General features: G+C 41.8%; 2 protein-coding genes, 1 non-coding gene and 1 pseudogene across 8 annotated transcripts; 1 reads left to right on the forward strand and 3 right to left on the reverse strand.

Annotated features, from left to right (window-relative positions):
* The first annotated feature begins 38,792 nt into the window (after window positions 1–38,792).
* ELK3 (ETS transcription factor ELK3) lies at window positions 38,793–114,808 on the forward strand. Of its 6 annotated transcripts, none has more exons than XM_055239357.2 (6): window positions 38,793–39,132; window positions 42,443–42,559; window positions 68,278–68,486; window positions 92,194–92,988; window positions 104,880–105,002; window positions 112,079–114,808. In XM_055239357.2, the coding sequence occupies exons 3-6, from the start codon at window positions 68,280–68,282 to the stop codon at window positions 112,175–112,177; spliced, it is 1,224 nt and encodes a 407-aa protein (XP_055095332.1). In that variant the 5' UTR covers window positions 38,793–39,132; window positions 42,443–42,559; window positions 68,278–68,279; the 3' UTR covers window positions 112,178–114,808. The 6 variants fall into 6 exon arrangements, with proteins under 6 accessions (XP_055095332.1, XP_055095330.1, XP_055095336.1 ...); XM_055239359.2 differs by lacking the exon at window positions 42,443–42,559 and having other exon boundaries at window positions 38,800–39,132; window positions 92,194–92,537; window positions 92,757–92,988; XM_055239355.2 differs by lacking the exon at window positions 42,443–42,559.
* Window positions 114,809–123,445: 8,637 nt separating this feature from the next.
* On the reverse strand, window positions 123,446–243,426 carry CDK17 (cyclin dependent kinase 17). Its single transcript, XM_055239353.2, has 17 exons — window positions 242,798–243,426; window positions 173,439–173,585; window positions 162,774–162,938; window positions 157,925–158,058; window positions 155,609–155,734; window positions 144,889–144,945; window positions 143,458–143,572; window positions 142,194–142,288; window positions 141,837–141,899; window positions 139,569–139,692; window positions 133,742–133,862; window positions 131,253–131,350; window positions 130,633–130,738; window positions 128,491–128,533; window positions 127,397–127,487; window positions 125,706–125,783; window positions 123,446–125,177 (listed from the first exon to the last, which is right to left on the reverse strand). Exons 2-17 carry the CDS (start codon window positions 173,554–173,556, stop codon window positions 125,140–125,142), a joined length of 1,572 nt encoding a protein of 523 aa, XP_055095328.1. The 5' UTR covers window positions 173,557–173,585; window positions 242,798–243,426; the 3' UTR covers window positions 123,446–125,139.
* On the reverse strand, window positions 147,957–148,093 carry LOC129461405 (U4 spliceosomal RNA). The gene has a single exon (XR_008650538.1). It is a non-coding gene; the product is annotated as a U4 spliceosomal RNA (small nuclear RNA).
* Window positions 228,497–232,539, reverse strand: LOC129460875 (small nuclear ribonucleoprotein Sm D1-like; annotated as a pseudogene).
* Window positions 243,427–256,895: the final 13,469 nt, after the last annotated feature.

Genomic DNA, 256,895 nt, shown 5'->3' on the forward strand with positions numbered 1-256,895 from the left:
GGTTCACGCCATTCTCCTGCCTCAGCCTCCCGGGTAGCTGGGACTACAGGCGCCTGCCACCATGCCTGGCTAATTTTTTGTACTTTTAGTAGAGATGGGGTTTCACCATGTTAGCTAGGATGGTCTTGATCTCCTGACCTCGTGATCCACCCGCCTCAGCCTCCCAAAGTGCTGGGATAACAGGCGTGAGCCACCGCGCCTGGCCTGTGTCCCCTTGAAATTCCTATGTTGAAGCCCTAACCCCTAATGTGATGGCATCAGGAGGAGGGGCCTTTGGAAGGGGAATAGGCTTAGATGAGGTCATGAATTGGTGTCCTTATTAGAAGAAAGAGAGAGGCCGTCCGTGGTGGCTCACACCTGTAATCCCAGCACTTTGGGAGGCTGAGGAAGTCTGATCACTTGAGGTCAGGAGTTTGAGACCAGCCTGGCTAACATAGTGAATGAAACCCCATCTCCACTAAAAATACAAAATTAGCTGGGCGTGGTGGTGGGCACCTGCAGTCCCAGCTGCTTGGGAGGCTGAGGCAGGAGAATAGCTTGAACCTGGGAGCCGGAGGTTGCAATGAGCCAAGATCGTGCCACTGCATTCCGCCTGGGTGACAAGAGCAAAACTCTGTCTCAAAAGAAGAAGAAGAAAGAGAGACCAGAGCTCCCCTTCCGTGTGTTTATTCAGAGGTCCTGTTGAGCACACAGCACAATGACACTTGACTGCAGGCCAGGAAGAAAACCCTCACCAAGAACTGAATCTGCCAGCGCTCTGGTCCTGGGCTCCCCAGGCTCCAGAACTGTGAGAAATAAATGTCTGTGGTTTAAGACCCCCAGTGGATGGTATTTTGTGATCCCCACCAGGGCTGACCAAGACATACTCCCTTACACTTTACTCTCCACTCGGCAGCCAGAGTCAGCTTTTACAAATGCAAGTGAGATCAAGCCATTCTGCCTTAACTTCCCCACTGATTTCTCTTGAATATAACCCACCCTCCTTTCTTCAGCCTACAAAGACCTTCTGTGATCTGGCCATCAATCTCATTTTCAGAATTCTGTCTTAGTCTCTCTGTCTCTTGCTCAAATTCCACTCACATACACCTTCTTTCAGTCCTTTACAAGCTAAGACCTTGTGCACCATTGTCCAAATGACATTCCTGCAGCTCTTTGGATGACTGGCCCTTAAAAGACACCTCCTCATTGAGGCCTTCCTTGACTGTTGTATCTAAAGTCACTCCACAGCCACTTTCCGTCATGCCACCAGTTTTATTTTCTCCATAGCTCTTTTCAGGACCCAATACACCTTCTTGTCTATTTACTCATTCATTCTCCATCTCCCCCAACTAGGCTCCTTGAGAACAGAAACCTCACTCGTGTCGTTCACTACTCTATTCCCAGCACCTACAACAGAGCCTGGCTCAGGTGGTGTTTAGAAATGAGTGGTTCTTGAGTGACTAGACATGCCTGGCACTGGCTAGGCATGTTCACAGGCAGTATTTTTATACCATCATGTCCAGAAAGGTTTCCTGTAGAGAACTGTCAATGATTTCCAGGGTTTTGACATCCCTGGGGTGAATTCATTCATAATTAGTTTCTTTGAAGTAAAAGTGAATCAGTGTGTGACTTCATACCCAAGTCCATATCAAAGTGTTTATGGATGAATGCAAGGGCAGTGGAATTAATGCAGCCTTAAAATGCGAGGTGTAGGAAGCTGCTCCGTGAAGGGACGTGGTAGGTGGTGACAGGCTCCTGTCAATTGTGCTAAGGTTTAGCCACCTTAAAACCAGGGTCAGGCCTATCTGCCCACCCACTTTAAAGCCCGAAATGACGAATGAAATTTCTGAAACCCTGAGCTTCTCAGAAGCAAAGTTTAGCATGAAGGTTAGGGTGTGCTTTTAGGAGTGCATTGTCAAAGGGAATCTGAAATTTTCTTTGGCTTTGAAAAGAGCCCTGGACTTGGAATTGGAGACCTAGGTTTTAGCCCAGATTCTAGTGCTCAGGCACTGTGTGACTTTGGGCAGGTCCCTTAACCTCACCTAATCTCTTTTCTCCTCTGTAAAAAGTAATGCTTCCTCTTTCCCCTCAGGAGGTTGTCCTAAAAGTCAGAATTAGAATGATTCTCTGCAGGAAAGTGTAGAACTATAAGGCACCATATATTGTAGTTGGTTACTGTAATTATTGTCAAGATCTGCTCCTTGGCTGGGCATGGTGACTCATGCCTATAATCTAGCACTTTGGGAGGCTGAGGCAGGCAGATCACCTGAGGTTAGGAGTTCAAGACCAGCCTGGCCATCATGGTGAAGCCCCATCTCTACTAAAAATACAAAAATTAGCTGGGCGTGGTGGTGTGCACCTGTAATCCCAGCTACTTAGGAGGCTGAGGCAGGATAATCACTTGAACCCGGGAGGCAGAGGTTGCAGTGAGCCAAGATCGTGCCACTGCACTCCAGCCTGGGCGACAGAGAGAGACTCCGTCTCAAAAAAAAATAAAAAAGATTAATCCAAACCCGTTTGTGTGATGTGATGTGTGTGTGTGTGTGTGTGTGTGTGTGTGTGTGTGTGTGTGAATACTTGTATTATCAGGCTCCTGCTTTGGGTTGCTGCCCATTTACTTGAGATAAGAACACCCATACAATGTGAAAAGCTAACAGAATGAAGGACCAAAAGTCTTTTGAATAAAATGCTGTAGGAGGGGATGGTGGCCTGATGTATTGCAATAATCTCCTAACCAGCTTTCCTGCCTCTCTGGGCTCTCTCTTTCCCAAGCCACCCCATGTAGTGGCACCACAGACCATGCCTCCAACAAAAGGTAATGTAGCTAAGTGGTTAAAGCGGCAGACTTTGGAGCCAGATGCTTGGGTACAAGACCCAACTGTGCTGCCCAACTAGACAGTTACTTCTCTGTAAAATTAGGAAAGTGCTAGTTCATTCCCCTGAGGGTTGCACAGAGGATTAAAGGAATTAGTCTGTATTAACTATATTTTATATGTATAGCTTATATATTTTATATATACTTAAATATTTTATATATAAACACAAGCTATATTTTATATCTAGCTAATTAAGCTAAATATAAAAGTATACTTAGCACCCTGTCTGGCCCTTTATAAACATTGGCTATTATCATTAAGTTGCTCTTCTGGTCCTATGACTGGTCCACGCAACATTTTTTCATGCAGTCTCATTTCCTACCAAAGTAGGAACGGCCCTAGCAAGTTGTCAAGCTCTCCCCGACTCCATCTTAGCAGCTCTGTCTGTTCCTCGCCTTCGCTGCAGGCGGACAGAATGATCTGCTTTTCTTGACACTTTTTTTTTGCTTTCAAGGCTCAACTCTGCTTCCCAAAGTTGGAAGTGCCGTCTCTTTTCTCGGAACCCACACAGGGCTTTGTTGCTGTGTACAGCACTTCTCATTCTAGTTTTTGAGGTGGTTTTATCCTCCCCTGATGGACTGTAAGCTCTTGGATGGCAAAGATTCTAATTTATTTGACTTGCATACTTTTCGCAAATAGGCCTTTTGCCCATAACAGGTATTTACTGAATGTTTGTTGAATGCATGGTGTGGTCAGAAATAGCATCACAAAAGTGAGAGTTGAACTGTGCCTTGAAGGAAGAACAGGCTTTAAAAAATCATTATTATTGGCCGGGTGCGGTCGCTCACGCCTGTAATCCCAGCACTTTGGGAGGCCAAGGCAGGCGGATCACCTGAGGTCGGGAATTTGAGACCAGCCTGACCAACACGGAGAAATCCAGTCTCTACTAAAAATACAAAATTAGCTGAGTGTGGTAGCACATGCCCGTAATCCCAGCTACTCGGGAGGCTGAGGCAGAGAACTGCTTGAACCCAGGAAGTAGAGATTGTGGTGAGCCGAGATCGCGCCATTGCACTCCAGCCTGGGCAACAAGAGCAAAACTCCATCTCAAAAAAAAAAATCATTATTATTTAGATTGTAGTGCAGTGACTAAGAGCATGCATCATGTAGCTAAACTAACTGGGTTCAAATCCTGAGTCTGACATTTCATAGCTCTGTGACTTGGGACAAATTACTTAACCTCTCTGTCCTTCCATTTTCTCATCCATTAAACAGGGATGATAAAAAAACAAAAAACAAAAACAAACAAACAAACAAACAAAAAAACCCTTCTTCCTGGTGTTACATTGTAAAGATTGTCACATGAACTTAGTGGCATCCTTGGCACTTTGTAAGTGCTCAATGCACAATAGCCATTGCTACTATTATCACACAGATAATGAATGCTTCTTATAAGAAGTCCAGCAAGACACTAGAAAGTGGAAGAGTTCCTCCCTGCATCCTGGCAATCTTACCCCCATAGACAGAGCCACTACTATGGGCTTAGTGAATATCCTTCCAGAAGTTTTATGAATATAAAATATATTTAGTAACATTAACAGAGTCATACCACCTATACCATTCAATTATGAAAGCCACTGAGGGATGCAGGCTGATGGAACCGTTGCCCTCTCCAACTGCATTGGCCATTAAATGCTTCAGCCTGCAAGTGACACACTTCACTGGCTTTCACAACTCATTGGCCAGAACTAGTCACTTAACCCCAACCAACCCCCCAAGGTGGGTGAGAGGTGTAACCCTGTCACATGCTAAAAGGAAGGGCACATCTAAAATCTAAATCTTAATCTAAAATCAATCTAAAATACGCTGAGAAAACCCCACAACAACTAAGAGAGAGAAGGGCCAAATGATGTTGTTGTAGCCAATGTTGCTTCAAAATATTGGGCTAAAGGCAGGGTTTGAATATGCTTGGAAACAGCCTGGTTCCATGGGTCAGGGCGTTTTGATAAGGGTTACAGGTAAGGTAGAAGGTGGTGGAATAGTTTGAAAAAGCTTTTGAAAACAGTGAAAACCTGTCCAAGAAAATCTTCATAGAAGCTTTACTCTCCTTCTACTTCTTCTCAATTTTCTTTTCCCTGGGTCCTTAGACCTGCGTTGGGACTCATGTAAAGTGCATTCAGGCTCTAATAGATTCCCTATTCAAGAGGTTTCCCAGGGCAGAAAACAATAACAATGGTGGCCATAATAATAATGATGGTAAACTCTCTGGCAGTACCTTCTATGTGACCGTGTTTTCCATATATGAACTCACTTATCCTCACACCAACCCTATAAGGTAGGCATTTTCACTATTTTCTTTCTTTGTTTTCTTTCTTTTCTTGTTTTTTTTTTTTTTTTTTTGAGACGGAGTTTCACTCTTGTTGCCCAGGCTGGAGTGCAATGGACAGATCTTGGCTCACGGCAATCTCCGCCTCCTGGGTTCAAGCGATTCTCCTGTCTCAGCCTCCCAAGTAGCTGGGATTACAGGCATGCGCCACCATGCCCGGCTAATTTTGTATTTTTAGTAGAGACTGGATTTCTCCATGTTGGTCAGGCTGGTCTTGAACTCCTGACCTCAGGTTATCCACCCACCTGGGCCTCCCAAAGTGCTGGGATTACAGGTGTGAGCCACCACGCCCAGCCAGCATTTTCACTATTTTCATTTGACAAAGAGGACATTAAGGCACAAAAAGGTTAAATCACTTGCTCCAAGTTCACCTGGGATTAGAAGGTAGGCATTAAGATTCCAAAGATGGATATAATTGCTAGGGCAATTGGTAGAAGAAATGTTCCAGGACCTTCCCCTCCCCTCAACCTTAAACCCCTAGCTACCGTAATTTACCACAAAAGCCTCTCTATTTTAATAAAAATTTTCCAGCCCTATCCTATGCCCCATTAATTTTAGCCAGCATTCAATGCAAAGAAATAGCACCGCAATGAAAGCTCATGGGCCCAGCTGTTCCTTTAATAGACTTGACCTGAAAACCTTACGTAAAAATCAGTCCTGCTGTCACCTGGTTGAGGCCCTGCTTTGTTTCTGCTAACTAGTCTGATTTCATTGTCACTCATAATCTCTTGATGTTTGTGTCTTTTCTTTCTTTCAACTCTAAGTACTTTTATAATTTCACCATGAAAAATCTCCTTTCATGGTGCATTTCTTCCCCCCAGGTAGTGGTAACCTTTGAAACACACACTGACAACATTCCTAGACTTTCGAATATAGTTAATACTCACTTCAGGCTGAAAGGAATTTCTTATCAAATTAGGGTCTGTGATGATGATCGTCTCTGCATTTTTATAATAGCTTTCATCTGAGGCCTATAGGACACTGTGTAATGTTAATTAGACCCCTGTGAAGCAGAGAAGGGCACGGGGAAGGTGCAAGGATGGAAATTAACACTGTGCCAAGTACATAACATAAGCCAGAAGTGATACTTCCTCTTCATGTTTTCCATTTTCATCTTCTCAGTGTTGACATGCCCAGAGGACGTTAGCATTGGTGACTGATCTGGTTTCCTTGCCCTCTTTCTTCTCTGGTTTAAAGTCTCAGCTATGGCCACTTGCCCTCCAGGCCCATTCCTGTGGTCCTCTGGGTCTTACCTCTAGACTGCAGAAGAAGTTATTTCCTCTCCCACCACCCTTCCTCTAGTGAAGAGAAGGGTGAGTTTGTCCCCAGGATGGTCTAACCATACCAGTCATGGGAGGAAAGAGAATAAGGAAGGGATTCCATGTGACGAGAAGGGATCCCAGCCAGTCACTGGCCCAACCTGGTCCCATTAATGTAATACCTTGACTCATCCCAGGCAAAACCCTTCTCCTTCTGGTGCTTATGGTGTGACCCTGAGGGTGCCACGTTACCTGTGATCCACTTCATGTTAGACAAAATGAGGAAGGGTGTGGTTTGAGGGTTTCATGGAGGTTAGGAACCTCCAGGTATGTAGGGTGGCTGAGACGTTGAGACTGACACCCCAGTAAAGAAGGGGAGATAAAGGCTGCTACATGTCTGGCCTGGGAGCTGGGGAGGACATGGTTTGTGATGAGGGGTGTGAGAACCTGGAAAACCAAGCAAGTACCCAAGATCAGGGTCAAGGTCAAGGTTAGGTCAGAGACTAGAAATGCAACACAGAGTAGAATCACCCAAATAGACCACTGCACTAGCTCTGTGGGAACTAGTTCAAAGTTTTTCAACACGGAGGAGCAATGTAGCACTCTGTAGAAGGCCAGAGGATCATACAATAAGGAGAGTTTGGTGTGGGCGCGGGGCTTGACCATTGTTATTCTTTGAGGAAAATCTTGAGCTGGTTCCATTTGCCTTCAATTGTAGACTCAGAAACTTTTCCTTCTATGGCACTACCTTGCCAGGTAAACAAAGGCCCCATCCTCCTTCTTGGGGGCTTACAAGCACCATGAGATACTGCATATTAGGTTGACCGCATGGAATCAGTCTTCTCAACTGCAACATAGCCAGGTTTGGAGGCAAAGACAGTTGTTATTCCTGCTAAACGGTCAGTGAGGGAAATGCCAACAGCCATCCTAGGAAGTCCTCACTGGATGCCAAAGGACAAGACAACCAGTGCAGCCCCGATGCGCGGGTGGTGCACAGGCTCATGTTAGTGGATACTGCGTTGTCCATGGATGCTGGGTCTGCTCATGGCCCTGGAGTTTCTTCAGATCTGACCTTCTCGCCCCAGTTTCCATCAGTTCTCCTCCCCACTGGATATCCACAATCCTTGAAGCTCAAGTGGTAGGGCTAGTAAGGAATTTGTTTCTCACAATACTTCTGCCCAGTGTTTAATCCTTTCTGAGTCTTTTCCATTTCCCTAATGAACTAAGCTTTTGAAACTCAAAAGTCAGGAAGTCTTTTCCCGGTTCTGTTTTCCACTGTAACATCCTTTCTCTGAGGTAGTCAGTGCAGAAGAGCCCAACTGCTTCAAAGGGCACAGGGACCTGGGCAAGCACCAAGGAGAGAAAGGAAACATTGGGGTTGAAGGAAAGCATTGGTTCATACAGTACAAAGAGGTTAAAATATTTTTCTCCCACAGATCTCATTTCTGAGAGGCTGATTTTAAGTTGGTTGTCTCACTTGCATGGAAACACTCTTTCTATCTATGTGGCTTTTGGCCCATCTACTGACATCCGTATTTAGAACATCAGTTGGGTACCCAAGGATGAGCATGAGTGGGGCAGAGGCGGGTGGCTCCCGTCAAATACAGCCCAGGGGGTCAAGAAGCAGGGAGGTCTGGGAGCACAGATACCTCATGAGTCCCCTTGGACCCACAGGGAGGAAGGAGTCTGGAACATTTCACCCTGCCTGCAAATATCCTCACACAGCAGAAGAACCACAGGCAGCCACCATGGTTGCAGTGGCTGTGAGGAGCTGGAGTTCCTAAACAAGATGGGGCAGAAGCATGACCTCTTTGATCTTAGTCAGGACCCAACATTGAGGATAATGTGACCTGGGGAAACCAGGACCCCACTAGGGTGGAATCAAAGTGCTGTTTCTGCTTCTTGTGCTCTTGAGGGTAGTTGGAAATGGATTGTTTCAGGGCTCCATCTAGTAACTGCCCAGCTTCTGAGTCTAAGCTCCAGATGACGTGTTGACATTGAGTAGGAAGGTCCTTCTGTTTATGGAATACTGTGGTTTATATAATTCCTATGTTTAAGCTTTCTCTCTAGGTAGTAAAATGATTGATCCCCTCAAAATAGCATCATCTGGGGTTGTTTTTAGATGAAATAAAGCATCTAGACAGACCCTGATTTTTGTTCAAATTGGCTGAATTGGCTGAACTGAGTTAACTGGAAAATACTAGGTCAACCACAAACACGCTATGAGTCTAGAGCAATGGACTTAGCTTCTGTCTGGATCCTGTATTACCCTGCCTGAAACATATGCTCTAAGGCAGCTGTGAAAGGGAACTGTTGTGATTTATGAGACCCTGAGCAAAGGATTTCAGTTCTCTGAGTGTCCACGCCATTGATGGTACATGCAAACTACACACACTACACACAAACACACACCACATTCACACAAACTTGTTGGAGTCAGTCAAGCCCCACAGCCCTAAAAGGCACTTCACAAAAGCATGAATGAGAAGAGAAAGCAAACCTGAGATTCTGCGGGGCAATGGACACCAATCCCCCATCCCAAAGCTCCCCATTTAAATGTGATTAATTTGCAATTCTGAAAGATGTCATTTGTGTCAATCCAGGAACGCATTCTTTTTGGGGTGAGCGGAAATGTCCCCAACTTCTGGTGGTAGCGGATACATCTGAAAAATGGAATCGAATCAATTTTGCTCCCGAGAGGGACAGGTGGAGGACTCCCATTTCCTGCCAATTCAGTTGGAAACAATGAGGAGAGAGGAAAAAAAATGGAGCCCTCCCTTCTCTTTCTGGCCTTAGACATGAACTCCTGATAAGATCCTGGAAAACAGGCAGCGTTTTTAACAGCCGGTTGCCCTCTTCAGCTGAGAAAACAGCACGAGCCAAAACTAGGAACCAGGGCCACCTCTATTGTGAATGTGGCCAGGCTGACTTATTGTCGCCAAACAGCAAATCATGAAATGACTGAGATAAGGAATATAATCACATTTTCACATGAACCTTACATTCTTACCTCTTCTATAGGAAAGGATATCCCTGCAGGAAGGAGGAAGGTGGGGCCTGCCCGTGTTCTGCAGCAAGGCTGGGACTGCATTGTCCAGGCTTTTGTAGGGACACAGGAAGAGGGTACGGAAGTTTCTACAGGAAAACAGAGAAAAGTTCAAACATAAACAGCATCCAAAAAAATTTACCAACAGCAAACTAGATTTCCTCTTTGGGCCTCCCATGCTTCCATGCACCCCTGGACTGGCAGATTTTAATCTTGGATTCTGTTCACCTTGGTAACCTCCAGCGCGTGTGATTATGCTGTTTCCCTACTTATTAAGTTAAAAGGATGTGTTTTCTACGGTAATGGAGACAAAAACAACCTCTTTCCAGAGACTGTATCCTGGCCTGGCCGGAGACTGTTCTGTCTTTTCCATTTGTCATTTCTGGGGAGGGCATGAGCTTCTCTGAAGTTGCGTGTGGGATAGGGAGGCTCCCTTTCAGGAGCCTTTGAACAAAAGCTGAAAGTGGCTACATCATTGCTTCCCACAAGGCAGGGGTTTGGTTCAGCTCCCTAGTTTCAGCCAGAGATGAGCTTTGAGAAACTCACCCATAAGGGACACGAGAATTGTATCCTCACTCCACCCCCAAGTCACTAGTGAGCGCTGGAGTTGTTCCTTTCCACCCTCCTTGCTGTCTGTCCTCCCACCCCCCAGGGCTCAGAAGAAGCTGCCACAGGAATCTCGGCTGCCCACCCTGAGGCCACACAGCTCTGGTTTTAGGGTTATGAAAACCATGGCTCTAACAGGGAGAATTCCATCACTAAATCTGAAAGAAGAGGGCCTAGATGAAACCAGGGAGCAGCTTTGGGGACTCACACCACCTTATGCCTCGGCCTTGTGTTCTAAACCAAGTGGTTCCTTTCTGCCTCTGGTTACTTAGATGGGTGATAAAAAAAAATATAGAAAAATGTTATCAGATTCCCTGGTTTTGGGAAGAGGGGCTTGAGGGAAAAGGCCTTCTCAAGGGCAAACTCTGAAATGTAAGAAGTTTCTCTCCACTCTTCTTCCTGACTGAAAGGCCTCACATTGGCTAGGGATCACAGAAGTCACTTCCACACTCGGTGTAATGGGGACTGCCAGGCACTAAGAGGAGCATCCGTCACCTCTCAGATGGGGCCAGTCACACATTTTAGGAGGAAACGGTTACAGTTAATAGACAGATTTCCTAGACACTTGCCGTTACGGGAAATTAAAGTACCCCCTACCCCCCTCAAAATAGCTCGTAAGTCTAAGGATCTTCCCCAGCCCATCAGAGGAGGGAGTTCTGAGTGGACTGTGATAGCTTTTTCGGGGATATCTTTTCCTGAATTGCTTTTTCCAGAACGGATGACTTCCATTATGTTCAGCCAGGGACCAATTTTTCACTTAAGTATGTAAAGCAAAATATGACTTTTTCCCTGGATATGTTACAACAGAAAGCTTTTCTGACAGCTGCCAGGCAGGTGATTAAAGCATGTTATATAAAAGCCCAGGTACAAGTAAGAGGGTGACCTCGAGTTCTCAAACCAGTGTAAAATGCTATTTAAGATGGATTCAGAGAGCTCTGCTGTGTGTAAGGAATGCCTGCATTTTCAGAAAACAGGAGATGAAGACTCATTCATGCAACACACACGTATTGAACAGCTGTTGCCCTCCAGCCTTACATTCATTCATTCATTCATTCATGTATTCATTCATTTATAGAAGGTGCCAGGCACTGGGTTACATTTGAAGAACAATCAGGGGTGATTTTCAACACATGTAACAGGAAGGCTTTCGCCCTAACCCACCAGTTTTGTTTTTCAGGGTTTCAGGAGGACTTTGGAGATGTTGCTGGGCCTGTGCTGGAGGCCCTGAGCTCCTGTGTCACGTGTTAACCCTTGAGTCACTTGGTGCATTTTGATATTTTAGGAACCACTACAGCTTGCCAGCTGGCTCAGTCCTAAATACAGTAATATACAAGTCCCTGATCTCTGGAAGCCAGCATTTTAGAGTCTGCTACATTTCCAGAAAAATAAGCCTGAGTCCCAAGCTGAACTGAGCCCAAAGTCCTGCATGGGCTTCAGGAAGTTCTCAACTCCCATGAAAGGGAGGCAGCAAGGGCCCTTCTAATCCAAGGCTGAGTATCAGATGGAGCTTGAGCGAGCCAGGGAGTCCTGTTAAGGATGGTGAACCAAGAGAGGGACTCCCCTGGCTCTTCAAGCTCTGTTTCTCACAGGACCCAGTAGGGCTGTGGCCTCCACCTGTGGAATCAGGCCTGCCACACTCCAAGACCAGCAGGCCTCTGAGCAGGGAGTCTCTAGAACAGCCCAGCAGATGACTCGGTTCCAAGCTTCCACCTTGATGGTCCGGCTTCTTACCTGTTGCTTTTCTTACAGCCAGCTCTCTTCAGTCATTTAGGTTACCTGCCTGGCCCCTATGGACATGTGATTCCTCAGCTACCCTCTTCCTAAAGACAGGTTTCATTTAGAGTCAAAGTTAGAAGCATATTAACCTAGGCCTGAGCCTGTCTTAACTTATTTTACCCTTAATGAGGGTGAACAGTCATCATTATTGCTCTGATAAAACATGTACAGGAAGTCTAGAAGTATGCAAGGGGCTCACCTCTCTTGTGAATTGTCAGCAAGTATCAGGTTAAAGGAATACAGTGAGAAGAGAAAGCAATAATGGGCAAATTTAAAGTAACTATTGGAGAAAGCTTATAACAATTGGGAAGAAAATCCTGGATTCCAACAACCCTAAATCATGTAAGACCTGCAATTTCTACATGAGTACAGAACAATCAAGTTACTAGGTTATTAAATGAAATTCACTACAATTACAAATAGTTTCCTGTAAAAGTCCAATATTGTATAAAATATTACTATAAACCAACATTATTGTCTTTAAAACTCATTTACTGGAAACTTTGCATTCAGATGCCCGCCATCACCATCTAACTGGTCCCCTTGGAAGACCTGCTCCTTTTCCCATGACACCCCTACAAAAAACATTTTAGAATTCCTTGTCCCAAATGCTTGTGTGGGCTAATACTCAAAGCCAATTTATGAGTCACTTAGAAAAAGACTCTTATATTGTTTTATACTCATATATTTTGTTTGTTTGTTTTTTGAGATGGAGTCTCGTTCTGTCACCCAGGCTGGAGTGCAATGATACCATCTTGGCTCACTGCAACCTACACCTCTAGGTTCAAGCGATTCTCCTGCCTCAGCCTCCCCAGTAGCTGGGATTACAGGCACGTGCCACCACACCTGGCTGATTTTTGTATTTTAGTAGAGACGGGGTTTCCCTATGTTGACCAGGCTAGTCTTGAACTCCTGATCTCAGGTGATCTGCCCACCTTGGCCTTTCAAGTGTTGGAATTACAGGCCTGGGCCACCACGCCAGGCCACGTATCTTATTTTTGATCCAAAATAGTAACATCTACTTTTTTCACCATTATCTAGATATTATTTCTGTTCCAAAATAAAGTCTATCAAATAATGAACATTTATTCATACTGAAAATGAAAGAGGCTGGGTGCAGTGGATTACGCCTGTGATCCTAGCACTTTGGGAGAATTGCTTGAGGCCAGGAGTTTGAGACCAGCCTGGGCAACAAAGAGAGACCCTGTCCGTACAAAAAATAAAATAATTAGCCTGGTGTCGTGGCATATGCCTGCAGCCCCAGATACTCAGTACTAACTAGGTTAGTCACAAAGTATATGGTACTGAGCAAAAGAGATGTACAGCTAGAATTTGTGCAAAGAATCAGACAAATTACTTCATGGGAAGTTATTTTTTTAAACATTAAGCAAAGATGGTCTTTGTTTCCTGACAACCATGTAGCCCCTGCCCAGTAGATGAGTCGATATAGAATGGGTGGATGCCAAGCAGGAGAAAGAGGTCATTGCTCAGCTTTGAGGGCCACATTCAATTTTTAAATCCATAAGACAGGCTGAGTATGGTGGCTCACACCTGCAGTAATCCCAGAGTTTTGGGAGGCCAAGGCAGGAGGATAGCTTGAGGCCAGGGGTTCGAGAGCAACCTGGGCAAAAAAGCGAGACCCCCATCTCTATAACTGATACATCCATGAGACAATAATCTTAAAAGGCAGGTTTGGTTGGGGAGTGGATGAAGAAAAAGTGGTAGGTGGCAGGGAGGGCAGTGGTTTGCCTTTACCTGCAACAGGGAAACCTACCGTACAGCTTCACATTGCCTACACTATAGTGTGAGTCAATAGATACCATGCCACAGAGTCGTTCCCACCAGCCAGAAGGGGAAGGAGAAAAGGGAGGAGGACGAAATGGGAGTAAGAAGAGTATCTTTGCTTTCAGGCCCCTTCGCCATGAGCAAACATCAGAGCAGGGATGTTGAATGGCCCAGGTGGTGGAGAGGAAGCTGGCTCAGAGAAGGCAGAGCTTTGCTTTCTGCTTGGAACTCAGAGGAAATTGTCTAGCATAGCATCCATGAACTGTGAGGGCAGCCACAGCAGGGGCCAAATGGTGGTGGTGGGTGTGTTTTCAGGGAAAGGAGCCTGTGATTGCTCCCCGTTTCCTCTTGACCTGTGGGTAGCCTGTAGGGCACACCAAAGTTCCCCAAGACATACTCTCAAGACAGCTGAGAATGCAGGCTTGTGAGCTGGCGGGCAGGGGATGGCGCCACGGCAAGCTCAGATGTGGCCAAGGGCTGGAGGGCAGAGCTGCCCCCCTACAGCCCAGGTGTAGATGCAATGGTGGTCCCCATGAGGAGATCTTATCCCATGATAGCCCCCCCTGGGCCCTGCTCAACACCCTGAGGGCCTCTGACCCACCCCTCCCTGCAGCTGGACCCTGTATTGAGGAGGACGGGCAGGGGAAGCATGCTTTAGAGAAAAGGAAGCAATCCTGATAGGAAGTTTCAACTTAGAATTAACTGATTATTTGGGCGAAACAGATTGTTTTAAGCCGGAAGAGGCTGTTACCTTTCATTGGTAAGTGTAAATTTCTTTTCCCCTCCACTATCAGCAGGAGTGGGAGCAGATGAGACCAGTTATAAAAATAAAAAATGTAAATGACCTTTTTAAAACAAAAAAACCTGAGCTGTAGTGTGTATATGTCCACACCCTGCTGGTTAAGTATGTGATTATAATTAACCATGAGTCCTGTGAAGAGAAAGTCTCTAGTGCTTTGAATGCATTTAATCAGGGCACATAACATAGACTGGCAGGCGGCCCTCGGGGACAGTCACTAGAAGGAAGTGATATTAGAGCGGAGACTGGCTGGAGGGTTAGATAGGCAGGGGAGAACACGACAAGGGCTGCAGGAGGAAGGAGGCTGGTCCGGGGGCAGAAGGGAGAAGGTTTGCTGAGCTGGAGCGGCAGGAAGGGCCTGCGAGGAGTTGCAGGAGACGAGGGGCCAATGCCAAGTGCCCTTTTAGCTCTTCTTAAGTTTCTAGTTCACTCAACTCAGTTTAATCTATTTAAAATGCTCCTCTATTTTTCCAGGGGAAAACAACAACAACTATAACAAACAGTGTGCTTTAGCGTTCAGAGATCCTCCAGAATAAGTAAAGACAGAGGCAACAAGCCTCGAGCCAGGGAGTGGGCCCTGCAGCTCAGGCAGCTGCTGAGAGCTTAGACCGCTGCCGCCGCTCCCCACACCTGCCAGATTCTACAGCCCTCTTGGCCTTCAGGCAATCCCATGCCCTGCCAATCTCTCCAACCCTCTGGAGGGCTGGCTCAGAAGCAAGGCTGTCCCAGTCTGGGTGTGGGAGCTCACGCCTGTAATCCTAGCACTTTGGGAGGCCAAGGCAGGTGGACCACTTTAGGTCAGGAGTTTGAGACCAGCCTGGCCAACCTGGTGAAACCCCATCTCTACTAAAAATACAAAAATTAGCTGGGTGTGGTGGCAGGCACTTGTAATCCCAGCTACTTGGGAGGTTGAGGCAGGAGAATCACTTGAACTCGGGAGGCAGAGTTTGCAGTGAGCCGAGATCGCACCGCTGTGCTCCAGCCTGGGCAACAGAGCCAGACTCCATCACAAAAAAAAAAAAAAAAAAAAAAAAAAAAGAAGCAGGGCAGTCCCTCCTGTGGGGCTGAACCAGAACACAAGAGATCATGGAGATAGAGACAACCGGACCATGGGCTCCTGGCTAAACCTGGTGTCCCTCTTTCTTGGCATCTGGATTTCTCACAGGCACCAGGGATGCAGTGGCATCACTGAGAATTTTCCTGGCCAGACTAATGGGTCGGACTGGTAGTAAGAGCAGACAGAATCAAGCCTCATGTGGATATAGACCAGCCAACCTGCTCTAAGCCACCAGTACACTTGCCTAGGCTACTATAACACCCTTTTAACTGATCTTTCTGCTCCCACTCAGCCCACTCTACATTCTTTTTAAAGAGCTATTTTTACAAAATAAATCAGATCATGTCTCTCCTCTGTACAAAACCCTTTAATGGCTCCCCATTTTGCTTTTAATAAAATTAAAACTCCTTACATGCCTCTAAGCCCCCACGATTGGTTCTGCTTACCTCCCCTGTGTCAGCTTGTCCCACTCGCTCGTTCCATGCCACGCAATGATGCTCCTTTGGTGTCTCCGATGTGCCTGTTTTTTTCCTGGAATCTCCTCTGGACCTTCTAGAGCCCAGTTCCTTCTTTTTTTTTTTTTTTTTTTGAGACAGGGTCTCACTCTGTCACCCAGACTGGAGTGTGGTGGTACAATCACAGCTCACTGCAGCCTCAACCTCCTGGGCTCAAGCGATCCTACCACGTCGGCCTTTCAGAGTGCTAGGATTATAGGCATGAGCCACCACACCTGGCCTAGGGCCAGGTTCCTTCTGCCACTCAAGTCTCAGTCCAAACTCCTTCAGGGAAGCTGATCCTGAACAATGTTATCTAAAGTGCCACCTTCCCATTCTCATTCTGTCTTACCACCCTGTTGATGCCTTTCATAGCTTGTATCAATCTAGTATTTTCTTGCTTATTTATTTGCTTATTTATTGTCCATGTCCATTACTAGAATTTGAATTCTTTCAGGGCAGGGACTTTGCCTTGAACAATTCCTGGCACAAAGGAGGCCGAGGCGGGCGGATCACAAGGTCAGGAGATCGAGACCACGGTGAAACCCCGTCTCTACTAAAAATACAAAAAATTAGCCGGGCGTGGTGGCGGGCGCCTGTAGTCCCAGCTACTCGGAGAGGCTGAGGCAGGAGAATGGCGTGAACCCGGGAGGCGGAGCTTGCAGTGAGCCGAGATTGCGCCACTGCACTCCAGCCTGGGTGACAGAGCGAGACTCCGTCTCAAAAAAAAAAAAAAAAAAGGAGGAATTCAATTAGTACTTGTTAGATAAGTACATGAACGAACGAATGAATGACCTCTTACCAAGGAGAAGCCAAGATAATGGAATGAGTCTGGACTACAAACACTTCCTTTATGTGATTGGCACTGGGGGTGTTGGTGGAAAAAGGACAAAATGTGGGGGCGGAGGTGGGGAGTTGGGTTGCCCATAAAATTTGCCCACAATCTCATGACCGAGACAAGAGCAGTTGACTAACCCCAATAGAAACTCTAAAAGAAGTGTTATAGTCGGAACAAAATGTGCTACTTTTGACTGCGGAGTTGAAAATAGTTCGTAGATCCAAATTTAGTTCAACAACGCAATAAACAGTAAACTTGGGCATTTACTGTTGTGCAAAACATGGAGCATTTTGAGATGAACAAGACTGGATCCCTGCCCTCAGGGAGCACACAGTCTCAGTGAGCACACGAGGAGCTGGCCACAGAAAAAGCTAATCCGTCTTTAAGGTGATTAAGTATGGAAGTAGCCAGGGGGAAATACACAGAGGGGTTCAGAGGAGGAAGGGACGGGCTCCACCTGAAGAGGGTGAGTAGACTTCAAAAGGTGAACAGGATTTTAGCAGGCTGAAAGGGCTAGGGTAAGTGATGGCCGAACTAAAAATATCAGCAAGGAGGTTTGAATGGCCGATGTGTGGTTCTGCATAGGTTGATGACAGCATCCTATAGGGAACTGGAAATGCGGACTAGGGAACAAGTTTGGGAATCCTCAGCAGGTGTTGAAGCCATGGAGCTTGGGAGAGCTCCCAGGAAAAGCATATTAAACCAAGCATGCCTCAGGAGAACTGGCTGAGATCACCAACAGGTGGAAAGGAAAGAAGACAGAGCTATGAGGACAAGCCCTTGGTGAATGCCAGGATTTAAAGGGCACATGGAAGAAAAGGAATTGGCAAAGGAGTGGTCAGAGAAATAGGAACCAGAATTTGGAGAGTTTTGACTCCCAGAATCCAAGAGACGCCTTCTCTGAGGGCTTCTCCACCTCCCTATTCATAACCCCCATCCTATTGGCTGCCACTTCGTCAATGTCCATTTCACTAGACAAGGAATAAGGTCCATGAGCATAAGAAATGTTTCTGACTTGTTTATTGCTGTATTTCCTATATCTAAACCAGGTCTTGTCACTTAGTAGAATAGATGTGTGGACAATTGAATGAATATGTATTCTCAAATGATGAAGAGAGTTGAAAAAAAGTAAAAGTTGTGAAACCTTGGATTTGGCAATTTGACATAAACATGATGTTTGAGAGACCAATTTTAGGAATGGTGAAAGCCATAAAACTTATGTCACAAGGTTGTTATTTGAATTAAATTAGCTAATATGTATAAATGCCTAGCCTAGTGTCTGGATGTAGTTTGAGCTCAATAGATGTTAGATAATTAATATTACTCCCTCTAGCCTTCACTTTCAGAAGCTGTTCTGGTGAACTAATTTGATTTGGTTTTTTGTTTGTTTGTTTTGTTTTGTCTTGTTTTTGAGACAGGGTCTCACTCAGTCTCCCAGGCTGGAGTGCAATGGTGTGATCTTGGCTCATTGCAACCTCTGCCTTCCAGGCTCAAGTGATTCTCCTGCTTCAGCTTCCTGAGCAGCTGGGACTAGAGGCGTGTACCACCACACCTGGCTAATTTTTTGTATTTTTTTTGTAGAGATGGGTTTTCGTCATGTTGCCCAGGCTGATCTCGAATTTCTGAGCTCAAGTAATCTACCCACCTCAGCCTCCCAAAGTGCCGGGATTACAGGCATGAGCCACTGTACCCAGCCTAGTGAACTAATTCTTTACAGTGGTATTGTAGCTAACAGATTTTGTTACTACCCTTCCAAGATATACTAGAGATGTATTTCCTTAAAAATGACAACTACAAAGCACTATTTTAATTGATATATAATAGATGTACATGGTTTTGGGGTACATGTGGTAATTGAATACATTCATATAATTTGTAAAAACCAAATCAGCATACTTGGGCTATCCATCACCTTAAATATTTGTCTGTTTTTTATGCTACAACCATTCGAATTCTGTTCTAGCTATTTTGATCTCGAACTCCTGGCCTCTGGTGATTTGTCCACCTTGGCCTCCCAAAGTGTTGGGATTACAGGTGTGAACCAGTGCACTCAGCCCTTTTCTAGCTATTTTGAAATACACAATAGATTACTGGAAACTATAGTCACCCTACTGATCTATTAATATCTAATACTAGGTCTTATTTATTCTGTCAAACCATATATTTGTACCCATTAATCAACTTCTCTTCATTTCCCCTCACCCAGCCCTTCCTGGCCTCCAGTAACCACCAATCTACTCTCTGTCTTCATAAGATTTGCTTTTTTAGCTTCCACACTAAAAAGTGTGGACATGTGACATTTGTCTTTCTGTGCTTGGTTTATTTCACTTAACGTAGTGACCTCCAGTTCCATCTGTGTTGCTGCAAACGACAGGGTTTCATCCTTTTTATGGCAGAATAATATTCCATCGTGTATATTTATTACATTTTCTTTATGCATTCATCTGCTGATGAGCACTCAGGTTGATTCCCTATTTTGGCAATTGTGAATAGTGCTGCAATACACACAGGAGTGTATATATCTCTTCAATATATTGATTTCCTTTCTTTTAGATATATACCCAGTAGTAGAAATGCTGGATCATATGATAGTTCTATTTTTAGTTTTTTAAGTAATCTCCATACTGTTCTCGATACTAACTGTATTAATTTACATTCCCACCAGCAGTGTATGAGAGGTCCCCTTTCTCCACATCCCCACCAACATCTGTTATTGCCTGGTTTTTTGATAAAAGCCATTTTTTAATTTTATTTTTTTAAATTTTTTGTAGAGATGTGGTCTTACCGTGTTGCTCAAGCTGATCTTGAACTCCTGGGCTCAAGTGATCCTCCCACCGCAGCCTCCCGAGTAGCTGGGACTACAGGCATGTGCCACCATGCCTGGCTAATATTTTACTTTTTTTTTTTTTTTTTAGAGACAGAGTCTCACCATGTTGCCCAGGCTGGTCTCCAACTCCTGAACTCAAGGGATCCTCCTGCCACGACCTTCCAAAGTGCTGGAGATCACAGGCATGAGCCACCAGACTGGCCAAAAAAAGGCATTTTAACTGGGGTGACATGGTATCTCGTTGTGGTTTTCATTTGCATTTCTCTGATGATTAGTGATATTGAACATTTCTTCATATACAAAGTGCTATTTTATGAAATGCCTTTTAAAAATCCAGCAAAAGGAGATTTGTCTGTCCAATCTAGCTATGGCCTGGGAGCCTAATAGACTCCCAAGTGACCACAAGATGAAATGGAATCTCCTTTCCTGTTAGGGAGCTTCATAGAACTAAGGCAGCTGTGGCCAGCCTTGGAAATAGGGCTTTGGTATTCTGTTCCTAAAGCTATATCAGTCTAAAGAATGGCTCTGACAAGTGGAGTGGCTCAAAAGACTGGCTCTGTCACTAGGTTTGGGTAAAGAAGAAAGAGGCTGCAGGTAGAAAAGGTCCTTGAAGATGTAAAAACATTGGACTGACAAGCAGGAGGCATAGGTTCGCATTCTGGATGTGCCACTAACTCTATGAACTTGACCAAGGCACTTAACTTATTTGTGTATCAGTCTCCTCATTTCAAGAATGATAGGCCTGGACAAGCGCTGTGGCTCACACCTGTAATCCTAGCACTTTAGGAGGCCGAGGCAGATGAATCATTTGAGCCTGGGAGTTCAAGAACAGCCTGGTCAACATGGCAAAACCCCGTCTCTACAAAAAATACAAAAATTAGCCAGGTGTGGTGGTGTGCACCTGTAGTCCCAGACACTTGTGGGCATATGAGATGGGGGGATTGCTTGAGCCTAGAAGGTCAAGGCTGCAGTGAGCTGTGTTCATGCCACTGCACTCTGGCCTAGGAGACAGAATAAGACCTTGTCTCCAAAAAAGAGAATGAGAGGACTGCATGAGCATCAAGGTCTTGGCAGTAGGTTGACTATAAAGAGGGCCACAACTTCTCCCATCCCTGCATGTTTGCTCCCTTTGCTGCATAGTTTTGCCTTTTCTCCTGTTAAGAAGTAGAATCTATTTCCTCTCTCCCTGAATCTGGGCTAGCCCTGTAACTTGCTTTGACCTATAGATTGTAGTAGAAGTAACATTATGTTTGAGTCTAAGCATTAAGAGATCTTGCAGCTTCCACTGTCATTCCTGCAACAACACTGTACCCATGTGAACAAGCCTAAACTAGCTTCCTTGAGGATGAAAGATAATGTGGAAAGAGAAGCTCAGCCAACAGCCAGCACCAACCACCAAACATGTGAGTGAGGCCATCTCAGATCATCCAACCCCAGTTGAGTCGCCAGATGACCATAGTCACATGTGTGATTCCTATAAGACCAGCAGAAGAACCGCTCAGCTGAGTTCAACCAAATTACAGACCCATAGAGTTGTGAGCAAATAATATGGTTTCTACTTTAACCCATTAAGTGGTGATTTTTTACATAGGAATAGGTCATTGATACAGCCCCTTTTATATCTGGCACTCTAGAGACTGATTTTATCACTCTTAAGGTATCAGCCTATATGATCTTTTAGTTGGATATTAGGGTTTGCTGCAGATAACTGGAACAAAGGTTAAGGGACTGTTTCATTTCCTCCCCTCCTACCTCCAGCTTTCACTTTGATGGCCTTCTCCTTGCAGTGCTGTTACGTGTGGACTTACTAGAGCTAGAGCTCCGCTGCCTTCCCACCCTGTCAGGACTTGGCTTGGAGTACACTGAGAAAACAAGAAGTGGCTTGCGTGACTCAGTGGTCCTTCCTACTGAGTTTTCAGTTTCCACTCTCTGCTGGTTCCAGGGCACGTTCATTTGTTCATTTAGTCAGTATCTCTGAGCAGCTGCTGTGAGCATGAGGAAGGGTGTGGTGAGGGGAAAATCTGGCTTGGAGTGAATGAGTATCAAGGATCTGAGTAGTTTTGCTCAGAGAGGGGCAAACCCATTGCTCCCTTCTAAGCTTTCCTGTGGCATCTCACACACACACATTTCTGGGCTTCCTCAGAGGCAGCTCATTCTTAAGGCATAGAATTTCAGAGCTGAGGGAACTCTTAAGGCCAAGTTAGTCCAATCATTTTTTTAAAAATATGTATGAAAATACTAAGTTCTGAGAAGTTAAAGAACAGAGGTAGCTTGTGGTAAAATTAGGCCCAGAATTCAGACCTATTAGATCCAAATCTGGAGCTCTTTATTTTTTCTTTATTTTTTTTTTTTAGATGGAGTCTCGCACTGCACACCCAGGCTGGAGTGCAGTGGCATGATCTCAGCTCACTGCAACCTCCACCTCCTGGGTTCAAGTGATTCCACTGCCTCAGCCTCCCAAGTAGCTGGGACTACAGGCATATGCCACCACTCCCAGCTAATTTTTGCATTTTTAGTAGAGACAGGGTCTCACCATGTTGGCCAGGCTGGTCTTGAACTCCTGGCCTCAGGTGATCTGCCCACCTCGGCCTACCAAAGTGTTGGAATGACAGGCATGAGCCACTGCACCTGGCCTGGAGTTCTTTCTACTGCATTAAAAGACTCCATCAGGCCAGTCATGGGGCTTACACCTGTTTTCTCAGCACTTTGGGAGTCTGAGGCAGGAGGATCACTTGAATCCAAGAGTTTGAGACCAACCTGGGCAACACAGTAAAACCTCCTCTCTATAAAAAAACATCAAAAAATTAGCCAGAAATGGTGGCACAGCTGCTTGGGAGGCTGAGGTGAGAGGCTCGCTTGAGCCTGGGACGTCAAGGCTACAGTGAGCCATGTTTGTGCCACTGCACTCCAACCTGGGCAACAGAGTGAGACTCTGTCTCAAAAGGAAAAACAAAAACAAAAACAAAAAACAAAACTCCCTCCAGGGCCCACACCCTCCTTCCTCCTACTAGTCCTTCCCAGCTTTGTATTTCAGGCATGCAACTAGCTTCCTCTTCTGGTTCCAGGTACAGATATAACCTGAGGAATCTTTCCTTAGATAAATTCCAACCACCAAATGATAGTAGGAATAATAACAACTATATACATTCAAAAAATATTTATCGGCCAGACACGATGGCTCATACCTGTAATCCCAGCACTTTGGGAGGCCGAGGCGGATGGATCACCTGAGGTCAAGAGTTCGAGACCAGCCTGGCCAACATGGTGAAACCCCATCTCTACTAAAAATATGAAAAGTTAGTGGGGCATAATGGTGCGTGCCTGTAATCCCAGCTACTCGAGAGGCTGAGACAGGGGAATCACTGGAATCCAGGAGGCAGAGGCTGCAGTGAGATGAGATTGTGGCACTGCACTCCAGCCTGGGTGACAAAGTGAGACTCCATCTCAAAAAAAAAAAAAAAAAAAAGAAAAAAATTTATCAAGCCCCTATTATTTGCCAGGCTCTACCTTAGCTTTTGGCAGAAGAGGAGAGACCAGGAATGAACCTGTGGAGAATATAGCTTCTTGAGGAAGGTGGGGCAGACAACACACAAGGAAACAAGATAATCAGAGGTTGTTGTTATAAAAAGTAAACAGGAGGATGGGATAGAGGTGACTGGGCTGAGGAGTGTATGATGAGGAAAGGCCTCTGGAGAAATGACATTTGAGCCGAGCCCCTACTGGTGAGGAACCAATCACTTTTCAAGAAAGGAAGAGCTGGCCAGCCACGGTGGCTCACGCCTGTAATCTCAGCAATTTATGGGGCTGAGGCGGGTGGATCACCTGAGGTCAGGAGTTTGAGACCAGCCTGGCCAACCTAGTGAAACCACATCTGTATTAAAAATACAAAAATTAGTTGGGCATGGTGGTAGGCACCTGTAATCCCAGCCACTTGGAAGGCTGAGGCAGGAGAATGGCCTGAACCTGGGAGGCAGAAGTTGCAGTGAGCCGAGATGGTGCCATTGCACTACAGCCTGGGTGACAGAGCAAGACTCCGTGTCAAAAAAAAAAAAAAAAAAAAAAGAAAAGAAAAGAGAAGAAAAAAAAGAAAGGAAGAGCTCAAAGCTCAAAGGCCCTGGACAAGGACAAACTTATCTTCGACAGGGGAGGTGTATGCCCTCTCTACTATGTATTTGAATGGGCGCATGGAGGGTTCTAAGTGATATGACAGCTTTACATTCTTGAAAAGATCAATCAGCTGCTTGGATAGAAAATGGATGTTGAGGGTTGAGAGTGAAACTGAGAAGATGGTTTATTGAATACCAACTACATGTGGGGTATTTTGTATTATTCAGCTCTACACTCCTCTCAACACTCCAAAGTGGATCTTGTATGCCTGTTGTTTTATGGACAAGGAAGTGGAAACTAGAAGGGATCAAGGAACTTGCCCAAGACCAAAAAGCTGAGTCTGAACCTAAGACCATCTAACCCTTCCCCATGTAGCTCACAGCCTCCCAAGGATGATCGTCCCACCTCTGTGCTAATACATTTTCTGTTTATCATCATTTTTTTTTTTAGATGAACTCTCGCTCCGTTACCCAGGCTGGAGTGCAGTGGCACAATCTCGGGTCACTGCAACCTCTGCCTCCCAGGTTCAAGCGATTCTCCTGCCTCAGCCTCCCAAGTAGCTGGGATTACAAGCATCTGACTAATTTTTGTACTTTTAGTAGAGACAGGGTTTTACCATGTTGACCAGCCTGGTCTTGAGCTCCTGGCCTCAAGTAATCCACACGCCTCAGCCTCCCAAAGTGCTGGCATTACAGGTGTGAGCTACCGCGCCCAGCCTATCATCATATTTTGAATCATGACATTTTATATCTGAAAGCTACAGATTGGCAGTTCTTGAAGGCAAGATTCATCTCTACTAATCTTGCCTGTGGCACAGTCCCTTACACATAGTAGGTGCTAAGACAATATGTGATGAATGCGTGAATGAATAAGTGAATGGGTTTCAGTCATGAGAGATTTTTCTGAACCACCCCTTGTCTCAGGCCTACTATTTTCAAGACAGTAGGTGAAGTGTTTTTCCCAAAATCACACAGCAGGGTTTGAACAAGAGCCTAAGATAGTGAATCTGTGCTTCTCTTCATCGTACCACTCTGCTCCAAATTATATGTTTAAGGCAGATTTCTTGTTTCCATGTTAGTTTGGTAAACTCAAAGTCAGGCATGGTGTCTATTTTGTACCATGTCATGTTGGTTGTATGTGGAGCCTACAGAGAGGTTCAACCTGGGGGCTTGGAAGCAAGTTTTCTCTCTGAAAATGAAATTAAACAAATTGAGTCTGTATGTGATGGGAAAAAACAGATGCCTTTTAGGTCTCCTGGAACAGCTACTTGACTGGAGTTTAATGTCTGAAGAAAGAACATTTGGATAGAACAGGCATGGCCAGTAAAGAAGCACAAAGAGAAAGGCCATCTTTGGCTTAATTGTCCGGCAGAATGAAAAATGGGGGGTGGGAGCTTTCTGCTTTTCAGAGAGGACCCTCTCTGATGGGGCAGGACCGGTTGGTTCATTAAGCCTCATCATAGTCTGAAAGAAACAGCCCTTAAGATGCTCACCTCAAGGTGCTTTCATTGTTGATCACCGTATTAGTCCATTTTCATGCTGCTGATAAAGACATACCTGAGACTGGGTAATTGATAAAGAAAAAGAGATTTAATGGACTCACAGTTCCACGTGGCTGGGGAGGCCTCAGAATCATGGCAGAAGGCAAAAGGCACATCTTACATGGCAGCAGGCAAGAGAAAATGAGAGCCAAGTGAAAGGGGTTTCCCCTTATAAGACCGTCAGATCTCATGAGACATACATTACCACGAGAACAGCATGGGCAAAATCGCTTCCATGATTCAATTATCTCCCACCTGGTTCCTCCCACAACATGTGGGAATTGTGAGAGCTACAATTCAAGATGAGATTTGGGTGGGGACACAGACAAACCATGTCAATCACGAAGGAACAAATTCTCCAAGGTTAGGTTGGGTTCCTGGTTACCTTGGAGGATCCTCTGAACAGGACAGGAGCTGCAGGCATTTCAGTCACTTTGAGAAAGAAATGTTCTCCTTTCACTCCGAAGTGAATTCACTTGCAGATGTTCTAAGAAAATTGTGTCACTGGCTGGGCGCGGTGGCTCACACCTGTAATCTCAGCACTTTGGGAGGCTGAGGCTGGTGGATCACGACATCAGGAGATCAAGACAATCCTGGCCAACATGGTGAAATCCCGTCTCTACTAAAAATACAAAAATTAGCTGGGTGTGGTGAAGCGTGCCTGTAATCCCAGCTATTCAGGAGGCTGAGGCAGGAGAATTGCTTGAACCAGGGAGTTCGAGGTTGCAGTGAGCTGAGATTGAGCCACAGCACTCCAGCCTGGTGATAGAGCGAGACTCCGTCTCAAAAAAATAAAAAAGAAAGAAAGAAAACTGTGTCATCAAGAATTTGGTCTTCCTTGGGTGGGCCCTCTCAAAGTTGAGAAAGGCTCAGGTATCTGCCATGTTTGGTGTATATCAAAAATTGAACAAGTGCTAAAAGATGGTTTTAAAATTTGTGATGTATTTTCAGTGTTTATCTTGAACCAATGGATGCATTTAACATGCAAAATGCAATGTGATATTCTTGTGCTAGTGACAATATAATTACAGGACCTACAAAAATATTAGTGAATTTCAAGCAGTGTGATTGGAGGATGGTATCTAAGTTTAAAGATGTGTGATGAAAGCCTTCTATTAATACTGTCTTGTTTAAATTTATTTATTTTAGTATTTTATTTTGTGGCACGATCACAGCTCACTGCAGCCTTCACACCCCAAGCTGAAGTGATCCTCCCAGACAGATACTCCCTCAGGCTCCTGAGTAGCTGAGACTACAGGCATGCACCACCATGCCTGGCTAGTTTTTTGTTTTTTGTTTTTTGTAGAGACGAGTCTTGCTATGCTGCCCAGGCTGGTCCTGATCTAGGCTTAAGCAAGCCACAGCATCCCAAAATGCTGGGATTACAGGCATGAACCACCAAACCCAGCTTGCCTTCTACTTTCAATCTTGCCAGGCAATCTCTGTAACTACATGAACAAGACCATTTGGAGATGACTTCAGAGATAAATAAGAGGCCTTGTGTGGTGAGGCCCAAGGCCAAGTGGCCAAGGTCAGAGGTACGGGTCCATTCAACTTTCTGAACCGGTAAGCTAGGGCTCAGACTGTCACCAAGGTGATGCTATCCATGCGCCATCAGTCAAATCAGGCTTCCCCTGGTGACACCCCGACCTTGTTGCATGACCCCTTCGAAAAATCACACCCTCTTGAATCTGGCTGTTAATTAAAAAGAAAAAATAAAAAGATCACAGCCCACCCTGTTATGCATAGCAGCCAGCTATGGACACAGGGAGTACTGCTCAAGGAACTTATTGCCTGAGTGGCTGATAAATCAAGACAGTGATAAATAAAGTATCTTTTAAACATTCTTAGCTACAGAAGACAGAAGTGAGAACTTTCCCAGTGAGATGGTAGATGATGTGAAAGTGCTGGGCATATTAGGAAGGACACTGAATCACACACAGCAGTTACCTACTTTTCCTTTTGTCCCATTCAGCCTCAGCTGGCTTCTGGGATCCCCTGTCTTCCCAGGACTTCTCCCACCACCACTCTTCAATTTCCAGCTTGTCAAATTGTGGCTCTTAAACCGTTTGTGGGTCATGAAATCAAATTGGTGTGTTGCAACCAACATTTTCTAAACAAATGAAATAGAATAGAAAGTACTCAAATAGTAAATGTTTTCTTTAAAAAAAAAAGTTTTAAAACTGTTTTGTTTTGTTTTTTTGGGATGGAGTCTCACTCTGTCGCCCAGGCTGGAGTGCAGTGGTGCAATCTTGACTCACTGCAACCACAGTTCAAGTGATTCTTGTGCCTCAGCCTCCGGAGTAGCTGGGATTACAGATGCGTGCCAGCGTGCCCAGCTAATTTTTGTAATTTTTGTACAGACAGGGGTTTCACCATGTTGGCTAGGCTGATCTCAAACTCCTGACCTCAAGTGATCCACCCACCTTGGCCTCCCAAAGTGCTGGAATTACTTCTTAATATTAGTTGTTTTTTGTTTGTTTGTTTGTTTGTTTTAACTAATAAAACACATAGTAAATGTTTCAAAAAAAAAAAAAAAGGAAATGGCCGATTGCAGTGGCTTACTGCACCTGTAATCCCAGCACTCTGGGAGGCCAAGGCGCAAGGATTGCCTGAGCCCAGGAGTTCACGGCCATCCTGGGCAACATAGCAAGACCTCATCTCTATTTAAAAAAAAAAAAATTAGCTAAGCATGATGGCACATGCCTGTAGTCCCAGCTACTTGGGAGGCTGAAGCAGGAGCATTGCTTGAGCCTAGGAGTTCGAGGCTGTAGTGAGCCGAGATCGAGCCGCTACACTCACTCTGCACTGTGACAGAGTGAGACCCTGTCTCAAAAAAACAACACAAAAAAGTAAAAAAACAAAAAACAAAAAACCAAAAAAAAACTATTATTTTGTGAAACTTGTTCCAGTTCCACATATGTGTGCATTGGGTTTAGATGTAAACTTCATTTCCTACTGTGAGTTGCAGATAACCTTTTCAATCCACTGCTCTAGGTGGCTGATTAAAATGCCCCAGCCTTCTGCAAAGCCGATTCTGTGACCATGTGCTTCCTAAGCAGAACTGCTATGAATAACTGTGACAGGAGGTGACTACTATTGAGAGGTGAAGCCAGCTGGACTTCCTGGGTCCAGTGGGCACTTGGAGAACTTTTCTGTCTTACAACAGGATTGTAAAATGCACCAATCAGTGCTCTGTAAAAATGCATCAATCAGCGCTCCGTAGCTAGCAAAAGGATTGTAAAATGCACCAGTCAGCACTCTGTAAAATGCACCAATCAATGCTCTGTAAAACATACCAATCAGCAGGATCTTAAAGGTAGCCAGTCGCAGGGAGGATTGAAAAAAGGGCACTCTGGCACTCTGATAGGACAAAAACTGAATGTGGGAGGGGACAAATAAGGGAATAAAAGCTAGCCACCTCAGCCAGCAGCGGCAACCCACTCAGGCTCCCCCCCCACACTGTGGAAGCTTTGTTCTTTCGCTCTTTACAATAAATCTTCCTGCTGCTCACGCTTTGGGTCCATGCCACCTTTAAGAGCTATAACACTCACTGCGAAGGTCCGCGGCTTCATTCTTGAAGTCAGGGAGACCACAAACCCACCGGCAGGAACCAACTCTGGACACACTAGCATCTGAATGTTTGTGTTCCCCAAAAATTCATATGTTGAAATTCTAACCCCCAAGGTGATGGCATTGGGAGAAAGGCTTTCAGGGGTGATTAGGTTATGAGGATAAAGCCCTCATGAATGGGGTTAGTACCTTAGGAAAGGGGCCTAGACCCCTCACTCCTTCTGCCATGTGAGGACACAGCAGGAAGGTGCCATCTATGAACCAGAAATTGGGCCCCCACCAGACACCAAGTCTGTCAGCACCTTGATCTTGGACTTCTTAGACTCCAGAACCATGAGAAACAAATGTCTGGCATTGAATTAAGCCACCCAGTTTATGGTATTTTGTGATAGTAGCCCCAACAGACTAAGACAGTGACCTAAAGCAGAGAACCACCCAGGACCTTCTCAGCATGTCACAGTCTTAGACACACTCCAGTCCAAGCCCTCAGCACACAGTTTTATAGGCAAAGAGGCTAAATCTCAGGCGATTCAAGTTCATGCTAGAACCGGGAGTCCGATCCAGTTTCCCTGACCCTGCTTTCTGAGTTCTTCTCTTTATTTCCTTGTGGTCCTCTACTGTCATACAGCAAAGAATAGTGGAAAGGATCTGTATTTAGATCAGAAAACCTGGATTTTAGTTCCAACTCCATCACTTGTTAACTGTATGATCTGGAGCTGATAAATCTCTTAACATCTCTGCTCCTCACTCGTATCAAACATAAAACGGGATTAATAATATCAGGGATCAATGGCTTAATCTATTTAATGGCACTTTTTTAGACTGTGTGGCATTATATGTATTTTCTAATATTTTTTATTTTTTCTCCTTAAGTATCCATGGCGTTTATTCAAGAAATGTGTATTGTTGTGGAGAGAAGGGGGTATGAGTGGAATATTACCAAGTCTCACCCTCCTAAGAGTATCCAGTGCCATGATGCTTCCAGGAAGAGATGCTTCCAGGGAGAGGATGCTACTCTTCCTTTTACCCCAGTATCTGCTTCTAACCTCAGTACCCTCACAGTGGCCTACAGAAGTCACTCAATTTAAAGCGAATTCAATAGCATGACAGCCTTTACCTCCAAATCACCATGTATGGCTCCCAAAAACAGCCTGCAGAATGGCGTTTCTCTTCTCTCCCATCTTGGGTTACATTGGTAGCTAAATTGGCCTGTGGGTACACATGAGGCCCTAAGACCACAGATGCGCCAGTTAGGACATTGTTCAATCTCTCCCTGCTCATCTGGAAATTCCATACCCACTCCTTACCCTCAACACTCTTCTCCAGTTGTTTCTCAGAGTGCCAAGGGTGGGGTCTCACATGACCTGGCTGGGGGTTTAGGAGCCCAATAAATGGCTTCCCTCTTCCCTGTCCAATTTCGGAATCAATTGAGAGATAGACCCAGGAGCCAGACTGATGGAGATCAAAATGATAGTCTTATGAGACAAAAGCTAAATTGCAGGATACCCTTCCAATTGCAGGCACAATGGATTCGTTTGTCATTTTGCCCCCAAGACTGAGTTTGCCTACCTAGGCTAAGCCAAAAGACTGCAGGCATCCCCCTAGCATGGAGAAGTGAGACCATGTGTTCCTGAGACAAGCCGGCTCCGAAAGAGGAGAGAGAAGGAAGCTGAGCCACGCATGCCAGTTTCTTCTCTTAAACTTGCCAGTTCGAGAACGTACCTCTGCCGTTCCTACTGGAAATGCCTCCAGACAGAGACAGGAGGGAATAAGAGGTTGGGGGGCTGGGGAACCCTACATTTCCAGAACATGTTTGTTCATATTCTGTGCTTTCTGGTTTCCTCATTCGGGGGCCCCCTTCATGCCTGCAGGGACCATCAGGTTCCATGCCAATGTGGAGAAAATGCCCTCTTCATCTCTGTGCTGGCCCCCAAAGGGAAGACGTGCCTGTGTTCAGAATTTCCTGAAGTTTCACAGGAAACAGCTTCTTTTTCTTGATTTTTTACCACAACTCCCCTTTGGCTCCAGCCTCCCCAGACAAAGCCTATCAAGCCATGCAAATAGATTCTTGAGGAGAAGGAATTTTACACTTGTGCCTTGGAGCTTCTACTTGCTCTGAAGACCCTACTCTACAATCATCCTTGCACTTAGTGTCATGGTCCCAGTCTTCCTTTTCCTGCTCTCAAATTATTTTTAGAGATTTTTAAAAAATGTGATCATGAATCTCCAATGACTTAGCTTTTTCCACCCTTAAGGAGTTGGTCTTGAAAGGCCCGACCACCTCTTCCCCATCTTTGCCATCAACGCACAGCGTGACATCCTGCCCTTCACAGTATTTCCTGAGCTTCCCGTAACTGTCTGATGCTGCCCAATTGAAAAAAAAAAAAAGACTGCAGTTTCCTACAAAGCCTTGTCCAACACCTTCTGGGATCAAAACAAAAGATAAAATACTCGATTTTCTTGATCTACACATTTAAAATCCAAAACAGTTGTATGTACAGGAACTCTGGGCATCACTGAAAGGGAAAGGGCTGAAGACCATTTGTACCTTTCTGAGCATGTCAGATTTATAGCATGTAGGAAGTGATTTTGACCGGCAGCTGGTCGGTACACACTCTCATTTGTATTCATCCCGAAAACTATGGCAGTGTCTCACCGTTTTAGGAGTTGTGACACTTTACCACTACATATTTACCCTCCCTTCCTTTCTAAAGGTACGATGTGGATTCAGGGTGGGTGTGAGGGTACAGGGTGTTAATGAATTTCAATCATTTTTTAAATTTAAAAAACTGAAGCTTGGAATCAGTTTTAATTCCCCCCAAATGTCATTAATTCTTCTTCTTCTTAATGATTATTCACATATCTCAATTAGTACGGTATAACGTCATTTACAAAACTGTATTTTACATCATTTCTTCTATTATGGACTGATTCAACAAAAATTTTTAGCACTTTCTTGGCAGGTGTTAGGGATATAGAGATGGGAATGCATAGTGGAGCGAGTCATAGAAATAAGTCTAAGCTGTAAAGTTCAAATGTGGTTTTGTGGGGGTGTAGGAGAAATGGGCCATGCATTTCATCTGGTGAATCTTGGAAGACTTCTTGGAGGAGCTGAGGTTTAAGCCATGTCTAAAGAATGAGTAAGACATTTACAAGGGTTTCATGAAGACAGAGGGTGTCTGGATGCAAATATGGAGACACAGAGTTTCCTGGGCTCAACCTCAGACTCCAAGGGGTGAGGTCCTGGAGCACATGGTTGTGATGTGTAACCAGGGTTGGGAACCAGCAGACAAAGGCTCAAGTCTGTTCAGAGACCAGACTGTAGAGAAAATCTTGAAATGCCATCTCAGTGTCTGGGACAGTGAGCGCCAGCTATTCTCCACCTCTTCGGAAGACCAAATAAGGGGAATTAAATGAAGCACGAGTGTTTGGTTTTCTTTGAAGCTGAGGTTCCTGGACGTGAAGTGCATTAAAGACACGTAAGATTTTTACGTGATGTGGCAAGCGAGGGTCTTGTCTGGAATAAGAAAGAAAACACAGCTAAAAATCCAAACGAAAAAACAGCACAGAATCTCTTTTGCCTATGCCAACAGTTGACAAACTTTTTCTATAAAGAGCCAGAAAGTAAATATCTTCAGCTTTATGGGCCATATGGTCTCTGTCACAACTACTCAAGCATGCTGTTATAGTGCAAAAACAGTGTTAGACAATATGTAAATAAATGAATATGGCTGTGTTCCAATAAAACTTTACTTAGGGACACTAAATTTGGATTTCACATAATTTTCACGTTACAAAATATTATCCTTCTTTTGGCTTGTTTTCAAACATTTAAAAATGTAGATTCTTATTACTTGCAATGGTCAAGAGGTAGAAGCAACCCAAATGTCCAAAACAAATGAATGGATAAATAAAATGTGGTATGCACAAACAATGGGATAGTATCTAGTTCTAAAAAGGAAGGAAGGCCAGGTGCAGTGGCTCATGCCTGTAATCCCAGCACTTAGGGAGGATGAGGTGTGAGGATTGCTTGTGTCTAGGAGTTCAAGACCAGCCCGGGCAACATAGCAAGATGCCATCTCTACAAAAAATAAAAAATTAGCCAGGTGTGGTGGTGGACACCTGTAGTCCCATTTACTTGGGAGGTGGAGGAAGGACGATCACTTGAGCCTGGGAGGTCGAGGCTGCAGTGAGCTGTGATCATGCCACTGCAGTACTGCCTGGGTGACAGAGCAAGACCCTATCTCAATAATAATAATAATAATAATAATAATAATAATAATAATAAAATAAAAAGAAAGGAAATCCTGTCGCATGATCAATATGGATGATCACTGAGGACATTATGCTAAGTGATAAACCAGTCACAAAAAGATAAATATTGTACAATTCCATTTATACAAAGTATCTAGTCAAATTCATAGAAACAAAAAAGTAGAATGATGGTTGCCAAGGGCTGGGGAAGGGAAAAATGGGGGCTCGGGTTTAATGGGGATAGAGTTTCAGTTTCATAAGATGAAAAAATTCTGGAGGTGAGCTTCACAACCACGTGAATCTACTGAACACTACAGAACTAACTATACACTTAAAAATAGGATGGTAAATTTGATTTTTTTTAACCACAATTAAAAATAAAAAAGAAAAGGCAAATACTTCTTCACTCAAAAGTCATACAGAAACAGGCAGTGGGTTCTGTGGACTGCAGTTTCCCAACTTCTGCCCCCTGAGTGGCCTGTCTGAGGGCAAAAAAGATGGTCCAAGTCAATATTTCTCAAATGTCCCCCTGAAATACCTCTAACAACACAAAAGGGAGACCGCAGACTCCAACAGGGGGCTGCCTACAAGTCTATACAACTATTTTAAATACGCTTTTAAATGAACATTTATGAATCTTAGTCCATAACACATGTTGTTTTAATGTAAAATCGGCGTTCAGTGGAAACATCAGTAAAAACTGACACTTGTTCCAGCCTAGAGAGGGTGAGTGATTTAGTCAAAGTCCCATAGCTAGAACAAGTCAGGTATGGGACTGGATCCCAAAATTCCTGATTCCAAATGTACACATTCCACCACAGTGGTCTGTCTTACCATCAGGCTTTGGCTGTTCATTCCCAGCCCTACCTCCTAGCCCCCTAGTATTGAAGCAGTCTTCAAAGGTAGTGATGGCAAACCTTTTTAAGCTTCTATCAGAAATTCATCGATTCATAAGCTTCAAACATTATTTATTCTGCTTGGTTTACTGTAAATTTTAGTTTGGTTTATTGTAAAACTAATTTTCTTCTCCCGCTCTGTTTTCTCACCCATCTGTAATTTTTTTCTTTACTTCTGATAGCATATCCCATTCTGATATACATTGTAGGATGTTAAAGTGTAGAAGTGGGAATGTGCCAGTCCTAAGCAGAGGTTTTAAGAAGCATCACGTTTCCATTCACCCCAACTTGAGCTCCAACTCTCCTTGAGAACCTCGTCCCAAGTGGTGTCTGTTCCTTTAGCCTGGTCCCAGAAATGAGAAGCCGACATGCATTCAGCCTGCAGACTGGAGCCAAGCCCAGCCAAGCCCAGCCAACCTAGACACATTTGTTGCCATAAGCTACTAAGTTTTGGAGTTGTTTGTTACATGATATTATCCCAGCAGAAGCTGACTAAAACACCCCTTCTTTTGGAACCAGGCTTTGATTATTATTATTATTTTTTGAGACTTAGCCCTCTTCCACTCTTCATACATAGGGTTGAGTTGAGCTGCCTCTCCCTGACCCTGCCTGTGTACCTTCCAGAACATCACACTATCTCTCATTCCTCAAACACACAGATTTTGCATATCATCCCTGGTGGAATCTCAGCTGTTCTTTTTAAAGCTGAGAGAGTCTCGCTTGTTTCTTGGCCAGCCAAAATATATGACCCTGGGCTCTGTCACTTGCTATAAAGGGCTCCTAAAGAACTGTTACTTGAAATCTACTCAGTCTTAACTCCTCGCTGTTTCAAAACAAAAGCATAGAAAGTGGAGTGTGGATCATGCAATAGCAGATACCACATCTTTTGGCTGCCTTTTTTTTTTTTTTTTTTTTTTTTGAGACAGGGTCTCGCTCTGTTGCCCAGGCTGGAATGCAGTGGTGTGACCACGGCTCACTGCAGCCTAGACCTCCTGAGCTCTGGTGATCCTTCCACCTCAGCTTCCTGAGTAGCTGGGGTAGCTGGGGTCACAGACATGCACCACCATGCCTGGCTGATTTTTGTATTTTTTTGTAGAGAGATGGAGTTTCGCCATGTTGCCCAGGCTGGTCTTGAACTCCTGGGTTCAAGTGATTCGCCTGCTGTGGCGTCCCAAAATGCTGGGATTATAGGCATGAGCCACCTCCCCTGGCCTTGGCTGGTTTTTGATAGCAGGAAGGAAAGCATGGAAAACAAATAGCAGCTTTCTCTTAGAACGCAAAGAACGGAAGCTGCCGACACCTGAAAATAAAAGCTATGCCCTGTGCTTTGAAGAAGACCAGAGTCAGCTCTGAATCACCCATGAATGTGAAGAGCTGAGAGTAGTCGTGTGGACAATCTAAAATACCAGAGAAACTTACCAGGATTTCATATGGGCCGGGAAACCCTAAAGCTGCCCAAAAGTGTGTCAGAAGTGTTTTAGATGAGGTATTTCTTCAAAACAATAAAACTGGTTGACAAAAACATGCTCCCTTACATGTTAGGATTCTACAAAGATTTGTTGTGCAAAAATAAAAGCATAAAAATCACTGAATTAAAATACATTTGGCTTTGAATATACTTTTTTTAAAAAACAGACTTCATATTCTTCGTGTGTGTGTGTATTAAGAAACAGGGTTGACTGGGCACAGTGGCTCACACATATAATCCCAACACTTGGAGGCTGAGGTGGGCAGATCACGAGGTCAGGAGTTCGAGACCAGCCTGACCAACATGGTGAAACCCCGTCTCTACTAAAAATACAAAAATTAGCCAAGCATGGTGGCGCGTGTCTGTAATCCCAGCTACTCAGGAGGCCGAGGCAGGAGAATTGCTTGAACCTGGGAGGTGGAGGTTGCAGTGAGCAGAGATCACACCATTGCGCTCCAGCCTGGGCGACAGAGCGAGACTCTGTCTCAAAAAAAAAAAAAAAAAAAAAAAAAAAAAGAGAAAAAGAAACAGGGTCTCACTCTGTTGCCCAGGCTGGAGTGTGAACTCTTGGGCTCAAGCGATCCTTCTGCCTTGGCCTCCTGAGTAGCTGGTATTACAGGTGAGAGTAATATCACCACACCTGGCCCCTACACTATTTTTCACTTTTTAAAGTGTTTTTTTTTTTTTTTTTTGAGACAAAATTTCACTCTGTCACCCAGGCTGGAGTGCAATGGCTTGATCTTGGCTCACTGCAAACTCCACATCCCGGGTTCAAGCAATTCTCATGCCTCAGCCTCCCAAGTAGCTGGAGTTACAGGCGTCTGCCACCACACCTGGCTAAGTTTTGTATTATTAGTAGAGATGGGGTTTCACCATGTTGACCAGGCTGGTCTCGAACTCCTGACCTCAGGTGATCCACCCACCTTGGCCTCCAAAAGTGTTGGGATTACAGGTGTGAGCCACTATGCCCGACCCTAAAGTGATTTTAGACTCACAGCAAAACTGAGTAGGAGGCACAGCGGTTTCTCATATACCTCCTGCCCTGACACATGTACAGCTTCCCCAATCATCAACATCCCCCACCACAGTGGTACCTTTGTTGTAATTGAATCTACATTGACACATCATTATCACCAAAAGTCCATGGTTTACATTAGAGTTCATTCTTCGTGTTGCACATTCTGTGGGTTTTAACAAATGTGTCCACCATTATAGTATCATACCTAGTAGTAGTTTCCTTGCCCTCTGTGCTCCTCCTGTCCACCCCTCCCTCCCTGCTAACCCCTGACAACCACTGATCTTTTTTACTATCTCCATACTGCCTTTTACAAAATGTCATATAGTTTGGAATCATACAGAACATAGCCTTTTCAGACCGGTTTCTTTCAGGCATATACCTCCTAAAGCAAAGCAACGTGAGTTCTTAACTGTGTGGATTTTTTTTTCCCTGAGGATAGTAAGTTTACATTCTCTCAGTCCAACAGCTGGATCATATAGGGACACCATAGGTGTTCTGCTGAGTGACAGAAGAAGACGACTGGGGATTAAAACGATAATGCCCTAAGTGGAAAATTAGCTGTGGGAAATCAGGGATTGATAAGCAGCCCTCTTTTCCATATTTTCTCCTTCTGCCCCACTCTCTTACCTTGCCCCCACCCTATACCCCACGGGTTTCCCACTTCTCAGAGATCTGGAGGGCATTCTCCCACCCTTTCCAGTGGACTACCGACAGGAGCCCTGAAGCAAATACCTGAAGGAAATTCCTATCACCTGTGTGCTCTGATAGGCACTTGGAGCTGGGATGTGGTACTAATCAGTAAAACACACCCCACCTCGTGCCCTTTAGAAGCTCCCAGTTGATGGCAGTGAGAACTTTGTAAACAAAATAATCTTTCAGGAGAGATTGCAAAAATAGAAACAAATGTAGTGGAGGAACTCTTAGAATGTGGTCCTTTTGAAAGGACTCACCCGGGCCCCCAGAGACTTAATTGGCCTGGGTTGAGTATATTGTTGGAGAGTGTCAAAACACTCCCCAGGTGATTCTGACATTAGCCGGGGCTGGGAACCACCCCAGACCTACTGAATCTGGGACTCCAGGAGAGGTCCAGCCACCAGTGGTTTAACAAGCCCCTAGGGTCAAGTTTGAAAACCAGGCGTCTGGGCTGCTAAGTGGCGGCATGGGAATGGAAGGTTCTGGAAGGTGAGTAGTGAGGGTGGGGCGCAGACCTGGGAAGGGAGAGGCTCCTCAACAGGCATCCCCCCCAACCTTGTCTCAGCCTAGGGCAATGGGCAGGCTCTCCCATCAGAGCCTGGCCTGAGCCCTCAGAGGCAGGACCTCCTTGAGGGATGTGGAGATGTGACCAGTCCTGAGATCACAGAGCCTCCCTTCAAGCCTCAGTCTCCGGCCCTGCGGGCATTGGTTATTTCCATGGCTTCCAGTGTTGTGGATCCTTATCCTTTGCCCACAGGCCCGCCCCACAACTGAGGGCTGGCTTTTTTTTTTATTTTTTTTTTAGACAGTTTCCCTCGTTGCCCAGGCTGGAGTGCAATGGGGCGATCTCGGCTCACTGCAACCTCCGCCTCCCAGGTTCAAGCGATTCTCTCGCCTCAGCCTCCCAAGTAGCTGGGATTATAGGGATCCACCACCACATCCGGCTAATTGTTTTTTCTTTTTTTTTTTTTTTTTGTATTTTTAGTAGAGACGGGGTTTCACCATGTTGGCCAGGCTGGTCTCGAACTCCTGACCTTAGGTGATCCACCCGCCTTGGCCTCCCAAAGTGCTGGGATTACAGGCGTGAGCCAGCACGCCCGGCCGAGGGCTGGCTTTTAAAACATCGAAAACCCAGACAGGAACGGTGTCCATCTCCAACCCCAGGCGGAAACTGTGCCCGCACCCACAGGAAAAGCAGTCCTTTGCCCAGAGCAACCAAACCCTGAACCCCACTCCCGATTCCCCTCTGCCCCCCAACTCTTCCATCCCAGCGGATGGGAAACAGCGAGTCCAGCCGCCTTCCCACCTCGGGACCCCCCTCCCGGGCCAACTGCGCAGGGCACGACCCCGTTGTGGTGCCCCGCGCGCTCGACCCCCAGGGGTTGAGGTGAGGAGGGATCCCAGGCGTCCCGGGAAGCGCGGCGGCTTCTGTGGGTTACGGGCGGACCCCTCTCCCCGTGGGGAGGGGCTGCGGGCGCGCGGAGTCGCCGCGGGTCGGAGGCTCCTCCCCGGGGTGGCCGCGCAGGAAGCGGGGCGGGTGGGGGCGGTGCGGGGCGTGCGCGGGGCCGGGGCGGCGGGGGAGGCGCGGGCCTGGGCGTCCAGCCCCGGCGCACAGCCGCGGCCGGGGCGCGCGGCGCGGGGCGGAAAAGCCTGTTTACACAGACTGCACACCGCCTGGGGAATAATGCAGTAAAGGAAGTGAGCCGGCTCGGCCTGACTGCTCCAACTTCCTGCTCTCACACACACCAGAGGGGAAAAAAAAAGAGGAGCGAGAGAAAGAAAAAAAGGGGGAAAAATCAGGATCTCATTACAAGAGCCACAGACCGTCTGCAGACGCCTGTCAGCATGGAAAGTCGGGGGCTTTCGCCCGGGTCCTCCTAGAAATTCCCCCCGAAGAAGACTTCCCCACATCTGGGTAGGTAACAGGGCTTCTGCCTGTTGCTCGGACACTTAGAAAGTTTCTTTGGGGGTGTTTTCCTTTTTTCTTTCTTTTCTTGGGCGCGGTGGGGGTGGGGCGGGGGGCGCCGCGGGGTGGGCTGCGGGCTGGGGTGGGGGTGGCGGTGGCGGTGCGTCCGCGCTGGAGGGCCGGCCGCGGGGAGGGGGCGCCGCGGATGCTCCTGCGCCCGCGTCGCTGCCACCGCCGTCGCCCGGGCTCGCGCCGGGCCCGGGGCTGCGGGGACCCTGCGCCCGCGGCTCCCCTCCCTGGGGCTGCTCTGCGAGCCCAGAGGAAGGGGCGCCGGGCGTGCAACCCTGGGAGCTCGCCCAGGGCCCCGCTGCAGGCAGCGCGGGGAGCGGGGGACGGCGAGACTTCGGGTCCCTGGGAAGAACCGTGGCCGCAGCAGGCTGAGTGCCTGGAGGCTGGACCACCGCCGACCTTCCAGCTGGGACCGCAGTCAGGCTGCCCTCGAGTGGGCAAAGGGCACCGGTGCTCGGATCCAGGGAGGAAGACAGGGATGGAGAGGGCGGCGGAGGGCATGGGTCGCGAAGGTGTGGGGCTGGGGGCTGCGTCCACTCTCGCTTGGCAGGTGACCCCCGCCCAGGTCACCGCCCCAGGCGCACGCCCGGTCGGACATTTAAAAGCCGGTGGTTTTTATTGGGCATGGTTTTGGAGAAGGACGGGGCAAGAAATGATCTTGGGGCCCCTTCCACTCCCCATCCCTGTTTACCTTCGAACTCAACGTTGGCCTGTGACGCTACTGTAACTTTTGGGGAGGCGGGATTAAGATTTTGGAGTAGTTAAAAAGCAAAAATAAAAGGTCTCAGTTTTGTTATATTTTCTGAACCGAATCATCCTAGGGACAAGCTGCAGTTAGGCGGCGGGTGGAGGTGGAAGCAAGAAATGTTATTTCAGAAACTGCAAAAGGGGCTTTTTAGAAAGAAAAAAAAAAAAACGAGTGTCGGGAGAGTTTCTGGCTTGTCTGGAAACGGCAAGACTAATTGCCATGCGCTTCCGCTTTGAAACTGGCAGCAGACAGCATCTTGAAAATGACTCACTAGAGGAGCTCACAAAGAAACTGTGGTTTGCTCCTTCTCAGGTTTATGTATTTGTGCCTTTTACAGTTTCCTTTGTAGTGTTCGAGGGGTCCCCCACCCCTTCCCCGCCAGCCCCCTCCTACCCTCCCTCCTTTGAAAGCCCCTGGCCGGTCTTTAACTCCCCCCACCCCAGTCCTCCAGCCTGAGGGTGGCGGGGAAGGGGGAGGCTGAGTTGTTTTTGGAGTTGGCTGGGGAGAGGGTTAAAGGGATTCTGCTGCTGCAGGGGGAAAAAGTTCCTTGAATTTTCCACTGGCTGCTGCAGGAAGAGAGAGCCCCCTTAGTCATTGCTAAGTAATGTCTGCACACACACCAACTAATCTCATTAGGAGTTTCCGCTGCTCGGCACAGGAGGGGTTTTGTGCAGCCACTGTCAGCCTGGGAGCCCGGCGCTGGGGAAGGAGACAAGTTATGGCTTTATTTTCTTAGGGGTGCAGCCGCCCAGCGAGCCTTTTCAGGACATGTCTTGAAAACTTTGAAGTCACTTTGGCCATTTTGGATTTCAGATTTGCAGGTTTTTCTTTCCCGCGTGTGTATGTGTGTTGAGGGGCTGGGGGAGATAAGCAGCTCACACACACCCATCTTCTCCATCTGTGCTTGTCTTTGGGGGTGGGGGGGGTGTGGAGCATGTTCCAGGCATCTATTCTTGAGCTGAAATCGATTTGTGAGCCTTACAAAATACCCTCTGATCTCTTTTTCTTTCTCTCTCGCCATGGCACTCATTTATTTGGAAAAGGTCAGTTAGGAGTTTCAATTTATGAGGATGATAAAATTACAAATTGTGTTATGAGGGCACATGGGTCAGGCAGTTAAGGAGACTGTCCATAAGTGTTCTTAGAGTTTCCAGTAATGATCCTGCCTTGAGTTTGAAAAGTGATGGCCTTTCTATGCCAAATATAGCAAAGGCCTTCTGCCCTCTAAAAGTGTTTTTTTTTTTTTTTTTTAATTTAAATTTTGCCTAGAAATGTGTGGAGTTACTAAAAAGGGTCAAAAGGAACCTGATTGGAACGATGGGGCCCCTTTATTGACAAAGACATGTTGCTTTTAAGGTGTTGGCAGTTCTTTTACGGTGGCAAAGTGTGTCCTAAAAACAGCCCGAACAGCTCGACCAGGGTATGAGTCAGTGGACATGAGTACAGGATGTCCCTAATGCTATGCCTGTCACAGAGTAGGTGCTCAATAAATTGTAGCATTGAAAGCTATGAGTAGGCTAACAAAACTTATATAATAGGTAAGAAAAAAGACTTACAAGACCTCATACATTTTGCATGAGTGTTCCTTAAGAATAGAGGTTGTAAACTCTCTCCAGAGTACATTTCCTTTAAATAAAAAAGGAAGTATTTAGAATTCTTCCTTCTAAGTAATTATTTGGGACACATAGGTTCATTTATGTTAGTGGTTCACAACTAGGAGTAATTTTACCTCCCAGGAGACATTTGGCAATATCTGGAGACGTTTTTGGTTGTTATAACTAAGGGGGTGCACTGGCTTCTAGAGGGTAGACGCCAGGGTTGCTGCTAACCAGTCAACAATGCACAAGAAAGAATTTTTTGGCCCAAAATGTCTATAGTGGATTGAGAAAAATCTTACTTTAATGATGATGAAGATGATGAAAGCTCTTTAACACACATTCAGTCAACAAATAGGACATTTAAAAGTTATCATCTGTAATTTTGGCCACGTACATAACATAGCATTCATGAATTTTCTCTTTCTCTTTTTGGTCAGTAACATGCAATAATAGAGTGACATACAGATGGTGACATTGTGATGGTGTACCCTTTATGTCCTGAATTAGGCCATCTCTGAAACTCTGCAAGTATGGCATCTTCATGCACTTGGTACCAGTGCTGTTGAGACCAGAATGGCCATAGTCCAGATAGGGGAGAGCAGTGATTTGCCAACTCCGTTTGAGTTTTGAAGTTACCTAAACATTTATTAAAGACCTCCTCTTTTTCTTATATAAAAAATTAAATAAGTCAAAAGTGCTAATATACAGTACATGTAACGCTGAGGTCATATATTAAAATTTATATTTGTGGTAACTTTTTGGAACGTGAATCTTTTCCTGAAATTGGTCTTAAAGGACTTCCAGGCAGTGTATGTAAATTAAAATATTCCCTTCTTAGCTGTCAGATATTAGATTTTGTGTGTTCTGTGGTACCCAATTATATTCATATATCTATCTGATTCAGAAGACCAATATGGTGCTGTGAAATGTTGCAAAACATGACCTGATGACAACCCAAAACACTTCATAGAAAACTATCCAAGAATGTGACTTCCTGGAGTAGAGTCTTTTTTCACTGAGGGTGAGTTGCTGCTTACTAATCGTTAGTTTTGTTCCCTTCCAATTCTAAGGAATGACTCAGTCGTCTCCGTGTTTCCCAGACCTGGACTTCCTCATGAAACTTTATTTTTTTAATTGTTTATGTTGCCAGGGCTGGCCTTGCACTCCTGGGCTCAAGTGATCCTCCCACCTCAGCCTCCGCAATAGCTGGGATTACAGGTGTGAACCTCTGCACCAGCTGTCTCATTAAAGTTTAAAAGAAATGGGCTGTCTGTCCATTCTGGCTTTGTTCTGGCTGTAGAGCCCAGATGACTGTCTTCTGACCCTTTCCTAAGGTTCTGTACATAAATACACAGATGAAGGGAAGGGGATTCTATTTTTGTCAGATTTTCTTGTGTGTTTCAGGCGAAAGTTTTTTATGTCCTAGTTATCTTTAATTCCTCTTTGCCTGTATAAATTGACTTATAACACACTTTGAGACCATGCTAGCAGAATAGTGTCTTCTAAAGGTTGGTTGATTTTTTCTACTGTAAAAAATATTAACGTGAATTGCCTTACAAAGATACAGAAAACTGCTATAAAAAAAATCTCCCATAATTCCACTGTTTACATTTTGGTGTGTAATTGTCCAGTTTTAAAAAAATGCGTATGTGTGTCTATGTACATCCACACATGCACATACCATTTTTAATTGAAAGCACACTGTACTTACTGTTTTATAACTTTTTTCACTTAACATATCATGTAACACATTTGAATAATTAGTACTGAGACCGAAATTATCACATAGAGCTTCTATTTATTGATCTAATAAATGTGATGGCTCAACCATGGATTGACATAATTTCTTCATAGACTTGTTCAGTGTTTTTTGTCGTCTGTGGTTCAAGTAATGTTCTAAGAATGCTGCCCTCTCGAAAGACTGAGTTCCTATGTGCTGTGAAATTTTGGATTTTGATGAGTTTCTCTGTGATTTAAGGATGAGTCATGATTTGCAGTAGAATATCAAGATGTAGTAACAGGAAGTACAGGGCACTACACATCAAAATAGAATGTTAAATGATGAAAGAAGAGAAACCAGGTTAAACTGAAAATACACCTTGAAATTATCCAACTATGAAGGGAGAGGAAGGTGAGTTTTGTATACTTTAACAACTCCTATTACTGTTTCATTTTCTATCAGTGGAGTTTCCACACTTTGAAGTTGGTGTTTTAAATTGATTTTTAGCTCAAGATTGCTGTTGTTCATAGCCACTTTGAATTGAGGTCATTCAGCCTTTTGGTTGAAACCATGGCAGTGAGACCATGAAAACTCTAGTTTTGCCACTTATAGAGCAGCCCCAGTAAATAAAATTAGCTGTGTGTGTGTGTGTGTGTGTGTGTGTAACCTTCTGTGAAATTCTAAATGTCTTCAAAAATGGTAGATTACTCAGTCTTTTAAATAACTATTCTGTGCAGAAATTCTACTCCCCATGGTTCCTGCCTGAAACCAAAATAAAAATGGCCTTTCATCCATTACTGGAGATTTACATATATGTCAGCAGTTTTAAAATAAACTTTGAACTAGTCATTTCAATAAATTGTGATTTGGTTTGAATTCCCACTAGGAATAAAGTCATTGACTATTGCTATGTATTAATTTACATTTCCTGGAAAGTAATTACTACATTTTTCTAAGAATTAAATAAGATTACTTTATAACATGGCTGAGAAATTTACTTGTATATTTTTAAAGAAATTTAGATGATGTTATGTTAGTGTATTCCAATTTGAATTAGACTGAAATGAATTTACTTGCACGCTCTAAAACAAGGATCTAAAGCACATAGTATCATAAATGTGCTTAAAGTTTCTATAGCTAAAACAATTTCTGAATATCCATGTGTAATATGGGAGTGATGGGATACGTATAAAACACTTATCTGGATACCTTCTCATTTTTTTAAATTGATATAAATGTACATATTTATGGGGTACATAGTGATTTTTTTACATATGTATCATTTATAGTAATTAGATCCATCATCACAAATGTTTATGATTTATTTGTGTTGGGAACATTCATTATCTTCCTTCTAGCTGATTGAAACTATATAGTATTATAGGCATCCTGCAGTGCTATAGAGCACGAGGACTTATTCCTTCTGTTGGAGACCTTCTCTTAAGACTGATGAAGCTAGGGCTCCTGTATTCTAAGCAATAAAGAAAACGAGGCTCTTGGTATCTTCCCCTCTCTTTTTTTTTTAAGTTGAGGTATGATTTACATATATTAAAATGCACAGATCTTAAGTGTTATTGTATACATACATGTAACCCTGCCCAAAGAGACAATATTTCCATATCCCCAAGTGTTTTTTGGCTTATATATTTAGAGACAGAGCCTGGTTCTGTCACCCAGGCTGGACCGCACTGGCACTGTCATAGCTCAGTGCAGCCTCAAACTCCTGGGCTCAGGTGATCCTCCTGCCTCAGTCTTCTAAGCATATAGGGCTGCAGGTGTGCACCACCACACCTGGCTAATTTTTTTTTTTTTGAGACAGTGTCTGGCTCTGTTGCCCAGGCTGGAGTACAGTGGTGCGAGCTTGGTGCACTGCAACCTCCGCCTCCTGGGTGTAAGCAATTCTCATGCCTCAGCCTCCCAAGTAGCTGGTATCACAGGCATGTGCCACCGTGCCTGGCTAATTTTTGTATTTTTAATAGAGATGGGCTTTCGCCATATTGGCCAGGCTGGTCTCAAACTCCTGGCCTCAAGTGATCTGCCTGCCTCCACCTCCAAAGGGCTGGGATTACAGGAGTGAGCCACCATGCCTGGCCTCTGGCTAATATTTTTGTTTTTTGTAGAAATGGGGTCTCATTATCCCTGGCCATTTACAAAATTCCGTTATGGCTGTTTCATGATTCTACCATATAGATTCTTAAACTTCAGAATACCTTGATAAAATATTGTGGTATTTTATTTAATCTGCTTAGTTAAAAATAAATCAGAATGTGTAGATTTCCTCATCATACAGTAAGAGGAAAAAGAAAAATCCTTTCTGTATTACCTGATATCCACAAAATATTTAACCAAAAGTAATATGTGTGCTTTAGGAAAAATGTATTACCTTAAGACTAATTGGGATGAGAGGATATTAGTTAATCTTCCCAGACCTCAGTTTCTCTAGCCTGATGGTAAAGTAGTTGAAGTGGAGGCTGGGTGCAGTGGCTCACATGTGTCATCCCAGCATTTTGGGAGGCTGAAGCAGGCAGATCAGCTGAGCCCAGGGGTTTGAGACCAGCCTGGGTCACATAGTGAGACCCCATCTCTGCTAAAAATTAGCTGGATGTGGTGGCGCATGCCAGTAGTCCCAGCTACCCAGGAGGTCTGGGCTGCAGTGAACCATGATTGCACCACTACACTCCAGCCTGGGTAACAGCGTGAAACCCTGTCTCAAAAAAAAAAAAAAAAAAAAAGGATTGAAGTGGAGAAGCTGAGATACTCCCTTTCAAGTCAGAAGCCCTATTTGTGTACTACTATATTTGGAGGAAAGGACTTCTAAGAGTTGTGAAAGTGTGATATGAATTTTTGCTGTCAACTCCAAACATCTGACTTATAGACCTATGCAGTAATTTAAACAGCTATTTTGTGGTGGAAAAGGGGGCTCCCCATAAGTTTCCCCTTGAATTCCATTTTGGCCCCTTACTGAATAAGGAACACTTCAGTGGAAGGCCAGTATTAGCTGCCATGCTTCCTATCCTCCTAGTCTTTTGAGGTTTGTGACAGGCAGCACTGATTTCTAATGACCTACAGCCACCTCATTCTTGGGGACATCAGTGACTCTGAGTTGGGTGCTCTGTAGTGCCAGATAAGAGTTTGGTCACCTGGTTAAATTCCTCCTCCTTCTTTCTGATAGTCTTTGAAAGTGCTGTCTGCCCCCACTGCTGTATCTTGACGGTTCTCACATTCCCCTGTACCCCCTCTGATCCCTTCTCTCCCCAGGAGCTAGAACAATCCTTTCAAAACACAGATCTGACCAGGTCATTCTTCTACTGAAAAATCTTCTAGTGGCTTCAGCTTAGGATAAAGACCAAAACCCCTAACTCAAGCTGCAAGATGTGATTTGGGCCAGCCAAACTAGCTTTTCCTCAGTTCCTCAAATGCTTAAGGTGTCCTCTGCCCTCTGTCCACTGGGTCTTTGTCAATGCTGACAGAATTTTCCCCCGACCTCTCTATTTTTCAGACTCCATGCCTAACCAATTTGTAGGTGTCTTTTAGTATACTCAGCTCCACCATCTTTTCTTGGGGAAGCCTTTCCTGTCACCTAGAGTAGATCTCCCTCAGTCATCTGCTCCTGGCCTTCAGAGCCCTTACCACAAGCTTTTTTTTTTTTTTTTTTTTTTGAGAGATGGAGTCTTGGCCTGTTGCCCAGGCTGGAGTGCAGTGGCACCATCTTGGGCCACTGCAACCTCCACCATGTGGGTTCAAGAGATTCTACTGCCTCAGCATCCCAAGTAGCTGGAATTACAGGCTTGTGCCACCACACCTTGCTAATTTTTGTGTTTTTATTAGAGACAGGGTTTCGCCATGTTGGCCAGGCTGGTCTCAAACTCCTGGCCCCAAGTGATCCGCCTGCCTCAGCCTCCCAAAGTGCTGGGATTACAAGTGTGAGCCACCATGCCTGGCCGCCACAGGCTTTATTTACAGGTTGCCTCATTACCTGAATTCTCTGCCTCCAAATTCTTGTTACCCAAACACAGGAACATGAGATGGAGTCTCGCTCTGTCGCCCAGGCTGGAGTGCAGTGATCTCGGCTCTCTGCAGCCTCAGCCTCCTGGGTTCAAGTGATTCTTCTGCCTCAGCCTCCCAAGTAGCTGGGACTACAGGTATGCGCCACCACGCCTGGCTAATTTTTGTATTTTTAGTAGAGACGGGGTTTCACCATGCTGACCAGGCTGGTCTAGAACTCCTGACCTCGTGATCCACCCGCCTCGGCCTCCCAAAGTGCTAGGATTACAGGCATGAGCCACCATGCCTGGCCAGGAACTAGACAGTTTTAGAGACGTCTTCTGAAGATAGGGCTGGTGCCCCTCATTATTCATTAATGCTATTTTCTCCAAAACCCAGGAACCAAATAGATGCGATAGCATGGCATCCCTTGTGATCTGAAGTTACTGTCCGAAACTGCGGCCCTGTTCAATTTGGATATTGGGGGATGCCTGCGCGTGTGTATGTCATGTGCTGCCTGTCTGTGGTGCCATCAGTCTGTGAGCTCGCTCTGGGCCTGCATCAATTTTTCTCATCCTTTGTATTATCTCAGCACATTTCCTCAGTTCCTCAAATGCAGGTATTGTATAATACCTGGCACTCAATGAATTAAAAATAATCTGAAGCGGGGGTGGGGTGGGGGAGCTTGTCAATATAACCTCACCTTGTTTTGCCCTTGGACTTGATAAAGCCCTTTGTTGCTATGCATATGTCCATCTCTTTCCTAGACAATGAGTTACTTGGATTAATAACATGCAGATCTCTTGGTTAAACCATAAAGACAGGCTGGGCGCGGTGGCTCACATCTGTAATCCCAGCACTTTGGAGGCCGGGGCGGGCAGATCACTTGAGGTTAGAAGTTCGATACCAGCCTGGCCAACATGGTGAAACCCCATCTCTACTAAAAATACAAAAATTAGCTGAGTGTGGTGGTGCACGCCTGTAATCCTAGCTACTTGGGAGGCTGAGGCCGGAGAATTGCTTGAACCCGGGAGGTGAAGCTTTCAGTGAGCCAAGATTGTGCCATTACACTCCAGCCTGGGCAACAGAGCGAGACTATGTCTCAAAAAGAAAACCCATAAAGACAGACAAAAAGCTCCTCTATGCCACTTCCCATACTTTTTGTTGAGACTTGCAAGAAAAGTAGATATATAGAAATGAGGTTAGTTTGCTAGTATCCTGGAGGACAAGATTTGGCCCTATTGTTGGTATCAGTGTTACTATACTGAGTGGTGGGTTAACAGTAAAGTTATTCATGGGATAGGATATGTTGAAAGAATCTCAATGGCTATAGAATTAATCATTGTAGAGCAACCATCATTAGTCCTTTATTAAAGATAAAGACTTCAGTTGATCAGGTTTTCGTAGTTCCCTTGGATAACCAGTTTTTAACCTATAAGATCCACAGTTCAGGGTCCTTCTTGTAGTAAAACCTGTGTATGTAGCTTCCATCTGTACCTTTTTGAAATTAATGATGTTTCTGATTGAGTTTGGAAATAACAAAAGATTCTGCTTACGTGATTATGAAGACTTGAATGACTAAACACCTAAACTGTTTTTTGGTGGAGGAGGACTAGGTCTCCTAATAAATTTCAGCTGGGTTTTGCCAAGGAGCAATTTGTTGATAGTCAAACCTTGATTAAGCGGAATGTATGATTAAGATTTTTCTCCTTGCACTTAATTGTCAGAATAGAGAGATTACATCAACAACAACAGCAGCAGCAGCAACATCAAAATAAGCCCGAAATTTCTTCTAGGGTAACTGCAGGAATTCTCTGTGGGAATCAACAGTAGGAGTTCGCCTCTGCCTGGACCTGTAAGTTGTCGTCATCCTCAGAATTAATGATCCTGAGGCCCAGGAAGATCATACAATTCTATTAAGCAAGAAAAGGAGGTGTAAATGTTAGAATGATTCCCTAACACTAAAAGTTAAGAATATTTCTCTGGTTAACGCTCATTGAACTGGAAATGTCACTTCCCCTCTTCATCCCCTTATTGGAGTTTGGAAGGCTCACCTTTAGAGGCTCAGATGCAAATTCTTGTTGGAGTTGATTCACAGATGAAAGGGCTATGCCCTGGAAGGTGAGGAGTGTGTATGCACCTTTATAGATGTAGGCTGCAAGAGGGAGGTCTGTGTCTGAGAGAATGGGACAATAGGTGACTTTAGTTGGTGTTGCTCCTCTTTGTAGAGTCACTGCCCATGTAGGATTAAAGCCCTGGTTCCGTGCAGAGGGTGGGAGCATAAGTGAATGTTTACTAACTGTCTCCACCCTTGAAGAATCATCGTTTCACAGTGAGAAGTCAAGAGAGAACCTGGATTTATTACAGAATTTGCAGGAAAGAAGAAAGTATAGATTCCTGATCATCTCAGCACATCCCATTATGAACATACAGAGAGGGGACCAAACCATTTAGTATTATCTTTGGGACTGTATGTGAGGTACAGTACCTCAGTTTCCTTGTATGATCTTGAAACCCTCTGGCAACTAGAATTCGTGAGCAGTGGGAGGGAATTTATTTCTGCTAACATTCCTGTAGATTTTTTCAAGCCCCAGCTACTGATCATTTAGACCAGAGGGCATTGGATGGTTTCTTTTCTTTTTTTCTTTTAGAGACAGCATCTTGCCCTGTCACCCAGGCCAGAGTGCAGTGGCGCAATCATAGCTCACTGCAGCCTCGAGCTCCTGGGCTCAAGTGATCTTCCCATCGCAGCCTCCCCTCTGTAATCCACTGGGATTATAGGCTTGAGCCACTACACCCAGCTCTTCTTTTCTTTTTTGAAAAATCAGTTTTGAACAAATGCCTTGAAATGCTCCAAGTGACACCCGAGTGAGGGTTAGAACTGATTAAACTCCAGGCAGAGAGATGTTGTCATATCTTTGCTGCATGCATAGCCCAGTGCAAAAATGCCCATAGATGGACTGAGTTCATCTTAGATAGTTGAGGCAAAAACAGAAGAGCCAGTCAGCCACTTGGCGTTTCTGTCCTCACTTAATTCACCCCTTTAGTTGCTGTACCATTAGTTCTCAATGCTGGATTGATGACAAATGAAGTAATCTGAAGAGTGTTAAAATTTTCTTAAAGTGTATTACTTTAATGACAAAACTATATGCTGCTTGAAGACATCTTGAATCAGATGACTCAAGTGTACTGTGAATTCTCAAAGGATTGGGGGTCACGGCTCTCAAGCTCGTTGCCCTGCTTTGATTTCAATCAGAGCTGAACCACAAGAACAGCATCTTCATTCAGCCTCTGCCACATCCTTTGTGTGTTTTTTTAAAACCTAAATATTAAAGCCTAGTAGTTTGTCTTTCAGAAAGGAGAAACTTTAGGACCTTGATGTAGAAGATCAGACATGCACCAGATGATTCAAATATTTTACCTAATGAAAGGGGCAATTTTCTTTTTCTTTCTTTCTCTTTCCCTTTTTTTTTTTTTTTTTTTTTTTGAGACAGAGTGTCACTCTGTTGCCCAGTCTGGAGTGCAGTGGCGTGATCTCTGCTCACCACAACCTCTGCCTCCCAGGTTAAAGCAATTCTCCTGCCTCAGCCTCCCAAGCAGCTTGGACTATAGGTGTGCGCTACCATGCCTGGCTAGTTTTTGTATTTTTAGTAGAGATGTTGGCCAGGCTGGTCTCGAACACCTCACCTCGTGATCTGTCTGCCTTGGCCTCCCAAAGTGCAGGGATGACAGGTGTGAGCCACGATTTTCTTTCAGAAGGGAAAAAAAAAGATCCTCTAAAGCAGGATCTGGCTGTTATTTTGTACAGTTAATATATTCACGCTGAACAATTATTGGAAGAGCAGGTAGAGTAATAAGTTGTATATGACCTTTCAAAAAGGGACTGCCCAAGCCAGTGGATGGCAGATGCCCACATGGGAATTAAGGGCAGTGAGGATGCTTTGGGGTGCAGATTGATGTTTGATGCTGATGCCACCAACAGCCAGTCTCTTCCGTCAGATGCTTTTGGTGGTCTTTGCATAACACCATTCCCTGGACAGGAATGAATGAATGGTTGGTCTGCCCCTTGATGACAGTTTTAATGTTATTTTGCCCATTTATTCAGTGCATCTTGACGGTTAATTTAAAAACCTGTTCTAAATATGAGGCATTATGAGAAGACTGTTAAGTTTTGAAATCACTCACTGTCTTATTTTTGCAAGTTTTGGAAATAACAGTACCCACCAGGAACACCAAGCTGTTTTAAAATGTGTTCCACTTACAGTTGTTTGTCTACAAGTCGGGTTTGGTTTAAAAAGACATTGAATGAGAGGTGAGAGGGCTTGTGCTTGCACTTTTACCTTAACACCACTGTATTTTTACTTCCTGTTAAAAATAACTTTATTAGAGGTGCTGTATACTTAGAATCCATCTGCATTTGGCACCATAACCATCATATGCAGCTAGACTTGATGTCCATTGTACAAAAATGTGAGCGAGACATAGGCATGTGGGGAGGGTAAAGCTATTCAAGGGCTAGTGACTACCTTCGTGACTTCAGATGCAGCTAAAATCCCACACACATGTCCACCACATGAGCAGGTGATGATATGGTGAAGACTGCAGAGTCACTGTTTTTTATAGTTCTCTTTCAAAGCGAATGTATTACCATGCCAGATTTATGTATAAATGTTTATGCCTGGAATTTGCATTTCCTAAACCATGAAAGAGTTTTGTTGAGAAGAGCACGAAGGAAAAACAGTGAAACTAACCGGTTCCTTGCTTCAGGAACCGCCTCTGTAAGGCAGCTCTTTGTGCTTCTCAAAAACCTCTAAAGATGTTGGTGGCGATCCCTCGGTCATAAATACCAGTAACTCATAACCATTTTTGCAAGAATACTGTGTAGAATGGGACCCAAAGACTGGGTAATGTCAGTATTATCCAACTAAACCTTGACATGTTTTGGCAAATGTTAAACTTCAGAAAAAGAAAGAAAAGATGTATAATGCAATTAACCCTTTGTATAATACATTATCAGCAATTCAAATATGTTGTGCTGTAAAGTGTTAACACTGATCATATCCTCTAAACAGTGTCTAGCTCAGCCAACTGTTACCCTTTGCCATATCTGTGTACCATTTAAAAGGGGGATTAAAAATGGTTTCAGTGGATTTACTCTAGGAAGGGAGAAAGGTAACTTTTCCAGGTAGGCTGATTGTAGAGGGCAGTTTTTTGTTTTTTGTTTTTTGGTTTTTTTCGAGACAGAGTCTCGCTCTGTTGCCAGGTTGGAGTGCAGTGGTGTGATCTTGGCTCACTGTAACCTCCGCCTCCCAGCTGCAAGCGATTCTCCTGCCTCAGCCTCCTGAGTAGTTGGGATTTTAGGTGCCCGCCACCACTCCCACCTAAGTTTTGTATTTTCAGTAGAGACGGGGTTTGGCCATGTTGGCTAGGCTGGTCTGGAACTCCTGACCTCAAGTGATCCACCCACCTCGGCCTCCCAAATTGCTGGGATTACAGGCGTTAGCCACCGCACCCAGCCAGAGGGCAGTTTTTTTTAGTGACTTAACCATCCATAAATGATTAAGTTTACTTTGTTATTTTAAGTTCTGTAGAGAAGATAAGAAAGTTCCCAGTTTTCCTGAGAAGAGCATGCAATGGTGTCTCTCCTTCTCCAGGCCACTGCCAGGGCTTTCTGTGAAGGAGCTGGAAGGGAGAGGGTCAAGGGTTCTTGTTGCTTCATCCAGTTCCCAAGAAAATTATAGCCTGATGTGTCATGCATTGTGAGGAGCAGGCACTGGTGAGGAGAGACAAGTTTTGGTGGAGGCAGTAAATGAAGTGCAACCAGATTTAAATGACCTCCAAGGAGCCTATGAGATGCACTGTGGCCTTGCCAGGACAGGGGAGCAGAAGTCATGCGCACACCAGAGAGTTTTGCAGGGACTGGAGAAAGGGGCTGCGAGGGGAGGAAAAGGCTCTATAACTCTCTCCAGGATAGAACCAGTGAGGTAGAATGTCTGCAGATGTTGGAGGTGGCCCGGGCCAGGTGCAGCTGGGCCAGGGGAAGGGGAAGGTGCACAGATGGTTGGGCACCTCTCTGCCAGGAAATGCTCATTGCTGCATCAGGACTGGGGTGCCCAGCACAGCTGTGCAGACTTCCCGGTCCCCAGGATCCCTTGGGGATCCTTCTGAGAGGAAGGGGTGATGTCACAGCCCACACCTGACCCCACCTGGGACCCCTTCCTCCCCAGGGGTGCACCATCCTTCCTGACCCTGCCATGGTGCAGCGTGTGTGCACACGTGCAAAACAGAGACAGGGCAGACGTGATGTTAAAGGCCATTTGTAAGACAACAGATTGCAGGTTGCCATCGATGCAAAAAGAGTGGTATCCAGAGTTTGAGTGAGGAGCTAACACATGAGATTTTCTTTTATTAAACATATTTTATCTTGCTTTTTTTTTTTTTTTTTGTAATGTTTCCACTGGGTGGTGCTGCAGGAATTCCTACCTTTTGCCTTGGATCTACCCTTCCCAGAAAGACGCCTCTAAAGCATAATAGGAGGAAGTCCTGATTTAGAAAGATTTTACAGTTTTAACACAATAGAAGAGTTTGGAGGATGCTCTGGCAGGAAATGTTTCAGTTTCTGGATGTGGAAAAACTGCCATCATTTTATATCCATGCAAAAAGGTTCTCATTGCACTGGGTAAATACTTTAGACTTTCCTCAGCTTCTTTAGCACAGAAAAGCTTTCAAGTTTATCAGAAAGATTAGGGTTTCATTCTAGTGGAAGTGGTCTGTAAGATTTCCTTTATTTTGATTTTTGTAAAACCATCTTAAAGTAAGTACATAAACATTTTCTTACATTGACAACCATAGATTTAAGAAAATACTTCTGTCAAGGCTGTCTTTAAAGCTGAAGACATTGTTCCATCCTTATTTTAAAGATCATTTATATGATGTATTGATGAAAAGGATTACATATTTTTACTTTCAAATACTTTTAAGAAGTCTTTTAGTTTGATAGTATGTAAAGGGTAAGACTGACTTTGCCCCTTCTACAGAGGAGAAGGTTGAAATACAGAAGTTAACATCCCTGCTGTAGCTCACACGACTCTTTTTCTCCTTTTTTTTTTTTTCCTACCTTTGACCAAGGCACAGAAGATCAGGCAACTTTTTAAGGTTTTGGCTGCAATGAGAATTTGTTTATCTTGACCTCCAACTTTTTTCTCTTGTATGCAGGATTGAATTGTATTGATATTAATAGTACAAAAATTTGGGGAAAAGATTTTCCATTCAAGCAAAGGCCTCTGAAACATAAGAATCAAAAGTAGTATGAGGATCGGGGGGGGGGGCCAGATGCCCACTGGGGATTTGAGAGCTCATTAATTTAAAGCTCAAACTGAAAGACAGTTTGTAAGATCTTAGTAAGTTTGACTGACTGTGGAACAGCCTGTGTTTTTCGGGGCATGTTGTGGTCCTCCATGAAATCCTAAACACTGCTTTCTTAGAACCTGAAACGGCTTCCCTAGAGGTGTTTCTTTTTAAAGGAAAGTTTTGGAGGCACTGCTGGGTGCTAGGGACCTTGCCAGATCCTGTCATGCACGGTTTCCCTGGGATTCCAGCCTGTCCCTATTCACACTTGAAGTGCTTCTCATGATTCGTTTCGTGATGTGAGGTGCATGTGTGTTTGGGGCCCCTCTCGGGCCAGGCTAGCTCACTTCTGTTTCCTCCGACTTTCATCCTGTTCCACCGCCCTGCGCGCGCGCACACACACACACACACACACACACACACACACACACCCGAATGGGAGGTCCAGGAGGCACCGACTTCCAGAACACGCAGCTTCTCAACGTCCCGCTTGTATCGAGAGCCACCCTCGCTTATTTAGTGTTGGGTGAACCTTGAACCTATTTAAACCACGATACAGATCTTTGAAAGGAGGGCACTGGTTAACAAAATGGTGGATGGGGTGGGTTCAAAGATTCTTTCTCGAAACAACCCAACTGGAGCAGCTGGAGATGCAGATGAGGCAACACCAGAAATGAACAAGGAAATGTCCTGATTTGATTCCTAGTGGGAATGTATTTCCCACGAATTACAATGAGACAGTTCCTTAGCAGCAGTGAAGTGTGCATATGAGAAATGAAGCCTCTACTGGGGGCATATGCACGTTGATTAAGAACCTGGACTTTGGAGCCAGATGCCCCTGGATATGAGGCTCTGTTGGCCCATTTTACCCATGTGGCCATGAGCGTCTTATTTCACCTTTCAAAGTCATAGTTCCTCATGGGCATAGCCAACTGAGAGTATTAAATTTAGACAGCACGTATAAAGCACTCAGCACAATGCCTGGTACATAGTAAGTGGTCATCAAATTTAACTGCACTAAAAAGAAAAGCTCCTATTTAATAAAGTAATGGATTTCTTTAGGTACGGGCGCTATTCTTCAGAATTCCATGGGATCTCAGCATTGCTGCTGGTGGAGGATATATTAATAGCTAACGTTTTCTTAGAACAGTGCTCTTAATTTGAAATTTATAAGTTATTTTTAGAGTTGTATAAATCCTGGTGAAATTATGTGTATTTTGTATAGCTGTATATTTTTCCTAGAGAATTTTAGATTCTCAAAAAGGTCCATGGACCAAATATGTGAAGAGGAAACTGCCCTGGGGATGTGATTGTGTGTGTGTGTGTGTGTGTGTGTGTGTGTGTGTATCAGTTTTATATACGTAAATATATTTTAGGTTGAATACATGAGATTGCTGGTATTTGACTACTTTTGATCTATAAAAACAATAATTTCTTACAGTTCAACTTAATAGTTGTGATATGAAACAATTTGAAATATATCACGATGTGATATTTATAACAAAATATGATTATAGCTAATTTTTGTATGTTATTTATCAAAGCCTAGCCAAGTTAAAATTCATCAGGCAGCCTTGGACCACTAGTAACCATATTTACCTAAAATAACTTGTGCTTTTCCATTGACCTTAATCACAGGAAATACAAAATAAAAACTTTTCTGTGTCCAGTATTATGAAACAGTCTTTAATTTTCATTGTGGATTTATTAATAGCTTTATTACATCTAATGAATCACTTTTCTGATCCAAATGACTACTGTTTAGGAGAATCTGCTTAGTATTTTTTCCCTGTTGAATTCACAGTGTTAATTACTTTGGGGAGGAACAAAAATTCTGAGTTTTCTTGGGCGATAAGAACCTCAGTGTTGTTTCAGAAGGCAGAGTTGGGCTGCAGTGCTGAAGGTTAAAACAGAGCTAAAACACAAGACAAAATGAAACCAGAGCTGCAGTGACAAAGTGGGACAGATGTAGGAGGCCAGGTTTCCTGTGGCCCATTTTCCAGTTTCCTGCCTGCAACCTGCAGAAGAAGAGGAAGCTGAATGTTACCAAGTATGAGAACTGCGGGACGTGCTTCAGGCCAGAATTAAGAGAATGCAAACAACACAGGCAACAAAAACAATTGCAAAGAAAGTGAATGTTCAGGTTTTAGTCCAAAAATGTCTGGGGAGGAACAGCCCATCTGTTTAAAGAAAAAGCATTGTCAGCAGAGCTCGTCCTTCCATGTGAGATTCTAAGGGGGCCTAGGGACTGCCTCAGGTTGTAGGAACCTCTGTTTTTTATAGCCCCACTCATCTTTCAAGACATGGTCTGCTGTTTTAATACAGAGGGTTACCTGAAAAGATTTTCCCTGCAGTTCCCAGGACTTCTAAATCTGTTTCCTGGGGATGTTGATAAAGGGGGGAGGTGGATGTGGTTAACCAAGCAGCTCTAATGAACGGCAGCCTCAATTTGGGAAGGCCGGGTGACCAGTTGGCTGCTTTGATCTGGGAGGCTTATATTCCTTTAACCACTCAATAAAATTTTTGTTTGATGTTTTCAAGAAAGAGATTAAATGAAGATGTGTGTGTGTTGAAGACTACATAGTGCACACTCTGTGTGGCTACCTGGTGAGCCACGTGGTGGGATACAGGACTCAGTGAAGACGACACTGGAGAAGGGAGTGAGTTCATTTTTCTCCCAGGGGCGGGGGAGGGGGAAGCAAAATAAAATTATTTTTTCTAGGCTCTTTAGCTCATATTGGAAGAGTCTGTGAAGTCAGATCTTACAATACCCATCTTAGAGAAATTGAGAGCCAAAGAAATTGTGATTCATTACACACCTTTTAATTGAGTACCTATTGTTTGTCAGGGGCTGTGTTGGAAGTGCTGGGTAATGCAGGTGAAATGATGGCTAAAAATAAATAGCTGTTTATGTGTTGTGGAAGGCTTCATATAAGGCATATATGAAGGGGGCATAGAAACCTTGTTGAAGGTTTAAAACATATGTAAGCCTTTGGCGCGGTGCCATGCTGTTTCCACACACCATCTCATTTAAATTGCCTTGCTGCTTTGTGCTACAGAGCAATAGGGTGTGCTTCTGGGACAATCAGTTATTTCTTTACGCTGCAGATTGACCACCTCCTCTTCTCTAAGCCCAGAAAGAACAAACTCTATACCAGGAATCTTAAAAAGTTTTGGAATGTTAGGGATCAAGGATACCCACATGAGGCAGCCTTGGATGGAAATAGGCCCTTTTCTGTCTTAATGTGGACCCGCTCTGAAAATGTAGGATAACATAGGGCTGGGTTGTATGGTGGTAGGGTGGGGTGCGGTGAATTATGTGGGAAGAAGTAGATGGTTGTAAGACATTTTCTCAGCCAGAGTTAACGAAACCATCATTTACTACTCACCCATATAAAAGTCACTGACAAACCAATTGAGTTACTTCTAATTTAGCCAGACAGCATAGTTTCAGAAGGAAAGAGGGGTGGTTCCTACACACAGTAAATTGCATATGTTGTTATTTCAGTGGTTGTCAGTGATTTCCTCTGAAAAATCTCTTTTTTTGTGTGTGTTTGAGACGGTTTCATGCTCTGTTGCCCAGGCTGGGGTGCAGTGATGTGATCACAGCTCACTGTAGCCTCAAACTCCTGGGCTTAAGTTATCCTCCTGCCTCAGCTCCCCAAGTAGCTGGGACTACAGGTGTGTGTCACCACATCCAGCTAATTTTTGTGTTTTTTGTGGGGATAGGGGTCTCACCATGTTGCCCAGGCTGGGCTTGAACTCCTAGGCACAAACCGTCCTCCCTCCTCGGTCTCCCAAAGTGCTGGGATTACAGACGTGTAATCCATTCATTGAAAACCCAGTAATCCTTGCATTGTGCTAGATACTACATTGTGCTAGATATAACATGTACAGGCATGTAATCCCAGCAACCTTTCTCTTTCCCAAGATGGAAGAGTTACTTAAAAAACATTGCAGACTGGGCCGGGCGCGGTGGCTCACGCTTGTAATCCCAGCACTTTGGGAGGCCGAGGCGGGCGGATCACGAGGTGAGGAGATCGAGACCACGGTGAAACCCCGTCTCTACTAAAAAAAAATACAAAAAATTAGCCGGGTGTGGTGGCGGGCGCCTGTAGTCCCAGCTACTCAGAGAGGCTGAGGCAGGAGAATGGCGTGAACCCGGGAGGCGGAGCTTGCAGTGAGCCGAGATTGCGCCACTGCACTCCAGCCTGGGCGACAGAGCGAGACTCCGACTCAAAAAAAAAACCAAAAAAACAAAAAAAAACATTGCAGACTGAGCCGGACATGGTGGCTCACGCCTGTAATCCTAGCACTTTGGGAGGCCAAGGTGGGTGGATCACCTGAGGTCAGGAGTTTGAGACCACCCTGGCGAACATGCTGAAACCCTGTCTCTACTAAAAATACAAAAATGAGCCGGAGGCAATGGTGTGCGCCTGTAATCCCAGCTACTCGGGAGGCTGAGGCATGAGAATCACTTGAACCTGGGAGGCGGAGCTTGCAGTGAGCCAAGATCACACCGCTGTGCTCCAGCCTGGGCGACAGAGCAAGACTCCATCTCAAAAAAACAAAAACAAAAACAAAAAACAACAAAAACAACAAAAACCATTGCAGACTGTAAAGAGTAAGTAAATAGGTGAGCAATACCTACTTTTGTTTACCTTTTTTAAAATGGACAATTTGTAGATATTCACAGAATGCAAATACTTGTTAATAAATGAAAAGCTTGGGAGACATGAAGTTGGCCTCATGCCTTTTTTATACACAGTGATAATGATTAAAATAATTTAAATGTCCTTTGAAAATAAATTTAATAGTCTTCCAACTGACAGAAATAATAAAGACTTCAGAACTTGTATAAGTTGTTTTTTTTTCCAAATATTATCCTTATTTACTTAATACCTTACACTTACTCTGTGCTGAGTTATTGCAGATCCCCAATAATATAAAATGTTGTCTTCCAGTTCTTTGACTGAAGTACAGGGTTCATTTTCTATAGTGAAATGGCTACTACCCTTTGTCTTAGACAATGATAGTGTCATGACATGGAAATGCATAGCAGATACAGGCAGAGGAGTTGAACTCACCAGAATTTTCAGTAAGAAGTGTTCAAATTCATCTTCATTTCTCTAACCATGCAAAATTTAACAAACGAAAAAAGACATAGGTACCTCATGAGCACCTATTTTGTTTATTCCTTACCCAGAAGTTTTTCCCCTTTTCTTGGGCTCTCATTGCCTTTTTTTTTTTTTTTTAAGTTGCCTCGTTTCTTATTTCCCACCACATAGAAGCTTAAGAAAATCAAAGCTAATTCTGCCCCCACAACTCCCACCTCAGTAAAAATGAAACAAGGAACATGCAAAGGGAAGTGCTAGGTTGCCATCAGTAGAAAGAAGAACAAATAAGTGTGCATTTCGACTACTAAGAATGGAGGCAAAAACCTCATACTTTGCATAAGGAGTCTATGCGGCCCCTATTCACATTAAGACGTCGGGCGCCACCTTGTGGCCGACAGGAAGGAGGTCAGCTTCCAAGAAGAGGCCGGTAGCTTTTCGGGGACGGAGGCAGGAGGAGCTGGGACACCTGAAGCTGGGATCGTGTCATGTGACCTGACATCTCTCGCGGAGGCGGGCACAGCGTAATGAGAATGATCAATATTTCTGTCAATAGCATCTTTCTTTTTGAGGCTCCGTCGGATTAAAGAATGCATCAAAGTTAAAAACATCGGAAAGACTAAAGACGGACATAAAACTTTTTTTTTTTTTTTTTAAAGAGAGAAGGTCTCGCTCTGTCACCCAGGCTGGAGTGCAGTGGCGCCATCACAGCTCGCTGCAGCCTCTACTTCCCAGGCTTAGGCGATCCTCTCACCTCAGCCTCTTGAGTACCTGGGTGGACAGGCGCACACCACCACACACAGCTAATTTGTGTATTTTTTGTAGAGATGGGGTCTTACTCTTGCCTAGGCTGGTCTCGAATTCCTGGGCTCAAGCAATCCACCTACCTCGGCCTCCCAAAGTGCCGGGATTACAGGCATGAGCTACCACGCCCAGCCTCAAAACTATTTTCATAACTGCATTCTTTAAGTGCAAAAAGCTGAAAACAGAATAAGGGCAGAAAATAATCACTCAGAGTCTGCAAAAATGTCCCTCCCCTCTGTGCCAGAAGTCAAGTGCTTTACTCTCGGCCCCTCCACGCCTCTCTACTCTGTGTCTCTTGCCCTGACCAGCTCATGAATGCCCTCCTGTGAGGCCGCGTCTGCAGCGGCTATGAGCGGTGTTGTCATCGTCGTCCCTTGGCTTGTCATTTAGAACATCTTTCTTTCTTCGCTCTCTGACCCAACAGCTCTCATGTACTTGACTCCCCTTCCCGCTCCAGAGAAACCGCATAGATGGGAGCAGAATGTACCCCAGGGAAGGTGAGAGCCCCAAGGACCCTCTTTGCTAGGTCACACAGCTTGGAGGCCTCAGGGTCAGCGTTTAAACCAGTGTTTCTTAAGCTGGAGTCAGAGAATCTGTGCTCTGGCATCTGAGTTTTATGCAAGCATTTGTGATTTTTTGTGCTTTCATATTTGATGATAGACTACAAAACAGAAGCATACTCCAAGCCACCTTATAAACCACAGTCACCATGTGGCTGAAGAGTCTCCCTGGATTTCAGTGCCTGTGTGGGGCTCATTGCCTAATGGACAAAGAGCCCAGGTGGGTGCCATAGCTACACAATGGCTTCCAGCCTGGGGAAGGCCACGTGACTCCACCGCAAGCTCTGTGAGGATTCCCCGTAGCTTAAAAGGTAATTGTAGTTAACATTTAAATAGCACTTAACTTTGCCCAGGTGTAGTTTAAGTGCATTATTCGCAACTTCTGTAACTCTTACAACAACCCTGTATGATGTGATACTTTTATCATATCAGTCCCATTTTACCTATGAGGATACTGAGGCACAGAAAGGTTAAGTAACTTACCCAAAGTCCCGCAACCAGACAGGACGAGTCTTTGCTGTTGAACCCAGAGAGTCAGGTGCCAGAATGTGCGCTTACCTTCCAAATAGATGAAAGTGCTTCACTAGCACCTGCTTTGAGTTATAGAAAATAGTTATATAGCTGGATGCGATGGCTCATGCCTGTAATCCCAGCACTTTGAGAGGCTGAGGCAGGAGGGTTGCTTCAGGCCAGGAGTTGGAGACTCCTGAGCAACATACCGAGATGGTCTCCACAAAAAATTAAAAAATTAGCAGGGCGTGGTGGTGCATACCTGTAGCCCAAGCTACTTGGGAGGTAGAGCTGGGAGGATTGTTTGACCCCAGGAGGCTGAGGCCGCAGTGAGCCAAGATCGTGCCACTGAGCTCCAGCCTGGCTAACAGAGTGAGACCTAGTCAAAAAGAAAAGAATTATGCTTCAGTGAAAAACCGCATTCTTGACTCTAGAGAAGACTCCCTCCAGCTGATGTGATTCTGATTTTTTGGAAGCTATTTTACAACGTTGTTGACTATTTGTTGACTATAGGTAACTGATCATGAAATAATTCTCGTCTATAGACAGCCAAATTCTGTCTTACAGAGTGCCATTGACTCCCACCCCAAGTTTTGCCTCCATTTAAGCATTTATTTCAATGTTCTTCTTCTATAAATGCCTCTATTATTCAGATGCTTTTTTGAACTCATTATAACGTCTGCCTGGTTCCCTACTGAATTATGAGTGAAATAAAATCGCGAACGTGTTCGTTTTGATATCTGTATGAGAGCCATGATTTAACCCTCTTTTGAAAATTATTTTTTAACAAACTAATTTCTCAGCTGGGCACAGTGGCTCACGCCTGTAATCCTAGCACTTTGGGAGGCTGAGGCGGGCAGATCACCTGAGGTCAGAAGATCAAGACCATCTTGGCCAACATGGTGAAACCCTGTCTCCACTAAAAATACAAAAAAATTAGCTGGGCATGGTGGTGCGCACCTGTGGTCCCAGCTACTTGGAAGGCTGAGGCAGGAGAATCGCTTGAACCTGGGAGGTGGAGGTTGCAGTGAGCTGAGATCGCACCACTGCACTCCAGCCTGAAGGACAAAGAGAGACGCAGTCTTAAAAAAAAAAAAAAAAAATCATTTGTCAACACTGAGAACGTATCACTTTTCCTCCTGCTCCTTTAAAGGAGGTATGCATATAATTCACATTTGACAAGCTGCTCTAAATCGTCTAACTTCACTCTACCATGGTAGATCACAGCTCTACATTACAAAGGGAAAGGAGTTGGGGCAAGTAACAGGTGGTTTTGCCCTCTGGAGTAGGAGTGGGTGGGCCTCAGCCACCTGTGACCATGGTCCTGGTCAGTGCTGGTAGAAATGGTGAGAGGCCAGCCAGAGATGGGAAGTCCCTGCAGGCTGCAAGGTTGAGATGAGGTCAGAGGAATCCAGAAAGTATCAGATGTGAAGGGGACACCTCTTCCTGTAAGAGCAGCGATGCCTTTAAAAGCAGACTGATGAGCCTCAGTATGAAAGCACAGAGTTCAATTCTGCAAAAAGAATGGCATTAAAATACCTGATAAAATTTTGTACATTCAAAATAAGGTCTGATAAGGACGGCAATAATAGACACTGGGGACTCCAAAAGTGGGGAGAGAGGGAGGGAGTGAGGGCTGCAAGATTACCTGTCGGGTGCAGTGTTGGGTGCAGTGTTCGCTATTTGGGCAGCGAGTATGCTAAAAGCCCAATCTGTGCCATTATGCAATATACCCATGTAACAAACATGCACATATACCCCCTGAATCTTAAAAAAGCAGGGGTCTGGGCAGGGGAAAGATAAACATTTTCTTTTTTTTTTTTTTGAGATGGAGTCTCGCTGTGTTGCCCAGGCTGGAGTGCAGTGATGCGATCTTGCCTCACTGCAAGCTCCGCCTCCCGGGTTCACGACATTCTCCTGCCTCAGCCTCCCAAGTAGCTGAGACTACAGGCGCCCGCCACCATGCCTGGCTAAATTTTTGTATTTTTAGTAGAGACGGGGTTTCACCGTGTTAGCCAGGATGGTCTCGATCTCCTGACCTCGTGATCCGCCCGCCTCGGCCTCGCAAAGTGCTGGGATTACAAGCGTGAGCCACTGCGACCGGCCAAGATAAGCATTTTCTCATTAGTTAAAGGGAATTTTTAAAAAAAGATTTCTAGCATTTCTTTTATGTGTTCTACATTTTTGAAGCTCAGAGTGGTGGGAAATCAGCTAAGTAAAGTTAGGCGGATGAAACATTTTAACTTAGAGCAGGCCTCCATGTGCATAATAGTCAATCAAACATAAATCTCAAGTACCGCCACTTTTTTCAACTGTTGATTTAATAAAAGCCACAGTGTACTGTCTGAATTACTCACATTCCTTAAAGTGGCATCCAGATAAATGGGCTTTATTGTACCTGCCTGTTAAGACATTGGACTTCATTAAGGATTCTAGGTATCAAGGAATTAATTTAGAAAAAAAAATTATTTAAATTTTTTTCTGGTGAGAGAGATACTCATACAGATGAGTTTACGAAAATCTGTAGTGTTAGCGGTTATTGGAAGGGCGTACCTCCCAGCACGATGGTACAAAGTCTGTGTTTTCCAACACCACAGAGGGCAAAATTTCCAGCTGGCAGAGGCGCAGTGGAATGTACAGTGTAATTGTATGTGAAAATAGTTGTGTAAATTATGAAACTTGATCTCATAGTTAAACTACATCGAGTGGAACGAAAACAATATGGAGAGCGCCGTGGCAGCTGGTGGCCCACTGCCCACCTGTCCCCCTACCCAAACCTCTGCCACAGACAGCCACCCATTTTCATCGTGCAGATGGCTCTGGCCAGAGAGGATGGTGGGTCCCAGAGCTGCCTGGGGGCTCCACGATACCCCAGAGTGACTTCTGCTGAGCGTAGACAGGAGTGACTGATCTTTGTAGATGCAGTGATAAGCTCACAGGAAAGTAGTTTTTCGACTCAGCTCTGAGTAATGTCTGGCTGGGATTTCCACCGGGAAGGCTACGTGACTGCCCATCATCGAAACTGGTGGATCCACCAGGGTCAAGGAGTGGCTCAAGAGAGCCCGAGAAGAGGAGAACGAGGCCCTCAGCATGGGGCGAGGCTGGGCATGCCTCAGACAGGAGAGGCTGCAGCCCTTAGTCACCTCCGCCGGAGCGGTGTTGCGCATAGCAACCCCTCTGAGTAATCCTCTGATGATCCCCTGTGCCTGCAGCTGCCACCCAAGCTCTGCAGCTTGGTTGAACGGTGGGGGCATTTCTGTGATTCTTAGTGAACAGCTCTTTCCTTCTCTAGGCGAGTTCCTTTATTCCAGAAATCTGGGAGGCCCTGAAGCAGTAGGTCCCCATCCCCACCGCTGCTCCTCTGCCTGTTCCCTTTGTACTCTTTCACCTGTCCTTTTTCTTTCTCTACTACCTTTGCCTGAGGCTATGGCCATAGCACCCATGGCTGCCACTTAGCCCATGTGTGGCCTCTGAGTAAAAATGTGATCAGCCGATCCCTCCACACCTAGTAGCATACTTTTTCATGATTTTTTTTTTTTTTTTTTTTTTTGAGATGGAGTTTTGCTCTTGTTGTCCAGGCTGGAGTGCAGTGGCGTAATCTTGGCTCACTGCAATCTCTGCTTCCTGGGTTCAAGCTATTCTCCTGCCTCAGCCTCCCAAGTAGTTGGGATTATAAGCGCGGGCCACCACGCCCAGCTGATTTTTTGTATGTTTAGTAGAGATGGGATTTCATCATGTTGGCCAGGCTGGTCTTGAACTCCTGACCTCAGGTAATCCACCTGCCTCAGCCTCCCAAAGTGCTGGGATTACAGGCGTGAGCCACCATAGCCGGCCTTTCTCGTGATTTTGAACACAAGCTCTAGAGCGTAAAGATAATGGCACCCCAGCAAAGGGAGAATTTTTTTTTTTTTAAACAAAGACATCATGTATTTTAATAGTCAGCTTTTGCCGCAGTGGTGCTGCGTAACCAGTTGCCCCAAGATCACTGGCTTACAGTGGCATTTATTTTTCTCACAAGTCAGTGTCACAGATGCTGCTTCAGATGATGGGCAGGTGGGGCTTGGCTTCGGACTTCGGGTTGAGTTCAGGTCACCTCCATGTGTCTCGTTCTGGGGTAGCAGCTTCCTGGCAGCATAGCACAGGAGGAAAAGTGCCAACTTATGATGCCTCCAAGAGCCCAGCTCGGCAATGGGATGCTGTCACTTCCCCGTGTCAGTCTCCTGGCCAAATGCAATCACATGGCAAAGCCCCAATGTCAGCACTCCTCCCACAGCCACTCCAGTGCAGGGCTACACAGTCACCTAAGGAGAGGGCAGTTGAGAACATTTAACAAGTCTGCCATATGCGTTCTCGTAAGTCATGCCCAGAACATGGTCTCTGACACACGGGGTTGGATTGCAATGAAAAGTGATTCTGTGATGCACAAGAAGCTCCGAGGAGGCCAGGCAGGTGGAAATGCTAAGTGTAAAATACATGGATAGATGTTTCTGCTGCCCTCCTGTCCCATTCGGAACGTGATGTCAGTTAAAAGTGGAGGGTGGCGGTGGCCGACCACTTTCCCACCTGGCATGTGAGCAGAGGCCCAACAGTCCCTTCCCTGCAGACCTCCAAACCCACCGGCAGCCTTCTGCCCTTAGGAGCAGATTCATCTGAGCAGGCACTTAAAGTTTCAAAGATACGTTAAAGCTGACTGATGTGTTTGGCCAAGAAAATCTCAAGAATTTGCGACAACTGTAAGCTGTTCTTAGTGCCAGTGAAGAGAAGAAAGTTGTGGCTCATATCCAAGTCATCAGAAGGGTGGTTCATAGGAGGAGTTGGGGCTCGTCAGCTGCCATGCATCCCAGCAAAGTGGGGGCTTGCAAGATTTGTGAGATGCAGAGGTGGTTTTGACCCAGCAGTGAAAGGACTGTCTTACAGACCATTGTGGTTAATACTGATTTCTGTAAAGAATATCCCCTTTAAAGAGCCCTAAATAAAATGCCCTGTGGGTAATTGGAGAGCACTCCTAGTCTACGTTCCTTTAATTGAGAGGAGTTGTGGGGTTGACAATGTTGGTACAAATAACCCTCCCCAAGGCAATTATTCTGGCTTCCAGTTCTCCCAGAGCTGCCCCCTGGATTGCGGTCACTCCAGCTTCAGTCTCCCGCCCCCTGCCCACCAGGACTGCAGTGTCTCCCTCCCATCCAAGGGGATGATCCCTAGCTCTCTGTGCCACTCACAACAGTTGATCTGTGGCAAAGCTTTTGAGGCCAGTCTAACCACCTTTTTTTAAATGTAATGAGGATTGATAACACAAATGGATTATTAGTAGTAGTAGTACTTAGAATCAATACCTATTGTCACGAAAGTCCTCAAATGCCTGAAATTGAGAAACTGCCCAGGAGTGGGGAAAAATTTCCTTGAGAAGGCCCTATTTGAGCTGGTTCACAATGGATGAGAGAGTTCACCAGGCTCCAAAGCTAAGGAACAGCATTTTAGCCAGAAGGAATAGCATTTAAAAAGTTCACACCAGAGTTGAAGGAAAATGACAACATTGTATAAGTTTTTGTCTCTTCATGGGAGAAATTGCTTTTCCCATCTGTGCACCTGTGATGGTGGGCTTTGACCTGCAGCATGGTGAGTGCCGGGAAAGGGAAGGTCTCTGCAGTTGGCAGTGATTGTTTGGTTTCACAAGCATCCACGGACTGGGCAGCTTTGAGCATTGTATGGGTTATCAGAGTGCTGGCAATACAAAGTAATCCAGCAAAGTCCCTTCCTCGTGAAGCTCATCATAGTAGGAAAGGCAGTTACACTTAGACATATACCGCAACCACAGGAGAGATATTCCAGGCACCTGTATAAAGTATGGGGTCCAGCATTTTAGTTAGAGACCGACTATATTAGTTCTTTCTCACATTGCTATAGGGAAATACCCAAGGCTGTATAATTTATAAAGAAAAGCGGTTTAATTGGCTCACAGTTCTGCAGGCCGTACAGGAAGCAGGATGCTGGCATCTGCTGGGTTTCTGGGGAGGCCTCAGGAAACCTGCAATCATGGCAGAAGGCAAAGGGGGAGCAGGCATGTCACATGGCCGGAGCAAGAGCAAGAGAGCGAGGGTCAAGGTGCCACACACTGTTAAATGACCAGATCTCATGAGAACTCAGTCACTAACTCAAGTGTGGTACCAAGGGGGATGATGCTAAACCATTCATGAGAAATCCACCCTTAGGATCCAGTCACTTCCCACCAGGCCCCACCTCCAATGTTGAGGATTACAGTTCAACATGAGATTTGGGCGGGGACACACATCCAAACTATACCACGGACCCACAAAGAAATTGATAGGATGGGCGGGAATAGACACTTGTGTTAAGTGGGGAACGGTTTGAATGCGGACCCGTTCTGCAAGTGGTCATGTCATTAATCATTGTTCCGCATCATTCCCCATGCATTGCTGTCACTCGCGGGGACATATGTGGTGAATAGAGGAGGACCACAGGGCCTCCATGTGTTTCTGAATTGTGGCTGCTTACAGAAATGCAGCCAGGAAGCTCCTGGTTCAGAGTGGCCCCTTGAGATGGAAGTGAAAGCTGCTTTTTATTAGGTTCACTGGGGGAAGGAGGGGACAGCTGAGTTGCCCATTCTGAAGCCCCCTCTCTCCCCACCAAGTTTGGTCAGCATCGTGACCAGCAGCTCTAACCTGGCCTCCTCTCCCCACAGGTATGGAGAGTGCAATCACGCTGTGGCAGTTCCTGTTGCAGTTGCTGCTGGATCAGAAACATGAGCATTTGATCTGCTGGACCTCGAACGATGGTGAATTCAAGCTCCTCAAAGCAGAAGAAGTGGCCAAGCTGTGGGGACTCCGAAAAAACAAAACAAATATGAACTATGATAAGCTGAGCAGAGCCCTGCGATACTATTATGACAAGGTAAACCCTTGACCTTGCATGGGGCCGTCTTGGGGAGGGTGGAATCCCTTCTGCGTTGTTCACTGATGAAAGAAGATAATAGCGTGCTATGAATCAAATTAGAAAATAAAATAGGGGCAGTGTATATACCTTCTTTTTGGGGAAAAGCTGTGCTGTAGGGATTTTCCCCACCCTCTGGACGCCCTTTGGATATTACTGAGGGTCACATTTTGTTTCTTCTGCATTTTCGTCTGAGCTTGCTGAAGAACTTTGCTAACAATAGAAATGAGATGCAGGCAGGCTCTGGGGCTTTCCTCATGTTGAATTGCTTGCATGACACGACGCGTGTTAAAATCCGGAAAGTCTGTTTATCCTGTCTGGTTTGTGGTTCAATTAAAGGGATCTTTCCTGGAAGGTGGTAGCTTTGGCAGATTATTTTTTTAACAATTCAGTGCCTCAGTATCCTCATTTATAAAACAGGAATCAGCATAGGAATAATAATAGGAATAGGAATCCTGTCTCAGGATTGTCGTGATGACCGACCAAGCCATTACATGGTAAGTACTTAGAACACTGCTTGGTATGTGGTGCTTGCAACTTCATGGGAAACTTCCCTAATTGGAAGAAAAAACATGTTCATTTTTAAGTCGTAGAGATGAGGCAGAGTTCTTTGATAAGTGATAATATAGCGTAGTTGCCAAAACCAGGACAGTTGGAGTGAGTTTTAATGCATTTCTGGAAAAGCAGTTTTAATGTGCTTGCTAGGGCAAAATTATTGCTATTTAGGAGAACCATTTCAGGCCTGTAATTGTTAGCCATTTCAGTTTGAATCTGTTGTTGCTGAATATTTAGCCCCTAAGACATAAAGGCATAGAGCCATGATAATGGTAAGCTTTTGTTCTGGTTTTATTGTTCATGTTAAAAGGTAAATTAAAAACTGATTTAAATATTAGTTCCTGATCTATATTTAGGGCCTGCCGTCTGCCAACCTCTTTGGAATTCAAGACATAAGGATTATACATTTCAGGAAGTAGAGACATCATTAATTATAAAGTGTTCCTTTATATGATCGTAATTGCATGTGATTATGTCATTGAAATGCTAAAGGTGCTCTCCTTTAATGTAGTAATTAATTAATCCTGACTTACTGCAGAGTCCTACTAAGATATAAAAGCACTTCTTGCAAATTGCACTGTCTGAAAGCCTCGCAGATGGCTTATTGTTTGGCGTGTTTTCCCAGGTTCTAAGTTCTGCAGTGGGAACTGGGGCCGCTGAAGGAAAGCACTCCCGTTGCCTGCTGGCTGAGTGCCTAAAAGATGGGCTTTGAGACTCAAAAAGCATTTTCATTGTTTTCAATCAAGGTGTCAAAAAAAGAAGTCCTCCCTCTGTGTCTGGGACTTGACTCATCTCTTCCCTGGCCTGGGCCTGGGGGCTTAAGGGTTGTGTCTCTTTAGCATGAAGGGATGTCCTGGGCTGGAAATGACTGCTCACAAAATTAGCAAAGCCATTCCTGTATAAACTACATCTTATCTCCCTTGGGCAGATTTTACAATCTCTTGAGAGAGCAGTTTCATAGCCTTCAGTCAACAAGTATGTTCTGGCACTTTCTGTTAGACGTCTAAGGTGCTGTGCTGAGCACTTCTTCCGCTTGTCTTCTTTAAACTTTACTACAACCCCATAGACAGGTGCTGCTGTCATCATCCTCCTTATACACGTGAGAACGTGGAAGCTTGGATGAGAAACCTGCCCAGGTGCACACAGCCAGTGAGCAGCAGAGCCCGGATTTGAACCTAGCTGGTCCACCCGGGTTCCCAGCCAAAAGGCACACACACACCCTGCCTTCTGGGCCATTCATTTCCTTTGCCTTTGAATGTCTTAAGTTCCAGGTAGGCAGTCAGGCTGTCCAAAGGGTATTACAACCTAAGAAGTTTTGTTTCTTACGAAGAGCCTCAGGCTGGGCATAGTGCCTCACACCTAATCCCAGCACTTTGGGAGGCTGAGGCAGGAGGATCACTTGAGTCCAGGAGTCTGAGACCAGCCTGGGCAAGATGGTGAGACCCTGTTGTAACAAAGAATTAAAAATTAGCCGAGTGTGGAAGTGCATGCCTGTAGTCTCAGCTACTTGGGAGGCTGAGGTGGGAGGATCATTTGAGCCTGGGAGTTTGAGACTGCAGTGAGCTCTGATTGCACCACTGCACTCCAACTTGGGCAATAGAGGGAGATCCTGTCTCTTAAAGAGAAAAAAAAAAAAGGAAAGAAACAAATTCAGTACTGAAAAATCCCAGCAAACGATGTGCATCAGGTAGAGCCCAAGGTCAGGAGTCCGGGTGGCTGGTGTGGCCTGCCTGCCTGCACTGCCCCTTTCTCTCTTGCCAGGCAGAGCATGGGGGCTGGACACATGACCTTTGAGCAGCCCCAAGCATCGAGCTGGAGCTGGCACTAAGGGCAGGAGCGGCCTCCTATCCTGTTGTATCATGTAGACTTTGGCCACCAGAAGAAATTGCTCCATGTCTTTCCTTCTACAGATATACCTGTCCACATGCACACACACACACACACACACACACGTATACACATACACACCTGTCCACATGCACACATACTTGTCCACATGCATACACAGATGTCCACATGCACACATGCCCACATGCACACACAGAGGAACACATGTACACACAGATGTACACATGCACACACAGACGTCCACACGCACACACATGCCCACATGCACACACAGATGTACACATGTACACACGCCCACATGCACACACAGATGTACACATGTACACACAGATGTGCACATGTACACACAGATGTACACATGTACACAGCCATGCCCACATGCACACACATACCCACATGCACACACAGATGTACACATGTACACACCCATGCCCACATGCACACACATGTCCACATGCACACACACATGTACACATGTGCACACCCATGCTCATATGCACACACAGATGTACACGTGTCCACACAGATGTACACATGTGCACACACATGCATATGCACATGCACACAGGCACAGACCCACTTGCACACACACATCCACATGCACACGTGGCCATTGCCATATGCACACACATGTGCACACGCATACATGTGCACACATGGCTGATTCTTATAAAATGCTCTCAAGTGATGAGCAAGATGGAAAGTTAGACTCTTAATACAGTTTAAAAAGAAAAGGAGAGCGGGAGGAAGATGAGAAGAAAAGAGATGAGTGAGGGAAATGGAGGGGAGAGGAAAAAAAGGGGATGGAGAAAGAGGGAGGAAGAGGAGGCATGTCAAAAAAAGATGACGAAAACTACACTCTATTTGACATTTTTCGATGACCAGTTTCTTCCTTCCGTTTCACTCTGTGATGATAGGTGTAAGTTGACTGTGTGCATTGCCAGTCTGTGACCGTTTTCGACTCACAGAAATGGCAGTCTGAAGTGGCTCGGCCTCTCACTTGAGAGACAGATTGGAGCAGAGTCTTTGTGGATGCGAAGCCACCTGGGCCACTGCCGTGTGTGCCACCCTGAACTTCGAGCTGCCCGGAACCGCGTGCGTTTCTCAGCGTCACGTACAGCTCAGCCTGACCGTTTGCCTTTTAGTGTTCTCTTCGTTCTCGGTGTCCTCCTCCTCTTCCTCACTAACATTCATCCAGAGCCTTTCAGTGCAGAAATCAGGTAGCTGCGGAACTCGGCGGCTGCATCCTTTTTCCCATCATCTCTCCTGTCCTTTGCTAGCTGTCATTTCTTCCCTCTTGGCTGCAACTGCACATTCCTGGGTTTGTCCTAATAGGGAATTTATCCCACTTGAGTAGACAAACATGAGAATATCATTATTTTTATATATGTTATATTTTTAGCAGAGAAAAAAGTGGAAAATGTGTGCAAACTTGCAGAAAGAAGGCCCCAGAGGAGGGTCGTCCCTGTGCCCATCTGGTCAGGTTGGGGCTGAGGCACTTTAATCATTGCTCCTCCTAAGAGTGTTCTTTTCCTCCCCTCTCAGATTATAATAGCGAGGTAGTTACAGCCTGAGCTCCAGCCTAGATCATCTGGGTTTGAATCCAGCTCCATGACTGTGGCCGTGTTGCCTAATCTCTCTGAGTCTCAGCTTCCTTTTCTGTAAAGTGGGTCTAATAGTAGAGTCTACACTGTGGGGCTGTGGTGGGATTCACTGTGTTCACACGTGTGCAGGGCTGAGAACAGGGCCCCAAACAGGGTAGGCACAATGAAGCATGAGTCAGAATAACAATACAGATGACAGTTTCTCTATCACTAATTTGAACATTTCAGACAGTGCAAACAAGAAAATTAGAAACTGGGAGCATCACTTGAGCTCAGGAGTTCAAGTCCAGCCTGGGCAACATAGCGAGACCCCTGTCTCTTTTAAAAAAATTTAGCACAATTTATTAAAAAAAGAAGAGGCCGAGCACGGTGGCTCACGCCTGTAATCCTAGCACTTTGGGAGGCCAAGGTGGGTGGATCATGAGGTCAAGAGATCGAGACCAGCCTGGCCAACATGGTGAAACCCCGTCTCTACTAAAAATACAAAAATTAGCTGGGCGTGGTGGTGCGCACCTGTGGTCCCAGTTACTCCAGAGGCTGAGGCAGGAGAATCACTTGAACCCGGGAGGCAGAGGTTGCAGTGAGCCGAGATTGCGCCACTGCCCTCCAGCCTGGCTACAGAGCGAGACTCTGTGTCAAAAAAAAAAAAAAAAAAAAAAAAAAGATCAAAACCTTTGTTGCCGTGTTGCTGCTCAGGCACGTGGAGATAGGGAAACGCCGGATCTGAGTATAATGGCCCTTTGCACTGAGGACCTATCAGGAGCACTTTGTCGTGCTTTTTAATGACTGAAGACAGATGACAACAGTTTCCTTCCTCAGTTGCTTATTTTCATATATTTAATCTGTTCTGAAAATTCAACTGTGGAGATGCTTTCTTATTTAAATGACTCTCCCTCACCGCTCTGAATCAAAGCCCTGGCACTTCTCTGAGCACCTGCAGTTGGAGCCAGTCTCCACCTTCTGGACTGTCCTAGTGACTGGTGGGAGCTTGGTATCCAGAGCCCTCGAGGTTAGAGTCCAGCTGTCCCTCAACCTCAGAGTCTCAGTTCACCCACTGGAAAGTGGCGATGGGAACAGCACCCTTCCTTGTCGGACTGCGTGAGGGTGGAAAGAGATGATAAGATGACATGGATAAGGTGCTTAGCACAGTATCAGGCACCTACTCAGTGAAGGCTCATCATTCCAGTTATGCGTATTTATAAAACTGACTGTATTGTGTCGTAGCTGTCTGTATATAGCTGCCTTCATCGTGGCCTTCTGGCTGCACCACTTTTGTCGCTCTGGTACCTCGGACAGGGTCTGGTGTGTATTAGTTGCTTAGTAAATGCTAGATGAGTGAGCAAATGGATAAAACACTGATATGTCCACTACTCAAATGCACCCAATTTATGTCATGAAAGTTGATATTAATGAGTGATAAACAACAACAAAAAAAGCAGTCATTGCTTTTTGTTTATTGTCCTGTAGTTTCCTAGGGCTGCCAGATCAGATGACCACAAACTGTAGATGGCTTAAAACAACAGAAATGTGTTGTCTCACAATTCTGGAGGCCAGATGTCCAGAGCCAGGGTGTCAGCAGAGCTGTGCTCCCTCTGACTCGGGTGGACTCTTTCCTGGCCTCTCCCCAGCCCCACGCTTGCCAGCAGTCCCTGGCGTGCCTTGGCTTGCAGCGGCCTCACTCGGATCGCTGCCCCCGTCATCACATGATATTCTCCCCGTTCTGTGTGTCCAGATTTTGCTTTTTTTTCTTTTTGAGACAGAGTCTCGCTCTGTCACCCAGGCTGGAGTGCAATGGCATGGTCTCAGCTCACTGCAAACTGCCTCCCAGGTTCAAGGGAGTCTCCTGCCTCAGCCTCCCGAGTAGCTGGGACTACAGGCATGTGCCACCACACCTGGCTAATTTTTGTGTTTTTAGTAGAGATGGGGTTTCAATATGTTGGCTAGGCTGGTTTTGAACTCCTGACCTTGTGATCTGCCCGCCTCATCCTCCCAAAGTGCTGGGATAACAGGCTTGAGCCACCGTGCCTGGCCGATTTTCCTCTTCTTATGAGGATACCGGTCATTGGATTAGGGCCCACCTTAATGCATTATGACCTCATCTTAACTTGGTTACATCTGTAAAGACCCCTGTCTAAATAAGGTCCTAGTCGCAGGTATTAGGGATTAGGACGTCAGCATAGTTGGGGAAGGACAAAATTCACCCTGTAACACCTCCATAATACAGTCATGTACCACATAACGTTCTGGTCCACAATGGGCCACATATATAACAGCGGTCCCATAAGACTGTAATTCCATATTTTTACTGTACCTTTTCTACATTTAGATACATTGAGATACATACATACTTACTATTATATTACAGCTGCCTACATACAGTATTCAGTACAGTAACGTGCTGTACAGGTTTGTAGCCTAAGAGCATATAGCATAGCCTTGGTATGTGATAGGCTAGACCCTCCAGGTTTGTGCAAGTACATGCTATGATGCTCGCACAACAACGAAATTGCCCAGCAACGCATTTCTCAGAACGTAGCCTCATCGTTAAGTGATGCATGACTGTATTTCAGACACTGCTGGGCTTTTTGTTTAGATTTTCGAAATTACACTTAAAAGGACAGTGTTGGTTTCCCTCTGTAAGTGATGATTCGATTCAGCAAATCCTAAAAGGAAACTGCTCCCCACGACAGGCACAGCACCTAGATTCTGCAGCAGGTACAATACTAGACTCTGTGACAGGTGTGACAGTAGAATCAAAGACACATCGCTGAGCCAAGTCCCCAGGACGGAGACGGGTCCACCCAAGACAAGTCCTGCCTTGGGGGGGATTCAGAGTTGCTGGGAATTGAGCAGCTCCTTGGCCTCGAAGTGCACATGATTTTAATAGATGACTTAAATGGGAAGAAAAGGCGACCCCGGGGGCGCCAATCCCGGATTGGCAGTGCTGGGATTGGAGGCTCTGATCCCTGTGCTCAGAGGCTCCTTCCTGCACCTGCAGTTCTGTGGAGTGCGCGTGACGCAGGTGCAGGGAAAGTCTGGAGGGCCGGGGTTCCGCAGCCGAGCTCCGCCAGGGAACTGCTTCCCCCAGTTAAGCTTTTGAAGAGGCTACGGGGCAAACCCAATTAGAATTCCAAGAACGGAGTGATGCCCCGTCCAGGGAGCGGCATGTTTTGCAACCCGGGTATGGATGAAAGGCCCCTGTTTCATTTGAGAAACACACAGGTCATGGGAGGCCCTCGTGGCTGAGCCCGTGAGGGACAGAAACCAGAGTCCGTAGAGGCCTAAACAGGACATTTAATCGAGGCCTGGGCATTTTACACTTCGTCTCTGTCAAACAGCTTTTTCCCTTGGTCTCGCTTTGAGCCCTAGGAGATGGGTTTGTTACTGTAGTTCTGATGGTGTGAATTTTTGGATAAGTTTTTTATTTTTTTCCTTAGGTTTAAACTGAGTCTTCCAGAAGGTACTTTTATAACCTGAAGTAACAGTAAGGATCTTTTTCAGAGATTTTATTTATTAACAAGCTAAAAACTCTTTCACTCCTTAACATCAGACAGATGGACCCTTCATCTTAGAGTAGAGAGAATAGCGGGGCCAATGCCCAGAGCATTTCTGTCACTGGCCTTGACAACTGCCAGGCACCTTATGGACCAAGCCTGAGGGGCAGGAATTCCTGCTGGGATTCACAGCATTAACCACTTCTTGAATAAGCCTTTTTTTTTGGAGACACAGTTTCACTCCTGTCGCCCAGACTGGAGTGCAGTGGTGCGATCTCAGCACACTGCAACCTCTGCCTCCCAGGTCAAGTGATTCTCCTGCCTCAGCCTCGCGAGTAGCTGGGATTACAGGTGTGTCCCACCATTCCCAGCTAGTTTTTGTATTTTTAGTAGAGATGGGGTTTCACCAGACTAGTCTTGAATTCCTGACCTCAGGTGATCTGCCCGCCTCAGCCTCCCAAAGCGCTGGGATTACAGGCATGAGCCACAGCACCTGGCCTAGGCTTTTTAATTATACATCCACGTCCAGTTGACACAGCCTCTCCTTTCACCTCTGCCTTTTCCTCACCATCCAGCCATCCCTTTGAAAACATACCTCCCTCCTCCTGAGGGGCTCAGCGGCTGGTCGGGGAGACAGACATGAAACCAATTTTAGTAGAGAACCCCGTGTAAAGTGCTGGCGTGGCAAATGTGGGGGCCTTCCGGGAGAGCAGGGAGGGAAGTAGAGGCAGAGAGAAGGTCTCCGGAGGTCAAGACACTCGATCTGGATCTTAAGGAATGAGAATGAGTTTACCCGGCTGAAAAAAGTTAGGAAGGGATATACCAAGAAGGGAACAGTGTGAGTAAAGGCAGGGATGTGTGGATGAGTTTGACCGTTCAAGCACAGAGTATCTTGGGAGTGAGGGCAAGATGGGGTTGGAAAAGTGAGTGGGGAATGGTGTGTAGAGTGTATCATGCTAAAGGGTTGGAACTCTGTGGTGAGAGCCAATGAACAGTTAAAAGCTGGCCGGGCACGGTGGCTCACGCTTGTAATCCCAGCACTTTGGGAGGCCGAGGTGGGTGGATCATGAGGTCAGGAGATCAAGACCATTCTGGCTAACATGGTGAAAACCCCGTCTCTACTAAAAATGCAAAAATTAGCTGGGCATGGTGGTGGGTGCCTGTAAATCCCAGCTACTCAGGAGGCTGAGGCAGGAGAATTGCTTGAACCTGGAAGGCAGAGGTTGCAGTGAGCCAATATGGCACCACTGCACTGCAGCCTGGGCAACTGAGCGAGACTCCATCTCAAAATAAATAAAAATACATTTAAAAAAGTTAAAAACAAGAGATGGGGGAGGGGCGGGGAATGCTCACACCTGTAATCCCAGTACTTTGGGTGGCCAAGATGAGAAGATTCCTTGAGCCCAGGAGTTTTGAGACCAGCCTGGGCAATATAGTGAGGCCTTGTTTCTACAAAAACAAACAAAAACCCCCCAAAACAAAAAACTAATAATAATAATAGATAAGCAAAAATGACAAAAAATTAGCTGGGCATGGTTGTGCGCACCTGTATTCCTACTTACTGGGGAGGCTGAGGCAGGAGGATCACTTGAGCCCAGGAAGTAGAGGCTGCAGTGAGCTCTTATTGTATGACTGCACTCCAGCCTCAGCAACAGAATGAAAGAGCAAAACTCTGTCTCTTAAAAAAAGCAAGAGAGTGCTATGATCAGATTTCCATTTTAGAAATAAAAATCTGTGTCTCCTCTTACTGTTCTTGGCATGGATCGTTTTACACCCGACCATACAGCCTTGATATTTCTGGCCAGATACCATGAATCTATTTCTCTCTGCTGGCCGAGTTGGCCCTATCACACCTTCAGCATGAGGGTGGAGAGGGAAAAGGGATGGGTTGTGGTATTCCCATAAGGTGGGCAACTGTCTTCTGCTCACGAGAAGCTGAAGACACGGGCTCTCTCTGTTGTTGCAGAAGGAGACCTGGAAGCTTTCACAACCCCTCATCCTCTTCCGTCCAGCAGACCTTTTGTCCTTGCTGGCGGTGAACATTCAACCCCGGGGGAGGCTGAAAGCTCTGCTGGCTCCCTTCTCATCAAGAGAGGAAAATGGTGATAGGATGAAAAATCCACCCGTCTCCACAGCAACCTCTTGGCTTAGCCTCACGATGTACTGAACAATCTTTACTTAATTGGAAGGGATTTCAGGGAGAACAGTCAAGACAAAGTCATTGGCAACCTATTCCTGGAATTAGAACGCATCACCTTCTTAACTTAATTGGATAATTCATTTTAAATTGGGTGTGCAATCACGACAAGAAAATGTTAGTATTAATAATACATATCTGAGATTGACTGCCTCTCCCAAGAAGCCTGGCCCTGGTGGAATTCTTTAATTCCTCCAAAATAAATTTTGCAAAGATACAATGATGTTGTCAAAGTGGAAAAAGAACAAACATCCAGCAGGCATTCATATCCCAGCACTTTCTAGAACACGTTTGTTGGTCGTGGAATGCTAGGGAAGACCTGGAATGCTAGGGACTCCCTTTGGGGTGTTTTATGGATCGAGGGGGCCCTCTGTGCCCAGCCCTGGGTATGAGTGTTGAGGGCCTGGTGCGTTTTGCTGAGTGTCTTTCTTTCCTACCATAGCAGCTTCTCAGATGGTTGGATGAATAACAGATGGCAATGGGGCTATTGCCTGGGGGTGCAGGGGATGACCAGGGCCTCTCTCGCGAGCTTGGGTCCTGGAAGCTGCTTAGAGACCTGTGGAGTGGCTGAACCGCCTCATGGAGGTCTTCCAATCTGGTCACATTGCGCGGGGAGATGGCAGCTGGTATCGGGGCCAGGCTGCTGGGAGCAGGGGGCTGCGTGTTGACTGAAGGTGCTGCCTGTCTTGCACGTGCTTCCAGGCCAGCTTCCCTGTGGCACTCAGTGTTCCCCCAAAATAGGGCAGTTGCTAAGAAACAGGGATGAGCCAGAGGCCCGGGAGCGCCGTCAACACTGTGTTGATGAGGATGCTTCTGCGCCAGGGGCTCGGCTGCCAAAGCTCCCGCGGCCTTGCCAGATCCACTTACGTCAGGCTGTTGCCCAAGCCCACACCGAGTCTGCGTTTGCCAGCATGAGCGTTCCTGCTTCTGGGATTTGAGCTGCAGGAAAATTTAGTGGTTGTGTAGACAAACTCACAGAAACTCCAACATTCACAGCATAGCACCCACCACCCGCCATCCACCCACGCCTCAGCTGCTCCTCTGCACGGCCTCTCCCCCACCCCTGCCTGTCTCCTCCACGGCTCCTCTCAGTTCCTACCCCAAATTTGTAACATACAAAAGAGATGCTTATGTGTGTGCAGCATTTTGTTTTAAGCCAGGCACTGTGCTAGGTATTTTTACATGTATTAGCTTATTTTCCAATTTGTGATGCACCAGTGCTGGTGGTCAATATTGAGCCCATTTTAGAGGTGGGGATGCTGGGTCTCCAAGAGGTGTAAGTCACGGACTCAAGATGCAGCAGCAGGGCGGTGGCAGAGGTTTCAGACTAAGAGTGTTGACCCCCAAGGCCCATGCCTGGGCTTCCAAAGCTGGAGGGCGACACAGCTCCAGAGCCCTGGGTCCAGACATGAGTCCTGTGTGCCCAGTACTGCTGATGATTACCCCAAGGGCAGCCAGGGAGGAGAGACAGGCCCCCGGTATTTTTTAATTGAAATGACAGTGGAAAAACTGCTGGCAAGATTATCTGAGTCAGCTGAAAATGTGAGTTTGAGTGGCCCCAGAATACCCCACGCTTCCAGAAGACGCTTCCTACAGAAAGTACTGGAGCGTGGCACTCCTCTGCGTGTGCGCCTCCCAGCTCCCGGCGGCCTCCAGGAAGGAGTCCAAGCTCCCTTCACCATCTCACCCCAACCCAACTGCCTTCCCTGTACCCCCACAGCCACCCCCTACCCCAGCATCTTCTCAGGCCCCCTCCTTCCCCCTGCCGTTCCTGCCTGGCTCACTCCTTGCCACCCTTCAGACTCCTCTCTGTGCCTTCTCCAGCTGGCGCCTCACTTGGTGATGGCCGTGTCTGTTCCACGGCCCCTCCCAGAGGGACTTGGTTTCTCCTGCTGTCATTGCGTCTCCCTTACGGGGCCGCATGCTGGGTTTTCTTACCATTTCCTGCATCCTGCAGAGCCGAGGGCGTGGCAGTGCCAATCAAGTGTAGTAGGAATGAGGAAGAAACAAGCATCCTTCTCCATGGCACAGAAGGGAGTCTGTCACCTTGGAAAGTCACTCAAGAGAGGATCCAAGAAAGCGTCTTGCCCTACCTACCCCTCCTTTAGCAAGTGAGGATCCTCAAGGGGAGGGGAGTTTCCAAGTCAACTAGTGACAAAGCCAGGATGAGAAGACACTCCCAGACCACCTGTGGCTAATGACACACACTGCCCCGCCATGCCATCTGCCAGCGCTGGAGGTGGCCACTCGACACAGGAAGGTCAAGGTCAGTGTTAGCAGCTCCCCCACCCAGCAGGGGAAAGGGAAAGACTTGCATTGGGGAGCAGTTTTATTTATTTTTATTTATTTATTATTATTATTTTTAGATGGAGTCTCGCTCTGTCACCCAGGCTGAAGTGCAGTGGTGAGATTTTAGTTCACTGCAACCTCCACCTCTTGGGTTCGAGCGATTCTCCTGCCTCAGCCTCCTGAGTAGCTGGGACTATAGGTGCGCCCCCACACCCGGCTAATTTTTGTATTTTTAGTAGAGACGGGGTTTCACCATGTTGGCCAGGCTGGTCTCGAACTTCTGACCTCAGTTGATCCACCTGCCTTGGCCTCCCAAAGTGCTGGGATTACAGGTGTAAGCCACCACCCTGCCTGAGCAGCTTTGTGTTCTATGTTATTAACACTTCAAAGGGCTTTGAATAAAAGTACCCTTGAGTGTTTAAGGAGAGCCAGGAGGGAGACAGGACTCCAGGTCCAGCCAGCAGCAGCGCCCGGCCAAGAAGGCGGGGAGAAAAATGCTGTGAACGTCCAGTCGAAGCCTCCCGGGTTGGGGTGTCCTGCCAGGCCAGCAAGCCAGCACTTCTCACTAGCACCCTCAGGGTGCCATGTGTACTCAGGCAGCAGGGATGAAGAGCGCCTCAACTTCAGGCTGGCCAAATTTGGTGAGATAGTTCACGCTGCAGCTTACCGGTGCCAGAAGGCAAAGAAACCTCAACCCAAACCACAAGAAAACCTCCCCCGGGAGCCGACAGAGTCGGCCTGTTCAGAGACAGATTTCCAGCCTTTGTTGGCAGCACATCATTCTTAGAAGTTTGGAATGGGTGTGAGTGGGTGTGTACGTGTGTGTGTGTGCACACGCTCCAAAGTTCAGCTTTGCACAAGGGACAGCCCAGGCTCCACCTAACCCCGTGCCTGTACCATCGCAGCGGGAAGGGCCGCTTGCACCCCAGGGGCAGCCCCAGGCTGGGCCTCCTCTGCCTCGCTGAACAGAGACGATTTTAAGAAAGGGGTGTATTAGTTTCCCAGGGCTGCTGTAACAAATGACCCCAAACTTGGTGGCTCAAAACAATAGAAATGTATTCTCTGAAGGTTTTGGAAGCCAGAAGTGTGAAATCCAGGTGTCTGCAGGGCCCCGCTCCCTCTGAAGGCTGTAGGGAAGAATCCCCCCTTCCTCTTCTGGCTTCTGGTGGGCTCCAGCCACCCTCGGTGTTCCTTGACTTGGAGCTGCCTCACTCCAGTCTCTGCCTCCGCGTCCCATGACCTTCTTCCCTGTGTGTCTTTCTGTGTCTTCATGAGGACAGAAGCCATTGACTTCAGTGCCTACCCCAAATCTAGGATGATTCCGTGTCGACGTCTTTAACCAATTACGTCTGTAAGTATCCTGCTTCCAAATCAGATCACATTCTAAGGTCCTTGGTGGACATGAATTTGGCGGGACATTAGACTCACTGCAGCGGTGGGTGGAGGGGGAAGATTGCCTTGGTGAGAAGCAGTTCAGGTTTATGGGTCAGAGGAGCCCTTTCATAAGATGCTCTTTAATAGCTGGGTGTGGCGGCTCACGCTTGTCATCCCAGTACTTTGGGAGGCCGAGGTGAGAGGATCGCTTGAGCCCGTGAGTTCAGGGTCATAAGATGCTCTTTAGTGGGGGTGGGTGTGAAGCGAGCCTGCCCCCCAGACGTGTGTGGCAGAGTCTCTTATGGCCAGCTGACTGCTCACTGTCCCCTCTGCTTCAATGGCAGAGACAGAGCAGAGGCAGGGGATGTCACACCGCATCCAAGCCACTGGGGCACTTCAAGGACAGAAGCCAGCTTCACTCCTTCTCCGTTCCTCAGAGCCTGGCACGGGGCCACCCATAAGAGAGTGTGTATTCAGTGTTCATTGAAAGCCAGTTGTGGTGGCTTGAACCTATAGTCCCAGCTACTTGGGAGGCTGAGGCAAGAGGACTGCTTGAGCCCAGGAGCTCCAGGCTGCAGTGTGTAGCAGTTGTGCCTGTGAATAGCCACTGTACTCCAGCCTGGGCAATGCCAGCAAGACCCCATCTCTCAAAAACAAAAACAATGTTTGCTCAAAGAATGTTTGCTTGTCGGAGAGATACAGTAACTACTTGTTCTAACTTTGGAGAAAGGACACTTCGGGTTTTATGTCAGGAAGCAGTGAGTCAGACTGTGGTCTGGATGGGAACCCAAAAGCAGGAGTTGAAGAAAATGTGTTGGCCAGGAAGCCGTGGCCTGGAGATACTCTCTGCTACTTGTGGGGGTTGTGAACTCAGCTGGGAGCCTCGGGTCTCACATCTGTGAAGTGGGCATCAAAGCGTTGTGAGGCTAACATGAGATTGTGTGTGAGCCTTCTGTAAACTGTAAAGTGAGGTGCCCACCCAAGCAATTTTCCTGGAAGGCAGAATAAAATGAAAAGTGTGATATAATGAGCAGTGTGTATGATTAGATTATTGCACACTAAGCAAGATTCACTGGGTGAGGGTCATGTTGTAAGGACCTGTGTGAGTGAGGCACTGACTGCGTTGAGTCTTTAGAAAAAAATAGCCTATGGGGTATTTTTATTCCCATTTTAGGGGTGAGCAAACTGAGCCCTGTGTAGATGTTCAGTAACTTTCCCAAGGTCATAGTAAGCAGAGAGGCTGGAATTCAAACCCAGATCTGTTCACCCCAGCATTGGGTCCACATGACTTCTGGCCTGTCAAGGCTCCTGGCCTGTGCCCTTGTGTGAGCTGCTGCTGGGCACAGGCCTGGGGACAGCCGGGGGAGCTTGGCAGTGGGTGCCATCACCGGGCTGTATATGGTGGACGCGAGCTTCCTGTTGTTTTTCTGTCACCCTCGTCCCTTGGATGGCATGCCACTTATAGTTTGGCTGCTCATGTCCAGTCTGCTGCAGTGGGAGTGCTGGGTCCCCCGTGCCTCATGTTAGGGTGGCCCTCCAAAGCAGGCACCTTCTCTACCCTGTGGATTGGCAGAGGCAGTTCTATTTGTAGGTAATGAACAGACCTTACGGAAGATTGGTCTCTTCCGCCCGAAGAGCTAGAAATAACTGTTCTCAAGCAAGGCCCATGCTTCTCAGCATGAGCTGGTTTTCCCAGGCACTCTGCAGTGAACCCCACTATTACTCTGGAATGCAGAGACCCCTTGGTCCTGACGGATTTACTTTAGCAGCAGCCTCTGCTTCCAAATGCAGCTGCTTTCTGGAAGAGGGTGTGGTGGTGGAACAGAAATGGCTTAGGTCTTGGCACTAGATACAATTGGGTTCAAACTTTGGCTTCACCAGTTACAAGCTGTGTGACCTTGGGCTAGTCAGCTTTTTAGTTCCTATTTCTTTCTCTTAAAAAGTCTTAATTTGACAAGTAATACATATCAAGTATACATTTTTTAATGTGAAAATACACATAAGCAAAAAGAAATATGAAAAATCACTGTTAAATTTTAGTATACATCTTTTAAGATTAATTTTTCTACCTCCTTTTATTTACACATATATGCATATATACAGTAGAAAACATATAAATATATATGCAATAGAAAATTTTTAAAATAATGGAATTATTCATACTTTTTTTTTTTTTTTCACCTAATGTATATTTAAAGGTATGGGGGAGTGTTAGCAATGTCGTGTCCCCTGAAATAGCTACGTGGTATTCCATTGTATGGCTCTCCCAATATTTAACCTACCCCCAGGTGGTGGACAGTTGGATATAACCTCGCTGTCCAGGGGGACCTTGGCTTCTCCATCTCTGCAGTGGGATAACAGTGCCCGTCCTGCAAGGCAGCTGTGTGTGCCCAGCATGCGGCTGGCCCTCATAAATGCTGGCTTCTTTCCTTGTCCTTTCTCTGCACTGGTTCCTTTCACGTAGGGTATCTACCATGATAAAATGAGTGTGCCCCAAATAAATGCATTGTCTTGTGTGTCTGCTCAGCACCTGAACTGGTTCCTGCCTCGGGTCTCGCTGACAAGTGCTCAGGGCCAGCAGCTTCCTGTTGGCCTCTCCCAGGAGCCCTGAGCAGAGGCCTGAGCCCAAGCGGACGCTGCAAGGCTGCTCTTCTCTCTCCCAATCTGGGCAGCATGGTTTCTGCTCTGAGAAGCCGCAGGGAGCAGTTGAGATGAGCTGGGTGCCTGGTTAGTGTCTGCACCACCTTTCCAGGCCTGACGTGTGGCATCTCGCCTGTAGGCTGCGGCCAGCATCTAAGCGGGGCACTTGGATCCAGCAGTTATTCACATCTGCGGCTCCCTGCGTCCCCCTCCTAGAACCTCCCCCCAACCCCCAAATTAATTGGATTGTGTAAGGTTTTCGTCACAGTGGATGTCAAGTGCTGGCCGTGTTAGGCACAATAGAATATACGCCTTGTATCTATTTCTTGTCTGAACCCAACTAAATAAAAACATCATGTTTCCCTGCTCAGTTGAGATATGTAAACCAGATGTAATTCTGCCTGCTGTGCGACTGATCATGTTGCCCAGAACTTTGGACAAAGCTAGCAGAATATGCACAGCCTTCTATGAGGGTTAATTTTGTCTATTAAATTGTCATTAGGGCTGACACGGTGATATTTATGTTTTGTTCTGTTTTTGCTTAAATGGGAGTGTAAAAATGATGATAATACTAATAGCTAGTATATGTTATGGGGTTTGTCATGCATGGATGCATCGGGCGTTCTGATAGAAGCTGTATACGGATGTCTCATTCAGTCCCATGAGGCAGATGGATCAGTCCCCATTTTACAGATGAGAAACTGAGGCATTGAACTCAGGCAGTGACTCTGGAGCCTCTCCTTTTAATCCCTGCAGCAGCCCTTGTGATAGGGTCAAGTGGGTATTTATTGGAAAGGTCCCCTGCTCTGTCCCCTTACCCAGTGCAGGGGTTAAGAAGGGCCTGTTGGTTAGGAAAAGTCTTCAGCACAACCGATGCTGCTTGCTTACTGAGCTGCTGACATTTCTCAGTTTTGAGAACGAGGTAGGAGAGTTGCAGAATCAGAGGGCAGGAGCGCTGTGTTTCCAGGGTGCCCTGGAATGGCAGAGGATCCAGGGGCCAGACCAGAATGATGAGGAACTCGCCACAGGCCTGGCTCCTCGAGGGGAGGAAAATGGAAGATCAGATAACAAGACTAAGCATGTGAACTCCAGACGCATAACCTTGGATCAAAATTGGGGTGCCAGACCACAGTGGCTAGACAGACACATGCAGCAAATATTTGCCGCGTAAATGGATGGGTGAAATTATGGCTCATTAAGCTCTCACGGGAGGTGTGAGGTTGTATGTGGCATGTGGAGTTTGCATGTGGCCTCTAGTATCTGCCTGGGAGTTTTCAGTTAAAAAATGCCAGCAAAGAAGCACAGACAGGTATATGTATGGGATACACCCACGGGGAGCTTTAACCAGCCTGAGAATGAGCCGTGGAAAACTGTGTCTTTCACGCCTGCGGCTTTATGCCTGGGTCAGTTCTCCTTATAGTTGGTAATTCATTCAACAAACATTTAGTTAGCTCATTTAAATATAATCCTAATAACATCGTCATTAAGAAGGTAAATCTAATTCCATATGCATCTTTTCATTACTTAGCACTGCATATACTTTTTTTAAATTATAAAAGTTATCGAAATATTTCTCATCTGTCTACTATTTGGGATTATTTACACAGACTCCTTCCTTTTCAAAGGGCAGAGTGGAGTGTTTGTGTGTGTGTGTGTGTGTGTGTGTGTGTACATATGTAAACACACTGTGGACAGCCATACCTGTTCTTATAGGTATGCCTGTAACCTGTCAGGGTAACAGCACTGAAATGGAAATGGAAATATGACCTGCTCTCTTGGCATTTTCTATGTAGTTAAAGTGAAATAATTGAGGGATCCTGTCACGAGATCCTGTCATGGGCTGCCGTCATGGGATGCCTTGGTCCCCAGAGGTGGCTGGTGAGTTGGGAAGGGTTCTTCTGCACAAGTCTGCCCGGAATCCTGTCCCAAAGGGACAACTTGCCCTTTAGGCTACTACTGCATTCTCAAAATGGCAACTTGGACGGGGTGACAGGGGGATTAATTTTGGTATCTGGTCCTCCTCTTTTGCCTGGAACTGCCACTGGGCTCTGTTTTAAGGGGATGTTGCTTTTTCCTCTCACTAAAATTGGTCCCATCCTTGCTGCCCGTAACCTCACATGGAATGCCTGCCGGGCAAAGAGGCAACCCTTTTGCAAATACATATTTAATGGGAAATTACAAAGAGACTGGTCCCACCCGTGTAAGAGGGAAGCGGATGTGTGTAACACTCTAAAACCACGCTGGAGACGCACTCAGCTCCACCCGACACAGACCAGCATCACTCAGGTTACCAGGCAACTGTGAGCAACAAATACTTGTGAGTCTGGGATTGAAGGGAGTGGAAACCAGATTTTTTCTAAATATCCTCATCACTTACCATAATAAGAGCCCTTACCCAAGTGTGCTTGTGTCCTGGGCTGCCTAAGTTGGCCTGAATCTTGTGTCACCCTTTATAGTAGTCAAGAGCTCAGGAGTCAGATTGCCTGGGTGCCATCTGTTCTCTCCAGGTACAAGCTTCCAGCAGTGTATAATTTATACTTCCCGAGCCTCAGCTTGCTCATCTCCAAAATGGGGATAATAATCATTCCGGTCTCTGAGAGGATTGAGTGAGTTGATGGTTGTCAGGTTCTTAGAAGATAGCCTGACAAATAATACGTGCTCAGCACATACTAGCTTGTATTATTCCTGACAGTGAGTCTTCTCAGCAAACTGTCTTGGAAGGAAACTTCCCTCTGCAAGCCACAGAGAGATCTTCAAACATACATGGCGCTGCTCCTGGGGACAGCCCTGGAAGGTAAGGAAGAAGGGGCTGTCAGTGCAGCTGCAGGGACACACGTCCTCTGAGCCCAGGTTCTTCCTAATCCTCTAGCCACGGGCACCGCTGTGGGGGGCTTTCCTTACCAGCTCCCCTCGTCTAGCAGATGTCCCCAGTGCTGAGTTGCTGGGCTGCACTGCTCTGACCCACTTACTGTACCCGACCGTGCCCTCTTCCCTCCCAGTTCCACACTCAGCCTTCGACCCTGGCAGGTTTCCACGTAGCCAGATCGAATCCGTCTTTCCCATTGGTCTCTAGAGAAGCATGACCTGCCTCGGTTCTTTCCAGTGGCTGTCACTTCCTCCTTTTGGCCAGCTAGTAAATTGTCTCCATCCCCGTCACTGCGTAACCTTTCCCCAGAAAACTCTTGGTGTCCTCTCTGCTCCCCCGGCAGAGGTAGCAGCTACCGAAGGGCCCTTCCCAGCATCTCCCTTTTTACATTCCGAGTAGGGGTTAGCATGTTAAGACAGTCGCTTCTAGCTATAGAAAGTTCCCACTGTCTTCCACTTAAACACATAAAATACTTAAGATTCTATATGTTCTTTTCTTTAAAAACCAGCTTCATTAAGATAAAATTCACGTACCACACAATTCACCCATTTACCATGTACAGTTCAGTGGCTCTGAGTATAGAACTGCACCCATCACCGTGACCCACTTTAGAACATTTTCATTACCTCCTTCCTTCCACCCCTCTCAGCCCTAGGTAACCATACTCTACTTTCTGGTTTTTTGTATAGATTTCATGATTCTGGACATTTCATATAAATAGAATCATATGTGACCTTTATCATATAATATCTGGCCGCATTCACTTTGCAGTGAATCATAGAATAGAATATTCTGTTCTATGGCTCATGCCTGTAATCCCAGCACTTTGGGAGGCTGAGGCGGGCAGATCACCTGAGGTCAGGAGTTCAAGACCAGCCTGGCCAACATGGTGAAACCCTGTCTCTACAAAAATTAGGCAGGGCGTGGTGGCTCACACCTGTAATCCCAGCACCTTGGGAGGCCGAGACAAGGCAGATCACCAGGTCAGGAGATCGAGGCCGTCCTGACTAACACGGTGAAATCCCGTCTCTGCTAAAAAAAAATTGGCCAGGCATGGTGGTGGGCACCTGTAGTCCCAGCTACTCGGGAGGCTGAGGCAGGAGAATGGTGTGAATCAGGGAGGCGGAGCTTGCAGTGAGCCGAGATTGCACCACCGCACTCCAGCCTGGGCAACAGAGCGAGACTCTATCTCAAAAAAAAAAAAAAAAAATTAGCTGGGCGTGATGGTGGGTGCCTGTAATCCCAGCTACTTGGGAGGCTGGGGCAGAAGAATCGCTTGAACCCAGGAGGCAGAGATTGCAATGAGCCGAGATCATGCCACTACATTCCAGCCTGGGCGACAGAGCAAGACTCCATCTCAAAAAAGAAAAAAAAAAAAAAATTCTATGATTCTATTTAATGACATTGAGGCCCATTATGTTATGTTTATTCCTTACTTTACATAGTCTAGTAATTCATTATTCCTCAAATAATGAGTTCTAGGCTTGGCGCAGAGCTTCATTCTTTACTACAGCTGGATAGTATTCCATTGTAAGGACACCTCACATTTCATTTATCCTTTTGCTGGTTGGTCGACAGGTGGGTTGTTCCTCATGTTCTTTTTAACACAGCAAGGCCGTATGATCTGTCTGAGGCTGCCTTTCAGTTCCCAAACATTTTTTGAGCAGGAGAGACATTTTCTGTCATTTTTATCACAGCCCTTGGTTATTTCTTGATGTGCTCATGAATGTAATCCCAACTTAGACATGATGTTCCAAACCTATAAGAAAATTAAAAGTTTTTTTTTTTTTTTTGGAAAAGAAGAAACAATTAGTTTTTAAGACTTGTTAGAATAAATGATAAAGATCATTTTTCTTCTGTGTTTTTATTTTGGCTCTAAATAAAACATTTATAGAAGTTTGTCTTTTGTGTAATTATTTAGGCTCTAAAAACTTCACTCAGTTTAGATGAGTGTTCAAACTCGCTGAGAGAAAAAAATAAAGTTTTTCCCCAGGGAGGAAAATATTATGAGCTAAAACTAAAAATAACTTAGAATTTTAGCAAAGGAAGCATTAACACACCAGGCCAGCACACTTTCTTTTTAATGGGAACTGACCCTGGGTCAGGTGGGTCCAATGACACCCTTATTTAATTTATTTCCTGCTGGGAGCTGATTTTCCTGGGCATGTTCTGACCCAGGGCACTCGGCAGAGACGCTGCTAACAAAGCCCAGGTGGAAAACATCTTAGTTTCCCAAATTTCTCTGAAGGTTTTTAAGGACTGTTCAGCTTCAAGTAGCAGTGTGAGTGTGAGGTCGCTGGCATAAATGGGACCCTGCAGGTTAAGTTGCAGGTGGGAGCTCCAGGATGCAGCAGGGTGGCCGCGGCCACTGGAACTGTTGTTTGGCCTTGACTCTAAGGTGCCCTGGGCATCGGCCTGCATGCTGGTGCTCAGTGAGGTTTCTCCATGACTCTGTGTATGAGATCTCCTGTGCTGAACGGGGCCCTTAAATGTGCCCTTTGCTCCCATCATTTAAGGGGGGAAAAGGCAAATCAGAATGTCATAATGGGCCAGGCGCGGTGGCTCACGCCTGTAATCGCAGCACTTTGGGAGGCCGAGGTGGGAGGATCACAAGGTCAGGAGATCGAGACCATCCTGGCTAACACAGTGAAACCCCATCACTACTAAAAATACAAAAATTAGCCGGGCGTGGTGGCGGGCGTCTGTAGTCCCAGCTACTCAGGAGGCTGAGGCAGGAGAATGGCATGAACCCGAGAGGCGGAGCTTGCAGTGAGCTGAGATCACGCCACTGCACTCCATCCAGCCTGGGCAACAGCAAGACTCCGTCTCAAAAAAAAAAAAAAAAAAAAAAGAATGTCATAATGTAAAGGATGGCAGGCAAACACATGTTTTTAGAACCACATTATGATTTCAAAAGGGACATCAACATTCAGTTGAATTTCATGTCTATTGGGGGATCTTTGATTCTCTCCTCCTAAATTTGTGTGGGGATGTGGAAAAACTTAGGCTTTAGAATCTGTCGATCTTGGTGGTTCTTGGGCAAATGACTCCCCATCTCTGGGATCTTGTTTGTGTCAGAAGGATGACATCCTCCACCTCCATCAGGGCTAATGTGGGGATCTAATGAGGCGCCTTATGTACAACCCCTGGTATAGAAGAGAGACAACTCAATCAGAGCTGCTTCTAAAGCTCTTCTCCTCGAAATGATCTTTTTTTAACCCTCACTCATACCCAGGTTTTAGGTGGAACAGTTTCTAAGGGAACAGAGTCCTTTTCCCATAGGATGGTGCTGGGTTTTTGTGCTTGAGAGAGACCATCTTTGTCTCTCTGAGCCCCTCGGACTCCAAGATTCATCCATAGGGCAAGGCACACAGCACGCATTTGGTAGGTAAATATAGAACCCAGTGGGTTCGGCAGGGAATTAAAGTATCCATTTAATAAACCTCAAGAACAGCACAGCCTTTAATATAAAGTCCCTTCTCCCAAAGGGCTGCAAAAACTTTTGCAATGATTATTGCTTTTCATTTATAGCCTAATGTTTGAGGACTGGAGCCATAAACTGAAGAGCCAGAAGTAGATGCTAACAACTAAAAATACTGTCAGTGAATGTCACAGATATCCAAAGTAGACAATTCGTTTTTCTTCCAGTGGCTTTCTTGGCAAAAAAATAAAAATTAAAAAGGAAAAAAATGACTGAGTTAAGAAAACGTTGTAGTGTTTGAAGATGATAACTTGCATTGTATAATGCTTTCCAGCTTACAGAATGCTTTCTCATTATTATTTCATTGAATTCTTCTGACTCCCAGAGGTAGGTATGACAATACTGTGTTATGGTTAAGGACATGCTGCCTCTACCACTTCACTTCCTACCAGGTGGCCACGTGAGTTACGGAAGTGCTCTACGCGTATTTTCCAAATTTTTAAAATAGGAGTCACAACACCTTCCTTTTAGGATTGCTGTTCAGATTGTATGAGATAAGGTATGAATAATCCCATCCACATAGTAAGGGCTTCATAAATGGCAACTGTTACTATGTTATTACATAGAATAATCCTCACTCAGCCAAGGTTAGGGGATTGCTTGAGTCCAGGAGTTTGAGACCAGCCTGAGCAACAAAGTGAGATGCTGTCTCTACAAAAAGTAAAAAAATGACCATGGTGAAACCCCGTCTCTACTAAAAATACAAAAAATTAGCCGGGCGTGGTGGCGGGCGCCTGTAGTCCCAGCTACTCGGAGAGGCTGAGGCAGGAGAATGGCGTGAACCCGGGAGGCGGAGCTTGCAGTGAGCCGAGATTGGGCCACTGCACTCCAGCCTGGGCGACAGAGCGAGACTCCGTCTCAAAAAAAAAAAGTAAAAATATAAAAATTAGCAGGGTGTGGTGGCATGTACCTATAGTCCCAGCCACTCAGGAGGTGGAGGCGGGAGGATTGCTTGAGTCCAGGAGGTTGAGGCTGCAGTGAGCCATGTTCGCACCACTGCACTCCAGCCTGTGCGACAGAGTGAGATCCTGTCTAAGAGATCATCATCATCATCATCATCATCTTCCTTCCTTTACAGATGAGGAGGCTCAAAGTGGCACTTAATTTGCCAAAGATCACAAAGATCTAGTAATGGCGGAACTGGAATTCACATCTAATTCTCCTACTTCCAACTTCATTCCTCCTTCCACTTCTCCTTAGCCAAGAATGTAAATCAGCAACACTTTGGTGCTTCTGCCAGCGACATTTACCATTATCACGAGCTCTTACATGGTTTCTCGGGTGCACTCAGATTCTCAACGTCTACTTTTGTATTTGCAGAACATCATCAAGAAGGTGATCGGCCAGAAGTTTGTGTACAAGTTTGTCTCTTTCCCGGAGATCCTGAAGATGGATCCTCACGCGGTGGAGATCAGCCGGGAGAGCCTTCTGCTGCAGGACAGCGACTGCAAGGCATCTCCGGAGGGCCGCGAGGCCCACAAACATGGCCTGGCTGCCCTCAAAAGCACGAGCCGCAACGAATACATCCACTCAGGCCTGTACTCGTCCTTCACCATTAATTCCCTGCAGAACCCACCAGATGCCTTCAAGGCCATCAAGACGGAGAAGCTGGAGGAGCCGCCTGAAGACAGCCCCCCCGTGGAAGAAGTCAGGACTGTGATCAGGTTTGTGACCAATAAAACCGACAAGCACGTCACCAGGCCGGTGGTGTCCCTGCCTTCCACGTCAGAGGCTGCGGCGGCGTCCGCCTTCCTGGCCTCATCCGTCTCGGCCAAGATCTCCTCTTTAATGTTGCCAAACGCTGCCAGTATTTCATCCGCCTCACCCTTCTCATCTCGGTCCCCGTCCCTGTCCCCCAACTCACCCCTCCCTTCTGAACACAGAAGCCTCTTCCTGGAGGCCGCCTGCCATGACTCCGATTCCCTGGAGCCCTTGAACCTGTCATCGGGCTCCAAGACCAAGTCTCCATCTCTTCCCCCAAAGGCCAAAAAACCCAAAGGCTTGGAAATCTCAGCGCCCCCGCTGGTGCTCTCCGGCACCGACATCGGCTCCATCGCCCTCAACAGCCCAGCCCTCCCCTCGGGATCCCTCACCCCAGCCTTCTTCACTGCACAGGTAAGAGTCATTCCTGTCATCCCAGCCACAGCCAGCTTCACTGGCTTAGCAAAAAAGGAAGAGCAACTAAAGAGACTTCCTTCTGTCCCTCAAAACGTCGTCCTATGACTCGTACCGAGGTCACTGTGTAAATGGGAAGGGAAGCTGCTTTTCCGTCCTCAGACCAAGGGGTGCACATGAGACAGGGTTTGGTTTGTCGACTCTAGTGGGATGCTTGATTGGTTTCTTGCTTTTAGTGGCCTAAAGTGACCATAAGTGGAACATGCACACTGGCCGACAAAGCAGATCTCACCAGCGATTTCCTAGGGAAAGTTGAGCGGGCCAGTTTACATTTCAGGAGGCCCTTGGGCTTTACGAACTTTTTATGGCAGAATCTTCTCTGGGGGCACTTAATAAGGAGCCACTTGTGTTCTGTTAACAAGAAAATAGATGTCAGCTGATACCGCCATCACATCTGTCAGTGTGGAGCTGTGGTCATAGTGTGGGTAATAAGAAACAAAGGGGCCACCCCAAACAGCTGCTTCGCGGAAAGCAGCACTGCTCTGAGAAAGCCCCGGTCCACAGCACTGGGGAGAGGACAGCAGACTTGCAGAGCCAAAAAAGCCTTCGTTGTTATTAGTCCCAAGGAGAAAGCAGCCTTTTCCTTTAAATCAAATATTCAGATGCCCTTTCTTGTCCAGCTGACAATTGCAGCGCAAAGGCATAGTAGGTGCTGGGAAACCATATTTCTCCTTCCCCTTGAAAATTGGATGCAATTTTAGTGGCAGAGGTTAAAAGAGTATTCGTTTTAGGTTCACAGACCTGCATTCAGTTCCTGGCTACCCTGCTTCCTAGGAGTGGCACTGTGGGCAGTTGCTGTCTGGGCCAGGTTCCATGTGTGTGGAAAATGGGACCGTGGACAGGCTTTGTGAGCTGGGGACACCTGGTAGCATTGTTAACCGCGGAGCTGCACCCGTCCCCTGCCTCTGTAATCTCATCGTAGTTGTCCCTGTTGTCATCAGCAGCAGCCGCGGCAGCATATGACAGGCTTCCCTACGTGTGCCAGGCACTGCTGCAGACGCTTTACATGCATTGCCTGTATCCACGTTTACAGCAGCCCTGTCACATGGATACAGGTTGAGCATCCTGTTTCCAAAATGCTTGTGACTAGAAGCATTTCAGAGTTCAGACCTTTTCAGATTTTGGAATATGTGCATGATACTTGCCAGTTGCATATCCCACATCTGAAAATCTGAAATCCAAAATGCTGCAGTGAGCATTTCCTTGGAATGTCACGTCAGGACTCAGAAAGTTTCAGATTCTGGAGGATTTGGGATTTGGAGATTTTTGGATTTGGGATGCTGAGCCTGTGCTATTATTATCATGCTATTTCCCAGCTGAGATAAATGAGGCACGGAGGTAAAGTAGTTCGTCCAGTGTCGAGACGGCAGTGTCCCTGATCACAATGGCCGTCCACGGAGCACCTGAAAGCAGCTCTGGGCCACTTTCCTCTCCACGCTTTCTCTGGACTGGATTCTGCCCAGGGATTTCGTGACAGCTCAAGCCTGTGAGCTGGTGGTGACGCACGCCACCGCAGATCGGGAGGGCCAGGGGAGCAGGATATAGGTCAGAGTAAGCACATGTGCTTTTAAATCAGGCATCTTCCGGTTAAGCAAGGCTGTCCAGTGACCAAGGGCTGCTGAGCAAATGGCTCAGAAACAGCAGCTCCTGACGTAGCTCAGGGGAGTAACTTGAGAGGCAGGGCCAGGGTAGATGATCTGAGCATCTCCTCCCCGGGTCTCCTGTGTGTTTACAACTGTCAGGGTGAGAAAGGTCTGAAGCCAGGCCAGGGCCAACTCTGATTGAGGTGTCTGTGTTCCCTGGGAGCCTGGATCACGTTCTCAGAACAGAGTGAGGCAGATGCCAGCCCTGTCTCAGAGGAAGTCAGCTCAGCCAGCCCTGTGGATAATGTGGATGGAGTGGTGGCTCCCGTCGGTGGGGCTGAGGGCGTGAGAGAAGGATCAAGGGTGGATGCCCAACAAATGGATGCAGAGGGCACGGCCAGGAGCCAGAAGCTACCAGCATGGCCTGAAACCAGGTGGGAAGGCGTAGGAAAGCCAGGATCTTTACAAGAGGACCTGTGCCTTAGGCAGTGAGGGTGCCCGGTCCTCAGCCAAGCTGTGAGGGCAGGGCTGTGATGATTTAGTGCCAGGAAGCCCAGAAATGGTCCCGAGGGGAGGGAGGCAAGGGGCAGCGTCTGGACCCAGGGCAGGAGAGTGGAAGTAAAGGGACCTGGCTCAGAGAGGGCCTTCGGGTCAAAGGAGGAGGAGGGGCACCAGGCAGTCCTCTAAACCATGCAAAACTAAGGGGGTCACCAGCTACACTGGGAGATGGTAGAGCCTCGGGACTCAGACCCCACTTTGAACTTCCCCCATGTTCCCAGAGTGTGGGCTCTGCTCCCGGCATGGCCATGGGTGGCCAACAGGGAGGGAGAGAAGGGGCAATGAGGGAGACACCAGGGGGGCCCGGGTGGGAGTCAGGGTTGTGGTACTTATTCAGAGCTGAGTTCTTGCAGCCGGTTTCGCCCAAGCAGATTCCCTGAGATCAGATAGGATATCTTGAAGCCAGGGGTGGTTTAGGATTAGGGTATGTCAGTGTCAGATTTGGACTCTCAGATTCTCTCCCCTGGGAGCTGCTTCAGGGGGTGCCCCAGAAACTCACCCACCAGCACCAGCACCAGCCCAGTAGTTCACCTTCCAGGTGACAGCCAGAAACAGCATGGCTCTCAACAGCCAGGCGTTCTGCGGAATTCCTTTCGGCCTCGGGAGTGAAGGACAACTGTGGGGTTCAGGGTGTTCCACAGGTAGCAGCAAGGCTTCAGTGGTTTTCCTCCTACCTGAGCACTTTGTCACAGAAACTCTACTTTTCTCTGTGCGTGGGGGGTGTGCTGTGTGCAGTGTGACGCTGTGTGCACATAAACATTTGGTAATCTGTGGGCTGTAAGCTTTGCTTAGCAGTGGGCTTTGGGAGAGATGAAAGCTGTGTGTGCTGTAATAACCCGATACCCTGAAAGTACAAATTCCCAAGGTTGGTTATTTCCAGCTAGAAACATGGCAGGAAGAAGGGGAGAAGTAAGGGAGCCTTGGCGTGGCCTATGTCATGTGGTTACCATTCCCTCGGGAACCTTATTACACCTCATACAGGCATACCTCATTTTACTGTACTTTGCTTTATTGCATTTCACACATAATTGGTGGTTTTTACAAATCAAAGGTTTGTGGCAACCTGGCGATGAGCAAGTCTTATCAGCGCCAATCTGTTCTTCCAACAGCACACGCTCACTCCATGTTTCAATGTCACATTTCGGTAATTCTCAAACATGTCCAACTTTTTCCTTACTATTATTTCTGTTATAGTGCTCTGAGATCAGTGAGATTTGATACTACTATTGTAATTGTTTTGGGGCACCATGAACCACACCCATGTAAGACAGCAAACCTGATCAGTGTTGTGAGTGTCAAAACTGCTCTCCTGTGTCTCCCTCTCCTTGGGTCTCCCTATTCCCTGAAACACAACAATTTTGAAATTAGGCCAATTGATAACCCTATAGTGGCCTATAAAGTGTTCAAGGGAAAGGAAGAGCTGCGCGTCTCTCATTTTAAATCCAAAGCTAGAATGATGACGGCAAAGGCATGTCCAAAACTGAGACAGGCCGAAAGCTAGGGGGCTCTTATACCAGTTAAATAAATATGTAAATGTAAGAGTTCTTGAAGGAAATGAAAGTGCTACGTCAGTGAAAACATGAATGATAAGAAAGTGGAACATCCTGTTTGTTGATATGGAGAAAGTTTTAGTGGTCTGGATAGAAGATCAAACCAGCCACAACATTCCTTTCAGGCTAACCCAGAGCAAGGCCCTAACTCTCTTCAATTCTTTGAATGCTGAGAGAGGCGAAGAAGCTGCAGAAGAAAAGTGTGAAGCTAGCAGAGGTTGGTTCATGAGGTTTAAAGAAAAAAGCCATCTCCGTAACATAAAAGTGCAAGGTGAAGCAGCGAGTGCTGATGGAGAAACTGCAGTAAGCTATCCAGAAGATCTAGCTACACTCACTGATGAAGGTGGCTACATCAAACAGCTTCACTGTAGGTGAAACAGCCTTCTATTGGAAGAAGATGCCATCTAGGACTTTCATAGCTGGAGAAGTCCATGCCTGGCTTCAGAGCTTCAAAGGACAGGCTGAGTCTTGTTAGTACAGCTTGTGACTTTAAGTTGAAGCCAGTGCTACTAAATACACTCTGCCTGTGCTCTATAAATGGAACAACAAAGCCTGGATGACAGCACATCTGTTTACACAGTTTATGGAATAGTTTAGGCCCAGTTGGGACCTACTACTCAGAAAAAAGATTCCTTTCAAAATATTACTGCTCATTAACAATGCATCTGGTCACCCAAGAGCTCTCATGGAGATATACAAGAAGATTAATGTTTTTCATGCCTGCACATATAACATCCATTCTACAACCCAGGAGTCAAGGAGTAATTTTGACTTTAAAGTCTTATTACTTAATAAATACATTTCATAAAGCTACAGCCGCCATAGAGAGTGATTCCTCTGATGGATCTGGGCAAAGTCAATTGAAAACCTTCTGGAAAGGAGTCTCCATCCTAGATGCTATTAAGAATATTCATGATTCATGGGAGGAGGTCAAGATATCAACATTAACAGGAATTTGGAAGAAATTGATTCCAGCCCTCATGGACCACTTTGAAGGGTTCAAGACTTCAGTGGAGGAGGGAACTGCAGATGTGGTAGAAATAGCAAGAGAACTAGCATTAGAAGTGGAGCCTGGAGATGCGACCAAATTGCTGCAATTTATTGATCAAACTTGATTGGGTGAGTAGTTGCTTCTTACAGATGAGCAGAGAAAGTGGTTTCTTGAGATACAATCTACTCCTGTTGAAGACACTGTGAATATTATTGAAATGACAACAAAGGACTGAGAATATTACATAACTTTACATTACATTACATTACATTACATTACTTAGTTGATAAAAGCAGCGGCAGGGTTTGAGAGGATTGACTCCAATTTTGACAGAAGTTCTACTCTGGGTAAAATGCTATCAAACAGCATCACATGCCTTAGAGAAATCTTTCATGAAAGGAAGAATCAATTGGGCCAGGTGCGCTGGCTCATGCCTGTAATCCCAACACTTTGGGAGGCCAAGGCGGGTGGATCACATGAGGTCAGGAGTTCAAGACCAGCCTGGCCAACATGGCAAAACCCCGTCTCTACTAAAAGTACAAAAATTAGCCAGGTGTGGTGGCAGATGCCTGTAATCCCACTACTTGGGAGCCTGAGGCAGGAGAATCACTTGAACCCAGGAGGTGGAGGTTGTGGTGAGCCGGGATCACACCACTGCACTCCAGCCTGGACAACAAGAGTGAAACTCGCGTCTCACACAAAAAAAAAATAAATAAAAGAGTCAATCAATGTGGCAAACTTTATTGTCTTATTTTAAGAAACTGCCACAGCCACCCCAGTCTTCATGACTCTGCCTCCTTGTCCCTGGTTCTGCCCTGCTTCCTCCCCTGCCCCTTTCTGTAGCTACCCTAGGCCCCCATGGGAGTCTCCATTTTGTCCCCTTTCCCATAGGATCAGTGCTACAGACTTCTGTGGGATTAACTCCCCTAAATTTAAAGACCGTAAAACCATGGTTTCACTTGAATTCAGACAACTTTAGGAGTTTCCAGAGATTCAGTCACCTTTTATTTGAGGACTTTTTTTAACCTCAAGGTGGCATTGTCGTGGATTCTGTTGGCATCGGTGGGAGCTTAGGATTACAGATATTTGTGGGTACAACCTGCTAGACATCTTGTTTCTCTCTCCTTTACTTTCTTAAAGACTGGGTGACTTACCGGTATCTCAGATCACCAAATCAAGTGATCAGCAAATACTTCTGCATCTTCTTTAATCAGTCCAGTAACAAATGTTTATCATGTATTCATTCATTTGGGAGATAATCATTGAAAACTAAGCATTCGCTTAGATAACTGGAGATACAGAGGTTAGCAAGATAGAAACCATTCTTGTTCTCATGAGTTTACAGGTTGCTGTCCAGCATATGGGGCATATATAACATAGGGTTATAATTTAGGGTGGTGTGAAATTATGGAGAACCCTGAGAACTGGCTAAGGAATTTCGACTTGTTTGGATTGGAAATTAACTGCTAGAGGCTGGGCACAGCGGCTCACACCTGTAATCCCAATACTTAGGGAGGCCAAGGAGGGCGGATAGCTTGAGGTCAGGAGTTCAAGACCAACCTGGCCAACATGACAAAACCCCATCTCTACTAAAAATAAGAAAATTAGCTGGGTGTGGTGGTGCATGCCTGTAATCTCAGCTACTCCGGAGGCTGAGGCAGGAGAATCGCTTGAACCCGGGAGGCAGAGGTTACAGTGAGCCAAGATTGTGCCACTGCACCCCAGCCTGGGTGACAGAGTGAGATTCTATCTCAAAAATAAATAAATAAACAGCTGCTAGAGGTATAAGTGAAAAAAATCTCATTAGAATCAACAAATAATTATTGAGCAATAACAGAGCCTAGAAAGGACACCAAAACTATAGTTGCTTGTTTTTATGACCTTAGGACCTAGCCATGACAACAAGGCATTACAAGTGCACACACACACTAGCCCGTGGCAAGAGTCAAACATGCAGCACAGAGAAGCGCCTTAGGAGCTGAGGGGCAAGATCGTTTAGTTCAGTTCAACACACATGAACTGAGTACCCATCATGTGAAAGCTGCTGTGTTTGGAGCTGGGGCTACAAACATGGATAAAATAGTCTCTGATAGTTAGGAGCTCATAACTTAAGTCCCTTCATCTAGTATCTCAGGTGCAATACAAAAGGAATACCAAGTTGCAAAAGGAATCCTAAGGAGGAAGGTATTAACTTTGCCTGAGATGGAGAAAGAATGTCCAGAGGGCTTCCTGGAGGGGGTGAGACCACTGGTACAGGGTGTTGAAGGATCAGCCTACGGCAGGATCCTTTTTCTGGTAGACAGGGAGAGGAAGGCATTGTCGGCAGAGGAACAGCTTGAGGCAAAGCATAGGTACATGAAATAGTTTTGTGATTAGGTGAGGTATAGCAATAGGAAGCATTGAAGGGGTATGAGTGACAGTCTGAATTGTTTTAGGAATCACCCTGCTGGCGAGATTGGGAAGGGGGAAGGCTGGATCCAAGTAGGATGCTATAGTAATATTCCAGGCGAAAGACCATGAGTATCTAAGGCTGTATGGTGGGAGGGGTCAGAGGGATGGATCTGATGTTGGCAGTGCCGTCAACAGGAGTTGGTGACTGACTGGGTGGGAAGAGTGGGGAGAGCCAGAATTGAGTGTGAAGAACATGGGAGGAAGAATAAGCTCCCTGGGAAAAGGCTAAACGTCCAGTCAGGGCCATGCTGAGTTTGAGGACCCTGCAGGACATTCGGGTGGAAAAGTCCACCTGCATCTGGAGAGGGGAGAGTGTTTTGGAGCTGGAGAAGAAGTTAGGGAGTCATCAACATGCAAGGGGTGGTGAAACCATGGGAACAGATGAGGTCACTTGTGGAGAGGGCCTGTAGCTCAGGGAACTATGGGCTGGGCTGGGTGGTCAGGGAAGTTCCGAGGGAGCGTTGTAGGGCTGTTGGGTTAGAATGCCTGGTCCTCCATGCATATGAGGAAAGCTCAGGACACATCAAAGCAAGTAAGAGGGTTCGGGGAGGCAAGTGTCTACAAAAAGAGTCAAACTCTAAAATATTTGAAGAGATTTATTCTGAGGCAAGTATGAGTGACCATGGCCCGTGACACAAGCCCACAGGAGGTCCTGAGGACATGTGCCCCAGGTGGTCGGGGTACAGTTTGGTTTTATATATTTTAGTGAGGCATGAGACGTCATGAAATTGCCAGGCAATTTCAAGGTATGGCAAGGAAATATATTTTGGGGTTACTTTTTCCTTGTTTCATAATGTTATGCCAGAGTCAGATTGAAAAGTAAGTCACCATATATAGGGTCAAATAAAACCCATCTGATGAGAATTTACGGTTTGTAGGGCATGACTCCCTAGACCCCTAGGTAGGAATTTGGGCAAGATAAAAAATCAGAGCTTAGTCCTCGGAAGTTAGCAAGTGTGTGAACCCAGATTATGGGGAACCTCGAATTGTGGCTAAGGAGGACATCACATCCTTTCTGAAATGGTGACTGAATGTTGAGTGAACTCAAGTGTTTGAGGGTGGTTGATTTGGCGATGGGGTACAGAATAGATGGGGAGACCAGAGGCAGGTGGACTGGCCTGGGCGGCTGTTGTGAAATGCCATCTGTAAGATGATAGGGGCTTGGATGCAGCAGGAATGGAAATGAGGGATAAATAGGAGACTGAGTTGTGGGACTCTTCCAGAGGCTATGTCTGGAGCTTGCAGTTACCGGAAGGCACTTTGCATGGTGGGGCCTGGGATGCGGGTGGTAAATGGGGCTGTGCGTGCAGGGATTATGTCTTGTTTTATCCTCATCTGTGGCACCTGAAACATAGTTTGCACTCTCGGTCAGTATTTATTGAGGCAGTGCCTAAACGGTGGTCCTGTTGACAGAAGGGGAACAGTCTTAAGAAACACTGATGTGGAAAGGTGCTGAGCTTCATGAAGTTGGAGCATGGTGGGGCATCCGAGTGGAGATGCCCAACAAGCGATAAGCCAGGGGGGACCCAGCTAGAGCTGCAGATGGCTTCAGTTCATCGGTATTTAGGAGATGAGTAGTACAGGAGGAATAAAGATGAGCAGATAACCTTAAAGGCTACGGAAAGAGGTATAAGAAAAATGTGCCAATCACCGTAATAGGAGGCAGAACATGTGAAATGTTAAGAAAAAAATGGTCACAAAGTGTTACAAAGATTCAGAAATAAGAAATCCCATCTGGTTGAGGGGAGATCAGGAAAGTGTCCTTTGAGGAGGTGGCATTTTGATGGGCAGAGGAAGGCAAGAGGAGGCGGCAGCGGGCCGGGGCAGGGGTGCGCAGGTGGGCATGCCTGGATGCCAGCTCACCCTGGCGAGTTCAGATGTGCAGGCTTTTTAGGAGACTCTATGAAGTGGAAGTGGAAGATGAACTGAGTGGGGAAAATGAAAAGGGGATCTTGGGATGTGGGTCTTACTCTTTGCAAATGCATTGCCTGTGGCATCTCCTTTCCTGGCAGAGTTGGGATCAGGAGCTCCTTATCTGCCATGCTTGTTAAAACCAGACTGTCTTTGGGGAAGGAAAGAAAACAGCACTTTTTGCTGTGGCTTCTTTAGCCCTTGGCCCTCAGGCTCAGCCCACTCTGCCTGACTCCAGGAGCGTGTGGAGAGAGGCTGTGAAGTCTCACACTGTCCCGGAGATAACCCAGAGCAGGCGTTATAGGAACTTTCCTTAAAAAAGCAACCACATGGTTCTTTAAGGCCACAGGATTTTCAGGGAGAACTTCAGGGATAGAAGGGAGAGGAGGGAATGAAGTCATTTTACAGTGTTTATTTGCATATATTATAGAAGACATTTCAGACATATTAAAGATGAGAAACAGAAGGCTACTGTAGTCTGAGTACATCCTGTATTCCTAAGAAACAAATGTGCAAACATCTCAAATCCAGACATGGGTATACGTTTTAGACTAGAGAAATAGAAATTCTAGACCTTGTACATTGCTCAGAGGATTAAAAAGGAATGGGCATATGATGGCCATGGAGGAGAGAAGGATAGCTGTGTTTTGTGGTTTAGAAGATTGTGTCTTTAGAGCTTTGAGAGCCTTCATTGATGGATAAACTAGGAGGCCTTGAACACACTGGTTATTAAATGTTAATGTGACATATTGAGGTTGGAACCTTACTCCAGAGTAACATGCAAATATGAGTTTTCAGAACACCTGAGCTTGTGGCGTTGAGCCTAACACAACTGACAGTAGCCTCCAAGTCCAGGCTGACTCAGTTGAGTTTGTCTGTTTCAGAGGATTAAGTCCTTCTCTGTATACAGTTGAGAATTTCTCCCTCACATAGATGAAATACGTTTAGTAAGTATGTCATGTATACTTTCAATTAGTTACCAATCCATTTATTCATTCAAAAACATGTATGAAGTCCCTAGCCAGATAACTGCCTCTGGCACTTGTTGAGCATTTCTATATGCCAGGCACATACCTTATAAGAGCTTGCAGTAGATCAGCTTATTTAATCTTCCCAACAACCCTGTAACGTGGGCATTTTTATTCTCCCTATTTTACAGATGAGGAAACTGAGACAGAGAGAGGTTAGGTGGCTTGCCTGAGGTTACCTGGCTGGGAAGTAGTAGTTCTGAGATTGGAACCCTGGCAGAGCTCATGCTGAGCCGTTAAGTTTTAACTGTTAGGCCAGATGGCCTGGCATGCTTGTGAAATTGCCTTGGACTAGAACAAATGGGAAGCTTATTCAAAACATGTATTTATTCTAGTAACCTCATAGGTCATTCAGTATGTAGGAAATGCCATGGAACCAACGACTCAAATAATTTCGTATAAATGTGTTTACATTTCAGCAGCTTCACAGTTTGAGGAACTTTGGATGTTTGTCTCCATTCTGCTGAACAGAGCAGACCTTTCAATTTAGGTTTAAGCCAAATGCTGTTGGTAATTAATGACGCTACGGAGGCCAATTCTAGGAAAAAATAACACTTTAGCATCCAGCACGGTGCAGTCTGAAAGGCTGGCGCCTTTGCTGTGGTTCTTCTTACACAAAGCACCTTATTGACATCACAAAACCACTGAGGGACTCCTTCTAGTCACCAAAGGTACAAAACCATCCTGGGCCGGGGAGTTTGTCTCCACTGAGAATAAAAGCCATGCAGACTTAGCAGCTGGGCGGGTGTTTCTTCTGCCCTCCTGCTGGCTTGCAGGCCAGGACTCGCTGTGTGTGTGCAAGCAAATGCAGTCCTTGGAACTCTCCTGGGAAACCCAGGGTTTTGGCTTTACACCCAATCTGACAAGAAAGGGCCCTCCCTGCCCCCACCCAAACCATTGCCAGGGCAATGAATTCTCATCAACTCCACATCCGGACGGAATCTGGAAAACCCGGCTCAGAGCTTCTGAAGAGGCTACTACAGGGTATTTTAACAGCAAATCCCAAAGCCTTAACGGCTGTTGATATGGAGACCATTTAAAAACGTGTTTGTAACCCAAGTAATAGATGTCCACTGTAGAAAAACAGGAAAATATAGATAAGAAGAATTAAAGCCCTTTTATGGGATCCCATTTTGTTTGGGATCCTTCTTTAATCTGGGAAGGGGAACAAGTTGAACAAACCATTCGGACGAAAGTTGATGCAAACTTGAATTTTCCACCAGAATAGGTAAGGTAATGTGTCAATACCTTTTTCCTTTATGAAAGTGTAATAAAATTAGCATTGAAGAAAATTAGCCAGCCGGGCGTGATGGCTCATGCCTGTAATCCCAGCACTTTAGGAGGCCGAGGTGGGCAGATCACTTGAGGTCAGGAGTTCGAGACCAGCCTGGCCAACATAATGAAACCCCTTCTCTACTAAAAATACAAAAAGTAGTCGGTGGTGGGTGCCTGTAATCCCAGCTGCTCGGGAGGCTGAGGCAGGAGAATCGCTTAAACCCAGGAAGTGGAGATTATAGTGAACCAAGATCGCGCCATTGCACTCCAGCCTGGGCGACAGAGCGAGACTGTCTCACAAAGAAAAGAAAATTAAAATTAAACTGTTCATAGCCTGTCAGAAATAACGTTGCCAGTTTTCCTGAGATGGTAAGGTCGTTTCCTGGCCCATGCCTAGCCTACCTAACCTCTCTCTGCTGCTCTGTTGATCATGGCCTGAGTCAGGTGAACCTATATGAAGAAGTCTGTTTGCTTTATTTCCCAGACACCAAATGGATTGCTTCTGACTCCGAGTCCGCTGCTCTCCAGCATACATTTCTGGAGCAGCCTTAGTCCAGTTGCTCCGCTGAGTCCTGCCAGGCTGCAAGGGCCAAGCACGCTGTTCCAGGTGAGCGTTTGGAAATGAACTTTTGAACATTAAACTTCTGAGGGATGGTTGTTTCTCTAAATCCTGCAGAGGTAACGGTGAGTTTTGCCATATGTTGGGTTGAAATGTTAAATGTCCAGAGGGGGTTCATGTTAGTGGGGTTGCACGCCCTTCAGAGGCAGACATTTTCATTGAGGCAGAAATTGCGGACTCATGCCAGACACCCATACGTGGAACAATTAGTTCTTGAAGTGTTTTGCATATTTTCATTTGTCTATGAAAACAGGAAATTTATTAAGGAAAAGGCAAAACTTTAAAAATTATTCTTTAGGCCAGTGTGATGGCTCACACCTGTAATCCCAGCACTTTGGGAGGTTGAGGGTGGGAGGATTGTTTGAGCCCAGGAGTTTGAGACCAGCCTGGGCAACACAGCAAGACCCCATCTCTATTTAAAATAAAATGAAAATAAAAATTATTATTTATAACAGTCCACAAAAGACTTTAAAGTATTAATCCTCCTAGTTAATGTAGCAACTCATTTGACATAAAGTGAAAATAAAAATAGTAAACAATTTCCCCATCCTGGGATAGAAAAATTACTTGCATCGTTTTATGAATTATCATTAAGTTCTCCTTGTTCTGTAATGAAAAAGGAGAATCCAGGGCATTTGGTTAAAAAATAATGAAGACTTAGCTGCTTTATCTTATAGAACTCTCCATACTAGGCGAGCACCTTCGTTATTTATTCACACACTAGAATCTTGCAGGACCATCACTTGCTATCATGGAGAAATCAGTATTTCCTCCTTGAGACCCATAGATCATTACTCACTGACTGAGGTGTTACTGTTTGAATATGTTGAGTATAGGTGGAAAGGATCCTAGGGACAGGACTGAAGAAAAGGTGGAGCCAGTGCAAACTCCCTCTTTCCCTAATTCTAGCTTTTCTCATCGTCCCTGCCTGTATCCTGTGCCCCACAGTGTGGCTTACCCCAAGTTACTTGCAGCTCTTTGGATACCACTGCATTTAGCTCTAGCACGTGGTACTTTGTATTATGATAGCCTGTTGATCTGGCAATCTTTCCCACTAAACTATGGGCCCTCGAGACCAGAATGGAATCCTGTTCACTGTGGTGTCCCCAGCAATCTGGCACATGGCTTGGTACACAAGTGAGGCTCAGTAATAATTGACTGTCTAAATGAATTCACAAAGAGAAGTCTGAGAAAGGCTAGTGTTAATACCAAGTCTTCACAATCATCTGAGCTGGTCATTTTGCTTGTCAAGTTTAATGTCTGCTGAGTACCTCCTCTGTGCCAGGAGCTGTACATGCTGGGATTTAGGGTCTCTTTATAAGGGTGGAGCTAAAGAGGTTTTGATTGTCATCTTGCTTCTTTGGTTTCCTAGTGGGGTTAGGGTAGGGTGTCATGAAGTGACCATATCCTTGGAGTAACTGGCTTTCTATCTCTTTCCCAGCCCTTATTTCCATCACAAGAAATTGGGCTATAGTCATGTTGATTTTTAACAATTTCAGCTCGGGTAGGAAAAGAGAAACTAGAAATAGTGAGCAAAAAGCAATGAGCAAATGTTGTATTAGGAAAGTTTAAAATTAGGAATAGTAATCTTTTGGTGGAGAGATAGAAACACCTCATTTCCTGAAAGTCTTAAGATTAAAGCAGCAGAATTCTAAAATTAATAAATTGTTTGGTTACAGTAAACTCCATGGCAGTAGGGACTGTTACACTACTCTAATCCTAGAATCTAACACAGAGCTTCTGTCGAGTTCAGTAGGTATTCGTGAATAGTAAGTGGCGTCTCATTTCTCTCCTTGCTGGGAATTCTGCCACCTGATTGGTGCAGGCCTTGGCACCCTCCTAGGAAAGCAATGGAGCACTATTGGCTGGGGGTTCTTTGGGATTCCTTGTCTTAGATACCTTTTCCAGCCCAACACTCCCAACAGTAAATGACGGTTCATGTCTACAGTGATTCGACACGTTATCAGGATCTCTGGGAGTTGGGATACGTGCATCCCCTCGTTTCTTCAGTCCTCAGTCACTACTGTAGACCAATGGTTCTCAAAGTTAGCATGCAAAATAATCTAGAGGGTGAGTTAAAATAAAGATTGCAGGGCCCCACTCCCAGAGTTTCTGATTCAGTAGGTCTGGGATAGGGCCTGATAAAAACTTTTTTTTTTTTTTTTTTTTTGAGAGACAGAGTCTCACTCTGTTGCCCAGGCTGGAGTGCAGTGGTGTGATCTCTGCTCACTGCAATTTCCACCTCCTGGGTTCAAGTGATTCTCTTGCTTCAGCATCCCAAATAGCTAGGACTACAGGCGTGTACCACCACACCCAGTTAATTTTTGTATTTTTAGTAGAGATGGAGTTTTGCCACGTTGGCCAGGCTGGTCCCAAACTCCTGACCTTAAGTGATCTGCCTGCCTTGGTCTCCCAAATTGCTGCGATTACAGGCATAAGCCACCGTGCCTGGCCCAAAAACATTTTTGTCATGTTCCTAGTGATACTACCCAGTCCAGGAACCAATTTGAGAAGCACTGCAGACCAGAGGTTCCTAGTTTATATTTAGAATTCTGCATCAGAAAATACTGCATTTAAAGGCTACCTGCTTAGAGTTTTAATTTCACCAAGTGGACCTGTTCTCCTTCCTGAAGCCATTCAGAATACAACCCTGAAAAAAAAAACAAGCTGGTATTCCGGATGGCTGACAGGTTGTATGGCCTTGGGCTTTTTGTGGCTGGATCCATGAGACTAAGGAAAAACAATTTTTTGCCTTTTAAAATATTATTAGTCTTCCTGTGAAAAGTGCAACTGAGTGTGGCAAAAGTTGAAAATAGCAATTCTGAGAACGGTGAACAACAAAATATGGTAGAGGAATAACTTCCTGATTTTTAAAACTAGATATTACAATTGATACATATTCAGAATTCAGATTACTATCAGCAGTGTCTCTTCTTTTTTTAAGAACCTTTTTTTTTCTTTAATTTAGAGACGGGGTCTCATTATGTTGTCCAGGCTGGTCTTGAACTCCTGGGTTCAAGCAGTCCTCCACTTCAGCCTCTGGAGTAGCTGGGACTACAGGCATACCAGCACGCTGGCCAACATCCCTTTTAAACTGATGAAAATAATTTTCTTTCAAAATAACAACAAACCTCTTTCATGTATGCTATAGATGTAATAAAGGAAGAAAAAAATAGATGTGGCTTATACATTTTAAATGATGCTGGCAAGTTTCCTATTATGATTGGAAAGGTTGATCAGAATCCTTGGGGTAATAGTTGAAGAGCTGAAGCATTTTTGTACAGAAGGGCCCCTAATATGATTACTATAGCAGGTTATAGCAGATATTAAAGAATTGCAAGGAAGGAGAGAGAAGACGCCTTTCTGGAAGAGGTATGCTTTATAATTGAGAAATGTTTAGGTAAGGAGAGAGGCACCAAAGACAGTGTGTTAAATATAAACAAAGAACCTTGATTTATATAAATAAAGTGAACTCGGTTTTTCTTGGACAGTTTAGTATTTTCTTCTTGTCTAAGGATGTCTGTTCTATGACTTTTGAAACAGATTTTGTTCCAATGTGGAATATACCTAGTAGGAATAGGTATGTCTTGAAACAAGGTAGAGCTAATTAAGTTTTCAATTAAGAATGTGTGCTGTAATTTTTAGTTCAACAAATCTAACCCAGCAAATACTTGCAATGCTCTGCGACAAGGACTGTAGGGACATAGAATATGTGAATAGTGGATGAGTAAACAAAGTGCTGCAGAAAGTAAGGGGCAGACGCGCTCCTTCCAGCTGGAGACTGGACAGGCTCCAAGGAAGCAGTGGCGCCTGAGCTGGGAGGAAGGGACAGGATTTCGATCGAGTACATTTAGATGAATAGAGCCGAATGACAGGGACATGAGAGTCTGTTCAGGAAGGGACCAGGTGATAGGAGATAAGGTTGGAAACGCAGCTGTGGGCCTTGAATATAGGCTTAGGAGTTTCTCCCTTTATCTGTTAAATGTTTAGGCTTTTTAAGCTGGAGGTAGGAGGATGAGATCTCTGTTTTAGAGAACAATCACTGATATTAGTGTGGAGGAAGAACTGAAGAGAAAGTGGAAGGAACAGGAAGATAAGAGGAAATTTTTATTTTTATTTTTTGAGACGAGCTCGCTATGTTGCCCAGGCTGGAGTGCGGTGGCACAATCTTGGCTCACTGCAACCTCCTGCTTTAGCTTCCTAGGAGGGGCTAGGATTACAGGTGTCAATGACCATACCTGGCTAGAGGAAATGATACTACAAATATTGAAGGGAGAATCATCCTTGAGATTAAAACAGTGGACACAGGATATAATTAGAAGACATTTTAGAGGTGAGCTTGAGAGAGGCGGACTTTGAGATGGGTCTGAGGAGTAAGTACGTAGTGAAAATTAAGAAAAGGCAAAGATTACTAAGTGATTAACATACTGGAAATGCTATTAAATAACAATAGTTAAGGCTGGGCATGGTGGTTCATGCCTGTAATCCCAGCACTTTGGGAGGGTGACATGGGTTGATCACTTGAGCCCAAGAGTTCGAGACCATCAGGGGCAACATAGCAAGACCCTGTCTCTCCAAAAAAAATACAAAAATTGGCCGTGTGTGCTGGCGTGTGCCTGTGGTCCCAACTACTAGGGAAGCTGAGGTGGCAGCACTGCTTGAGCCCTGGAGGTTGAGGCTGTAGTGAGCCATGAGCATGCCACTGCACTCAAACCTGGACGACAGAGTGAACCTGTCTGAAAAAATAAAGATAAAAAATAACAATAGTTAACATTTATTGATGATTGATGACTTATTGTGTGCAAGACATTGTTCTTAGCACTTTTGGTGGCTTCTCATTTAATACTCCCAGTAATTCTATTTTAAAGATAAGAAACTAAGGCACAGGGATATTGGCTAGTTTATTCAAGATAACACACTCGTTAAGTGGTGGAGCCCTGACTCAAGTTGAAGTTTGTGGTCCCAGCCACCATTCTCACTGACTTGGAGTAAGCAATGGAAGAAGGGCGGGTTTTATGGGAAAGAGGCATTGGTTGGAGATGTCTAAAATGGAAATGGTTGTCAAGTCCAAGCATGGTACTGGAGAAAAGGTGGCTGGGGACAAAAGTTTGGGAAATGTTGCAGTTTAAAATAGGGGAGTGTCGTGGGAGAAGAGCCTAATAAAGATGACTAAAAATATATGTTAGAAAAGCCAGGCTAATCAAGAGAAACTGTGTCCATTGAGTATACAGAAATAATAAGGGCAGAAATCAGTAATTTATTTTGCAAAACAGATGAACAATACCAAAACTGATTCTCTTGAAAATACCAATAAGGTACACCAAAGAGAGAGAAGATGCAAATAAACAAAAAGAATGAAAATGCAGTCCGGGCACAATGGCTCACATCTGCAATCCCAGCACTTTGGGAGGCCGAGGCAGGCCAGTTGCTTGAGCTCAGGAGTTCCAGACCAGCCTGGGCAACATGGTGAAACCTCATATTTACCAGAAATACAAAAATTAGCTGGGCATGGTGGCGTCCACCTGTAGTCCCAGCTACTTGGGAGGCTGAAGTGGGAGGATGGCTGGGAGGTGGAGGTTGCAGTGAGCCAATATTGCATCACTACGCTCCAGCCTGGGTGACAGAGCCAGACCCTATCTCTAAATAAATTAAAAAAATGAAAATTTAAAATCTGTTCATCTTCCAGTGTTCACTCTAACTCAATGGGAAGAGTGGTTAGTAGCACGGACCTTTTAAACAAGAGTATAAACTATATGTGCATAGATTTGATAATGCAGTTGAAATGGATAACATTCTAGAAAAAGTTAAAATTCTGAAGTTCAGAAAAGAAACAAAAACCTTGAATATGCCAATAACCATTAAAGAAATTGAAACAGTAATTAAAGATACCCTCTAACTCCTACCAAAATAAAAAGTTGTGCAATGTTTGTTAGGACAGAAAGATTTGTTTAAAACTTGGCTGTGTTGCTTATTAGCTGTGTGACCTTTAGCCAACAGAACTTATCTGAAATCTGTTTTCTCATCTGTAAAATGGGGACAACAAAACTTATGTTACAGCTCCTAGGTATCAAATGAAATGACAAGCCTTGCCTTGATAAACTCTAAGGTACTAGACACAAGTTACTGAAATTGTTTGAAAATTGCAAAAACATATTTACTTAAATATAAGTATTTGTTGTACTTCTAACATATGCCAGGCTCCGTAATTTGATATTTGGTGCTGAAGTTTAATATTTAACTTACCTGGACTAAATAGGAAGTAAGCTAGAAAAGACAGCCCAGGAGATCTTTTTGACACATCATCCTAAACAATGAAAATCTAGTTGCAAGTAGTCACATATTAAAAGGCCTTGTTCAGTTGGGATTGCAACTAACATATTTGTTTCAGACCTGAAACTCATTATCAGAGCATATACTGTCATCCTACTATTTATCATCTTAGTTAACAACAATACAGAAATTTTATTCTTTGTCACTTATGAGTGATCTAAGTGTGATATTCTAATTAGAAAGAATACTTTCTTAGCTACAAAATAATCTATTCTAAATCTTTTAAGATTAAATACATTTCTTACTTTAGAATAAATGCTGCAATAATCATCTTTGTAGTACCCTGAAAAACTGATGGCAAATTTCAAAATATAGTATTAGAAATTACTGACTCACATGTAAAGAGTCTATGGTTTTCAAAACACTCTTTTAATATTTAATATTAAGCGTTATTTTAATATTTATAGCATTATCAGCATCCTGGGTAGCTTAGAACTTTTAAAAAATAGTGTTAGAAGATGCTTTAGCAACATATAAATTACATAGTTTTTCCTAGTAGCCTATGCATATAGAATAATTAGGGACATTTTCTGGGCCTTATACTTTGTTTGCTCTATGTAATCTTGATCTCATTGTCATCTTCCAATTATTCTGTAAAATACACTGGCAACTAATCTCTATCACAGGGCTGATGAGAGAAGCGGACTGCTATGGACTGTATGGGAATGTAAAGAACCTAAGTTCTTCCCAATGGATTTGCAATAATTATTGTAAAAATCTTTTGTCCCCTACAGTTCCCCACACTGCTTAATGGCCACATGCCAGTGCCAATCCCCAGTCTGGACAGAGCTGCTTCTCCAGTACTGCTTTCTTCAAACTCTCAGAAATCCTGATGACGTCTGGCCACAATTAAGGACTCATTAACTGATGAAACAAATTTGTCCCCATGGGCTAGTTTACCTGTGTCATGAAAAGGACATTGTGAAACTCTGTTAATTTGGTTTGCACTTTTCATAACATGGATAGTCTAGATTTATGTTAGCATTTTAAAAACTGTTTTTGATATATTCAAGTATATATGAAAATCTGTTTTGCATTAAGTGAATTTTAATGTTTTTGTTTTTATATCCTTTTAGCTCTTAAGTGTTGAACACTGTTGACAGTGAAGAACTTTTCTTAATGGTTTTCAGTATAACTAATAAGGATGTGAAGCTTTTTTCTCTTTAGTTCTGAGTATGCTAAACTGTGTGCTTATATAGACTATAACCAGCTGTGCCTTCCTTTGCATTTAATGTAAATGATTTATATATTTTTTAGTATTAAGAGGAAATGTTTGTTTGAAAGATGAAAATTAGTATCAAACAGCTCTCTAGTAGAATTTCATTATTTTTCACCAGTGAAAGCATATTCATATCACGTTTTTTTTACTTTCAATTGTATAAGAATTGCCTTAGAACCTCTTTTGAACTGAAATTCAGTAAATGTCCAAGTAATGTTTTTATAATAAACTAAGCCATATTTAGACAATAAACATTGATAAAAGAAAATGTTCTAAAGTACATTTTCAAAAGAATGAACCTTGAAAGGCTAGCCTCCTTAGTTGTTTACAGTATCTTTTAGATGCCTCCCAGACAAAAATCTGAGATGGAAAAGCTACATCAAGTTCATCCTATTCCAGGCCCGAGAATATCTCCTAGGTTAGCATATTCTTATTTCAAAAAATTAGCCCTGGTTTTCTCAATTTTCCATAGGGAATCCCAACCATCTGATGTATTTACTGTGTCAGTACAAGTTGGGGTTCCCCCGGAACTATAATTATTAACATGTAAAAAATCTAATGCTTTAGAAGAAGCTCACAGAGTGGTGATGAACCCAAACAAACAACAAAGAAACCATTTTTAACACTCGGTATCTTCATCAGTGTAGGTAGCTATTCACAATTTTTGATGGATCAAAAACTTGCTGTAATACAAATAGAGAACTGGAGGTACTAAAGGCCTTGCTTGTGGAAATTGAGAGAGGATACACTGCTTTACGTATTACTAAAGTTATGGGGAGAATGAAGGAAATCTGACAGATGAGAAATTCTACAGGAACCTCATCATCGTGGAACTGAACTGATAACAACTTGGAACACTCCAGTAAATTCTGTTGTGTAATGTAATTTGGAGCAGTGATTGATAATACAGACATATTTTCTGTTCCATCAGAAAATCAGCAGGCACCAGTCCAAAGGTACCACACCTGTACATGAAAAAGGAAAGTTCTAATACAAGAAAACTGAAAAGCACCAAGCTTTAAATTCAAGATTAATTATAATCCTTAACTATAAGTGATAAAAACTAACTTGAAATGTGACTAAATAACTGATCCAAACTGGGCATTAAGTGGCAGGATTATGAGAAAGGATAAAAAAATGAGGTTTGAGAAAACACATTTCTTGAATTTTCAGAAAAAAATCTAGACTATTGCTTTGATACTTAGAAATTCTGAGGTTTTTCAATTGGAATTGAGCATCTCTGTATGTGGGGATGTGGGCCCTTATCAAGGGATAAAAATCCAAACACTCTAATATGCCTCCTTGACTGTAATGACACTGGTTCCAAAATTCACGAATAGACACTACTGTCCCCCTACCCCCACCCCATAGGCTAAGAATAATTCTGTACCAGAATAAAAGGAGCTGGTCCAGGGAACTGATATTTACTGAACATACAAAGTTAGTGCTAGAAGGGGCCTTTGAGAATGATTCCCACCACCTGTTTCCAGCTCAAGACAGGTGCACAGCAGAAGCTGGGAGTTGCCTAAGGCTGCACAGCTCACTGAAGGTAAAACTGATTGGTGCTCAGTCCAATTCTGTCTCCCCCATGCCTAGCTGTAAGTAATTACTCGTTCAAAACTATGTGTTATTAGTAAAACAAAACAGATAAAGACAGAGCATTTAAAATTGTGTTGTCAGATAACAGAACACATCCAAAATGCATGATTCTTATAAAGGAAGTTAATGTGCAAAAATCTCAACCAAAAATACTATTTTTAGTATACTTGTTTGTGTAAATGCTGATTGGAAATATTTAAATGACTACAGATCTGATTCTTACTTTCTTTTCCTTTGGAAACTGGGATTAATGTATGCCCTAGATCCATTTATTAGAAATGCAAAAATACTACAACTTTTTGATGGATGAAAATACTCCTGTAACACAAATAGAGAATGGAGAACTGAAGAATAACTCGTATAGCTCTGCCTCATTCTGTGTGTGCGTGTGTGTTGTGTGTGTGTTAGCAGAAGTATTTTACTCAGAAAATAGGTTTCAAAGAACATTAATGACTTTCTTTTCCTTTTTATGTCTGTTTAATCAGTGTTAAACTGCTATGGGAAAAGTTTTATAGAACTATATAACCTGAATGTTGGTCTCTTTGTACACATCTTTTCTATGACTGCAAATCTTCATTCACTTTTCATATATGTATCATTTTTACTGTCATATTATTTTTGTTCAATAAAAACTTTTGTGATAAAAGGTGTTTAGAAGTAACTGGATTGGCTTACTTCCATTTGCTTGGGGTGACCCAAACCACTTTTCCATATGGATACAAGTTGGAAAATGAGTCTTCTCACCTACCCTTAAAGATAGCACATCCAAAAAAAAAAAGTGCTCTACATACACGTATTTCAAGAAATAAATGTAATTATTGAGGTTGACTTGTGGGAGAATGGAATGGGATTGAAAAGCAGACCCCCGATCTTATTTGAATAAGTTCTATCAACTGCTCTGTATTGAGAAGGAGGAAGTGATGAGAAGGTAGGGAAAAATCAAAGCTACCGTTTATTCTTTTAGCCATTTTGTTGATTCAGGGGACTGTGAACTGCTAGGCTTGGTGATAAAGGTTATTATTTCTCTTAGTCTCAATTCCAGGCTGACCTGGCTCTGGTTTTCATGGGTGATTCAAAGCAGTCTCCACTCTGGGTTTGATACAGGGAGACTGGTGTGAGGGGAGGGGATGCAGGGAGAAAGAGCAGATTAATGCAGTCCCTAAACACATTCAGTATCACTAGTGTGCCAAAAGGACACAGATAACTCATAGCTGCATATAGTATAACACAGGTGGTGGTAGGAAATCATTTGCTTACTGAAGAAACATTTAAAAATCAACTATGTTCCAGGTGCCATTTTAGAAATGGGGGAAGGAAACCTGATCCCTGTTCTCAAAAAGGTTAATAGATTTGCTTGGTTCTGTTTATACATAAGAATTCAACCGGCTGGAAGCGGTGGCTCACGCCTGTAATCCCAGCACTTTGGGAGGCCCAGGCGAGTGGATCACCTGAGGTCAGGAGTTCAAGACCAGCCTGGCCAACATAGTGAAACCCCGTCTCTACTAAAAATGCAAAAATTAGTTGGGCGTGATGGCAAGTGCCTGTAATCCCAGCTACTCGGGAGGCTGAGGCAGGAGAATCGCTTGAATCTGGGAGGCGGAGGTTGCAGTGAGCCGAGATCGTGCCACTGCACTCCGGCCTGGGTGACGAGCGAAACTACATCTCAAAAAAAAAAAAAAAAAAACAACCAAATCAGTTTCGTAAAATGCCCTTTTATGCTTAAATACTCAGAGGGATCTGCCCCGCCCCTTCATGTTACCTGAGATTATATGACCCTGCCTAAAGGATTGGCACTGAAGAATACAATATGTTTAGGTACCCTCTCCCAGGTGAGTCAGATCTCTAAAACATGTTTTTATTTCATTACTGGATGGCATAATTTCAGTTAATGATAGCAACCATTTGTAAGGTTGCTGTCATGCCAGGCACTGTTCTAAGCATGTTACATGGATTACTTGATTATGCTTCCTAATAAACCTATGAGAGAAGTACTATTATATACCATTTTACAGATAAGGAAATTGAAGCCTAGAGTGATTAAGGAACTGGCTCAAGGTCACAGAATTGGCCAGATTTCAAACTGAGCATTTTGATTGAGAGGCCATGATCTTTATCTATAGGACTTCCAACGAATGTAAATTAGCAATTTACATCTTCACATAGAACAGTACCTGGTGCATATAAACCTTTCAGACATGTTTGCTATATCAGTGTTTCCTGGGAGAGCAAGCAGATTTTCTGTCATCAAGAAGCTGGCCCTACCTAGATTTCTCTAGTATTGACTATTCCTAGACCCACTCCCCAGTAGTGCGTGTGTACCTGCATATCTGTGTGTGTGTGTGTTGAGAACAGTTTGATTATAGGTTAGTTTTAAAATTTTAAAGACTCACATGTTTTAGCCAGCTAGGAAGAAAGTTGCTATCACCAATTTTTGACAGCTACATTTGTCTTTGGTTGACTCAGAGGGGACGAATCCAAGTTGATATTACATAACTGACAAAAGATTTTTTAGAATTACTCAGAATTTCATCATGCATGTGTGCCTTAATTTGATCAGCAAATACTACTGTTCCCCTAAAATGTATCAGGTACTAGGATAAAGAAGTGAGCAAAATGCAATCCTTTCCTTCATGGAGCTTGTGGATTAGTGAGAGGAAATGACGTGTTAAGTGTTGTTGCAGAGTGAAGTATAAGGATGCTATTGGGAAGGAAGGCAGTTAAGCAGCAGAGCACATAACCCAGTCTATGGTAGGGTAGGTGGGGCAGAGAAGGCTTTCTGGAAGAAAAAATTACATTGAGAATGAGTAAGAGTAACAAAGAGAAGAGGCATAGATGGAACAAGTAGAGGAAAGGGGATGTTTCACAATGAGGTGAGGTGTGAGGAACTCAAAAGATCAATATGGCTGGATTTACCCTTACAGAGAACAAAGCCTATATAGTTCATCATCATATGAGATAGTAATGTAGATACCAGTAGCAATAGAGTAGAAATTGAAAAGGGAGGAAGGAGGAACGCTTCTAGATCCCTGAGGTGTAATGACACAGTGATTAGCTACGATTCTGTGGAAGAGCAAGATGGCAGGATGGGGCCCTCAAAAATAAAATTTTTCAGTGTTTCTGGAGTAATAGTCCATCATCATCATCCAGATGAGCTACACAGCCAGTAACAGCACCACGTCACCCATTCATCACTTGACAACCTCAGCTGCATACATATATGAGGAAGAAAATAACAAGATAAAGATGATCCTTAAGACTATTTTGACTGCTTGAATGTGGAACTATTGTCAATATAGCTGGAGAAACGGCTGGAGAGTGGCACTGTTTCAACTAGCACTATTCTAGGAAAGACTCAAAAGAGTCCCAAGGGAGTCTTGCGTTAAGTCCCAAGTCTATTCACTAAAATTCCATAGGTCAATCAGAGCCTAGTGGAGCCATCCTTTGGTAAACATACAAGACTCTTGGCAGACGCTGTTTCCCTTACCCTCTGAAAGGTGCTGCATATTATCCAAAGGGTTACCAGCTACATCTTCACATCTTTATGATCCAGCCCAGGTATCTCTGCATCACTACTGCAGCAGAGTTAAGGTGGGAGAGAGTAGCAAGAGCAGCCATCAGGATTCCTATTCCAGCCTCAGTCTTTCTCTCCCTGTCCCCCTCTCACAGATGCACACCTGCACATCTAGCCCCCACACCCACTCAACAGAGGTTTAGTTTACAGCCTTTGAAATGGTAATCTTTCAAAAATGGGTTTTCAAATTAGTGGAATTTTCCCACTTCTCTTAGGGGGAAGCCACCAATGAAAAATCCTCCCCATCATCACAGATTGAAATTTTATATTCTCTTCTAATCAAAGTAGCTTTATAATCAGTGGCTTGGTCACCTTCTTTCTGTTTGAGTCTAACAGAAAATTGGTAACTTCAGTGGTTTTCTGGGTCAGTGATGGAAACTGATTATTGTAATAACTTCAGTTGGGAATGATGACAGCTCAGGGAAACTCCTGCCTATCTGACTAAGTCCAGAATCTGAATTTAAGATTAGAAAACAGTTTCAGGCCAGGCGTGGTGGCTCACATCTGTAATCCCATCATTTTGGGAGGCTGAGGCAGGTGGATCACCTGAGGTGAGGAGTTCAAGACCAGCCTAGCCAACACAGTGAAACCTCATCTCTATTAAAAATAGAAAAATCAGCCGGGTATGGTGGCACGTACCTATAATCCCACCTACTCAGGAAGCTGAGGCAGGAGAATTGCTTGAACCTGGGAGGCAGAGGTTGCAATGAGCTGAGACTGCACCACTGTACTCCAGCCTGGGTGACAGCCTGGGTGACAGAGCACAACTCCATCTCAAAAAAAAAAAAAAAAAATTTTAAATAGTTTCAGCTTTACACTGAGCAAGAGGGAAAAATGTTGTACCTTTCTCTTGGGTCTAAAGTAATGCATTAAAAACTTTGGAAATTTCAAGTTTGAAACATAGAAAAGTATGCAAATTCTTCAGCAGCCTTGCTTGAGGGCTTGTGTTAACACTTAAAATTCTGATATGGATGAACTTGTCAATCAAAAAGAATCAATGTAAGAATCTAGATTAGAATATTTTAAAAATAAAACCACTGACATTATAAATAATAAACTCAGAGGGATTATATTTGGGGATATTTTAAAATGATAGGAACTGAAAATAACTAAAAATATACAGGCAAAGAAAGAATAAAAATGGTACATTACCAAAAAAAAAATCAAATACAAGGCAGTATGGAGAAACTGAAGAACAAAAAGCACATAAGACATACAGAAAACAGCTAAATGGCAGAAGTCCTTCCTTATCAGTAATTATTTTAAATGTAAATGTTGTAAAGTCTCCAATTAATGGGCAGAGATGGGCAGGATGGATTTAAAAAATGATCCGTCAATATGCTATCTACAAGAGACTCACTTTAAAAACACAGACACTGTATTTTTACTTTGAAGAGGCTGAAAATAAAAAAATGGAAAAAATATTCCATACAAATAGTAACCAAAAGATATGGGGTGGCCATATTTTTGTCAGATAAAATAAAGTATCAAAAAAAAGTTACAGGAGACAAAGGACATTATATATTGCTAAAAGGTTCAATCCATCAAGAAGATAGGTAACAATTATAAACACATATGCACCCCATAACAGGGCCCCCAAATATATGAAGCATGCACTCACAGAACTGAAAGGAGAAATATGACAATCCTGCAATAACAGTTGGAGATGTCAATGTTCCCACTTCAATAATGTACAAAAGAGTCAGATCAGTAAAGAAAGAGAGGAACTGAACACTATGAACCAATTAGACCCAACAGACACATACCAAACACTCTACCCAACAACATTTTTCATAGAATGAGACATACTTTCTCAAGCATACACGAAGCATTCTCCAGAACAGACCATATGTTAGGCCACAAAACAACTCTTAATACATTTTTAAAAACTGAAATCATACAAACTGTCTTCTCTAACCACAATGGAATGAAACTAGAAATCAATAACCGAAATAAAAAGGATTATAAGAGACTACTATGAAAAAGTTTATGTCAGCAAACTGGTTATAACAGATTAAATGGACAAATTCCTAGAAACACAGAAACTACCAAAACTGACAAGAAATTTAAAACCTGAATAAAATTATATATAACAAGGAGACTATCATTAATCAAAACCTCTGAACAAAGAAAAGCCAGGACCAGGTTACCTCACTGCTGAATTCTACCAAACATTTAAGGAAGAATTAACGCCAATCCTCAAACTATTCCAAAAAACTGAAGAGGAGAGAACACTTCCTAACTCATTCTATTAAGCCAGCATTACCCTGATACCAAATCCAGACAAAAACACTGTAAGAAAAGTAACTACAGGCCAAATACCTTATGAATATAGGCAAAAATACTCAAAAAATATTAGCAAACTAAATGCAGCAGCCTATTAGAATTACATACCATAACCAAGTGGGATTTATCCAAGGAATGCAAGAGTGGTTTAACATATGAAAATCAATGTAATATACATCAATAGAATATAGAAAACAATATGATCATCTTAACTGATAGAGAAAAAGCATTTGAAGAAAACCCAATATTCTCAAGATAAAAATACTAAATAAACTAGGAATAGAAGGGAACTTCTTTAACACGTTAAAGACCATACATAGAAAGACACAGCTAATAGCATACTCAATGGTGAAAGACTGAAAGCTTTGCCCCTAAGATCAAAACAAGACAAGGACATGTTCCTTCATCACTTCAACATAGTACTGGAAGTCCTAGACAGAGCAATTAGGCAACAGAAAGAAATAAACAGCATCCAAATTATAAAGAAGGAAGCAAAACTATCATTCCTTGCGGGTAACAAGATCTTATGTGTAGAAAACCCTAAAGACTCCACAGAAAGCCTGTTAGTGCTAATAATCAAATTTAGCAAAGCTGCAGAATACAAAAGGAACACACAAAAATTACTTGTATTTCCATACACTAGCAATGAAAAAATCCAAAAAAATTAAGAAAACAACTCCATCTACAATAACATCAATAAGAATAAGATGCTTAGGAATAAATTTAAGAAGGCAAAAGACTTGTATACTGAAAACTACAAAATGTTGCTAAAATTATAGATGACCTAACTAAATAGAAAGACATCTTGTGTTCATGGGCTGGAAGATTTAATATTATTAAATTACCCAAAGTGATCTATAGATTCTAATTTAATGCAATCCCTATCATAATCCCAATGGTGTTTTGTTGTTGTTGCAGAAATAGAAAATCCCATCTTAAAATTCATATGGAATTTCAAGAGACTCTGAATAGCTACAACAATCTTGACAAAGAGAACAAAGTTGGAAGACTGACATTTTCTGATTTAAACCGTTCTAAAGACAGTAATCAAAACGTTCTGCTACAAACCCTTATGGGCAGACATATAGACTAATGGAACAGACCTGACAGCCCAGAAATAAACCTCACACCTATGGTCAATTGATTTCTGAGAAGGGCACCAAGACCATTTAATGGGGAAAGGACAGTCTTTCCAACAAATGGTGCTGGAAAAAAAATTGATATTCACATGCAAAATAAAGTCGGACCCTTACTTTATATCACATATAAAAATTTAAATGGATCAAGGCTCTAAATCTGACAGCTAAAAATATAATAAACTCTTAAAGAAAAATATAAGAGCAAAGATTTATGACCTTTGAAACGTGACAATACTTTCTTAAATCACCAAAAGCACAGGCAACAAACAAGAGATAAAATGGATGTTGTTAAAAACTTTTGGCTGGGCGTGGTGGCTCACACCTGTAATCCCAGCACTTTGGGAGGCTGAAATGGGTGGATCACGAGGTCAGGAGTTCGAGACCAGCCTGGCCAACATGGTGAAACCCCATCTCTACTAAAAATGTAAAAATTAGCCGGGCATGCTGGCACATGCCTATAATCCCAGCTACTTGGGAGGCTGAATCAGGAGAATCACTTGAACCTGGGAGGCAGAGGTAGCAGTGAGCCGAGATTGCAACACTCCACTCCAGTGTGGGCAACAGAGCAAGGCTCTGTCTCAAAAAAAATAAAAAATAAAAATAAAATAAAACTTTTGTGCAACAAAAGGACACCAAAGAAAGTGAAAGAGAACCCAAAGAACAGGAGAATATAATTACAAATCAAATACCTCATAAAGGTGTAATAGGCAAAATACATAAAGAACTCTTAATGACAAAAAGACAAGCAACTCTATTTTTAAAATGGACAAAGTACTTGAATAAACCTTTGGATAAAGGTTTATCCAAAGCAAATAAACAAATGGCCAAAAAAGTATGAAAAGATGTTCCACATCACTAAGCACTAGGTAAATGCAAATAAAAACTACAATGAAATACTACTTCAACCTATTACAATGAATGCAATAAAAAAGAGGAAAAAAAGAATTAGCAAGGATGAGGAGAAACTGGAACGCTGATGCATTACTACTGCAAATATCAAATAGTACAGCCACTGTGGAAAACATTTTGGCAGTTCCTCAAACAGTCAAACACAGAATTATCATATGACCCTGCAATTCCACTCCTAGGTGTATATATTCCCCAAATAATTAAAAACAAGGACTCAAACATATGCTTATACCCCAATGTTCACACAGCATTATTCACAAAAGCCAAAAGATGGGTTATCCTAGTGTCCATCAACAGATAAATCGATAAACAAAATGTGTATAATAATAACAGAATATCATTCAGTCATGATAAGAAATGAAGCTCTGATACATGCTAAACATGGATGAACTGTGAACATTATGCTGAATGAAATAAGCCAGACACAAAAGGACAAATATGGTATGACTCCACTTATTTGAAATACCTAGAATGGGCAAATTCACAGAGACAAAGTAGATTAGCGGTTACCAGGGGCTGCGGGGAAGGGTAAAATCAGAGTTTCTGTTTGGAGTGATGAAAAATTTTAGAAGTAGATAGTGGTAACTGTTATACAACTTTGTGGCTATAATTATGCCACTGAACTGTACACATACAAATAATTACAATGCCGAATTTTATGATATATATATATCAACACAATTTTTAAAAGATAAAAACCTACATAAATTGTCCCAAGTCCAAAAGACAGATTATAACATGTTAACAAACAGCCTTTCAAATGAAAGCTGATAAAGCCTCAGAATGTAGCCACTCTATACACCTAGAATGACACATCCAATGTGTGTTCACAGTACCACTTGGAAAGAAAACATAAAAGGCATCTTCTCTTACCTTTAAGAACCTTATCAGTTTAAGAGGAATCACAGGTATTCAAAGTTCCAAGTTTCGGAGTTTCAATTCCCTTCACTGCAATGTTTTCAGGATCTGAATGGTGCTCGAGTATCAAAAATAAAACAAAAAAACAAACACTCGTTTGCTTGCCAAATTCCTTAATAAAATGAAGAAATACCCCTAGGAATTCCTAGGAAGAAACAATTTATGTAACAAATGGATATATATTTTCACCCTTTATACACACGAATTAAGCCTATGAAAAAACTGTATGTCAAATTTGCAACAAATCAAATATACATTCTATGAAATGACAAATTTGATACTTTATAATTGAGAGTGCTATAAAAAAAACCTAGCAGACATTACTAAGCAAATGATTGGCACAAACAGAAAACAATAATACCTCTAGCATAGTGAGACTTGATTATCTTAAGAATGACCCATAAAAGAAAAGGGCCCCACTCGGCACAGCCTTCATCCCCAAGAAAGAACTGTGACTCAATTTAACAACATGGAGATTTTGTTATTATAAATTTCAAAACAAAATGAAGGAATTTCCACATATTTATAACCTTCAAAGTACAATATTAATACATGTCTGTCAGTTAGAAAGAACAGCAGTTTGTTAGGCTACAAGGTTTAACATAAAACCAATTTACAAATGTGAAAAGCAGTAGTGGTCCAATATTCACCATTACACATGAATCTGTTTCTTCCAGAAATTTTTTTTTTAAAAATTAAAATTTCAGTATCATGAAATATTAAAATAACACCCCAAACATGCCACAATCACTATTCACAAATAAAGTTAAAATGAAATATACAAAAATCCACTTAATACTGTTAAATAACAACAATAAACTACAAGATTTCCTGAAGAGAAATGGTAGGACCCCTGAATGTTTTACAGTGAATTTCAGGAAAAGAAATTAAGTTATGACTATTTTCATGATATATAAGGCAAAAATTTACATGACCATTTCAAAATATACCAATTAAGATTTATAGTTTGTAAGATGCACTAAACAAATAGTCCTTAAAAGTGAACACAAATGCTTAAAATACTGTTACCAACACCAAAGTGTGTTTATGATGTTCAAAGAGATGCATAATTAAACTAATATTTAGTATCTCTGGTAAACAGATAATACCCAAAATAATTTCAAGCAATCCTGTAAGTTCTCATTTCTCTTGTTTGTAATTTATCATGGCTCATTTCAAACACATATTACAGCTTTCAGCTGATTCCAAGTGAATGTTATTGAAACACATAGCCCCCGAATGAAAGAAACTGTTCCCCAATGAAGTATCATCCTTTCTAATAAAATAAATGTATTTAAAACAAACAAAGCAAGACCTTTCATGTTTGAACGGACTTCTACGGTTAAGTTTTAACTAAATTTAAAACACAATGTAAAATAGGTTAAGTGTATTAGTATACAATTATCCAGTAATATGCAGTAGACGTTTCTAAAGTGAGGAACAGGTAAAAAATAAATAATTTTGGAGCTTTAATTTGTTGGTGTCTAATGTGAGATCCTCAAAATGTCAGGGATTCACTTGCTTGAATCAACTTCTGCATCACATGCTTATCTAAACATAATGTGCTTGTCAATCTCTTAGCTACTCTATTTGCCAATGTTCATTAAGAAATTATATAGTATAAACTTAAAGTGTTCAAGATGGCTCACTTATTTTACTATTAAGCAAAGCTAAATTTACATTCCAGGAAACACTGCAGTTTAATTTTAAAAACAAAAAATGCAGCAGTAAAACAATTCGTGAGGAGAAACAGATGCATTCACATATAATAAAGCCACTGCAACTTCTTCAGGCATTCAATTGTTGTGTTAAATAAACAGACAGTAGTTATTTAGCAGCAATGATTCCGCAATAAATAATGCACTGTGTTTCTCAGTCCTGCACAAAAATTGCAGCTACAGTTACATCAATAGCTGTAACCTACTGGCTCTAATGGCAGAGAAGACCTTAAAACCAACTGTACAAAAAATTGTCACACTGTGACAACAAATATAAAAACAATCTGTAGGTCTGAAATAAAAAGACTCCACTGTGAAGAGGACAGTGTAGACAAACGGAGATTCCAAGTCCACCAAAAGAAATAATTGCCTTCAGTTCTGGGTCCTTGATTGGTAAGAAAGGCTGGGGGCTGGGCTTGAAACCATGTTATCAGACTTAAAAGAGCATGCTCTGTCTTCTGTTCTTCCCATGTCCTAAAATATAAAGTCATTTTATGAGGCAGTTCAAGGTTCAGTTTTATCCCACATACAGTTATTTGGTGACTAGGAAGCTAATGTTCCCACCAGCAAAAGCTAATATTCCATGGTAAGAGTGATCAGCACTGTCTTAAATGACCCTTCTGTTGATGGGGTCAGTCTACAGCTTCTATGCTTCGAAGTGATGAACCTGATGACTAGGGAAGCACAAGATGTGTCTTCTGCCTCAGGTACCAGGGATGGCGTGTGCAGTAATCAAGCCAAGTCACTTGTAAAAGGTCTTTGTGCCATCTGCAGCTTTCAGGATCCCTGACTTGACTGAGTCAGATTTTTCTCTGAAGATTTACTGAGCTGCCCACATCATACAGAAAAGTGAGTACGTGCAATGCTAAACATAAACAGTTGTGGAATGCACTGTACATTGGTTTTTACATCAATAATTTTACCGATCAATTTATAAACCAAAAGCTTGGTTTCGCGCAAAAATTCATGATCGACACGTGAAATGGTTTATGACAAACACACCTGTCTCTGGATAAGAAGAATTTCGAAAACCCGGGTCCTTTTGCAACTGAATCTCTTTCAAACTGAATATTGACACACCTAAAATGCATAGACAAAAATTATTAGGTGAAGGTCTAACATTAAAACAAACACAACCCAACTATCAACAAATGTTTACAAAGTATATACTGATTCAATATGAAACCATTTTACAAGGTGATAGCCCTGCTGAAATTTTTCCTTTTTGTCCCAATGTGTTGAGGAGAAAACTAAATGAATGAAGCAATCCACCTTTAGAACCTTTCTTCTCCCAACTCTGTGTCAGAGCAGGCTGTGAGCAAGTGTTTCTCTGAGGAGAATATACACTGTCTGTTCCAGGACTTTCTGGGGTTGGGAGACCCAGTCAAAATATATTATTATACTAGGTGTTAATTCTCTCTGTCCTTTCTCTCTGTCTCCTTACAATGACATGAAGGTATCAGGCCCTCAAGCTATCTTCGGAATTTTAGCGAAAAACAAGGAAAAGGTTTGTATAACCATAACTGCCTACCTCAAAGTAAAACTTGGTATTAATAATGAAACACAAATATCTTTTTCTTTTTGAGACGCAGTCTCACTCTCTCACCCAGACTAGAGTGCAGTGGCATGATCTCGGCTCACTGCAACCTTTGTCTCCTAGGTTCTAGCAGTTCTCCTGCCTCAGTCTCCTAAGTAGCTGGGATTACAGGCACGCGCCACCACGCCCGGCTAATTTTTGTATTTTTAGTAGAGACAGGGTTTCCCCATGTTGGTCAGCCTGGTCTCGAACTCCTGACCTTGTGATCTGCCCGCCTCGGCCTCCCAAAGTGCTGGGATTACAGGCATGAGTCACCGCGCCCAGTGAAATACAAATATCTTTAAAAGAAAACTTGTAATTTATCTCTTTCATTTCCAATCTCTGTCAGAGAGGTATTCTTTCATTTAAATATATCCAGTAAAGTTGAAAAGTATTAAGGATTTTTTTATTCCAATTAGCTTTGTCACTGACTGCTACACAAGCTTTGATGAATCAATATTGTCTAATAAATGAGAATAGGAAATTAATGAAAGCTTTTGGCAGCTTAGTTCCCAAACATTCTTCTAATTCCCCACTCACCTTACTCTATTTTAAAGTAAAATACTGTGGTAATCTAAAAATAGAATGTTACAAGTAAAATCAACGTTACTCAGGCATGGGAAATCTGCTATTACAGTGACTTTGACAATATGCTCACTGCTGTCATGGGGATAGTAAAGTCAGAGTGACCACAATGAAGGAAAATCATCTTTGTATCTTGTGTATTTTCACAAGAAAACAATTTATGTTTCGGTTATGCTTCATTAGTTTTTGTTTGAAATTCACTTTTAACAACGCTAAATCGAAGCTAGATTGGGCCTAGGGACAATGCCTGTCATCAGATGGCATGTTTCAACTAAAGTCCAATAAGATTAATGATCCTTGCCTAAGTACTATTGGTTTCCTACAGAGGAGTGACAATGTGCTCAGTGTTACAAGAAATAACTAAATCACAGGGAAATACGACACACACCTCCCTTCAAGAAATTCTAATCTAACTATAGAAAAGACTAGAATCTTAGGCTTAAAAATCAATAGCCATCTCCCCAATCACCCCAGTCCCTAACCTTGGACAAATAAAAATAAAGCGGGGAAAACACTTTAGGATTTCTCTTACTTTCTGGTAAAGCATGTATTCTTGGTCCCAGACTTCGAAAGTACACATGTTTCATGGCCTCTTCAGCTGAAACCCTTTTCTTAGATTCATACTGTGAAAAAGCAAAGAACTGCTTCATTAGCTTTTTCTCTAATTACTGCAAAAAGTAGGAGATGGGCAAATTAGCATTTAGAGCTACTTTTAAAAAATCTTGATTATTTAATATGATGACTATTTTTCAACCAACAATTTGGAATACTCCAGTTATACTCTAATTTGAGTCGCTGTTGAGATTGTGTAATAACATCTCAGTTCCACATTTCTAAGATAAGGCTGGATCTTAAACAAGAATTTACATTGCTTGTATTTTCTGAAGCAAAGAAAAATTAAAATATTTGACCTGTGTAGTTACTTCTCTTCATGAACACCAAAGGACTGGTGGACATATACCCAGTAATTTTATGGCAGCCATTCTTAATTACCTATCCAATACTCATTTCCCTTTTTCCTTTGATGATACAACCTAGGTTCGTTCAAGGTGTCCATCAACTCTGATAGATGAATCATGAATCATAACTGTTCTAAATTTAGGCTAATTATGACAATCCTGCTCCCCAATTCCCAGTCTTTCTTACAATTAATGTTCTGGCCAATACGACTTGGAAAGAAACCTCATAGGGGTTTCTGTAAAGCTTTTGCTTCCAAGTTTCAAGAGGACTAATGTGGCTGGTACTACCCTTATCGTCCCCCCTAATTCCTGCTTTGGAGGGAAATATGAATGGCATTTGGAGGCAGAGCATCCTCCAAAGGCTGCAGGTATAAGGAAAAGAGAACATAAGAGACCATTAATTGCAGAGAATGAGGCCTTGACACAGCTGATCAATGCCAGTAACCAACTACCTCAGACTGTTGTAGGTGACAAGAGACCCAGACACATTAGAAGAAACCGTTTTTTGTTTTGTTTTGTTTTTCGTTTTTACTTAAACATGTGCCTTAAGCATAGATAATTTTATTTGTCATTAACAATACTGAAGAAGCTCTACTGACCCCATTCTACACATGAAGAAGCTGAGGCTTAACAACTTATTTAACAATTACTGTAAGATCTGACTTACCTGAAGAAATTTTGTTATCAACTCAATTCCTTCAGAGTCTAACCTAGAAACAACAAAGAACAAGTGAAAATTTATTCTCTCTTAGCTGATAAAACTTTTCAGATAAAACTATTTTCTAAGTGTTTTAATCTGCTAAATTTAAATGCCCTAAAATAGTCACTCTTGTTGCCTTCAAATAGACTCAAATCTGTTTTAGTCTTAAAAGACTGGCCTTGCTATTTGTTTAAGGATAAGCCATAAATAACTTGGCTTCAATCTGAATTTTCAATATCCAAGAACAAATTAAAGAATTTAAAAAATCACCATGCTGTCTCAAAACAAAGTAACTTTAGTATTAAGAAAGCTTAAATATTGTATCACTTTTTGCAGTCTTTCACTAAACTCAAGTATACAAGAGCATCATTTTCCTATTACATAGGTGAAAACACAGAGACAAGTGATGCCAAAATGTATCACTGTTGTTCAAGACAAACACAGAAATGAGCTATTCAACAAATTTTTACAGTTGTCTGCTTAGCACGGGGTACTAGAAGGTATTGAGTTCAATTTAAATATGCTACAATAACTTCATAAAACTTCATCAATAAGGGATATAAAACTAATGATATAATAAAGATGAAATTAGTATAACTAGGGGTAGTAGGGTTAGGGATTATGTTTTTTTTTTTTTTTAAAGATAGAGTTTCACTCTTGTTGCCTAGGCTGGAGTGCAAAGGCGCGATCCTGGCTCACTGCAACCTCTCTACCTCCTGGGTTCAAACGATTCTCCTGCCTCAGCCTCCCGAGTAGCTAGGATTACAGGCATGCACCACCACGCCTGGCTAATTTTTTATATTTTTAGTAGAGACAGGGTTTTTCCATGTTGGTCAGGCTGGTCTCAAACTCCCAACCTCAGGTGATCCGCCGGCCTTGGCCCCGCTAAAGTGCTGGGATTACAGGCATGAGCCACCGTGCCCAGCCTGAGATTATCTTAATGGAATAATCTCTTGACCAGAAGTAACAGGTTCTATCTTACACTGCCTTTCACTGGTAGAAGTACAATTATGAATAAAGTAACATTTTCTTCCAAGTGCTCTCAAGTGGGTCCTGTGGATGCTGCAGTCTAGACATTCTATGTAGTTTGCCATTCTAGCACATATCCAGAGTTCCCTGGGCACAAACTAGGCACTACAGTTATGGAGACTCTGCTTCAAAGAAAAGCTTCAACCTTCTACACTAAACATTACCAAAAAATAATTAAAGGACAAAAATAGAATTTATGCTACTTGGGAGAGACATGCAAAAAAAGCCCAGCACGTATTATTATTCTTCCTAAGAAAATCTAGTTAGAATGGTATTAGTTGCTATAGTAACAATAAGAGTACCAACTCACATAAATACTTTAAAAATATTTTTGGTGTCATAACTATTTTGCTCTTCCTTCCCTAGCTTGAAAATAAAAGGAAGCAGAACAAGTGTGTTATGTTGTGAGCAATGTGAATGGCTCTGGGTTAAAATAAATGATGTCCTTATTTGGTATCTTGGTGACTTTCAAAATTTGGGGGGATGGGGGGCAGGGAGATGGAAAATGCAGTCAAAGGGGTTATTCTATGTTATCTCCTGAAAATGTAATACATTCTACAAGTAAAAATGTTCTGACTCAAATTTTATTGGGAGCCTTGGATTGATCTTGGGGTAGGTCTAAGAAGAAACTTAAATGAATGGCTGACGTTTAGATGTTATATTTTGCTAAGGAATCGGACAGAGTTTATATTCTTCAAATATGAATTACATCATTAACACTGGTCAAAATACTGATAGGTTACCTTGTGTTATAGAGTCAAGATTTTACTTACATAACCCTTTCTTAGGTTTTTGTTAAGTAAATACAGAATAATTCTGTAGAAAGCAAAACAGGAATTTCATTATAATCTTTGTGGTATGGAATAAGGCATTAATCAATGTCTTCTTTCTGGGAAAAGTAACTATCTACATAAACTGTAGAATTCTAATACACGTACAGTTCAAAATTAAATAAGATCCTAAAATATATAAGGATTATGTGTATTATGTATTTTTTCCTGAATCCTTACTGTGACTAATCCTTCAAAAGATTGAAAAGAATCATGTGTTTTCCCCTTTCACATAAGAAAAAAAAAATACCTGGGTGCATGGTTAATTAGAGGCTGCGGTTTATATTTTGGAAAGTTGTAGTTCTTGAACTCATCATTTGAAGAAATACCTGGCCAAGTTTCCTGAGATGGAGTTCCTGAATTTAAAAAAAAATTTAATTATATTTATAAATATATATAAAATTTATATATAAAAATTATATATGCATATATATAACAAAGTGTCTTAGAGAACAATTTACATTTACCAGATGACTTAACTATTTCAACTGCAATTGAAATGACAGAAATAAATGTACATGGACTTTTTGTTTGGACTTTGCAATGATACTGTAAAAAGGATGCCTGGCCCTTTTTCTATCCAGTTTATACCACAAAAGTTAGCAATATTCCTTAATAATATGCTGACATCCAATTTTCCATACTAATTATATCTGTTTTTCCATAAAATCTTTATTGCAAAGATAAAACTTAGCAGATGAAGTTACCTAGAACAATCTATCTTCATAGTGTCCATTCTAATTTTTCTAAGTAACAGCTGTTTATGTTAGTCTCAGTATCAAATTTTAAAATATGTATTTTAGAGATACAGTCCTATCAAGCTAGTCAATTGTGGGTGCAAAATCACTGGGAAAAGATTTCTTCTGTTACCTAGCAGTCGGAAAATTAAGTGCAGTTCATCTTCCACAGTTGATCCTGGAAATAAAGGTCTTCCAGAAGCCATTTCAAAGAAAATGCAACCAACACCCCTTTAAAATAGATCATGAAAATAATTTAGCAATTCATTTACATATTATGAAGCACAAGAATCTTTTCCTTAAGATTGCCTCTCTGCAGAATTTTGCACTAGCCTGTTGGAAAACCTCCTGAAGAGATATTTTAGGTCTAACTAATTTGTTCACTTTTACCCTATTTGTCTCAATTTCTAAATTGCTATATCCATTTTTCCCACTTAAAATATCCAACTCTCCTTTGCATAATCCTTGAAGAATAACAAAGCCAACAGTGACTGAAGATTTACTATGTGTTAGAAATGTTTTTTAAGTGCACCAATTATCTCACTGAATCCTTGTATTAGCAATAGTGTAGACCATGGATTGAACAGCAAAGACAGGAGTGGGGAAAAACAACTGAAGAGATATTATGGTAATCTAGGAGATGACAGTGACCTAAGCTAGGCAGGAGAAATGGAGAGAAACAAATGATTCAAGACGTTTTGATGCAGGAAGCAGAGGTAGAACATGTTGGTACAAGGTGGTGTGTGTAAGAGAAGGAAAAGAAAAGGATGGTGGTTCAGAGATAAAATGGTGGTTCCTAGAATAGTCATCTAGCAACTGTATGTACACACATAGTTTAAGACATAATCCTTCCATTAAAGGGCTCGTAATCTAGCAACTATATATAAAAGTTAATTTTACATATTAAGTGTTATATAGAAAGTAAAATGATATAGTTGCTATGGAAAATAGTATGGTGGTTTCTCAAAAAATTAAAAATAGAATTACTATATGATCCAGCAATTAAACTCCTAGGTATATATCTAAAAGAACTGAAATCAGGCCAATGCAGGAGGATTGCTTGAGCCCAGGATTCTAAGACCAGCCTGGACAACATGGTGAGACAACGTCTCTTAAAAAGAAAAAGAGAAGGAGAGAGAGATAATTGAAAGCAGGGTCCTGAAAAGGTATTTGTACACCCATGTGCACAACAGCATTATTTACAATAGTCAAAAGGTGGAAGCAACCCAAATGTCCATCAATGGATAAATGGGTAACAGAATGTGGAATATATATTTAATGGAGTATTTTTAGCCTTAAAAAGGAAGGAAATTCTGGCATACACTACAATGTGAATGAACCTTAAAGACATTATGCCAAATGAAATAAGCCAGTCACGAAAGGACACACACTGCATGATTCTACTCGTAAGTGGTACTTGGAGCAGTCAAATTCATGGAGACAGAAAGTATTATAGAACAGTGGTTACCAGAAACTGGAGGTAGGGGAGGGGAATAGGAAGAAATTGTTAAATGGGTACAGAGTTTTGGTTTTGCAAGATGAAAAAGATTCTGGAGGTAAACAGATAGTGGTGGTAGTTGCATAACAATATAAATGTACTCAACGTCTCACAACTGTACACTTAGGTTAAAATGATAAATTTTATGAGTATTTTACAATATTAAAAATTAATTTTAAAAAGTTGTATGAGACATTTTATATAACTGTTCAAGATAGCAACAGAAATAGGTATAGGACTTATTACCACATGAAGAACATAGAAAATAAATGCAACCACAGTTCAGAGGAAGGAACTGCCAACAGAGGCTAGAGTATATTCAGGAAAGGATTTATGAAAAGCTGTGTTTGAACGTTACTAGGAATGAGCCCAAGTTAGAGCACCGGAATGGGCATTCCAGATGGGTGGACTGGTATGAACACCAAGAGCAAAGCTAGGAAAGTCCACATTATTCCTGAGATATAGTGAGTATGCCATTTTGTTAAAAGGGAACATATGTGTTGAGAAACAGTCTGAAATAAGTTGGAAAAGGTAGTTTAGAGACATCTTATGGAAATCCTTAAGTATCAGATTGAGGAATTAATTGTACCTTATTCTATAGGTAATGAAGGGGGTGGCAGTAATGGTGTTTGAGTAGAAGAGTGTCAAGATCGAAGTGGTGTATGAGAAAGATGACTACAGTATTTTAATTATTACTTTTAGTTCAAGTTAAAGCAGAAAGATTTTGGTGAATATTAAATGATGACAAAATGATAATTTTGTTTTAAATTACTATGTATCAGATACTCTTGAATGTCTCATAAAGCACTCTTCTGAGTGTTCATTTAATCTTAACATCATCTACAACACTTCAAAGTAGTTATTGTTACTATTCCCATTTCCTTAAATGAGGAAACTGAGGCAAAGGCCAGTAATTTGAATAAAGTTACCACATAGTTCTAAATGGCAGAATTGGTATTTAAACCTAGGTAATCTAATTCCCATGCCAGAACTCATTAATCACTGTTATATTATGGCTCTTTAAAATAATACCTCCTTAAAAGTATATACTTATCAATACATCCTGCATTAACAGTTACATTCTTTCAAAACAATAAATGTCAGTGATATCTGTATATATTTACCACATGTCAATCTGTGTTGAGTACTCCGAGGAACCAAGAAGCACATCAGGTGGCCGGTACCATAGTGTGACAACTTCATTTGAGTAGGTCTTTGTGGGAACTGACTTGGCTCGGGCTAGTCCTTCATAGAGAAAATAAAACAAAGGGTTATGAAAAAGCTTTAATGGATCTCTCAGACCCTGTTCTCACCATGACTCCATTCAAAGGGATGCCTGAGATGGTTAACTCGTAGCTTCTTGAGGCTTCACCACTGTTAACTTTATGAATTTGTTGAGTGCATGTGGCCCTAAGTCGGCAAATCCTTACATAGTTGAACTAAACAAGAATTCCACAACCAGAGACTATGCTTACTTTTATGTTTGAATACACCTGGTGAAGTATTCTGGGTGAATCTAAACTTAAGATGTTTTCCTTCTGTCCATGAATCATGATGCCAAAATTATTTCTCAGCTGCAATTAAATTAATCCAAAATAGGCCAATGACATTGAGATAACACAATTTTACTTCTAACAGCTATGAGCTTTTGTCACCTTTTAACCTGATTACAACTTTCATTTGCTATACCATTTTTTATCAAAAACTGTAAAGTTATTGGTCCATAATCTCATTGAGATTTACTGACAATTTCTTTGCAGAAATTGACTTAGGGACAATTTCCTTGGAATAAAATTACAATGCTGTTCTGTACTCCCTTTTTAGGTTTTAAGTTACATGGATGATTTTGGAGTAAGACAGACTTCGTTGTCCTTGGATATTATTAATTGCTGTTTATGTCAGGGGTGTCCAATCTTTTAGCTTCCCTGGGCTACAATGGAAGAAGAACTGTCTTAAGCCACACATAAAATACACTAACACTAACAACAGCTGTGAACTTAAAAAAAAAAAAAAATCGCAAAAAAGTCTCATAATGTTTTAAAGAAGTTTACAAATTTGTGTTGGGCTGCATTCAAAGCCATTCTGGGCCATGGGTTGGACAAGCTTGGTGTAAGTGATATAAAACATTTGCCATTCCTTTGCTAATTTAATATGGAATCTATTGATAATCCAGAAATAAAGGCTAGAGTTTACAACTTTATCTCGAGTCACTAGTGTGAGAGTTATTACCTCGAAGCCTCTAAATTATGACCTGAAGAAGCAACTTTAAAAAATATCTGGAAAATTATAAATTTATTTTGCCAAAGCAAGGAAGAATTTATTTTTTAGGCTGAGATTGCTGTTGTATATAACTTTGTATATCTGATTAAAATATTAAAGAAAAATGTCACAAAATAAAAAATCAATACTTTATTTTACTGAATAAGATTACAGAAACAATGTCAGAAATTTAATTAGGCAGGACTCATATACTATTTCAGTTCAGTATAATGGTGAAAGGTTATAACTGGAACAATGTTGACATTATTTCATTTAATTACAAATTTTACTCTAGCATCTCAACTTGGTGAAGTAAGTCCAACAAATTATTTTCATACCAATTTTGGTAATTAATTAACAAGATGGAGGTAGCTTTCTGACCTCTCTTCTTGATATTAAAAGTGGGTTATAGGAAGGCAAAGGACAGGGTTGCAAACGTGCTTATCCTGTAACATACCATATCAACGCAAATTACCAGTTATAGTTTCCTCAGCATCCTACTCTCCCACTCCTGAGAGGATTCCGAACTATGGTGTTTGTCTACATGGACTTCTAGTTCACAATTAGAATTTCAATAATGATTGGAATGAAATGAAACAATCTCTCCTAAACCAAATTAATTAAATGTGATATGGCATTATTATTCAAGCCATTTTCTATCATTAGTGAAAATATCTGTCTATATCACTAGTTCCTAGACTTCTGATTTTCACTGATCATGGGAAAAGGGTAGAATTTTCAGAGGGACAGAGAACAACTTATAGTATAAATACTCAAAGTTATATGACCCTCCTTCACATGAAGTCATATTTACTATGCAACCAAAAAAAGAAAATGGAAGAAATAGAGACAGAGTTGAATATACTACCTCATGGAATAATCAGAATTTCTTGTTGTCTTGTGGGTAAAATTTGCCTGGCTTGCTTTGTGAGGTTGGAAGCAAAATTTAAAGCACTCAGAGTATTCCCTGATAAAAGTAGTTGCTGTTTTTTTCTTCTTCTTTTTGAGACAGGGTCTTGCTCTGTCAACCAGGCTAGAATGAAGTGGCTTGATCATGACTCACGGAAGCCTCAACCTCCCGGGCACAACTGATCCTACCATCTCAGCCTCCCAAGTGGCTAGGACTAGAGGTGCACACCACCACACCTTGATAATTTTTAATTTTTTGTAGAGGCAGGTTTTTGCCATATTGCCCAGACTGGTCTTGAACTCCTGAGCTCAAGCAATCCGCCTGCGGGGCCTTCCAAAGTGCTAGGGTTACAGGTGTCAGCAACCATACCCAGCCAAAGGCAAATTTTTTATAGTCCTTGACATTCCTTTTGCTTTTTTTTTTTTTTTTTGAGATGAAGTCTCGCTCTGTCATGCAGTGGCATGATCCTGGCTCACTGCAACCTCTGCCTCCTGAGTTCAAGCAATTCTCCTGCCTCAACCTCCCAAATAGCTGGGATTACAGGTGTCCACCACAATGCCCAGCTAACTTTTCTATTTTGAGTAGAGACAGGGTTTCACCATGTTGGTCAGGCTGGTATTGAACTCCTGACCTCATGTGATCCACCCGCCTTGGCCTCCTGAAGTATTTCTCTTCACCGCCATTCATTTTGGGATTGGGAATAAAGAGCATTACATGCAGGTTAGCTAAGAAAGACAAGGAGAAGGAAAAAGGGTGAAAAGGAAATGGTGGCTGGGGGAAGGAGAGAGAAAGACAAAAGAGAAAGAGAGAGTAACAATTATTATAAGAGAAATAACAACATAAACTATGCCCAAGAAGAGACTTTATGAAAGCATATGTAAATAGCTTATAATCTGTTGTTCAAACACAGGTAACCCACATATTTCCTTTTTAAGGAAGGAAATGCAAAAAGTAATTTACTCTTCAAATGGCAAAGTACTAAACGAGCAAAAGTATAGGAATTTCCAGAATAAACTTACTATTTAATAACGGTGAAGAGTAATACTTGAAACACTCGTATTTATCAAATTTAATGAAATACTCCAAACAAAACTACCATAATCAAAGCCAGGTGTGATGGCTCACACCTGTAATCCCAGCATTTTGGGAGGCCAAGGCAGGAGGATTGCTTGAGGCCAGGAGTTCGAGATCAGCCTGAACAACATGGTGAAACCCCATCTCTACTAAAAATACGAAAATCAGCTGGGCGTGGTGGGCACCCCTGTAATCGCAGCTATTTGGGAGGCTGAGGCACCAGAATTGCTTGAACCCAGAAGGCGAAAGTTGTAGTGAGCTGAGACTGCACCACTACACTCCAGCCAGGGTGACAGAGCAAGACCCTGTCTCAAAACAAACAAACAAAAAACTACCATAATCATTTATGAAAAAAATTATAAATTTAGTTATGGAAAACTGCATGGGTTTTTAAAAACTAAGTTCTCCAAGAGTATTCAAACTCTCAGAATGGGGGACACAAAAAATTCAAAGCTACTCTACAAAGTTCCTTCAACATGAAAAAGTTTACTTTCTAGAAGCAAAAAAAGCATTTAATTTTACTTTCAATTCCCTTAAAACCAGATTGGCTTAAAAAAGTAGATAAATAGCTGCAATTAAATTACTGAGCATACAATAAATACAGAGTAATGGTGGCAGGTATATTAAGGGAACTCCTTTCAGTAGTTGCTTCTAAACTCATTGCTCTCAAGACCCATTTTATACTCTTGAAAATTATCAAAGACCTAATAAGAGCTTTTATTTTTGTGGATATATTTACTGATATTTGCCACATTAGAAATTAAAACTTAGCAAATTTTAAAATATTATTTTCTCTTTAAAAATACCACCCATTATATGTAGCATGAATGACATTTTTATGAAAGACTTTTTTTTATAAAAACAAAACTTAGTAAGAAGAATGGCCTTCTTTTACATTTTTGTAAATCTCTTTTAAGTCTTGTTTTTGGTGTAGAGATGGGGTCTTGCTATGTTGCCCAGGCTGGTCTTAAACTCCTGGCTTCAAGTGATCCTCTCACCTCAGCCTCATAAGTGCTGGGATTACATCCCGAGCCACCATGTCTGGCCTAAAGTCTATTTTAATAGAAGACAACTGGATTCCACATCTGTTTTTGCATTCGATGTTTCGTGATATGGTGCTTTGATACATATCACAATATGTATCAAAATGGATCAAATATACATATCACAACATACATACATATATGAAGGAAATCAAATCTCACACAGATATGAGGTTGAAAAGAGGAGGGGCATTTTAATAGCCTTTTCTGATAAATGTGAATAGTCTTATTTGACACTACATCAGAACTAGAAAGTAAGTGGTCTCTTAAAAGCTATGTGGTAACAAAAACTATAACGATGAACCTCTCATGCTTTTGTTGCACTAAAATTCATTGACCTTGTACTTTAAATGGGTCTTTTATTCATGCATGATTCTGTAATACCATGCATTAGCCATTTGGAAAACAGTGGTTCCCTGAGTTATACATTCCAAATGTTTATACACTTTTTCAGCATATCGAAAATCGTGTTTGTTAACATCAACATTGGTCTCATCAGAAAAGTCTGTAAGTATTGAAAAGCCATCAAACTCAAAGCAGATCCAAATTTCCAAACTCTAATTTTTGCTTGAAAACTTCAATTTTTTTATTGGCAAGAAATATTGACAGTTCTTTTCCTTGAAATGACAGGCTTCCTTCATTGTCAGGAAAATGTCTGCCAAATACCTAAGTCTGAATAACAGTTTGTCTTTCAGTCATTTAAGTAAAAATGGTGTCCCTTCAAATAACAGGGCTAGTTCAATTTGCACTCAAATAATCACATGAGCACCTTTCCTTGAGAGGTAACTGCATTATTTCTGTGTGCAGCAAATGAGTTTTATGTACACTTCCCATTTTATCACATAAAATATTAAAAAGAAATGCAGTCAAGGATGGAAATTAAATATAATTAATAAATTTTATTGCTTCACCATGTAAGTGTAACTGACAGTTTTTCCTTTACATAAGTGTAGTGGTAAAGAATACAATGATGGCCTGGGCATGGTGGCTCACACCTGTAATCCCAGCACTTTGGGAGGCCAAGGTGAGTGGACCACCTGAGATCAGGAGTTCGAGATCAGCCTGACCAACATGGCATTGGTCACGCTAAAAATACAAAATTAGCCAGGCATGGTGGCGCATGCCTATAATCCCAGCTACTTGGGAGGCTGAGGCAGGAGAGTCACTTGAACCCTTAGGAGGCAGAGGTTGCAGTGAGTCAAGATCACACCACTGCACTCCAGCCTGGGCTTTAAGAGCAAAATGCTGTCTCAAAAAAAAAAAAAAAAAAAAGAATACAGTATATATTTTGGTGCCACTACTCTTTGATGTATAGTGTATAGTTTTATGCGTTATTACTTTGGGATCATCATTGCAAATATTAACACAGTGAAAAAGGCAAAGAACAGATGGTACAATTTTGGTAATGTATTTACATCTAGAGGCCTACTACAAGGGTCTCAGGAGCCCTAGGGGTCTTTGTCCACACCCAAGAACAGCCTGTGCCTTTTAGAATTTGCTGCTAATAACCAACATAAATCACCAAAGTTCTGTCAAATATCTTATTCTGTGGGCTACCGAGAAAATTTCCACACCCACATAAAAGCAATGGCATATTATGACAGTGGCTGATTTTTTACATTTAAGAACCTGGAAGTACTAATAAATATCTCATACATTCCATACCAAAATCTGCTAGCTTTAATTCTCCTTTTTCATTAATGAGGAGGTTCTGTGGTTTCAAGTCTCGATGCAATACCTTTCTTCTATGGCAATATGCCAAACCACGTAGAATTTGGTACAGAAACAGCTGTAGAAACAAATAAATAAAAATTAGTCTTACAGATGAGACATGCTTTAGTATAAGCATAAATGATGGTAACAAAAAAGCAGCTGGCCTAGAACATTGTAACAGGAAAAAGAAAGTAATTGCACCCTTAAGTACAATGTCTTTTTCCTTTTATAGTGGCTTTCTGAATTTAATAGTTTATTATTCTATTTGAAGCATCTACCTATTTCTTTTAGTCTAACAGTATCTATGGAAATATTTTTTAAAATGAAACTTCCTCCTAGCAGTAACAGTTGATTTACTGTGGAAAATGACTTAAAAAAAAAATCCTCATAAACTTACAGGCCTACTAAGATTTACATAGTTTAATTATAAAATTCTGGCACAACAACCAACCAACCCCCCTCCCACCCATCTCTCCTTAAAAAAAAAAAAACAATAAACAAAAACTCTGATCTGGGGCAGTGTCTTTAAAATAAGGCATTGGAATTGGTGATTTTATGAAAAGTCTGAGGTATCAAAGAGAAAGCTGCTGCATAGCTCTGGCAAATTACTTACTATAAAAATAACCTAAACCAGCTTCTATCACTCATCTCTTGGGTACTTTACTTTCAGCACCTCCTACTCAGCCTTCAAAATCTACTGTGATTCGCAAAGGGGCATTAGCACTGTAGTGTTCTGAATGACTCTGAAAAAAGCAATTCCTATAAGGCTAATGGTAGAGTTTTTGTTGTAGATTTTGGTAGAAAGAGGGTTATGGAACACATAAGACCTTTGATTCTCTGGGGTTAACAAAAAGAACCCCAAGTACAGAGGATTCAAGAGTTTCCCCTCAGTTCATTTGTAGGTGAAAAACAGAGCATCCGAACACTGAGGCAGCCAAGGCAGCAGGTCAACGGTACGCCTGAATGAATTCTCTGTGCCAGAGTCTCTGCAGTCTACATAATTATGTTTTTAAAACTCTAAAATTACTATTTAAATGAATTCCTGTTACACTTTGTATTTTGAAAGTATAAAGGCCATTTATACAAATAAATAATAAAACGCTTTCCAACTTAAGCTAATCATGTAAACTTGGCATTAAAGAAATAAACGTCCCAACATTTGTGAAATTATCATCATTAAGGACCTTGTTTTATTTTCAAATTATTGCTAATAAAAAAAGCAGGTAAAACAAAATTAAAACCAAAAAAGATACAAAATGACAGTTATAACACTTTGCAAACAAAAAATGTAAAATATGATGAAAACAACCCTGACAGAATATATATGGAAGTACATTTAAAGCCCTTTTTAAAAATCCTTAGCAATGTGTTATCCATATGTTCTGAGCTGTCTTTTAGTAACAGAAACTGGCTCTTCTGTATAACCACCAAACTTACTATTTTTTTAAAATGTAAGTTTAAAATTACTACCTACAGAATTAGAAATGTCTGAAGCGCACAGCTGCGACAGCCTATTTTCAGAATAGGTTCTTACATATTGTTGACTAAGTTTGGATAAATAAATCTTTGCTAAATTTGGATACACTACTCAGGTCAAAGAAACCTACTATAAGAATACAAACTATGCTGGATGCTGTTACTCAGTTAATAACTTCTGGGTATCATCTGGCACTGATTTTATGGCAAACTTTTTTAGCATTAAATTTTTAAATATGTTGTAGTAAGAAAACACACCAATTATCTTACTCTTCTTCCTGACAGTACAGATTGGTATTTCCAGCACAGTGTTCACAAAACCTGCATGTTCTGGCCTTATTCATTAGTCCTGAAAAGTTGTTGTTTTACAATTAAATACCATTTATTTAGGGAGTTCACTATTTAAAGAAGGCCTTTCACAGAATGCACCCATCATTCGTATTTATTTTGAATTTTTTTTAAAGCAGAATACACCTGTACATATATTCTATATTAGGACAATCAGTTGTAATGTGAAATGTCAAAAGAATGAAGTGGTTCTACAAAAAGGTCTGATCCTAAGAAAGCTATAGTATAGTAAACAGAAGTTCTGGGTAAATACTACACGTTCAGAGGACAATAACCTATTTAAAAGGCCAAACAGAAAACCCTGAAGAAGAGTTATGAGGCTGGTACATTTCATTATATAATGGTTCACCTATGCTTTAAACAAAATTTAAAAATTACACACGAAAGAAAACCTACCTTTACATTGTGCATGCTCATGATGTTTCCACAGTCATCCATGTACTGTTTCAGGTCTTTATCCTGGAAAAACACAGCACTCTGCTATGTGACACACCGTTTTCAGAATGTTGTGACTGGTTCACTTAATAGTGTTTTTCAAAATAAGTTGTTTTTCAAGAAAAGATATTGGATGCACCGTACACATAATTTAATGAAAAACTGATAACTAAACAATAAAGTCCCTTGGGCTGTTAAAAAGTCCAATTTATCTAAGCACAGCTGCAGTTTAAAGAAAAATAAAAAACAAACTAAAAGTCCAATTTACTATGTTTTTCTAAAGCAAAGTTAAATACCGAATTTTTATGAGATGCTTACCAGATACTCAAACACCAAAGTCAAGGATTTATCTGTGTGAACAATGTCATGTAAGGTTACTATATTTGCATGTTTTAAATCCTTTAATAGTGAAACTGCAAAACAGAAAAAGAAAGACAATTGTTTAGTCTGTGGCAGTGTTTATAAAAATCTGAAGTAAGTTGAACATATGAACTGATTAAAAGATTCTCTTAAGTTTAGGCCTTGGGCGATGGCTCACCCCTATAATCCCAGCACTTTTGAGAGACCAAGGCAGGCGGATCACTTGAGCCCAGGAGTTCAAGACCAGCCTGGGCAACAATGCTATTTAAAAAAAAAAAAAAAAAAAAAGATTCTCTTAAGTTCAAAGCAATAATTTACCAAGAGGATTGGTTGTAAAACTGTTCATGGAGGCTGGGCACAGTGGCTCACGTCTGTAATCCCAGCACTTTGGGAGGCCGAGGCAGGCGGATCATGAGGTCAGGAGATCGAGACCAGCCTGGCTAACATGGTGAAACCCCATCTCTACTAAAAAATACAAAAAAAAGTTAGCTGGGCGTGATGGCAGGCGCCTGTAGTCCCCGCTACTCGGGAGGCTGAGGCAGGAGAATGGCGTGAACCCAGGAGGCAGAGCTTGCACTGAGCCAAGATCTCGCCACTGCACTCCAGCCTGGGCAACAGAGCGAGACTCCCTCTCAAAAGAAAAAGAAAAAAAACAACAGTTCATGGAAATCAACTTTTTCTTTTATACTACTGGGTTTGATATTATAATACTTAAAATTGTCCCCCATATTATAATATTCTCCATGTCATCTTCTGTATTTTTCTTAAATGTTAACTTTTGAAACTTCTGGGATTAATTTAGATATAAAGTACAAGGAACCATTTTTCCCCTCCACATTACTAATCAGTTGCCTCAAGCCATTTTCTGAATAATCTTCTTTATAAAATGGTACTATGATATAAATATGTTTACACACTGTTTTTTAATTTATTTAGTTTATCTGGTTAATTTATAGTTACCATGTTCCTCATGTACCAATATATAACATTTCCCTATGACAAATAGTTGTCTATGATAGTGATTTTTAATGAATTCAGATTTCATTTTAAGTTATACACTAATATAATTAATCCCTTTCTTTTGAATATGTTTTAGAAATTAGCTTTTCAAAGGTTTAATATTTTCCAGTCATTACTTGTATATCTGAGCTCTTTTTACTTATAAAAAATAAACTCTTATTCCACCACTTTGATTTTAAAATGTTCTGTATAATTATTATACCTTCTCTTATAGCTGTGCAGGGTGCACCTTCTTCATGTTCCAATCGGATCTCTTTTAATGCCACCAAATTCTCTGTCAATTTACTTCTTCCTTTATATACTGTTGCATATGTACCCTATAAAATATATTTTTAAAGGACACATCAAAAGTATAAGAGTCTATTTAATACCATCTTATAATAAAGAGCTCTACCTGAATTTCTAGTTTCTAAGCATTGTTAAATTCCATCTCGAAAAGAAAAAACACACAATGATCAGCCTTGGCTTTTCTTATAGTAAACAGGACTTTCAGTTCATATGCACAGCTTCCATACTTCTGTAACATTACAGAGTGCCTCAAGAGTGTAAAAACATAGACAGAATACTTACTTTTTGTACTTTATTTCAGATTAACAATTAGATCAATAGCTTTAAAATCAAAGGTGCTTTACCTGCAATGGTATATGGAGACTGATAGACACTAATTGAACATATTAGCTGAAAAATGAAAATGTAATGTACATATTGTTACATCATAATTTTTTTTTTTTTTTTTTGAGATGGAGTTTCATTCTTTCGCCCAGGCTAGAGTGCAGTGGCACGATCTTGGCTTGCTGTAACCTCCACCTTCTGGTTCCAAGCGATTCTCCTGACTCAGCCTCCCCAGTAGCTGGGATTACAGGCGCCTGCCACCACGCCCGGCTAATTTTTGTGTTTTCAGTACAGACGGGGTTTCACCATGTTGGCCAGGCTGGTCTCGAACTCCTGACCTCATGATCCACCTGCCTCGGCCTCCCAAAATGCTGGGATTACAGGCGTGAGCCACCACGCCCGGCAATCATAAAAATTTTACCCATGTTTCTAGACTTTTCAGAATCTTTGTACATTAACTCTCCTTTAAAAAACACAGATCTCTTCTATTATTGCCAGGACAGCCCTCAAGCTCCTTTAAGGGTTCCCTATTAACTATTATTTTCTTTGCCCTTTCCTACTATAGGAGGTAGGCCATTTCGAATCAGTAGTACTAGTAGCAAGTTCAAGAAAACCAAGATCTTAAGAATTTCCTTAACCTTTAAAAAATGTGTTTTTATCTTTATTCTGATTTTTCACAGGTCTGAACTCATGCAATTTCCCATGGTGGCACAGACAGTAGACTGCCAGTAGACTAAGTGGCAAATGCCTACTTTGTTATCAAGAAAACATAATACTTTCTGCTTCAATAAAAATTTCAAAGCTATAAAAAAAATTCATTTCCTCTCAAACTGATGGGATAATTTCAAGAATTGAAGACCCTAACTCCTAGAAACTCTGTTACCTTTCCAGAACAAGTATATAATCTTGTTGACATCAGTATTTATGTTTTTTCCAGGTTAACAAAAACTGTGGAGTAACAGAGTTTGAATGATGAATAAGAAAAATATGTCTTACATTTTTTAAATAAATATTTACTTACCTCTCCAAGCTTTTCCAATTTGATGTAGGTTTCCATTTTTCCAAAGCCAATTTCTGACTGAAAAGGTAAAACAATGATAAATTTAGTATTTATTCTTTTTTTTTTTTTTTTTTTTTTTTGGGGACAGCGTCGTCTCACTCTCGCCCAGGCTGGAGTGCAGCGGCACAATCTTGGCTCACTGCAACCTCCACCTCCCGGCCGGGTTCAACAGGTTCAAGTGATTCTCCTGCCTCAGCCTCCAGAGCAGCTGGGATTACAGGCACGCACCACCAAGCCCGGCAAATTTTTGTATTTTTAGCAGAGACAGGGTTTCAACACGTTGGCCACGTTGTTCTCGAACTCCTGACCTCAAGTGATCTGCCTGCCTTGGCCTCCCAAAGTGCTGGGATTACAGGCGTAAGCCACCGCACCCAGCCTAGTATTTATTCTTAAAGTTTCAATTCATCTCTTCCTCAAACTTCTGAAACTTTCCCACTTTAAAGAATGACTAAGAATAGAAAAATCTGATTATAATCAAATGGTTGAATATCTATCAAGTTTTAAAATAAACCCAATATTGGAACATTCAAAGGTTCAAAAATATCAAAGTTCACAATCAAAATTGTCAACCCAACCTTTATATACATAGTTAACATTCTGTCATAAAAAGTATATTGTTTTATTCTAAGACACCACAGGCATTTTAAGATACTAAAGAATCTTATCAAGGATAACTACTTGGGATTTCCTTTTTAATAAAATTGCAAAATAAATAATTTTCCTATATATTTTCCCTCACCAATCTGAATTCCCAAGGAAGTCCTGCAAACAACAAAATACTATTTGTTTCAGGCTTTCCAATCAAAATATGATGAAAAAGACAACTGAAAATCATGCTCTACTATGGATCAGGAAGTGGCAAACATAGAAGCAGCAATGTAAATCTAATTCTGGCTACACCCCCTGGCCAAAAAAACAAAACAAAACAAAAAAACCCACAACAAGAGAAAATGCTTTAAAAGTGAGTTCTCAAAAGCCTTGTTTTAAACTTGAGCTTGCCTGCCTGTTGTGTATGGAGATGATAAACAGAGTAGATGAAATATACCTAAATATGTAATACAAACCTAATATTTAAAATGAAAAAGAAAAAACCTTAACACAAAATTTAGGAAATTTTTTTTTTTAGATAGATTGAAAACTAGGGACTGAGAGAGCAGAAATATTTTAAAAAGTAAGACAGAATGGGAAAAGAATTTTCTTCAAGTTGCTTTCTAGTACCCCTTTGTAGATAATGGAAAAGGTAATGATAATCTAAAGAAAGATTCACTTGCTTAGAATGGTTCTAATGCCCTTAAATAAAAAGCCGGTGAAAGTTTTTTAATACATAATCTCAGTTCTCAACGGTGTATAAATTATGCCAGCTGATTAAATGCTGTGATTTAGTCAAACTCTAGAGGTCTAAATATGCAATTTTCCTTGGAACTGTGGAATAAAATTAAAATAATCCTTGATAATTAGACTTGCATCACTTACCATTTCAGACAATAGGATAAATTATCCGAAGTTGAATGGCCAAAAGTAGCAGAGGCCCCTCAAAAGAACTGTTTTTATCTTTTTGTTACAATGATATATATCATATTAAAAGCCATGTGGAAAATTGCACATCCAATCGTACTTAATTCAATTTTAGTAAACTAATTAAAACTTTGGTCACAGGTATTATTGAATGAATGACAAATTATTTTTGCACTCTGATATTTTCCCATATATGACGTTTTTCATAAAACAGTAAATTTTAAAAATGAAGTTTTACAACCATCACACACTATTCATCCATGTATTGTCTTGTACACGACTCAGTATTAAGTCCTTCACTTTCTAGTATCAATAACTATGCAAAATAAAGAAGTAAAACTACAATAGATAACATTTTTAAAATACAAGTGAAGTTTTTAAAATCAGTATGAAAAACATGGCAAATAGACCACTATCTGGTACATGACAGTCTGATTATGAAAATCTTTTAATTTATATATGTTTTTATATAGCCTATTTATATATGATCTTAAATACTTTACTTCATAAAAAACGCTACTTGCCAAGATCACAGAAACTAATAAAATATCTTTATTCTGATACTTATCTCTGGAATTTAGGTGCTTAAATTCATGAATATGGAACTATCGCATTTTTGCCATGAATTTTAAGTTCTGTGTCATCTTTTATGGGGAAAAACACTATATTGAGAATAAATGCAAACTAGTATGAACAAAAGAACGAATATTCCTGAAAAAAAATATTTAAAATGTCATTATAACAATCAGAAGCACGTGGGAAATAAGACTGTAAGCTAGGCATTTTTTCTTCTCAGGAGTAGAGAAATTTTCTTATTAATCCTTTTATCTTAAATGAATGAATACTACCACGTTCTTAAAACATCAAATACACTAGGGTCCAATGGTTACTATGACAAAATGTCGAGGTTTGCTTTAAAGACTATGTAAATGGACTACAAATTAGACTGTAAAGACAAAAATGTATGAGGTTAAGTTTAAATTTGAATAATCACTCTATAAAATAAACAACACTACTGAATTCCACCCATGCAGGCAGGCAGGCAGGCAGAGAATTCAGACAAAGGCACAATTACACTAGTGAATTGTCTGTCAGATCCTAATTCAAAAAGTAAAGGCTGAGCCCCCGTTTTAGTAATCTTCAACTTAGGATTTAATGATTACATCAAAATAGTACTTACTGAATCTTTAAATAAAATTTTTAGAAAATTTTGCTTGCATTTTTATTGGCTGAACACGACAAGATTAACAATAGATATAATGACTAGCTTGTTGACGTGCTCTCCTACAGAAATTATTCAGAGGACAGAGGACAAAGCTCATTTATTCAACATTTACCCAGCACAATGTTAGGTGCTAGAGAAGACAGATATGATTCCCACTTTCATGAGTTCACAATCTAGACTGAGTTCCATTCTAGATTATTTTAGAATATTTTAAAAGTTTCACAGAAACAGAAATAATAGCTAAAGAAATAGCACAATAAGCTTTATAATGTATATGTGGTTGTTTCAGTCTCTGTAGAAACTCGAAAATTGCCAATGCCAACTATATCGCAAGTCGTCATAGTGGGGTATTTTGGAAAAATTTTCAATTAGCAATAACTGTGCCTTAGATAAACCTCGGGTATGATACTATCACTGCTCAAAGCTTATATTTTCATGTAATATAAAAGCCCCCTTAATGCCGCTTTCTAGACAAATGAAGATAATTTTTTCTGATATTTCACTGTTCTAAGAAAATACTTCACTTTTTGGCAGCCCCAAACAAATTCCTATTCAGATGGCTCTTACAGTATAAGCACGTGAAAATTCTAAATATATATATATAAATTAAATTATAATTTATAATAGTCTTCCTAGAATTCAGTGTAACTTGTAAGCAATACCAAGCCTTATGGGAAATTTTTTGTTCACTTTGGATTTAGCAACATAATTACTCTATCACATGCTGGAGATGCTGTTCTAGCTGAGCTTCAAAACAAATGAAGCACCAGAGGTCCCCATTATCCACAGGGGATACTTCTAAGAACACCAGTGGATGCCTGAAACAGCAGACAGCACTGAAATCTATATGTACTAGGTTTTTCCCTATACATATTAATACACTCCTAAGATAAAGTTTAATTTATAAATTTTGCAGAGTAAGAGATCAACTAATTAAATAACTATAATAAAACACTGTAATAAAAGTTACGTGAATGCAGTCTCTATCTCTTGCTCTCAAAATAATCTTATTGGCATTGTATTCACCTATCTTCAGACTGTGTTTGACCTCACATAACCGAAATTGTGGAAAATGAAACTACAGATAAAGGGGGAAGCTTCTGTATGTACAGAGGATCCATAGATGACATTTTAAGAGTGAGTATGTATTAATATATAAGAAACGGGGCCGGGCCTGTAATCCCAGCACTTTGGGAGGCCGAGAAGGGCGGATCACAAGGTCAGGAGATCAAGACCATCTTGGCCAACATGGTGAAAATACAAAAATTAGCTCTACTAAAAATACAAAAATTAGCTGGGTGTGGTGGTGCATACCTGTAATCCCAGCTACTCGGGAGGCTGAGGCAGAAGAATCACTTGAACCCAGGAGGCAGAGATTGCGGTGAGCCAAGATCGTGCCACTGCACTCCAGCCTGGTGACAGAGCAAGACTCTGTCTCAAAAAACAACAAAAAAAGAAACAGCAGGGGAAGAGGGAGGCTTTTTCAAACATTCATTTCCCTCCCTGTGGGAATTACCGAGTTACTGTTAATGACAGAAATGTGTTTTATCCCTTAGACTTGGTGGGCAGGGGGAGAGATTGAGAATCTCTATTCTACTCAGCCACTTTGTCTTACAAAAATTGCTATTATCATCACCACAATACCACCTTAATCCTGTACTCCTGTACACAATATGCTAAAGGTAAATTCTGTGGGACTTTGAACCTCACTCCCACATTCCATCTTATATTTCTAATTACTGAGAGATGTAAGGACTTGATTGTATTTTCTCACCTGCTCTGAGAATTAAGAAAGGTCTATATGGTCTACTGGTAAAACCAGGAATGAAGAATCCAAACATTCACTGTTTAGGAAGGCATATGCTCTTAAAATGTATAAACCTATAATTTGAATACAATAAGACAAATTTTTATATATGGATGACCTTCATTCTAATTGAAGCTGCACTCAGTCTCACAAAACTTCCACTGGGTATACCATTATTTTAAGGGCAAGGAAGCTCTGACGAATCCTGACTATCTACACATAGGCTTTCCCACTATTCTAATAATTAACTAAATATGTTGAGAATATTTTTTCTTATCAATCATAAAGGACTACTAAATAGCACTTCACCAATCCAATAGCCACTATTTTTAACATGACATATGATCACTAAATGTAATGTGGTATCCTGGAGGGGGTATTGGAACAGAAAAAGAACACTGACAAAAAATTAGTGAAATCTGAATAAAGTATGGAGTTTTGTTACTAGTAATGTACCAATGTTGGTTTCTTAGTTGTGACAAATGTATTAAAATAATATATAAAATGTTAATAATATGGTAACTGGGTATGTGGTATATAAGAATTATATAATTTTTGTAATTTTTTCTGTAAATCTAAAACTAAAATTATGTTTATGTAAATAAAAAGTCAATGGAAAGGATTAAGGTAAGAAATGGGAGACTGAACACACATGAGTTTATAGGGATAACAGATAGTCTTAAGCATCCTGAAAAGATGGGATAGTAAGAGGTACAACTTCTCAAGATTAAAAACAAAAAAGAACAGAATGGGTATATGTATAGGTAGACTTGCAAGTTTGTTATACAGAAAAGGAGGGGGTTTCTGGTTAATGGCCCCCCTTTTTTTTTTGAGACAGGGTCTTTCACTCTGTCGCCAAGGCTGGAGTGCAGCGGTGCAATCATGGCTCACCACAACCTCATCCTCTTGGGCTCAAGTGATCTTCTCACCTCCTACCTACCGAGTAGCTTGGACGACAAAGGTGTGCCACCACGCCTGGCTAGTTTTGTTAATTTTTTGTAAAGATGTAGGTCTCACTATGTTGCCCAGGCTGGTCTTGGACTCCTGGGCTCAAGCAAACCTCCTGCCTCAGCATCTCAAAGTGGTGGGATTACAGGCATAAGCCACAACATCTGGCCCTCTCTCTTTTTTATGATGTAGGAAGAGAGATCATCTGCTTACAGTAAGAGAGGATGAGTTAATCAGAGAAAGACAGTGGGGTAGCCAGGCAACATTGGGGATCTATGTGAGGTTGATGACCATAAATTTATATTAGACCCATTCAGCCCTACTGTATAACTTTCTCCAGGAAAAATGAATTGTTTCTTAATTCCTACTCAAGCAAAGGTTTTATGTTATTTTTACTACTCTACTTATTATATATTGCCATTAGAAAATATGAAAATAGGCCAGGAGAGGTGGCCTACACCTGTAATGTCAGTGATTTTGAAGGCCAAAGCGGGAGGACTGCTTGAGGCCAGGAGTTCAAGACCAGCCTGGATAAATACCTAGTATGACCCTGTCTCTACAAATAATTTGAAAAAAAAACAAAACAAACAAACAAACAAAATATATATATATATAAGAACAACACATTGAAAGTTTAAAACTTTTAGAAGACAAGGCTAAATTTTACCTTAAAAATATTTTATTTTTTAGATTAAGGGTATATTATCCATGGAAAAATGAACTCTAGTACATGTGAAGAATATTTTTCTTTTCCTACCTCCTTTCCATTCATCCCTAATCTTTACCCATCTCCTTTACACATAAACCTAGGGTCCAGACTTCTATGCTGAAAAACTGATCTCTTTGAAAAAACTTTTACTTTTTAGGTATATAAAGAATATATTATCCATAGATACACAAATTCTAATACATGTAAAAAAATGAGTTTCTTTTTCCCACTCCTTTTCCATCCATCCCTAACTTTCACATGCCCTCCTTCCCTGCCTATGTTCAAATATAAACCTAGGGTAGAGATTTTCATTTTGAAGAATAATTTTTAATGTATTTCCAAAAAGTATTCTTTAGTAAGGTAGATGAATAATGAAATGGATGCATCAGTAAAATCCAAAACATAGCTGGCATGATTTATCTGAAATCTATAAGCCATTTCAGAATTTTTGGAAAGGGAAGTAGGCAGGCCAGCGCAGGGGCTCATGCCTGTAATCCCAGCACTCTGGGAGGCCGAGGCAGGAAGATCACCTGAGGTGGGGAGTTCAAGACTAGCCTGACCAACATGGAGAAACCCCGTCTCTACTAAAAACACAAAATTAGCCGGGGCGTGGCGGCGCATGCCTGTAATCCCAGCTACTCGGGAGGCCGAGGCAGGAGAATCGCCTGAACCCAGGAGGCGAGGGTTGTGGTGACCCGAGATCATGCCATTGCACTCCAGCCTGGGCAACAAAAGTGAAACTCCGTCTCAAAAAAAAAGGGGGGGAGGTAGGTAGGAACACTTAACCATAAATAAGATCTCTAATCACTTAGCATTCATTAGAGGGCACTGTTTTTCTTAATATCATGTAGACTGTAAAAGATAGCTGCTAAAGGATAGCTTAAAAAATTACATGGTGATTAAATCACATTTTTACTCCCAAATGGAACAAATACAACCTCAAAATTTATCCTAAGTACCAATCTTTGATAAAAATTGATAGCCAAAGAAAACTTTTGACTTGACAATCAAATGGCAAAATCATCCCAATAAAAATGTCTTGGCCGGGCACAGTGGCTTACGCCTGTAATCCCAACACTGTGGGAGGCTGAGGCAGGTGGATCACTTGAGGTCAGGAGTTCAAGACCAGCTTGGCCAACACGGCAAAACCCTGTCTCTACTAAAAATAAAAAAATTAGCCAGGCATGGTGGCACATGCCTGTAATCTCAGCTACTCAGGAGGCTGAGGCATGAGAATCACTTGAACCAGAGGCAGAGGTTGCAGTGAGCCGAGATTGTGCCATTGTACTCCTGCCTGGGCGACAAAGTGACACTCTGTCTCTCACACACACACACAAAATGTCTTAAGCAGTGATGCTAAATTATGATAATCATATGCTTATACCAAAATCAAGTTTGTGTTATACTTTTCACCATATTTATATACTGGTGAATGTCAAATAACAATGTGCTCATGGTATATACAGCATAAAGTGATTTTATTTTTTAGAGTATGTAACCAAAATCTTTTTTAGAATATCTAACTAGAATATCTAATCTGGCCCACAGAGGCCAGATGCTGTGGGTGGCTCACACCTATAATCCTAGCACTTTGGGAAACCAATGCAGAAGGACTGCTTGAGGCCAGGCATTTGAAACCAGCATGGGCAACACAGTGAGATGCCATCTCTACAAGAAAAAAGAAAAATGTTTTTTAATTAGCTGGGTGTGATGGTGTGCACCTGCAGTCCTAGCTACTCAGGAGCCTGACATGTGGGGATTGCTTGGGGCCAGGAGTTCAAGATTACAGTGAGCTATGATCGTGCTACTGCATTCCAGCCTAGGTGACAGAGTGAGACCTTGTCTCTAAAGAAAATAGTTCCATTATATAATAATATGTAAAGGCTGGATGCAGTGGCTCACCCCTGTAATCCCAGCACTTTGGGAGGCCGAGGCGGGTGGATCACCTGAGCTCAGGCATTCAAGACCGGCCTGGCCAACACGGTGAAATCACATCTCTAGTAAAAATACAAAAATTAGCAGGACATGGTGGCGCATACCTATAATCCCAGCTACTCGGGAGGTCGAGGCCGGAGAATTGCTTGAAACTGGGGAGGCGGAGATTGCAGTGAGCCAAAATTGCACCACTACACTCCAGCTTGGGTGACAGAGCAGGACTCCGTCTCCAAAAATAATAATAATAATAATAATAATGTAAAAAAGGAGATACAACAACTGCTAGCAATCCAAGAGTCATCATCAATTTCTCTTCCTTCAGGTGCAAAGTCCAACTGGGTATTAGGTGGTATTTTATCCCTTCTTGGTCCCTAGGATTTATGTTCTACTTTCTATTTCCATCTGATTGCCACATCAGCCTTAATTTTAAATAAATTCCTAATTCTCCCTGCCTCTAGTCTTTCTCTCTCTCTAATTCATTGTTTGTACTTCTCCTAAAGCTATTGCTATGAAACAAAAATGTGATCATGTCAGCCTTTGTTTAAATAAATACCTTTGATGTCTTCTCATTACATGGGAAGAAGTCCAGACTTCTTGGCCTGACCTCGAAGGCTTTTCATTCTGGATCTGTCCTGTCCGTTCAAGCCATAGCTTTTATATTATTCCATATTACCCTTCATATCAGTTCTGATTTCCCAAACATGACATCTACACCCAAACCTCTGTGTTTTAGTTTTAGTACATGAAGTTTCCTCTGCTTAGAACACCCTTCATTCATAGGCCATTTTTAACTGACAAATTTCTGCCCATCCTTCTAGGACCAGCTCAAGTGCTATCTCTGTAAGCTTGTGATTTGCCAAGGCATTTTACTTGCTGCCTCTTTTGTTGTCCCAAAGCACTTTGTATGTATCTCTACTATAGGACTATAGTCATCCAAAAGAGATTCTCACATAAACAATCACTTGAATTTATGTTAAAGTGATACTGCAATAAGAAAAGTTATCCTTTGAATAAATGGTGCTGGGTTAATTACTAAATATTAAGAAAATATATTTGTAAGACATGTAACTGACAAAGGTCCTGTATACAAAGCATACTTAAAAATTTGTATAAACCAATAAGAAAAGACAGAAAAACCCAATAGAAAAGAGAAGAAAAACAGACCTGGGTAGTTAATTCACAAAAGAGAATATCTAAATACAAACATATAATAAACACATGATGAATAATAAACACATAGAAAGGTGTTCAACTTAGTCATCAGAGAAATGCAAAACAAAACCAAGAGACCACTATCAACTTACTAGAAAAGTTAAAATAATAATTTTTAAAAGACATTATCAAAAGTTGGCAAGGAGAACAACCAGAACTATTATATGCTAGTGATGTAAGTATAAGTTGGTACAATGACTCTGGAAAGCTGTTGACAGTATCTAGGGAAGCAGAATATAATGCAACAATTCCACTCCTAGGTAAGTACTCAACAGAAATGCTTACACATGTTAACCAAAAAACGTGCACAGGAACGGTGATAGAAGCATTATTTGGTAATAGCCAAAAACCGAAAACAACCAGAATGCCCATCGATAAGAGAATGAAGTAGAGTACACTCATAAATGGAATACCATGCAACAATGAAAATGAATTATCTATAATTACATGCAAAAATAGGGCTGAAACTCACAAATGTAACACTGAACAAAAGAAGCTAACAACAAAAATAATACATACTGTATAACTTCCATACATACTGGGATACATATTGTGCAATATATATATACAAACTTTGTATAAGTATATAATTCTGTATATTTACATAAAATATATTTTAATATAATTACATATTCATAATTACACAAAGCTCAGATGTTTTAATAAGGATAATCAGAAAGAGAATATTACACATTTAAAAAATAAGAATATATGTGAATGGGATTTTAAAAGATCCAGATATCAAAACATACTATAAAAACAGTATGATCAGAACAGTGTCACACATCTGGGTAAAACTAATCTTTAGCATCAGAAGGCAGAGAGTATGGCTATAGTTGAGGAAGTGAGGAATCTTAAGTAAAGAGAAAGGAAGCAGAAGGGGGTTTCTGGGATTTCTGAAATTTTCTTTTATTGATCCAGGTACTGGTTACACAGGTATATTAACATTTCAAAAGTTCGTTGAGCTGTACAATTATGGTTTGTGTACTTCTCTGTATATCTGGTATATATTAATATATTTTTATCTATCCAGCACATATCTAGTATATCTATATATCTAGTACGTATTTATCTATCTAGCATGTATTAATAGCATTTACCAAAAATAAAATATACCATAAATCCTATTCCAATATGCATCCTATTGAATGCATCTTAAGGGCTCCAATAAACCTTTAAGAATGGAAAATAACAAAAATCGAGAAGGCAATATAATAAAATTTAGCTATTCTAAAGTTAAATATAAAAATTAATTTAAAATGTTTACACCCAGAAGCAGCAAACAAGCAGATCTGACTGATAGTGGAGGTATAGGAGACCAAAAACTTACTAAGGAAGCTCTACGAGACCTTCGACTCATTGGTTGGTCAAATGGTGGACTGTTTATCTGCAACTTTTCAAGATATCCATCAGGTATTCTGATGTCTGCAGGCAGCGATAACCGCTTATTTAAATCCTTAAAAAAAAAAAAAGGTAATCAAAAATAGTAAAAAATAGTAAATAGTAATAGTAAAGGTAATCAAAAATAGTAAAAATAGCAAAATTTGGCTTTTGTATTCACAGGCTCTAACATATTGTTTCTTAATGATAAGTAATCGTAAAGTTTTACTGCAGTTGCAAAGTTACCTACATTGATTATATGTAATATACTCATGGCAAAAACATTTACTGTAAGCAAAAGTATACAGCGAAGTGTTACAGAAATGAAATTTTGCAACCTCAGTAATTTTTCAGTCCTTTCACTGGTAAATTCCACTTGAAATTTACTTTAAATTTATTATACCATATAGTAACAATAGGCAAACACTACCACAAACTCTGTGATCAGTTTAAATAACTAACCAAGTAGATATTATATGATCTTGTATGCAACATGGGGAAAGAGAATTATATTTATTACTGCCATGTTAATGGCATTTCTACTTTATTTAATTATACAATGTGAGCTGGGATAAACTTGAAAAGAATCTTGCCTATATCATTACATCAAGAAATTTAAGCCCTATAAAAAGAAATTCCTCCTATTCACAGCAGCAGCCAAACCATGAAATGGAATGCAGAGGTATAGGAACTGCATAAATATTTACTGAGAAATATAAGACTTAAGTATAAAAACATACAATGCCACCAAATGGTAAGAATAGGTAATGAGAAGATACTGGTCATCCCCATATTAATTTTATAAGTTACATAACCACTAAGAAATCACAATAAGCTTATTCTTAGAACAAAATAAAATGCCTAAAATGTATCAATAGAATAAACAGAAAAAAATCCAAAAACATTCTAAAATAAGAAAGAATGTATGTGTATATGGGGGAGGGATACAGAAAGAAATCTTTCTAGATATTAAAATATACTATAGGTCAGGCACAGTGGCTCAAGCCTGTAATCCTAGCACTTTGGGAAGCCAATATGGTGAAACCCTGTCTCTACAAAAAATACAAAAAAATTAGCCGGGCATGGTGGTGTATGCCTGTAGTCCCAGCTACTTGGGGCTGAGGCAGGAGGATCACTTGAGCCCAGGAGGTTGAGGCTGTGGTGAACTGAGATCCCACCACTGTACTCCAGTCTGGGTGACAGAGTGAGGCCCTGTCTCATAAAACAGAAAAAAATATATACTATAAAAAGAATATAATCTAGAGCGTGCCTCCTTGGTGGTGGGGAAACAAATTATAGCCCAACGAAGAATGAGAAACTCCAGATATAGACCCTAATACTAAACAAAACAAATGATTTTAAAAAATCATCTATAATGTGAAGAAAAATCAGAAATATTTTCATTAGCATTGTGTCATATAAACATATCATTGATTTCAACAATTGAAAATGTTAATTTATCATTTAGAAAACTGATAAGATTTCCTTAACTGATTAAGAAGCAATCCTTTTATAACGAAAATATAATCAACCAATAGGAGAGATACCCTAATCATCATCTCAACAGCACCAAAAAAGCAACAATACTTTTATTTCAAAACATGTTCAATTTTTTTTGCAGAAACCTATTTTACTTTACAGTATGTACTGAAGTAACAGTCACAATCAACTTATGTTCTCAAGGTTATACCACAACACTTACAAAGAAAAGAAAATGAATTCTTCATCCTTTTACACGGAGAAATAAATGTGCTTCAGAGATTAGTAGGTATAGTGAACCACAAAGGAAAGGACACCCACTTTTATAATATAATGCAAGAAAAAAAGCTGTTTATTTATACCTCTTAAAATTTGAAATAGAGAAAATAAAATGCTAATTACCCAGATGAATCTCAAAAATATAATTAAAATCATATTTTCTAAAAAGAAGACATTGCTAATATATTATTCTGTATTTCCAGAATTTTTGAAAATTCACTTCTCCTTAATGGAGAACCTAAAATAACGTTTCACAAAAAATTAAAATAAATAAAATGTTTCACAGAATGCGAACAACTATACTGCATATCCATATTGGGATAAAAACCAAAAAAGAGGAAATATTCACAGACTGCAATTTATGAATGCAAAGAAGTAACGTTCTTACAAGTGTCACGTGTGTTTATGAAAATTTTTAAATGGACATTTACTCCACTTGATAGGTATGTGTATTAACATATACCAGCACACATATTCACAGGTATATTTGTATTTTTTAAATGATTACCTCCATTGAGATCCGTCTATGTATACGATTTCTGAGACAAACACCTGTGGGTGACTGGACTTCATCAGATGATGTCCCAGAAGCTTGGTCACTCTCACCATCTGATCCCATTTTTAGATTTTCATGAACAATATCTATATCAAAAAATGAGACATTAAAAGAGATACATTATATACTAATATATAATTTATTATCACTATGCGTAAAATATAGAAGGCCAACAAGTAAAAATCACAGCATAAAAAGTCATTTACATTCTGGGTGCCACAGGTATGCGGTTAATAGATGAAAACATGACTCAAATGTCTTAAAATAGTAAAAATATGAAATCTTTTTACACTTTCAAATTATGAAAAAAATTAACATTCAAGTTATTCTCAAGGGTTGAGTAATAAAATTATAAACCGGAAATAGTATCTCTGAGAATGAGCCAGTTCTTTCATTTTCTAGATCTGGGAACTGAGACTTGAAAGGTTAAACGACTTTCAAAAGGTCACAAAGCTTAGATGCAGAGCTGGAATAGACACCTGGTCATTTGCCTCTTATTTAGTATTCTTTCCATTAAATAATGTATCACTGGATCTATGGTCAAATGGAACTAATTCTTTGAATATTCTTTAAAACACCTCTTAAAAGCTTCTAATGCAGTTTCTCCTCCCTGCACCCCCAATGTTAAAAATAAAACAATAAAAAATTATTCACTGACTATCTACTTTGTACCAGAACTACAAAAACAAGTTTATGATCTTCAAATACTCAAAAATCTGTTCAGAGCAAAAGCATACTACAATAAAGGTGGGTTATGATATGTTTAATAGAGATAAAAGTTAAATGGCGGGCGGATCACGAGGTCAGGATATTGAGACCATCCTGGCTAATGGTGAAACCCCGTCTCCACTAAAAATACAAAAAAAAAAAAAATTAGCCGGGCGAGGTGGCGGGCGCCTGTAGTCCCAGCTACGCGGGAGGCTGAGGCAGGAGAATGGCGTGAACCCCGGGGGGCGGAGCCTGCAGTGAGCCGAGATTGCGCCACTGCACTCCAGCCTGGGTGAAAGAGCGAGACTCCTTCTCAAAAAAAAAAAAAAAAAAAAAAAAAAGTTAAATGGAAGTAGGGGGAGGAAGATAAATTCCACTTGAAAATATTAAAAACAGACATATACTGTTTTTTGGGTTTTTTTTTTGTTTTTTTGAGACAAGGTCTTGCTCTGTTGGCCAAGCTGGAGTGCGGTGGCACAATCATGGCTCACTGCAGCCTCTACTTCCCAGGCTCAAGCAATCCTCCTGCCTCTCCAAGTAGCTGGGAGTACAGGCACCCACCACACCTGGTGTTTTGTTTTGTTTTTGTTTTTGTCTTTTTGTAGAGACAAGGTTTTGCCTTGTTGTTCAGGCTCATCTTGAACTTGTAGCCATTTATGCCTAGTGTTCCATTATTGGAACGCTAAGCATGTGGGAGTTACTTATATCCTACTGCTCAAGGTCATCACCAAGGTCTGATTGCAAAAATTCAAAAAACTGCAACTTCAGGAATCCACCCATCTTGGCCTCCCAAAGTGATGGGATTACAGGCATGAGCCACCACATCCGGCCAAGTTGTATACTTACACACCTGCATTTGTCAGTCATTCTCTAATAACCTAGCAAAAAGAGTGTACTAGGAAACAAATGCTAGATCTCTAGAACTCCTCTCTTGCCACTATTACTTTCTATACACGTATTCATTTTCCAAAAGGAACCATGCTGTTTCATGCTGCAGTGCTTTAACACACATTTTTTCTCATTTTTAAAAGATGCCTTTTCCTATTTTATCAACTTTGTGAGATCAGGCTTAGTCTTCAAAACTATGCTCATGTGTCATCACTCAGTGAAGTCTTTTCTAATCTCAGACACAGTTGACTACTGTGCCCCCACCCACTACACTGAAGAACATTTTTTGGTGCATGTGGTTTTATAAGATCCTTGGGGACGGGATTTAGCTAGTTCACTTTTCTATTTCCAGAACTTAACCAACTGGCTGGCACTTAGAAGGTGCTTAACAAGTATTCAAGGGAACTGCATATTAACTAACAATCAAGGAATGGCCTAGATAACTAGATCTCTTTTTCAAATGAAGTTATATGGAATATCAATGTGTGGGACAATTGTATTTTACAAGTATAAATGTTAACTTTTAATAATATTTATATGTAAAATTATGAGAACTGCTTAGATTAAGGAGAAATTTGAACTCAAGGGTCTCGTATCAACTCTATCTTAGAATTCACTTTAGGTCTGTATTTTTGTCTTGGTTAACTCAGTATTAAGAAAACTCCAATTAATATTCATAAGCAGCTGCAAATGGTAATGAATTTTTAATAGCTCAATATGTAATCTAAGCATACACCAGTTACGCTGAGATTTCTGGAGAAATTTTATGGTGATATGTGAACAAAACATTAATTTGGCAGCAAAAGTAATGTATTGCTGATTGATTCCTAACCTCTTAAAATTTGGTATATATCACATCTAAGGTCATGTATTCATTTCTGTCACACCTTCAAAATGTTAAAACTAATTTAATCATGCCTTCCATTTCTAGCGAGATATGAAAATCTTCCTTTCCTCAAGATAATGTTGACTAAAATATAATACTTTAAAATGCACAGCTGAATGTGCAAGAATGTATTGGTAATACCTAGGAAGCAAAAACAAAGAGGACTGAAAACCCAAAGCTGTTATACATAAATTGACTATCACTGTCTTAGGAGAGGCTGCTGATGTTGATGAGAAGGTCCCTGGGTTTACCTTCCACATTGGGATAAAAAATGAAGCCCTGGGTTTTTGAGTTACAAGTGAGACCTTCCCACAGTAAGGCTCAACTCCCAAAGTGCTACACTTTTGAGACTTAAAGGGTACACTTAAAAAAAATCTGTCCTGTTGCACAAGGAATTGGATGACAAAGCTTACTAATCTCAGACTATGAATAAATACTTTAGTACCATCTGACCCAAACAAGAAATTACTCACGTCATTAACAAACAAGTGTAGTTCTGACATGATTACCAGTTGGTATTTTCACTTCCATCATGACAAACGTGAAACAATGAAGGCTTGTCAGAACTTTACTCATCTGTCAGGGGGGAGAGGGATATCTCTGCTGATCAGGTAATGTAACAGCTGCAGATACAATATACTTTTCTCCTCCAGCACAATACCCTTTAAATTTAATCTGCATTACTAACATTTTCAATACACTATCTTAATTCTAGAACAAGGGTCTAGAACAAGTGTGGCTTCTTTTTATATGGCCCATGAGCTAAAAATGTTTTTTGTATTTTTAAAGGATTATTAAACAGAGAAGAATATGCAATAGAGACTGTATGCCCATAAAACCTAAAACATGTATTACTAACTGCCCCCTTACAAAAACAACAACAACAACAAAAAAAACCCTGGTCTAGACAAACAAGAAAACAATAAGCCAAGGCCTGATCTATAGTGTTTTCTGACTTCTCTCTCCATGGACAACTTCAGGCTATCAACATGACAACACTGAACATATGGTTGGGAAGAAATGTGCAGTAGCATACCATTATATAGTGTTTTTCACTATAGAGATAGAACAGCAAAAAATAACCCCTATGGCATAGGTAACAGTTAGAAGTGGTAAAAAATTAGAAAGCAATGACTTTTGTGTATTCATTATCTTTGTTTTTAATTTAGTTTACTTATTTGTGAACTTATATAATTCAAAATTTAATAGCTATGTTTAACAACCAGTTTGCAAAGTTCCTGAAACTTTAACAGTCATCTCTCATGAACTAGTGTGAGCCAACTCCAGCATACCACTCTGTAGAGATACACCTACACAGATAAAGACTATCTGCAGTTCTCATAGAAAAAACCTCACTGTAGATAAGCTCATACTCCCAAAATTAAAGAAACACATTTGGAAATAATATACTATTCCAAGAGTGAGCACATAAAACGAGCAGTAGAATAAAACCCCAGGAGCTTCAGTAAATATAATTATCTAAGAAGACTATAAAATAGTTATACTTAAAGTGATTTTAAAAATCAAAACATAATCCGCCAGGTGTGGTGGCTCATGCCTGTAATCCCAGCCCTCTGGGAGGCTGAGGCAAGTGGATCACTTAAGTCCAGGAGTTCAAGACCAGCCTGGGCAACACAGTGAGACCCCATCTCCTAAAAAAAAAAAAAAAATTAGCCAGGCGTAGCAGCAAGCACAGGTAGTTCCAGCTACTCAGGAGGCTGAGGTGGGAGGATCATTTGAGCCTGGGAGGTCAGGGCTGCAGTGAGCCTCAATAGCACCACTGCATTCCCCTTCAGCCTGGGTGACAGAATGAGACACTGTCTCAAAAATAATAAAAATAAAAATATAAGACATCATCAAAAAAGGCCAGAAGAATAAACAAACAGAAACTTGCAATTATTTTTTCTTGGATATTTAAGGACATAATGACAGAAGAAGAAACAATTCAGGTGATAACCACATATACTAATCATTGCACTAGGCTTTATATGGTGATGATCTGAAAAGTTACTGAGGCATGACCCTAAAATAAACACCATCCCAAACTGCCATTCATCTTGAAATACTGCATGCATTTATTATGGGTTTCATTTCCCTCCTGATGGACAGGTTTTTCAAATATTACTTCTCTGTACTGTCAGCACTACTACCTCTCTAGAACTTTCCATCTTTCTGCTATTCCTCTTGATCTCAACTTGATTTTTATCTGACAGAAGAAAGGAGATAATAAAAGTTGCTGACTTTTACACAACTAAAACCTAACTATGTACATGATGTATAATCAGAAAGGTAAACACAATAGACAAGTAATCAAATTACCTAATCTGCTTCCATTTCTGGGCATTGCCATGAAGGAGCCAAGGCTCCCTCCAATAACACTGTGTGGTCTCCGCAATGGGGGCTTCTTGAAAGATCCTGTGTACTGGTGGAGGAAGGAATGCATACTGTGAGACGTTGGAGGCCTGCCATTCTTCACAATAGGCTCTGTGGTTCATAGTATTCAAAAATCATTCCATCATCAGTCCAAGATCCAGGATCACATGAGAAGGATTCAGAAAGCAAAACAAAAAGTTGTAACAGAGATTAGTACATTTAGCCTCATTGCTTTGCTTAACTATACACAGTACTAAAATTAAAACAGTTTCTCTGAAAAAATACTTAAGAAAATATTTGAATATTTTAAGTTGGTCTAATAACCATCCATTTCTTATATAATCGAAAGTAGCTAAGAACCACAAAACTACTAATATACCCAACCAAATTTTCATCCATTTGTTTATTTTAGTGTATCCCAAGATTGTTTCCATACCACTCCTCCATTTATTGACTGCCTGTGTGCCTTATTTTAAGCATGCTTGGCTGGGTGCGTGGCTCACGCCTGTAATCCCAGCACTTTGGGAGGCCGAGGCAGGCGGATCACCTGAGGTCAGGAGTTTGAGACCAGTCTGATCAATATGGTGAAACTCCATCTCTACTAAAAACACAAAAATTAGCTGGGCATGGTGGCATGCGCCTGTAGTCCCAGCTACTCAAGAAGCTGAGACAGGAGAACTGCTTGAACCCAGGTTGCAGAGGTTGCAGTGAGCCAACATCGTGCCACTGCACTCCATCCTAAGCGACAGAGCAAGACTCTGTCTCAAAAAGAAAAATAAAAAGAAATTAAGCATGCTTTAGAATACAAAAGACATGGTCCTGGCCTAAAGGAATTTACATCCCTGTTTGCTGGACATTCAAAACGGTATGTCAATTAGTGAATAAAACCAAAGTACCTAAATACATATCAATACAAAGGGCTCCAAGTTTATTCCCCTGAATTTGGGATTGACATAAAGAGTTTTTAAACAATCACAGACCTATAACCAAGCAGAAACATTTAAAAAATATAATACTTAAAAGCTATTTAATTATGCATGGGGGAGAAACTGTTTTGTAATGTTTATCAGGAATCTCATGACTCCTTTCCACCTCCAAAGAAGAGCTCTGATACAGGTTAAAGATACAAGTCTTGTGATACACAATTAGTCTTCTATATTAGAATTTTGTTTTTACTGATAGCAGCCAAGGAGTTTTAAAAAGAACTGGGCTGCTCTGAATACCTTCTTTTTAAAATGAAGCCAACTATTCTTCTGTAGCTAACAATCAGGCATAAGGATACCTGCTGATCAGGGGATTCCTTTTTAAAACGAAGCCAACTATTCTTCTGTAGTTAACAATCAGGCATAAGGATACCTCCTGATCAGGGGATTCCTCTACCTGTTTCTCAGCTAAGGTTTCTCAACTAAGGACAGGTTGACAGGAGGAGTTGGCTACAAGCCTTAAAGTGAAAGCCTTCTCTCACAAGAAAATCTTAGGATCCGCAGAACAGGACCAGGGTATGGGCTCCAGAGAAATGGGCCAAGAAGGCCATGTGGCCTGAGCCTCTACTAATAGTGGTTGCCTGAAAGTGTAGAGGAAGGATGGGGCATAAGGGCCTGAAGGCTCACCCAAGGTCCAAGCTATCTAATCTGGGCCAAAGACAGACTGGAGATAGGGGCAAATGCCTACCTAGTAATACAGAACATGTGTCTGAAGTTACCTGTGATCTGTATATTCCTTGGCAGTACCTAACTGATAAAGAATTTGGGGATCTTAAGTCTAGCAAAATAATCAATGATTTAATAATGAATGAGGAGGGGCTATCTGATATAAATGCATAAATAATTACAAACAATGTGGGATAATACAGGCTACGGCATACAATAAGATTTTTCTCAGCCAAGCGTGATGGCGTGCACCTGTAGTCCCAGCTACTCAGGAGGCTAGAGTGGGAGGATCACTTGTGCCCAGGAGTTTGCGGTTGCAGTGAGCTAAGATAATGCCACTGCATTCCAGCCTGGGTGGCAGAGTAAGACCATGTCTCAAGAAAGAGAAAAGAAAAATGAAGATTTTTTTTCTCTTTCTAGGTTATTTCACATGTGAAATATCACAATATTCAAATATTAAAAACAAATTATGCAAATATTTTGCCTACAGACAACATTTTAGTTGCTCTGTAAAGTTGTCCTGGAGAATACACAGCTTGATTGCTCTGGAGAATATAGAAAAAAAAAATGGGGATCATAAGGACATACTATTTGATAAACACTATTCTAGGCACTGGGCATCAACTGGTGAACAAAACAAAGTACTATTCTCAGAGTGCATAAAACCTAATAGGGAAAAGACACACACATGACGTCAGGTAATGATAAGCGATATGCAAAAGACTAAAACAGAGGGATGTGGAAATGAGTAGCTAGTTATTTTACACTGTATATTGAGGAAAGTTCTCTCTGCTGAGATATTTTTAACAGAAATTTAAATGCAAGAAAGAACCAGTCAGGGAAGATGGGTAAGTTGTGGATAACAGGATATTCCAGATAGAGAAAAAAGCTAATGCAAAAGCTGACATATGGCAGAGTTCGACTTGTTAGAACAGTGGTCCTCAAACTTTAACATGCTTCAGAATCATCGAGGATCTGTAAAACATAAGATTGCTTGGTCTCACCCACAGACTTCCTGGTTCAGTAGGTCTGGTGTGGAATCTAAAAATATGTGTTTCTAACAAATTCCCAGGTCCTGCTGACATTGCTGGTCCAGGGATCACACTTTGAGAACCACTGTGTTAGAGCACTAGAAAGAAGGCAAGTGTAGCTATAGTACCTAACCGTGAGGGGAACAGTGGTACCAGGTGAGACCAGAGAGGTAAGGAGGGAACTAGTCATTCAACATTTTATACTTCACCATAAAAGTTTGAATTTTATTCTCAGATTGGAAGTAGTTATGGTAGCTTTGAAGCAGGGGAGTGATCTGATCTGATTCATGTTTCAAAAATATCACTGTAAAGGGTTAAAGATAGTAGGAGGTAAGGGGGTACGGATGACTACAAAAGGTAACACGAGAGATCTCCTGTCATGACGAAATAGTTCTTTATCTTGATTGCAGTGGTTATACAAATCAACACAGGTGAGGACATGACACGGAACTATATTTAGACTTTATTCCAGTATCTATTTCCTGGGTTCTATAGTTACATACGGTGGAACCAATGGTGGGGGGATTGGGAGAAGGGTACAAGTATGGGTCCTTTCTATATTATCTTTGTAACTTCCTTTTAATTTGTAATTATTGAAAATGATTTTTTAAGATATCATTTTGGTTGCTGTTTGAAAAACAGGCAATAGGGAATCAACAGCAAAAGGAGGAGATTACTATAGTACCCTAAGTAACAAATGTTGGTGGCTTAAACTAGGGTAGCTGTACTGAAGATGGAGGGAAGCAGGCAGATTTAGGACATATTACAAAGGCAGAAGCAACAGGCCAGCAGACATGATTGCTAAATTAGTTTCACACACACTCCTACCACCCAGCTTTTAGTCAGCATTTATAGTAAAAACATCTATTCAAAGATTTTTTTCTTTTTTTCCAGGCAGGGTCTTGCTCTGTTGCACAGGCTGGAGTGCAGTGGTGCAATCACAGCTCACTGCAGCCTCAACCACCTGGGCTCATGTGATCCTCCCACTTCATCCTCCCCACCACAGCTGGGACTACAGGCACACACCATCACACCTGGCTAATTTGTGTCTTTTTGGTAGAGATGGGGTTTTGCTATGTTTCCCAGCTAGTCTCGAACTCCTAGGCTCAAGTGATCCTCCTCACCTCAGCTTCCCAAAGCACTGGGATTACAATGAGCCACCACGCCTAGCTCCAAAATATTTTTAAATCTTTACCAGATCAACTGTTAAAAATATATGAAATATGATATGTTAATGGACTATAACTGGAATTGTGTATCAGTCACATCGATCAGGGGTCCCCAACTCCTCACATTACTGCTTGAGCTCCACCTCCTGTCAGATCAGTGGCGGCATTGATTCTCATAGGAGTACTAACCCTGTTGTAAACTGTGCATGTGAGGGATGTAGGCTGCATGCTCCTTATGATAATCTGTCACTGTCTCCCATCACCCTCAGATGGGACCATCTAGTTGTAGGAAGACAAGGGCAGGGCTCTGATTGTACATTATGGTGAGTTTTGTAATTATTTCATTATATATTACAACGTAATAATAATAGAAATAAAGGGTACAATAAATATAATATGCTTTAATCATCCTGAAACCATCCCCCCAACCTCAGTCTGTGGAAAAATTGTCTTCCACAAAACTGGTCCCTGATGCCAAAAAGGCTGGAGACCACTGATACAGATGACTATCATAATCATGAGTTTGTAAAAGTTATTTATGTGGTAAAAAATAGGAAGCTACAATGGTGGGGGTTGGGGGCAGGGAGGAGACAACAGGAAAGTAAAGGAGAGAAAATAATCGGGGACAACGCCTAGATTTTTAGTTTTAGTAACTGGTTAAGTGAGCAAAGTTTGAGTAGAGGCAGATTTGGGAGAAAGGAAATCGAGAATTCTGATTTGGTCATATGAAGTCTAAGGTTCCCATTACACATCCACGTGGAGAAGACAAGAAGGCATTTAAATATGAATCTAGAGATCCAGATGAAGATCCCAACTGAAGATTCAGACTTAGGAGTAGTCAACATATATATGGTAGCTGAAATTGTAGGGTTGGAGGTCACCCAAGGAGAGGGTATAGACAGAGAAGAGATTGAGGCCCATGAGAGAGCCACAATAAAACAGAATAAAATATTCTAACACTTCCAGATCTTGAAACTAATTAACTGGCCAATTCAATAAGATAATAACACTCTGTATTTTAAAAAGTAATGGAAACCTTGGAGACAATATGCTAAGGGAAATAAGTCAGACACAAAAGGACAAATATTATATGGTTCCACTTATATGAGGTACCTAGAATAGGCAAATTCATAGACAGAAAGTAGAATGGTGGTTACCAGGGGCTGGGGAGAGGAGGGAATGTGGAGGTATTGTTTAATAGGTACAGAGTTTCAGTTTGGGATGATAAAAAAGTTATAGACATGGGTAGCGGTGATGGTTACACAACGCAAATACACATGTATTTAATGCTGCTGAACTGCATACTTCAAAATGTTAAACTTTGTGTTATATATATTTTACCATAACTTTTAAAAAGTAATGTAAATCTATATGAAAAACTGCAGCTCTTTAATACTCTGTAATTATTTTCAAGTAAGGATTTCCAATGATTTTTACCACCACAACATGGCAATCATTATGATTCCACTAAAAAACGTTATTTGGCATCTTATTTATCTGGATCTTTTCATTACGTGAACTATGATCAGGAACATGCAATTTCATAGCCCAACTTGTAGCCTAAGCCATTCCCTCCTCCCAATCCTGCTCTTTTAAACATTGTTACTAGCCTGATCCCATTCTAGATCCTACATATTATCTAATGGAGTTTATGCCTTCAGCGTCAACCTTTCAAGGAACTTAGGCTATTTGTAGGAGTTAGTCTTCCTTAAACTCCCTATGTTATCTACTGTTGTAATTAACAGTTACTGTTATGATGTAACCACAAACTGTCGAAGACAAACTGTCATAGCTACGGTAAGAGATAAGCAAGATAAAGAGACCTAGGTGAAAGACAGAGGCTCACAATATCCATAAAAATGGAATCTGTTGACTCCAAACATGACAAATTGCTCCAGTGTACAAACAGAGCAGTTAAGAATGACAATTTGGAGTATCAGGAAAACCAGGTCATTTTAATCTTTGCTTTTTGGTGCTACTTCTAATCCTAAATAATCATGATAAGTGACATTCTGTTAGGTTTATCTGACTACACTTCTTGGGAACATGTACATTAGCTGAAGAATTTCAGTTGGTCAAGAAGTCTCAAGTAGTATATGTGTAATAAAACATAATTTTACCTTTCTACAACTGTGATTTATTCTCTTCCTCACATTTAAATTGTCACCTATTCTCATCAAATTCAATAATCTCAATATATCGTCCCATTACAAGAAAAAATAAGTTCAAGGCTATGTAAACACAAGATTCTGAATATAACTTTCTGTGATAAGTCTTAAAATAGAATTAAGACTTATGAAACATCTGTTCTGCTGCAGTGACAGCAAAAAAAAAAAAAAAGACATCAAATAAATTGAGTGTTTATGAGGGAAAGCTGTAGCTCAGATGAACTGAATTTTTTATTGAGATGAAATTCTTATAACATTAACCATTTTAAAGTATACAATCCAGTGGCATTTCATATACTTACAATGTGGTACAACCATCACCTGTGTTCCAAAACATTTTCATATCGCCAAAGGAGATCCCATACACATTAACCAGTCACTCCTCAGTCTTTTCTCCCTATCAACCTCTGGGAACCACTAATCTACTTTTTGTCTCTATGGACTTACCTATTCTGGATACTTCATATAAATGGAATCATAGAGTATTTTGAGTCTGGCTCCTTTCAGTTTTCAAAGTTCATCTATGCTATAGCACATAGCGCTTCATTCATTTATGTATTGAATAATATTCCATTCTATGGACAGACCGCATTCTGTTTATCCATTCATCTGTTGATGGGCATCTGGGTTGTTTCCACCTTAGCTGTTGTGAATAGTGCTGCTACAAATATAAATATTTGTGTACAAGACTTTGATTACCTGATTCAATTATTTGGGGTATATTCCTAGGAATAGAATTGTTGGGTCATATAGTAAGTCTATGTTTAACTTTTTGAAGAACTGAGGTAAATTAATTTTTGACAGGTGTTTTTGTTTGTTTGTTTTTTGAGATGGAGTCTAGCTCTGTCACCCAGGCTGGAATGCAAGGGCGCCATCTCGGCTCACTGCAACCTCCACTTCCTGGGTTCAAGCAATTCTCCTGCCTCCTGAGCAGCTGCGGGACTACAGGCGTGTGCCACCACGTTCCATTAATTTTTGTATTTTTAGTAGAGACGGGGTTTCTCCGTGTTGGCCAGGCTGGTCTAGAACTCCTTACCTCCAGTGATCTGCCCACCTCAGCCTCCCCAAAGTGCTGGGATTACAGGCATAAGCCACCATGCTTGGCCTTGACAGGTTTTTAAAAATTGAACATTAAACACTTCTCAGTTAGTAAAAAGAAAACTGATGGGCTCAAAATTCTTTTTCTTTCAGGCACTACAGAAAAAAATATTTTGTACATTTCAGTTTGTAAATTTTTGTGCAAAACTTTTATTTCATATTTAGGGAAAGGTGTATTGAGTTAAGGCCAGTATGCTTACATGAACTAAATTGGCAAACTTTCAACTTTTTTTTTTTTTTTTAACATACTGAATACAAATTCAGGATTCATCATTCCTTGGGTTCAACCCACCTGTCAATGTGCAAACATAGTTTCCATAAATAGACAAAGTAATGTGAATTATATTATAGATTTATAACTGAGTTAAAACCTTCATAGTATGACTCAGTTATCTAAATGAGAGAGATAATATCTCATTTTGGATATTCTATTCTGTTTGGATAGAGGTAGAACATGCATGAGTGAGATTATGGGTATAAGTATAACCAAATGCATCATACATATAATTTCTCCAACATGTTTATAGTATTACCCCCAATTAATGTGTTCTGGATCTAGAGTATGCATGACAGCCACATGCCTAGATATGCAAGAGTAATAGGACTGTGATCATGCCTGTGACTAATCAAGGGACAAGTGATCAAAAATTGGTCCAAAGGCAGTTTATTCAGGGAAATTATAAACTACTGTTACGTGCCATGTGACGTTTCAGTCAATGACAGACATCATATACAACAGTGGTCTCAGAAGATTATAATGGACCTGAAAAACTCCTATAGCCTAGTGATGCCAGTGATGCCGTACCCGATATAACATAGTAGTGCAATGCATTTCCTTTTCTATGTTTAGATGTACTTAGATACACACCATTGTGTTACAACTACCTACAGTATTCAGTACCATAATACACTGTACAGGTTTGTAGCCTATAAGTAACAGGTTGTACCATGTAGGCTAGGTGTGTAGTAAGCTATACTACCTAGTTTTGTTAAGTATACTCTGATGTTTGCACAATGATGAAATGGCCTAATAATGTATCTCTCAGAATGCATCCCCACTGTTAAGCAATGCATGACTGTATATTCCTCCTACTCCTTCAGCTAGCATTATGCTACTATTTGGCTTTAAAGCTCACTTTTGCTTCATAAACTGCTTACATTGTATGTGAGAAGATCACTTAAAAAGTATGTATGTGTCATTCATTATGCTATATTCTCTGTATTCTGGCATAGACTGTGTCTGTGTGTATGTGACCTATCTAACAGCATTTATACTCTAAAATATGTTCCACAAAAAAAGAATGCATTGGAATCAGCTATCAGGCACTGACAGGTGACCAAAAAGGTGTAGAATCTCTGTGAAAGTTGTTGGTGAAATCCATGTGCTATTACAGAGAAAATAAGCAATAGTAGATTATGGTAGCCTACGCTACTAGCAATCTTTGTAACCCAAGAGGAATCGATGTCTCTTACAACGTCTTCAAGTATTACTTCAAGTAAGTCAGGTCAAGGAGAAACTCAATAGATCGCCTATTTGCCCTTATTTACTACCTATTAAAAGTTACTACTGTAATAAAATAAGTTTTAAAAATCATATACAACTTGAAAAAACAAATATTTTTAATCTTTCACCATTTGTTAAAAACAAAGCATGTTTTATGATAGTTAATACCAAAATACTCCAGAAAATATGCAATTGGTCTAAAATATTAGCTAAAACATACGTTCATTTTCTTTGACTCATACCTTTTCTTTAGGAAAAGAGGATTGTCTTGTAGTCAAATACTAAAAATATGTCCCAGAAACCATCTGCTAAGATATATACTGTGTTTATTTTATTCCTGATCATCACTGGCAAACACATTGGCAAGACCCTTCTATCCTAACAGTAGGCACACTGGGCTTCCCACCAAAAATTCAATGGGGGGGTCCCACCAAAAATTCAATGAGGGGATCTAAAAGAGAATTAAGGATTTTGCTCTGTGTATCTAGAATAGGTCCTCTGGCAAGAAGAACAACAGTAAAATCATAAAGTAATGTTTGAGATTTGACCCAAATGTACAATTTTCCCCTCCTACATATAATTATATCCAAATTATTATATTAAATTTCCTACTGAGCCTATCCCTCTCTCCTCCCTGCCATAACAAAAACAAAACGAGGCCAGGCGCGGTGGCTCACACCTGTAATCCCAGCACTTTGGGAGGTCGAGGCAGGCAGATCACTTGAGGTCAGGAGTTCAAGACTAGCCTGGTCAACATGGTGAAACCCCAACCTCATCCCTACTAAAAATAACAAAAAACTTAGCTGGGCATGGTGGCCCATGCCTGTAATCCCAGTTACTCAAGAGGCTGAGGCAGGAGAATCACTTGAACCCAGGAGGCGGAGGTTGCAGTGAGCCAACATTGCGCCACTGCACTCCAGCCTGGGCAACAGAGTGAGACTCTGTCTCAAAAAAAAAAAAGGTAGATGTTACCAAGGAAAACCTTAACAAATGAAGGGGTCCTTGCAGAACAGTAGCACTGTTGTAGACTTTGAAGTGAAGAAACCTGGGTTCTAAAGTACTGGTTCTGGAGCTGGGTAACCTTGAGCAAATAATGACCCTTCTGAGTAAAGTAAATAAGAAAACTGAAGCCTGGGTAGAATAAATGGCTTACCCAGAGTCATCAACTAGGAAGTGTTTAAGTGTATCCAAAATCCAAACCTATGACTTTAAAAAGTCCAGAGCCCACTCCACTATACCTTTTTCCTCTCTCAAAACATAAGTATGTGCATTCTAGTGGAAGGGGTAAGGGTGTCCATGCTTTCCAACCACTGCCACAAATCTCTAACAGTGGAATTTCAGGTACAGGTAAGGAAGATTTGCCAGATACTCTGCATATCTTGACACATTGAAAGCCAGTCACGTAAGTTCCTTCCCAGTTACCATTATGACATCCCTAGGGCTATTTCAGATTTCGATATGTAGCCTTCCTCCAGAAATTTCACCAGGATTTTGTATTTAATACATTTAACAAGCTCTTTTTATTTTAACATCTGGATACTACTACTTTATGTTGCAAAAAGCACTGTCAAATGCATGAAACATTATGAAACTATGATGAAGCCACAAACAGAAATTTCACAGACTTCCTACGCACTTTTAACCTATATTAACTTGGGTTATAAGAATAACAAAAATATTAAGTTATTTAACAACCAAGATAATATTATAAAATGCATTCTTATTTAAGAACTAGTGAAAAATGGAAGGATATGTGGAATAGAACAATTCATCAGGGTTTGAGACCAGGTATCATAATGTTGGAGTAAGAGGGAAATATTCCAGTTAGTAAGCAAACAAAAGTTATATAGTCTTCAATTTCCTAAGAAACCATGGAATGAGACAGAAATAAACAAAGGGAAGCTATTATGAACTTATCTAAAAAGTAAATTTACATTCTATTCATAAAGTAATTAAAAGGAGGAAGGATCTCCCCCTATGCCAAATATTTACCATTATCCTTGCTGCTGTTTTCTTCAATAGTCATTTGTTCAGCCAATTCAGACAATGATTCATCAATAGTCTGGCTTCCTCGGAGTGTGAGGGATAGCCTTCTCTTAAATTTTTTCATCCTATCAATTGAATGTGGCTTGAAAAATCCTGAAAGAAAAGAATAAACACAAAACTAAAGCTATAAATATTTTACCACTAAAGAAAAATACCGCCTGGGTTTACTGGAAATCTTTAAAATAGGAATATAATGAGGAATTCTCACTTCTGCCAAACATCACCAAAACCAACCCCTTTTTTAAAAAGATTCACCTACTCTGAATAATGCTGTATTTATTTGGCATCATCAGAAGAGCAGGAATTCCATGTAACTAAAGAGTGGGACTTTAAGCATCACGAATAAGTTTAGAAGGACTGGAGATTTTCTTAAAATGTGTATTTTAAAAACTATTATAGTAAAATATCAACATTATTTTGATGCTTAGATTCTATAACATAAATATCAATCATCATATTGGAACCAGCCAGTGACATCTTCAGATATAACTGGGAAGCGGGTGAGGTAATGGAGGAAGACAAAGAACAATGTTTGACAAACAGCTCCAACAAGAAATTTTCCTTTTTATGCTCTTACACAGCCAGTACATTAGAGTTCGGTTTTGTTTTTACTTGTTAGGCTTTCAAGTGTCTCTTTCATCCTAAGAGAACCAAGCTTTAGAAGGAAGAAACGAAAGCCAAATTAGTGGGTACTGAATGCCTGACACACAGCAGACACTTTCATATCTCTAATTCAGTCTTCCTAATTCTGAAAGGTAGCGTATACGATCCCATTTTCACCCAAGGAAACATGCTCAAAGAAGTTCCCTGACTCATGTCAAACAAATAAATGACAGAACTGAGATTTAAAACCAGAATTACTATTTACTTTTTCCTCCACACTTTAACATCTTTGAAATCAGAATGTATCTCACAATTAATGTGATATCAAAATGTAACTGACAGTATTTTTTCTTACAGGTACATAAATTAATGGTATAATTCATGGTAGAGTCTTGGATATGATGAAACAAGGTACTTATGCCAAACCCAAATTCTTGACCCACAACTTCCTTTCTAACTTGGTATTTCTATGATGAGCTGGCCTACCAGATCGCCATGCACACTATAACCACTGCCCCAACCAAGAGTAATGGCCGTACAACTCCTCTATGTTAAAGTACAGGGGTTTTACCATCCAGCTCCGGATATCTATTTTATATCTGTACAGGTTTTGCTTATTTTCTCATTCTAAGGATTTATTCTAAGTAACTGCGTTTACTGAACAGGTAACCTATGCATATTAGTTATAGAATAATTTTTGTTTGCTCAAAAGCTGGGGGGGAGAGGTATCACAAATAAACTTATAAGTAATAATTTTATATTTTACCACTTTAATATTATATTTTTATTATATTTTAACATAGAAACCAGTTGGGCATAGTAGCTCATGCTTGTAATCCTGGCATATTGGGAGACCAAGGCAGGAGGATCTCTTGGGGTCAGGAGGTTAAGACCAGCCTGGGAAACAGTGAGAACTTGTCTCTACTGAAAAAACAAAGAAAATTAGCCAGGCATGGTGGCATCTGCCTGTATGCCCAGCTACTCAGGAGACTGGGGTGGGAGGATCACTTTGAGCCCAGGAATTTGAGGCTGCAGTGAGCTACAAATGTGCCACTGCACTCCAGCCTGAGTGATAGAATGAGATGCTTTTAAATAATGTTTTTTAATAATTTTTTTAAATCCACCAAAATAAAAATACCAAAAAATACTAAATACACATTAAAATAGCAAGAGTTGCGATTGCACTTTAATAAGGACTCTTTTCACCCATACGCTCTAAAATAAGAGACATACTTTGGTGAGATATTGAAAAGTTTCTATTCCTTAGCTCAGTTTAAAGTCAAGTTTATGCTCCTAAATGTTTTCTACTAACGTATCCTCCAGTTCACAAATCCTCTTTTCAGCTGTGTCTAATCTGCAGTTAAACCCATCTGTTGTGCTCTTAGTTTTAGTTACTATATTTTTCAGCTCTGGAATTTCCATTTGATTCTTTCCTACAGATGCCAGTTCTATAGTGAAATTCTCCACCTCAGCATCTATTTTCATGAACCAAATACAGTATTTTAAAGCCCATTTTTAACTCCAAAGTCTGAACAATCTATGGATCTGTTTCTCTTGTCAATTTTCTTCTCTTCATCTTTTTGTATGCTTAGTAATTTTTTATTGTATATAAGACGTTGTGAGTTATCACATGCAAATGTATATGGAAATAATGTAGAGCCTCCAGATGATGTTACCTTCCTCCAGAGAGGATTTAATTTTTATTTTTTTAACTCTCTGTAGGAGCAGACTGATGCAATCCAATTGGGACCAAGCTCACTTGAGACTGAGTTTCAGACACTACCAAGATTGGTAGGCCTCTGATTTGTCCTCACTCTATGGTGTGGCTCTTCAACAGATTCTAACTGTAAACTTAGGGCCAGAACAACAACAACAAACTATTGAAAGCTCCATTCAACTTCCTCAGTCGTTTTTTGCTCATCTCTTATGCCTTGCTCAGCTTTTATCTTCTTACTCCCAATAGCTTAAGAGTTGGAAAATGGATCAAGAGGAAAACCAGCAGAGAGTGTGTCTGTCTCCCTTCTCTCCTGAATCTTGACTCTTCAAGTGTTGTTTCACTGAGAAGCTTTACAACGCCTTCAAAATGATTTTTTCCCCTAGCATTTCTAGTTTTCAGCAGTTTTCGTCTGTTACAAGTTACTCCATCATAGGCAGAAATGGAGGTTTTGATGTGGATTAGATGAGATAATATATGCACTTCCCAAGCAAAGGACAAAGTTGCAGTATCCAACTATACAGACATAACCACTTCAGAATCTTGCCACACCATTTTTGAATGAACATTTTGCTGACCAGGAGACCTGCCTATTGTTCTGGATGACAAATAAGGACAAAAATAACAAAGTATTATAGAAATGTTATTACAGAATTAATTCACATAACACAGTAACATTCTGTAACATAGACTAACTATAAATGGATTCAGTATCTATTACAGCACAGAAGTGAGCTATCCAAAACTGTAGCCAACAGCAGGCTAATAAGGACTTGAAAAGTATGTAGTCCAAACTGAGTTGTGCTGCAACTGTAAAATACACAGTGGACTTTGGCTGCCAGGGACTGGGGGAAGGACAGGAATGCGAAGTTATTCTTTAATGGGTAGAGAGTTTACATCTTGCAAGATGAAATGAATTCTAGAGATGGAAAATAGTGACAGATGCAGAACAATATGAAATAAATACCACTGAACTGCACTTAAAAATGGTAAAGATAGTGAATTTTGCTATGTGTATTTTACAACTTTTCTAAAAATTAAAAAAAAAAGTGGCTTCAGACAATAACATTTATTATCCCTCACCAAAAAAAAGTTAGTAACTATTATATTAATAACATGTTGAGGGCCAAGCGCAGTGTCTCATGCCTGTAATTCCAGCACTTTGAGAGGCCGAGGTGAGCGGATCACTTGAGGCCAGGAGTTCAAGATCAGCCTGGTCAACATGGCAAAACTCCATCTCTACTAAAAATATAAAAATTAGCCAGGCATGGTGGTGCGTGCCTGTAATCCTAGCTACTTGGGCTGAGGCATGAGAATCACTTGATCCTAGGGGGCAGAGGTTGCAGTGAGCTAGGGTCATGTCACTGCACTCCAGCCTGGATGACAGAGTGAGACTGTGTCTCAATCAATCAATCAATCAATAAAATAAAATAATGTTGAAAAATATTTTAGATGTTTAAGTAAAAAAATCACCAAAATTAACTCTGCCTTTTAAAAAGTTTTCAAAAAATATGCCTACAAAAATCTTAAAAATTACACATGGGGTGCACATTACATTTCTACTGGACAATGCTGATATAGAGCATATAAAATGTATTTTATAGATGATTATAATGATAAGAGCATATAAAATGCATTTTATATGCTCTATATCAGCATGGTTTTAAGTGAGTCTAAGAGAAAAAAAAATAGAATCACATAAACCTTAACCTTTTCTTCATATAGTGCATTTGAACAATGTATCAGGGGATATTCTATGTGCTTCTAACTCAGAATAATATGCATGGCACTTATTTCATCATCAAAGAAAATCCTGGTCTATAAAATAATTTTAACTATACTTATTTTATATTCTGTCAGGAATAAGAAAGATATTTCTAATTCATAAAAGCAAGAGAAAAATACTTATAAAGCTAAACCTTACTATAAAATTTTCAAATAAAATCACATCTTCAGATTGTTCCTATTTTTAATCTGTGGTATAATTGTAAAATTTTAATTAAGTTACAGTGATTTGTAAACACAGATAATAAAGAATTTCATTACCACAGCCTAGATCATTATTAAAGAAAAAATATTCCCAAATGAAATAGATTCCCTGACATTTCTAATTATCTTTAAGTAGAACTGTGCATATTAACTTTTTTCATTAGCTGAGAACAAAGGCACATATGCTAAACTAAAAACACCTTTTGTGACGTAAAAACTACTACTTACATTGGCTTTAAGGTTAATCTTTAAAATTTACTATAATAGGGCAGTGCTAAATTACTGATTATCTAAAATTGGAACACTCAACAGTTTGGTTAAAATATTTTATCAGTTTAATAAAAATTTTTGAGATTATTAAGATCTTTACACTATCATTTCTTTTTTTAACTTTTATGCTCAGGAGTACATGAACATGTTTGTTATACAGCTAAACTGCATATATGGGGGTTTGGTGTGCAGATTATTCTGTCACCAAAGTAATAAGTATAGCACCGAATAGGTAGTTTTTTTATCCTCTCCCTCCTCCAATCTTCACCCTCAAGTAGGCCCCGGGGTCTGTTGATCCCCTTTGCGTCCATGTGTTCTCATTGCTTAGCTCCCACTTATGAGTGAGAACATGTGGTATTTGGTTTTCTGTTCCTACATTAGTTTGCTTAGAATAAATGGATGAATCTGGAGGCCATCATCCTACACTATTGTTTCTATGAATGTTAAGATAGATTAAACAGTGTGACTTAATGGTAAATGAGTAAATATTCACATTTCAGTGTAAATGTCATTCTTCAGAGTGCCCTTTTCTGACTCTCTCTATTCCTCTATCCTTTGTTTCTACTCATAGCACTTATCATATATATATACACACACACACACACATATTGCATATGTATATACACACACGTCTCATATATGTACGTGTGTGTACTGCAAAACTAATGTTTTTCTAGATGTCAAAAACACTTCTAGCTTTTTGTAATACTTAGATCAAATTTAAAACTGTAAAAGGGCAGTAAAGGGTTACAGAATGACAGCATATAACTCTCCATTTAAAGACAGTTGAAAATGTTCAAAAATCAGTTCTCAACAATAAGTACATAAAAGGAACTTGCAAATATAATGCATTGTTATCTTACTTCACCTTGGGCTAAACTTGTTCTTGGATTATCTGCTATACAATTAAGGAAAGTTTTTATGTTTCTTTTATCCTGAAAAGGTAAGAATTCTATTTACTTAAGGAATACAGATAATGATTCCAGAATGCCAACTGAGTTTGGGCCTTACGAATAGAAAAATATGCACACCATACACTGTTTTTAAAGAAGATAACAGCCATAAATACTACCAAACTAGATGTTCTAGTATGAGTCTTTACTTGTAAAAATGGTGTTAGAGTGTGGTTTTCTCAGCACTTGCAGTAAGAAACTCTTTGCATACAATTTCACCTTATATTCAAGCTACTCTAATATAAAAGGACTTATTAGAGTGGCAATCCACTGTTTATGTTTTTGAAATATTCTTAAAACAATTTTGTTAATAATTGCAAAATATTAAAGAAAAGGCTAAATATTGTTTTTAAAAGACTAAATGACTTTCCTTTAGGTAAATAAGCAAAATGTACATGTAGAACAAATCAAGTATTGTGAAGAATATAATCTAGGATTTATACGGGAAGCTAAGATTTTTCCACGTAATGTTGCTTTTGTCAGTCTTTCTGAAATACCAAAGAGATAAAGACAGATTTATTTCTTCATAACATTTTCAGCAACGATGACCATAAATAAAAACTATTGTATAAAAAGTGAACTCATTAGGTGGCATGTAAGCAAATATTCTGTTATTTTCCCCACAATAATTAAGCCATGACAAATACCGAACACACTCTAGGACATGTAAGCTAATCATACAGAATGAGGAATAACCAATGTTTAAAACTTAAACTTTTTTCAGTAGAGACAATGTTGTTATTTGCATAAAACACAAAGTAAAATACAAAAATTAGCCAGGTGTGGTGGTATGCACCTGTAATCCCAGCTACTTGGGAGGCTGAGGCAGAAGAATTGCTTGAACCTGAGAGATGGAGGTTGCAATGAGCTAAGATTATGCCACTGCACTCCAGCGCAGGTGACAGAGTGAGATGCCATGTCAAACAAACAAACAAACAAAACCATGAAGTGATTGTACAAAACACTGACAGAGAACTGAATTAAAATTTCAATCATGCTACAGGTTTTTTACACAAACACTTAAAATTGTTAATCCTTGGTCAAGTGTGGTGGCTCACAACTGTAATCTCAGCATTTTGGGAGGCCAAGGCAAGCGGATCACCTGAGGTTGGGAGTTCGAGACCAGCCTGACCAACATGGAGAAACCCCTTCTCTACTAAAAATACAAAATTAGCTGGGTATGGTGGCACATGCCTGTAACCCCAGCTACTCGGGAGGCTGCAGCAGGAGAATCGCCTGAACCCAGGAGGCAGAGATTGCAGTGAGCCAAGATCGTGCCACTGCACTCCAGCCTGGGCCAACAAGAGAGAAACTCCGTATAAAAAAAAAATTAATCCTTGATGTGTTCAAATCTGAGCTGATTCTTTTCTTTTGATAGTACGAATAGTGAAACACACAAACTAGAAAAAAAGAAATGTACCAAAGATTTTCCTCCATTCAAAAATATCATAAGAAAGACAATATTAGTTTATTATGACACTTGAGGTGTAAAATGTCAGAGAAGAATGCTCTAGAGCTTGGTTCTTGTATCAAAAACAACCAGTAAACTGGAAAAACAACAAGAATCAACTATCTTCCAAGTATGGAACCTAATTAGACACTTAAAACAACCAGGAAAGTGCTTCATGCAGAGGCTGCTGATCTTGATAGGAGACTCACATGGGCAAACCAGTAGCTACCATTTCTCAGCTTTGCCACAACAGTAAGGAATAGCAGCCCCCATCTCTGGAGCAACTTATTAGTGCCATAGCAGGCAGTGGAAGAACTTTGTCCTCCAAAAATTCAAGTTCGAATATTTTGGTCAGTTTGGCAGATCACTGAGAGACAGGCACAGAGGCAGATGCTTGCCTTTATTTAGGCCCTCTGGGGCTACTGGACAGGGGAGGCACACCTGCATCTACTGGAAGATCTAATAAGGCAGCACCTTCTTCTTTAAACCAGATATTGTTATATCATTGTCAGGTCACTGAGTTACTACAGAGATAATGGAATAGAAACTTCAGTGACTATACACACAAGAAATACAGTTTGCAAAAATGGTTTTGGAAAGTCACAAAGGGATGACAACAGCCTTCAACTAGCCAAGAAAGGCCTGATGAGTGGGAGAATCTGATAACCACAGTTACCACATTGTAGTACAGTGGCCAGGTCTCAACAAATAACCACAAAGCACACAAACAGGAAAGCATGGCCCATTAAGAAAAAAAGCATTTGACAGAAACCTGAAGCAGCACAGAATTTGGAATTGCTAGTCAAAAACGTTAAATCAATTGTCCTAAATATGCTCAAAGAGCTGAAGGAAATCAGGAAAACAATGTATGAGCAAAACAAGAATATCAATAAAGAGACTGAAATTATAAAATGGAATCAAACAAAAATTCCAAAGCTAAAAATTACAATAACTACAATTAAAAAATTCACTAGAGTGGTTCAACAGATTGCAACAGGCAGAAAAAATGATTAGCAAATTTGAAGACAAGGCAATTAAAATTATCCAGTCTTAGAGATACACAGAAAAAAGAATGAAGAAAAATGAATAGAGCCTGATGAACCTATGGGACAGGGACACTACCAAGTGTACCCACCTACACAGCATAGGAGCCCCCAAAGATAAAAAAAGGAGGAAATATTTGAAGAAATAATGGTGAAAAGCTTCTCAAACCTGATGAAAGATATGAATATATACATCCAAAAATTTCAAATAAATCCAAGAATAAATTCAAAGGAGATACAAAATTCAGACACATTATATCCAAAGTGTAGAAACTCAAAGACAAATAAAGAATCTTGAAAGCAGCCAGAGAAAAGCAACTAGACATATACATAGGCTCCTCAGTAAGATTAACAGCTGATGTGTCATCATAAACTGTGATGACCAGGCAGCAATAGGAATAGCATATTTTAAATCTAGAGAGAAAACAAAAAGTCAACTAAGAATTTTATATTCAGCAAAACTATCCTTTAAGAATGAAGGAGAACCCTTCCTTCCTTCCTTCCTTCCTTCCTTCCTTCCTTCCTTCCTTCCTTCCTTCCTTCCCTCCCTCCCTCCCTCCCTCCCTTCTTTCTTTCTTTCTTTCTTTCTTTCTTTCTTTCTTTCTTCTTTCTCTTTCCCCTCTCTGGCCCCAGGTACAATCTACTCGGCTTGCCCGCGCCGCGGACTGCCTGGGACTGCCGGCGCGCACCACTGCTGCCTGCCTTTTCTCCTTTGGATGCAGGCACGCGTTCGCCATCTTGGCCACGCTGGTCGCCAGCTCCTGACGCCGAGTGCTCTGCCCGCCTCAGCCTTCCGAGGTACTGGGACTACAGATGGAGTCTCGCTCACCCAGTGCCCGGTGTTGCCCGGGCTGGAGGGCGGTGGCGTGGTCTGGCCTCGCAGCAGCCTCTACCCCCCGACCGCCTGCCTTGGCCTGCCAGGGTGCTGGGATTGCAGCCCCTGCCGGGCCGCCGCCCCATCTGGAAGGTGGGGAGCGCCTCTGCCCGGCCGCCCCGTCTGGGAGGTGAGGAGCACCTCTGCCCGGCCGCCCCATCTGGGAAGTGAGGAGCGCCTCTGCCCGGCCGCCCTGTCTGGGAAGTGAGGAGCGCCTCTGCCCGGCCACCCACCGTCTGGGAAGTGAGGAGCGCCTCTGCCCGGCCACCCACCGTCTGGGAAGTGAGGAGCGCCTCTGCCCGGCCACCCACCGTCTGGGAAGTGAGGAGCGCCTCTGCCCGGCCACCCACCGTCTGGGAAGTGAGGAGCGCCTCTGCCCGGCCACCCACCGTCTGGGAAGTGAGGAGCGCCTCTGCCCGGCCACCCACCGTCTGGGAAGTGAGGAGCGCCTCTGCCCGGCCGCCCCGTCTGGGAAGTGAGGAGCGCCTCTGCCCGGCCACCCACCGTCTGGGAAGTGAGGAGCGCCTCTGCCCGGCCACCCACCGTCTGGGAAGTGAGGAGCGCCTCTGCCCGGCCACCCACCGTCTGGGAAGTGAGGAGCGCCTCTGCCCGGCCACCCACCGTCTGGGAAGTGAGGAGCGCCTCTGCCCGGCCACCCACCGTCTGGGAAGTGAGGAGCGCCTCTGCCCGGCCGCCCCGTCTGGGAAGTGAGGAGCGCCTCTGCCCGGCCGCCCCGTCTGGGAAGTGAGGAGCGCCTCTGCCCGGCCGCCCCGTCCGGGAGGAAGTGAGGAGCGCCTGTGCCCGGCCGCCCCGTCCGGGAAGAAGTGAGGAGCGCCTGTGCCCGGCCGCCCCGTCCGGGAAGAAGTGAGGAGCGCCTGTGCCCGGCCGCCCCGTCCGGGAAGAAGTGAGGAGCGCCTGTGCCCGGCCGCCCCGTCCGGGAAGAAGTGAGGAGCGCCTCTGCCCGGCCGCCCCGTCCGGGAAGAAGTGAGGAGCGCCTGTGCCCGGCCGCCCCGTCCGGGAAGAAGTGAGGAGCGCCTCTGCCCGGCCGCCCCGTCTGGGAAGTGAGGAGCGCCTCTGCCCGGCCGCCCCGTCCGGGAAGAAATGAGGAGCGCCTCTGCCCGGTCGCCCCATCCCGGAAGAAGTGAGGAGCGCCTCTGCACAGCCACCCATCGTCTGGGAAGTGAGGAGCGCCTCTGCCCGGCCACCCACCGTCTGGGAAGTGAGGAGCGCCTCTGCCCGGCCGCCCTGTCCGGGAAGAAGTGAGGAGCGCCTCTGCCCGGCCGCCCCGTCCGGGAAGAAGTGAGGAGCGCCTCTGCCCGGCTGCCCCGTCCGGGAGGAAGTGAGGAGCGCCTCTGCCCGGCCGCACCGTCGGGAAGAAGTGAGGAGCGCCTCTGCCCGGCCGCCCTGTCCGGGAAGAAGTGAGGAGCGCCTCTGCCCGGCCGCCCCGTCTGGGAGGTGAGGAGCGCCTCTGCCCGGCCACCCATCGTCTGGGAGGTGAGGAGCGCCTCTGCCCGGCCACCCATCGTCTGGGAGGTGAGGAGCGCCTCTGCCCGGCCACCCATCGTCTGGAAAGTGAGGAGCGCCTCTGCCCGGCTGCCCCATCTGGGAAGTGAGGAGTGCCTCTGCCCGGCCACCCATCGTCTGGGAGGTGAGGAGCGCCTCTGCCCGGCCGCCCATCGTCTGGGAAGTGAGGAGCGCCTCTGCCCGGCCACCCATCGTCTGGGAAGTGGGGAGCACCTCTGCCCGACCACCCATCGTCTGGGAAGTGAGGAGCGCCTCTGCCCGGCCACCTATCGTCTGGGAAGAAGTGAGGAGCGTCTCTGCCTGGCCGCCCCGTCTGGGAAGTGAGGAGCCCCTCTGCCCGGCCGCCCCGTGTCTGGGTAGAAGTGAGGAGCTCCTCTGCCTGGCCGCTCCGTCTGGGAGGTCTACCACGGAGGCCAGAGGCAATGTGGGGGCTGGACGTGGTGGCTCACGCCTGTGGTCCCGGCACTCTGGGGGGCGAGGCGGGTTGATCACTTCGGGCTAGGAGTTCGAGACCAGTCTGGCCAACTTGGCGAAACATGAAGAATACAACAGACAAACCAACCAACCAACTCAATGACAACAAAACAGGTCTACCCTGGAGTCATACTCTAATTTTTTCTATTTTCTTCCCTTTCTGATCCTTTATCCCACTTTCTTTTTCTTCCTCTTCCTTCTCCCTCTTCTTTGTCAAATAGAGGATTGAGTTATTATCACTGATCCATATAAAGTCCCTCTCTCATTTATTTTAACTCCCACCCCCATTTCTATTCCCCGACTTCCCATGTGCAACCTTCCTAATATGTTTGATACGCATCTTTTTGTTTGTATGTATTTTTAGAAAATGTTTATTGTTTTTGTATGCAAAAAAAATTAATTAAAAAAAAAAAAAAAAAAAAAAAGAATGAAGGAGAAATTTCCAGATAAACAAAAGCCAAGGAAGTATGTTGCCAGTAGACCTACTCTACAAGAAAGATAAAGGGAAACCCTCAGGCTGTAATGAAAGGACGTAAGACATAACACTGGTAAAGATAATTACACAGGTAATTATAAAAGAGAGTATTAATGCACTTTTGGTTTTTAACTCTTTTTGCTTTTCTTGTTTTTTTAATTATTTTATTGTCGTTTTTTAAGTTCTGGGGTACATGTGCAAGATGAGCAGGCTTGTTACACAGGTAAACATGTGCCATGGTGGTTTGCTGCACTTAACCCATCACCTAGGTATTAAGACCAACATGCATTAGCTCTTTTCCCTAATGCTCTCCCTACCCCTGCCCTCCTCCAACAGGCCCCAGTAAGTGTTGTTCCCCTCCCTGTGTCCATATGTTCTCACTGTTCAGCTCCCACTTATAAGTCAGAACATGAGGTGTCTGGTTTTCTGTTCCTGCGTTAGTTTGCTGAGCATAATGGTTTCCAGCTTTATCCATGTCCCTGCAAAGGACATGATCTCATTCCTTTTTATGGCTGAATAGTATTCTACGGTGTCCATGTACTACATCTTCTTTATCCAGTCTATCAATGATGGGCATTTGGGTTGATTCCATGTCTTTGCTATTGTGAATAGTGCTGCAATGTACACATGTATGTATCTTTGTAACAGAGTGATTTATATTCCTTTGGGTATATACCCAGTAATGGGATTGCTGGTCAAATGGTATTTCTGGTTCTACATCTTTGAGGAATCGCCACACTGTCTTCCACAATGGTTGAACTATTTACATTCCCACCAACAGTGTAAAAGCATCCCTCCTCCTCCGCAACCTTGCCAGTATCTGTTGTTTCTTGAAATTTTAGTAATCGCCATTCTGACTGGTGTGATATGTTATCTCATTGTGATTTTGATTTGCATTTCTCTTAAAAGGCAAAAAAAAAATTATAAATCTGCTGATGGGCACATAAAATATAAAAAGGTAATCTGTGACAATAACAATATAAAAGGGAAGACAGAGATATACAGGAGCAGACTATTTATATACTACTAAGTTGGTATTATTTAAATGAGGTTACTATCATTTTAAGATGTTAACTATAATCCTCAAGGTAACCACTAAAAAACTAACTACAAAATATTACAGAAAAAGAAAAAAAGGAATTGGAATGGGACACTATTTTAAAAATTAGCTAAGTGCAATAAAAGGGCAAAAATAAAAAAATTAAGGAGTTAGAAACAAATAAGACATACAGAAAACAATAGCTAACTAGAAAAATTAGTTCTTCCTTATCAGTATTTTAAATGTAAATGGATTAAACTCTTCAATTAAAAGGCAGAGATTGTCAGAGTGGATTTTTTTAAAACCCAATCCACCTAAATGCTGTCTAAAAGAGACCGGGTGCAGTGGCTCATACCTGTAATCCCAGCACTTTGGGAAGTGGGTGAATCACGTGAGGTCAGGAGTTCAAGACCAGCCTGGCCAACATGGTGAAATCTCATTTCTACTAAAAACACAAAAATTGGCCAGGTGCAGTGGCTCACGCCTGTAATCCCAGCACTTTGGAAGGTGGAGGTGGGCAGATCACAAGGTCAGGAGATCAAGACCAGCCTGGCCAACATGGTGAAACCCCATCTCTACTAATAATACAAAAAAATAGCCGGGTGTGGTGGCACACGCCTGTAGTCCCAGCTACTCGGGAGGCTGAGGCAGGAGAATCGCTTGAACCTGGGAGGTGGAGGTTGCAGTAAGCTGAGATCGCGCCACTGCACTCCAGCCTGGGTGACAGAGTGAGACTCTATCTCAATAAATAAATAAATAAATAAAATTAGCCAGGCGTGGTGGCGTACACCTATAATCCCAGCTATTCAGGAGGCTGAGGCAGGAAAACTGCTTGAATCCGGGAAGCGCGGTTTGCAGTGAGCCAAGATTGCGCCACTGCACTCCAGCCTGGGCAACAACAGCGAAACTCTGTTTAAAAAAAGGCCGGGCACGGTGGTTCACGCCTGTAATCCTAGCACTTTTGGAGGACAACGCAGGTGGATCATGAGGTCAAGAGATCAAGACCATCCTGGCCAACATGGTGAAACCCCATCTCTACTAAAAATACAAAAATTAGCTGGGCATGGTGGCAGGTGCCTGTAGTCCCAGCTACTCAGGAGGCTGAAGCAGAAGAATAGCTTGAACCCAAGAGGCAGAGGTTGCAGTGAGCCGGTCACACCACTGCACTCCAGCCTGGTGACAGAGCGAGACTGTCTCAAAAAAAAAAAAAAAAAAAAGAGAGAGAAGCACTTTGGATACAAAGACACTAAGAAACTGAAAGTGAAAGGATAGGAAAAAATATTCCATGCAAATAGTAACCAAAAAAGAGCAAGTGTAGCTATGTTTTTGTCAGACAAAACAGTATGATAACAAGAGACAAAGAAGGCCATCATATACTATAAGGGGTTCAAGATATTAAGCTATATCAATTATAAACATTTACACACCTAAAAACAGAGACTAAAAATATATTAAGCAAAAACAGAATTGAAACAAGAAACAGACAACTCTACAATAATAGATGGAGACTTCAATATCCTATTTTAAGTACTGGACAGAAGAACCAGACAGATTTATAAAGAAATACAGGACGTAGCCGGGTGTGGTGGCTCACGCCTGTAATCCCAACACTTTAGGAGGCAGAGGCGGGCAGATCACCTGAGGTCAGGAGTTTCAAACCAGCCTGGCCAACACGGTGAAACCTCGTCTTTACTAAAAATACAAAAGAAACTAGCCAGGTGTGGTGGTGCATGCGGGTAATCCCAGCTACTCAGGAAGCTGAGACAGGAGAATTGCTTGAAGTTGGGAGGCAGAGTTGAAGTGAGCCAGGATCGCACTCCAGCCTGGACGACAGAGTGAGACTCTGTCTCACAGAAAGGGGAGGGGAGGGGAGGGGATGGGAAGAGAGGGGATGGGAAGAGAGGGGAGGGGAAGGGGAGGAAAGAAATATAGGACTTGAACAGCACTATAAACCTATTGTATTAGACCTATCAGATATACATAGTACACTCCACCTAACGAGCAGAATACACACTCTTCAAGCACACATGGAACATTCTCCAGGACAGACCATAAGGCAGGCCATAAAACAAGTCTTAATAAACTTTAAAAAACTAAAATCATAAAAAGCATCTTTTCCAATCAAAATGGAATGAAACTAAAAATCAGGAACAGAAGGAAAACCGGAAAATTTATGTATATATGGAAATTAAGCAACATATTCTCAAACAAGCAACTGATCAAAGAAGAAACCACAAGAGATATAAAAAAGACCCTCATGCAAATGAAAACAAAAACACAACATACATAAGCATATGAGATGTAGCTAAAGAAGTGTAAAGAGGATGTTTATAGCTATCAAAGCTTACATTAAAGGAAGAGCTCAATAACCTAAGGTACACTTTATAGAATTAGAAAAAGAACATCAAACAAAACTCAAAGCTAGCAGAAAGAAGAAAATAATAAAGTCCAAATTGGAGATAAACAAAATAGAGAATAGAAAAAGAATAGAGACAAAACAAAACAGAAAGTTGGTTCTTTAAAAGATCAACAAAATAGGCTGGGTGCAGGGAAGCCAAGGCGGGTGGACCACCTGAGGTCAGGAGTTCGAGACCAGCCTAGCCAACATGGTGAAACCCCATCTCTACTAAAATACAAAAATTAGCTGGATGTGGTGGCATCTACCTGTAATCTCAGCTACTCGGGAGGCTGAGGCAGGAGAACTGCTTCAGCCTGGGAGATGGAGGTTGCAGCGAGCTGAGATCGTGCCACTGCACTCCAGTCTGGGCAACACAGCGAGACTCCATCTCAAAAAAAAAAAAAAAAAAAAAAAAAAAAGGAAAAGAAAAAAAAATCAACAAAATAATTTTAGCTAGACTGACTAACAAAAAGATTACACTCAAATGACTAAAATCAGAAAGTGGAAACATTACTACCAATTATACAGAAATAAAATGGATTATAAAAGAATGCTATGAACAATTATATGCCAACAAACTGGATAGCTTAATGAAATAGACAAACTCTTACAAACACACAAACCAGCAAAACTGACTTAAGAAGAAACAGACAACCAAAATATACCTAAGAAGTGAGGTGACAATCAGTATAAAACACTTCCAACCAAAAAAGCCCAGAACCAGATGACTTTACTGGTAAAGTCTACCAAACATTTAAAGATGAATTAACAACCTATTCCTAAACAACTGAAGAGGGGATAACACTTCTTGACTTCTGTAAGGCCAACATTACCCTGACACCAAAGCCAAACAAAGACATCGTAAGAAAAGAAAATTTTACAAGTCGGTATCCTTTATAAATATAGATGCAAAAATCCTTAAGAAAATACTAACAAATTGAATTCGGTAGCATATTAAAAAGATTATACCAAATGGGTATATAATGAACTAGGATTTGTCTCAAGAATGCGACGGTGGTTCAACATAAGAAAATCAATTAATGTAGCCAGGCGCAGTGGCTCACGCCCATAATCCCAGAACTTTGGGAGGCTAAGGCAGGTAGATCACCTGAGGTCGGGCGTTGGAGACCAGCCTGGACAACATGGTGAAACCCCGTCTCTAATAAAAATACAGAATTAGCCGGGCATGGCGGTGCATGCCTGTAATCCCAGCTACTTAGGAGGTTGAGGTGGGAGAATCGCTTAAACCCAGGAGGGGGAGGTTGCAATGAGCCGAGACTGGGTCATTGCACTCCAGCCTGGGCAACAAGAGCAAAACTCTGTCTCAAAAAAAAGAAAATCAACTAATGTAATACATCACATTAGCAAAATGAAGATAAACCACATGAACTTCTCAACTGATTTAGCAAAAAAAAAAAAAAAAGGATTTTACAAAATTCAACACCCTTTCATGATAAAATCACTCAATAAACAGAACAGAAAGGAATTTCCTCAACATGAAAAGGCCATATATAAAAACTCACAGTTAATATCCTATTCAATGGTGAAAGACTGAAAGCTTTTCTCTTAAGATAAAAAACAAGACAAAGATGCCTGCTTTCACCACTTCTATTCAATACAGTACTGGAAGTTCTAGTCAGAACAATTAGGCAAGAAAAAGAAATATAAGGCAGCCAAATAGGAAATGAAAAAGTAAAACTATCCCTATTTAGAGATGACATGATCTTATATGAAGAAAACCTTAAAGAATCCACAAATAAAACCCTGTTAGAGCTAATAAACTAATTTCCTTAAGATGTAGAAAGAAAACTGCCATGATGAAATCAGTTGTATTTCTATAGGTTAGCAATGAACTGTATGAAAGGGAAATTTTAAAAAGAATCCATTTAGAATAGCATCGAAAACAGTAAAATACTTAGGAATAAATTTAACCAATGCAGTGATAGACTTATATGCTGAAAATTACAAAATATTGTTGAATAAAATTAAAGAACCTAAATAAATGAAAGTATATCCCATACTCATGGATTGGAAGACTTAATATTAGTAAGATGTCAACATTATCCAAATGATCTACAGATTTAATGCAATCTCTATCAAAATTCCAATGGTGCTCTTTTGCATAAAAAGAACATAGTCTAAAATTTGTTCCGGTTTACAGTGAGCTATGATTATGCCACTGCACTCCAGCGTGGGTGATAGTGGGATCCTGTCTCAAATTTAAAAAAAAAAAAAAAAAAAGCTAGACGACGACAATATCTTAAAATTTATACGGAATTCCAAGAAACCTTGAATAGTTTTGAACTAGAAGAACAAAGGTGGAGGTCTTATGTGTCCTCATGTCAAGACTTAATAAAAAGATAAAAAGCTACGATAATCAAAACATTATGGTATTGACATAAGAATAGATATATATAGACCAATAGAATAGAACTGAGAACCCAAACACAGACTCACACCTGATTTTTGACAAAGGTGCCAGGACCATTCAATAGGGAGGGGGCAGTTTATTCAGCAAATGGTGCTGGGAAAACTGGATGTTTTCATGCAAAAGAGTGAAACTGGACCATTACCTTATACCATATACAAGAGTTAACTCAAAATGAATCAAAGATCTAAATATAAGAGTTAAAACTGTAAAACTCTTAGAAGATATATTCCTGATGTTGGATTTCACAATGATTTCTTAAACATGACACCAAAGGCACAGGCAACAACAAAAAAGACCCCAAAAAACAGACATATTGGACTTTAAATTTAAAATGATAGTAAAGAGAGTGAAACAACCCACAGAATGGGTTAAAATACTTGCAAATCATATATCTGATAAGAGTTTAATATCCAGAAAGAACTGCTACAACTCAACAGCAAAAAACAAACACCCAATTTAAAAATGGGTAAAGGTCTTGAATGCACATCGCAACAAAGATATACCAATGGCCTATAAGCACATAAAAAGATGCTCAACATTATTACTCACTGGAGAAATGCAAACCAAAACCACTATGAGATACCACCTCATACCCACTAGGATGGCTACTATCAAACAGAAAGCAGTGTCAGTGAGGATATGGACAAACTGGAACACTGATGCAACTGTAAAATGGTGTAGCCATTGTGAAAAACTGGTAGTTCCTCAAAAAACTAAACACAGAATAATCATGTGACCCAGCAATTCTACTCCTAGGGATATACAAAAAAAAAAAAACTGAAAACAGGGACTCAAACAGATACTTGTACACCAATGTTAATGGCAGCATTATTCACAACAGCCAAAAGGTGAAAACAACCTGCCAATCAACGGATAAACAAAATGTGGCATATACGTACAATGCCATAAAAAGAAATGAAGTTCTGACATATGCTACAACATAGATGAGCCTTGAGAACATTATGCTAAGGGAACTAAGTCAGACACAAAAGGACAAATATTGGATGATTCTACTTATATGAAAAAGCTCTAGAAATAGTTGTGCTGGTTACACAAAATTTCGATCTTGTCATTGAACTTTATGCTTAAAAATAACTAAAATGGTAAATTTTGTTTTGTATATTTTATCACAATAAAAACATTTTAACTATCGTGTTAGCAGGCATTTATATCAGTTTTCCATCAAGCCTAAATATGGTCAATATTTCATTTGAGTGGAGCTTTACTGAAATAATTGGCTAAATAATTTCAATATGACCTATACCAATTATGCTGAACACAACAGAGTATATCAGGATTAGTGCTTTATGGGTATGATGTAGACGCTCACAGAAGACTGTTGTTGCTCCCATCTTAACAGTAAGAATGAGCCAGACAAACTATAAAATCATAGTTTTTTAAACTCAGAAAGCTGAGGATGCAAAGAAAATAAATCAACTAAATTCTAGAGGAACAAGCCCTTTCTGGAAAAGAAAACAGGGCTGGGATCATGGTGAAAGGAGAAGTGAACCTGCAATAGGAGGGGGAAACTAGCCAAATTTTAACAGACTTTTCAAGGGGAACACAGGGGCAAGATAGATTAAAATCTCAGAAATCTCATTCACAAAGCAAATCTGCACTTTCCCAATAGGATCCCTTCCAAGTATTGAAGCTGAATAAGGGAAGGTGAGGCGATGAGACCACAGAATGCTGGGGACAAGGCAGGAGAGCTGAGAGAAACCCCTGTTCAAGGGGCACACTAAGTGCAAGGTCATGCCTGCCAAAAGAAGGTGGCAGGGTATTAGTTCAGTGCTCTCTCCAGAGGTGAGGACTGAAGCCAGAAGTAGGGCTAGAGAAAAAAAAACATGTCCCAGCTGCTCCAAATGCCAACAGCTGGCTGTGAAACAAAGAGGGGTCTCCCACAGTACAACAAACTGGGCTATAAAGGCTGGGGTGGGCTATAAAGGATGGCGTGATTGCCTGAATCTCACAGGTGCTCAGATCCCAAACTCTAATAAAGGGAGTGTCCTCATCCTGCCTTCACAACATCTGATATCAGTGGTAAACTAAAGAAAACTAAAACTGCAACAAGGTCCCATCCCAAACTGAACTGAGTCAGCCCCTAACACTAGTGACCTGACAGAATACTTCAGTCTGTACTGTCCTTTTTCACAATGTCTGACAGCAAATAAAAAATCAGAGACCAAGAAACAGAAAAATGTGACCCATAATCAAGAGCAAAGATGTAATATGAAGTCTTTCAGTGACAATATTTCAAATTACAGCTATTTTGCTACTCAAATAGATGATAATTTTTTAAAGTATTAGAGTTTACGAAATAGTTGAATTGGATCAGACACAGGTTTTTGGTAATGAATACTGTTTGTTTTTCCATACGAAGGTATTAAAAGTGGTGTACAGAATTCATACAACATAGAAGCCACCTGTCCCACTACTATTAATAGTTTGGTCAAATCTGGAAAGCTAAATCGAATAAAGTAGAAAAACTATAAAATTTTGCAGAGACTTAATATACTAATAAGTATTATTGATGCTCCAAATGTATTTGGCCACGTAATATCAATGACACTTTTAACACTTTACAAAACCTAATGTTCCAAAAAACATATATCAATAACATTCACATGAATTCCATCAGGCCATATATGCTGTTTCATAGGCTGTTTTCCCTTCAAGTATCACATTTCAGCTACTTCCCCTCAACTATTTCATGGAGATCCATTTATATAAATAAATGTAGCTATACATCATCTTTCTAAATGGATGTTTACTATTCCATTGTATGGCTATACTATGTAGCAGAAATGTCTTATGCTTCGGGTTTCATCACACAGACATTAAGACAGACATGGTGAGATTTAATAAAATTAATACATTTTACTCCTTCATCAAGAACATTCTTAAGTGAAATTGTTTCTGTTTCTTTCCCTGTATGTGGAAAGTAAAGAATGCCACTGCCATGATTTTGAAATAAGGAGCCAGAAGTTTTACACACATTGCATATGTACCACCAGGGCAAATGTCAACAGAGTTTAAAAGGCGGGGGGGAGGGGGAGGCAAATATTTTAGTATTATGAAAATTAAGTTTTGACCTTGTGGGCTTTCTGAAAGGGTCTCAGGATCACAAATCACACTGTGAGATTTGCTAGGTTAGTTTCCCAAGCTGAATTTCAATTAACCTATCTTAGCAAACAGAACATTAATAATTCAGTAAGAAAGGTAATAGCTAGTAATAATAGTAACCATAATCAAAATTACTAATTGCTGAGCACAGGAAGTAAGTTTGGGGGAAAAAAGTAAATTAAGAATTGAACCTATTGGAACAAATTTAATCTAGACCTCAGAAAAAAAGTCAATGTTTAAAGTGTCAGTCTGAGAGTTGCACTTACATAAAACCAACTGAAGCCAGGAAGGGGGTATGTGTAATAAGAGGCAAGGTCAGAAACTTGAGGAATACTTAAAGTTAACAAGTAGACAAGGGCCAAGTGTAATCAACGCAGTTCCAAACAGAATGGATAGAGACATCAATTCTGACAACTGAAGAAACATTAGAGACAACCTGGGCCAAGCAATTTATTTTATGATGAAAGAAACAGAGTCCGAAGAGGCTCAAAAAAGTGAAGTGATCTGGCCAAGTCTCTGAAAGTGATAGAGTCAGGTCTTAAAATTTCACCTTAGGGATCCCAACTCAATTTTCTTTCCACAGTAGCAAATTTCCAGAGTTAGGAAGCAACTCTTACCTGCTAACTACTGAAGAATTAAAATCTAGCACGAGAGACAGATTTCGAGAAGAAAATAGCACGTTTATCTCTACTCCTTCAAACTCTGCTCCTCTTGCAGTCTTCACCATGGCAGTAAATGGATGGTAACTACAGTCTAACATTTACTCTTTCCTTTTCTCACATTCCACAATCAATGCATCACCAAAGCCTTCAAAATGTATCAAGTCTGACCACATGAACTGCTCAAATCCTGATCCAAGCCCAGCCTCATCATCTCTTTGCTTAGAATTTAATGTTTAGAGCATCCAACTGGGCATGGCGGCTCACATCTGTAATCCCAGTGACTCGAGAGGCTGAGGCGGGAGAACTGTTTGAGGCCAAGAGTTCCAAGACCACCCTGGGCAACATAGTGAGACCCCTCCTCTTAAAAAAAAAATTAAAAATTAGCCAGGCAGGGTGGCACATGTCTAAAGTTCCAGCTACTCAGGAGGCTGAGACAGGAGGATTACTTGAGCCCAGAAGTTTGAGACTGCAGTGAGCTGTGATCTCGTCACTGCACTCCAGCCTGGGAATCACAGTGAGACCCCAACTCTTAAGAAAAAAAATCTCGAGCATCCTAACTTGTCTTACTGCTCCCACCCCAACACCTCTGCCCTCCCTGCCCCACTGCGCATAGTGTATTTCTATATAGTAGCCAGAGCAAACATATTAAATCATAAATAACATAATCACTCTTCTTCAAAACCCTACAATGACTGGCACTTACTCAACTGTTAAACTCAAAGTTCTTAAATGGCTTATGAGGTCCTGATAAGCCTCATAAATGGCCTGCCCATCTCCTTTTTAACCTCGTTTTCTGCCATTCTGCTCCCACCCACTCCACTATAGCAGCACAGTCTGTTTCTTTTTTTGCGCTTGCCCTTCCTCTGCTTGGAATGCATTTTCTCCAGATGTTAATGGCTCATTTCCTTATTTCCTTTCAGGTTCTACTCAAATATCACTTCCCTGGTCACCTTGTACAAAACAGTGAGAACTCTACACCCAGCTAATACTCTATTCCCCTTAACTGCTTTAATTTTCTCCACAGTCTTGCTGTCTAACATTCTATATTGGTTTTTTTTTTTTGGAGATGGAGTCTCACTCTGTTGTGCAGTCTGGAGTGCAATGGCGTGATCTCAGCTCACTGCAACCCCTGCCTCCCGGGTTCAAGCGATTCTCCTGCCTCAGCCTCCAGAGTAGCTGGGACTACAGGCACGCGCTACCATGTACACCTAATTTTTTCTGTATTTTTAGTAGAGACAGGGTTTCACCATGTTCGCGAGGATGGTCTCGGCCTCTTGACCTCGTGATCCGCCCACCTCAGCCTCCCAAAGTGCTGGGATTACAGGCATGAGCCAACGTGCCCGGCATATAATGGTCTATTGTCAATTACCTCCACTAGAATGTGGTCTCCTTAAGAACGAGGAATTAATATATTTTGCTCATTATTGTATCCTCGGCATTTAGAACAAATCCTGACACTCAACAGGTGCTCATAAAAACCTACAGAATGAATGAATGATAGCAAATACTAACACAGTACTAGAGATTAGTCATCTTTTTTGACTTAGGCTCTGTCTCCCTGATTGAAGTCAATCTATTAACTGGCAAAGTTTCTGATCACGGTCTCACACAAACTGCTGTGCTTAGGTTTTCTCCTCTATATTAAAGAGTATATTCATTAATTTCAACAAACATTCACACACAGGCCCTATCATGTCCCCAGCAATACAGGAGGCATTGAGGGCAAAAAGATAAAATATTAACTCTGTTAATATTAGTCTTGGGAGGTGTTATATCACTTTCAGAATGAAGTTATTCTGCAAATGAGTGAAACTCCAGGATAATAATGATAAATGTTTTCATAATTATTTCAAAGGCCAAAAATTCAAATAATAGCACACATACTCAAAATGAACTTTACATGAAAACTGTTTGAGCCATGTGACAACATACATAAAATATATTTATTTATTTTGAGACAGGATCTCACTTTGTCACCCAGGCTGGAGTGCAGTAATGGGATCATGGCTCACTGAAGCCTCCACTGCCCAGGCTCAGGCAATTCTTTTGCCTCAGCCCCCCAAGTCGCTGGGACTTACAGGTATGCACCATCACACCTAGCTAATATTTGTTTTTGTAGAGATGGAGTTTTGAACTCCTGAACTCAAGCAATCCTCCCACCTGGGCCTCCCAAAGTGCTAAGATTACAGGCATGAGCCACTGTGCTAAGTTTTAAAATTTAATTGGCTGCCTTTATTAAGCTTGTAGAGATCAAGACATTATAGTTCACTATACTGGAACCCCTACATGAAATGACATCCCTACCCATTACCTCCTGAGTTCAGTAAGAACTTAGACAAAAATAACCAGCAGCTGAGAAGCTTCGAACAGGTTTATTAAGGTTGTTTCTCAACACCATCATTTGTATAAATAATCCCCCAGATCCCTCTGCTTTTACAAGATAATATTTTTCAACTGAAACTTATTTTCATTATTTTCTTTAAACATATTTTTGTATACATTGTCTGTTGGGCAATAAATTAAAATTCAAAATATAATTAAAATCTGATTTAAATGTCACTCGGAATGTAGATACTTCCATCATGAATAATAAATTGATTTGCAGATGATAAATCCCCACAGAAAGGGCATTTGTTTTAAACAGCTGTTCAGTTTCAGAGAATTCAGAAAGTGATCTATTAGAAATGTCATCTGATGCTTTTCATAATAATGGTCTTACTCAGAATAGAACCAAGAGAGCAATTGTAACCACTTGAGGTAGTGCCTCATTTTGATATACAAATGGTTATATACAAAAGGGGAAAAAAGCCCATTAAAAGGAAGCTCAGGCCAGGCACTGTGGCTCATGGCTATAACTCCAGCACTTTGGGAGGCTGAGGCAGGAGCATCTCGAGGCCAGGAGTTTGAGACCAGCCTAGGCAACACAGTGAGACCCTTAATTCTACAAAAAAATATTTTAAAATAGCCAGATGTGGTGTCATGTGCCTGTAGTCCTAGCTACTTAGGAAGCTGAGGCAGGAGAATCGCTTGAGCCTAGGAGTTTAAGGCTGCAGTGAGCTGTGACTGCACTCCAACCTGGGAGACAAAGTGAGACCCTGTCTCAAAAAACAAACAAAAACAGGAGAGACAAGAAGGCAATTATTTTACATCTCAGTTATGTGATGAACACTCCCAGTCGTGAGTTTGCATATAATATATAAGTAATGCGTTTCTCAAAGTACAACTACAGAAAGGTTATAGTAGACTACTGATAATTCTGAGATTCAAATTACCCTACGTAGTCATTTGAAAACCAACCTTTCTAACCGATAAAGCAAGCACTGAGAGGTTACACCTCTGGGTTGTACACGCCCTACCTTCTCCGTGAGAGCAATCCAACTTACACTATCTGGTGAAAAGTTAACCAGTAATAATATTAGGCCAGCAAATTCAAATTCTTCCTGAGATTTTAATCCTGGGTACATATCCAAGAGAAACTGTAACACATTTACCCAAAACTATGAACAGAAATGGTTACAGCAACATGTCCGTAATAGCATAATACTAGAAACAACCTAAATGTCTATTACAGACCAGACAATAGGTAACAAATTACGGTAATTCATAGAATGGAATATTATTATACAGCAGTAAAAATGAACGAACTACAACCACATGCAACAAGGACGAATATTAGCAATGTGATCTTTAACAAAAAGAAGTCCTAGAAGACTAGATTTAGTATTTTTTATGAAAATAAAAAAACATAATATATTTATTGTTTAGGTAAACTATATATAATGCTTTTTAAAAATACAAAGGATTAAAATAAAGTTTATGATGATAGTTACAAATTAGTGAGAGGCAAGGAGAAGAGCACATAAAAAGTTAAGTTACTGACAATATTTAAGAAGTTGGGTTCACAGATATTAATTATTTTATTGCTGTATAACTACATACACACACAGATATGCAGATTATGCAGGGACCAGTGAGGATTCTGTCATAAGCCCAGAACTCTGTGCGAATTTGTAAAAAAAAAAAGTTTAGGGAAAAAAGAATAAAAACAGAAGCATAATTAAAAAGTAAAAGTAGATTTTAAGAAAGTAAAATGTATACATATATTTACCTGTTTCTTAGTAAGTGTGCAAGGTCAAATATTTTAATAATAAAAAGGATACAGGGGCCGGGCACATGGCTCACATCTGTAATCTCAGCACTTGGAAGGCCGAGGGAGGTGGATCACCTGAGGTCAGGAGTTCGAGACCAGCCAGACCAAGATGGTGAAACCCTATCTCTAGTAAAAATGCAAAAAAAGGTAGCCAGGTGTGGTGGCACACACCTGTAATCCCAGCTACTCGGGAGGCTGAGGCAGGAGAATTGCTTGAGCCCAGGAGGCGAAGGCTGTAGTGAGTTGAGATCAAGCCACTGCACTCCAGTCTGGGTGACAAGAGTGAGACTCGGCCTCCGCACCCCCCCACCCCACCCCAAAAATAGGATATATGGCTGGAGTCTAAAGAGTGAATTTCTTTTTCCCAGACCTGCCACTAGGTAACTGTATATTCTCAACAGATGATTTATATAGGCCAAGGTGACCCCACTAAATAATGGAGAGGAAAGTATGCTGCAATCAAAGTATCTAGAAGTCTTGGAAACTCTCAGCATGACCCTGTATCCAGCATACGTTTAGGTACTAATGAAGAAAGTACATTGAAGGAAACAGGGTTCACTCTACAAGCGTAATGGAGGTGGAAGGGTTGATGGGCAGAGGCCTGATCATTTGAAAGGTATCTTGATAGATGGATTTACATTCTTCTCTGGAAGTTTTACAGGAGCTGGTAAGATATGCCAGTGAGAATGAGGCATATTCAATCTTGTTAACAACTGAACTCGAAAAACCTAATCAAGCCTCAGGTATGTGACTTCTGGAGGGTATCACATAATCTTTGATACCAGGTTAAGATTTGGTTTAAACATCTCATTTTCTGAAGAATTTTAGATGCCGAAAATTATCAAAATAAGATCCCTCCAGGGAGGCTGAGGCAGGAGAATGGCATGAACCCCGGGGGTCGGAGCCTGCAGTGAGCCAAGATCGCGCCACTGCACTCCAGCCTGGGCGACAGCGAGACTCTGTCTCAAAAAAAATAAAAATAAAAATAAAAATAAGATCCCTCCCTTCATCAGGTAATTTTATCATGACTCACCTAGTTTATATGAATCCTGTGTTAGGAACTAAGGACAGAAAGACAAAAGACATCAGCACTGGCCTCAAGATGAGAAACACTACAGAAAAGCAGACAACAATGCAGTGTGATAATGATGTATACCAAGGCAGCTCTGGGACCACAGAAGACATCCAACGGGATACTGAGAACAGGGAAAGGCTCAGCACATTGCAGAGGCTCAGTAGCTATTAACGTGATCTCCTGGACTTTGGCTGGCAAAGGCCTAGTATTCTGACTAGTGTATTAGGCAGGGTTCAGTCAAGAGACAGAAACTACACCTGTAATTTTAACAGAGAATTTAATAAAAGTTGCTAACCAGGAAAACTGGAGAACTGAAAAGGCAAAAAGGAGGACAGACATGTATCATAGACATAGTAAATGCAAAAAGCAACTATCAATACCAGAGCTGAGAGGAACAAAGGGAAGTCGTAGGAATTATGAAAACTCAGAGGCTTGAAGGAGCAACCCTACGCAACTGGGATCCAGACCTCTGAAAAGAAAACTACGTGTCAAGAGCTTGGAGGGGGAACCCTGCAAAGCTGGAACCCAGATTTTTGAGAGGGAGGAAATGGCTAGTTGATGCTGGCATCTCTGAGGGGATGTGATGAAGATGGTTTTATGAGTGTGGAAAAACTGCAAATTGGAACCATTTGCCACTCCTGTTCCTACCAGGGTGAGGCTTTCTTGCTGTGGAGACATGAACAGGAAAAGGAAGTAAACAAAAAGGAGAAAAGTCCCTTGTCCCTCCTCTTTTACTTTCCTATCTCCATTGGTACCATCTATTGGCAAAATGTAACAGGAAACTAGTTACAAAAGAGAAATATAGTCTGTAGGATCCCAGCTCTAACCTCACAAAGCAGTTTCAATGGGTAAGTCTGAAGCTGAAGGAAAATAGCTTAATACCTGCATGATTTTATTTCTCCATTTTAAATATTTAAGGTAATATTTTACAAATATTCAGAGTTATAAAATCTAGTTAAACTAGGCTGTTTGAGTTTTCTCATGACTTATGAGGAAATTAAATAATCAATACCAAAATAACACTATCTATTTTAATACACCAAACTTTGAGAGAATGACCCTTCTGGCCTCTATAATAAAGGCAATATACAGATATTACAAAACAGAATCAAGACCTTAAGAATTGGGGAAAAAAAATTTTTCCCACACCCATGCATACTTAGATGGAAAAAATTTTAAGGCCCAAATTTGGCATTTATGTGAAAACTTGAAATTCTCACTTATTCAAAAATCATCAGAAGAGAAGATTAACGTGGATTAGTGAAAGGACTGGATTGCTAAAATTTTAGATGAATGCTATTTCATTACTTTCAAATATAAATAGCTTTTTTCTTTAGACCAAATCTTCTTCTAGTAATTTATTTTGATATTTTTATTGCCTGAGATGTTCTGAGTCTTTCTCTGTAGTTGACTTTTTATTAATATTTATCTTTAATCAAACATGCCACATTTCACCAAATCTACAGAATACAGCATTACTGAATAAACGAAAGAAAAAATGCTGGAAATTAAACTATGACTGCATGTGTCCTTTCATGGACTTTTAAAACTTAGTCAAGCACTTGGCCCTTCCTTCCTTCCTTCCCTCCCTCCCTCCCTCCTTTCTTTCTTTCTTTCTTCTTTCTTTCCCTCTCTGGCCCAGGCTACAATCTACTCGGCTTGCTGCTGCCCGCTCCGCGGACTGCCTGGGTCTGCTGGCGCGCGCCACCGCTGCCTGCCTTTTCTCCTTTGGATGCAGGCACGCGTTCGCCATCTTGGCCACGCTGGTCGCCAGCTCCTGACGCCGAGTGCTCTGCCCGCCTCAGCCTCCCGAGGTACTGGGACTACAGACGGAGTCTCGCTCACCCAGTGCTCGGTGTTGCCCGGGCTGGAGTGCGGTGGCGTGGTCTGGCCTCGCGGCAGCCTCTACCTCCCGGCCGCCTGCCTTGGCCTGCCAGGGTGCTGGGATTGCAGCCCCTGCCCGGCCGCCGCCCCATCTGGAAGGTGGGGAGCGCCTCTGCCCGGCCGCCCCGTCTGGGAGGTGAGGAGCACCTCTGCCTGGCCGCCCCGTCTGGGAAGTGAGGAGCGCCTCTGCCCGGCCACCCACCGTCTGGGAAGTGAGGAGCGCCTCTGCCCGGCCACCTTGTCTGGGAAGTGAGGAGCGCCTCTGCCCGGCCGCCCCGTCTGGGAAGTGAGGAGCGCCTCTGCCCGGCCTCCCATCGTCTGGGAGGTGAGGAGGGCCTCTGCCCGGCCGCCCCGTCCGGGAGGAAGTGAGGAGCACCTCTGCCCGGCCGCCCCGTCCGGGAAGAAGTGAGGAGCGCCTCTGCCCGGCCGCCCCATCCGGGAAGAAGTGAGGAGCGCCTCTGCCCGGCCACCCATCGTCTGGGAAGTGAGGAGCGCCTCTGCCCGGCCACCCGTCTGGGAAGTGAGGAGCGCCTCTGCCCGGCCGCCCCGTCTGGGAAGTGAGGAGCGCCTCTGCCCGGCCGCCCCGTCTGGGAAGTGAGGAGCGCCTCTGCCCGGCCGCCCCGTCTGGGAAGTGAGCAGCGCCTCTGCCCGGCCACCCCGTCCGGGAAGAAGTGAGGAGCGCCTCTGCCCGGCCGCCCCGTCCGGGAAGAAGTGAGGAGCGCCTCTGCCCGGCCGCCCCGTCCGGGAAGAAGTGAGGAGCGCCTCTGCCCGGCCGCCCCATCTGGGAAGTGAGGAGCGCCTCTGCCCGGCCGCCCCGTCCGGGAAGAAATGAGGAGCGCCTCTGCCCGGGCGCCCCGTCCGGGAAGAAGTGAGGAGCGCCTCTGCCCGGCCGCCCCGTCCGGGAAGAAGTGAGGAGCGCCTCTGCCTGGCCGCCCCGTCTGGGAAGTGAGGAGCCCCTCTGCCCGGCCGCCCCGTGTCTGGGTAGAAGTGAGGAGCTCCTCTGCCTGGCCGCTCCGTCTGGGAGGTCTACCACGGAGGCCAGAAGCAATGTGGGGGCTGGACGTGGTGGCTCACGCCTGTGGTCCCGGCACTCTGGGGGGCGAGGCGGGTTGATCACTTCGGGCTAGGAGTTCGAGACCAGTCTGGCCAACTTGGCGAAACATGAAGAATACAACAGACAAACCAACCAACCAACTCAATGACAACAAAACAGGTCTACCCTGGAGTCATACTCTAATTTTTTCTATTTTCCTCCCTTTCTGATCCTTTATCCCACTTTCTTTTTCTTCCTCTTCCTTCTCCCTCTTCTTTGTCAAATAGAGGATTGAGTTATTATCACTGATCCATATAAAGTCCCTCTCTCATTTATTTTAACTCCCACCCCCATTTCTATTCCCCGACTTCCCATGTGCAACCTTCCTAATATGTTTGATACGCATCTTTTTGTTTGTATGTATTTTTAGAAAATGTTTATTGTTTTTGTATGCAAAAAAAATTAAAAAAAAAAAAAAAAAACTTAGTCAAGGAACTCTCCTATATTAATAACCTAATGCATTGCTAAGGGATATTGTCTCAGGATATGTTTTGATTACATTTTGTTGCCAATTGCTGCTACATTGATTTTTAGAGTGCATACAAATATTTTGGTTTTTCAAATTTCTGTTTTTTTCTGGTAGCTTTGTTTACCTTATTATTTACTCAACAAACCCCTTTCTCCAGAGAGAGCAAAAAGATTAGTCCACTTCTGTTAATTTCAAACTAGTGGACTAAATAGTTTATTATTATTATTACTTTGAGACAGTCTTCCTCTGGAGGCTCTCAGGTTGGAGTGCAATGGCATAATCTTCACTCACTGCAAACTCTGCCTCCCGGGTTCAAGCGATTCTGCTTCAGCCTCCCAAATAGCTGGGATGACAGGCACCCGCCACCATGCCCAGCTAATTTTTTTGTATTTTTTTAGCAGAGACAGGGTTTCATCATGTTGGCCAGGATGGTCTCAAACTCCTGAGCTCAGGTGATCCACCTGCCTTGGCCTCCCAAAGTACTGGGATTACAGGCATGAGCCACACCACACCCGGCCTCATTTATTATTTACAGGATCAAAGGCATAGGGGAATGGAAGGAAGATGGAGAGAAACTGGTACACAGCTTTTTTTAGGGGTGATGAAAATGTTCTAAAATTAGATTATAGTGATGATTATACAACTATAAATATACTAAAAACATTAAATTATACACACTAAGGGTGTGAGCTTTATAGAACATAAATTGTGTCAATAAAGTTTTTTGGGTTTTTTTTGTTTTTTTTTTTTTTTGAGATGGAGTTTCATTCTGTTGCCCAGGCTGGAATGCAGTGGTGCCGTCTCGGCTCACTGCAACCTCCACCTCCTAGGTTCAAGCGATTCTCCTGCCTCAGCCTTCCAAGTAGCTGGGATTACAGGTGTCTGCCACCATGCCTGGCTAATTTTTGTATTTTTAGTAGAGACGGCGTTTCACCATGTTGGCCAGGCTGGTCTTGAACTCCTGACCACAAGTGATGTGCCCGCCTCAGCCTCCCAAAGTGCTGGGATTACAGGCATGAGCCACCGCACCTGGCCAATAAAGGCTTAATATAATTATTTTATTATAAACTCTGCCTCCTCAAATCAATAAAACAACTAATAGAATATAAGATATTTACAGCACATTTTGATTTTTTTTTTTTTTCTTTTTTGAGAGAGTCTCACTGTCACTCAGGCTGGAGTGCAGTGGCCCCACATCGGCTCACTGCAACCTCTGCCTCCTGGGTTCAAGTAATTCTCCCGCCTCAGCCTCCAGAGCAGCTGGTATTACAGGCACACACCACCATGCCTGGCTAATTTTTTTATTTTTAGTAGAGACGGAGTTTTACCACATTGGCCAGGCTGGTCTCAAATTCCTGGCCTCAAGTGACATGCCCGCCTCAGCCTCCCAAAAAGCTAGGATTACAGGTATGAGCCACCATGCCCAGCCTCCACTTTGATTTTTATAAAATCTTGGTTTTGAAAATAACTATATTAGAGGATTCTCTAAGTTTAGTTGTCAGAAAACTTTGTAAATGACCCAACAGTAAATATTTTAGGCTTTGTGGGCTATATACAGTCTCTGTTAAGTATTTTTAAGCAACCTTCAAAAATATAAAGCAATTCTTAGCTCCAGAGATATATCTTTGGCCCTCGGCTCTAACCACATACAATTTTTTTATTTTGGAAAGCAAGCAGTCCAAATATAGCCCACAGCAATGATGATAGTAATGAGAGGACACCAAACATCAAAGTAGTTTTGGTCTTGGAGGAATGTATTTCACCTATCATTCTGCTGTTGGAGTTAGGGGGATGGAGGGTTCGATACTGACTAAAATGATTTCTACACCATAAATCAGATGTTCTAGACGTGTCTTCTCAGTATCCAAGGTACAGTGATGAAAGAAGAAAGACCTCACACATTTATCAAGAATTCATGAGCTCTTTCACCTTAAAAAAATACTTGAAGGGACAAAGATAATTACAGAAATGACTCACAGATATAACACTCTATATATCTAATCAAAGTTCATACCACCTCCAGTTATGAAAATAAGAAAACAGTTCATCAATTAGCATTTTAAAATTAGATCCCCCCCCCCGGCCAGGCATGGTGGCTCATGCCTGTAATCCCAGCACTTTGGGAGGCCGAGACGGGAGGGTCACCTGAGGTCAGGAGTTCAAGACCAGCCTGACCAACATGGTGAAACCCTGTCTCTACTAAAAATACAAAAATTAGCTGGGCGTGGTGGTAGGCGCCTGTAATCCCAGCTAACTGGGAGGCTGAGGCAGGAGAATTGCTTGAACCCAGGAGGCAGAGGTTGCAGTGAGCGGAGATGGGCCACTGCACTCCAGCCTAGGCAACTGAGCAAGACTTCGTCTCAAAAAAAAAAAAAAAAAAAAAAAAAATTAGAGCCCCCTGTACAGGGGTTCCACAGAACTCTAGTATTCCATGAAGTGCTACTTTTTCAAGAGATTGTGACTTTAAAAAATAAATATTGTTGGGCCAGGTGTGGTGGCTCATGCCTGTAATCCCAGCACTTTGGGAGGTCGAGGCGGGCAGATCACGAGAGGTCAGGAGATCGAGACCATCCTAGCTAACACAGTGAAAGCCTGTCTCTACTAAAAAAAACACAAAAAATTAGCTGGGTATGGTGGCACGTGCCTGTAGCCCCAGCTACTCCGGAGGCTGAAGAAGGAGAATTGCTTGATTGGGAGGTGGAGGTTGCAGTGAGCTGAGACATGCCACTGCACTCTAGCCTGGGCGACAGAATGAGACTCCGTCTCAAAACAAACAAACACTGTTTTTTGAACTTTACACATCTCAAAATGCCAGAGGTTCACAGTGCGAGAAGGCAACCAAGTAGCCCCATTAGCAACTTCCGTCTTTCAGTCCCTTACAGCATAATCCTCTTCAGAATTTCACATAAACTGGATCACATAAGGATATGTAGTCTTATACATGCAACTTCTTTATTTGGCGTAAGAATTCTGAGATTAATCCATGTTGTTCTGTGTATCAGTGGTTTATTTTTATTGCCTAAGAGTATTCCACTATATGGATATGACGCATTCTCATTTGCTTGTTAACAAACATTGGGTTTTCAGTTTTTCAATACTGTAATTAAATCTGCTATGAACATTCTTGTATAATCATTTTATGGACAAATGTCTTCCTTTCTGTTGGGTAAATATCTGAGTAAAACTGCTGAGTCACAAGGCAGATATATGTTTCACTTTCTGAAGAATTCCTGGTTTTCCAAAATGGCCACACCATTTTGTATTCCCACTAGAAATGTGTTCCAGCGATACAGATTTTCATAAACACAAGTATTACCTTTTAAATTTTAGCCGCTCTGATGAATAGTGTATCACCGTAATTCTAATTTGCATATTCCTGGTGACTAATGTCGCCAATCATCTTTTCATATCCTTCCCCCTGTCCATTTCATTGAGAACTCCAATCATACTTATGTTAAATCATTTGGCTGTATTCTGTTTGGTTTTTGGCTGCTCTGTTCTTTTCCCATCGTTTTCTCCTCTGTGCTTTAAATATATCCTCCTTACAACAACCACTCTCAGCTGAGTACCATCAAGAAAGACGGCACACACTATAGGAAATCACTTCCATAGGCTTGCTCTTTACTTGAGTCCCTAAAAACAGAAAATATTTTTCTCTATGTTTCACAAATGAACTTCAACAATTTCCTTGAAAACAAAATCACTGGGCTAGGAATTTGGTCCTACCTTTAGTTTCATCAAGCACCATGGAAAAGCAATAAAGTATATGCAAGGACTCAGGAAGAACTCGCAAATATGAGACAGGATCAAGGTATATAAAAAAGGTGCAGAACTTGGCAAAAGCATTACTTGGTTACAAGGAAATTTTCAGACACTGAACTTTTGTCTGTTTATATATATTACAAATAGGTTTGCCAATATAATAATTTCTGAATGTCTATACATTGTATTAATATTTTCTGTACATTTGTCCATAAAAACTAAAGAGTTAAATTGTCCTTAAATATATATTCAATGTTAAATAAAAATAAAATTGCTTTTTTCTCAAAGATGAGATAGTTGATAATGGTACATTATCTTCCCTATGCCAATCATTAAAATAATTATTCCACAAAGTGGATAATCATTCATCAATTTAAAAATAACGTGAATAACATCACTATATACCTAGCTTTATGGAGTTTACAGAGTCTTTACATCTATCATTTTATTTGACTCTTAAAACAATTCTATGAAGTAAAAAAGATAATTTACCATTCCTATTATATAAAGGAGAAAACAAAAGCTCAAAACTTAAGACTCACCCAAGAGCCACTATTTAGTAAACCCTGATAAGACAAAATGCAAATCCTGTGTGTTCCTTCACTAACCTCACACAAATAAGTTGGTTGATGTGTAGATTATGAGGGAAACACAAACTGCCTTTCCTTTCAATTTTTGTGAAATTAAGCAATATTCTTGAATAGTCAGAACCATCTTGATAATCTTTTTCAAAAGAAAAACTACACCTAAAAGCAATTTTAGCAATATCAAATTATATGAAAGTTAACAAATTTCACTTACTATGCTACCAAAATGTGTTTGACAAATTATTTCCTAATGAGGTCAACTTACCTGGTTTTTCTCTTATGTATTTTTAAACTAGGTTTATAGAAGCTGGGCATGGTGCCATGCACCTACCATCCCAGCTACCTGGGAGGCTGAGGTGGGGAGACTGTTTGAGCCTAGGAATTCAAGACTAGCTGGACAGCATAGCAAGACCCTGTCTCAATTTAAAAAAAAAGTTTTTATTTTTAAAAACTAGGTTTATATAAAGCAGATAATACTATAAATACTACTTCTACAGGAGACCTATAAGCATTCCTCCTTCCTCCTTTGTAGGCCTGTGAATCTCTCTCCTTTGGCAGAATCAAAAAGACAAATTCCAGACTCAATTCCACAATTAGTAAGGAAAATTTTTCTACTCCTGGTTACATTTCAACACTTCTGAGAAGAGATTTCAGACACGGGGAAGGCCAAAAAGCCTCTAGCAAATACCTTCTATTGCTATCCGCCTTTCCTAGACTGGCCATGTATTTTTAAATGAAATCAAGTTATTTAAAATTATTAACAAACTCTTTTTGAGAACAGTACTGGCAAGTGTTAGACATTCCACCACAGAACTCGGCTACATCCATTTATTGTATGAACACAGATGTTACCCTTCCTACACATCAGGCCATTTTAGTCATTTCTTTTGTAAGCAGTATGACCCAGTCCCTCATATAAGGGAAAGTAAAATATCCATCTGAAAACCACCCTTAGTTCTAGGTATAATAAATCACAGCCGCTATCATATATCTCATATATTACTATATCTAGTGTATCACAGTATCTAGGACAAACAGACATCAAGCAAAAATTATCTCTGAAAAACAAGTGAAATTATAAGCGGCTTAAACGGCACTGTCCCAAATTTTTTAAAAAATCAGTTCGTAGTACCTCATGCTTGTTTAAATTGTTTGAATAAGGCTAACACCCACAGTTTGATCCTTTTTTATAAATCAGTCAGATTTTCAACCAGTGACATAATATAACCATAACTTTGGACAATCGGAGGTAGTAAATATTAATATGTTATCAGTGGCCTTATAAGGATTTAACCAAGATTATAGATAGCTCAATACCATCAATTATCAGGAAGGTACACAAACATATGTGACTTCTCTTAAATATCTGGATCTTTTTCTCTTTTTTCTGAGTAGAAAGATATCGACTACATAAGTCAGTGAAATTTTAATACTTATAAAACACCTATGCATATTTTAACCTCCTTATTTCCTTTTCTTTCCTCATTTCATGACATTTCTAACTAAAGACCTTTGCTCTTACTTATTTCGCTGTAACTCAGTATGTCCTCCAAGTCAAGCACAGAGACTTCTAGCAAAGTAGTAGTTCATTTGTTATTAAGAAATTTTATGGCCATGTGCGATGGCTCACATCTGTAATCCCAGCACTTTGGGAGGCAGAGGCGGGCGGATCATGAGGTCAGGAGCTCAAGAACAGCCTGGCCAATATGGTGAAACCTCATCTCTACTAAAAATACAAAAAAAATTAGCTGGGTGTGACGGCGCGTGCCTATAGTCCCAGCTACTCAGGAGACTGAGGGGGGAGAATCACCTGAGCCTAGGAGCCGAGATTGTAGCACTGCACTCCAGCCTGGGCGACAGAATGAGACTCCGTCTCAAAAAAAAAAAAAATCGTATAAAGTAAAATAGTTCTCAAGTCTGAGGTTAATTTCTTCAATTACTATTTAGTGCTCACATTCTGAGCATTAGAATTTGTTACTAACAGTCGAAATAAGAAAATGTGAATTATACTTAATGAACTAGAGCATTCCAAACTATTATTTAATATTACTCTCAGTTATGAATGGGAGAAAAGAGTATAATTACAACTTAAGAAGTGAGAACTGCTCACAATTCTCAGTCCCTCTTATCAATCCAGTAACTTACAGTGTTCCATATGGGAAATTACCTATCCTGGAATGTGAGTCACAGCAGAAGCAAAGTTGAAATCTCTAGAAAATAAACTTCAGGAAACCTTTTATATTAATGAGCTGGGCACAGTGGCTCATTCCTATAATCCCAGCACTTTGGGAGGCCAAGGCAGGAGGATCACTTGAGCCCAGAGTTCAAGACCAGCCTGGACAACACAGCAAGTCCTCATCTCTACTTAAAAACAAAAAAAATCACTTATAGTGACTGGTAGGGATATTCAGAGAATAATGGGAGGCCTAAATTTATCAAAAGAAAGCACGCATTTAAAAATGTATGCATCAAGAAACACTGGTCTGCTATATAACACGGGTAAGAAATGTCACACTCCGGTATGATATTTTAGGAAAAGGGTGAGTTTACAAACAGCCCAAGTCTATTTCATCTAGACTGCATCTATATGAATGGCCTAGGAAAAGTTCAATAGGAAAAAAAATGAGTGTGTGGAAGGGAAGGAATTATTTCTCTATTCAACACAGAACAGTAGATTAAGACTAATGTTCCTTTTATTCCAAGGGATAACTGGAAGATAGTATTCTGAATCTACCTAAGTTATAAAGAAAATCAGGAGATCACAATCTTTAGATGTGGCTATATCTTCCCATGTATTTTTGTGGCTAGATGTTAGGAAGTGACTGAACTGTTCCCTCTTGTTCCCTCTTTCAAAGGTAGGAAATGAGAGGTTATCCTGAGGTCAGGAGCTTCTAATGTGGCTCTTGATTTAAATTGTGTGAACTTGCTCTACTCCAGGATGAAAGCAATCATGACCAGATCAATGTGCTCTGCAGCTGGCCAGTCAGCTGCTCCAGAGGAGGCAGCCAGCAAAAGAGCTCTGGAGCCCTCTCTGGGCACCGTGCCTCCTAAAATTTGAGCACAGGCCAATTTTGTTGCCCCTCATTCTTAAACAGCATTTTCAGTTCCTTAATAAGTAAAATAAATCTAAGTAGGAAATACCCTCTTTTTAATATTCCAATTGTTGAAGTGTTCCACATTTTCGTCTAACATTCACTAGAAAATGAAGTATTTTGACGCTTTGATATGAAACCATAATACTGGCTCCAGAGTCTGCCTTAGAAGCATCAGCTGATTCCTTGGAAGAGGAAATTTAGAAAGAAGCTACTCTAAGACAGACAGGGGGTGGGGGGCACAATGAATAAGGCTGGAAAGGAGCACAATAGACTCCCAAACCCTAGGTAACTACAACGTCTTCTTTAAAGAAACAGTTTGAATATAAAATGTCATGATAGTTGCTGGAAGCTACAAGTGGTACTATGAAATTGCTGTATTATTCCAATTTTACTACAAAATCCATGTTAAAGTTTGAAAAAAGGCTTCAGTCCCACTACTGACTTTCAAGTTAGAATTCAAAAAGTAGGCCTGTGATAGGTGTATTCACTAAAAAAACAAGAATCTGATGAATCAACTAACTCAGGACCAGTCCACTAATCAAATTGGTAATTCAAACAATCACAAAAAAGAAAAAAAAAGTATATATCTATATACATATCTTTACAACTATGTACATTAAACATGTTAAAACACTCAAATGCACTATTTTTTGCTGTGAGATGAAGGCCTGTATTCATGAAAGGAATTCTTTACATAAACCAACAGTCTGTACCACTTCTGGTTGATTTTTTTAAAAGTAAAGAAAAAACTTGACAACACTAACAAAAAGGAAAAAAACAAATTAAGTATTTCTTATAAATGAAAATTGTGTTGAGCAATCTATCAGCCCATCTAGTTATTAATAATGTCATAGATACATCTCATGTATATGTGGTGAGGATTTCTTTTTAAAAAAATAAGGTTGGCTGGGCACAGTGGCTCATGCCTATAATTCCAGCACTTTGGGAAGCCAAGGTGGGCAGATCACTTGAGGTCTAAAGTTTGAGACTAGCCTGGGCAACACGGAGAAACCCAGTCTCTACTAAAAATACAAAAATTATCCAGGCGTGATGGTGCATGCCTGTAGTCCTAGCTACACTTGGTGGCTGAGGCATGAGAATTGTTTGAACCCGGGAGGTGGAAGTTGCAGTGAGCCAAGATGGGGCCACTGGGCTCCAGCCTGGGCGAGACTTTGTCTCAAAAATAAATAAATAAATATAAATAAATAAAATAGGTCTGGTGCGGTGGCTCACGCCTGTAATCCCAGCACTTTGAGAGGCTGAGGTGGGCGGATCACGAGGTCAGGAGTTCAAGACCAGCCTGACCAATACGGTGAAACTCCTTAACTGTTTCTTTAGTTTAAGCACAAGATTATGAACACCCCAGGGAAGGATATTTTGCTGTTTTTGTTTTAAAATCCCCATTTATTTGTGAAGGAACTGGCTCTAAGAAGCCGCTAGTGTAAGAGCTGGACAGAAGGACGGAATGGAGGGCATTTTAAAAATAAAAAAAGTCACTGCAGAGTAACAAGGAAGACACAAATCTTATCAGGTGTTTAGGATATTCTGCAAATTTAACCAAAATGAATGTGAGAAAATTGGAACATGTGTCAGGCAATGTTTTCTTCCAACTCCTACTAACAGCAAGATTTGATTAGCAACTGCATATTGCTTTAATTTTTTATTTGGTTCACACCGAAGTCTTATGAGTTGGTATTACTCTACCCATTTTACAAAAGAGGAAACATTCCAAAATGTGAATACATTTTCCTGAAATGACACAGCTAGCAAGCCTTGCCATTTCCAATCAAAGCCTATGGCTCCAACCATTCATAGTAGAAGTTACCTGTAAGTAGATTCCAGAAATGGAATTTAATGAGTTACTACAGCTTGACAGAAACAGCCTGTAAGAATATGCAATTCAGAGCAAGATCAAAAGTAGGATAAGCAACCCACTTCATTTTGCTCTAAAGCAGAGATTCTCCAAGTATGTGTGGTCTGGGGAACCTTTATGGGAGCATCCTGAGGTAAAAACTATTTTTATAAAATACTAAGTTATTTGCCTTTTTTATACTTCTCTCACCAGTGTACAATGGAGTTTTCCAGAGACTACACTGAATATTGTAATAAACTAAAAGGCAAAAGCAGATGTGTGAATCCGGCTGTTTTCTATTTAGTTTGAAATTAAAGAGACTTGCAAATATGTAAAACAATGCTATTCTCATATTTTTGAAAATAGTTTTTTAAGATTTGTTAACTTCGTAATGTTTATTTTTAAGTAAATTACAATTTTTTGTAACCTAAAGTTTCTGTTTTCGTATTCTGTTTCCGTAACGTTTAAGAGTAAAAAGAGGTCCTGAGACCAAAAAGGTTGAAAACTCACTACCCTAAAGCTATTCTCAACCAACCCTCAGATCTGAAATCAGATCTTCTAAATCGGTTTACTTACCAGGATCAAGTGGGCTATGTAAATAAAAACTTCCTGGGTTTCATCGTATCATAAACTCCTTAAGGGAAGAAACATTTTTTAAAAATCTTTGTGTCCCTCCCTGCCCCCACTGCATCACTCACATCCCCCGCTTAAAACATTGTTATATCAAGCCAGATTATTTCTCATTGTGTATTTCTAAGTTAACATTATACTTTATCCTCTAATTAGCATAAGAGGTTCTACAATACCAGATTATCTCAAAATGAACTGAAGAGGAATGTCACCGAACAAACCTGCAAAGATCAGACTTCACCACATGGTGACATATCATGACCCACTGACGTAAAGATATCCTGTGAAGCCCAGTTAATTGTCCACCTCCTAACTCCAACAATAAAAAATTAAAACAGCATTTTAAGGGGCATGATTTTAATAGGAAGAACTAAATATATATTTAAATATTTAAAAGGCCACATTTGCCAGCTACTGTAAGAATGAAATTTCAGCTGGGCACAGTGGCTCAAGCCTGTAATCCCAACACTTTGGGAGGCTGAGGTGGGCGGATCACCTGAGGTCGAGAGTTCGAGGCCAGCCTGACCAACATAATCTCAGCTACTCAGGAGGCTGAGGCAGGAGAATCACTTGAACCCAGGAGGCGGAGATTGTGGTGAGCCGAGATCAGGCCATTGCACTCCAGCCTAGGCAACAAGAGCGAAACTCCGTCTCAAAAAAATAAAAAGAATGAAATTTCACTTCCCTTCAAAAATAACTGAATTATCACATGACATATTTTTCATCATGATCAAAGAGTATTATGTATTGCCTTTTATGTTTTTAAACTGCAAATCTCACAAAATCACCTACTTTCTAAATATTCACGTAGGTTTCATTAAGAATGTTCTTAGAGTACTTGGCACAAGGCAAATATGAATTTGCTTATCATGTTAAAAAGGGGGGAGGGAGAAAGAGAGAAAGAGAGAGAGAGAGAGAGACTGTCTGTGTGTGTGTGTGTGTGTGTGTGTGTGTACACAACTTTCTAGTCTTTCTCTCCAAGAGGCATCTGAACTGGACAAATGCTGTTTTGTCATTCCATGATTTATGACAATAATATTTATCACATTTTTTAAAAACTAACACTATTAAAGCCTTTATAAGACAAATTCTACTAAGTAGTGGCCAACTTTCCATGGCAACAGTAGAAGACTTGGCAACATATTAAAAATGCCAGCATTCTTCAATCTTCTGGTAAAGGTTTTCTTTGGGGGAAGAAGAGCTGTGAAGGAAAAAAAATCTCCCTTCTTCTATGGCCAGTTAATTTCAAAGATATTGAAAAGGCCTCAAAATAGAGACTTCCTAGGGCCGAATCAATTGATCTCAAAACTATAAAACTACCATTATCTTCAGAAACGCTTTTTTTGTGATTTGGTGAGGGGTGGGAGGCACTCTAATCCTCCATCACATTACTTGCTAAGTGGAAAATTAGAAATTGCTCACATACCAATCCTAACAGGAAGGGAGCATAACAATGAGCCAATTTCCAAGCATACTCTATCATCTTTATAAGATCTAAGGTAAAGGCCAAGTTGTAGATTTTCACCAAAACAGTAAGAAAGGGTGTTCCTGAATAATCAACTGAAAAAAAACTCCACAGCCACTTTTTTTCAGAGGTTTTCATTTTTATTTGTAGAACTCTCTATTCTTCTAATTTTACTTATTTAGGAAACCTCAGTATATTATAAATAGAAAAAATAAAGTATTAAATTAACACAAAGTGAAGAAAAAGAGGGTAAAATATGCATATACATTACAAATGATAGCCTTTAAAAAATGTTGAAAGATTTCCTATGAAGATATAGAAAAACATTTTAAAACAGTAATATTTGAATTAACCAGAATTCTGACAAACAGGATATTGTTTGGGCTATCTGAATTTTCCATTAGGTGAATTAAATGGATTCTAGTTAACCAAAGGATGGCTTTATGAGCCTAGATTCTCTCTTTGCTTCATTATTGCTTACTACCTATTCAGCCTTCTCAAAAGCTTAGAGGTTAACACATCCCGACATTTAATTAACACCTGCAGTGAAATGTTAATTATGGTACACACAACTTTGGCACTAGTGATAAAGAGTTTATAGTACATAGGAAGTTCACTTTCTTTAAGAGAAACTGAGAATAAGTCCTAGGGTAAGCCTAACCTAGGTTCAAATCCTGATTCCTTCATTTAAACACTGGAGAGACAGTGAGAAGTATGACACTGAGAAAACTGCATTTAGTTTTCTCTTCAGAGAAGGTAATTAACAGGCCAGCTGCGGTGGCTCCCAAAGTGCCTGTAATCCCAGCACTTTGGGAGGCCTAGGCGGGCAGATCACCTGAGGTCCGGAGTTGGATACCAGCCTGGCCAACATGGTGAAACCCCGTCTCTACTAAAAATACAAAAAATTAGCCGGGCGTGGTGGCGGGCACCTGTAATCGCAGCTACTAGGGAGGCTGAGGCAGGGGAATCACTTTGAACCTGGGAGGCGGAGGTTGCAGTGAGCCAAGATTGCGCCATTGCACTCCAGCCTAGGTGACAAGAGCGAAACTCCATCTCAAAAAAAAAAAAGAGAGAGAGGAAAGAATTAACAATTACCTCAATGGCTGGGCACAGTGACTCACGCCTGTAATCCCAGGACTTTGGGAGGCCAAGGCGGACAGATCACAAGGTCAGGAGATCAAGACCAGCCTGACCAAGATGGTGAAACCCTGTCTCTACTAAAAATACAAAAATTAGATGGGCGTGGTGGTGTGCCCCTGTAGTCCTAGCTACTTAGGAGGCTGGGGCAGGAGAATCGCTTGAACCTGAGAGGCGGAGGTGGCAGTGAGCCAAGATTGTGCCATTGTACTCCACCCTGGGTGACAGAGTGAGACCACTCCACCCTGGGCAACAGAGCAAGACTCTGTCTCAAAAAACAATTACTCCAAAAGGATGTGAGATCTAAATCAGAATGCATGTATTGTACCTAGCACACAGTAAGCATTTAACATATACTATTTTTGCCACTGTATACTCCCAAATTATGAACATCCGATTTATGTACTGTATATAAAATTGCAAGCTACATATCACTAACCCTCTTTCATTAACAGCCAAAATGAGAAATTAAGTAACTTTTATGGAGCAACACAGCAACCAAATTGGTAAAATTATTTCTATGAAAATATTATCAAATTCAGATAACTAATCTGCAAACAGATTTTCCCACTAGGCAATTCTTAGTTGAAGAATGTCATGAACTGAATAGCTCTGTGAACAGCCGTTATTTTGTACATGCGTAGAAAAACTGTTAAGTAAAAATTAATATCTGGGGCCAACAGGTCATTCTTCACCTAGGCTTACAAGAACTTTGTGTTCTGACCCCATTACTTTTCAGCTCCATCTCCAGAGATATACAGTGAGTGCTTCATTGCCTCAAAGAAATTATTTGTAGCTTCTATTCCCTTAAGGTGTTTTGCTCAGGCCTCTTAACTTTGCACAAGCATATTCCTCTACCAGGAACAATTAACCCCTTCCCCTTCATCCCATTCTCTGACCTCTCGGCAAATTCTTATACTTCCTTTATAAATTTAGTCAAATTCCCCTTCTTCCTAAGAAGCAACACCAGAGATCTCAAGACTCTGTGGAAACCAGGAAAATGGGGGAACTAATTTACTTCTCCCCAGAAGTAAAATAAGTTCAGATGGGCTGAATACCAGTCAAGCAGTAAGCTTTCGAGCAAGTGAGGTCATGAGAAGAGTCCATCAGAAATAAATGAAACAACACAACGCTACAGCCACTCCAAAGGCAGAAAGGTACATATACTTGGGTCTACTGCAATGCACAAATATATCCTTGTCCATCCCAATCCTAATCCACCTAAGACTTTCTCCACATCAGCACCAGTTCATCGCAGCACTGCTGAACAGTCAGTCACATAACAGCAGTTTGATCAGTGAACCTAAATGGGCCTCAACACTGGCCAATAATCTTACTATATTTCTCTGCTGCGCTTGGTCTCCTACTCTCCCCAATGTCTACTTCAAACCATCTCCACTAGCCACAATTTTTTGATGACCCTTTCCGTAACCCATACTGTGTGCCTGTGTATATACATATGTACACAAAAATGAGTTAAACATAGAGCTTTCAGGTAGAAATTTCCTGAACTAACCTACACCAGTTATCTTCACTGCTCCTTGCCTATAATTATAGGAGTTTGACCAGTCCTTCATTATCCTAAAAACATTTTCCTTGGCTTCTCTATAACAATATCTTGGTTTTCTTCCAACCTCTCTGGCCACTCCTTTGCAGATTTATTCCACCCCTTTTCCCCACCCTCAGCCACACACACACACACACCAGTGTGGCCTAAGTCCTGGCACAAGCATTTTTCTTCTATGTTTCCTCCTTAGGCAAGCTCATTCTGGGTGGACAACATCTACACACAGTGAGTCCCAAAGTGAGTCCCAAATTTCCATCGCTGATCCTAACCTTTTTTTTTTTTTTTTTTTTTTGAGACAGAGTTTCGCTCTTGTTGCCTAGGCTGGAGTGCAATGGCGCGATCTCAGCTCTCTGCAGCCTCCGCATCCTGGGTTCAAGTGATTCTCCTGCCTCAGCCTCCTGAGTAGCTGGGATTACAGGCACCCACCACCACGCCTGGCTAATTTTTTGTATTTTTAGTAGAGATGGGGTTTCACCATGTTGGCCAGGCTGGCCTCAAACTCCTGACCTTAGGTGATCCACCTGCCTTGATCTCCCAAACTGCTGGTATTACAGTGATCCTGACCTCTTTATTAAGCTGCAGACTCACCTATCCAACTGCCTACTTGGGCATGTCTGACGCTTAATTGTTAAAGTCAGGCCTCATTCCCCAGGGGAAAAAACTGAAAGTCAAACTATTCACCAAGAGAATGCACTGTCTTTGCAAATGAGCCTAAGAATCAGACTTGTTACAAATACATGTTCAAGTTTCTTGTGGTTCTAAATGGACACTGAGAACTGAAACTGTCTACACCGAGTTTACAATCTATATTAACTGTCACTATACAGCTGTCTTCAACAACATGACTTTGCTATTCCAGGAAACTCTTGCTCAGGCAGATAAGAGTTATGAAAAACTTCATTGTTCATTTCAGGAACTTCCCAAAAAACCCATATAAACCAACATCAGACTATTCAATTTTTCAATAAATAGTAGCAAATGATTGCTCACTTTCTAAGACACTGAAAAAGCTTACCTCAAAACTCTTGCCTTGGTATGTCTGTCTAATCTTAAACTATTACATCATTTCCAATCTTAAACTATTATATCATGATCCTCACCTAATTCTAATAAAGCTTTGAAATACTTAAACCAGACTCCAAACCGTCAATAATAAACACTCCAACTTTGATGTTCCTTTCTGGTTTGCCATTCTTATCAACACCCACATGGCCCCCTACAAATGCTTATAAGCAATATACTCAACAGATAATTTTTGGTGGTATTTTCCAGGAGCCAAAATTCCACAGTACTACCAGACAGCTTCCCAAATGTCTGTTACAAGCTCAGTTCAGTGACACTAGTCTCATCACAAGCAATGTGGGGAAAATATTAATACTGTTATAAAAGACTAAGATAAATCATCACCCTATATTAGGCAGTATCCACTGACACTACTGGCCAGCTTCTTAATGAGTTAAAACAGCAAACTGGCCTACTAATTAAACTTCTGAAGATTATAAAATAGAGTTTAGTAATCAGAGGACCATAAAACCAGTAGGAGTTCTAAAGAAGATGAGAAACAGATCACAGACAGGTTTAATAATCTAAAAAGATATCCTATGAGAAACAGGATAAGGAAAAAAACCAATGGATATATGAATAATCCACAATATTGATAATCAGTAGAAAAAATACTATGAAATATACTACAATTTAACAGTGAAAAGAAATTCTAAAGGAGTTTCCATTTACTATAATAATCATTATCAGTAATCAGAAAGTTGAGACTTCTTACCAAGAGTAAATGCCTAAGTATTTCTTTTACTATAAGTCATTTAAATCACCTATATGGCCACAACCATGCTGATGCAGGTATAACTAGAAAGCAAGGGGTAAGCATTTAAAATGCCTCAAAGATTGAGAGGAACTGAAGGATCCAAATTTTAAAATCCAAATGTGAAAAACACAACTACAAGTATTAGAAGAAAATGTGGATGAACTTCCTTATAACCTTGGAGTGGTGAAGACTTTTCTAAATATATTTCAAAATCCAAAGACATAAAAGAAAAAATTACTTCACCATATAAAAGTCGAAAGTTATGCTTGAAAAAACGTAATCTAAAATGTACATATTTGCAACCCACATCACAAATAAAGGGCTAATCTCCCAACAGAAAATTCCTGAAAACAAAAAGACCAATGACCTAAGAGAAAAATAAAGGACACGAGAGTTCAAAGAAGGGAAAAAACGTAAAATGCCCCTTAAACATATGAAAAAATGTACAATGTCATTGATAATGAGAAAAATACAATAACATGAGTTAAACCAGTTCTCGTTTATCAAATGCAAAACTCAAAAAGTCTGACAACACATTCAGTTGCTGAGGTTATGGGAAACAGGCCTGTTGCACATTTAGGTGGTAGTACAAAATGGCAATCTGGCAGTATCAGAATTACAGAAGCAGGTTTTTTTTTTTTTTTTTGAGACGGAGTCTCGCTCTGTCACCCAGGCTGGAGTGCAGTGGCACGATCTCGGCTCACTGCAAGCTCCACCTCCCAGGTTCACGACATTCTCCTGCCTCAGCCTTCCGAGTAGCTGGGACTACAGGCGCCCGCCACTACGCCCGGCTAATTTTTTGTATTTTTAGTAGAGATGGGGTTTCACTGTGTTAGCCAGGATGGTCTTGATCTCCTGACCTTGTGATCCGCCCGCCTCGGCCTCCCAAAGTGCTGGGATTACAGGCGTGAGCCACCGCGCCCGGCCCAGAAGCAGTTTTTTAAAAGTGAACTTTTAGTATCATTTTAGATTCACAGAAAAATCATAAACAGAGTTCCCTTAGACCACACACTCAGTTTCCGCTAGTAAGATCTTACATTACTATGGTACTCATTGGCAAGAAGTCACCTCATGTAGCTCACACTTGAAGACTGGGGAGTTGTATTATACTTCCTTGAGGGCTGTGTATCTAATCATGCACAGATTTGTCTATTCTTCCCCCATTTATTTATTTAGTCAATCATTTATTTCTATCAGTATGAACTCATGGATATTATTTTATACTTTGGGTTATAATTCAATATTACTTTTTTGTTGCTCAAATTATTCCAGTATTGGCTACTGGGAACTCTTTCAGTTGGCTGTGTCCCTTTGACATAACTCGTTCATGTTTTTGTTTGAATAGTTCCTTCCTTTCCAGCACTACAAGATACTCCAGGTTGATCTTACAGTTTTATTGCCTGCCCCAGTCCTAGAATTAGCCATTTCTCCACAGAGGCCTGGTTCCTTTTACTGAAGAATGGTGTTAGAAACCAAGATCTGGGCACCATGTGTGCTCACTGCTACAGGGATATCATTGCTTCTAGGTTCTCTCAGCTGACAGAGGAGGAAAATATGTGACCTAAAGATCTACAATTGCTTGTTCAAACAGAAAATGTTACATGTATATTGTTATTCATTTGGCATTGTAACAGCAAAAAATAGAAAACAACACAAATAGCCACAAAGGACTGAGTGACTAAACCATGGTACATCTACATAATAAAATACTATGAAGCTATTAAAAATAAAGATCTTCATCTAGATATGGAAAGATCTCCAGAATAAAATATACATTTGTTTGTAATTACAAAAAGAAAACACTGGAAGGATAAACAGGATACCAAAAAGTGTGGGAGGAAAACAAAGTAGCAAGCAAAGGAAGAAATAAGACTTTGTGTACACTTTCTACATACTTGAGTTTTATCTATCCCCAAAAAATAAGTTTAATTTTAAAAAGAACTTAAAATGGTTACAATAGTGGAAGAATCTGAAGGGTTCAAATACTGAGAAAGAAAAAGGTATTAATTTCTGAAGCGTAAATACATACTATGAGACAAAGTAGCTCGAGCCTAGGGACAATTATGTACCAAAAGTCTAAGTTTAGTAAAATGGAGGTATTTCAAGTCAAACTCAGTTGAATTTAAAGTGCTGAAATGCAGTATAGCTGCTAAAATTAATATATTATCAGAACCTGTATGTAAGTTTACTGAATTACTGTTAAATGTAAAGTGATTTATGATCACCTATATTAGCAGGGAGATAAAGGCTAAAGAAATGCAAAATAATTTATAGAAACAATGTTTATATTCTTGATTATAAGATATGCTGATATTTATAGTTAAACAAAAGCATCTATCATTTCTACATTTTGCAAATCTAATTTTTTTTTTGGGGGACAGGGTCTCAAGTCTGTCCCCCAGGCTGGAGTGCAGTGCCATCATAGCTCACTGCAACCTCAAATTCCTGGGATTAAGCAATCCTTCCACAGGTTTAGCCTCTTGAGTAACTAGGACTGCAGGCACACATTACTATGCCTGGCTAATTTTTTTAAACATTTTTTGTAGAGATGGGGATCTCACTATGGTGCCCAGGCTGGTCTCAAACTCCTGGGCTCAAGCAATCCTTTCACCTTGGCTTCCCAAATTTGCAGGAATTGCAGCCATCAGCCACCATGTCCAGAAGTAAATCTACTATTTATATCTCTTATTTCCCCAAACAAAATGGTGAAACCAATTTTTAACATATCGAAAGATTTCCTCATCGGAAGATAAAAATGGCAGAATTTCTAAATTAAAGTGCTCCTAAAAGACAGTAAAACAATTCTCCCTGGGCGCCGTAGCTAACATCTTTAATCCCAGCACTTTGAAAGGCCAAGGCAGGAGGATCACTTGAGCCAAGGAGTTTGAAACCAGCCTAGGCAACACAGTGAGACCCCATCTCTACAAAAAATACAAAAATTAGCTGTGCATGGTGGCATGCACCTGCAGTCCCAGCTACTATGGAGGCTGAGGTGGGAGGATCACTTGAACCCAGGAGGTTGAGGCTGCAGTGAGCCATGATAGCACCAATGCACTCTGTCCCCCAAAAAAAAAAAACAACAACAACCCGAAAAAGAAAACCAGTAATTCTCACGTCTCTGAGGTGAACCAAAAAATTACCCAAAAAAGGCACAAGTAGCTCTTTTTAACTTTTTTTTTTTTCTTTTTTTGAGACAGAGTCTCGCCCTGTTGCCCAGGCTAGAGTGCAGTGGTGCGATCTCGGCTCGCTGCAACCTCTGCCTCCCGGGTTCAAACAATTCTCTGCCTCAGCCTCCCGAGTAGCTGGGATTACAGGCACCCAGGCGCCCACCACCACGCCCAGCTAATTTTTATATTTTTAGTAGAGACGGGGTTTCGCCATCTTGGCCAGGCTGGTCTTGAACTCCTGATCTCGTGATCCACCCGCCTCAGCCTCCTAAAGTGCTGGGATTACAGGCGTGAGCCACTGTGCCCAGCCATTTTTTTTAGCATTTTCAATATTTGGAAAGCAACCCTTTGAGAGTACTTCTGAAGCACCAACATCACAAAAGGTTGTCCATTTAACTTGCAGAAGTTCATTTGTAGTTGTACACAGCTTTCCCAATGGCTTCACTATAGAAAAAAAATGATATTCTGCCTAAAAAGTGTTCAACAGCCTCCTTACTGGAGTATCTCCCTCTTTGACCTCATTTCCTGCCACTACCTCTATGGGCAACCTTTATCTCTTTATTTCTATCACATGGAAATACTCATTAGGCTGGTAGAGAATAGCATTTTTAAAGGAATATAAATTTTTTTCATATCCCTTTTTTACATGTTCTTTTATCCTACCTAGGAAGTGGTTCTCTTCTTTCATCTCTCTATTTTTAAAGATAATTACCTTTAGCGTCAGTTCATCTGAGACATCTACTTAATACCCTCAGCTAAATGTTACTCTCTCCTCTTCATGTTAATCCTAAATTCATCTTTAACCATAAGTTCATCTTTGGTAATAACACAAATAAACTATACACTCTATCATAAACCACATAACCTTTTACCAAGATGCTCTCTAAGCCTTCTGAGGACATTCCAAGACAGTATACAGTCCTATAATCTCCTTGGAAATCCATATAGATAACATTTCAAGGGCGATACCTTGTTGGTTTTGACTGGATATTCATATAAACTTTTTAAAGAGATGAGTGATAGAACTAACACTTATCTGTAAGTTTTGAGTTTATATTGTTTCATCCCATGTACAAAACCATTTTTTCCTACAAAAATAAAAAAGATGTTCTTTACAGGGTACAACCTAGACAACGGGTAACAGGAAGTCTATTTCAATTCCTGATGCAACTCTTATAGATATACTGACATACCTACAGTTCAAATTTTATAATAGGGAGACCAGTTTTGAAGAAAAAAATAGAGACTTCTAGGGAGCTGAAAGGATCATCTGCAATTTTCCTCCCATAAACTTTACTATTGTCCGTAGATCTACATTTTTTTTGCCTGCCATTTACTAAAGTAGAATTAAAAATACATATATAAGAATATCAAAATTATTAGAAGAAAAAAATTGTTTTGCCATACCAGATATTAAAATATATTACAAAGCATTGATAATTAAAATAAGCTGGAATGAATATAAAAAGAGATGGATCACCAAAACAAGTTATCTAGGTTTTTTTTTATTATATAACAATTTGATAGAAACCAAATATCAGAAAAAATTAAAAAAAGAAGATGCCAGGCCGGGCGCGGTGGCTCACGCTTGTAATCCCAGCACTTTGGGAGGCCGAGGCGGGCAGATCACGAGGTCAGGAGATCGAGACCACGGTGAAACCCCGTCTCTACTAAAAAAATACAAAAAATTAGCCGGGCGTGGTGGCGGGCACCTGTAGTCCCAGCTACTCAGAGAGGCTGAGGCAGGAGAATGGCGTGAACCCGGGAGGCGGAGCTTGCAGTGAGCCGAGATTGCGCCACTGCACTCCAGCCTGGGCGACAGAGCGAGACTCCGTCTCAAAAAAAAAAAGAAGATGCCAGGATTCAGGGAGCAAAGTCTCCTCCTTAGCAATCTGTAGGGATAATGGGGGTGGGAGGAGGACCAACATCCCAGAAATCAAAGAAATTCAAATATATTTTTCTAAAACCAATGATTAAAAGCAAACATTTTAGATAATCATATCACTAAAAACAGATGTGGCACATTATTCGTGGTACTGGTACAAAAGAGAATATCAGAAAAGGGTTCACAGACTTTGGTTTGGGAATTCCACTTCTAGACATCTATCTACCCTAAGAAATGCAAAATGGCAGGGGTGGGTGGGAAAGGGATATCTCATGTTCAAGTTTGTCACAGCACCAATTTAAAATAGTGGAAACAGAAATACAAAAGATATTCAGCCTACTATCAACACCTCTATGCACACAAATTAGGAAATCTAGAGGAAAAGGATAAATTCCTGGAAACACATAACTTCCCAAGATTAAACCAGGAAGTAAGTGAAAACCTGAACAGACAAATAACAAGTTCCAAAACTGAATCAGTAATTAAAAAAAATAAAAAATCCTACCAACCAAAAAAAGTGCAGGACCAGATGGATTCACAGCCAAATTCTACCAGACGTACAAAGAAAAACTGGTACCAATCCTACTGAAACTATTCCAAAAAATCAAGGAGGGTTTCCTCCCTAACTCATTCTAGGGAGCCAGCATCAGCCTGATACCAAAATCTGGCAGAGATACGATGAAAAAAGAAAACTTCAGAACAATATCCCTGATGAACATAGACACAAAAATCCTCAACAAAATACTAGCAAATGGAATCCGGCAGCACATCAAAATGTTAATTCACCATAATTAAGTAAGCTTTGTTCCTGGGGTGCAAGGTTGCTTCAACACATGAAAACAAGAAATGTGATTCACCACTAAAACAGAATTAAAAAACAAAAAACATATCATCTTCTCAACAGACAGAGAAAAAGCTTTTGATAAAACCCAGCATCCCTTCATGAATGGGCAAAAGTTGGAACAATTCCCTTGAGAACTGGAACAAGACAAAGATGCCCACTCTCACACTCTCACCACTCCTATTCAACATAGTACTTGAAAGTCCTAGCCAGAGCAATCAGGCAAGAAAAAAAAAAAATCAAAGGCATCTAAATAGAGAAAGAAGAAATCAAACTATCTCTCTTTGCAGATACAATTATGTGTCTAGAAAACCCTAAAGACTCTGCCAAAAGGCTCCTAGAACTGTAAACAACTTCAGTAAAGGTTCAGGATACAAAATCAATGAATAAAAATCAGTAGCATTTCTATACCACAACATTCTGGCTGAGAGCCAAATTAAAAACACAATCTTATTTACAACAGCCCCCCAAAAAATGAAGTGCCCAGTATTACATCTAACCAGGGAGGTGAAAGATCTCTAGAATAACAACTACAAAACGCTGCTGAAAGAAATCAGTGATGATACAAACAAATGTAAAAACATTCCATGCTCATTAACTAGAAGAATCAATATCATTAAAATATCCATACTGCCAAAAGCAATATACGGATTCAATGCTATTCCTATCAAACTATCAATATAATTCTTCACAAAATTAGAAAAAAAAAAAAAAAACTCTTCTAAGATTCATACAGAACCAAAAAGCCCAAATAGCCAAAGCAACCCTAAGCAGAAAGAACAAAGCCGAGGAATCATACTACCCAACTTTAAACTGTAGGACTAAAGTAACCAAAACAGCATGGTACTGATACAAAAACACACACAGACCAATGGAACAGAATGGAGAATCCAGAAATAAAGTTGCACAACCACAACCGTCTGATCTTCAACAAAGTTGCCAAAAATAAACAATGGGAAAAGGACTCTCTACTCAATAAATCATGCTGGGATAACTGGATAGACATACGCAGAAGAATGAAAGTGGGCCCCTACTTTGTGTCATATACAAGAATTAACTCAACATGAATTAAAGACATTAGACTATAAAATCCTAGAAGAAAACCCAAGAACAGTCTTCCAGACATCAGCATTGGCAAAGAATTTATGGCTAAGTCCCCCAAAACAATTGCAACGAAAACAAAAATTGACAAGCAGGACCTAATGAAACTAAAGAGCTTCTGCATGGCAAAAGAAATTATCAAGAGTATACAGGCAGCCTTCAGAATGGGAGAAAAGATTTGCAAACTATGCATCCAACAAAGGACTAATATTCAGAATCCATATGGAACTCAAATCCACAAGAAAAAAAAAAATCCCATTAAGAAGTAGACAAAGGACATGAACAGACACTTCTCAAAAGAAGACATACAAGCAGCCAACAAACATAAAAAAATGTTCAACATTACTAATCATGAGATAAATGCAATGAAAACCACAACAAAATACCATCTCACACCAGTCAGAATGGCTATTATTAAAAAGTCAAAAAATAACAGATGTTGGCAAGGCTGCAGAGAAAAGGGAAAGCTTATACATTGTTGGTGGGAATGTAACTTAGGTTAGCCACTGTGGAAAGCAGTTGGAGATTTCTCAAAGAGCTAAAACCTGAACTACCAGTTCAATTCAATAATCCCATTACTGGGTATATACCCAAAAGAAAACAAATCATTTTATCAAAAAGACTCATGTATTTATAGGTTTATGGCGGCACTATTCACAATAGCAAAGACATGGAATCAACCTAGGTGCCCACTGATGGTGAACTGGATAAAGAAAACATGGTACATACACACCATGGAGTACTGTATAGCCATAAAAAAAGAATGAGATCTTGCTCTTCGCAGCAACATGGATGCAGCTGGAGACCATTATCCTCAGTAAATTACTGCAAGAACAGAAAACCAAATACTGCATGTTCTCACTTATATTTGGGAGCTAAACACTGAGCACACATGGACATAAGATAGGAACAGCTGAGTAGGGTGGCTAATGCCTGTAATGCCAGCACTTTGGGAGGCTGAGGCAAGAGGACTGCTTGAGCCCAGGAGTTCAAGACCAGCCTGGGCAACATAGACCTTGTATCTACAAAAAATCAAAAAGTTAGCCAGGTGTGGTGGTACATGCCCATGGTCCCAGCTATGTGGGAGGCTGCGGTGGGAAGATCACTTGAGCCCAGAAGGTCAAGGCTGCAGTGAGCCATGATCATGCCACTGCCTTCTAGTCTGAGTGAGACCAAGACCCTTTCTCAAGGAAAAAAAAAAAAAAAAAAGCCAGGCACGGTGGCTCACACCTGTAATGCTAGAACTTTGGGAGGCCGAAGTGGGTGGATCTTAAGGTCAGGAGTTCAAGACCAGCCTGGCCAACATGGCAAAACCCTGTCTCTACTAAAAATACAAAAATTAGCCAGGCGTGGTGGCGGGCGCCTGTAGTCCCAGCTACTCAGGAGGCTGAGGCAAGAGAGTTGCTTGAATCCAGGACGCGGAGGTTGCAGTGGGCCAAGATAGTGCCACTGCACTCCAGCCTGAGCGACAGAGTGAGACTCCGTCTCAAAAAACAAAAAAAGATGTTAACAACAGACACTGGAGATGACTAGAAGGGGTTGGCAAATAGGGGCATGGGCTGAAAAACTACCTATCACATACTATGCTCACTACCAGAGTGACAGGCTCATCCATACATACCCCAAACCTCAGCATCACGCAATATACTCATGTAACGAACCTGCACTTGTATGTCCTGAATCAAAAATAAAGGTTGAAATTATTTTTAAAACAAAACAATGAAAAACAAAAAGTAATAATTATCAAACAACATGAAATGGTTAAGCCTCTTTTGCAAACACTAAAAGTAACGGCCATAATTATTTGGTACCTTAAAAAAAACATAAAAAGGATCTTAAACAAAAATACAAAACATATTGGAGAAAAGCCAAGATAATATTTGAAGATAATAACCACCATGTTAGAAAATGTACACTGTACATTTTTATATGATTATACATTCTCACATTTTAAAAATAATTTTCTAAAACTAATAACTGAGACCATACAGATAGGAAACAGTATCACTGATAAGAAACAAGCTAAAAGAGTCAGACAAAAACATCCACTAAAGGAAAAAACATAAAATAATTGAAACAAAAGACAATTATACATAAAATTAAGAAAACTGCCAACTCCTGGTAAAACTAAAAGGCTCCAAGTAGAACAAAAAAAGGTAGGGAAAAATAAGATGGAACGATGGGAAGGTTTTTTGGTTTTGTTTTGTTTTGAGATAGGGTCTCTAACTCTGTCACCCTGGCTGGGGAGCAGCGGCACAATCACAGCTCACTGCAGCCTTTACCTTCCAGAGGAGTAGCCAGGACTACAGGCATGTGCCACCACACCTGGCCAATTTTTTTTTAAAGAGATGGCATTTTGCCATGTTGCCCAGGCTAGTCTTAAACACCTGGGCTCAGGTGATCTGCCCACCTCAGCCTCCCAAAGTGCTGGGATTACGGACATGAGCCACCACACTCACGTAGAAAGGTTTAATCACTTTGCCTTTACTTCAAAAAATTTTCCACACATTTATGTTTGTTAAAAACTGACATACTGGCCAGACACAGTGGCACACGCCTGCAATCTCAGCACTTTGGGAGGCCAAGGTGGATCACTTGAGCCCAGAAGTTTGAGACCAGCCTGCACAATATAGTGAAACCTCATCTCTACTCTCCACAAAAATCTTTAAAAAATTAGCCAAGCATGGCGGCGGCACCTGAAGTCCCAGCTACTCAGGAGGCTTAAGTGGGAGGATCTCTCGAGTCCATGAGGCAGAGGCTGCAGTGACCTGAGATCGTGCCACTGCACTCCGGCCTGGGAGACAGAAAGAGGCCCTGTCTCAAAATGAAAAACAAAACAACAAAAAAACTGACATATTACATGGACATACTGCATAATGGTAAATTTTTTGATAGAAAAAAATTTAAAAATAAAAATTGACATAAGTGAAGAAAACCTGTACAGAAAATTGTCTCAAATTACATATTACCTTGAAACAGTAATCTGAAGAGACATTACCACCTAGGACCCCTCTTCCTCTGCCATGGCCATGCACTCTTCCTCTACCTCCACTTCTGCACTGGCCTCTTCCTGCAACAAACAGCTTCCCTTTTCTTAGGTTTTACCTTAGGCTCAACATCCACAAGTAGTGTATCCAGAGGTAAACTGTCTGGTAGAGTAAAATATCTAATGTTACTTCCTCAAATTTGTGTTTCCAATTGTACAGGTTCTGTGTCTTCAGGGTCATTTTCACACTTTAAGATGTGTATTCACAGTGATATCCACACCTGTGACTGTTCCATAGACTTGTGTTCCACTTTTCAATTCAAGGTTACAGTTTCATGAATCATTTCATCAAAAATCTCATGAGCTTCATTCTAGCAGTGCCGTCATTCTTTGGGTCCAATAGCACACAGAATCCAGCAACCAAGGACCGACCGACCAACCCACTAGAAGTATGAATCTACTTTAAATTTAATCTATGAGTGGTTCCTTCCCTTAACACTATGCTAAACCCTAGAACAGTGTTTCTAAAACTCCAGGATCCATCAAAAATTGTCTGAAACATTAAAAACCCAAACCCAGAGATTCTCATTCAGAAACAGAGTTTGAGATTACATACATACAAGCATGCCTTTAGATTTTTCTTATTTTAGTCAACAAGAATGATTCTGAAGTTCAGGTTAAAGCCATTACTCCAGAATAACATATAATAGTAAACAATAATGTAATACTAAGCATCCAGGCAGATTTTATGACAAAGAATAAAATGCAAAGTCAGTTTCTTCTTTTGATGGGTAAACTTTATAACCAGTTATTCTATTTTGATTTCAGAAAAACGTGAGGCGGGGCATGGTTGCTCACACCTGTAATCTCAGCGCTTTGGGAGGCTGAGGCTCGAGAATCACTTGTGTCCAGGAGTTCAAGACTAGCCTGGGCAACATAGTGAGACCCTGTCTCTACCAAAAAAACAAAAAGTAAAAAATTAGCTGGGCATGGTGGTGTGCGCCTGTGGTCCCAGCTGCTCAGGAAGCTGAGGTGGGAGGATTGCTTGAGCCCAGTAAGTTGAGGATGCAATGAGCTGGGACTGCACCACTGTGCTCCAGCCTGGGCAAGTAAGACCGTTCCTCTAAAAAAATAATAATAATAAAATAAAAGAGAAAAACAATCAGCCAGGTGTGGTAGCTCACGCCTGTAACCTTAGCAGTTTGGGAGGCCAAGGTGGGAGGATTACTTGAGCTCAGGAGTTGGAAACCAGCCTGGGCAACATAGTGACATCTCATCTATATATAAAAAAAAAAAGAAAAGAAAAACTCTAGAGTCACATACAAGAGTCATTAACAAGGAAAGCAAATACTGTCTAGACTATTAAGATGTCAAGTAAATGATAAAGCACAGGCCTAAAGAAGTGGAACAGAACAGGGAAAATGGTTCAAAGAAATATGTGGTTGGCCTAAGGAAAGCTTAAAGATATTCTTACAAAAGATTATGGCCTATTTATTCCTAATGGTCATTAGATTAGAAACAACAATGCACATCTTAGACTGTTTACTGGTATGTCTATATGTGCCACCTCCACCCCCAAACATACAAGAAGGATGCAACACACACCCATTAATAATGCAAACTCACTGCTACAGTTACACTCAAATCTGGTGGGAGTAGAGGCATATTAGAAAATCTGGGAAATATGCAAAGTTCAAAAAGCCAGAGATGATTTTCATTCAATTGTCTTTGTGAACCACTGATTTAGACATTCCTTCAACATGAAGCAATGGATTAAACAATTTTATTACCACTACCAATAGTTCTTATTTTATAAAGAGTTGCAGCAAAAACAATCAATGTTTTACATGCTGTGTTGGGCTGTTCTTACATTGCTATAAAGGAATCCCTGAGACAGGGTAATTTATAAAGAAAAGAGGTTTAATTGCCTCATGGTTCCACAAGCTGTACAAGCATAATGCCAACATCTGCTTGGCATCTGGGGAGGCCTCAGGAAGCTTTTACTCATGGTGCAAAACCAAGTGGGAGGAGGCATGTCACATGGTGAGAGCAGGAACAAGAGAGAGCAGAGAAGCAGCTACAAACTTTAAAACAACCGGATCTCACATGAACTCACTCTTCACCAAGGGGATGGTGCTAAGCCATTCATGAGGGATCTGCACCATGATCCAAATACCTCCCACCAGGCCTCACTTATTATTATTATTATTTTTTTTTTTTTGAGACAGGCTCAAGAGAGCCTTCTGCCTCAGCCTCCTGGGTAGCTGGAACTACAGGCATGTGCCATCATGCAACTAATTTTTTTTTTTAATTTTTTTGTAGGCATGGGGTCTCCCTATGTTGCCCAGGCTGGCCTCAAACTCCTAGGCTCCAGTGATCCTCCCCAGTCTGCCTCCCTAAATGCTGGGATTACAGGCATATGAGCCACCTTGCCCAGCCAAGAGTTAAAGTAACGAGCTATGGTAATATGGTTATTATCAGTTATTACTGAAGTAGCCTTTATGAAAAGAAAATTGAAAACATATAACCAATTCTAAACTTTATACAATAGAAACCTAAGTTGCAGATCTTTTCCAGAAAATTGTACCTGAAACAAATGTTTCAACCATTTTATAGCTTCTTGGGAAGAAAGGGGATCAGAGCAAAATGGAAATGTAAATGATATCTAGAGAACGGAGGGATCAACAAAAAAATCCATGCTCACCAACTTTGGGCAAAAATTACTGCAACACACAATACCCCACTGTTTCTGAAATGATAAATGTTGGTTAATAAACCATGATTTCAAAAGCTTAATATAAAAAGTGTTTTAAGAAGACTATGTAAGTTGAGAATTTAAAAAGGCACTGACTCCCACAAATTATGAAAATTCATTTTAAATGTCACACTTCAAACAAGATGTTACCAAGCCATAATCTCGAACTACTGCTTAAAATAAATTACTTATAACACATCTACTATAGAAGAGGGTTTTTTTTTTTTTGAGACGAAGTCTCACTCTGTCACCAGGCTGGAGTGCAGTGGTGTGATCTTGGCTCACTGCAACTTCCGCCTCCCAGGTTCAAGCGATTCTCCTGCCTCAGTCTCCTGGGTAGCTGGAATTACAGGCATGCGCCACCACACCCAGCGAATTTTTGTATTTTTAGTAGAGACGGGGTTTCACCATGTTGGCTAGGATGATCTTGATCTCCTGACCTCATAATCCGCCTGCCTCAGCCTCCCAAAGTGCTGGGATTACAGGCGTGAGACACCGCGCCCGGCCGAAAGAGGTATAATTTAAAACTCGATTTTTTTTTTTTTGAGATGGAGTCTTGCTCTGTCGCCCAGGCTGGAGTGCAGTGAAGCGATCTCAGCTTACTGCAACCTCCACCTCCCGGGTTCAAGTGATTCTCCTCCCTCCAGGCACCTGCCAACACGCCTGGCTAATTTTTTTGTATTTTTTAGTAGAGACGGGTTTCACCATGTTGGTCAGCGTGGTCTCGAACTCCTGAGCTCAGGTGATCCACCCACCTAGGCCTCCCAAAGTGCTGGGATTACAGGCATTTTAAAAAAGCGTTGGCCAGGCGCGGTGGCTCACGCCTTTAATCCTCGTACTTTGGGAGGCCTAGGTGGGTGGATCACCTGAGCTCAGGAGTTCAAGGCCAGCCTGCCCAACATGGTGAAACACCCTCTCTACTAAAAATACAAAGATTAGCCAGACACAATGGCGTGCACCTGTAGTCCCAGCTGCTCAGGAGGCTGAGGCAGGAGAATCGTCTGAACCCGTGAGGTGGAGGTTGCAGTTAGCAGAGATAGTGCCACTGCACTCCAGCCTGGACGATGGGGCAAGACTCCATCTCAAAAAAAAGAAAAGAAAAGAAAAGAAAAAGAAAAAAAATCCTTCAAGTTTAAAAGTAGACCACAGAACAGTTTTTATTTCATTACTGTAATTCCATTTAAAAACAAGGCCGGGCGTGGCGGCTCACGCCTGTAATCCCAACACTTTGGGAGGCCAAGGTGGGTGGATCACCTGAGCTCGGGAGTTAGAGACCAGCCTGGCCAACACTACTAAAAATACAAAAATTAGCCAGGCATGGTGGCACACGCCTATAATACCAGCTACTCGGGAGGCTGAGACAGGAGAATTTATTGAACCCGGGAGGTGAAGATTGTAGTGAGCTGAGATTGCACCACTGCACTCCAACCTAGACGACAGAGGGAGACTCCATCTCAAAAAAAAAAAAAAAAAAAGAAAAACAAAGCTTCTAGTCAAACTGTACACATAAATTACCACAGCAGCATGAATAACATTAAATGCACTGTTTGATCCTTTCAGTACAATTCTGCACTTCAGTAAGCGCATTTAAGCCAATACTACACAGCTAAAGAGCTAGATTTCATTAGGGATGATTTTTTTTTTTTGCGGGGGGGGGGTTGGTGTTTTTTTTCTTTTTTTTTTTTGAAACAGAGTCTCACTCTGTTACTCAGGTTGGAGTGCAGTGGTATGATCTCGGCTCACTACAACTTCCACCTCCCGGGTTCAAGCAATTTTCTTGTGCTTCAGCCTCCTAGGTAGCTGGAATTACAGGCCTGCGCCACCACGCCCGGCTAATTTTTTGTATTTTTAGTAGAGATGGGGTTTCGCCATGTTGCCCAGGCTGGTCTCGAACCCCTGACCTCAAGTGATCTGACCGCCTTGGCCTCCCAAAGTGCTGGGATCACAGGCGTGAGCCACTGTGGCAGGTCATTTTGTTTTTGTTTTTGTTTTTTTGTTTTTTTTTTTGAGACGGAGTCTCACTCTGTCGCCCTGGCTGGAGTGCAGTGGCGTGATCTCAGCTCGCTGCAACCTCTGCCTCCTGGGTTCAAGCGATTCTCCTGCCTCAGCCTCCCGAGTAGCTGGGACTACAGGTGCCTGCCACCATGCCCGGCTAATTTTTTTGTATTTTTGGTAGAGACGGGGTTTCACCGTGTTAGCCAGGATGGTCTCGATCTCCTGACCTCGTGATCTGCCCGCCTCAGCCTCCCAAAGTGCTGGGAGTACAGGCGAGAGCCACTGCGCCCAGCCAGCAGGCCAGTTTTTTTCGGTTAAACCAAATTTTACTCCTGATATATTGACCAATGTTTTTAGACCTTCAGAAATGAGTACTTTCTTTACATATTAACATTATAATTTTATATTTCCATTTTGTCTAAAAGACAACAATCTTTGAAGGCCACACCCCTTTTCTATTTTCACTAACAAGTTAGTACAGCTCACGCGCAATTAAAAAGTCTCAACAATGCCAAGTTACTGTCCCTCCAAGTTGGCCTACAAACTGCTCTAGATTGCTCTCACACAAATACCACCAAAACTGAATAGCTCCAATATTCGAAACCTTTTACACTTTTTATTATCTACTATATTAAAATGTATTCTTGATTGCATCTAAGCCTACTCTGACCGTAATTTACCAACTCGGTGTTGTTTCTCCTAATTCCATCACTTCATTCAATTTAATAGTATGATAATATGGGAAGAAATACAGAAATGAAAAAAACATGGCCTCTCTGGAGCACAAAGCCAGCCAAAAGAGGGAGAGACCTGAAAATAATTAATTACAATACAACATATTAAGTACTACAGTATACATAAATACTATATAGCAGAACCACCATAACTTTGTCAGAATGGAACAAAGATCACGTTGGAGGAAGCGACGTTTGGGCTCAAAAATGAGAATTTCTCTACAAGTGTCACAGCATTGTAATATCAACATACCAGTTTCTTCATCTTTGTATCCTAGCCCCTACCATAGTGTCTAGTATAGAGTAGGCAGGTACTTCAGACATGGATGGATGAATGGATGGCAGTACGGAAAAAAGGATAAAATAAGATACATATATAAACATAAAGAAAGAATATGGTTAGATTAAAATGGGACAAAACTGGAGCCAGTAAATAAGAGATTCCAAAACCCTTATGTAAGAAAGTGACACAGGAAAAAATAAATTTAAAAGATATTTAGGAATTCAAATTAACAGGACTTGGTGTGACTAACTGGACTAAGGGGAAATGAGCATAACAGAAAAGCATAAGAAAGAAGCTGCCAAAGTTTTTGGCTTACGTGACTAGGCTGACAGTGGTAGCATTCACTGAGATTGGGAATAGAAATAGCGGATTCCAGTTCAGTTTAGGTAAGGGAGCACTAAGGCAATATCGAGTAGGAAGCTGGAATGCAACTCAGAAAAAGAGGTCTAGATTAGAAATAAAGAGGTGGAGATTATTGCATATGGGTGATGAGAACAAAGCCCTAAATATAGACGAGATTCCCAGGAACACATAAAACCTGGAAGGAAGGCTGTGGACAGAACACTCAGACAACCAACATTGCTGTTATTTTATATGTTACATTATTGCCACATTAAATTATATTGTTACAACACAGATAATGGCTAATACAATATTGAGGACGTAACAAATACTTTAAAAATACTTACCAACTGCACACCTGAATTGAAAAATTAAATTTATTAACCCAAATTGAGCCATAAAGGACCACTTCTTAAAACTAATTTAAGGCCTGGCGCAGTGGCTCACACCTGTAATCCCAGCACTTTGGGAAGCCGAGGCAGGTGGATCACGAGGTCAGGAGTTCAAGACCAGCCTGGCCAAGAGAGTGAAACCTCATCTCTACTAAAAACTACAAAAATTAGCAGGGCATAGTGGCAGACACCTGTAATTCCAGCTACTCAGAAGGCTGAGGCAGGGAGAATCGCTTGAACCCAGGAGGCAGAGGTTGCAGTGAGCCAAGATCGCGCCATTGCACTCCAGCCTGTGAGACTCCGTCTCAAAAAAAAAAACAAAAAACTAATTTAATAGGTCAGACTCAAGGTGCTAAAGTCTAAGGAATCCAATTTTACTTCAGAATCAGTGAAAAATCTGGGCACAGTGGCTCACCTCTGTAATTTCAGCACTTTGGGAGGCTGAGGCAGACGGATTGCTTGAGCCCAGGAGTTCAAGAACAGCTTGGGCAATATGGCAAAACCCCGTCTCTACTAAAAACACAAAACTTAGCCGAGACTGGTGGCGCTGAACCTGTAGTCCCAGCTATTTGGGAGGCTGAGGTGGGAGGGCCACTGGAGCCCCAGAGGTCGAGGCTATAAGAAGCCGTGACGATACCACTGCAATCAACCTGGGTGGCAGACTGAGACCCTGTATCTTACCAAACACAAACACACACACACATACTCAATGAAAAGCTTCTTTTTCCGCCAGAAATAACATTACAAGTCAATAATATAAAATACTAAAATCTAACTTGTTATACTTCAAAAAATTTTATTCTAAAATAATACTAAAAAATACATATTAACTAATTTAAAGAAGAGTGAGTCTAAATTTGGAGTGATAAGGGCTCACATGCTGTTACCTGATAGTTTCTGACAAGTATAGACCAAGCGCAGTGGCTCATGCCTATAATCTCAGCACTTTGGGAGGCCAAGGCAGGCAGATCATGAGGTCAGGAGTTCAAGACCAGCCTGGCCAACATGGTGAAATCCTGTCTCTACTAAAAATACAAAAATTAGGGCCGGGCGCGGTGGCTCACGCTTGTAATCCCAGCACTTTGGGAGGCCGAGGCGGGCGGATCACGAGGTCAGGAGATCGAGACCACGGTGAAACCCCGTCTCTACTAAAAATACAAAAAATTAGCCGGGCGTGGTGGCGGGCGCCTGTAGTCCCAGCTACTCGGAGAGGCTGAGGCAGGAGAATGGCGTGAACCCGGGAGGCGGAGCTTGCAGTGAGCCAAGATTGCGCCACTGCACTCCAGCCTGGGCGACAGAGCGAGACTCCGTCTCAAAAAAAAAAAAAAAAAAAAAAATACAAAAATTAGCTGGGCGTGGTGGTGCCCGCCTGTAATCCCAGCTACTTGGGAGGCTGAGGCAGGAGAAACACTTGAACCCAGGAGGCGGAGGTTGCAGTGAGCCAAGATCACGCCACTGCACTTCAGCCTGGGCAACAGAGTGAGCCTCCGTCTCAAAAAAAAAAAAAAAAAAATTCTCACAAGTATTAATATCAACTTTTACCAACTTTGTTTACATTATGAATATTAACACATACTAAAACATTACCCATGAATTATAAGAACAGTAGGATTAATATGACTTGAGAAGGCCAAAGTTAGTAACTAAACTAGAATACAATGAAAGAGAAATTATCTTTGGGTCCTTTTCCCTTGTTTACAAACATGTACACAAAATTTAGAGAATTATTGAATATATTTACACTAACAAATGCATAAAAAGAAACAAAAATATGCTACTAAAAGGCAGACAAGCACAGGTACGGTGTCTCACGCCTGTAATCCTAGCACTTTGGAAGACCGAGGTGTGCAGATCACCTGAGGTCAGGAGTTCGAGACCAGCCTGGCCAACATGGTGAAAACCCATCTCTACTATAAATACAAAAATTAGCTGGACGTGGTAGCTCACACCACCTGTGGTCCCAGCTACTCTGGAGGCTGAGGCACGAGAATAGCTTGAGATCACGCAACTGCAACACTGCACTCCAGCCTGGGCCAACTGAGAGACTCCGTCTCAAAAAAAAAAAAAAAAAAGTAGACAAAAAACACTTATTTATTATTTTATTTTTATTTATTATTTATTCAAAAAATCTATAATTTTTTTCCCCTGAGACAGAGTCTTGCTCTGTCGCCAGGCTAGAGTGCAATGGTGCGATCTCGGCGCACTGCAACCTCCGCCTCCCAGGTTCAAGCAATTCTCCTGCCTCAGCCTCCCGAGTAGCTGGGATTACAGGCATGCACCACCGCGCCCAGCTAATTTTTGTATTCTTAGTAGAGACGGGGTTTCACCATGTTGGCCAGGCTGGTCTGGACCTCTTGACCTCGTGATCCGCCCGCCTCAGCCTCTCAAAGTGCTGGGATTACAGGCATGAGCCACCAGGCCCGACCCATATAAATGTTTTAAATCTTTTTAGCATCTTGATTTTTAAATCATTATGAGCAACCTGTTCTACCTTACATATTTTATATACTACAATCTTTTAATGTAGTAAAACCAGTTCGATGTACTTTAAATCTTCTTTTGATGACTTTTCTAATTTCTCACTCACTGTTTATAGAGTGCAGACAGTAACATTGACTTTTTAACATCTCATCCTCATGGAGACAGTGTAGAGTAGTGGTTTGAATGCCTAAACCGGAATGTCAATGTTACCACAGAGGTCGGTCCCTGGAAACAATGACTTAACCTAAGGTCTGTTTCTTCATTTGAAAACAGGCAGAATACCTATATGAAGTGCTTATTGTGAGGATTTCACAAAATAATACTTAGCATAGTGCCTAGTAGAGGTGGTAATTAATTAACATTAATTTCTTTCACAAGGTTTATGTTATGGACTGAAGATCTGTGTACCCCCAAAATTCACATGTTGAAGTCCGAACCTCCCAGTGTGATGGCTATTAGAGGTGGGCCTTTGGGAAGTAATTAGGTTTAGATTAGGTCCTAAGAGTGAGACCCTCTCATGACGGGATTTGTGCCCTTTTAAGTAGAAAAGAAAAAGACATCCTCACCTCTCCCTCCTCCTATCTCCCTCCCACTTCACCTGCAGGCAGGGAGGAAAGGCCTTAAGTGTGCCCAGGAAGAAGACAGCTGAGAGGGCAGGTGCTTCCCTGATTTCAGACTTCCAGCCCCAGACCTGAGAGAAAATATCTCTGTTTTAAGCCACCTCAATGTATGGTATTTTGTTATAGTAGCCCAAGTAAAATAAGGTGATATCAAAAATATTTTCAAGAGGAGACTTTGGAGAGCAAGATAATTTTCACCTCATCCCGATATGCCATAGATCTGTAAATCTACATCCTCAAACAGTATTCAGTATTGCAGGTTACTGCAGAACACGGTAACATTATTTATTAGATTTACTGGTAGATGTCTATTGATTTTCCATGTTGGCTAACAGGGAGAGGCAGACACACTAGGAACAATAAACTACACTCAGGTATATTCAATACACTTCTCTGGCCCTTGGCAATTCCTCTTGCCAGGTCAATATTTTGCAGATATCAAAAGTAACCACCAACTAACTATACTGAAAGCAAAATAATGACAAAGAATCCACTGATGACAATAAAAATTCTTAAAAGCCAGTCTAACTGGTCCTCTCCCCAACAGTTCAAAGAAACTGCCAACATTGTAGATTGAATGCTAGTGAACTACACTAGGTTCGCTATTACAGGCATTTTTTACTTCAAAAATGCTATATAAAGCACATTTTTAAATACTATAAACCTATTGTTTATCTTCTGCATTTAAAATGCAAAATGCCATTATCACTTTATGAAATATACTTTAAATGCCGATTTCCTATTTAAAAGTTTAGGCAAAAATTATCCATTCAAAATGCAAAAGAACCTAAAACTATTCATCCTTCCCATGTATGAAAACTGAGACAATTTTTTAAATAGGTAAAATTCCCTAAAGAATATAATTTTTACAATATAGCAATAAAGTAATTATCCATCCTCAAAGTCTAAAACAAATAAAACAAACAAAAAATACAAAGAACATTCTGGAAATCTAGATGCCATGTAAAAGAATGCCAGCCCATGACGGTAAAATTCTCTAAAGACTAGGAAACATCAATAAAGATTCAAAATGTAATGTCTTATAAATATTCAGCATTAGTAGGCAATAACAAAGAAAATCATAGGGTAAAAATTTTTGTGTTCACAGATAACTTATAATATTAAGGGACATCGTCATCTCCACTTTTGAATAGCTACCCCAGTTGCCATTACAGCTTCCATTGTTCAAAATAAAATAGTTGCATTGTTTTTCAGTGAAAGGAAAGAAGGAAAATATTGCTGAAAATAAGGAAAAAAACAAGCCTCGACAAAGCAAACAAAATGATTTTATATGCCATCTAGTTCCACCATAATTGTAGGACTGAACTAGTATCTGAAAACTAAATGTATCAACAAACATATACGTTAAAATCTGCGCTTAACACAGCTATCCTGTGCTACAGGGCAAATAAAATTTAAATTTTCTTTTTTTTTTTTTTAAATGAAAACAATCACTTATGAGAGACTACTGGTATACGAAGCTACAATACACATAGGGATCAATTCCTCCAATTTCATATTTCCTTACTATATATGTCTCTTTTTGTTTTTTCATTCTGGTAACCAGAGTACATATGACAGGCTGCATTATTTCAAATACCTAACACTGAAAGTTACTTTCGGGCCTGAATCTAAGGATGAGAATGATACATTTTATAGAAGCTTCTTTTAGCACAGCAATAGGCAAATTACGATATTAACAAAACTTTAATTCTACGTTTACATTTTTTTCTCATTGTAAATGTAACGTGAAACTTGTAAAATACAGGAAAAAAAATGTTTAATCACCAATAAATCCCACCATTCGGAAACCTTGCTACTTTTTGGTAGATTTCCATCTAGTAACACTGAAGGTTCAATTTTCTAATTCGATACTGATAAATATGCAGGAAAAAAAATCAGTGTATCCTCAAATACGGCCTTTCAATAAATGTACATAAAACAACAATTATTAATTATATGACCTGTTAGTTTCACAAAAGTCTCTAAAATGTTTTAAGTGGTGGGGGGGGGGGTAGGGAGTCCCATAATTCAGACACTAGTCCTGAAACTGAAATCTCTTCCACAATGTTTATGTCAACCCTTTAATGGCAGTGAGCAGAACGCTATGACTGTTCGTACTTAATGTCTCTACATTAAAAAGGCTTTGCTTTTATTTTCTTTCCATTTATACTTCAATAATGTTTTATTTTCACTGTAAAAATAAATAATAACCTATATCTGCATAGTAATTTTACGTAAGCTTAAATTCAAAGACTCCCGTTTTTTTTTTTAAGCCAACCATTCAAACTGTTAGTGCTTCTGGCCTATGGGATGGTTTACCAGATAAAGTAACATTCTTTATGTTCCAATATTCTCTCTCATAACATAAAAAAGAATTTAAGGAATATCCCTCAGTCACATTTTCTTTTGTTCCAACCCACTGTTTATGGAAGCATGCAGATGTTAAGAGTTGCAAAAACTGAAATAACTTCATTAACAAAGCAACATCCCAACATTTAATGTCAACTCCTCAGACTCATAAAAAAATGAAACAAAACCAATTATATTACCACCAGCAAATTTTTTCCCCTTAAAATTTAGTTTCGTCTTATTTCTAGTTTCAACGGAAGCTTTGTCTACTCAAGGTATCAAAGGTCTTCAAATCTCATTTATTTTCTTCTGCCCAAGAGTTAAGAAAGTAAGTCTAAAACAGAATAAGCCAGATTTGTTACCGTGATCTTCTCACACAAACGCCTTTTAAAAGAAATCTTTCAACAAAGACTCAAAAAACAAACAGCAAAGTTTGGGGGAAGAATTGTCTGTCTTTAGGTCAAGCATTTCCTGATAAGTGACTGAAGGTCTGGCTGCCAGGAATACACTTTGCTGACCCTAGGAATGGCCAAGTCTCAAAACAAAATTTGCCTCTTCTGTATCTTGAAAGTGACCTGTTAGGACCTGATGTCAATTTGACGAAGAGGTGATAGAACATGACCAACGAGGTGTCTTTGGTGGACATATTCATATAAAGGAGGCGAGAGCCACAGATTTCAGCTAAATGCTTTTTGCCACTTTTGCAAAAGAAAAGCTAATTGTTAACGGCCATGTGACATTATAGATCCCAGAAAAGGAAAGGGTGGGAGGAAGAGAGAGGAGTTCAAGGCAGTTCAGGGTCAGAACAAGCTCAGGCATCCTGTCATTAACAAACGTTCCCCAAGCTGAACGCAAAATACCGCTTACCCGAAAAGGAGTGGGCGAAAAGTAGGGGGAGAATGAGGGGAAAACCACAGGAGAGTCAATGTGGCAGTGTGGGGGTGACAGGAGGGAGGGAATCTGGAGCTATCCAGCTGAGTTGGGGAGCAAAAGCATCGGGCATAGCATCGGGCACAAAAATGCTGAGAAAAGCAACTGCGACGGAGACGACAGCACTAGGCACCCTCCTCCCCCCATTTTCCCCTCCCCATCGGTTTGCTGGGTTTCCCACATTCCCTCTACCTCCGCTCTTGACCAACACTCCGGGGTGTGACCCGCCAGCAGGAGGCTGCCCTGATCTTTGTCTCTGCCCGCTCCCCACGCGCGGGCTCCTCCTCCTCCTCCGCGCTCCCCACCCGCGCACAGCCCCGGCGTCTCCAAGGAGCTGCAGGCGCCGCGACCGCCGCCTCCTCGCCCACCTCCCGCGGACCCGCGCCCCTTCCTTCCCCTCCCGGGCAGCGTCGCCCGCGCCTCCAGCTCCACCCCCGCCGAGGGGACCTTTGTGTCTCGGGGGACTTTCTGCCTCTTTCCCCTCCTCCGCCTCGCGGGGAGACCGGCCTCCCCCGCAGACCAAAGCGGCAGCGAGCACCGGAGGCGGCGGCGTCTATATCTGTCGGCGCCTCCCGGGAAGCAGCTCGCAGACACTCACACTCCACCCGAGCCCCGGAAATCCCCGGGCGACCCAGGGTCCTCGCTGGACCGGAGAGGTGACAGGCGCACGCTAGCCCCCCGCGCCGCGCCTCCTCGCTCAACTTCCCGACCGGGCCTGAGCCACCCGCGCCCCCAGTAGCCCCAGCCCCCGCCTCTGTCCCACGCAGCCTCCCGGCCCCGCGGCCGACCCGACACCGGGGGAAAGCGAGGCGCGGACGCCAGCCGCCAACTCACCAGCAAGAGCGGGGACCGCGGGTCCCGAAGAGAGGCGCTGCGGGGAAGCTGCTCCGCGGACGCCCGCGGCGACCGGATGCAGGTCCGGGTCTCAGCGGCCGGCAGACGTGAGGCGCCTCCGAGCGCAGGCCTCCGCCGCCACAGCCGCCTTCCGGCTCTCGCCGCGGGTCCGGAGCCTCGGGAGGGGCCGCGGGTGTCTCACGGGTTGCCAAGTCCCTCGGTCAACATGGCTCCCGCGCCGACAAGCCGCGCGGACGGCCCACTAATCCCCTCGGAGCAGCCGGGCGCGAGCGGGGCGGGCGCCGACGGCGGGCTGAGACGGTCTGGCCGGGCTCTGGCTCCTTCTTCTCCGCGGCTCTGCGGCGGCCCGCGGGGAGCTCAGGAGACTGCGGGCGGCCGCGTTCGCTCCTTGCGTGTGCGTCGCTTTCACACTCGGCGGCTGCGGATTGACGCCTCCGCCTGTTCCCCGGAGGAGAGCGAGCGCAAGAGAAAAAAGACTTTTATTGAAACGATCCAACCAGCGGCGGCGGAGAAAAGCGACCGGCCGCGGGAACTTACCCCACCCCCCGCCTGAGCGGCTCGCCGGGGGCAGCGCGACCCCTGCCGGCGGCGGCGGAGGCGGAGGCGGGGCCGGCGGCCGGGGGTGGGGCCTGCAGGGCGGGGCGGGTGTCCCCGGGAAACTCCCCGCTCCGAAGTGCGCGCGTGGGGGGAGCGGCGGAGGGGGCCAGGGGACCCCACCGAAATGAGTGCCTGTCTGCAGCGACTGTGGGAGAAATTATGTGACTAATTCAACCCCTCCAACATCCCCCTGCCCCTCAACTTCCCGCTGCCAAACCAAAACTCGTGCTTCAGTTATACAAGTAATTATTGTACAAGGTGTCCATGCCACAGTTCTCCACTGGCTTTCTAGAGAGTCCATGTCAAAGGACCCACACTGAAAGATGTTGATGGGTGCAACTTTTCTCCGTTGTTGTGTGTGGGTACGTGGGTACTAGTGCCGCAGTCTCACACACACAGCATCTATTCATTTAAACTACAGTACAGTGTTTTGTATATATTATCATGTGCCAGGCAATATGCTGAGTCCTTTAAGGACGGAGAGTCTAGCTGGAATGAAAGATGATCAATAACTGTCATAAAAATCTGAACGTTATGAGCGGAGAAATACAAGGTGCTATGAAAACAGAAAGGACTACTGTTGCACAGGTTAGGTTTTGTTTTCTTGGGGGAGGCGGGCCGCGAGAGGTTGGCCCAGTTTCTGCAACTGTTTGTACTTTCTCCTTTCCCAGAGGCTAAAAGCTAGTTCAGGAATGAACAGCAGAGTGGCAGTGAAGACAAACTAAAGTAATACTGACCCACTTTTTTCCACTAATAAGGATAAAAGCATAAAGTTAAACTTAAACCCCTAGAGGGAGATAATGAGAGGATTGAAAGAAGAGAGTAGGGACCGGATGTAGACAACATAAACAAGAAAAAAAAAAAAACACATAAAAGTCCTGTGAAGTGAGATAAATTTTTTTTCCCATGTTAACACCCGGAAGTAGAAGCTGCATTGAAGTTTCAAATCACATTATGTGTTAAGAACTTCGGAGAATTATCTTTCTGGATTTAGGGATGAATCCTTTCCCCCTTAAAAATGCTGTATGCTGACATCTTTCTCTTATTTTGTTTGGCAAAGTTAAATGCATCTACAGTTATATCCAACGATCGTACGTGTCAATCAGGCTTTTCCCATGCCTCTAAAATTACCAGGACCCGTAAATTAGCAACAATTATTCTCTACACGTATTTAACACTTGTTTACCAATCAAGAATGCAAATATACATAACAAGCTTTCCGTTAGAACAAGTGCGCTTTGTTTAAAAGCACTGTTAATGAGGATTTTTAGATTTGTCCAAGTCAAACTTGGAACTTTATAATATAGCAAGACGTAGCATCATTTTCAGAGTTCTTTTTAAGTTAAAGAGAAACACTGATATTTATACAAGGCCTATTTATATGCAAGGGTTTTCATATACTTGCCTCATCTAAATTAGTACTTTAGTAAATATCAAAAAATCACCAAAAAAGGGAGTCTATGAAATGGCATTCTGAGTTTCAGCACTAATACTTATACCTTCATATCATTACATTAAAATTACTCCATGAGAAATAAAAAGATTATTCTGTCTCATCCGAAGCACCTCTCCTCTTTCTACGTCTTCATTAGCATAACAAAGAATTCGTAACTGGGAGGCTGAAGTGGGAGGATCCATTAAGCCTGGGAGGCAGAGTTTGCGGTGAGCTGAGATTGTGCCACTGCACGCCAACCTGGGTGACAGAGTAAGACACCGTCTCAAAAAAAAAAAAAAAGAAGAATTCATAATGAAAACTTAGGTGATTATTTGATTGGTTTGTTGTTTCTGTTTTTTTTTTTTTTTTTTTTTAAAGACAGAATTTTGCTCTTGTTGCCCAGGCTGGAGTGCAGTTGCGTGGTCTCGGATGACTACAACATCCACCTCCCAGGTTCAAGCGATTCTCCTGCCTCAGGCTCCCAAGTAGCTGGGATTACAGGCATCTGCCACCACGCCTGGCTAATTTTTTGCATTTTTAGTAGAGACACAGTTTCACCTGTGTTGACCAGGCTGGTCTCAAACTCTTGACCTCAGATGATTCACCCTCCTCGGCCTCCCAAAATGCTGGGATTACAGGCGTGAGCCACCGCGCCTGGAGGATTTGTTCTTTCAATGAAAAAAAGAATTACAGATTGCACAATATTTATTTCATTACTTTTTATTTATTTATTTATTTATTTATTTAAATGAGATGGAGTCTCACTATGCTGACAGCCCAGGCTGGTATTAAACTCCTGACATCAAACAATCCTCCAACCTCAGCCTACCAAAGTGCTGAGATTACAAACAGGAGCCACCACCCCTGGCCTATTTATTTATTTATTTATTTATTTATTTATTTATTTATTTTTAGAGGGAGTCTTGCTCTGTCACCCAGGCTGGAGTGCAGTGGCACTATCTCAGCTCACTGCAATCTCCATCTCCCGGGTTCAAGCAATTCTCCTGCCTCAGCCTCCTGAGTAGCTGAGATTACAGGTGCCCATCACCACGCCCGGCTAATTTTTGTATTTTTAGTAGAGGCGGGGTTTGGACATGTTGGCCAGACTGGTCTCGAACTCATGAGCTCTAGTGAACCAAAGTGCTGGGTGAGCCACAGCACCCAGCCCCCTGGCCTATTTAATTACTTTTCTAAACTGATTTAAAATTTGGCCAGGCGCCATAGCTCACACCTGTAATCCCAGCACTTTGGGAGATTGAGGCAGGTGGATCACTTGAGCTCATGAGTTCAAGACCAGGTTGGCTAAAATAACAAAACCCTGTCTCTACTAAAAATACAAAAATTACCCAGGCGGGGTGGCGGGAGCCTGTAATCCTAGCTACCCAGGAGGCTGAGGCAGGAGAATCGCTTGAACCCAGGAAGTGGAGGTTGTAGTGAGCTGAGATCACACCACTGCACTCCAGCTTGGGTGACAGAGCAAGACTCCGTCTGAAAAAAAAAAAAATTATATGTAATATTGTGAGCCTGTTAGTAGTTTTTTCCGTAGGTTGTAATATAGGCTTTTTTTTTTTTTACCTTGTAAAACTATGTTAAATTATAAAATTATTTACTTAGAATATTTCCCTAACTGTAATTAATAGATATTCCATAGTGCTTAGTGGAGGAGAAAGATTGAGGAAGAATTCCAAGATCAAATGCACTTGAGGAATGCCACATACTTTATCTCCCTTTTGGAAATTCACAATATACATTTACATATTTAAGGCTCTTAGAAGTTCTGAGATTGAAAAATAATTTTCTTTCCAGTGAAACAAGTATATCCCAAAATGTTTTCACCACAGAATAGCTATATCACGTGACATATATAAAAATATTGAGGGGAGAAAATTTTGAAGGTCATTGAACTTTGGACAAAGAGAGTTAAAGGTGGTAAGTCCAGAAAATCTTTGCTGGGATTCACATTCTGAAAATGACACTGTCTGGAAAACAAATATGAAACTTTCAGATAAGATACAAACAAGAAACACTTAAGCTGGTTTTCAATTGCTCTACATCAGTGGTTCTCAGCGGTGTTACCTGGGACTTTCTTAGAAATGCAAATTCTCAGTTCCCACTCCAGACCAACTGAATCAGAAACTCTAAGGTGGGGCCCAGCAAACTGTTGACCAAGATTTTCTAAGATTCTGCTGAACAATAAAGTTTGAGAACCACTGCTCTATACAACATCAATACGTAGCTTTATTTACAAAACAATTTTCTATATGTCTGAATTTCTGGACTATTTCTAATTATTATTTCATATTCCTTAAAAATTCTCAAAGAAATTAGATAACTGACCAAATAGAAAAAGCACTTTTTGTCTGGGTTCATTCCCTATTTTACTAGGCTGAATCATATAGGAAGTCTGTATGTTTGTTTGTTTGTTTTGCAAGAAGAGTAAAGCAAATTAAGCTAAGGACAGCAATCAACAATTTTCCCCCAATAGCAAAATAATTTTACATTTGGCAAAAATGAAGCTGCAGGCAAGAAAGGAGTTTCGTCAGAGGCTTTTTAAAACCTGCTTCAAAAATGAAACATCTAGCCAGGCCTTAACATTTATTTATTTATTTATTTATTTATTTATTTATTTATTTATTTTTTATTTTATTTTATTTTTTTTTGAGACGGAGTCTTGCTCTGTCACCCAGGCTGGAGTGCAGTGGTGCAATCTCGGCTCACTGCAAGCTCCGCCTCCCGGGTTCACGCCATTCTCCTGCCTCAGCCTCTCCGAGTAGCTGGGACTACAGGCGCCCGCCACCACGCCCGGCTAATTTTTTGTATTTTTAGTAGAGACAGGGTTTCACCGTGGTCTCGATCTCCTGACCTCGTGATCCGCCCGCCTCGGCCTCCCAAAGTGCTGGGATTACAGGCGTGAGCCACCGCGCCCCGCCTTAACATTTATTTTTAATATTTTGTACCATCCCAACACCTGCAAAACAACTATATACCATTGCATAATGATACAGTTGTATCCTGTCACTTAAAGCTTAACGGTAGAGATTTTACAGAGCAGATCTATTTGAGATTATCAGAACACCTCCATAGATTTACAAGTTACAAATTGGGGAGGGAAATTTCTTCCCTATTTACATGTAAAATTTCAAATTTGGTGTACCAGATTTAACCCTAGAGGATGAATAACATCTGAGACATTTGGTCTCGTCCAGGGAGCATTATAAAAAGCTTTCAGCAGAGTGACGTCATGTGTCCTTACAAGGGAAATGAATCCAGGAACCAAACTGAATCTTGGCAGTTAAGGAGGACATAATTTTCAAACATTTTATTTTAAAATGAAAGTTTTCTCTAGTTGCTGACAAAATGCTTAGAGAGAGTTAGTTTCCAGGCTTCCAGTAAGACTGCATACACGTCTCTATTATGAGATCAAGATGGGATTAACAAGTTTTTTCTTCCTTTCTTTTCTAAATGTAATATTAATACCTCTTAACTAGATTGATGTTCTGCCTCTGAGAAAAACCAGATGTGGGTCTTAATCAAATACAATACATTTAAAGTTTATTTGAGCTTTTTGAAAAAAATGAAGCATAACATGAAGCCATCGTTTTTTGTTCTTGTTTTTGTTTTGTTCTGAGATTTTGAGATAGAGTCTCACTCTCTTACCCAGGCTGGAGTGCAGTGGCACAGTCTCAACTCACTGCAACCTTCACCTTCCAGGTTCAAGCAATTCTCTTGCCTCAGCCTCAAGAGCAGCTGGGACTACAGGTGCCCCCCACCACGCCTGGCTAATTTTTGTATTTTAATAGAGATGGGGTTTCACCATGTTGGCCAGGCTGGTCTCAAACTCCTGACCTCTAGTGATCCACCTGCCTCAGCCTCCCAAAGTGCTGGGATTACAGGTGTGATGAAGTCATCTTTAAGCTTTAACAAATGTCTTGCTTCAAACAAAAAAAAAGTTGGAAAGTGGGAACTGGGGCAGTATAGGTTCTCCCTTCTTAAGCAGGTTGAGAAGAAGAATGTGGCAATTGGCCATTTCCCCAGGGGCTTGTGGGAATTATCATTATCTTTTTTCATCTTTTCATCTTTTTTTTTTTTTTTTTGAGACTGAGTCTCCCTCTGTCACCCAGGTTGGAGAGCAGTGGCGTGATCTCGGCTAACTGCAAGCTCTGCCACCTGGGTTCAAGTGATTCTCCTGCATCAGCCTCTCAAGTAGCTGGGATTACAGGTGACTACCACCACGCACAGCTAATTTTTGGTAGAGGCAGGATTTCACCATGTTGACCAGGCTGGTCTCAAACTTCTGACCTCAAATGATCCACCCACCTCTGCATCCCAAAGTGCTGGGATTACACGTGTGAGCCCCCTCACCTGGCCTTTTTTCATCCTTTTTTTTTTTTTTTTTTTTTGAGACAGAGTTTCACTCTTGTTGCCCAGGCTGGAGTGCAATGGTGCAATCTCGGCTCACCGCAACCTCTGCCTCCCAAGTTCAAGCAATTCTCCTGCCTCAGCCTCTCAAGTAGCTGGGATTACAGGCATGCATCATGACGCCCCGGCTAATTTTGTATTTTTAGTAAAGATGGGGTTTCTCCATGTTGGTCAGGCTGCTCTCGAACTCCAGACCTCAGGTGATCGCCCACCTTGGCCACCCAATCTGCTGGGATTACAGGCATGAGCCATCGCACCTGGCCTTTTCGTCCTTTTTTTTTTTCCTTTTTTTGAGATGGAATTTTGCTTTTGTTGCCCAGGCTGGAATGCAATGGCGCGATCTTGGCTCACTACAACCCCGGGTTCAAGAGATTCTCCTGCCTCAGCCTCCCGAGTAGCTGAGATTACAGGTGCCCACCACCATGCCCGGCTAATTTTTGTATTTTTAGTAGAGATGGGGGTTTCTCCATGTTGGTCAGGCTGGTCTCAAACTCCTGACCTCAGGTGATCCCCCTGCCTTGGCCCCCCAAAGTGCTGGGATTACAGGTGTGAGCCACTGTGCCCAGCCCTTTTCATCCTTTTAATGGGAGAAGGGAGGGATGGTTTGTCATATTTGAAATCTGGCCCAGTGATGTGCTTTTGGGTAAGCTAATAGGACTGATTTGTAGTCTTCTAGTGTTAGTAGTTCAGAAGTACAAATTTCAGTAAGCTAACTTTGCCTTGCCCAAGCTTACGTGACTCCCAGGACCATCCTAGAATTGATATGATCTGTGAAGAAGACTAGAACAAATATTTGGAATATAGATATTGGAAAAATAAAAAACAAGGAAGAGGGGAAAGAAGACAAAAAAGGTAAGAAGCAGGGAAAAGGGAGAATTAAGTCTTATACAAGTTTTATTTCAGCAATAAGAAAGCTGCAGTTGTTCTTAGTGTTAAACTTCATGTAAAAGAAAGAAAGAGTAGAAAAGCATAAATTAAGCAGGTCAGGGTTCTAGCCCTGAAGCAACATTGCATAGTTTTGCAATCAGTTGGATTGGATGGGAGTCCTAATTTTGTCACCAGGAGATTTTGCTAAATTACTTAACTAAAAGTTTCTCCATATGTAAAACTGGGTTAACAGTTTACTTGCCAGGTTGTAGGGATTAAATAAGATAATGAATGTAATGCGCTGTATCTCAAGTTTTTCTGTTGTAAGTGATATGAATAACAACTCAAACAATACAGAAAAGGGATTTTGTTGTTGTGTGATTGAAAAGACTAGGGGCTGGGTATGGTGGCTCACGCCTATAATTCCCAGCATCTTGGGAAGCCAAGGTGGGTGGATCACCTGAGGTCAGGAGTTCGAGACCAGCCTGACCAATATGGTGAAACCCCGTCTCTACTAAAAATACAAACATTAGCCAGGTGTGGTGGCGGGCGCCAGTAGTCCCAGCTACTCGGGAGGCTGAGACAGGAGAACTGCTTGAACCCGGGAGGTGGAGGTTGCAGTGAGCTGAGATCACGCCACTGTACTCCAGCATGGGTGACAGAGCAAGACTGTCTCAAGGAAAAAAAAAAAAAAAGACTAGGGATGGCGCAGACTTTAAGGTCATCTTAGCCAACAGCTGTCCCGATGTCATCAGGACCTGGTTTCTCTCCTTTCAGTTCTGCTTTTCGTGGCCTTGGCTCTCCACCCATTAGGTCAAAAGATGTCTGTAATATTTATAGCTCTAAGCTTCTAGGTTCAAGTCTCACAGGAAAAAGGGAGTAACATCCTTAGTAGCACAAATATTAGCTTTACTTAGCTCAGCTTAAATCACTGACTGTTACTGTGGCCAAGGCAGATGAGTGATTGGCTAGGGCCTGGATATATGCTTAACCCCAAAGACAGGGTGGAGTCTGCCTCAGCTGAATCCCATGTGCTGAGTGTATGGGAAGGGAGGTTCTCCCAAAACAAAAAACAGGTGCTCTTACTGTAACTAGGGTGGTGGATGCGGGGCACCCACTTAATTAAAATGCAGAAAGCCAGGGATGAGTGGGCTTTATCACCAGCCACATTCAGGAAGATTGTCTCTCATCTGGGCTTCTGTCTCTATGCGAACCTCATTCTTTATAAGTTCACTGACAGCTCTGAGATCACACCCTCACAGTTCCTAATCCAAGGGGAAGGAGGTCCATTTAGAAAATTCCAAGGAAAGACTCTGATTGGCCTGGGTCATACCAATCAGAAGGGTCCCACCAGACTACATGGAATGGGGAAGACGCAGTTGTCCAAAGGATTGGAGGGTGCTTCTAGCAGAAGTAACAGGTGTGGGGTGGAATGCAGGACAGTCAGAAACCACTGGTGTCCACTATACCTGGGTAAATGCCAAGGGCATAATCAGAAATTGAAATCAGAGAGGGCTGGGAATAGTGGCTCATGCCTATAATCCCAGCACTTTGGGAGGCTGAGATGGGCAGATCATTTGAGGTCAGGAGTTCAAAACCAGCCTGGCCAGTATGGTGAAACCCTGTCTCTACTAAAAATACAAAAATTAGCCTGGCATGGTGGTGGGCGCCTGTAATCCCAGCTATTTGGGAGCCTGAGAATTGCTTGAACCTGGGAGGCAGAGGTTGCAGTGAGCTGAGATCGCGCCACTGCACTCCACCATGGGAGACAAAGCGAGACTCCGTCTCAAAAAAAAAAAAAAAGAAAAAAAGAAAATCAGAGAAAGTATAAATTTTGACAAGTATAGGAGGGCAAACCAAAAAAAGGGACAAGTGAAGGGATAAACAAATTGATACTATAGGATACTACTCAGCAATAAAAAGGAATGAATTACTGATACATCCAACAACATGGATGAATCCCAAAATAATTATGCTGAGTGAAAGAAGTCAGACCAAATAAAGAGCACACACTGTATGGTTACATTGTTATAAAACTATAGAAAATGCAAAATATAGTGACAAAAAGCAGATCAGTGATTGCCTGTGTCTGAAGAAGGGAAGGATTACCAAGGCGCATGACACTTGTGGGGGATGACAAATGTGTTCTCTTTTTAAAATGATTGTGGTGATGGCCTTATGGGTGTGCACTTATCAAACTGGACACTTTAAAGATGTGCAGTTTATTGCATGTTAATCTTTCGGTTAAAAACAGAAAGAGAATGGGATCCAAGACACTGTGCTGTTTAATGGCCATTTGAAACCACTGTATTATCTGACCTGTCTGTACAAGCCTGAATTTTTCAAAACAAAGTGTTAAAAATGTGGGCTTTCTGTAAGTATATCTATATAGAAGTCACATCACTTAACCCATAGTTGGTTTCTAGCCTCAGGGTCAAAGAAGAGGTTAATATAAGCTATAAATATACTTTAAAAATACTTTTTTTTTCTTTTTTTTTGAGATGGAGTCTTGCTCTGTCACCAGGCTGGAGTATAGCAGCACAATCTTGGCTCACCACAACCTCCACCTCCGGGGTTCAAGTGATTCTCCTGCCTCAGCCTCCCAAGTAGCTGGGATTACAGGCACTTGCCACCACACCCAGCTAATTTTTGTATTTTTAGTAGAGAGGGGGTTTCACCACGTTGGCCAGGATGGTCTCGATCTCTTGACCTCGTGATCTGCCTGCCTCGGCCTCCCAAAGTCTGGAATTACAGGCGTGAGCCACTGCGTGCCCAGCCAAAATATTTTTCTTGACATTTTATCTCTGTAGTGCAAGAGTGTAGCAGTGGACAACAGTGAGTGAGGCATGCCTGAAACCTACTTAACTCTATGTAAAATATTGACCTGGTAAATCCAGGATATCCTGTTAAAGCAGACTGTAATATGCAATAAATGTCAGTTCCCTTCTCCCTCTACTTCCTCAATGTGGAAATAATCTGAAAAGTTTGAGATATTGTTTCATCTCATGTGTTTATTTAATGCAAATTTTCCTCTTTTTATATTCCTAGTCTGAACTGTAGATCATCTGTGCAATTAAAGGTGCTTTCCTTCTAGGCAGGGAGAAAATTGCCATTAGGTAGGCTATCCTATTTCTTTGGGCACCCTGATACTCAAAGTCATCAGATAAATCACAATTAAAATTGTTTTCTTGAGCTCGTAACAATTACTTATCCTCAAATTCTAGTTTGATTGGAAGGCATCAGAAGTGCTGATGCCTTCTGCAAATGCAAAGACATTTCCAAAGACCACTTGTGTTGTTTACAAGATCATTTTCTTATAGTGTTAAGAAAAAACACTTAGTAATGTAATCTGTTTTAAAAGATTTTTGAAGAATCATGGTGTGTAATGAAAAAATAAAAAATAAGATAAAATAAAATAAAAAGTTATTTTACATGTTGGGGTCATTCACATCATTTTAAATGAACCCACTGATAAGGTAGTCAGTGCCTCTCTGTGCATCATGCTTTACTCCTTTACTACTTTCTATCAACTGCTAGGCATGATGGAATAAAATATTTCAGGCCTTTTTTATTTCACATAAATGTTCTAAAAAATTTTAGCATGATGCAGCAGAATATAGAATTCAAAGTGGGACAGGTGTGGTGGTTCATGCCTGTAATCCCAGCACTTTGGGAGGCCAAGGTGGTAGGATCGCTTGAGGCCAGAAGTTCCAGACTACCCTGGGTAACATGGCAAGACCTGGTCTCTAAAAAAGAAAAAAAATTAGCCTGATGCAGTGGCTTACACCCGTAGTCCCAGCTACTCAGGACACTGAGGCGGGAGGATCACTTGAGCTCAGGAGTTCAAGATTACTGTGAGCTATGATTGTGTCACTGCACTCCAGCCTGGAAAACAGAATGAGATTCTATCTCTAGAAAAAAAAAAAAAAAAAAAAGATAGGAACCTGAACCTGGGTTTAGATCTTGGCTCCACTATTAATTGTAAGATATTGAGAAAGACAGTTAATCTTCCTGAGCTTCAGTTTCTTCATATGTAAAATGTTCATATCTCATAGGGCCTTTCATGAGGATTCAACACGACACCAAATATAAAAGTGCCCACCAGTAATTGGCACTTTATAGGCAATGAATAAACGTTAGTGTTCTTCCTTCCACTCCCGCACACCATGACTGCAAAAGTCATGGAAAAAAATACTTTGATGAAAATGCATCTAGGAAGTCAGAGTTTATAATGCTCAAAAGAAGTCATCTGTCTTCTATGGAGATGCACTACAATATTTAGAAAAAAGTAAAGCAGAAAAATAAACATTTTTTGCTTGAAGATTTGCAGCCCCATTTAGGCCAAAAAAAAAAATCAATGTTTATTTCTTAGTGTATTATTCATCATAAGTATTACCTAACATTCGGAATATGAAAGGTCAGTGATAGCTACTGTGAACAAAATACATGTCATTTGTGATCTGAAAAGATTCCCCTGTAAGGGGACCAAAGCACATGAACCACAGATTCTTATTTACCTGCTTTCTATACCCTGTATTTACAAGTACAGCATAAATCTAAATTTATTTTATCGGAGGTACTCAAACGATTTTAGGATTGGAAACTAGAAGTTATCTAACTGTCATATATACTTTTTTTTTCTTTTTTTGAGGCAGAGTCTTGCTGTGTTGCCCAGGCTGGAGTGCGGTGGTGGATCTCAGCTCACTGCAACCTCCACCTCCTGGGTTCAAGCTATTCTCCTGCCTCAGCCTCCCAAGTAGCTGAGACCATAGGCGTGCGCCACCAAGCCCAGTTAATTTTTGTATTTTTAGTAGAGACAGGGTTTCACCATGTTGGCGAGGCCGGTCTCGAACTCTTGACCTCAAGTGATCCACCCCTGGCTTGGCCTCCCAAAGTGCTGGGATTACAGGCATGAGCCACTGCACCTGGCCTCATATATACTTCTCAACTACCATTTCCTTCAAGATTTCCTTCAAACAATTTATATTTCATGTCTACAATGAACCAGGCACTGTAAATAATGGAAACATGACACAGGCAGTGTCCCGGTCCTCAAAGGGCTTAGTGTCTATCAGGGGTGAAGAAGGTCTGGCCATAACTTTTTTTTTTTTTTTTTTTTTGAGACGGAGTCTCGCTCTATCACCCAGGCACCCAGGCTGGAGTGCAGTGGCGCGATCTCGGCTCACTGCAAGCTCCGCCTCCCAGGTTCACGCCATTCTCCTGCCTCAGCCCCTCCGAGTAGCTGGGACTACAGGCGCCCGCCACCACGCCCGGCTAATTTTTTTGTATTTTTAGTAGAGACGGGGTTTCACCGTGGTCTCGATCTCCTGACCTCGTGATCCACCCGCCTCGGCCTCCCAAAGTGCTGGGATTACAAGCGTGAGCCACCGCGCCCGGCTGGCCATAACTTAAAAAGAGCTAAGAGCCTAAGATAAAAGTTTGAATATGCTGCTCAGGAGAAGAGGGGGACTTCTAGCTGGGAGAAGTAATAGGAAATCAAAGCAGGTTACATTGCTTAAGAGACAAGTCAACGAGCACTTACTGGTGCCTAATTAGGAATCAAGCATTGAGTGCTATAGAGAATGCAGCAGTGCCTTAAGTGGCAATCTCTGGCCTCAATGAATGCAAAATACGTAGTTTGACCAAATATCTTAGCACAAAGCAGAATTTGCAAGGAAGTCAACCTATTTCTGTTCGCTCTATAGCTTTTGACATATTTACTTCAAATGTTAATTGTTTATTAACAGTAAAACAACATCCAAGGTTTTTTATTTGCTTACCTGAGTAACACTGCCTTTCTTTTTGTATCTGATTCATGCCTTTTGCTGTTTTGCAAACTGAGTATCTCAGCTTTTTCCTGCAGGTCACGTACTTCCAAATCAGATTGAGACAAGTCTGTATGGTTCACACAAGTGACACCAAGCTAGCAAAATACAACAGGCTCAAGCTATGCTGGAATTGAGCCTGAGGGGGACTGATGAGTTTTATTCAAAACAGAGAATGAACTGGAATGAGAAGAAGCTTTAAGTAGACTTTGAAAAGATGATAGAGGAAGAATGGAAGAAAAAGTCATTAGGTTATTAAGAACTTTCTACTTTTCTCATATAATATAAAATATTAATTTATCTCTTTCCCTTTTATCTTTTTTGGGTAAACACTTTTAAAAGCATACATTAACAACATCATAAAAAAATTTAGAAATGAAAGAAAATTGCCCGTAACTTTACAACTCCAACACAGTAACTTGTATCATTTTGGAATATTTCTTTTTAGCCTTTATTTCATATTCATATATGTTTTAATAGTATACAGGTAGATTTGTATTATGTTCTTTATTTATCATTATCATAAATACTTGTTCCTGTTGCTATAGAGTCTGCATGATTATTCTATTTGTTGGCTGCCTCATACTCTGTGACCTGTGTTTTGTGAACCTTCCCTATCTCCCTGCAAAGTCTTTCCCAAAACGTGCCTAGGAGTCACTGGAGTGAAGGGGTGCCATCCTTGGCTGGGGTCCTGCCCAGTCAGCTACCATTTAGATCATTTAATTCCCCTTCTCCATTGCTGGATACCACAGTGTTTTCATGCAAGTGGAGTCTGCACATGCTGCTTTGAGTGAAGGGTTTTAATTTTTTTCTTTTGTGTTTGCACACATTGGATTGATTTCAGATTACACCATTTATGTGAATAAACAAAAATGAGAGAAGAAAATTTTTTCTAAGATTTTTTTTCTATATGAAGGAAGTCAATTTCTAATGC

Source organism: Symphalangus syndactylus, chromosome 13 (assembly GCF_028878055.3).
Source record: "Symphalangus syndactylus isolate Jambi chromosome 13, NHGRI_mSymSyn1-v2.1_pri, whole genome shotgun sequence".
Classification (NCBI taxonomy): domain Eukaryota; kingdom Metazoa; phylum Chordata; class Mammalia; order Primates; family Hylobatidae; genus Symphalangus; species Symphalangus syndactylus.

Excerpts from the sequence above, each read along its gene's own strand:
- ELK3 (XM_055239357.2), top strand. The coding sequence starts at position 68,280 with ATGGAGAGTGCAATCACGCTGTGGCAGTTCCTGTTGCAGTTGCTGCTG. Across the intron at positions 68,487-92,193 it reads TGCGATACTATTATGACAAG|AACATCATCAAGAAGGTGAT; the intron begins GTAAACCCTTGA and ends TTGTATTTGCAG. Across the intron at positions 105,003-112,078 it reads GGCCAAGCACGCTGTTCCAG|TTCCCCACACTGCTTAATGG; the intron begins GTGAGCGTTTGG and ends TGTCCCCTACAG.
- CDK17 (XM_055239353.2), bottom strand. The coding sequence starts at position 173,556 with ATGAAAAAATTTAAGAGAAGGCTATCCCTCACACTCCGAGGAAGCCAG. Across the intron at positions 128,534-130,632 it reads CTAATTAACCATGCACCCAG|GTTAGACTCTGAAGGAATTG; the intron begins GTATTTTTTTTT and ends TGTTGTTTCTAG. Across the intron at positions 127,488-128,490 it reads TGATAACAAAATTTCTTCAG|TATGAATCTAAGAAAAGGGT; the intron begins GTAAGTCAGATC and ends GCTTTTTCACAG.